This window comes from Balaenoptera musculus, chromosome 3, assembly GCF_009873245.2.
Source record: "Balaenoptera musculus isolate JJ_BM4_2016_0621 chromosome 3, mBalMus1.pri.v3, whole genome shotgun sequence".
Taxonomy (NCBI): Eukaryota; Metazoa; Chordata; class Mammalia; order Artiodactyla; family Balaenopteridae; genus Balaenoptera; species Balaenoptera musculus.
The window spans coordinates 30,933,553-31,177,345 of NC_045787.1; the positions used below are offsets into that span (position 1 = coordinate 30,933,553).

The following is a 243,793-nucleotide window of genomic DNA, read 5'->3' on the forward strand; positions in this document are numbered from 1 at the left end:
TAACAATCTTACTAAAGGAGGGTAAAAACCAACCCAAGTAATTTTTGAACACAGTTTTTTTTTCTGTATACCCTCAGACTGAAGATTATAAGAACTGTAAACAAATACGAATTCTAGTTAGTTGAATTGTTTGTCACAGTTGTATAGGTCAGTAAGTATGAAACTGCTTTTAGTATATTATAGGAGTAAAATGTAAGTATATTGAGGATAATGGGGCCAGGTTTCTCATTGTCAGAGAAGGTTGTGTTAGGTTAGAATTGGAAGTATCAGTATGACCTCATGGTTTATTTTATATCTATATCATTATAGATATATATTTTACTTCCATATGTTTATAGGTGTATGTGTGTATACATTATCTATTACTTATGTCCACTGAAAAGGCCTAGAAGCAATGATACCCCAGTAGCAATGAACACACCTATTGCCCAGATCCTAGTTTCTAAATACCATACCATTCTCCACTAAAGCAGGGTCACTTGAAGAAACAGCTGATTTCACGGCTAGGACAAGAAAAGTTCAAGGTGAGTCTGGAATATCTTCTTGTATAATAAATTAAGGAAATTCTCAAAGAATAAGGGCATAGAAGGAAGTTTAAAGAGGCTCACTCTGCCAAATCTGGGATAATTTGAGCATGAAAATACATGATATTTACAGATCACCTATTGAATAAAATAGAAATCCATAAGTTCATACTGATATGAATAAATGGAGTAAATGAAGTAGGAGGAAAAACTATTCCCTATTATAGATTGCCACGAAGTAAATATAAAAGGAATAAAAGAGTTTTAAAAATCATTTCACAAACGTCCTTATAAAAAGCAATTCAGCAAGAATCATCAATAGATGATAAAATTGGTAGGTGAAAGTTTGAGAAGTTTGATTGATAATGGTACATTTACAGAGTCTCAAAATATCTTCTCACAAAATACTTATTAATGGCAAAGGGAAATGGTGAGTTGAATGAGAAGAACCTGCCAAACACCTCCTGAACCTTGTAATCCAACTTAACATTACCAGTAATGGGAAAAATTGACATTATGCACCTACCGATGTGATGTGCTAAGGACACAAGGTGACCTCTGCAGTGTTCCTGCCGAAAATACATAATCTCACTCTCATCATGAGCAAACATTATGGACACCTGAGTCAGATTTTCCTCTTTGGTGTGTTTATATTTTTCCATGAATATTTCTAGCATTGCATTTATCACATGCACTATAAATATGCTTTGATGATACTTCTCCCGGACTGTGATTCTTAGGGTCAGGGACAGATATTCTTTCTCTTTGTATACCTCTAAGTATACTGCCTTCCCATGCATAACTCAATCATCACATATATTGTTTTTCAAATACTTCTTTGTATGGCTTTCTCCCTTGTTTTAGTTAGAAAACCCGACTAATAATGGCTTAAACGAGAAAGGCACTTGATTACCCTACAGAAAATTAAGTCTGGACATGCACAGTTCCACAGGTGGATCAGCAGTTCAATGACGTCATGGCACAGGGTGACTGCATCACGCGCATCTCTGATTCAACTGGCCTTTCCTTCAATTTCAAGATGGCTGCCGCTGCTCCCCACATCACAGTCTTACACAACAGGACCCCAAGAAGTAAGGAAGTAGGTGATTGGCTCATGCCTTTTATCGGGGAGATAATTCTTCCCTAAATCCTCAGTAGAATTCCCCTTAAGTCTCATTCACATGTTCACTCCTAGACAAATTACAAATCATCTCCTCTGGCCAGGTATATTACTGTCTGAACAAAATTGGGGGCCTGTTAAGAAGAAAGAACAGGGGTTATTTACTGAGTGGGCAGCATTAGTGCCTGCCATACTCCCCTACTAGACTATACGTTTGCTGATGGCAGAAACATTCTTCCTCATTTTTTTGTACCTCCAGGGTATAGCATAACATCAGATAATAGATGCTCAATAAATATTTGTTGAATAAATGAAAATGACCAAACATGGTATAATGTAAAAAAATAACAAGCATGGGAAATAACAAAGTTACATGACTGTACAGATCCTTAGCATCTTGGACCCTGGTCTTTAATTCTCCGTTCTCTTCACGGAAGATAACTTGAAGAGAGGAATGAAATCATAAAGGTTTTTGTGTTTTAGGATTGTTAGTCTGGCATGAGTAGGATGAAAAGTGGGAAGTTTACAGGCAGAGAGGCTGGTGTATCTGCTGAGATGCTTTGTATTTTAAAATTTGGACAGTTGAAATTGCACATCACGAGAAATACCTGGGAATGATTGCTGGAGATTCTGTTATCACATCCAGATGCTGCACATCCAGAAAAGACAAAGAAACCAACACTTCTAATTTTTAGGACCAAGGAAACCTTCCAGAAGGTCCATAATAGACATCCCCTCACACTTCGAACAGAATCAGGCCACATGCCCATTCTGAGCCAGTCACTAGAAAGGGGAATGGGATTAGTGGGTTTAAGTTAACTGTTCAGGGTGGGGTGGAAGCTGAGGAGAAAACCTGCATGGCCACCGGGCCAGCTTAGGAGCTGTTACTACATAGTAGGTTAAAATGTTTCAAAAGGCTGAACCGATTTTATTTATTGTGGTAAAAATAATTATGAAAGTAGGATGTAAGAGGTATTTTGAAGAGAGAACAGTCATTAACTGAATATGGGGGAAGGGAAAAGCAAGTGAAAGGAAGGAACCAAAGAGGTTTTGAGGTTAAATTTCTCCTCAAAATTGATCTACAGCAACAACAGAGAGACAAGGAGCCACTTACTATTTCCAGAAACTTGGAAACTATTCCCAGACTTAAAGTTGAGTTGTGGTTAACAATGAACAAACAAACAAAACCCAAAGTAACTAACTAATGCAGGACTCAGAGGATTTTACTATGTGGCAAGACAGGGTTAAGGTCACGTAAGAACAACATACACAGATAATTCTTCATGTGGCTTATGACCACTTCATCTCCCAGGATGTTGAAAAAGTGATAAGGCGAACCATTATTCTGCCCCAGATTTTGATCTCTTGGGAAAAATGAGCTAAGAAGAAAAGAGCAACTAGGCAGAAAGGAGCAGCTTAAACTTCAGGGAAAGCAGGGAGGAACAGCCTGAGCTCAGCGAGACATGGACTTCAACGTTACTGGGGTGGATTCTTAGCATTCAGAGAAAAGATGGAAGGTAAGAGACCCCCGTGAAGATAGTCTGACTATAATTCCACCCGACACAGATGGCCTAGGACTGGGAGGGGTGGCCACAAGAAGTTATGTGGCTACCTATGGTGCTCTCTAATGACCAAGATTTTAAAAGAATATCCATGAAAAGATGGAAGGAGTCATCATCACATGGTGGATAAAACCTTGGCTGTGGAATCTGACTGAATTGAAGGGCGGGTGGGGGGAGATCCTGGCACTGACCTTTGGTAGCTGTGTGGCCTTAGACAAGTTGCATGACTGCCCTGTGCCTTCATTTTCTCGTCTTTAAAACCGTGTATAAGTCCTCCTCCGAAAAGGGAACCCTCCTTCACTGTTGGTGGGAATGTAAATTGGTACAGCCACTATGGAGAACAGTATGGAGGTTCCTTAAAAAACTAAAAATAGAACTACCATATGATCCAGCAATCCCACTCTTGGGCATATATCAGGAGGAAACTCTAATTTGAAAAGATAACATGCACCCCAATATTCGTAGCAGCACTATTTACAATAGCCAAGACACAGAAGCAACTTAAGTGTCCATTGACAGAGGAATGGATAAAGAAGATGTGATATATATATATATATATATATATATATATATATATATATATATACACGATGGAATATTACTCAGCCATAAAAAAAGAATGAAATAATGCCATTTGCAGCAACATGTATGGACCTAGAGGTTATCATACTCAGTGAAGTAAAACCGACAAAGACAAATATCATATGTTATCACTTACATGTGGAATCTAAAAAATGATACAAATGAACTTATTTACAAAACAGAAACAGACTCACAGACTTAGAAAACAAATTTATGGTTACCAAAGGAGAAAGGGGAGGCAGGGGAGGGATAAATTAGGAGGTTGGGATTAACATATACACACTACTATATATAAAATAGATAATCAACAAGGACCTACTGTATAGCACAGGGAACTCTACTCAGTACTCTGTTATAACCTAAATGGGAAAAGAATCTGAAAAAGAAAAGATATATGTTTATGCATAACTAAATCACATTGCTCTACACCTGAAACTAACATAACATTTTAAATCAACTATACTCCAATATAAAATTTTAAAAATAAAAAAAAGAAGTCCTCCCCCAGTGGGTTGTTGTAGGACAAAGAAGATAATATAAATGTAGAACATATACATTACCATGGTGCTGGGCACAGAGTGAGTGCTCCACGTATATATATATTTGTTGCTGTCGTAAAACAACAAAAAAGTGGTTGTTTCCACCTTCTAAATATTTTTTAATAAAAAGAGAGAAATTAAGAAAAAAAACAGAAACATGTTCCATAATTCCATTTTCTAGATGAGTCTCTCTGGCATGCCCAGAGAATTCAATCAATAGAGAAAAACACCAAACAAAAACTGCCCCCAACAAGCTTGCCCCAGCGCTTCTCCCCAAGTTGAACCACGGCTAACAGTTTCTTATGAGTACTTCCAGAAAAACATTCTAAAAACGTTTTATATTTAATTAAATGCTAAATAAGATGTACACAAAAAATTTAGAAGTCGATCAAATAGGGCTTGTGGTGCAGTAAAAACTGATGACAGGACCAGAAGAGCACACACTTAATTCTCCTCCTCCTCCTCCTTTCCCCTCCGTCCCTCCCCCTTCTTTTCTTTCCTCCCTTCCCCCCACCTCTTCCTGTCTCTTTTGTTATTTTTCCCATGTCAAGTAGGAAGACTGAAGCTTACTGGCCTGAGAGAAGTGAAGATCCAGCCAAGAGAGGAGCCCATCTAAGTACCCGGTGGATCTAAATGAGATCACCAGGTGGGCTGTGGTGAAATTTCTCTCAGGGAACTGGGAGGACCTCGGCATGAAATGATGGAAGTGCTGCTCATTGTGTTTAAGGAACTTTGGCAACGGAAGGGGAACTGGACCCCAAATTTCAAAAGGTACATCAAAATGGATGCCCAAATAATAGACTAGACACCTTCTAGAATGGGTTATTAAAGGAGATGTGAGTGACCGGAAAAGGAGATTTAGAGAGCCAAGTTGGACTGGACCTACCTCATTCTCTTTTCTGACAGGTTTACTAGACCAAGAATTAAAAAGCAATATTGTAGACACAGTGGATCTGGATGTCATGAGGCAGTTGACAATGTTTCTTATGAAATCCTTGTGGAGAAGTAGAGAATGTAGCCTAGGGGCAAAGAGATTCATATGACTTCCTAATTAGCTGGACAACCAGAGGCAAAGGACGCTGGGGAATGGTCCACATCAACCCGGAGGGGGACCTGGAGGAGGACCTGAAGGGTGGTGTCCGTAGAAACATCATCCATATCATCCTATCCCACAAGGACATGGTTGGTAGGAGACTTTAGCCTTATCTGATATCCTGTTTTTAAGGGAGAACATGCTTTAATGTTACATGTGTAAATGAAAATTCACTTTTAAAAATGTTAATATAATAAATCAATAATATAATAAATACAATATAATAAAAATTTAATAATAAAATATTTAATATAATTTTATAACATTTAATTATTAAACTACTCTATATTAATAATAAAAGTTTAATAGTATATCCTTTTGATGTTTCCCCATCTTTTTCAAGAGAAATTCTAATCATCTATGTCACTTGTGCTGGATTGACTGCAAAAACGGCTGCAATTACTCGCCCCTTCCTATGTATACATCATTTGCAACAAGACCTTGCAGCATCTCCCATTAAGAGATGTCCCTGTGGGCTTCCCTGGTGGTGCAGTGGTGGAGAGTCCGCCTGCCAATGCAGGGGACGTGGGTTCGGGCCCTGGTCCGGGAGGATCCCACATGCTGCAGAGCAACTAGGCTTGTGCGCCACAACTACTGAGCCTGTGCTCTGGAGCCCACGTGCCGCAACTACTGAAGCCCGCGCGCCTGGAGCCTGTGCTCCGCAACAGGAGAAGCCACCGCAATGAGGGGCCCGCGCACCGCAATGGGGGGTGGCCCCCGCTCGCCGCAGCTAGAGAAAGCCCATGCGCAGCAATGAAGACCCAACGCAGCCAAAAATAAATAAATAAAAATAAATACATCTGTTAAAAAAAAAAAAAGAGAGATGTCCCTGTCCCTTGAATGAAGGGCTCTTGTGACTTGTTATGGCTAAGAACATGGGGCAGAAGGGATGGTATGCCAGTTCCAAACCTAGGTTTTAGGCGGCCGTGTGTGTTTCCACTTTCTTTCTGCCACCACTGTGTGACCAAGCCCAGGCTAGCCCGCTGTATGATGAGAAGCACATCACCTTGACACCCAGCTGACAGCCAGCAAACTGCCAGCATGGGAGTGAGGCCATCCAAGACCAGTCAGCCCCCAACCTGCCACCTGACTGCTGACTCATGAGCAAGCTCAGTCGAGATCAGACAGTCTTGGGCCACTTCAACAGAACTTCCCAGCTGATCTGTTGACTCGTGAGCAGTACTAAAAGCTTATTGTCTTAAGTCATTGGATTTCGAGGTGGTTTGTCACGGAGCAACAGCCAGCTGTTACAGCCCATACGTACTGGTTCTACGTTATCTGTCTTGCTACTCTGACGCTCATAATTCTTTGCTTCTGAACAAACCATTATGTTAAATTCTCCACAGCTTTGCAAATGTAAAACCTCTGCCTGGTCTACCACCTCCTCCCTCAGGCATCCTTCTTCATCCTGCTGACTTCTCCTCCTCCTTAGACACTCATCTCAGGCCGCACCTCTGCCAGGCAGCATTCCCAGAGCTCCCTCTCTCCCCACCTCTTCCCACCTCCTGTTGAGTGCCTCTCCTTCTGCATGCTGCTGACAGTCAGTCCTTGTCTATACGTTTGTCACAGAGCTCATCCGAGGTTAAAAGCATCTGTTTACTCAGCCTACCTACTACTCTTGCTGCACTGTGAATTCTGTGAAGATAGAAATCGTATCCTTTGTCTGTTATCCCAACAAATAGTACAATTCTTGCCAAGTAGTTGGTGTTCTCTAAATGTTTGTTACATGATATGCATTAAATGTAAAAAGACAGAGAAAGCGGGGGGAGGGAGAGAAAGAGGAAGAGAGTGTATTTAGCCTTGAAAAGAGAAGACATAAAGGGGCTGACAAATTTAATAAAGATACCATTAGCTTGGGAACAGCTACAGGTTACCAATTAGATCTTCATTGGTCCAGACTAACCAGTTGATAAACTTCAGCTCCTTTATAGCCATCACCCCTAGGAGGTAACACGTGTTCCTTGAAGCAGAAGATGTTACCACTGATGCAAACTGTTTTATCTGTAAAGGGTGGCTGAAAAGACACACGAAGTCTATCTTTTAGGTGGGGACCAAGGTCATGCAGTCCTATGTCTGGGAGGACTGCCTTCCATCCACAATTGAGTCATTGATTCTAACCATTTTTCAGGAATCAGAGGAAAAACAATCCTAGATACAATGTAACGACTGCACAGGCAGCATGTATTCCTCACTCCAAGGAAAAGACTTCAAAGTGACATGATCACTTTCTTCAAATAACTTCTTTACGGGTTGTTATATGGAAAGGAAATTTGCTCTCTCTGGTTCCAAAAGGCAAAGCTGGGACCAGTGGAAGTTGAAGTCAGACAGATACATGGGTGGACCTCTTAATCATTAGATCTGTCAAAAAATGGAGTGAACAACTCTTGAAAAATAGTGCCATTTTTGGCCTTGGAGATGTCCAAAGAGAGACTGGCCAACAACATATCAGCAAAGTTGCAAGAAAGTTTCACATTTATGGGAGCAGATTGAGTCCCCTTTGGCTGGCTATTCATCAAAAGATGGTACTGTTTGGGAATCATCATGTACCCACTTCCCACAGGCTACCTGCACCAATGACAACCACCTGCCCAATTGCTGTAAACACATGTGAAGGTGTCTGCCTTACTCCAAAGAGACTCTCTTTCAGGCAAAAGCATCTCTGCCTCAATCACACTTGCTAGGAAACCCTAACCCCTGGCTGGAGTTGACTAATCAGGAATAAACATTTGACACCAGCCTGAATTTCAAAGATGAAAATGTGGGTACTGAGGGGTGACTGCCTTCTGACATACCCACAGAGGAACGAAGGAAGCTGCTCTGCAGAGAAATAGAGTAATAAGTGCTGATTGAGCAACTACTATATGCCAGGCACTGTTCTAGGCACAGGTGAGCCTGCAGAAAACAAACCCAATTCCTGCTTTCATGAAACTCACATTAAGTAGGGACCAGGAAACAAAGACGAGAGGGAGAGAGACAGCAAAAGAGCATGGCCTGTGTTTCCTGACAGGCCCCTGAGATGTTTCTGTGGGTTCCGTGAGAAACCCCAATGGTTCTCCAATAAACGTCGTGCTTTGCTTACGCCAACTGGAGATGGTTGCTGTGAGCTGCAGCCCCAAGACTCCACATGAAACACATGTGACTCCACATCCATTCTTGTCACCGTCACTCTGGGTCAGGGGGGCCAGGGAACTTTTAAAGCTCAATAGGTCAGAAGCTAGTGGAAGAGAAGAGAACTTTTTCTTGCCATCCTTCCATATATCAGTTCTCAAATTTAGGGTCTGTGCGTTTCTAGTTCCCATAATAAGGAAGACAGAGAGAAGCTGCTTCCCCAGATACTCAGGATGGCAGAGCAAAGGTTATATGATAGGCAGAGTTCTATGATCTCTACTGCATCCAGGTATTATTGTTATTTAATATTTCTTACATAACTGCGCGATAAGCAAGGAAGTGCATTCTCCACCCAGGCTTACAATAATAAATAAAATCATTCCAAAACAAGAAAAAAAGAGAAGCTCTTTCCCCCCAAGAGCTTACAGGGGAGAGGCAAGTCAAACAATACAGGACAGAGATATGGCCTGAGATGAGTCCAGCAAGTTTTAAACAGACTGTGTCACCGAGTGGTCAGGTTTCCAGGGGCTTTTTGCGAGCATGAGGGGAGAGCTATTTGGATGGCCATCGGGCTGGCGTGCTCAGCAGAGGGGTGCAGGTCCTAGGACAGTATGTGTCCCATCCTCCAAGGAGTCTGTGTTCCTCAGGCTTTTAGTTTTGGAATTTTCAACTTATTAAGAAAGAAAGTAGAAGAGAGATTTAAAAAAAAATACAAAAAACTGAAAAACCTTGCCATTTTGCCAAATCTGCTTTTATTTTAATGACTCCTACAGTGAGATGCAGATCTTCTTTCAGTTTTCTACTTGCTGATTAATTTCCTGTTTACCCTGAAGGTAACTGAAAACCTTTTGGACGAAGCAGAAATAGCCTTAATGCCAGTGATTCTTGGTAATGGGATGGAGTCTCTCAGGGCCAGCCTTTAGGGGCTTCCTAGAAGCTCTGGGTAGGTGGGTGGTTTGGCACATGTTAGTTTAAAATGTGTTCACTCATAAACACGTTCAACATACAGTCATTCTTCTCCTTCTGCTGGTCTCCTGGGGTGGGGGGTGCGTGGTGCAGAGAGGGAGGTCCAAGCCATGCTCAACTCTGGAGGTCCGTGCTAGTCTGAGTTGTGAAATCAGCTCTGTCTGCCCTCATCCTCCTACCCAGACCCCTTTCTTTGACTTTCACCATCAGCCTTGACACTTTCCGCTCTCTTTCAATGTTCAGGTCTCTAAGTTTTATGCATCCCACCCAGTTATAACCTGCTGTAAAGAAAGTACTTTTATATTAGTCATGTACACTTGAGTATGAATTTAAGCCAAGTTACTTCTCCTACGTACTAACCCTTGCATTGGAAGCGCAGGGAGGTTTAAGAGAAAAAGCAGTGGGCTGGTTGTTCAAAGACTCCACTCTAGTCTTGGTACTGTGCTGAGCGGCTGTGTTTCCTAAGCCAGACACTTCACATCGCAATTTTGATTTTTTAAAACAATTCTATAACATCAGAGGTTCAACTAGATAATTTCTAAATCTTCCTGTGAATTTTAAAGCTGTTGGTTTTTATTCCTAGTATTATTAGAAGGGGATATTTGAGGAGAGCTGGCTCAGGCCTCTGAGCCAATCACACTGTGTTCAGCCGCCTTCAAGTGGATGCCAGGGGATCTGAGGCACCTCCCAGCAAGTGAGATGCACTGTCTACAGATTTTCTTTCTGGGAAAGTTCCTGCCAGGATTTTATGCAAGGAAAGTCACAACTGTTCTTCTGAATATTTATTCACACCTGAAATTCCTAATGTTAACTTCCTAACACTCACCTAATCCAGCATGACCACCATCACACAAGCTTTAAGCTTCAGCCAAATCCCTCTCTGTAGAACTGCCAGTCCCCTCGTGTCCCCACGGGTGCGCTTCCCACTGTCTCCAGACAGGACAGTGGTTCCCAACCTGGGCTGCACATTAAATCCCCTGAGGAGCTTTTAAAAGTCCTGTGCCCAGGTCACCTCCTAGACCACTCTCGTCAGCCTTTCTCCCTGTAGTGGACCAGACAGCAGTATTCTGAAAACCCTTGTAATTCCAAGTTTGCTCAGAATTGAGGACCCCTTTTAAGACATATGCAGGACCCGAGGAACATCTGAGATGCATCTGTATCTTCTAACCCCTGCCCGGGTGAAGGCATTACTCTACCTCACCTTTCTTCTTTTTCTCAAAATGTATGTAGATTAAGGAGTCTAGGGACTGCCCTGGTGGCCCAGTGGTTAAGTCTCCATGTCTCCCATTGCAGGGGGCTGGGGTTCAATCCCTGGTCAGGGAACTAGATCCCTCATGCCGCAACTAAGACCTGGCACAGCCAAATAAATAAATATTAAAACACACACACACACACACACACACACACACACACACACACATTAAAAAAAGGAGTCTCCATTTTATTATTCTGTACTTCACTGGGGAAATCATACTGTGTACTTTCTTTTATCTCAACCTCTTGTTTTACCTTGAATAACCTACATGTCAGCCTCCTGGGTATCCCAGTCCCGCAGACAGTAGGATCTTTCTGTCCCTTCATACGTTAACTTAAATTCCTTTGAACCTACTGTTCACCCAAAATATCTGAGCATTCCTAGGGGGACCTAAGTTTCTGTTGATCCCTCTTCTCGCTTCCCCTAAACGTTTCCTCTCTACTCTCTGCCTTATCTCCTGTCACCATCACCGTCTGCCTCATTGTTTTTTTCCATATCAACACCATCCCCATTCCCTCATCCCCTCAGAGCGCTACTAACAAAAGGATCTGTGTGTCATTTTATGGACAGTTGAGTGCTAATGAAAGGCATTACCACACAGGACAGCAGGCATCGCCCTCCTCAAAACCAGCAGCCATGGAAAATTCCAGTCCCACTGAATCGTTCTTTACTTTTTGAGCCGCATCCACTCAAGAGACTTTTTCATCTTTTCTCTCACTGTTAGGCTCTATTCCCTCAAAGTCCTGATAATCTTTTATGCAGGGAAATTTACCTTTCAACATCTTAGGCCAAACTTTATCCTTTTAGCCAGGGCACCTTTTTGAGCAGAGCCACCCTCCTAGGTCATGACGTCCACGTGTCTTCCCTCCTTGTTCTGCTGCCCTCATTCTGGTCTGAGCTCAATTTCGTGATTTAATAATCAATCCATGGCCGGGTAGCGCCAGACCACCCATTACATGACATTCTACCAGGTGCCGGTGGGAGCGGCAGAACATCAGAGTTGGGAAGTTGGACCACGGATGGTCCAGCTCCTCCACTTCAGGAGGGAACAAGATCAAGAGCAGCCTGGTATCAGCCGGGGATGGTGGAGTAGTTCATGGTGGGCACGCCGGCCTCCTGGGTTCACATCCTCCGATGCACAGTGCTGTGGCCCTGAGCAAGTTACTAACTTCTCTGTGTTATTATTAACTCTGAGGCTAATGCTAGAGCCTATCTCATCAGGCTGATAGGACAGATGAACAAATACATGCAAAGTACTTGGAATAGTGTCTGGACATAGTACACGTTCAATCTTATTATGACCCAGGGTCCCACAGCCAGGCAGGGAAAACCAGGTCAAGAATCCAAGCCTTTCAGCTTCCAGTCGCCTGTGCCTCTTACTCTTCCAGGCAATAAAGCATAAGACGTAGGTGAGTCCATAAGACCTTGCCACTGAGCTGAGTAAACAAAACCAGTACACCTGAAACAATCAGGGGCAGCCATTAGGGAAGGACTGAAGAGATAAAACAAAGATTCTCAAGCCTGGCCACACATTAGCAGCATCTGGGGGATTTTTCAAAATCCTGATGCCCAGACCATACCCCAGACCATTAAATCAGAATCTCTGGGGGTGGGACCCAAGCAACAATATGTTTCAAATCTCCTAGTTAATTTCAAAATGCAGCCAAGGAAGAAAATCACTGGCTGGAGCAATCATGACACCTTGATGGACCATCTCATCTCAAAGACGTGATGCAATTTGCTTCTGATGACTACAGGGACTTTCGGGAAAGCCTGAACTTGACCAAATCTTATGACTCCTCTTCCAGTCATTAAGTTCTTAAGCTATCTTTGATTAGGCCTTTATCATGTGCCAGGCTGGACACCCATCATGCATTACCTCATTGACCCAATACAGTGATTCTATGAGACCAGTCCTATAATTAGCCCCACTCCACAGATGTAGAAACCAAGGGTTGGAGAGATGACGTTATTTGGCCAAGGTAACACAGATGGATCTGGGACTCAGACACAGGTCTTCCAACCCAGGGCCCACAGAACCAGACCATGATTCCATCTCACTGCTCTGCCCCCTGGAGCATCCTTTTCCAGAAATGCTTCTCTCACCTGACACCCACAATCTGAGGGCAGAACTCTCCCCAACCTCTCACCACCATCACCTCCACCTTCTCCAGCACCATGACCCCAACCTCCATAATGGTCATTTTTGTAAAATACAACTTTTTTGGCCTTTGCTTCAATCCCTCCACCCTAAAAGAGATCAACTGTCCCCTTTCTCTGTCACAAATATTTATACAGCCTTTTTTTTTTTTTGCTAATTCCCACTGTTAGTTTCCTTTCTGGTTCCAGCTACTTTTGTACCTAAACTGTTGAATTTCCAGCCTTCTTTGTAGCCATCTGGCCTCCTCCCACTCAAAAATATTTAGCAGAGTATAAGGAAAACCTTTGTCCTCATCTGCTGTGTCTTCCAGAGTATAATCAATCATCTTAATCATCTTGCTCTGAAAAGCCTTCATCAAAGGAATTTGCATTTTCTTTTCCTTTCTAAGACCACCAAACTCCTTATTTCATACATATATATGTGTATATATATAATCTATTTCTGTGTAACAATATTTCCACAAATTTATAAATTTACAAATTTAAGGTTTGTGCCAACCCTGCATTGATCAAGTCTGTCAACACCATTTTGCCAACAGCATTTTCTTACTTCATGTCTCTGTGTCACATTTTGGGAATTCTTGCTATATTTCAAACTTTTCCATTATTATTGTATTTGTTATGGTGATCTGTGATCATTCATCTTTGATGTTACTATTGTAATTATTTCGGGGGGGGCACAAACCATGCCCATATAAGATAGTGAACTTGATAAATGTTGTGTGTGTTCTGACTGCTCCACTGACAGGCCGTTCCCCCATCTCTCTCACTCCCTATTCCCTGAGACACAACAATATTGAAATCAGGTTGGGCTTCCCTGGTGGCGCAGTGGTTGGGGGTCTGCCTGCTAGTGCGGGGGACACGGGTTCGGGCCCTGGTCTGGGAGGATCCCACATGCCGCGGAGCAACTAGGCCCGTGAGCCACAATTACTGAGCCTGCGCGGCTGGAGCCTGTGCTCCGCAACAAGAGAGGCCGCGATAGTGAGAGGCCCGCGCACCGCGATGAAGAGTGGCCCCCACTTGCCACAACTGGAGAAAGCCTTCACACAGAAACGAAGACCCAACACAGCCAAAAATAAATAAATAAATAATAATTAAAAAAAAAGAAACACTTACTGATGGGTTTATTAAACCATGAGAAAACAGTGCAAAAAAAAAAAATATTGAAATCAGGCCAATTAATAACCCTACAATGGTCTCTAAGTGTTCAAGTGAAAGGAAGAGTCACACATCTTTCACTTTAAATCAAAAGCAAAAAATGATCAAGCTTAGTGAGGAAGGCATGTCTAAAGCCAAGATAAGCCCAAAGCTAGACCTCTTGTATCAGTTAGCCAAGTTCTGAATGCAAAGGAAAAGTTCTTGAGGGAAATTAAAAGTGCTACTCCAGTAAAACACACAAATGATAAGAAAGTGAAACAGCCTTATTACTGATGTGGAGAAAGTTTTAGTGGTCTGGATAGAAGATCAAACCAGGCACAACATTCCCTTAGGTCAACGCCTAATTCAGAGCTCGGTCCTAACTCTCTTCAATTCTGTGAAGCTCGGTCCTAACTCTCTTCAATTCAGAAGGATTCACCATTCTAGATGCCATTAAGAACATTCATGATTCATGGGAAGAGGTCAAAATATCCACATTCCCAGGAGCTTGAAAGAAGTTGATTCCAACCCTCATGGATGACTTTGAGGCGTTCAATTCTGAGAGAGGTGAAGAAGCTGCAGAACAAAAGTCTGAAGCTAGCAGAGATTGGTTCACGAGGTTGAAGGAAAGAAGTCATCTCCATAACATAAAAGTGCAAGGTGAAGCAGCAAGTGCTGATGTAGAAGCTGCAGCAAGTTATCCAGAAGATCTAGCTCAGATCATCAATGAAGGTGGCTACGCTAAACAACAGATGCTCAGTGTAGATGAAACAGCCTTATATTGGAAGAAGATGCCATCTAGGACTTTCATAGCTAGAGAGGAGAAGTCAATGCCTGGCTTCAAAGCTTCAAAGGACAGGCTGACTCTCTTGTTAGAGGCTAATGTAGCTGGTGACTTGAAGTTGAAGCCAATGCTCATTTACCATTTTGGAAATCCTAGGGTCTTAAGAATGATGTTAAATCTACTCTGCCTGTGCTCTGTTAATGGAACAACAAAGCCTAGATGACAGCACATCTGTTGGCAACATGGTTTACTGAATATTTTAAGCCCACTGTTGAGACCTATTGCTCAGAAAAAAAAGATTCCTTTCAAAATATTACTGCTCATTGACAATGCACCTGGTCACCCAAGAGCCCTGATGGAGATGTACAGTGAGATTAATGTTGTTTCATGCCTGTTAACACAACATCCATTCTGCAGTCCAAGGATCAAGGGGTAATTTTTACTTTCAAGTCTTATTATTTAAGAGCTATAATTCGTTAAGCTATGGGTGCCATAGATAGTGATTCCTCTGATTGATCTGGGCAAAGTAAATTGAAAACCTTCTGGAAAGGATTCACCATTCTAGATGCCATTAAGAACATTCATGATTCATGGGAAGAGGTCAAAATATCCACATTCACAGGAGCTTGAAAGAAGTTGATTCCAACCCTCATGGATGACTTTGAGGCGTTCAAGACATCGGCGGAGGAAATAAGTACAGATACGGTGAAAATAGCAAGAGAACTAGAATTAGACGTGGAGCCTGAAGATGCGGCTGAATTGCTGCCACATTTAATCTGACGATAAAACTTGAACAGATGAGGAGTTGCTTCTCATGGATGAGCAAAGAAAGTGGTTCCCTGCTCATCTAGTCCTGGTGAAGATACTATGAAAGATTGTTGAAATGACAACAGGATTTGGAATATTACGTAAGCTTAGTTGGTAAAACAGTGGCAGAGTTTGAGAGGATTGACCGTAATTTGGAAAAGAAGCTCTACTGTGGGCAAATGTTATCAAACTGCACTGCATGCAACAGAGAAATCGCTTGTGAGAGGAAGACTCGATCGATGTGCAAACTTCATTGTTGTCTTGTTTTAAGACGTTGTCACGGCCACCCCAGCCTTCAGCAACCACCCGCCTGATCAGTCAGCAGCCATCAGCACTGAGGCAAGACCCTCCACCAGCCGAAAGATTACAACTTGCTGAAGGTTCAGATGATGGTTAGCATTTTTTAGCAATAAATTACTTTTAAATTGTATGTACATTGTGTTTTTAAACATAACCCTATCGCACACTTCATAGACTACAGTATAGTGTAAACATAACTTTTACATGCCCTGGGAAACCAAAAAAAATTCTTGTGACTCGCTTTATTGCAATATTCACTTTCTTGCTGTGGTCTGGAACTGAACCCACAATATCTCTGAGGTATGACTGTAATACAATTTGGCAATGCAACCCAGGGCAAAGAGGGACCAAATCCCCCCCCCTTAAACTAAGAGACCCTCAGCACTGATATGCATGAAGTAGAGTCAAATGTGTATGGATAGGAAGAATACGACTTTTTTGTGCCAATCAAATATTTATATTTGAAAGGAAATGAATTCTTGTTATGATGAGGTGGGTTTCATTTTGAACATTCAGAGAGAGGGTAAGCCATAAACCAGAGTGGAAGCCCTCTCCCTCTTTCCCGTCGGCCAAAGCTCACCTCTATATATACACTGCTCTCCTCAGCCAGTCATCTGAGACCAAAAGTCACCCTTTTTGCTGCTCAAGCAGCAGAAGTTAGCCCAAAGAGAAAGGCCATTAAAGAGACCACAAGACACAAGAAAGTACCAAACGAGTAGGACTTAGTTATTTTTCTAGGGAGTGGTGGGTTTAACCTTGGCAAAAGGTATAGAAAAAGGAATATGAAAGTCTAAATCAGCATTAGTTTCAGCTGTACAAAACAGAAAAGTCCCAAATAAGAATGATTTAAAAAAGAAAGAAGATTCTCTCTCTCTCCCTTTCTGTCATGATTAAGAAGCCTGAAGGTAGCCAGAGCAAGGTTGCTAAGTAATCCATGGAGGCAGGGAAGCAGGCTCCTTCTCAGTGCTGCTCTGCCATGTGCACTCTCCATTACCAAAGTAATATCACTGTCAAAGTGGCTGCTGGTGCCCCAGTCATTGCATCTGTCTTCCAGTCAGTAGGAAGGAAAAAAGGGAGAAGAAAAGCACCTGCTCCTCCACTTAAGGGCACACTGTGGAAGCTGCACACACACATATCTGCTGACATCCACTGGCTAAAAGAGAATCATACAGCTACAGCTAGCTGCAAAAGAGGCTGGGAAATGTAGTCTTTATTCCGGGAGCTTAGTGTCCAGATAAAATCAGGCACTTAAAAGGGGGGTAAATGTCTACTGGTGGGCAACAAGCAGCCTCTTGCACAGGCGCAGTGACTGCCTGTCCCTTCAGGAGAAGGCTCGCTGTCCCAGCTCACGGGGATGCCATCAGCAGACCACCTTCAGCTCAGCCCCATGGGTCTGCTCAGCCTCGGGGCACACCTGACCCAAGGGTCTGCCCACGTTCAGTGACCGACTGAGGTGGGCACATGGAGGCTGGCCTTTCAGCCCAGTGTGGGACAACTCTGACAGGCCACTTTCGCTCCAGAGCCACCCCCCCATGGCTGAGGTTGCTACTGGGGAACTTTGAAGTTCAATTTCTCCTTCATCCCAGGCCTGCACCAGCTCCTTCACAGCTGTTGACCACAAGGGCACTGCCTAAGAAGCCTCCTGAGCCCTAAATTCTGTTTCCCAGGGAAGCCAGCCTGCCATGACAGGGGGAAGAGGACTTTAAGAGAAAAGACTACAGGAAGTAAAGAGAAAGAGTCTGGAATTATGGACGCACACGAGGGACACTGTTAGTCAGGGCTCTCCAGAGAAACAGAACCTACAGGGGGTGTGTGTGTAAATAGAAAGGTTGATTGTAAGGAATTGGCTCACACAGTTTCAGAGGCTGGTGAGAACGGAATCTACAATGTGGGCAGGCAAGCTCGAAACCTAGGGGAGACAATGGTGCAGATGAAGTCCAGAGGCAATCTGCTGGAAAATCCCCTCTTGCTCAGGGAGGCTGGTCCTTTTGTCCTATTTAAGCCTTCAACTTATTGGATAAGGCCCACCCACATTGCAGAGAGCAATCTGCTTACTCAAGCCTACAGATTTAAATGCTAATCTCACCCAAAAATACCCTCCAAGTCCACACATAAAATTAACCATCAGAGACGCCTTTTCAAGGCCCAGAAAGCCCCCTCTGGAACCTCCATGGATCTCCCTTCAGCCCCCAATACACACACGCACACATGCACACACGCACTCACACGCATGCATGTATGCAGGCCTAGGTGGTGAACTTTTGTACCTAAGGTGGGACAAGAGAGCAAGCTGCCTGATTTCAGCATCCCTTCCCATGCCCTGTAAAGTTATAAGACTTTACAGAATCCTTGGGTAGAGAATCATTCCAGGCATTGACTATTAACTCTGGGAAAGGTAAGAGAGGTTGGGATCCAAAAATACAAAAAGAAGAGTGTCTCCCTCCATCCAGGACAGAGACGGCAGCAGCTGCTTAGTGGATCACTAGGCCCTGGAGCATGGATATGCAAACAATAGCCCAGCCAGAGAAGGTCATTCTTCCGTACTTTCCATGCCCGGGTGAAACAGAAAAGAAGAAGCCACCCCTGGGGTTTCAGCAGGAAAGGGCTGAGCTGCTTGCTGCCCAGAACAGCCTGCCATCTCAAGGCCGGTCTAACTCCATTCATTCTTCAACTATCTTTACCCTTATTTGTCCTCGTCAACTCCTTTTTTTTTCCGTATCGATCTAAGTGTGTATTACAATTGTTTTTGTCTTTTCTGTTAGAATACTGGCAGCCCGACTGGGAAAGTTTAATATGTACCTAAGAGGGTCAAGGATGGTTTTACTTCTCACGTGCACTCAAAAAAGTCAAGAACGAGATCCTATCATTAGAAATACAGATTATACCAGAAAGGATATTGGTAACATGTTACCAATACAAAAAATGTATATACATATATATTCTATCAATGATAGTGGGAGATTTAGAAAATAGAAATTGCTGGTCCTCCACATCCTTGTTAGAAGATATCCAAGACACAGCAAAAGAAACTTGGAAGACTTGAAAGATAGTTTAGAGCTGGGTGGCTTGTACTGATTAAAAAGTCCTCCTGGGAAACTGAGACCCAGAGAAATAACATGATTTGTCCACAAACAGCGAGTTAGTTGTGGAGCTGGGTTTTGAACAGAAGTCTTGACCTCCATGATACATCATGAACATGTTTTCTTGGCTTCTTATTTCCATTCAGTAAACCTGCAAGTTTCACAGGCAAGTGGGACTTTCCATTGTTTGCTGATGGATTGGCAGACGGTACTTAAATTCTCACTGAAACCCGGCTTTTCTTCTCGTTACATCCACGGTGGTGCCTTGCCAGGCACAGAGCAAGAAAGGATTCTGCTCATGCTTCCTGATTCCTTGGGGTCAGCTAAAATTGCCCCAACCCTTAGAGATTTGCAATACCTGACATTTTATCGGATCATATAATAGTCAACCCCTCCCCACCCCAAGCCCCCATCAAAAGTGCAGTCAGGCACCTCAAAATGACTTTTTAAAACCAGAAGCTGAGCATACCTCCTTGAGACAAATACAGCTATGCTTCTGGTGCTGCAAATCAACAAAGGCCCTCACAGCCCCTCCCTCCAGGAAAATTAATAATCCATGAGGGTTTTCAGGAATTGCTAGAAGTATGACACCCACCCTTTCTAGATTTCCTGGAAGAACCCTGATTTCTTTCTGACAAATGAGTTCATTAGGCATGTAATGAAATTTGCTTTGATTTTTAGACCTCTGTAAATGTTTCATGGCCATCGAACCATTCATCAGAAAAAACAACCCTGTGTTGGACCTTGCGTCCTGACAGTTTGCGTGGAAGAGCGGGTGGCTATAACCCAGTGGGAAGAACAAACTAGAAGAAGAGAACAGCATCTCCACCTAGGCCTGGTCCCCGGCTCCTCCCACCCAGCTACCCCAGCCCCCAGGTCACGGACTGCAGGCAGCAAACAGCTGCACTCCAATCCCGTGCACAATCATGGGCAGCACCTGGCTTTTCTCCCACAAAGCAAATTTCATTTTGCCTTTTGCAGAAGATGCATCTCACTCATTTTCCCCTCTGAGGGTCACGTGATGGCCAGCTACAGGCTGCAAATTCAACTGAGTCTTGAGTGGGGAACTGCCAGTTGTGCCCATTCAATCACAGTTAACACTCAGAAGTTCTATAAAACCCCAAACCCACAAAAGCAACTTGACAGCAGGGCCCAGACCAGATCAGCAGTGGAGGGCGTCTCACCCACTGCTGTTCCCTCGGCCTTTTTCCCTGAACCCCACCCAGCCCCTCTAGCTGCATCTTTTTTTTTCCAACTAAAAATAAATAATATAGATATTTATTTTTTTGGTTCCTAAATACCATCCTTTTTTATTATTGAAGTATAGTTGATTAACGATATTGTATTAGCATCAGGTGTATAGCATAGTCATCCAGCTTTTTTTTTTGCAGATTCTTTGCCATTATAGGTTATTACAAGATATTGGGTATATTCCCTGTGCTATACAGTCAATCCTTGTTGCTTATCTGTTTTGTGTTTAGTAGTTTCATTCTTTCCACCTTTCTGTCCTCCCCTCTCTCTCTGCACCCCTGCATCTCCAGTCTGGTCAGACCTGCGTGTGAATGTGCAGGCACGATTTCTCTCCTCCTTGAGGCTGTTGTCAGTTTCTGGCTGCAGGAATGAGAATCTCGCCAACAGCCTGAGCCAGAGCGTCCTGTGCTCCCCACCCTTTCTCCCTGTCACCTTCCCATTCATCTCCTGTGAGCTCTGACCCATTTTTGGGAACGATAATTAACCATGATGCTTTTTTATGAGAATTCTAGGAAAGTGGATATCCGTATGACTCACACGTCTGCAGCTGAAAGCAGTATTTACTATATTTAATTGAGGCAGACGAGTTTTTCACTAGATGCTCGCTGTATGGATTCACAACCATCTGTAACCATTCTTGGAAAGAAAAAATAAATCAGCACCGCTAGCTCTTAATGAGGCTTTGCCATATCACTAAAACTCTGAGTGAAAACATATGGGACGGTTATCTTTAAATGATCTCATAAATGTCTTTACTTAGGAATACAACAGATTTCCTTTATAATGCTCGGTTTAAAAATAAAGCTAACACCACCCTTAGAAACTATGTTCTGCCACTCTCCATTTGATAAGAGAATGCTTTTACAACATATATTGTTATAAACTTTAAGAGAGTTTACAATTTATACAATCATGAGCTTGTTAAGTAAACTGTAAATTTATGTGGACCAGGGTCTAAATTAATTCAAGCCTAAATAAATCAAACTCTAGCTAGACCATGATTTAATTAAAAATTGACAATATGACTCATGGCACTGAAGTTTACTGCCAAAAGAAGCATCATTGCTGTGACAGAGACAAATGTAGGAAGGCTGATAGATTCTTCAAGGTTAAAATAGAGGTATCAAGATGGACACGGCATTATAAGAGTTCCTATAATTGCTCAAATCAATGTCTTCAGGACAGTTTCAGAACAAGTAATCTCACAATGTACTCATGAAAATCCATAGATATACATCTTTATTTTCAGCTTTTCTCCCTCTAATCTGGGGTTTGGGGGTTTCTAGGTTTCTCCTTACCTTCTTGTGAAGGTATATCCATATAGATACAGATATCTACATATCTATGTAGAGAGAGATCTTGTGAATATTTATATAATATATATATTTTTCAAATTTAATTTTTGTTCCTGTTTTCACTTTCTATATACTACTTTTATAGAGTATTTTCTCCTTTTTATCTATTTTCTGAAATATATCCCCTGTGACTGGCATCCTACTTGTGTCTGAGATGTTTGTGCAAGTTTGACTGTTTATGAAGTTTCCTTCCTGGAACATATGCAGATCACCTTTCACCTGGCTAAGGCCCCTCTTTAGCCTGTCGTCCCCATCAAGGTCCGGCGACCACTGTCAGGTACCCCTAGGCATGAAGCAGACTTCAGGGGAGGGCGAGTGCGGCAGGAATGTGTCTGAGCCAAAACCAGGACTCAGGAGCTGACAGGTAGGTGTGTGTTTGTGGAGATACTGGGACAGTATTTGAAACCCAGTCTCTCCTAGAAACTTGAGGGCACACGGCCTCGGCCATCACAGATCTGTATCTGACTCCGAACAGGGCAGGTGGAAAGGAGTCTATGGTCCCACAAAGATGCCACGTAGGTGACCTTTGTTTCCACCTTAGCTCTCTTCTTGCCTCAGCTCAGCCCACCCGTCCTGCCCCGCCCCACCCATGACCGGTTCCCCCCTGGCGTTCTCTCTGAGCAGCGCCATTCTGCAATGGATTCCTCCACCAACTTTTCCAGTTAAAACCTTTCCGTCACATTTGTGTTTTAAGGAGAGTCTTTAATGCCTTCGGACATAGGAGTCAGTAAGTTAGGAGTTTCAGGCCTCTGGCATGGTGGGAAAGGGGATTCTCCCTTAAGACTAAAGGTCCTTTGGTGTCCTCCACACCATCCAAGGCTTCCTGGACCTGTGCTCCCCACCTCCCTACAACGGGGCCCTCTGTTCCTCTGAGAGCTGCAGGGCTGCTGGAGGCTGGGAAACACTAGGGATCTCAGGGGAGGACAAGGGTCAGGACTTGCTCACACCCTGACCTTGCTCAGGAGATGGGGAGGGAACTGGTGCAAACCTTTGAAGTACTGTCCCTTCCTTTTATTCTTCGAGCTGAGCTTGGTCCTTCCTCCCCAGATTCTTGAACCACTTTTGGGAGATTCAGATGGAAAAAACACAATATTTAGGACAAAGTTTAAGATCCTCCAGAATTCTCCTCAAGGATAGCCAAAGCCCAGGGCCTAGAAGCCCCCTCCCTGCCAGCTGTGATCAACCAGGAAGGTGAAGGGGGGAAAAAAGGAAACAGTTCATAAAATGACAGAGGCCAGAGCCTTGGCAAATAGATCTCACCTCCTGTCCGTGGATCTGATGATCCTGATTAACTTGAGGAGGTCGGCAGCCCTCTCTCCCTTCCTACCCTCCCACAGAAGGTGGCCGCCCGAGAGCGGAGCGAGGCCCGTGAATTAGCCTACGGCGCCACCTAGCAAAACCAGAGGGTACTCAAGAAACACTGAGCTCGCAGGTTTCAGGGTTGGGTTTTCTTTTCCACACCCAGAAAAGGGGGTTTCCATTTCATTCACAGAGTTCTGGGAAATGGAATTTGTATAAAACCTTTCTTGCCCATGACGGAAAACATGTATTAGCACCCAATGAGAGAATGTGGCCTAAAAGCAACTGTAATAAAAACTTAACGAGGATGAGAGTTTAGCACTCTAAACTTGCATTTTTCCCTAATAACAGTTGTGACTATGCAGTTTTTGCTTCAAGAAGAACTTGACTCTGCCTTAAGTTATTGATTCTGCCTTACGTTATAGATTTGATTCAATGACAAAGAGCTACTGTTTCTTCTATTTTCTTTTCTTTTTTTTTTTCTTTTCTCCTCCAGGTCAAATGTAACACTGGGTGAGGCCTAGAAGTCCTGAAGGGAAGAGAAACTCATCAAAGACAGATTCTAGGGCTTCCCTGGTGGCACAGTGGTTAAGAATCCGCCTGCCAGTGCAGGGGACACGGGTTCGAGCCCTGGTCTGGGAAGATCCCATATGCCGCGGAGCAACTAAGCCCGTGCGCCACAAGTACTGAGCCTGCACTCGAGAGCCCACAAGCCGCAACTACTGAAGCCCGTGCGCCTAGAGCCTGTGCTCTGCAACAAAAGAAGCCACCGCAACGAGAAGCCCACGCACCGCAACGAAGAGTAGCCCCCGCTCACCGCAACTAGAGAAAGCCCGCGCGCAGCAATGAAGACCCAACGCAGCCAAAAATAAATAAATAAATAAATAAATAAATAAATAAAACAAAAAGACAGATTCTGTGGGGAATCTTAGGCACAGTTCAGTCAAGGGACATTCTGACAAATTTATGATATCATGGGTTCTGTCAGATGAGACTTCCCTGGCTCCCTGAAACCCAGCCGCAGGAGGAAACACTGGCCTTACATGCTGAAACCAGCTTATCAAGAGAGCCAGGTCCACCCTAACCATAAACGACATGGTCCTGCACAGGGAGCTGGAGCCACCCTTCCCATCTGAGATGGATAAATCTCTGAGGCCAACAGACTCACGGCTGCCTCTAAAGCTTCCGGGAGGGGCTTCCCTGGTGGCGCAGTGGTTGAGAATCTGCCTGCCAATGCAGGGGACACGGGTTCGAGCCCTGGTCTGGGAAGATCCCACATGCCGCGGAGCGGCTCGGCCCATGAGCCACAATTACTGAGCCTGCGCGTCTGGAGCCTGTGCTCCGCAACAAGAGAGGCCGCGATAGTGAGAGGCCCGCGCACCGCGATGAAGAGTGGCCCCCGCTTGCCGCAACTAGAGAAAGCCCTCGCACAGAAATGAAGACCCAACATAGCAATCAATCAATCAATAAAATAAATAAATCTTAGAAAAAAGAAAAGGGGAGGATGATTAAAGCTTCCGGGAAACAAAAGCTGTTTCAATGAACACACGGGGAAGAGACACTCTTTGCCTTTTAAAGGGTCAGGAGACCTTGAAGTTTGTAAACATGGACTCTGGAGCCAAATGCCTGGGTTCCACATGTGCATCTCTGTTACTTAAGCCCTGCCTCAGTTTTCTGTACAATGAGTGTAATTCTAGTATTTATTTCATAAGGTTTTGGTGAAGATTAAATGAGATAAACCATGTAAATGCCTCAGATAAGGCCTGACACATGGCAGGCACTAAATAAATATTGACTAACAGTTAATTATCTTAGAATTTAAAGGAACAACCCGAGTTTTCTTGCACTGAAGCAGTCTTTGTTAATTAGCATAGCAAATTGTGCCTGAACATACAAGCCTTTTAAAGCTGAAGCCAAAGTGCAATGCTTCCCTGAGCTTCACTGACCAAGATAAATGAGGCCATGCTCAGGCCCTGGTGGTAGGAAAAATGGCTTGACAAGTTTCATATGTGTGGTGTCTCTAGGCTTTACCTGGCTTTTTTAATTTAGCCCTAATTAAACTGCAAAAAAAAAAAAAAGATGAGAAATATTCATTTGACCTAAGAGCAGAGTATCATACTCTTCCTAATTTTTTAATGCTCATCCTGTGGCCATATTGCAGAATCACAGAGTCTCATCTGAATTGGATCTATAGTCCTAATAAAAAATTCTTACAGGGGCTTCCCTGGTGGCACAGTGGTTGAGAGTCTGCCTGCCAATGCAGGGGACACGGGTTCGAGCCCTGGTCTGGGAAGATCCCACATGCCGCGGAGCAACTGGGCCCGTGAGCCACAATTACTGAGCCTGCGCGTCTGGAGCTTGTGCTCCGCAACAAGAGAGGCCGCGACAGTGAGAGGCCCACGCACCGCGATGAGGAGTGGCCCCCGCTCGCCGCAACTAGAGAAAGCCCTTGCACAGAAACGAAGACCCAACACAGCCAAAAATAAATTAATTAATTAATTAAAAAAAAAAAAAAACTCTTACAAATTTTTTATAGATGAGAAGACATGGATAGATATAAAAAGGCTTTTTTGACTGCTATATCATATAGCATTTGCTTCCAGGTCTAGTTGCAATGTTTTGTATTAGGCATACCCAGAAATACAGTCTTCACTGGTTTAAAGTGATGTACTCATGTAACAGTAATTGCAGTCTGTGAGATCTTCTAATTTAGGGAACACCTCTTTTTAATTGAAAACTCTGTTTGTGGCAATTCGAGCACATGATCTTCTTCTATATTGTTATCGGATAGTGTTATACTGCAGGTGGTAAAAAACCACTGGTTTCTCGTACCTCCATACTGGGCCAATGCCCAGCCTCTGATATGCCCCAATGATCTAATAAAGTATAGTGCTGTACAAATGGTCTATTTGGCTGAAAAATGTGGTCAAGTACATATACACATACACTTGAAGATATATGACTTTGTGAATTCAACATAATTCCATTCAAAATTCCCCTGGCCTTTGGAGAAACTTGGCAAGCTGATTCCAAAATGTACATGAAGCATCAAAGGACAAGAAAAGACAAGACACTCAAAAAGAAGAACCACATGAGAGAACTTGTATTCCAGATATTTAAATTATTCCAGGGCTAAGATAATAAGATAGGGTGGTATCGGTGGGAAAACATATAGATGGATCAGTGCAGCAGAATATAGAACTCAGAATCAGATAGACACATGAATAGAGATCTGACTGACTTTTTCTAGAGCTGACATTACAGACACCCAGGGGAAACATAAATTTTTTTCAATATATGGGTATGGGGAAAACAAATTACCCATATATTTGAAAAATAAAATTGAATCCTTCACATCACACATAAAAGCCAAGTATTGGTGTAGTAAAAACTTAAATGTAAAAGTAGAATTAGAAAGTTTATTAAGGATTGATATAAAGAAATCATTTTATGATTTTCTGGTTTATAAAAAACTTCTTTGAAAAAATATATACTATAAAAATATATGCTAAAGTAAAGGAGCTGTTACAGTGGAGGATTACTGGACTGAATGTCAATATTATGACATAGTATGAGTGTGTTTCATGTTTGGTAATTGCAATCATTGTTGCTTTTGTTGTGGTCATCCATGTACAATGCTTGGTGTCAGTCTATTTATCTCTTGTAAAAATAAAATACAGTGTGTGTGTGTGAAAAAAAATATGCTAAATGAAATGATTCTTAAAATGAGATTAACTATATTAAATTAAGAATTTATGTTCCTTACAAGACACCATAATGAAAGTAAAAAGTTAAGTCAGAAACTAGAAGAAGGTTTTTGCAACACAAAGGATTAATCTCTGGAATATATAAAGAACTACCATAAATCAATAAGAAAAAGACAAACAACCCAACTGACAAATGGGCAAAAGTGTTAAACATGTATTTCACAGAAGAGAAAAAAACAGACAAAAATAAGTGGAGGGACTTTCCTGGTGGTCCAGTGGTTGAGAATCCGCCTTCCAATGCAGGGGACGTGGGTTTGATCCCTGGTCAGGGAACTGAGATCCCACATGCCGTGGGCCAACTAAGACCACATGCCGCAACTACAGAGCCCATGTGCTCTGGAGCCCACGCACCATAACTAGAGAGAAGCCCACGCACCACAACTAGAGAGAAGCCCATGCACTGCGCCACAATGAAGAGCCCGCATGCCGCAACTAAGACCCAACACAGGAGACAGCTTCAAGATGGCAGAGGAGTAAGACATGGAGATCACCTTCCTCCCCACAGATACATCAGAAATACATCTACATGTGGAACAACTCCTACAGAACACCTACTGAACGCTGGCAGAAGACCTCAGACTTCCCAAAAGGCAAGAAAATCCCCACATACTTGGGTAGGTCAAAAGAAAAAAGAAAAAACAGAGAAAAAAGAATAGTGACAGGACCTGCACCAGCGGAAGGGAGCTGTGCAGGAGGAAAAGTTTCCACACACTAGGAAGACTCTTCACTGGCAGAGACAGGGGTGTGACGGGGGGGAAGCTTCGGAGCCACAGAGGAGAGCGCAGCAACAGGGGTGCAGAGGGCAAAGCGGACAGATTCTCGCACAGAGGATTGGTGCCGACCAGCACTCACCAGCCCGAGAGGCTTGTCGGCTCACCCGCCGGGGCGAGTCGGGGCTGGGAGCTGAGGCTCGGGCTTCGGAGGTCAGATCCCAGGGAGAGGACTGGGGTTGGCTGCGTAAACACAGCCTGAAGGGGGCTAGTGTGCCACAGCTAGCAGGGAGGGAGTCCGGGAAAAGGTCTGGAACTGCCTAAGAGGCAAGAGACCATTGTTTCGGGGTGCGCGGGGAGAGGGGATTCAGAGCACCGCCTAAATGAGCTCCAGAGATGGGCGCGAGCCGTGGCTATCAGCGCGGACCCCAGAGACGGGCATGAAACACTAAGGCTGCTGCTGCAGCCACCAAGAAGCCTGTATGCAAGCACAGGTCACTGTCCACACCTCCCCTCCTGGGAGCCTGTGCAGCCCACCACTGCCAGGGTCCTGTGATCCAGGGACCACTTCCCCGGGAGAACACACATCGTGCCTCAGGCTGTTGAAACGTCACGCCGGCCTCTGCCGCCGCAGGCTCGCCCCTCATTCAGTATCCCTCCCTCCCCCCCGGCCTGAGTGAGCCAGAGTCCCCTAATCAGCTGCTACTTTAACCCCGTCCTGTCTGGGCAGGGAACAGACACAAGCAGGTGACCTACATACAGAGGCGGAGCCAAATCCAAAGCTGAACCCCAGGAGCTGTGTGAACAAAGAAGAGAAAGGGAAATCTCTCCCAGCAGACTCAAGAGCAGCAGATAAAATCTCCACAATCTGCATCTGTGGAATACCTGAATAGACAACGAATCTTCCCAAAATTGAGGTGGTGGACTTTGGGAGCGACTGTAGACTTGGGGTTTGCTTTCTGCATCTAATTTGTTTATGGTTTTATGTTTATCTTAGTTTAGTATTTAGAGCTTATTATCATTGGTAGATTTGTTTAATGATTCGGTTGCTCTCTTCCTTTTTTTTAATATATATATATATTTTTTCCTTTTCTCCTTTTGTGAGTGTGTATGTGTATGCTTCTTTGTGTGATTTTGTCTGTATAGCCTTGCTTTTATCATTTGTCCTATGATTGTGTCTGTCAGTTATTTTTTTATTTTTTTATTTTTTTTAGTATAGTTTTTAGCACTTGTTATCATTGGTGGATTTGTTTTTTGGTATGCTCTCTTCTTTCTTTCTTTCTGTTTAGTTTTTTAATTTTTAATAATATATTTTTTATTTTAATAACTTTATTTGCTTCTCTTTTTCTTTCTTTCTTTCTTTCTTTTTTTTTTCTCCCTTTTCTTCTGAGCCATGTGGCTGACAGGTTCTTGGTGCTCCGGCCGGATGTTAGGCCCAAGCCTCTGATGTGGGACAGCTCTGATGTGGGACATGTAATATAAAACGGCGAAAACTCTCTCAGAGATCTCCATCTAAATGTGAAGTCCCAGTTCCACTCAACGACCAGCAAGCTACAGTGCTGGACACCCTATGCCAAACAAGCAGCAAGACAGGAACACAACCCCACCCATCAGCAGAGAGGCTGCCTAAAATCATAATAAGGTCACAGACACCCCAAAACACACGACCGGATGCAGTCCTGCCCACCAGAAAGACAAGACCCAGCTTCGTCCACCAGAACACAGGCACCAGTCCCCTCCACCATGAAGCCTACACAACCCACTGAACCAACCTTACCCACTGGGGGCAGACACCAAAAACACCAGGAACTATGAAGTTGCAGCCTGCAAAAAGGAGACCCCAAACACAGTAAGTTAAGCAAAATGAGAAGACAGAGAAATACACAGCACATAAAGAAGCAAGGTAAAAACCCATCAGACCAAACAAATGAAGAGGAAATAGGCAGTCTACCTGAAAAAGAATTCAGAGTAATGATATTAAAGATGATCCAAAATCTTGGAAATAGAATGGAGAAAATACAACAAACGTTCAACAAGGACTTAGAAGAATGAAAGAGCAAACAAACAATGATGAACAACACAATAAATGAAATTAAAAATTCTCTACAAGGAATCGATAGCAAAATAACTGAGGCAGAAGAATGCATAAGTGACCTGGAAGATAAAATAGTGGAAATAACTACCGCAGAGCAGAATAAAGAAAAAAGAATGAAAAGAGTGGAGGAAAGTCTCAGAGACCTCTGGGACAACATTAAACACCTCGACATTCAAATTATAGGGGTCCCAGAAGAAGAAGAGAAAGAAAAGGGACTGAGAAAATATTTGAAGAGATTATAGTTGAAAACTTCCCTAATATGGGAAAGGAAAGAGTCAATCAAGTCCAGGAAGTGAAGAGAGTCCTATACAGGATAAATCCAAGGGGAAACACACCAAGACACATATTAATCAAACTATCAAAAATTAAATACAAAGAAAAAATATTAAAAGCAGCAAGGGAAAAGGAACAAAAAACATACAGGGGAATCCCCATAAGGTTAACAGCTGATCTTTCAGCAGAAACTCTGCAAGCCAGAAGGAAGTGGCAGGACATATTTAAAGTGATGAAAGAGAAAAACCAACAACCAAGATTACTCTACCCAGCAAGGATCTCATTCAGATTTGATGGAGAAATTAAAATGTTTACAGAGAAGCAAAAGCTAAGAGAATTCAGCACCACCAAACCAGCTTTACAACAAATGCTAAAGGAACTTCTCTAGGCAGGAAACACAAGAGAAGGAAAACACCTACAATAACAAACCCAAAACATTTAAGAAAATAGGAATAGGAACATACATATCAATAATTACCTTAAATGTAAATGGATTAAATGCTCCCACCAAAAGACACAGATTGGCTGAATGGATACAAAAACAAGACCCGTATATACGCTGCCTACAAGAGGCCCACTTCAGACCTAGGGACACATACAGACTGAAAGTGAGGGGATGGAAAAAGATACTCCATGCAAATGGAAATCAAAAGAAAGCTGGAGTAGCAATTCTCATATCAGACAAAATAGACTTTAAAACAAAGAGTATTACAAGAGACAAAGAAGGACACTACATAATGATCAAGGGATCAATCCAAGAGGAAGATATAACAATTGTAAATATTTATGCACCCAGCATAGGAGCACCTCAATACATAAGGCAAATGCTAACAGCCAAAAAAGGGGAAATCGACAGTAACACAATCATAGTAGGGGACTTTAACACCCCACTTTCACCAATGGACAGATCATCCAAAATGGAAATAAATAAGGAAACACAAGCTTTAAATGATACATTAAACAAGATGGACTTAATTGACATTTATAGGACATTCCATCCAAAAACAACACAATACACATTCTTCTCAAGTGCTCATGGAACATTCTCCAGGATAGGTCATATCTTGGGTCACAAATCAAGCCTTGGTAAATTTAAGAAAATTGAAATCTGATCAAGTATCTTTTCTGAACACAACACTATAAGACTAGATATCAATTACAGGAAAAAATCTGTGAAAAGTACAAACACATGGAGGCTAAACAATATACTACTAAATAACCAAGAGATCACTGAAGAAATAAAGAGGAAATCACAAAATACCTAGAAACAAATGACAGTGAAAACACGATGAACCAGAACCTATGGGATGCAGCAAAAGCAGTTCTAAGAGGGAAGTTTATAGCAATACAATCTTACCTCAAGAAATAAGAAACATCTCAAATAAACAACCCAACCTTACACCTAAAGCAATTAGAGAAAGAAGAACAAAAAATCCCCAAAGTTAGCAGAAGGAAATAAATGATAAAGATCAGATCAGAAATAAATGAAAAAGAAATGAAGGAACAATAACTAAGATCAATAAAACTAAAAGCTGGTTCTTTGAGAAGATAAACAAAATTGATAAACCATAGCCAGACTCATCAAGAAAAAAAGGGAGAAGACTCAAATCAACAGAATTAGAAATGAAAAAGGAGAAGTAACAACTGACACTGCAGAAATACAAAGGATCATGAGGGATTACTACAAGCAACTATATGCCAATAAAATGGACAACCTAGAAGAAATGGACAAATTCTTAGAAACGCACAACCTTCTGAGACTGAACCAGGAAGAAATAGAAAATATAAACACACCAATCACAAGCACTGAAATTGAGACTGTGATTAAAAATCTTCCAACAAACAAAAGCCCAGAACCAGATGGCTTCACAGGCAAATTCGATCAAACATTTAGAGAAGAGCTAACACCCATTCTTCTCAAACACTTCCAAAATATAGCAGAGGGAGGAACACGCCCAAACTCATTCTACGAGGCCACCATCACCCTGATACAAAACCAGACAGAGATGTCACAAAAGAGGAAAACTACAGGCCAATATCACTGATGAACATAGATGCAAAAATCCTCAACAAAATAATAGCAAACAGAATCCAACAGCACATTAAAAGGATCATACACCATGATCAAGTGTGGTTTACTCCAGGAATGCAGGGATTGTTCAATATATGCAAATCAATCAACGTGCTACACCATATTAACAAATTGATGGAGAAAAACCATATGATCATCTCAATAGATGCAGAAAAAGCTTTTGACAAAATTCAACACCCATTTATGATAAAACCTCTCCAGAAAGTAGGCATAGAGGGAACTTACCTCAACATAATAAAGGCCATATATGACAAACCCACAGCCAACATCGTTCTCAATGGTGAAAAACTGAAACCATTTCCACTAAGATCAGGGACAAGACAAGGTTGCCCACTCTCACCACTATTATTCAACATAGTTTTGGAAGTTTTAGCCACAGCAGTCAGAGAAGAAAAAGAAATAAAAGGAATCCAAATCGGAAAAGAAGTAAAACTGTCACTGTTTGCAGATGACATGATACTATACATAGAGAATCCCAAAGATGTTACCAGAAAACTACTAGAGCCAATCAATGAATTTGGTAAAGTAGCAGGATACAAGATTAATGCACAGAAATCTCTTGCATTCCTATATACTAATGATGAAAAATCTGAAAGAGAAATTAAGGAAACACTCCCATTTACCATTGCAACAAAAAGAATAAAATACCTAGGAATAAACCTACCTAAGGAGACAAAAGACCTGTATGCAGAAAACTATAAGACACTGATGAAAGAAATTAAAGATGATACAAACAGATGGAGAGATATATCATGTTCTTGGATTGGAAGAATCAATATTATGAAAATGACTAGAGTACCCAAAGCAATCTACAGATTCAATGCAATTCCTATCAAATTACCAATGGCATTTTTCACAGAACTAGAACAAAAAATTTCACAATTTTTATGGAAACACAAAAGACCCTGAATAGCCAAAGCAATCTTGAGAAAGAAAAACGGAGCTGGAGGAATCAGGCCCCCAGACTTCAGACTATACTACAAAGCTGCAGTAATCAAGACAATATGGTACTGGCACAAAAACAGAAATATAGATCAATGGAACAGGATAGAAAGCCCAGAGATAAACCCACTCACCTATGGTCAACTAATCATGACAAAGGAGGCAAGGATATACAATGGAGAAAAGACAGTCTCTTCAATAAGTGGTGCTGGGAAAACTGGACAGCTACATGTAAAAGAATGAAATTAGAACACTCCCTAACACCATACACAAAAATAAACTCAAAATGGAATAGAAACCTAAATGTAAGACCGGACACTATAAAACTCTTAGAGGAGAACATAGGAAGAACACTCTTTGACATAAATCACAGCAAGATCTTTTTTGATCCACCTCTCTAGAGTAATGGAAATAAAAACAAAAATAAACAAATGGGACCTACTGAAACTTAAAAGCTTTTGTAAAGCAAAGGAAACTACAAACAAGACGAAAAGACAACCCCCAGAATGGGAGAAAATATTTGCGAATGAAGCAACTGACAAAGGATTAATCTCCAAAATATACATGCAGCTCATGCAGCTCAATAATCAAAAAAACAAACAACCCAATCCAAAAACGGGCAGAAAACCTAAACAGACATTTCTCCAAAGAAGGTATACAGATTTCCAACAAACACATGAAAGTATGCTCAACATCAGTAATTATTAGAGAAATGCAAATCAAAACTACAATGAGGTATCACCTCACACCAGTCAGAATGGCCATCATCAAAAAATCTACAAACAATAAATGCTGACGAGGGTGTGGAGAAAAGGGAACCCTCTTGCACTGTTGGTGGGAATGTAAATTGATACAGCCACTATGGAGAACAGTATGGAGGTTCCTTAAAAAACTAGAAATAGAACTACCATATGACCCAGCAATCCCACTACTGGGCATATACCCTGAGAAAACCATAATTCAAAAAGAGTCATGTACCACAATGTTCATTCCAGCTCTATTTATAATAGCCAGGACATGGAAGCAACCTAAGTGTCCATCGACAGATGAATGGATAAAGAAGATGTGGCACATACATACAATGGAATATTACTCAGCCATAAAAAGAAATGAAACTGAGTTATTTGTAGTGAGGTGGATGGACCTAGAGTCTGTCATACTGAGTGAAGTAAGTCAGAAAGAGAAAAACAAATACCATATGCTAACACATATATTTGGAATCTAAAAAAAAAAAAAAATGGTTCTGAAGAACCTAGGGGCAGGACAAGAATAAAGATGCAGACGTAGAGAATGGCCTTGAGGACACGGGGAAGGGGAAGGGGAAGCTGGGACGAAGTGAGAGAGTGGCATGGACATATCTACACTACCAAATGTAAAATAGATAGCTAGTGGGAAGCAGCCGCATAGCACAGGGAGATCAGCTTGGTGCTTTGTGACCACCTAGAGGGGTGGGATAGGGAGGGTGGGAGGGAGATGCAAGAGGGAGAGGATATGGGGATATATGTTTATGTATAGCTGATTCACTTTGTTATACAGCAGAAACTAGTACACCATTGTAAAGCAATTATACTCCAATAAAGATGTTAAAAAAAAAATCCAAAACAGCCATAAATAAATAAATAAATAAATATCAAGAAAAGAAAAAAGGAAACCAACTGACCACAGGTGTATGAGTTTATTTCTGGACTCTCTCTGTCCCATGTAACTGTGGTTGAGTGAGAGAAGAGTGGTGGGAGATGAGGTCAGAGGAATCAAACCTGGATTGTTCAGGGTCTTGCAGGCTGTAGAAAGGATTTTTTTTTTTTAATGGAAAATGGGCAATTGTACTAGAAATTAGAAAAAATACATAAATTAAAGCCTCCGTGATCAGATAACATTTTATAGTTACCATACATACAAGAAATAAGAATCCTGGCAATACCCAATATTACTGAAAATACACAGCAATAGTTACACCACTTGGGAAGATAATTTGGCATCATCCAGTAAATTAGGAAAGTAGCAGAAATCTCTGACTCAGTAACTGCACCCCAAGGTAGAGTCCCTAAAGAAACTTTTGCACGGTGTACTAGGAGACATACAGAAGAATGTTCATAGCAGAACTGTGTGTTTGTAATTGGAAAAAAAATTGAAACCAGACCAAATGTTAATAAACAATAGAATGGATAAATAAATCATGGTGTTTTCCCAGTGAATACACCAATGAACAAATCAAAAAGCTACACTCACCACTGATGGAATTCAGAAAGGAAACACAGAGTAAAAAAGCAATTAGTAGTAGAACACAAGCAGAATGACTACATAATATTCAAGAACACTCAAAACTAGACAACATACTCTTTGGGGATTTAAATGTATGAGGTAAAACTATGAAGAAAAGCAAAGGGATAACGAATATAAAGATCCAGGTAGTAGTTAGCTCTGATGGGGAGGAGGACTGGGAGGAAGAGAAGGAGTCCAGAGAGAGTGCTTTGAAGGCTTCCAGAAACAACGGTAATGCTTTCTTTCTTTCTTAAAGTGGGTGGTTGATAATGGATCTCTCTTGAGTTATTACTATTTAAACGCCCCAATTTTTAAAAGCTTTTTCTTTTTGTACTCACATAGAAACGTCAAAAAGAGCACAGAGTTCCTATGTATCCTTCATCCAGCTTCCCCCAGTGACATCATCTTACATAAGCATAGTTCAATTAGCAAAACCAGAAAATTGACCTTGGTGCAATACTATGACATAAACTGCAGACCTTATCCAGATCTCACTAGTTTTTACATGTACTCTGTGTGTGTGTGTGTGTGTGTGTGTGTGCATGCACGAGTGTGTGAGTGTCTGCATGTGTACACTTTATGAAGCTTTATCCCATGTATAGATTCTTGTAATCACAACCACAATCAAGATACAGAACTGTTCCATCACCACAAAGAAACTTGATAGTCACAACCTCCCTCCAACACCAACCCCTGCCAACCTCTTGTCTGTCTTCATTACTATAATTTTGCTACTCTACACATTTTTAAAAATATTCTTTTGTATCTATTTAAAATCTTTTAGAAACTTAACTCAGATGGGGAAAATCCTTAGTACCTATAAAGGTGATCCCCATCATTTATCCCTGGCCTACGTGGTAAAATTTCCCTGGGCTTGCTGAACTGTTCACCCCAACTCATTTCCTTCACTCCTGCCAAAGGGATCAAGGGGAAAGATACGTACACTTTTTTTCTCCTCATGAGAGAGCCGTCTTAGCATCAGGAGATCACCTTGTCTTCCCCAACCTGCCCCTCCCACTTGACTTCAGGCTACTGCCACAGGTGGCAACTTATGACAGTCTCTGTTTCAGAGGATGAAGTTAGCCCAGCATGGGGAAAGTTACCAAACAAATCAAACACAGAGGGAGGAGTTACAAATACACTGAGAGTCATTTGATCTTGACTGGCAGCCTTAGGTGTTACTAAATCATGCTTCACAGTTTTCATCCCTTTCCCCCAGGCTGGCTGGTTCTTTTGGAAGCAGAGTCCCTGGCTGATCTCAGACTCCTGTTGTCCAGCTGCTACAGGTGCAGCCAGTTTAGTTTGAAACAAAATGCTCTAATCCACCTGAACCCCAGTCTTGTCTCCTGCCTCTCCTGGAGGCTACCCGACCTGTCCTTTAATGCACCTACTTTCCCTCCATCCATCCTACTGGGGATAAAGCCATCCCCTACTCTAATCCTTTTTATGTAAAAACGAACAAAACTGTTTTCCATCTGGACTCCCGTAATACCCCTGATGTTTACTGCATCTTTCAAATCTGGTTCTAAACAGCCTCCGGCCCCTCCCTTCTTTCTTCCCCGTGTTTTCTTCTTTCTAGTTAGGTGTGTTTTGTTTTGTTTTGTTTTGTTTCTATTTTACAGCACTCAACCAGGCATGTATAGGCAAACCTTGGTTTTGGCCATCATCAATCAGTACTTGGAATTGTCCTCCTAAAGGGAATCATATTTCCTTTTAAGAACAATGCTGTAATTGGAAGTTGCATTCCTGAAGAAAGCCCAGCCACAGTTAAATAGGTTTATTAAAGTGTATTCCTTAGGATATTATCATGTGATTTGAATGCTGTGGACAAATAACTCTGGGAAAGACAGGACTTAACCAAGTTAATCCCCAGCCCCTGCCACTAAAAGAATGCTCAGATCTTTTTGGGGGGAAAAAGGAGGAGTTTTCTAAGGGCAGGCTACTTGAGTGTAGAACAACTACCAAATTATAGGAGAATAATGTATCATTTTTTTTAAAGCAAAGTTCAAAGAGCTGAAGGCACTATTCTCTGGCCCCTATAAAACGAGCATAAACATGCTGTATGTGATGATTAGTCCTGCTTGCTTGCAGATCCACCCTCCACCTTGCCATCTCCCTGTGGGAGCTGACCTGTAAGAGCAGGTTGCTTTGCTCTTCACCCAGCCCTCTTCCACAAGTGGTTGATCCAAGAGCCATCGCAATAAATGAGCTCCAGAGAACTCAACCTGTAACAAGAGCTCTATTGATCTTCTCACCAGAAGGAACAGCCTCCTTCCTTCCCTCTCATTTCCAGAGGCGATTAGTTTCAACTCCTTTGATATATTCTTTGTATATCTCTGGAAAAAAATGCTTATGCTACTTTTTGATAATTTGTTTTAGACATTATTCATCAACTTTCCTCTGTAGAGACGGAAGATGTTGTTCTTTTTTATACACACACAAACACATACATAAACACACACAAACACACAGAGTACATTTTCCATTCACCCATGGTCCAGTAAAGTTAAAGTCAATACTCCGTAAATGTATTATTATGACTATACGTAAATGATGAAGTTCAGCAATGTAATATACTATGATTGCTTTTTTCTACTCACGTTTTTCTGTCCCTAAAGTTAATATATGTCTTTCTTTTCCATTTGCTTATTTTTCTATGTATTTATTACTAATTTATTTCCAAACACTCCCCCTGTAAACCTCCTCTGGATATATTCAAACAAATTAAGTACTCCATCAATTTCATCTTCTTGAAGATGACTCTTCTAAAGCCTTCTGGCCTGCAATTATCTGGGTAGATTGACTTCTAAGACTACCTCCTGTTTTCTTGGAATATCCCTTTCTTATCACCCTGGGAATTTCCTTTATACCTCTTTGGGATTGGGTTTCTTGTTTTCCTCTTTCTTGGTTTACTTCCTTGTTTTGGTACAGCATACTCTTCAGTAGTTTCCTTAGAAACAGTTCGTGGGAGGTAAATTTTCTGAGATCTTGCTTATCTGAAAAATAGGTTATTTACCTTTTCATTTGGTTGATTTGGGAAGGCGGCTGATCTAACGCCTCCTCCTTCTTTAAGCAGAAAACTCTGGTAAAATCTTATCTCTCTTTTACTGTTTCTATATCTGCTTAGATATCCATGTAAAAAGAATCCTGAATAGAGATTCAATTCACAGGTTAAACATGTCCTCAGGATTAGAAATTTATTCACACTCCGTAGCCAGTATCAATTACGTTTAGATATGAGAAACTATTTTTTAAAGTCAAGTTTGCTGTTACTTAATGGTTTAAGTTTAGATGTCTAGTTTCAAATATTTCCATTCCTCAAAAAAAAAAGAACCTCTATACTTCATTATTATAGATATTAATGAAGAATTTTAAATTCTCCCTGAAATACAGAGATCTTGGTAATCCTATAAAAAGCATGAAAGGCTAAAGAAATGCCAAAATAAAAGTTTTCATATTAGAATAAATACACGGAAAAGTAGTATATTTTATATGGCTCCCTCTATATATCGTGTGTGTGTGTGTGTGTGTGTGTGTGTGTGTGTATATAGATGAGGAAACTGAGGGCTGGAAATGTTGGGACATGCTTAGTGATAAAGCTGGTTTTAAATCCAGCAGAGTTTCCACTGCAGAGACATGAAAATTGAAGAGATCTTTGGAGTAAAGTACACTAAGTCCCCTACATATGAACCAGTTCCGTTCTGAGAGCACATTTATAAGTCCAATTTGTTCATAAGTGCAACAAAGTTAGCCTAGGTACCCAAACTAACACAATCGGCTATATGGTACTGTACCGTAATAGGTTTGAAATATTTTTCACACAAATAATACATAAAAAACAAACACAAAAAATAAAGAACACATTTTTAAAATCAATTTTTAGCTTTATTAAAAGTGATACATTCACATAATTTTAAAAATAAAATGATACTACAAAACTTATAACAACAGCAAAACCCACAAGCTCCATGCTTCCTTCTCTACCCCCATTTACTCCCCCCAGAGTCATCCTTTACTCTGAACTGTTTCTTTTGGTATTTACATTACAATATTTACATTCCTGTAGGGCTTTAACTTTGTTGGGTTAATTTTCCCCTCAATGATTTCTTCAAATTTTCTTTTGTTTAATTGTTTCATTTCTTCCATATTATTTAACAACTATAAAATCCCACCCCATACTGTTTTCCACATAATCAAATGTATCAGGAATCTATTAGATGTACTTATGTTGTTTTTGTTTGTTTTTGAATTTTATTTTATTTTTTATACAGCAGATTCTTATTAGTTATCCATATTATACATACTAGTATGTATTAGTATACATGTCAATCCTAATCTCCCAATTCATCACACCACTACCACCCCCCCTGCCGTTTTCCCCCCTTGATGTCCATACGTTTGTTCTCTACATCTGTGTCTCAATTTCTGCCCTGCAAACTGGTTCATCTGTACCATTTTTCTAGGTTCCACATATATGCATTAATATACATATTTGCTTTTCTCTTTCTGACTTACTTCACTCTGTATGACAGTCTCTAGGTCCATCCACGTCTCTACAAATGACCCAATTTCATTCCTTTTTATGGCTGAGTGATATTCCATTGTATATATGTACCACATCTTCTTTATCCATTCGTCTGTCGATAGGCATTCAGGTTGCTTCCATGACCTGGCTATTGTAAACAGTGCTGCAATGAACATTGGGGTGCACGTGTCTTTTTGAATTATGGTTTTCCCTGGGTATATGCCCAGTAGTGGGATTCCTGGATCATATGGTAGTTCTATTTCTAGTTTTTTAAGGAACCTCCATACTGTTCTCCATAGTGGCTGTATCAATTTACATTCCCACCAACAGTGCAAGAGGGTTCCCTTTTCTCCACACCCTCTCCAGCATTAGTTGTTTGTAGATTTTCTGATGATGCCCATTCTAACTGGGGTGAGGTGATACCTCATTGTAGTTTTGATTTGCATTTCTCTAATAATTAGTGATGTTGAGCATCTTTTCATGTGCTTCTTAGCCATCTGTATGTCTTCTTTGGAAAGATGTCTATTTAGGTCTTCTGCCCATTTTTGGATTGGGTTGTTTGTTTTTTTAATATTGAGCTGCATGAGCTGCGTGTGTATTTTGGAGATTAATCCTTTGTCCGTTGATTCATTTGCAAATATTTTCTCCCATTCTGGGGGTTGTCTTTTCATCTTGTTTGTAGTTTCCTTTGCTTTACAAAAGCTTTTAAGTTTCAGTAGGTCCCATTTGTTTATTTTTGTTTTTATTTCCATTACTCTAGGGAGGTGGATCAAAAAAGATCTTGCTGTGATTTATGTCAAAGAGTGTTCTTCCTATGTTTTCCTCTAAGACTTTTATAGTGTCCGGTCTTACATTTAGGTCTCTATTCCATTTTGAGTTTATTTTTGTGTATGGTATTAGGGAGTGTTCTAATTCCATTCTTTTACATGTAGCTGTCCAGTTTTCCCAGCACCACTTATTGAAGAGACTGTCTTTTCTCCATTGCATATCCTTGCCTCCTTTGTCATAGATTAGTTGACCGTAGGTGAGTGGGTTTATCTCTGGGCAGTCTATCCTGTTCCATTGATCTATATCTCTGTTTTTGTGCCAGTACCATATTGTCTTGATTACTGTAGCTTTGTAGTATAGTCTAAAGTCAGGGAGTCTGATTCCTCCAGCTCCTTTTTTTCCCCTCAAGACTGCTTTGGTTATTTGGGGTCTTTGTGTCTCCATACAAATTTTAAGATTTTTTTGTTCTAATTCTGTAAAAAATGCCATTGGTAATTTGATAGGGATTGCATTGAATCTGTAGATTGCTTTGGGTACTATAGTCATTTTCACAATATTGATTCTTCCAATCCAAGAACATGATATATCTCTCCATCTGTTTGTATCATCTTTAATTTCTTTCATCAGTGTCTTATACTTTTCTGCATACAGGTCTTTTGTCTCCTTAGGTAGGTTTATTCCTAGGTATTTTATTCTTTTTGTTGCAGTGGTAAATGGGAGTGTTTCCTTAATTTCTCTTTCAGATTTTTCATCATTAGTGTATAGGAATGCAAGAGATTTCTGTGCATTAGTTTTGTATCCTGCAACTTTACCAAATTCCTTGACTAGCTCTAGTAGTTTTCTGGTGTCATCTTTAGGATTCTCTATGTATAGTATCATGTCATCTGCAAACAGTGACAGTTTTTCTTCTTTTCCAAATTGTATTCCTTTTATTTCTTTTTCTTCTCTGATTGTCATGGCTAGGACTTCCAAAACTATCTTGAATAATAGTGGCGAGAGTGGACATCCTTGTCTTGTTCCTGATCTTAGAGGAAATGCTTTTGGTTTTTCACCATTGAGAATGATATTTGCTGTGGGTTTGTCATATATGGCCTTTATTATGTTGAGTTAGGTTCCCTCTATGCCCACTTTCTGGAGAGTTTTCATCATAAATGGGTGTTGAATTTTGTCAAAAGCTTTTTCTGCATCTATTGAGATGATCATATGGTTTTTCTTCTTCAATTTGTTAATATGGTGTATCACATTAATTGAGTTGTGTATACTGAAGATTCCTTGCATCCCTGGGATAAATCCCTCTTGATCATTTTTAACCGTACAGTACAGTACCTTGAAAAGTACAGTAGTACAGTACAACAGCTGGCAAACAGGGGCTGGAATCGAGTGAACAGGCAAGAAGAGTTACTGACTGGAGGAGGGAGAGAAGGTGGGAGATGGTAGAGCTGAAGGATTGTCAGCAATAGGAGACGGAGGGCAAGCTGCAATTTCACTCACACCTGATGTTGATGGCACAGATTCTGGTTCCTTGCTGGACTCAATTCTATCTACCCTCTTGAAAAAAATGACCCAGTGATGTCTGGGTAATACTGTACCAGCTACATCACTACTGCTTTTATGCTTGCTTCTGGACATCCTGGCTTGAAATAAAGATACTGTACTACTGTACTCCCTCTATACAGTACAGTACAGTAAACAAAAGCGTTACCACTTGTAAAGGATGCAGGCACGTGACAATATACGCCAGACACATGAACTAACTTACATGATTGGACACGTGAACGCACACTCGCATCTTTGAAAGTTCGCAACTTGAAGGTTCGTATGTAGGGGACTTACTGTAATTTATCTGGAGGCGGGATGGTGTGAAGTATGCGAGGAGTGCACAGAGCACACAGATGCCAAGCATGAATGTCCTCATGGAGCTCTCTGGCCGGCCTGCTGTCTGAGAGCCACTTCTGAAGAGGCTGCTGCCTGGTCTGTGAGCAGCTGAGATGGCAGGTGTGGACTCTCGTCATCTTCTAGGAAAACCAGAGAGCCCATCTCTTCGGGAAAGCACTTGAATGATGCCAAAGGTACCAGATAGGTTCAGATGTGAGCCTTGCATGAACTGCATCTGCTACAGTCACCAGCACGCCCTCTGGCCACCAATATTCATTTCTCTCTGCCTGTCTCTGCCTCTGCTCTATGCTTCAGGCATGGGACAGTGAGGCTGGTCCTGCCCCAGAAAGTCACCTTGCCTTCTTGAGTGACTCCTTTGAGCTTGCCCTCTCCTGCTCTCTCTTGCCCCATTAGGATTGTAAAGTGTGCAGTGGTCTCCAGCGGTCTCTGAGAAAGCCCTAGGAGGGTGATTCTAAACCTTGTTTTTGCTTCAAGATACCCAAGGGACAGAATACACTCCTGGAGTGGGGTGTTCTGTGGAGCAGAATCCTAGAGAGAAATTGCAGGTGTAGTCAAAAGCCTCCAGGACACTGTGATTGTGATTCTTCTCCCTTCTCCCCACCTCTCAGTCCCCTCACTCCGCTCCATAGCATAGGGAAAGTGGATGCAAGCAGGGAAGTGGGAAAATGGTAAGACTCTGGCTGGGAAGCGTTCACCAAATGACTGTCCAGGGTTCACCAAAGGTTCATCCAGGCCAGGGTTCACCAAAGGACTCTCCACAGACCACCCATTGTTCACAATACAGTTTCAGGGAAAATGGGGATTAATGTCCTTAATTTTTAATATTATTGAAATATTCACAAGCTTACAGAAAAACTGCAGTAACAGAAGGAAGAACATTTATTTCCTGAACCACTTAAGAGTCAGTGGCCAACCTGAAGCTCCATTACCATCAAATTCTTTGGTATGTTTTCTACAAAGGGCATTTTTCCATGTAAACAAATACAACCACCAAAATCAGAATATTGACACTGATATGTTATTACCACTGAATCCTCAGACCCTATTTGAATTTCACCAATAGTCCCAACAATGCCCTTTACAGCAGAAGGATCTAGTCCAGAATCATGTGTTGCATTTGTCATGTCTTTTTAGTCTCCATTATATTTGCAATAGTTTCTGAATCTTTGTTTGATTTTTATGACCTTTACACTTTTGAAGATTACTGGCCAGTTATTTTTCAGAATAGCCTTTAGTTTTGGTTTTCCTGATGTATTCTCATTTTTAAGTTCATACTTTGCATCTTTGTCAGGACTATCACAGAAGTAATGTTTCTCATGGAATCCTACCTATGAGATGGACACACAATTTCCATTTGCCCCCTTTCTGATATCTGCCAGGTTCCTCCACCATATAGTTACACTATTCTCACTTGTAATTCATAAGTATTTTCTAGAAAGGTATTTTGAAAATATGTAAATACATCATTCCTTATCAAACTTTTAATCTATTCATTTATTTATTTACACTCATTAAAAAAATTTTATTCTGTGGTTTATAATTGATGCTATCATTATTTATTTTGTTTTTCACATTATCCCTGATTTGGCTAGTGGAAGCCTACTCAAGTCTGTCATTCTTTAAGTGTTTTCTAACTTTTTGATACAACAAGGTGTCCCAGGTTTACCTTTTACTCTCCCTCCAACCACCATGAGATTAGTTATTTCTTCAAAGAGTCCTGGTTCTATTTAGTGAAGATGGTATTTAGAAGCCAAGATCTAAGTACTAGGGGTGCTCATTGCTATTGGGATATCAATGCTCCTGGGCCCTCTGAGTGGTTAGAGCTAGGGAATATATATCTATCAATGTATCGAACACCTATTTATATAGAGAGAAAACCATGAGTTCACACTGATACACTCATGTCCAACCCAACACCATAGAGTTCATTCTAGTTTGCTCCCTTTCCAGATTTTTAATTGCTTCTCCAACAGTGAGAAACATGGTTTCTATCATCCTTGATTTCCTTATTTGATCAAAGTATTTAACTAATCTCCCATTTCCACCACACATGGGCATCTCCCTCACCCTGATCAGACTCTGACTCTCCATGCAAGATCAAGGCCATCCCTTAGAACAGACTCTCAACTCACTCTGCTTGGGCTCTGACTCTCCATGCCAAGCCAACCTTAGTAAGAACACTTTCCTCACCCTGCTGGAGCTCTCACACCCCACATCACACCACCCTCCCTGGGGATGTCTTCCTTACCTTATTCTGGCTATGACTCTCCCACTTCAGCCTTCATATGAACACCCTCTTAACCCTACTTAGACACTGACATCCCACTCTGAATCACCAGGTCTCTCCTGGACCCCCCAACCATGGACTCTATCTTGCTCTGTCACATCTATTCACTTTAGGACTGAATTATTTAGGAAGGAAAGAGGAAGAGAATGAAAAGATGGATTAAAAAAATTTAATGGTTATGTGTTTGTCAATGTGTATGAAAGTATGATTAGTACATCAAACCAGTGGTTTTATAGAGATTATTGCTTAGGACAAGGCTAAAGTAAATTTTTTTTAATCATTTTAAAAATATTAATATTAACTCAGCAGCTCCTATCTGTTCCAGAGGATAAAAACAGGGCATTGTTATCATTCTTAGTATTTTACATCAGGGTGTTTTGTCCCCGGAAGTAATCTGTTGGGATGAAGGTACTTCCAAGACAGGCAACCTATTAAGCCACTATCACCCATTAACCTCACAACACAACTAGCATATCGAGTATTCCACTTTAAGTTTTGGAAAGCAGGTTGGAGGTCTCTGAGGGAATAGGAACGCTGTAGACTGAATGTTTGTGTCCCTCCCAAAATTCATATGTTGAGACCTAATTCCCAAGATGATGGTATTTGGAGATAAGGCCTTTAGGAGATGATTAAGTCATGAGTGTGGAGCCCTCATGAATGACATTAGTGCCCTTGTAAAAGAGGCCCCAGAGAGCTCCCTTGTCCCTTTTGCCATGTGTGGTTATAGTGAGGAGACAGCTGTCTATAAGCCAGGAACTGATCCTCACGAGACACTGAATCTGCCAGCACCTTGATCTTGGACTTCCCATCCTCCATAACTGTGAGAAATAAACGTCTGCTGTTTATACGCCACCTAGTCTATGTTATTCTGTTATAGCAGCCCAAACAGACTAAGACAAGGAATTAAGTACAGCAAAAGGCATGGTGTTAGAGTGGACCAGCAAGGCAGAGAGAGATTCAGAAAGCAGTGCTAAGACATATTTCTTCATTATAAAGGCACATGTCAACCTCTTCATAATTTCTGAAAGGCTATTGCAATAAACGTCAAATAATTTTAAAGAAACACAAGGAAGAGGTATCATGGCAATGAAAATTTGCAATGATGATTTTTAAACTAGTTGGCAAGCCTCTGATGCTTAGGGCTCAAATGGGAGTGCTATTGGTCACCCTGAACCTCTCCAACTAAACACTCACACACACCACCACCACCACCTTATCTTCAATGAGCCACTTGGGAAATGTTGATGATAATAGTATTAAATGGCGAATTCCCTGGTGGTCCAGTGGTTAGGACTCAGCGTTTTCACTGCCATGGCCTGGGTTCAATCCCTGGTCGGGGAACTAAGATCCTGCAAGCCCCGTGGTGCAGCCAAAAAAAAAAGAAAGAAAATTAAAAAAAAAAAAAAAAACCAGTATTAAATGGCTTGGAGTTTAAAAATTTGAAACTTGTTGAAGAGGCAACAATAGAATGCTACAGCGACAGCCCTTGAAGTTTGATGGCTGGCTAGTGAAACCAGCATGAAAATGTATCCTGACGTATAAGGAGAAAGGAAAGTTGATTTGCAGGAAAATGTAGAGCTCAAAGGACATTTCAACTAAGATATTGGGGAACACACGATTTTCTCAAGATGGATAATTCCCTAGAAAAGTATTCAAGAACAGTAATAGGAAGAATTTAACAAACTGGCAACTGAGCAGGAAACCTCTTGTTTTGAATTTATTTAAAATAAATAGAATCAAACGGTTCCAATTACAGGAGCTGAAACAATATGTTCAGTGCTAAGTTTTATAGATTAATGCCTCTGTGGTTTATGCTCCGATACCCATAGAAAATGATTGTTGTAGTTATTTGAAACAGTTGTAAATAGTGTCTCACCAAAAAACAACTTTTCTCCTTAATAGCAATTTATACATTATGCTTATTTATTTTTTAATTTCTTTTTCTTTTTTTTGTTTTTGTTTTTCTTTTTTTTATTATTATTTCCTTCTTTTTTACAAACCCTTGTGTCGAGGGCTGACTTTCAATGGATCACAGCAAGGGAGCTGCTCTGCTACGCATTATGCTCACTTAATCTATAATATTGATCCTGACAATGATATTGGATTTTTTTAAGGAACCCTTATCTTTTAGAGACAATACTAAAATATTTGCATTCGAAATGATAGAATTGTTTCAGATTTGCTTCAAAGTCGTCCAGTAGAATGCAGAACAGTGACTAGACATAGAAGACATAGAAATGGTGTAAGATTGGCCAGGAGTTGATACTTGTCTCAGCTGGGTGATGACTACATGGGTTTTGGATACCATTTTTCTTTAATTTTGTGTACATTTGAAATTTTCCATAATACAAAGCTTTAAAAAATAAGATGCGATCCCTTAGGTAAGAAGCTGGGGACTTCTGGCGGTTTTGATGGACATAGTCTCTAGAGAATAGAATTAAATTCATCCCTCTGATGGGTGGCACATGAAGTCCCTTGAAAAGGTAAAGAAACCAAACTTGGCCACAGACTAACGGGCCTTCATCCTAGGTATCTTAACCCTTGGTTCACAGAAAGCCCTGGGACCAGGCTCCTCCATGACTTCCAATTTTCATAGGCATGGGCTACTCTCACCTCTGAGTTTTCCTGATTCAGCTTAAGTGGTAAGACTGATTTGGGAGAAGTCAATTGTATAAGAAGGAATACATCTATTTTTTTAATAGATTGTCCAAAAAGAGCTTATTCCAGAGGTTTCATGTTTTCATCTAAAGCAATTATACACATTAGCAGAAACCCTGACAAAATGTTGGTGGGAGACTTCTGAACTTCCTTATTTATCTCTCTCTTCAGAAAAAAAAAATATTCAAAATCAGATACATTTCCAGATGAAACATTCATCAGAATATTAATACTTTAACAGTTAATTTGGGTGATTAATTTGAAAACTTAGTAATATAATAAAAGTTATTTCAGGCTGCTTGTTGACTTTATATCTTTTTAAATGGCAAAAGAGATTTAATTTCTTTCCAACAATATATCAGTATTCATACAAGACCTTTCTTTCTTTTCTAGTGGGGTTTGTTTTTGTTTGTTGTAGTTCTCATAGAGTTGAAGGTTCAAGAGGGGGAACTGTGAGAGAGAAAAGAAAAAATTAGATCACCAAAGGCTGTTTTTTTTTTTTTTTTTTTTTGGCTGCACCTCATGGCATATGGGATATTAGTTCCCCAACCAGGGATCAAACCCCTGTTCCCTTCACTGGAAGCATGGAGTTTTTAACGACTGGACCACCAGGAAATTCCCAATCACTAAAGGCTTTGATTGTTAAATTTCCATCCCCGTTTAAAGGAATCTTTAATCGCCCACACACATGGGTCCTAGCCCCTCTCTAGAACATCCTTTCTCTGCAGAAGTCAACTCAATCTTTTTAGCTTTTCCTGCTTTATTTTCTGAACTGGCAGTTATTAAACAGTAGGTAGGACATGGTCATCTTTGCGGGCAGCCTTGGAAGCAGCACCAGCACAGAAAAGATGTCTCACATCTGGAGCCCAAGAGCAACATTCTAAGCTCAGTATTTACATTGGAAGTTGAGATAGATTTGATTAATTTTTAGAAAGTATGAATCCCCTTTCTTCTCCCCCGGAGGACAAATATACCACCCTACCACACAGAATTTGGGCTTGACCAGGTGAATCTCTTTGGCCAAAAACTGTGAGCAGACATGATGCGAGCAGAAGTTTTAAATGTGCTTGTGTGATTTGGCTTCTCTTAGGCTTCTGTGATCTGCCATGGGAAGAACATACCCTGGGTAACTGTCCATCACAGAGAATGTGAAGACACACAGAGCAAAACTGAACCCAGCTGAAGCCTGAAACCAAGCCCAGGTGACCAGCAGCCTGAAGCAGAGCTGTGGGCAAAAAAATATAGAAGTTCTTATTGCAAGTCACTGAACTTCGTGATGGTTTGATATGTGGCATTATTGCCTCAGTTGGTGACTAACACAGAAATTCATCTACATACACAAGGAAATTGAAACCTGAGAGCAGATGCATTTTCTAGGAAGACTGTGTAAAGCAGTGACTCTTAACCTACTTTAGAGTTATGGACTTCCTTAAGATTTCAATAAATACCTTGATCTGATTCTTCTCCAAGCTTCCTTGATTCCCTATGTCTCTCCCCAGGCTTCCATGTGAATCCACCTGATTGGCAAAATCTAGAACATGTCTGAACCACTAGCTGCACGGGACTTGGGGACATGTCATATTAGCCCTATTTAGCTTTCTAGCCATTGAAACCTAGAAGGAGGTTACAGTGAGACTTGAGGGGGCCAACCTACTCTTTCTAACACATCACCCTGAGGAGGAGTTGTTTAGGGAGGAGGGGAGTGAGAAAGTGAAGCCAGGGAGAATTAGGAGAACCTGGTATCCCAGAAATCATGACAAGAGGCAGCATGAAGAAGTGAAGGGTCAATCACTTAGATTAAATGATGCAGAGGAACACCATGTAAAGTTGTAAAGAATCTATTGAATTGGGCAATAGTGATATCCCTAGAGGCCAAAAGAGGGACTGCTTCACTGGGATGGTGAAAAGGTGAGAAGGTAGAGATAAGGAGTCCCACAGTATAACTCTTTCCAGAACCTTGGCTGAGAAAGAAAAAGGAAGGATGTGGTTACCATCCGTGTGTTCATTATTCTCCACTGAGGACTGGTAAAGTCAGAGACTAAAAAAGTCTCAACCTCTCTCTTCTTTGTCATTTTCTTCATTGTCTTCTCCTCATTCTCTGAACGAAGGGGTCTTTTCTTGGGTCTCCCAAGTCTTCTTGTGAGTCAACAGCAATGACTCTCAGATCCCCTGTGCATTTTCTTGTCAGATTATCAGAGCCCACAACTGTGGGAAAGTTCCCTGAAACAGCTGCCATTGCTGTGTCTGTGCTCCACTCTCTCCTGGCCCTGCACAGCCTATATCTCATTACTACCTCCTGGCAAGGTCTGTCCCTCACTCTTGCTCACCTCCTTTGCCCTGCAGTTCATATTAATTCTCACACTGTGCCCACAGATCTCAGGCCTCACAGTTTTTTTAAGTCAAACCATTCTTGGCCTCATGGTGTGGTAAATATTGCTAATAATCTCTCAATATCCATCTTCTCTTCTTCCTTTTACTAAAAGAACCTCCAAGTTTTCCCTGAGCCTAAACAGACTAATTAGCCGGCTTCTCAAGCAGCTAGATATGACCATATCTATGATCACATGTGATTACATGTGAACCAAAGGGAGTCTCACTCCTCCTTCCTTCTAGGCGGAGAAAGGTGATGGCTGGACCACTCTTGGAAGCCATGCATTTAGCATGTCAGAGCTGCCCTACCTACCCAGACCACTCACCTCTAGACTGTCAAATAAGGAGAAGATACAGTTAGGTTTTAGGTAGACCACAGTGTTTGGTTTTAGACTGTGCATTAAATGATACAACAGGCACAAGCCCTATCACTCTCCTTAGTCACAATGACTGCATGGCTGGGCTGCCAGCGTCTAGGGCTGGCTTCACAGTGACCACTGCGTCTTTCTGGTCTGACCTCTGGTCTGATGGTTTGTTCTCTTCCTCTTATCAGTCTCCTCTGACTAAAATAACATCCAAAGATGTTTCTCATGTATTATGATATTTGGAGAATTGGGGGCAAGAATGAATAGCAACTGGTAGGATTCCCCTGGAAGCTTCTTTCCTTGGGAACAATATACATATTCTCCATGATCCTCTGGCATTGGCATCGGCTAACTTGCAACAAATCCAAGCTCTACCACTTAACAGTAATGCTAATTAACCTTCTTGTGTCTCAGTTATAAAACAGAGATAACAATTGTACCTGTCTATAAAAAGTTGCTGTGATGATAGTTTTAAGCGATGACAGTTCAATGACCTTACTTTTGCAAATTTTGTGGCAAAATATGACCATATGAACCAGTGCCTGAACCCCTCCCTGGATCTTGGGAAAGATTAGCTTCACAGGAAACCCATCTCTGCCTACCTTATAGGGTCATTAGAGGATGACACAACGTAGACCCAGGGCCACTAGCACATAAGGCACATTTGTGCTTCTTACACAAAGGTAAGAAGCTCCAGACACATGACTCAGGGCTTGGCCAGCAGAGCAGGGTTAGGTTTCAGCCCTCACTCTTCCCTTGGCTGGGTGCCTTCAGCATCACACAAATGCCAAGGCTGATGGTACACCTGTGAGGTGGGTGTGTTCCCCAAGGTGCCCGGACAACGGGGTGGGGGTGACTGGGAACTAAACAGAAGTCCTTTTCTCTTGCCAAATTGTTACGTCTCAGCACGCAGGTACATATGCCTGAGAAGAGAGCATTTTTGCCTTCACACAAAGGCTCTCTCTCTCTGCCAAGCTCTGCGCCCACTTCTTGGGAATGTGCAGAGGTACCATCAAGCTGTGGGTGGCCCAGCACATTACACCAGCACCTGTGGCAGCCCTGATACCTGGCACCAAATAAACACTCTGTAAATATCAGTGCCGCTCTCTGGGGCCTCTCATTCTTTCCAGCCTGTGTGATCTTTTCCTTACTTGCTCACTCTTGCATAACTCAAGGTCAAGTTAATTTGCATATTTTCAAGGAAGCAATCGGAAACCTAAGTTGCTCCAGGGAATTGCTTTACCAGTGCGTCCCTGGGCTTTATGGGGGGTCCACACAAGACAGCACCTTTGGGATTTTGCCAGGTTCCTCCGCTGTCTGCATCAACATACCGCTGGGAAGGAATTTGGAGTTGCAGCACCTAGCGAACACCCAGAACTCACTTTAGGCAAAGCCAAGCCAAAGGGCTGTTCCTGGCCAGTACCGGAACCTGGAGGTAGTGGGGTGGCGGGAGGCCAAGTATCAATGCCCCGCGACATCAGATTTGTCTTTTGGTGCCTTGGTGCGAAAGCTTGAAGCATTTCTTAAAGAGCCTGTTATCTAAAAAACAGCCACTAGAGGGCACTTTAGGGTCTCTTTCTCTGCAGTCTGTCCTGCTGTGAACTGACAGGTTTGCTGAGCTGCTTTGGACCTTACCAGGCCTGCCAAGGGATTGAGGACAGTTTTACCTCACAGCTTAGGATATGAAGGTGGACAGCAGGACAGCAGAGGCCTTGGGCATCCACCTACATTATTTCTGCCAAGTGAGTTACCCTTAGACATTCAATTTCTCCATCAAAGGAAACATACATTTAAAATTTTGAGGGCTTCCCTGGTGGCGCGGTGGATGAGAATCCGCCTGCCAATCCAGGGGACACGGGTTCGATCCCTGGTCCAGGAAGATCCCACATGCCGCAGAGCATCTAAGCCTGTGCGCCCCAAGTACTGAGCCTGTGCTCTAGGGCCCGCGAGCTGCAACTACTGAAGCCCTCGTGCCTAGAGCCTGTGCTCCGCAACAAGAGAAGCCACCGCAATGAGAAGCCCGCGCGCTGCAACTAGAGAAAGCCCGCGCACAGCAACGAAGACCCAATACAGCCAAAAAGTAAACAAAATAAAAATTTTTTTAAAAAATTTTAAAATTTTGATAATACAAAGGCTAATTTATACTCCCAGCAACAGTATTTGAGAATTAACTGTTGATCCACACCCTCGTTAACATTGGACATGATCAATCTTGTAAATTTTTCTAACATGATGGATTTAAAATACATATGGAGCACATTTTCTTGTTTTTAATGAGTATCTCTATTTTGTCTGTTCCTATCCTGTCAATATTCTTTGCCCTACATGGATATTAAAAATGATATGTATTTTTTAATCCACAAAGTCTCCCTGTCCAAAGGAAATATGGTTTCCATCTAGCTCTGTCCTACTGGAATATGCTGCCCCCTTAGCCCAGTCCTCATTCTCTTCCAAACACACTTTGTCCTTCTTACAAGGACAGTCTTTGCTGTGTGCAACTGCTCTCCTCTCCTAGTTTCGTGACTGAGCCTGTGGATATGTTAGTACTGTCTGCTGTAGAAGAAAACCTCCTGGAAGGCCACACCTGGTTTGCTTACTTGCGCTGTTAAGCAAAATGCATGCTACCCAATAAGTGTTGCAATTGACAAAGATAGGTTTCAGACTTGGCTTCTTCCCAAAGGAATAAATCGAATACGTGATTCTGACCACAATTAATGTGTAAAACAGGGAATTTGGCTAGCATCTATGCCAAAGGAAAAATAAGCACTGAAGCAGGGAGCTGCCCTCTGCTGACTTAAACAAACAAACTTACTAGCCTAACTTCATAGTCTGTAGCAACTTATAAAGTAATTTTAAGTGTCAACTCTAGTTTCAGATGATCTAAGGATTTCTTTTTCACTTAAAAAAAAGTTTTTCAGATTATACATATTTCTTTTCAAAAAAAATGTGATCACTGAAGAAAATTAACAATTTCTGGAAGCCACGTGTTCCAGATGCAAGGCTATAACATGGAAGAAGCCTCCCTCCTAGACTCACCACTTAGAAGAGAAAAGATAATCCAATTGGCATCGGACTATGACCTGAGTGAAAAACAAACCTCAGTGTGTTGCTGCACAGAGCCCAGGGATGCGTTAAGTAAATAAGTGAATGGAAGACCCGCAAGTTGCTTCCAACTTTCCATTATTGTAAGGAAACAGCAACAATTTGGTTATTGTCAATTTTGTTGCTAAAATAAGTAAGAAGTATAGTATTGGGGGTTTTTTTTCCTGTTTTAAATAAACAGATAGTGATTATTTTCTTCTTTATATTTCCCCATAATTTTATAGTTTTCTACAGAGAACTCTTTTTTTAAAACAAATAATATTTGGAAAGAGGTAAGCAGCATTATCTGGAGGATGACTCCTGAAGTTGAGGCTGTTTGGCCATGGACTTCCTGGAACAGGGCTCCCTCTTTCCCATGGGAGGGTCTGTGCCCCAACCCAGCCCCCTGGGGGTTAGGGGCTCTAGTTTGCCCAGTTCTATGAAGCCAATGTCTAAAACAGCTGCCAGGAGCCCACATTCTCAGACAAGCGCTACACACCTGCATTGTAACTCAGACTACATGGAACCTAGGTCTGTCTGTTCACACTGGATGAAGCCCACTGGTTGACATGCTGGACTCTTGCATACAACACTTCAGATCAATGTCTCATTTTTTTGTTGTTATTCATCACGTTTTTTAAAATTTTAGTCTTTTACTAAGTAATATATTTATGTGGATAAAAATTCAAAAGATACCAAAGGGTAGAATTAAAACTCTCCCCTCTAGGGACTTCCCTGGTGGTGCAGTGGTTAAGAATCCGCCTGCCAACGCAGGGGACAGGGGTTCGAGCCCTGGTCCGGGAAGATCCCACATGCCGTGGAGCAACTAAGCCCGTGTGCCACAACTACTGAGCCTGTGAGCCTAGAGCCCATGCTCCGCAACAAGAGAAGCCACTGCAATGAGAAGTCCGCTCACTGCAACGAAGAGTAGCCCCTGCTCACCGCAACTAGAGAAAGCCCACATGCAGCAACGAAGACCTAGCACAGCCAAAAATAAAATAAAAAACAAAACAAAACAAAAAACTCTCCCTTCCGTCCCTCAGTTGTCTTCCCCAGAGGCAATTAATTTTGTTTCTTTCATATCCGTAAAGAGGTTATAATTGATTATAACTTGAGCATAGCAACCAAAGTAAGTAACAAATGAGGTTCCTTGTATTCTTTGATTTTTAAAGGTATTACTTTAAAAGATAAAAACACATGACAAAAACACTAATCTGTAAGACAAAGCTAAAATGAAAACTACAAGCCTCCCTTACACATTACCCCCCATTTTTAGCCCTTCTCCCCAAGAACATCCACAGTCACCAATTTCTTGTAATCCTCCTCAAAACAGGCTCATGCATATATGCCATAAACATCAACAAATTAAATAGATACATGGACGTACCAAATACACGTTTCTGACTCTTACTTTTTTCATTTAATTATATATCTTGGATGTATTTCCATAGCAGCACATAAAGCACATAATCTTCCTTCTTTCTTTTGAAAGGATGAATCATAGAGTTTTCAGTCTTCTATTGGATGATTTTAGTTTGTTACTAGCTTTTGCTATTACAAACAATATTTTTCCTACCATCTCCCCATTTCCCCCACAATGTTTTTCTAATGAGAGTCTGTATGTGTGTGTGTGTGTGTTATAATTTTGCAACTGTGAATGTTTGTAAGCCTAAATTTCCGGGTAAGTTAATATTCTTTTTTATTATTTTTTCTTTCTAAAAAGAAGGGGAATTTTCAAAAGAAATTGTCTATTGTCATTCTTTTCCAAAACATTTATACCTTCATCTTTAGGCATCATTTTCCAATAATTTCTGGGAAAACAAGTTTTTACGATTATTTTTGCTACAGAATCTATTAACGTTAATTTAATAACATTTCTCTCCTTCTTGAGTTTTTCATCTTATTTTAGTTTAGCTCGATTATTTTGTGTTGAATTTGAATGAACATTTCTCCCTCGCCTGTTTCCCACAAAATGCCCTTGGAATGTGGAAATTACCTGAGCATTATTCCACAGGGATAATGCTAATCATCATCTGATAATATTTGATAATGGACAAAATAGTTGCTGTTGTGTTAGAATTAAATGAAAGAGGCTACATTTAATAAGCTGACAAGATAGAATATAGAAGTGTATAGAAGTGAGTGCCTTTAGGAAGTTTTCATTTCAGTCTAGGTAAAATTAATTTAAACACAAATGGAATCACTAGATAAAGATATAGCTTACCGTAACTCCCGCAAATAAATTTCGTTTTTGGCATTTGAAAAAAATTCACAGGAAATTCAAGGACAAGTTTGACCCATCCTTTTTTTATTCCTAAAATTCTTTCCTTAGTAGTATAATGTTATTAATACTCATAAATTTTTACCCTAAAGTGATGTTTAAGATAATAGATTAATCTTACATGATTCCAGTAGGCTTTCATCAATTTCCAGATTGAAGTCTAAGGCAAATATATTTCAATCTTTTGAAAAAACTGGATTGTTTCAGAAGAATATTTTATTGGAGAGAAAACTAACCTAGCAAACGGGGAAAAAAAAAAGAGTTCCTACCATTTTCTCCCAATAACCTCATCACTTAGCATTTCAAAATGTAACCGTAGGGAGTGCCCTTCCAGTCAGAGCTGAGTGGCTCCTATTAAACTGCCCCTCCTACATATGACAATATAAAACACTAGGAAAAAAATAAGAAGCACTTAAAAGCAGTGGAGAATTGACAAAAACAGAAAGATTCTGGAAGGGAGTTAACACTTTGAAGCAGGGAAAGAGTAGGGAGGGAGTTTCCCACACTTTATGGCCCTTAGCCTGAGACCACACAGGTCTGTGCAGCATGGGGGTAACCAAAGCTCTGTTAGAAACTCTACAACGTTTCTGGCTTGAAGAACCAGAGGTCAGAGCTTGAGGCAACCACATCCTTTGGAAAATGAGGTGGGAAATGGCAGAAAAGAGATAGCTAGAGAGGAAGAAGCTTATATTCTGTGTTTAAACTTACATCACGGATAATCTCTGAATCATGATTATGCAAGGCCGACTCAAAGGAGCCTAGCTAAAGCCAAAAAAACAACTGAACTCAGATTTGAGCTTCTACTACTGTGATCAATATCATGTTTGGAGTTTGAGTCTCACCACATTTACTGCCCATTTAAAAAGAAAATCAATACCTTGGAGGAATGTAACAGAATCCAGTTTTCATGACATAATATTTACAACATCTAGGTTGCAGTCCAAAATTACTTGGCAATCCAAAAATGAATAAATAAACAAACCAGGAAAATGTGATCCATTCTCATAAGAGAAACAATCAATAAAGACTGGCTCTAAGGTGTCTAAATGTTGGAATGAACGAGCAATGCTCTAAAAGCAGCAATTAGAACTATGCTCAGTGAGGTAAAGGAAAATATGCCCATCATGATCTAAAGGATAGTAAATATCAGTAAAGAAGTAGAAAATATATATAGAAAAGAAAAATTTAAGAACTGAAATTTACACTATCTATCTATTTACAAGATGAATTTGATAGCAAAATTAAGATGATAGGATAGGAGTCAGTAAGCTTAAATACAGTTTGATAGAAGTTATCCAGTATGAAAAAAACAAAGAAAAAATTGAAAACAATTAATAAAATCATGTGGGTATTTGGGACTATATGAAGGGGACTAACATATGAGTAATTGGATTCTCAGGGAGAGATGAAAAAGATAATGGAGCAGAAAAAAAAATTTTGAAGAAATACTACCTGAAAATTTCTCAAATTTGTTAAAAAACATAAATTTGCAAATTCAAGAAGCTCAACAAATGTCAAACCTGATGAATAATGATAATAATAATTTTTAAATCTCTAGGCACATCATTGTCAAATTATTGACAACCAAAGAGAAAGAAAAATTTTGACAGCAACCAGAGAAAAATGACATATTATATATACAGGGAAACAATGACTTGAATAATTGATCATTTCTCATCAGACACAATGGAGGCCAGAAAACCACAGAACAACATTTTAAAAGTGTTGAAAGGAAAAAGCTGTCAACTGAGAATTCTATACCCAACAAAAATAACCCTCAAGGATGAAATGAAGTAAAGACATTAAAAAACAAAACAAGACAAAAACAAACAAAAATATAAACAACTAAGAGAACGTATCTCCAGTATACCTGCACTAAAAAAATGCTAAAGGAAGTTCTTCAGGCTTAGGGAAATGAGATAAGATGAAAACTTAGATCTCTGGGAGGACTGAAGAACATTAGGGTAAAGGTAAATATGTGGGTAAATATAAAAGACTATTTTTCCTCTTAATTTCTTTAAAATACATATCACATGCCAGTTTTATCTTGTCATAAATGCAATACATTTTACTACTGTAATGTAAAGGACAGGAGGTGTGGTTAAATGGTAGGTGAAATGGTACAATATTATCTCAACCAAACAGTAAAAATTAAGGACGTATATTGTAATCCATTAGGCCACACACCAAAAAATCCTGTCAAGAGGAATAACAAAAACCCAAAAGGTAAATTTAAAATAAAATTCTTTTAAAAGTCATTTAATGTAAAAGAAGGCAGAAAAGGAGAAACAGAAGAACAAAAAGCAGAGGGAACAAAACAGAAAACATATGGTAAAGTGGTAGGTTAAACCCAACCATATCAATAATTACCTTAAATGTAAGTGTGCTAAACACTCCCTATCAAATTAAAATGCAGAGAATGTACTTTTTAAAAAAGTCCCAACTACATGCTATCTATAAGAGATGCTGTTTAAACATAAACACGACTATAGACTTATTTTAGGTCAAGCTTAGCAAATCGTTTTCAAAAGTTCTCAAAGTTCCCACCTAACTCTCCCCCAAAGTACTTCCTTCCTAACTGAATTAATGTTCTATCCTGTAGCATTAATTACTGCACTCATTTTTATTAATCCCCATAACCATAGGTCAAGAGAATAAAAGCAGCTATCCAAGCAAACACATATGCAACATTATCCCTAAAGCCCATGGAGCAAAAAAAGATAAAGATCCAAAAAAGTTCTCCCCACTGCCTGGTTTCTGATGATTCTGGAATAAGGTGTGAACATAACTGCAATATCCAGGAGACGGTGGAATATGTAGAATCAATCAATTCATCACCCAATCTTCCAGTAATATTTAGTTCAAGCAAGAAACTCCTTTAGAACTATTAAGGATGATGTTATCCCTCACTTAAATTCACTTAACAGACATTGAAGGAAGGCAATTCATACTCAAGTACTTATAGGGAATCCTCTGAAATTATAAAATATGAAAGCTCCACATGGCCCCCTAACACTCAACATCTTGCTTTGTCATTGCCGGCTCCCTTTTTTTATTTGCTTTTGGGTTTTTATATATATATATATATTTGGAAATAATAGCTGTCTCTTAACTAACCAAGCTTTAGGATATACTTTAGATTAGAAACTTTTCAAAAGGCCTGTTTAGTTTTTCACAATACAAGAATACATTTACAAAATAACAGTTTACTTTCCATTAAGTTTTCTTAGAAATAATGCCAGTATCACCAATACAATCATAACCACAGCAGCATGCTTTAAGACCTAAAAGTGAATCTTTACTATGTCAAATGTGATAACATGCTCCCCAAAATAGAGAATTCTTATCCATGAGGGTAATTGTAAATCATCATCTAGTACTTACTTGATGAAGCCACTTTCTTCAGAAAACTCCCAATTCCCTCAAATTCTATCAGTTTGGTTACCAAATACTGCCAAACATGTAATTACAGATATTTGTAGCAGTTGAACAAATAGAATAATAATGATATTTCACAATTTACATAGCTGATTTTATATACCTATATCTATATCCATAGCCATATCTATATAATGTTACTAACACTTATAGAACTATATTTCCCCTGAGAAATTGGATAGGGTAGGGTTACATTCCATTCATGCCTCCCCTGTCATAGTTACATATATGAGACTTTCTGGTGGAAGATGGCAGATGAGGGAGGATGGATGAAGGGTCATTCCCAGGTCTTTTGACTTGGTACCTGAATTAAAGTTTTGGCCATTCACTTAATACAAGAGAATCAAAGGGGGAAACATGAAGCGTTTGAACCTGGACATATTGATTTTGATGTACAAATAAGTTGGTCTAGAGTTCACATGAAATAATTGCAATGGAGAGGAAGATTCAAGGGTCATCAGAGCACAAGTGATCATGGAAATCAGGACCATGGACGTGCTCATTCGGGAGACTGTGTGGATTCAGAGGAGAGTGCCGTGGATGGAGCCCTGGGACACGCCAACATCTAGGGGACACATGGAGAACAAGAAGGGGACAGGGAAATGATAAAGGAAATTTTCACATATTGAGGTATGAGGAAGTCACTCTGGCTTACGCATGAGTTAACTTGAATTTTATGCTAACTAAAACAGCCTGTTTGTGGCGTATCAAACATACATTGTACGTCTGCTTTAATTATGAAAGAAAAGGGAGCACTGACCAGAAGTAAAGAATGTCCATGTTAAAAATAAAGATTAAATGCCTTCCTTCCTGGGATGCCAATGCTGGTACTCCTTCAATGACAAGACTCCCTCCCCAGATGCCAAGGCCATACTAACTCCCTGTGTATGTGTTGATCTGGGCTTTTTGAAACCTTGAAGGAATGTAACCCTGACTTGTTTAATGTTCTTTGTTATGACAACATATGAAACTGTGTTTAAAACCATGCTTCTCTGTACCTTTCTTCTGGCCTCTGCTGGTGGCCAGCAATCCTTCGCATTCCTTGGCTTGATGCAGAATAACTCCAATCTCTGCCTCAGTAGTCACATGGCGTTCCTCCTGGGTATCTGTGTCCAAATTTCCCTCTTCCTATAAGGATAGCAGTCACTGGATTAATCCATTCTGACCTCATCTTAACTTGATTAAATCTGCAAAAACAGTATTTCCAAATAGGGTCATATTCTGAAGTTCTGGGTGGACATGAATTTTTAGAGGACACTATTCAACCTAGTACACCATCCTAAGGGTATGATCACAGATTTACAAGTGCTATAGTAATTAGTCTCTAGAAAGAGGAATATACTCAAGAAATTAGAATGGTGCACAAAATAAATGAATTTTACATGGGCACCTGTTTGAGGATGTCATTGAGAGGACGTGACCTCCGGTTGACCCTCCAACCCCAGGCAATTAGAGCCTCTTTTTCCCCTCCCCTGCCCTTGGAATGTATGTTCTGCCCACTGTTCCTGTACCAGGAGCCATTTTCAAGGATGTAGCATTGAGAGAGCAATGTGTTGTTGAGATCCTGTGGTCTGTACACTGCACTGAACCCCATTAAGGCTTCTATGTAAACTTTTAAGATTCTGGCAGGCAGGAGAGGAGATGTGTTTATCTTGCTGCTGCCTGAGACAAGCCTCCTATGTAAATTCCCTGCCTATTAACACTGCCACCTACCAATCTGAATGGGTCTACCTCTCCTTGACCTTTGTGTAAGGGGGCAAGTTTAGAATTTCACTAGGGGAATTCCCTGAGGTCATGAACCAACAGCACCGATTTTTTGTAACTCAGTTTCTTTCAATTGTTATAGGAGCCCAAAGTAAGTGAAGACTCACTTTGCGGAAATTCATCACACTCAATATTTTTTATTTGGCATCTCATCTGCTCTAAGAAACACCCTTCTGAACTGTTTCTGTAAAGAAGAAATTAACATTTTTTTTCACTCAGTGAAACAGAGAATCAGAAAGCCTTCCTAACCCTTTGGGACCTGGTCTGACAGAGCTTCCGTAGCCACGCAGATGGCTAAACTAATGGACTCTTTAAAAAAACTCTTGGACTCCATTAGTTTAGCCATCTGTGTGGCTACAGAACCTCCGTCAGACCAGGTCCCAAAATGTAAAATAGATAGCTAGTGGGAAGCAGCCGCATAGCACAGGGAGATCAGCTCGGTGCTTTGTGACCACCTAGAGGGGTGGGATAGGGAGGGTGGGAGGGAGACATAAGAGGGAGGGGATATGGGGATATATGTATATGTATAGCTGATTCACTTTGTTATAAAGCAGAAACTAACACACCACTGTAAAGCAGTTACACTCCAATAAAGATGTTTTAAAAAAAAAAAATCTTGGAGTAATGAGAGGTGTGGCAAAGGACCATTCATTTATTTAGACAAAAGTACCTTTAACTTCATTATCATCAAACATTTACTACATGGAGCATAGTAATGGTGTCTTCGTGGCACCATTAGATATTATGTGTATTTAGGCCTAAAAAGAATCCTTTCCCTGGGATGGCATTCGGAGAGCAAAAAATGACATAAAGGAGCAAAAAGGACAAACATAAAAGTAACATTTGGGCTGATTCTGACATTATTTTGAGCCATCCAGTCAATTCAATAAGTGATTCTAAGATATGATTCATGGGCGACCCTTCTTGATTACTCTTGTTTCCCCCAGTCCCTGCCATCTGTGGTACTTTGCAGTACCTGAATCCCACCAGGCTTAGCTGACCAGAACTAGGCCCCATGGACAAGCCTCCGGAGCTGCGGGACATCCCTGCCCGACACCTGAGCCCCCGACTCTCCTCTCTGGGTCCAAGGCTACCACCATAGCAATCGTATTTAGCTGGTTCCCATACCAGCTCCAAAGTCGATAAGCCTTTACAGAGTCCATCATATAACTACGAGGAGAGGGCAAATATGCATGTCAAAGGCCCTGTATTTGAAATATGTATTTCAAAGTCTGGATGGCATTATTAAGAGGAAAAGTAAGCCACGCTGCAGCACACACAGCTCTTTGTGAAACTAAGGTTTCAGGACAGCTGCTGCAGGCGAGACTGTGATAGGGCATTTCTAGAGAGGAACGCGAAGCAGGATCCTAGAACTCTACTTTTTATTTGTATTGCTCTGAACGCCAAACGGAAACACAGTAAGAAGTTTGCCTGGGGCGCTTGTCTTTTACCCAAAGACTTTCTGCCCCGGAGCCCAGAGGTTCTGCCTCTAGGTTGGGATAACAAGTGGCCCCGCGGGATCCCACCGGCTTCGCTCCGCGCCCGCTGGGTGGCCGGCCGGCGGGGTCCGCAGCGCGGCACGGGGGCGTGATGCCCGGCTCGCCGAGTTTTCGGTTTCCACTTTTCCTTTCCAGGCCTCTCCCACTTCCTTTCCCCCCGGCCGCCGCGTCCGGGGGCCCGCACCTCTGCAGGGTCCCGTCCGCTCCCCCCGGGGACCCAAAGGAGGCGAATTCCTGTGGGTCCCAGGAGTGCCAAGAGTGCGCAGCGAGACGGGAAATTGCAAAAGTCCTCGGCCCTCTGCCCTCCCCCGCGGCTTTCCCGTAACTCCCGCCCCTGGGCGCGCGCCCCGCAGCTGATTCATAGCCCGGGCGCGGGGCCGGCCCTGCAACTCCACACCCGCGCTCGCCCCCGCCTCGCACCGGGGCGGCAGCCACGCCGACGACTCAGACCGGCTCGCGGAGCCTTCCGCCCGCGGGGTGAGTACCCACCCGACCGCCCGTCCCGCTCCCCTCCGCGCGCCCCGCCTCCCTCCGTGGCTCTTCCGACGGACGGACCCGGGTGGCGTCGGGAAAAATCCGACCCCTTTGCCGGCCCTTCCCGGCTGGACGCGGCCCGGAGCTCAGCCGTCTTCTCCCCTGCTCGGCGCCGCCGAGGCCCCGCGTTTGCTTTGGTTCGGGGTTCGCTCTGCTCCGAGACGGTGCTTTGAGGGGTCCTCACCCGTGGCGCGCCGGCCTGGTGCGTAACACTGGAATACGAATTCTTCCCAGAGCGCACGCTGCTGGGGACACCACGACGGTTCCTACCCTGCTTTTACGTTCGCCATCCCACCGCCTCTTTCGCAGGTAGTTGGTAGTTAAAATTCCCATTTGACCCACGTTTGCCTCTCTCCCAGCACTCCAGAGTGAACTGCTGTCTCCAGCCTCCCCGCACGCTCCCTTAACTCCCACCTGACAGTCATTCCTCTCGCAGTCCGCGATCTGCCTCCACCCGGTCTCTATTTACACCTGGAAGCGGGAGGCGCTCACGCGCAGGTGGAGCGGGAAATCCCGGGGAGGTGTCTGCGGTAGACGCCAAGCGAATGGAAGGAGCGCCGAGGTGTCTGGCTGGGCGGTGGGAGCCTTGCATTTGTAACTAACCCACCCCTCACCCTTTTATAGACAAACCTTTCCTAGGCAAAAAGCACGGAGGGGTTCAATAACTTGTCCAAGACCGTAGAGCTGGCCGCGGTGGCACTGACGTCGCGAAGCGCGGGGCTTTGCCTCTGACACCGAGAGCCCTTTCGTGACAGTGCTTGGCCCGCTCACGCATCCATCCGTCCTGCCTGCCTGTCCTGTGGTGGGAAGCACAGTGCGCCGAGCCACGGAGAAGGGACGCCTGGTAACTGACAAGCCTGAAGACTGAACAAGCTTATTCTCCAACTCAAGAGGGGTCGATGTAGGCGGAGGATAGGACAGAACTGAATGTAGTGTATTTCATTTGAGCTAGAAGGAAAGAAGCTCTGGGTCTTATTCTCAAGTCTAGACTGACTTTGGGACTTGGGTCAGGTTAACTTTATGGCCTCAGCCTCTGTCTCCTCCTCTGCAAAATGATAATGGTTCACACTTGCTATGGGACCAGGCACTATTCTAAGTACTGTACATATGCTAGACGATTTAAGCTTCACCAGTGAGGTAGGTAGCAGTTTTCTCATTCTGATTTTATCAGTGAGAAAACTGAGACCCAGAGAAGTTAAGTAACTTGTCTGTGGTCACACAGCTAGCAGGTGACAGAGTCAGGATTTGGCTTTGGAATCTGCTTATAACCACTGTGTTGTGCCTCAAACTCTAGGACCCTTTTTGGAGTGTCTCCCACCCCACCCCACTCGTGGTGCTTCATCATTGTCCTGCTTTGTCTCTCTCCTGGGCTGCTTTAAAATGCACTCAGAGACCCTTGAAGCTGAAGGGCCCCAGAGGGTCATAGTGGCCAGGGGTTCCCAAACTTAGCTGTGTCTTAGAATCATTCTTGAAGCTTTTCAAAGCGCTGGACTCCAGCTTCATCTGCCTACTCAGAATCTTCAGGGCATGCTAAGTTTGGCATCTCCCCGAGAGCGTTCAGTATTGTTAGAATGCCTCCAGTGGCAGGGAGCTCACCAGCTAACGTGATTGTTGGGCAGAGCTAATTCTCAGCTGTAACTTGCCTCCTTGTGGTACCTGTTCTGCCTCCTCTTGTCTCAGCACATGTGTCTAAAGCTTCTGTATCAAAGGCCACCTTGAGAGGAAAGGGCTGGTCTTAGGTGTCCAACGGGGACTGGAGCCACACGGGGGAGAACGCTTACACACTGGGTCTTTTCCTTCTACCCCTGTCTTTAACCTGAAAGAGCAGGAACATCTACAGGGGTGCACAGAGGTGTTCCAGAGTCTCTGTTGTTTCTTGTAACCCTTTTGTCCTGAAAAAGGAACCAAATCAGGAAAACTATCAGGGTGTTGAAAGAGGAATCGGTGGTACTGTGATTTGACAGGAGGAAGGCGTGTGTTTTCCTTCTGGGAGGATTTTTGGCTTGGGTGGAAGGAAAACTGAGTGAGTGTCATCTTGCTCACTTACAGGAACAGTGAGCCCTGGCTCTCTTTTCCCTGGTGGAGGAAGTCCTCCTTGATTGAAAAAACTATATGAAAGGCAGAAATATAAGACAAATAAGATTTTGTGAGAAATACGCCTCCCTCCAAGCAACCTTCCTTGCTCTGTAAAGCACAAGTTTCTTCTCCAGCAGCTGTGTCCTTGCTTTTACAAGGTTGTCTATTTTACTTTTGTGTTTTAAAAATAATGCAAATAATAAGTGAATATATATACGAACTATATGAAATGAAATGCAGAACCTTGGTCACTCCTACTCCCACTCAGAAGAGGGTAAGTTCAGGTTGGTACCCACTATTCCAAGTTTTTTCTTTTCTGTACAATTGCATAATATGTATATATACACTATGCTTTTTTAAAGATATTTTTCTTTTTTTAAAATTGTACAATTATCTATTTATTTATTTATTTATTTATTTATTTTTGGCTTTGTTGGGTCTTCGTTTCTGCACACGGGCTTTCTCTAGTTGTGGTGAGTGGGAGCTACTCTTTGTTGTGGTGCGTGGGCTTCTCATTGCGGTAGCTTCTCTTGTTGCAGAGCACAGGCTCTAGGCGCGCGGGCTTCAGTAGTTGTGGTGGGTGGGCTCAGTAGTTGTGGCTCCCAGGCTCTAGAGCTCAGGCTCAGTAGTTGTGGTGCACAGGCTTAGCTAGTCCGTGGCATGTGGGATCTTCCCGGACCAGGGCTCGAACCCGTGTCCCCTGCATTGGCAGGCAGATTCTCAACCACTGTGCCACCAGGGAAGCCCTACACTATGTTTTAATATATGTAAATGAGATCTTACTATCATTGTGCAGCTTACTTTTTCACCCCCAAGTCTTAGAGATCTAACATCTCTGTATGTACCTCTTTTGCTAATGGCTACATGTTATTCTAAAGTAATAATGCTTATTCTTATTTCTTGTTATTTTAATTAGAGACATTTATTCATCCTTTCCCTTATTGATGGACATTTGAGTTGTTTAAAATTATTCAGCATTAGCAACAGTGCTTCAGGGAAGATTGGGCATTCATCTTTGTGCTTAAGCCTGAGTATAATATCCTAGGAGAGAGATTTGTGGGTGAAAGGGTTTATCCATTTTTCAACTTGATAGATATAACCCTTCAAATTGCACCACTGACCCACCCCAGGTACTAATTTAAACTCAGCCCATGAGAATCTATTTCCCTCATCCTTCCTAAAACCAGGTGTTATCTCTTTTTTTTTAATTTAAATTTTCAAATCCGGTAAATGAGTGAAACCCAATAAGGCATTTTAATTTGCATTTTGCTGATTATTGCTGCAATTTAATATTTCTAAACACAATATTGATGGGTCATGTGTCTCCTGTCAATTACCTCTGCATATCCTTCGCTCACTTTTCTACTGAGTTGCTTTCTCTTATTTCTATTTACTGCAGAAGCTCTACAGGTACTCAGTTTCTTAATCTTTTGTCTGTTGTAGATGATGCAAATATTTCTTCTAGTGTAATGCTCATTTTCCAAATTTTTTTTATTATGGTAAAATACATAATATAAAATTTACCATTTTAATCATTTTAAGTATACAGGTCTGTGTCGTTAAGTACATTCATACTGTTGTGCAACCATCACCACCATTCATCTCCAGAACTCTTCATCTTGCAAAATTGAAACTCTGTACCCATTAGACAATAATTCCCCATTCCCCCTCTCCCCAACCCCTGACAACCATCATTCTACTTTCTATCTCTATGCATTCAAATACTCCAGGTACCTCATATAAATGGAGGAATCATATAGTCTTTGCCTTTTTGTAACTGGCTTATTTCACTTAGCAAAATGTCCTCAAGGCTCATCCATGCTGTAGCATGTGTCAGAATTTCCTTCCTTTTTAAGGCTGAATAATATTCCATTGTTTATGTATACCACATTCTGCTTATCCATTCATAATGCTTTTATTTATTTTATTTTTTTAATAAATTTATTTATTTATTTGTTATTTTTGGCTGCATTGGGTCTTCGTTGCGGTGTGCGGGTTTCTCACTGCAGTGACTTCTCTTGTTGCGGAGCACGGGCTCTAGGCGTGCAGGCTTCAGTAGTTGTGGCGCACGGGCTCAGTAGTTGTGGCACGTTGGCTCAGTAGTTGTGGCTCACGGGCTGTAGAGCGCAGGCTCAGTAGTTGTGGCACACGGGCTTAGTTGCTCTGCGGCATGTGGGATCCTCCCAGACCAGTGATCGAACCCATGTCCCCTGCGTTGGCAGGTGGATTCTCAACCACTGTGCCACCAGGGAAGCCCAATGCTTTTATTTTTGACTATCTTTTGCTGCACAGAAGTTTTAAATGTTTGTGTAATCAACTCTGCAATCTTATGCTTTCTGTGCTTTGTCTAGCTTAGAAAGGTCTTTTTCACCTAAAAATTATTTTTAAGTTTTTTTTTCTAATACTTTTATCATTTTGGTTTTACATTTAGCTCTTCAAAATATCAGATTTTTGTATAAGGTGAAAGGTAAAATGTAACTTAACTTTTTTCTTAAGTTTTAAGCAGTTGATCCAATACCGTTTATTTAATCATACAACTTTTTTCTAACTCATTTGAAATTCTGTTTTTACAGTAAAATAAATTACTGTTTATATAAGGCCCTGTTTCAGGATTCTACCCTATTTCACTGATCTATTTTTGTCTCTTCTTCTGCCAGTATCACCTGTGTTAAATGCTACAGCTTGATGGTATATTTTTATATCTAGGAGTATATATTTGTAGTTTTTTCCCTCAGAACGTTTTTTGAAAGTGATTCTCATACATTTTCATTTTGTATAAACTTTACAGATAACTTGTCAAGTTTAATAAAATCCTATTGGAATTTTTCTTAAGATTTTCTTGGCCTTCTAATTATCAGTAATTTTTTTATGCCTTAATGTCGATTGTCGTATGCCCTTCACACATGCAGGAAGCAGTGTGATGTGACTAGGGAGTGACTCACATGGCTCAAGCTCTGAATTGACTGTGTCAACCTGGACAGGTTACTTTTAGCCTTTCTTAGCCTTAATTTCCCTATCTTTGTATGGGGATAATAATTGAATCTCTTTTCAGGGGGCTATTATAAGGATTCTATTAATAAATGCATGTGAATCACTTAGCAGAGCACCTAGCAGAGTGTTAGCACCCAGTACGTGCTAGCTGGGATCATTTTCACATTTCCCTTCCTATCCTGCTGTGGGCACTGCAGTGTGCCTTGTCAGAGCAAGAATTGGTAAATCTTCTCCTTCATATATCCATGGTGTCCTAGGAGACAAAAATATGTAATAAATATTGAATATAGTAGTGCTTCTCAAACTTCAGTGTGTATTTGCATCACCTGGGGATCTTGTTTAAATGCAGATTTTTATCCCACACTTTGCATATGTAGTCTCTCACTGATATTTAAAATTATGCTACTAGTGACAGTATTTCCTTTGGGGATAAATATGATTGACATGACTTGTAAATTGCTTTCTTTTAATATTATATGCTAAAGAACTAAATTATATTTATGCTGTTTCCTTTCTTCCTTCCTCCCTGCCTTCCTTTCTTCTTTTTCTTTTTTTTTCCTTATGAAAAGAGAGTTAGTGAAAGTGCTAAATATAACAACAAATTCTATTCTTAGATCTGAAATCACTGAGACAATTAACTATGTGGATTATTTAAAACTGTTGATTTATGATGAAGACAGCCACATAAAATATATCCAGTCTGAGTATGAAATGTAAGTCAGCTGATAGGAAAGCCAGAATTACAAGTGTCTTAGCAAAGAGAAAAACATAAGACATAAGGAACACTTGGAAAAACGTAAGATTAAATGTAAGATTAAAAAGAACTCTTGGAAAACATGGACTGAGGTTCTGCTGTATGAGAACAGTGTGTGACAGATCTTGAGAAGAGGTAAATCAACAGGAGCTACACTCTCATGTGAGTAAATTTCTCACACATCACATTATCTCTTAGTCAATTCTCTCTACTCCCAGTCTTCCTAACAGGGGACTTTGAGCAAGTTAATCTCAACCTAGTGTGCCCGTCTGTCTAAAGAGGATGGCAGTATGTTTTTCTATCTGGGACATTGGTTACTTTCTGTGTTTGAAAATGCATTAGTAAAGTGCCTGCATTTTCTCAGGACCTGAGAGATCACATTTTTTTTGTAGGGAAATACCTGACACCCTCATAGACTGATTCAATATCTAAAAAATATCAACCTTTTTTCCGGTCTGTTTGACAGCTGTGGGCTGGATTTGAATCACAAAACACTTTTGACTAGTTTACCCCTGTTGGGATATATGTTTGGAAATAATGGAATTGCCAGTACTTGCACAAGACTGAACCCAATATTTGTAAAACACACATACACACACACATGCACACACATGTTTTAAAGAATGCTTTGTGTTGCAGAATTACATAACTTGAGAGAGATCTATAATTTCTCTCATCCTACTCGCTTCCCTTCCCCCACACAAGCTCTAAATTTATAACTCTTTGTAGTTGGGTGTCTTTTGGGGCCAGTTTGGATCCTTCAAGTAGAAGACAGCAAGGCAGAAATAGATGTGCAGGAGATCTTTTGGGAAAGCATTGTGAAGGATAAAGGGAAAAGGGAGCAGGAATAGGCAGAGAGCACTTCCAAACCCACTGCAGGTTTGAGCCCTGTGAAAGGGGATAGGGAAGAAGGAAGATTGGAAAGGAAGAGCTTCCAGCTACAGTGCGGCTCTGAGAAAGTTCCAGCCAGGGATGGGGAGGCTTTGATCAAAGGTTGTCTATTAGAGGAGCCCCGTGTCGGGTGGAGAAGACTTGGTTTGATATTTGATGGGAGCAGCCAGGGGGGACTGTGGGCTTGGGTGTGAATGTGCAGTGGATCCAAAGGTGTGGCAATGGAGGCTGTCAGGAGCTATGCAGTACGTTCCTTCGAAGGGAGCTCTGAGTGGCATAGCTGTACGGTTGCCACACTTCTCTTCTAGAGGTGGTTTTCTGCACACTTCTGAAACTTGCTTTTTCATTCAATATTTTCTGGACATTCTTCCATGTCAACACATGATTCTAGTTCATCCTTTTTAACAGCTTGATAATATTCTTTTGTAGAAATGCACCATAATTAAATTTTCTACTTTCTTTGGATGGATATTTAGATTGTTTTCATTTTTTCCTCAATAAAAACAATGTTACAATGAACAGAAGACAAAATTCCAGAAATAGTATTTCTGCATCAAAGATAATGCATACTAAAATTTTAATAGATATTGCCAAATTGACCTTGTTAAAGTTGTGCTTTTTGACCATCAGTAAGTAGCAATGCCTACTTTTTCAAACTCTTACCAGTGCTAGGTATTAAGACCTTTTTAAGCTTTGCCAATTGGACACCACACAGACACACACAGAGATATACACGACTACTGCTTTAATTTGCGTGTATTTAATTATTAGTGATAGTGTCCAGTTTTTCTTTTTTCTCTTTTTGGTTATTGATATTTCTTTCTTTTCTGTGAATTACATAATCATGTCATTTGCCAGTTTTTCTATGGAATTTCTTGTCTTTTTCTTATTGATTTCTAAGAGCTCTTTATATATTAGGGATAGTAACCTTGTGACGTAAGTATTGAAACTATTGTTCCCAGTTTGGTTTTGGACCTATTATATCACTAAAAATTTTCAATATTCATTTGATTGGTATAGCAGTCTTTACCTTTTCTTGCTTCTGGTTTCATATCATGCTTGGACAGATTATACAAATATTCACCTATGTTTTATTCTAGTAATTTTTTTCTTCCATTTTTACTGAGATATAATTGACATACAACACTCTATAAGTTTAGGGTTACACATAATGGTTTAACTTACATCCATCATGAAGTGATGATTACAGTAAGTTTAGTGAACATCCATCATCTCATATAAATACATAATTAAAGAAATAGAGAAAATATCTTCCTTGTGATGAAAACTCTTAGGATTTACTCTCTTAATAACTCTCATATGTAATGTACATCACCATTAATTATCTTTATCATGCTGCATATTACATCCCTCATATTTATTTGTCTCATAACTGGAAATTTGTACCTTTTGCCTGCCTTCCTCCAATTCCCCCTCCCCCTACTCCCTGCCTCTGGTAGCTACAAATCTGATCTCTTTTTCTAATAGTTTGTTTTTGAAGTGTAATCGACGTACAACACTATGTTAGTTCCTAATACACAACATGGTGATTCAGTATTGCTGTACATTTCCAGTGTTCGCCATAAGTCTAGTCATCTGTCACCATACAAAGATATTACATAATTGTTGACTATATTCCCCACACTGTACATTTCATACCTGTGACTCATTTGTTTTGTAATTGAAAGTTTATATACCTTAATCTCCCTCCCCTATTTCTCTCCTCCCCCCAAACCCTCCCCTCTAGCAACCACCTATTTGTTCTGTCTATCTACAACTTTGTTTCTGTTGAGTTATATTTGTTCATTTATTATAGTTTTTAGATTCCACATTATAAGTGAAATTACATGGTATTTGTCTTCCTCTCTCTGACTTATTTTACTTATCATAATAACCTTTAGGTCCATTCATGTTGCAAATGCCAAGATTGAATTCTTTTTTATGGCTAAGTAATGTTCCATTGTGTACATATGCCACATCTTCTTTATCCATTTATCTTTTGATGGGCACTTGGGTTGCTTCCATATCTTGACTATTGTAAATAATGCTGCAATGAACATAGGGGTGCATACATCCTTTAAAATTAGTGTTTTCATTTGTTTCAGATAAATACCCAGAAGTGGAATTACTGGATCATGTGGTAGTTCTATTTTTAATTTTTTGAGGAACCTCCAAACTGTTTTCCATAGTGGCTGCACCAATTTACATTCCCATCAACAATGCAAGAGGGTTCCCTTTTCTTCACATCCTTGTCAGCATTTGCTATTTGTTGTATTTTGATGGTAGCCATTCTGACAGGTGTGAGGTGATAACTCATTGTGGTTTTGATTTGCATTTCCCTGATGATTAGTGATGTTGAGCATCTTTTCATGTGCCTATTGGCCATCCGTATGTCTTCTTTGGAAAAATGTCTATTCAGGCCCTCTGACCATTTTTTAATTGGCTTGTTTGTTTTTTTGATGTTGAGTTTTATGAGTTCTCTGTTTATTCTAGTAAAGCTAATGGTCTTGCATTTACATCTTTGTTCATCTGGATTTTATTTTGTTGGAAGGAAATGAAGCAGTAGCAATAATGATCAAATTAACATTAATTGGATTTACTGTGTGTTTGTTCTCATAATCTTATTTGATCCTCATGGCAATCCTATGAGGTAGGTTACTTATTCTCATTTTACAGAAAAGAAAATCAAAGCCTAGATGGTTTAAGTAACTTGTCTATAGTCATATAGTTATTAAGTGCCAGAGGGGGGGATTAGACCCTAAGTAGTCTTATGTCAGAGCACCTGTACATAACTGTTACAGCTTCCTTTTCCCATACATGTCTGGGTTAGTACATCGTTCCAGTACCATTTGGGTGAATAATGTATCTTTTCTCAAATGAAGTATCACCTTTAGCATTTACTAAATGCCTACATATTCTCTGGGTCCAAAATATTCCTTGGATCCAGGTTTTCCAGTTGTTTCTTTGACTTCACATACAACTTAGAGACTCAACTTTACTGCTATCTGAAATCACAGATTCCAAGAATCATTAACTAAACATTGCTTAAAAAAAGAAGATGAGCTGTGAGTCAATTCAGTCTCATAAATCAGGATTGACCTTACAAAACTAGTAGAAACACTTAACTGGGTAGGTTTAGAGGGCGGGGAAGAAGTGCTTGAACCCTGCGTGTGCCTCCGAGTGATGGATACTTAAGGAGGAAGGGGTGGTGGAATTGGGGTGAAACCTTGTGGGTAATCAATCCTATGCTGTAACGGTGGAGGCCCTTTCAAAGCGGCTCCGAAAAACAAATGGCAGGGCTCTTAAAAAAAAAAAAAAAGAACAGAACCTGGAAAATGTGGGCATCCTCCATGAAGTGGCATGCAACTCTTTGTACTGCCGCATAGAACTCTTTCACAAGGTACACACACGGAGCACGTGTCCTACTTGAACAGCTTCTTCTTTAAAATAGTATTTGCATATGACATCATTGGGACACCCAGCCAATTTTGAAGAGTTTGGCAACACACCCATGCTCTTGGGAAGCAAGTGACCGATTAAGCTGCTCCCCATGGGGATTATTTGCGGTGGGGAAACTTCTCAGGAATAAATATTTCAGTAATGACAGAACAGGAAGCGCTGGTGAAGAGGGGCAAAGAGGGGCAGATTTTTCATAAGCTGTGTTTTCATTACACATGTAGTTTTCATTACACATGTAGTAGATATTTGAATATCCCTCAAGTGTAGTATTACACATGAGAGATATTCAAAGGCATCTTCTTTTTGCAGAGAGACAAGATTTGAATGACAAGTTCTACAGAAGGAGTGGGTAATTTTTCTTCTTTCCTCCCTTTTTCCTCCAGAGAAGGAATGTCAATGAAAGACTATGTATTTGGCAACATTTGGCAACAGAAAATGTAGAAGGGTCTGAAAAAGAATCTATTTTAATTAAAATAAAATTGAAAGCAAGGAAGAGAGAATGCAAGAAAATTGGTACAAGTTTTTGTTCATTTACTGGATGTTGACTGGGTAGCGGCTGTGTTCTGGTACTGTGATAGACACGGGGAACAAGATCTAGACCTGTCCTCGAGCAGCTCATAGTCTGGGTAGGAATAATGGAGATCTGAAAAATAAAAATAAAGAACAGATTTTGTCTGGATTTGTTAATCCCATAATCCTAATAACATATACAAACTACTATATATAAAATAGATAAGCAACAAGGAATTACTGTGTAGCATAGGGAACTATATTCAGTATCTTGTAATAACCTATAATGGAAAATAATCTCTCTCTATATACACACACACACACACACACACACACACACATAAACTTACTCTATGCCTGAAACTAACACAGTATTGTAAATCAACTGTACTTCTTCTTTTCTTTTTTTCTTTTTGGCCGCACTGTGCACCTTATGGGAATCTTAGTTTGCCGACCAGGGATTGAACCTGGGCCCCGGCAGTGAGAGTGCTGAGTCCTAACCACTGGACCGCCAGGGAATTCCCTCAACTATACCTCAATTTTAAAACACTGGGGAAATTTTTTTTAAAAAGAGAGAGAACAGATTTGGGAAAGGACAAAGTCATGCGGATGAGGCAGGAAAGTATTTTTCCTTTCTGAATTCTGCCACTTTGTACTTCCCAGACTTCCTTTTCTTACTGGAAAGTGGACGTGGCAATGCTCCTTGCTCATGGTTGTGGAGAGAGAAAGCCTGTTGAATGAGTGGGAGAGCTGGGTAGCCTCTCTCGGGTCAGAAGCAGAGCTTCAGAGGAAAAACCAAACCCTGCTTGGTGCACCCTGAGCATCTGCAGGGGAACGTGCCAAGCAGCCGCGTGATGCTGAAGGACTCACCAGCCCTCGTCCTTGAGGTGATGTGGGAAAGCCTGGCCTAATCTTGGATTTTCATTTTGATCTGCATAAGGGGGCGTAGTGTAGGGTGTAGAGCACCCCAGAGCTGTGTGCTCGGACCTCTTTCTCTTTCCTGTCTGTACGCCCTCTTGAAGATCTTCCAGTCCTATGGCTTTAAGTACTATTTGTATGCACCAAGCATGCCTGGATTTATACCCCCAGCCACGACCCCTCCCATGGCCCCTCCACATGATGTATCCAGCTAGCTACTTGACATCGCCACTTGGATATCAAATGAGCATTTCAAATTGAGATGTCGCAAGTTGGGTCCTTGATACAGCCCACGAAATCATTCTTCTGCTTCTCCATTAATGGTGATTCCATTTTCCCAGGGACTCAGGCCAAAATTCTTGGAGCCATCCATGATGTCTCACTTTGTAACCACCCCGCACACCCTGCCAGCTCTATCTTTAAAATCTCTCCCGTTTCATCACCGTTCCCAAGGCCACTGCAGTCCCCCCTGCTGGGTCTAAGCCAGCATCAGTCTCCCCTGGACTATGGCCGTGACCTCCACCTGCACTCCCTCCTGCCACTCTTGCCCCCTTCAGTGTCTTCATTGCGGGGTCCTTCCTGTACAATATAAGGTAGACCGCGTTACTCCTTTGTTTAAAACTACCCAGTGGCTCCCATCTCACTCAGAGTAGAAGCCAAAGTCCCTAAAGCGCTTGCCCTGTCTGCCCTGACTCCCCGCGTGCCCTGTGATTGGTCCTGTCACTCACCTCCTCGCCCGCGCCAACGCCCGGCTCCGTGTTGTTCCTTGACTATATGCCCAGCGCTCTGCCACCTCAGGATCTCTGCACAGGTCACTCCCTCACCTCCAGGCTTTTCCCTCTGTTACTGGGGGTCTCACAGGGAAATAGCTGATGCACTCAGAGTCCGATAACTCGAGGAGGATGGACGTAGGAGGCGTGGAGGGGAACCACGTGGGCTGTGCCGCAGTCACCTGGGGCTTGGAAGAAGCTGGCCCAGAGCCCTTGGTGTCTGTGTTTTCCCAGCAGCATCAGGCTCTGTGCCTACGGGAAATCTGTTCATAGGGCATTTCCCAAAGTGGGCTCCACAGGGGTCTCTGGGAGGTTCTCCCATCTGCTGACTCCTGTTCTGCAGGTTTCGATGAACTGTTCTGATTTTAGGTTTTCAGACAAGGCTGGGACTCGTAGTCCTTCTGCAAAAGGTCCTGAGGTGGTCTGGAGCCTGCAGTCTCGGGATCTTGGCTGCCCAGTGACAGCACTGGAAATGACCGCTTTGCCCTGTGCAGGCGGTGGCCACTGGGTCACGGCTACCACCCGTCCAGCATGTGTAAAACCATGCCCCTCAGAACTGATGAAAGCAAAACCAGGAAATCTAAGTGGCTGCTCGAATTAAGGTCCTCAGCTTCACAACCCACCATGTGTGAGACGGTGGGAAAGGGCAGGGCTTCAGACAGGACTGTCCTGGTGATTCTCGAAGACTGTCCTGAGATACTCAGACCTTAGAAAGGCATCCCTTGTACATACTCTTTATCTTTCAATTTTGTTATATGACAACTTGTATTCTTTAGTTTCTGGTTACCCTTAATTGGTAGGTGGCCTCCAACTTCTAGTTTTAAGCTTCTCTGCCCCATGACTTGTTTAATTTTTGTGATATGTCAAATATTTGATTGACTAAAACTCCGCCTTTTTACAAACATCTTAAATAGCCCTTTCATGCAGAGGACACGAGGCAGTGTGCATCTCACCCCCGGGATCACCTGCTTTTTTTTTTTTTTTAATTGGGGTATAGTTGTTTTACAATGTTGTGTTAGTTTCTACTATACAGCGAAGTGAATCAGCTATATGTACACATACATCCCCTCTTTTTGGATTTCCTGGAATCACCTGCTTTTGAATTGCGGGGATGAGCTCTCCTCATGGTAGTGGCTCCTGTGTTCCTTGGGTGACGTAAATGCCAGGAGGACGGGACCCTGTGCCGTAGACCAGGACTGGATGGATATTGAAATGAACAGTGAGTGTCAGACACTTCACTATGGCATTTTCCTTTGCCTCCCCTTTGGTTCTCAGCAGAAGATCTTTTCTCTTGAGTCAGTTTTCCCCTGGCTTTGATATGCAGTTGTAATAGGCACCTATCTGAAATTGCCAGTAGGGACTTTAGCGCGGTACGGATGACCTGTTGCCAAACATTGAAGTAGCAGAAAGCAGTGCTTAAAGGATCAGGAAGTAAAGCTGTCATTTGCAGACTTGTGCTCCCACGTAAGCAGGTTTGACCACCCCAAAGTAATTGAATGGTTTGGGTTACCCTCTTCCTGTCTTCACTGTCGTCCGCATTTCTTGTAAAATGCCATTTAAAGGAAATAAATGGAGGGTGTGGGCAGTGAAAATGAATGATCTGGTTCATGGAATTTCGAGCTTCTGACGAAGCCCAAGGGGACTAGATGGAGGCAGAAGAAGACTTTGAATTTTTCTCTGCTTCTCTCCATGATACGTCAGAGTTTGAAGTAGAAAAGTGAAATTCAGTACTTCCCCTGACTAAAGGTTTATTATGAAATGAAGAACATCTTAGCCTTCTTGAGGCCATCCAGGCTTACTCCTTGTGCCCTCGGATTGTCCAGTGGTCTGAGGACCTGATGAGTCAGTGAAACTCTTTGACCTGTAGTTCACAACCCTATTCTAAGACAAGGAAAACCGGAAATTATCTCGAACAATGAAACTCTGCCTGTCTCCGTCAGCGGCAAGTGCTCATTTCTCTCAGCTGACATTTTAAGGAGGGAGACGAGTGGAGATGACTCCCCCATGAGGAATTAATTCAGATGTAGCTCTTCTGAGACTGTGGCCATGTTTGTAATATTTAACTTTTGTTTCTCTGCTTTATCTTTCTTCACCAACCTTTGCTTGGTTTGAAGAGATTGGTGGATCGCTGTCTATGGCCACGCAGACTCAGTGGCACATCTTGGAACAGCTGCTCTGGGCTGGGTCGTGGCCGGCTGCTGGCTGACCGAGGCTGGCCCCTGCTGGAGCAACTCAGGGGCTCAGCTCTGCCTCGTGTTGCTTCTCCTCCTCCTGGGTCCAGTAGAATAGCCCAGAAATGCTCTTTCCATGCCAAAGGTGGCAACACAAAAGAGCAAGCAGAAATACATAAAGTCTCTTGAGGCCTAGGCTCCAGGCTGGCATACCATCACTTCTGCCTCATTTACGGGCCAAGGCAAGTCAGATGGAGCAGGGAAATTACCTCATTGTGGGGCGAGGGGGGACTCCAAATTCACATTGACAGGGGGTGTGGACATAAGGAGGAGAGAAGAACGGGAGCCTTAATGCCATCACCTTCCGCAGTTGGTTCAAAGAAACTTGCTCACAGCTAAAATTAAATAAAATGTCCCTTCTTTGCAATTTATCTTTTTCAGAAAACCAGAACCTATGGCTCTCTTTGCAGTTTTTCAGACAACATTCCTCTTGGCATTGCTGCCCTTGAGAACTTACAAAAGTGAAGGTAAGAAGTGGAAAGAACAGTAAAGAAACAAAAATCACCTAGGGGAAAAAAAACAAGGTGACAGGTACTTTGGAGAAAAATCAACAGGTCATTTTTCTTTGAAAATTACTTGGAATTGGTAAGTAGCAGTGATGACCTTAGTCTTGACCTTCCTGATCTTGACGGCTCGTTTTAGTAAGCTATACCTTAACCTTGATTTCCTGGTCAATGGTAACTTGTCAGTGAATCTAATCCCAGAGAATGTCACGATCAATATATGGTCCATGGCCATTGCCAGAGGAGTTCCTTCTAAACTTGCTGGGTAGAGATGGGTTACGTGACCAGTGTTGGCTGCAAGGTTAGAGCAAGTTGGGTTGTCCCACAACTGCGTTCGTTCGTTGAGAGTCTGTTACCTGCAAGATAATATGCTAAGTGCTGAAGTGCTGTTTATGGGTAAAGAAATAGTATTTGTCTCTTAGCTACTCCCACAGTGAAGGTATTTGGCCATAAATCAACTTTGTAAATAAAGTCAATAAGAATTCAACACCATTAAAATGTTTACAGATATTTTATCACTTTGAGCCAGTTTGAAGACAGACTCAAACTTGAGAGAGTTTCTATGGGTTTATAAAGTTTGTGTTGCTTTTACCTGTATTTTATAAAGCTTTACCTTTTCCTCTTTCTGCATTTATTCTTTGCTGTATACTCCCTTTGTAACAGAGGGTTCAGGCATATGCTCTTAGTAATTACCCACACAATTCCTGTCCATGGATTCATGAAAATGATGTTTGCAAGAAATATCCATAGAAGTTTTCCATTTCCCTTGAAACTCTGTGATAAGCTATTTGGAAATAAAAGGAAGATTTTGTTCTGGTAAGAGCTCAATTCTCCGTCTGATATTCTTTAGGTCTGGGTTTAGTTTTTTTTTAGGTTCAGGGCACATGAGAAGGTGCTACTTTTATAGGTTCTTAAAAATCATAGTTTGATTGTTGGTTTCTTCCATAATCTGGAACTGAAAGGTGGAAATTAGGAGGACTCCTCTTTTGTAGTATTGATACCCCTCACTCCATCGATCTTACTTGCTAAAATCTAGGCGTGACACACTGGGGCTGAGTGGGTGGTCTGTACCATAAGAATGTCTAGGCTCAGTTAGAGCTCCTGATTCCCAGACAGACCCAGGGCCCCAACTCCAGGCTCTCCAGAGAATCCAGGTGTTTAACCCAGGTGTTTAACCTTAAGCTTTTGGCCCAGCTCACTTCCCTAGTGAAATCTCAATATCTGATCTGACAGCTGTTTACTGTGAGCCTTCTACTTACAAGGGACTCTGCTCTCAGGGCAAGCTCTGCTGCTCACCCTGTCAGCTTCCTTTATTTAGATCAGACTCGCATTTACCTGTTTTTCTCTCCACCAATCTTTGTTTCTGCTTCCAGCTTTCTCAGCTAAGCATGCCCGCTTTGTGAAGTGATCCTGCTTTGTCCTCACCTTAACTGCTTGGATTTCTTGTCTCAGTTTCTGCTGCATCTGACCCAGTACCTACTAAATGCCCACTCAAACCAGTGGGCTTCTCGCTCAATCACCCAGCCAGGCTCAGGCCTGAGACTCCCTTTCAGATAACCTAGCTTCTCCTGTCCAATGAGAGAGAGCCAAGGCTCACTTCCTGTCGGCCCTGGGCTCACTCTCCATCAGCCAGAGATCACGACTAGCATTTGGATGTATTTTCTTCCAGTCTCTTGTGTGTATGTATGCACAGACAGAGAAAGAGATATAAATGTGTAGGGTTTTTTTATAGAGGTAAAATTATACTATATGTACACCGGAAGTATTTATACTATACATACTTTAATAAGTGTATATAGTATAAAGTTTATATATAAAGTATACTTATTGAAGTATAACTAATGTAAAGTATATATACTTATTACAGTATATATAGTATAAAGTATATATATTATATGTAATATAATATATATACTAGGAAGTTATACTATATATACTTATTAAAGTATATATAGGTAAGTTATTAAACAAGTGAAGTATATATACTTTAATAAGTTTACTTTCGTATATACTTATCAAAATAATTAATACAATCATAATGTATGTATGATTAATACAATATTTGATGTTAAAAGTTTTCTAGAAATAACATTATATTTAATGGCTGCATTGTATCCCATCTTACGAATGGGCCACGGTTTATTTCCTTAAGTAGTGTTGTTGGGACCAGACAGAGAAACAGGTTGGGGAAAATAGGAGGACAGTCTGTGACTAGATCTAGGTCTGTCTGATTCCAAGCCTGCCCTTTTTGGCCACACTCCGGTACAGCGTTATAAGTTAAAGAGTTGGGCCAAGAGCCCTGGGTTCTGGTTGGGTTGTGTGGCCTTGGGAAAGTCACTCCCCTTTTCTTAGTGTCAATTTCCTCATCTGAAAAACATTGGGACTAGACTGAATAATCCCCAAGGTCCCTTTATCTCTCTGACTTTCCCTTGGCATTTCCTGCTATTTCCCAAGGATGTCCTAGATTGCTTTCCACCCAGTTATTTCTGACTGCTGTCTCTCGAGTACCTGAGTCACTCAACACTCACCAAGAGCATATGTCAATATAAAGAATTCCCCTTTTGTCTAAATCATCATATGGCAGCCTTCTAGAGCTTCCAGAAGTAAAGTTGATACTTGTAGGTGACTCACTCATTCAGCAACCAGCCACGGAGTGTCTATGCCGTGAGAGGTACGTTACGGTCTTGGTTCCAGCGAGCTGAGTAAGACTTAGTCCCACCCGTGTTCGGCTCACAGTCTGCGGAGAGACAAACACAGAACAGGCTATGACAGCACGCTGAGATGAGGGCTCAAACGCAGGGTGGGAAAAGCAGCCCTGGGGAGAAGAGAGTGCCAGGAAGGACGAATTATTAGTGAGGGGCTGCTGGTCAGGCAGGCACTTGATATCATGGCAATTCTGGATCTCTGTCATTTGAGGTCCACATCTGCTGCGGGTAAGACGTCATGCCAAGCTCTGGGGACAAGAGTCCGTTCAAAGGTGCATAAGCCTCCGCCTCTGTCCTCCAGGAAATTTGAATCTAGAGTGAGACTGACAGCAACGAACGACCATACAGGCAAGATGAAATGAGGGCTAGGAAAGGTGGGGTGACTTTGCATGCACCCTGCTTCCCTGGTGCTGATGGCTTCACGGTTATTAAAAAAATTCCCCCCCCCCCCCCCCCCCCCCCCCCCCGTTCCATAAGGGATCTGCCCTTTCATCTCTCCCCATCTCCCTCTAGTTCACTGTACTAGGCTTGGAAGACAAAGGTTTAGGGAGAGAAGGAATAACAGCTGTTGCCTCTAACTAGAGAATTGAGACATTTTATTCACAAAGGAGATAAAACCTCTAACCAAATAACAATAGAAGATGACCACCATGTTTGGGCTTTGAGTATTCAGGAATTCCAACTTACTTCATTTACCTCTGAGTGAATAGGGCCTGATAAATGATTCACTCTGCCCAAACTCGTTAAGAATCAGAATGCCAATTTATTAACTTTCAGTGGGGAGTAAAACTGGAAAGATAACTGGGGCTCAGCCTTTTGGTGCAAATTTAGAAGACTAAACTATGCATTCTGCAGTGTCATCGTAGTGAAGTGAACCAGATATCTTAATATTTCTTTTAAAATCTAGCATATTAAGCTCAATATCAAAAAAGCAAACAACCCAATCCAAAAAGGGGCAGAAGATCTAAATAAACATTTCTCCAAAGAAGATATACAGATTGCCATCAAACACACGAAAGGATGCTCAACATCACTAATCATTAGAGAAATGCAAATCAAAACTACAATGAGGTATCACCTCACACCAGTCAGAATGGCCATCATCAAAAAGTCTACAAACAATAAATGCTGGAGAGGGTGTGGAGAAAAGGGAACCCTCTTGCACTGTTGGTGGGAATGTAAATTGATACAGCCACTATGGAGAACAGTATGGAGGTTCCTTAAAAAACTACAAATAGAACTACCATACGACCCAGCAATCCCACTGCTGGGCATATACCCTGAGAAAACCATAATTCAAAAAGAGTCATGTACCACAGTGTTCATTGCAGCTCTATTTACAGTAGCCAGGACACGAAAGCAACCTAAGTGTCCATCGACAGATGAATGGATAAAGAAGATGTGGCACATATATACAATGGAATATTACTCAGCCATAAAAAGAAACAAAATTGAGTTGTTATTTGTAGTGAGGTGGATGGACCTAGAGTCTGTCATACAGAGTGAAGTAAGTCAGAAAGAGAAAAACAAATACCATATGCTAACACATATATATGGAATCTAAAAAAAAAGGTTCTGAAGAACCTAGGGGCAGGACAGGAATAAAGACACAAAGGTAGAGAATGGACTTGAGGACACAGGAAGGGGGAAGGGTAAGCTGGGACGAAGTGAGAGAGTGGCATGGACATATATACACTACCAAATGTAAAACAGATAGCTAGTGGGAAGCAGCGCATAGCACAGGGAGATCAGCCTGGTGCTTTGTGACCACCTAGAGGGGTGGGATAGGGAGGGTGAGAGGGAGACGTATATATGTATATACGTATACATATATATGTATACATATAGCTGATTCACTTTGTTATACAGCAGAAACTAACACACCATTGTAAAGCAATTATACTCCAATAAAGATGTTAAAAAAAATCTAGCATATTGTATGGTTCTGAAAGTAACACGTGTTTTCTAAAGAACATTCGCAAAGTACAGAAAATCATAAAAAAGAAAGTTAAAAATCACTCAACCTCACCATCCAGAAATGACTGTTAACATTTTAGTTTTACTTCTCTTTATAGCTTTTTAAAAATAATGTAAGTACTTTAAAAAATATAAAATGGAGTGCATAGTTCAATATGATATTTTTAAGTGCATGGAAAAATGTCAAGAAAAACATGCATGATTTGAACTTGGCAATGGAGTGAGAGTGGAGTTGGTAGGATGCTGGGGATTCAATTTCTGTATTATTTGAACACTTTTATCATGATCATGTATATTTTAAAAATAATTTTTATTGAGGTGAAATTCACATAAAATTAATCAGTTTACAGTTAAAGTGGACAAATCAGTGACATTTGGTACATTTAAAATGTTTTGCAATTACCACCTCTATATAGTTCCAAAACATTTTTATTATCCCCAAAGGAACCCCTGTAATCATTAAGCAATTATCCCCTATTCCTCCCTCCCTCAGCCCCTGGCAACCATCAGTCTGCTTTTTCTCTCTATGGATTTATCTATTCTGGATATTTCATATGAATTGAATCATACTATGTATATGAGACCTTTTGTATCTGGCTTCTTTCACTTAGTGTAATGTTTTCAAGGTTTGCCTAATTTGTAGCATGTATCATTCCTTATCCCATCGAATGGACATACCACACTTTGTTTATCCAGTCATCTGCTGATGGCCATTTGGGTTGTTGCCACCTTTTGGCTATTGTGAATAGTGCTGCTACAAACATTTGTGTATGAGTATTTGAGTCTCTGCTTTCAATTCTTTGGGATATATACCTAGGAATGGAATTGTTGGGTCATTTGGTGATTTTAACTTTTTGAGGAACTTCCAAAATGTTTTCTACAGTGCTAAAGCCATTTTACATCCCCACCAGCAATGTACAAAGGTTCAAATTTCTCCACATCCTCACCAATGCTTATTTCCATTTTTAAAATTATAGCCATCCTGTGAGTGTAAGATAGTATCTCATTATGGTTTTGATTTGCATTTCCTTAATGACTAATGATGTTGAGCATCTTTTCATGTGCTTTTTCATCATTTGTACATCTTCTTTGGAGAAATGCCCATTCAAGTCATTTGCCCATTTTTTAAATTGAGTTGTTTGTCTTTTAGTTGTTGAGTTGTAAGAGTTCTTTATATATTCTGGATGCTAGATAAGTGATTTGCAAATATTTTCTCCCATTCTTAGTTTTTTTTCACTTTCTTGACAATGTCCTTTGATGCACAAAAGTTTTTAATTTTGATGGAGTTCAATTTATCGATTTTTTCTTTTTTGGCTCATGCTTTCATGTCATATCTAAGGGCCCACTGCCAAATCCAGGGTCATGGGAGTCCATACTGAGATTTTAATTGGTACCCTAGCCATCTCCAGCACCGCATTTACAAAATATTACAAAGGATGGGTATCTTTTTGGGAAGATAGTCATTGATGGCTAATAACTTGGATTTTATGGACACTCTTGTTAACCTAACTTCCATAGAATGAATTTTCTGAGATTTTCTAAAATAAATTCTGAGGCTCATGCCTTACTTGGATCGTGAACCTGTCTACCATGTGGACCATTCACATGAAAAACTTCATGCTTATCTCTACCAGGAATGCTTCTCAGCTTATCTGGCTGGGTCCAGAGCCCCGTCCTTATCATCTGTATCCTGAGTTTGGCAGGACACGGTGGGAGCCATGCAGCATACTTCTCAGACATTCCATTCCATGTGACCTTTGATTGGGCGAGATGCTCCTGCCCTAAGAGTTGGGGGGCAGTGCAGTAAAGGGGAGCAAGATTTTGGAATTAGAGAGATCTGTACTTAAATCCCATATAGCTTTGTGTAAATCATTTAAGCTTACTGAACTTTAGTTTCCCCATCTATAAAAAATTACTGTCTGAGTTTTACAGTGGGCATTACACGAGACAATGTATGTAAAGCACCTAGCACTGTGCCTGGTAAATAGTACGTGTTCAATCTTGTTGTCGCTGTTACTTTTACCTCTCTGTGAGAAAAACAGCACATGTAGAATGGCAGTTTTGGAACATTTTCTTCCAGTATTAGAGATTCTTTCCATTTTTATTCTCAAAAGAACATACTCTCTTGCCTTTTAAACTAAGTGCCAGAGGGTCTCAGATCACTAGGGGAAACCCCCAAAGAACCAGAAAAATGAATGCTGAAAAGATGATATCTGCTCCACCATGGACCATCAATTACCAGTTGATTTTATCAATACAGTCTTAGTCTTTTCAGTACCTTTGCACCATTCCCAGTTTACTTTAGACTCCCTCAGAAGGGAGTGAAACCAGCTGATTCGGCAGTACACAATTCCTGTTGAATCTGTGCGACATTTCCTCTGCTCATGTAAAAAGTGGTGCTTTGTTCTTCTCCAAGAATTAACAGTGACCTCGCTCACTCCGTCAGGCCCCATCCTCTCTCTGGGCTGTCTCCTAGCTCACTGACCTCAGCAAATCTGTTTCGTGTTTGAATCTCTACTCTTTGACAGACTCTATCACACCACTAAATATTCTAAACTTGCAGTGACTCATTACTTCTTACGAGTCTGTTGTGTCTCTCCAGCTAGGTTCCTTCCTTGAGCTAGAAACCTTGTCACAATTATTTTATTTCACAGTAAGTGCCTAGTCTCATCCGAAGAGTCCAGTGAATTCTTGCCAGAGGTGTTTTAAGTTCGGTGCATTGAGATTTAAGCAATAATGTCTAGAGATGGAACTTGCTGTCACTTTATAGCTACTTAATAAACTATGAAATATTGACTTTCAAAAACAAAACTTTCATTTTAGATATCCAGAACTATGAAATTTATAGCAAAAAGTCCTCTTTCTTTATTCAGCCTTATTACAAATTTCTGAACCATTTAGATTGTTCAATAGAGTATCCTTTTGTCTTGTGAAACTGTTTATCAATTTACTAATTTGCTGTGTATCATTGAGCAAGTCATTTCATTCATCTAGGGCTTAATTTCTTTATCTGCTGAGCGATTTCTGAATTCCCTCCAGGTTTTCAAAGTGTCTAATTCTATAAATTTATTTATTTAGTTAGTTATTTTTAGCTGTGTTGGGTCTTCATTTCTGTGTGAGGGCTTTCTCTAGTTGCGGTGAGCGGGAGCCACTCTTCATCACGGTGCGCAGGCCTCTCACCGTCGCGGCCTCTCTTGCTGCGGAGCACAGGCTCCAGACGCGCAGGCTCAATAGTTGTGGCTCACGGGCCCAGTCGCTCTGCGGCATGTGGGATCTTCCCAGACCTGGGCTCGAACCCGTGTCCCCTGCATTGGCAGGCAGATTCTCAACCACTGCGCCACCTGGGAAACACCCAGAGTGTCTAATTCTAGAATGTATATGTGAGCAATAATTTCCAAAGCTAAACAATGATGATATTGAACAGTTTAATTATCTGTGACTATTCAATCATACTCCTATTAAATGTTATTTCATATCTTGTTTTGGCCTTTCAGTCTTGTCTGAACCTTTACCGTTAACTCCTGAATCGCTGAAAGTTTCTGTCAATTCTACGCGTCAGCGTTTGCATTTACAATGGACTGTCCACAGCCTTGCTTATCATCAGGAATTGAAAATGGTTTTTCAGATACAGATCAGTAGATTTAAAACATCCAATGTCATCTGGGTGGTGAGTATTTTTCTTTTTGGCTCAGTATTTAAAAAATCCTTTTCTGACACTGTGTTTTATCTTTTATAACATCCCCCCAAATCCCAATATGGAAATATATGGGCAACTCAGAACAGTTGTCCTAAATAATCGCATTTCTGTGTTTTTAGTTAAGAGGGTCCAGGACAAAGTAACATGACAGTTTTGGTTTGGTAGGTTGGATGGGCTATGCTACGAATCAGATCATCTTCTCAGTTCTGCTCTGTTCCCTGTGGAAGCTGTTGGGGTCTGTCCTTGTGAATACTGGATTCCCAAAAGCCATGAAGGTCAACCACCTTATTCCTCTTCCTTCTTCCTTCCCTGTCCACCAGAGATCTTCCTAAATCAGACGTAAGAGTTCGGCAACATTTTTCATGCCAGTGTGGCTCGCAGGCAGTATCTTTACTAATGCTATGCTGAGATGCAAGGAATAAACAATTCTAGCATTTTCTGTCCTAATCAGCGAAGAGGTTCTCCATGGGCCATGTTGGAGAGTAACTTACAGTGTCCTTTGCTGCCTCATATGTGGCTTTTTCTACAACAAATTAAATTAAGAAGGTCCTGAATTTCACACACTTTTTGCCTTTGAATTATTTGGGATCGATTTTTCACTTGTCTGGTTTAAATCATGGTTGTGTCTGTTTTGCCTGATGCTTCCCCATCTAGTCTATTGGGGCACTTTGGTAGTTTCTTTTTTTTTTTTCCTAACATCTTTATTGGAGTATAATTGCTTTACGAATTTGGTAGTTTCTTTCAATTACCATTTATGGTGCAGGGAACCTTAATAATCTATACCCACATCATGATCAGTTATTATCATGGGCTGTTGAAAGACAGTGAAATATTCTCCCGCTGAAGGCAACAGAGAATCTGCGTGGAGGGAAGGGCAACACAGGGCTGTGTCATTACTGGGGGCCTCCATTTGCTAGTGGACGGCCACTCTTCTCTCAGGCGCCGGAGGCGTGAGTACAGAGAGCCAGGTGGTTAGTTCCTTTAGCGAAGCATAAAGGCTACTAGCTTTAAAGGCTCCAGTTACTTTCCTTATCCATCACTGCATTTGAGATCTGAGTGAGTGGCCTAAGTTAAATATCATTCTGACTGTAGATTTAGGATTGATACCAGGTCTACAATTCCACCCCTCAAAGGGCAGCTTCCCACCATGAGAGCTGTTCGGTGTTGGTTTTTTTTTTTTTTTGAGGCCAAAATTAGTTTATTTAGGGTTTGTTAGTTCTGCAGGCCAGGAGACACAGATCCAAGAAGCACTTGCATTGTGTTCCCTGGTGTTCTGACTTTAAACAACAGCAACGCTTATGTACAGCTGTTCCCTCCCCATTGCCAGCCCATCTTCCCACCATCCCCCTCATGCTAATAATTTTTGTATTTTCATAGTTTTTGTATTGTTGTTGGATACACTGGTTGTTGATTTGGACCCAGTACAACATCGAGCAGAGGTCATACTGAGGCTAAGAATTATCTAAGGAAAAGAAATTTGAGAGAAGTGCTGGAGGAATTCGTGGAAAACTAGCACTTAACACCAGTAGCGAAAGTAACATTAACCATAGACCAAGTTGATCCCATTTGTTTTTCTAAAAGACAGTTCTTTCTGTTATCATAGTAGAGAAAATAACAATAGCAACATGTGAACAGACAGTTGTTCGTATCTGTTTACACCTTTGATTCAGGTAGTTCTCTTTTCAAGGTAAAGCAGCTGGTGAAACCTACTTGTGTAACCTACCAAGGCTGGAGATGTTTGAGGGTAGAGTTTTGCCTTGTCGGTTATACGGTCCCCATAACACTCAGGCCAGCCTGATCCCAACAGAGGAGAAAACTAAGGCACAGAGACGTTTGTGGTGCTGCTTTTTTTTTTTTTTCTTCTTCTTTTTTCTGTCATTTATTCATTTGACAAAAGATAATCATACCTGCCTATGCCAGATGTCAGGAACAGGAAAAGAAAAAAACACCTTTGACCTTGAATTGTTTACAGCACGGTTGAGAAAGTCCAGGACACACAGAGCAACACTAAGAAGACAATTTAAGAAAAACTGAGACGGCCTCACCTTGACCATGTCCACACAGAACTCTCCCTTTTCCTGCTGGGGTTGGGTGGTGTAGGACCTGCCACACCCAGAGGAGGGAACTGCCCCTCTCAAGGCAGCTCTGTTTCTGGCTGGAGCCCTGGGCCCCCCCACAGGGGTGACAGCCACGTGCAGTCTTCCCAGGTCATCAGTCTCCACGTGTCCCAGAACAGACGGTGCCAAGAGAAGCCCTTGTCTGAACCTCTCAGGCCTGAAGTCAAGGACAGACATAAGGTCCCCCTCCAGTTAAGGGTCAGACAGAGCAGCTGAGAGAGGTCGCTTCTGTCTGGACCGTAATCTCCCTTTCATAGGGCAGGTCCCTGTAATGCACCCTCACTCATGCCTCAGACTGTTGTGTTCCCAAGCAAGGCAAAGGAAAAGCATCTTGACGGAGGCTGTCACAGCTGGACCAGGAACTCTGAGCTGCTTCCTGGCCGGCGCTGGCCACTCAAGCTGCACTACGTGCTCTCACCCTGGCTAGGGTTCTGCCCCCAGCCTTTCCAGCCACTTGCTTTATGGTTCCATCAATGGCAGGAGAAGGCAGAGTAGAGTAACAGCTCAAGCTTGGAAGGAGGCCTGGAGCGTGAGTCAGTGAAGGATGAGCTCACTTCTCAGGAATGAATCCGTGACCTCAGTTGGACTTCTGTGTAAACGCCAGTTTTTTGTTACATGCTAATGTCTGCCAGGGCCAAATTAAACTTGCCACTTCGATGAATGAAAACAGCCCAAACACAGTCATCACATTTTTAAAAGTTGCTGAATTGATGCATTCAACCAAAGTTTTATCTCCTCCACAACAAGCCTATAAAGACCACAAAGCACAACTTGTGGTTAGACAGAATCCACACAAAGAGTGTCTGGGAAAAACAGAGCTCACTGCATATTAATGAACTGCTGAAATCCTTTAGCACATAGTTTTAGACTGTGGGCTCAGGTCCAGGCATTGTTCCAGGCATGGGGCTGTGAGTGCTGAGCAAAAATAAGGAGATGATCACACAATTCAGAGTATTCTAGGCGTGAGGAGTGCAGGTCGCTGACACGAGGCTGTGGGGTGAGATTAGGCCTGACCTTCTCCAGCAGCTTGGAGGAAGGGCAGTTGGAGCCAGAGTAGAAAAGAAGATTAGAAGCTAATTTAGCATGGAGGGTGAAGAGGAATGTCCCAGGAAGATCCAGCTGGGGTGAGCAGGGGCCCTGAGTGAAAGGGGCTGGGAGCTTTCAGGCCTGAAAGTGCGGGGCATGTGGGGTGGGCAGGACAGGGCTAGACCACACACACACCGAGGGTCGTGCCCAGCTGCTGTTTTATATCCAGGGAGCAGTGAGAAGCGGAGTGATGAGCTCTGATTGGAAGTCTTAAAGAAAGCTCACTCCGGCTACACAGTGGAGAGAAGTTGGGAGAACTGGAGGAGGTGAAGTGTGACCAGTTGGAAGCAAGCAGTGGGGTCGGTCCAGAGGAGAGGGGCCTGGAGTGGGTGGTGACTGCAGTGACAGGAGAAGTGACTGAATTCCCAAGAGATGGGGGAGGCAAAATCCAGCCGGTGGCTTGTTGACATTATAGCGAGGTCACCAGGACTGACACAGTTCCTTTTATTTATTTATTTACTTTGCTATTGGTTTTTAAATAATAATTAAGAAAAGGTACCTGTGATCGCTCATATTAAATAGTAAAAGTTGCGTGGATCAGGACCACAGAACTTGGAGTTAAAAAAGTATGTTTTGTAATCCGGGGATAAAGGAATACAATAAACCAAAATAATATAAATGTTTTACAAATGGGAGTTCTGCTTAGCGTGAGAAAGGACGTCCATGACTAGATGCCTTTCAGGTGGACGAAGTGGTTCTCCTTCCAGGACTGTGTTTGGTTCGGCCACGGCCACTGCTTAAGGTTGGCGGCCCGGGGAGGGGAAGGCACAGGTGAAGGAAGGCCTCCGAGTCTGGTTGCGTGTGACGTGTGCGCTGCCCCCCTCCTCTTCACTGCAGGACTTGCCATTGGCCCTTAGAAAATGGATGCAGACTCAGTTTTCCCCAGGAGGGGCAAGGTTTTTGTTGTCCCTGTCTCCCAGCTGTGGGTGCAGAAAGCAGGCGTCCTGGAGGGGCCCACTGAAAGCATGGGTGCCTGGAGCTGTGGCCCACGAAGAAGAATGAAGCCCAATCCCCGCTTTCTGGGTGCCATACTTGAGTCAGAGGCATAACCACAGATGAAATGCCACCAACTACCCCCAGTATGCAGGGGAGCTTGGGCAGAGGTGGGAATGGGAGGAAACCAGAGGAAAGAGCAAGAAAGACTTCATGAAGAAGATGGGGTATAACAGGGGCTTGAAGGTTGGCACTAATTCCCAATTCAGGGGGAGAGTTGGGGACGCGAAACCAGGGACGCAGCGTGAGCAAGTACTGAGGAGTAAAGCATACAGCCCTTCCCGAAGTGTGGGGCGGACCACTGTGTCTGCAGACAGGAGTCCTGCAAGGGAGAGGCCGTGGGAGTCATACTGTAAATGGTCTTGGACGACAGGGTCCGGTGTAGAAGGAACCGTTGAAGTTTATTGCGTTCAAGAATGAAAATACCACTGTCTTAGAAAGATTAAGACTAAAAGCTGTGCGAGAAAAACAAATTACAGTACGGCTTGGACAAGCCTCCCAAGAGCACAGTGTAGGGCGTTCCCATGTGGTTGACATCTCTGGGGACTAAAGGTTCTGAAGGTTGGAGCTCAAGGGAGGGGGGATGGTCCATGTGGCCACCGTATCTGAAAAGACAAGAGACAAAAACCAAAGCAATCATTGGGAGCCATCTATTGACTTCTGGGAGACAGTGGAATTCCTGGGAACCATGAAGGACTGCTAGCTCTACTGAGATTTGGCCAACTTGATCTGATGAATATTAGAAAATTCTCATCAATCTTGCTTATTTTTAAAAGGGTGCCTCAATTAATTCTCTAGTGTGCAAGAATCTTCTTAGCATGCTCTTGTGACCAGCACTGTGTGCACACCTTCTTTCTCTGACCTTTTCCCCCAAGACTCCAGTAGCTTCTGTTTTCTCTCTCACTTGGTCCACGTGAGCCCCCTGGAATTGGAGGCCCAGAGGGATTGGGAGCCAAGTCTTTGAAAGGCAGGAGGCCAAGGGCGGTTCCTTGCTGGGCCGTCAGAGCTCGGGAGCTGGCTGGCTGGGAACAGACTGCACTTGTCCATATCCTGGAGTTACAGTGGACTCTTAGGTGTGTGCTTTGGGATAAGTCCAGCCAAGCCATTTCCCAGGACCGCACGGCTATATGTTTCCAAGTTTTTCTCTTTATTTCTAGGAGAACTACAGAACCACTGTGAAGCGGAACCGAGTCCTGCATTGGAGCTGGGAATCCAAGCTCCCTCTGGAATGCGCGGCACACTTTATAAGAATGAGGAGTATGGTGGATGACGCCAGGATTCCCAAGCCAGGGTTCTGGAGCAACTGGAGTTCATGGGAGGAAGCAGATGGTAAGAAGTGAGGGGTTAAAAGAGTGAAGGGGTTTACTATCTAATATTTCTCGGGGACCAGTAGTCAAATAGTGGAAGTCCCTGTTGAGAAACTCTGGGTAGACACCAGCATTATTTTTCTTTGGCTCCTATTGGGTCTAAAAAGCATGGGTGTGAAACTTGCCACCAGGAGACAGAGGTCTAAGGATTTTCCCTCTGAATGTATTCATTGAGGTAATTATGCAAATTCAGACAATTTAGTATTCATTTTCCATACGTGTGAAGTGTGTGTATTATAGAATGCTAAGTGAACAAAGCAGGACATAAACTGTACATATGTTTTTATTAGAACAACACAAAATGTGTATTCATCTAGATCAGAATTTGGGAAGCTTTTTCTGTAAAGGGCAAGGTAGGAAATACTTTAGGTTTTACAACCCTACATTCTCTATCGTGACTATTCAACTCTGCCATTGTAGCATGGGAGCAGTCATAGGCAGAGTGTAAATGAATGAGTGGTTGTGTGCCAATAAAACTTTATTTACAAAAACAGATGGTGTCTGGAATTGGCCCATGGGCCATAGCTTGTCAGCCCCTAATGTAGAGACAAGGGAGGGAAATATGGAAAACTGGAAGCAATTCTTCATTTGAGATCATAGATAATTATGAGAGAGATCATGGATAATGAGATCATGGATAATTATGTTTAATTATGTTTAATTATTAAAATATCTCTTAATTTTGATTATCTTGTTATTAAAATTTAGCATTTTGCACAATTTCTTATGCTTCAGCTAAGCTATAGGTTAGTTGTAAAGCACTGGCATTTGGTGCTCTCAACTATATACGTTGACAGATTATCTGAAATTCCTGTCAAGAGAACCATTCCTTAGCTAAGTGTTTATGCAAATTTATTAATTCAAACTGATAGCATGTTAACTCATGAGAGGCCCAGTGATTAATTTAATAGTAATAATAGAATCAAATCTTCATTCTAGTCACTGCTTTCAGCACTATATGTATTAATTTCATCCTCACATCAGCCCTATGAAATACATATAATTCTTATCCCTGCTTCACAGATGAGGAGACTGAGGCACAGATAGCTTTAAAAAAATCCCATGCAAGGTCATCAGGCCATGAAGTGGTAGAGCCAGAATTCTAACCTGGACAATCTGGCTCCAGAGGCCATTCTCTTAACCATCACATCCTATTGCTGAGAGACACACTTAACAGAAAAAATAGAGATTAAAAAGGTAGCAATAGAGAAGGAAAGAACAACATTATCAACAACTTTGGTACAGTGGACTAGGTTTATCAAAACTATAACCTCCAAACTAACTCAAGAATTGATAGAAAAGCTGATTATTCCTTTAAAAATTTTTTTTTATTGAAGTATAGTTGATTTACAATATCCTGTGAGTTTCAGGTGTACAGCACAGCGATTCAGTTATACATATTTTTTTTTCAGATTTTTTTCCCTTATAGGTTATTACATAATATTGAGTATAGTTCCCTGTGCTATACAGTAGGTCCTTGTTGGTTATCTATTTTATACATAGTAGTGTTTATATGTTAATTCCAAACTCCTAATTTATCCATTCCCCCCACCCTCCTTTCCCCTTTGGTAACCATAAGTTTTTTTTTTTTTCTGTATCTGTGAGTCTCTTTCGGTTTTGGAAATAAGTTCATTTGTGTCTTTTTTTTTTTTTTCGTTTAGATTCCACATATATGTGATATCATATGTTATTTGTCTTTCTCTGTCTGGCTTACTTCACTCAGTATGATAATCTCTAGGTCCATCCATGTTGCTACAAATGGCATTATTTCATTCTTTTTTATGGCTGAGTACTATTCCATTGTATATATGTATCACATTTTCTTTATCCATTTATCTGTCAATGCACTTTTAGGTTGCTTCCATGTCCTGGCTATTGTAAATAGTGCTGCAATGAACATTGGAGTGCATGTATCTCAAATTATGGTTTTCTCTGGATATATGCCCAGGAGTGGGATTGTAGGATCATATGGTAGCTCTATTTTTAGTTTTTTAAGGAACTTCCATACTGTTCTCCATAGTGGCTACACCAATTTACATTCCCACCAACAATGTAGGAACGTTCCTATTTCTCCACACCCTCTCCAGCATTTATTGTTTGTAGACTTTTTGTTGATGGCCATTCTGACCAGTGTGAGGAGATACCTCATTGTCATTTTGATTTGCATTTCTAAAATGATTAGTGATATTGAGCATCTTTTCATGTGCCTTTTGGGCCATCTGTATGTCTTCTTTGGAGAAATGTCTATTTAGGTCTTCTGTCCATTTTTTGATTGGGTTGTTTGTTTTTTTGATATTGAGCTGCATGAACTGTTTGTATATTTTAGAAATTAATCCCTTGTTGGTTGCTTCATTTGCAAATATTTTCTCCCATTATGAGGGCTGTTTTTTCATTTTGTTTATGGTTTCCTTTGTTGTGCAAAAGCTTTTAACTTTAATTAGGTACCACTTGTTTATTTTTGTTTTTATTTTCATTACTCTAGGAGTGAAACCAAAAAAGATAGTGCTGTGATTTATGTCAAAGCGTGTCTTGCCTATGTTTCCCTCTAGGAGTTTTATAGTATCTGGTCTCACATTTAGGTTTTTAATCCATTTTGAGTTTATTTTTGTGTATGGTGTTAGAGAATGTTCTAATTTCATTTTCTTACCTGTAGCTCTCCAGTTTTTCCAGCACCATTTATTGAAGAGACTGTCTTTTCTCTGTTGTATATTCTTGCCTCCTTTGTCATAGATCAAGTGACCATAGGTGTGGGTTTATCTCTGGGCTTTCTATCCCTTTCCATTGATCTATATTTCTGTTTTTTGTGCCAGTACCATACTGTTTTGATGACTGTAGCTTTGTAGTACAGTCTGAAGTCAGGGAGCCAGATTCCTCCAGCTCCATTTTTCTTTCTCAAGATTGCTTTGGCTATTTGGGGTCTTTCGTGTTTCCATACAAATTTTTTGTTCTAGTTCTATGAAAAATGTCATTAGTAATTTGATAGGGATTGTAGATTACCTTGGGTAGTATAGTCACTTTGACAATATTGATTCTTCCAGTCCAAAACAGGGTATATCTTTCCATCTTTTCATGTTCTTCTTTGATTTCTTCCAAGGCTGATTATTCCTAATCCCCAAAGCACTGATTCTCAACCATGCTGCACATAGAATCACCTGGGGACCTTAAAACAAAATCCCACACCCAGGCCACTCCACTTGGGTGACCTTAGTGATGGCAATTTTAGAGCCCTGGTGGGCCAGCAGCCAGACTGCAGGGGCCTAGGTGAGCAGGGGGTGATTGACAGCTGAGCGAAGGGCACAGGCAGGTCCTGGGGGAGGCTGGGCTGTGGAGGAGCGGGTGGAGAGGAGGCTGGAGGGAGGCATGGAGGACGGTGAGTTTGCCTAAAATGGCAGAGACTTGAGGATTCTTATGTGCTGATGGGCCACACAGAAGGAAGATGGAAGTGAAAGGAGCTCTTTGGGTGACTGGCATCTGAGAAGGTGGAAGAGGAGTGATCTACAGGACAATTTAGAGATTATGAGGGACACGTGGCTTGGGAGCTGGGCAGACCTGGTGGGTGTGAATGTGGCTTTGCCACTTGCTGGGTGAGTGAACTTGGGCTCAGTCCTGCCCATCCCATTGCTGTAAGGTGGTAAGGATGACAAGAGAGAATATACATAAGCACTTAACACAGGGCCTCCCACATGGCTGGGATTAGTACAAAGCAGCTACTGCTGTCCTAATAACCTGTAAGCAGGAATAACATGATCATCCACAGAGCGACAGTCATGGTGCAGTCTCCATACTAAGAACAAGAGCAGTCATATTATCGTAACAGTAGGAGTGATGGTACAGAGGATTGTTTTGCACACACCAAAGTTTATAGATTCGCTGTAGAAATTTTAGGTTCCTGTTTTCTCCAGGAGGCAGAAAAAGCTAAAGTTATCTGTTGAGAGTGAGGCAGGAGGGGGCTGGTTTGACTTTTTGAGTCCAAGTCTAACTGAGCTGTCTTCTTTTATCTTGCAGCACAGAATTCACTTGGACATGATCCATTGTTTGTTTTCCCTAAAGATAAGCTGGTGGAAGAAGGCTCCAACGTCACCATTTGTTACGTTTCTAGGATCCATCAAGATAACATATCCTGTTATTTGGAAGGTGTACAGATATATGGAGAACGGCTTGATCGAAGTGTGTCTGCATTCGAGTTGAAGAACGTGTCTTTTATTAGGAAAAAAGGGACAAATGTCTTCTGTAAGGTGGACCAGGGAGGTGCTTTGGGAGGCATCGTTCTCTTTGTCTCAAGTGAGTGTACACATCTCTGTGCCCCCCTCCCATTTCCTGTGGAATAGATCAAATTTCCTTTCCCAGAAGACAAGGAAACGTTTCCACTCGCGGCCTCAATTTTCTTTTGTTTCCCAAGTCTTCTAGGAGAGACTCTGGCAAAGACAGTCTGAAGCAATACTTGTCGGATTTCCTGTTGTTTTCTTGAGTTTACTGACAGTTTTATTCCTAGGAACCAAGAGCGTTTGGGAGAAAGTTCAGGTCATGACCTGGACCACTGGGAAGATGTCCTGCTTTGCGTTAGCCATGCTGGAATGGCTGCAGGCTGGGAGAGGGAGGAGAGGGGCTGCAGGCTGGATGGCCCTAGAGAGACAGCCGAGGTGGTGGCCAGAAGACCCAGGTTTGACTCTTCTTCCCACGGCTGGGAGTGCCTTCTTGGCCAAGTTTCCCAGCCTCTGCAGCTCAGGGTCCTCCTTTGTGAATGGGCCCAGTAATGGCTGTTGTGAGGGTTACTGCATATGGCCAGGGCCCCGCCCTGGTACGGTGGCCGCACACAGTAGGACTTCCGCAGATAAGGCCACTGCTTTTCTTAACTGGGTGCGGAGGTGTCAGGTGCCTCCATGGGTGATGGCGAGGGCAGAGAAGGCAGCGTTTCACGTTCCCTGTAGGTCTCAGTGTGCTCACCCAGTGGCCTCCCTTCCCCCGCACAGTGGGGCGGTATCTGCAACTCCTCCCTCCCTGCTTCCCCTGCCAAAGGCTCTTTCTAGTCTCCCGGAAGCTTGGTCACCTGTGCCTCTTGGCGTGGCCTCCAAGAGCTGCAGTGCCTCAGGGACTTGGCGGTGCTGCCCTCTCAGCCTCCAGCTGCTGAGTTTAGCAGGGTCCCCAGATCTGGCTTCCTGGCATCCCAAGCACAGCCCAGGTTCCCTGTAAGCCAGGGCATCCACAGTGAAACACCGAGCAACGCTGACTCCATTCATTCATTGTTCTGTTCACTCTGTCTGCACGTAGCAATACTGTTGAATGCTGCTAGCAGGCACTGGGGCTACAACTTTCATCAGGTAGACAGAGTGCAGACCACATGCAGTACACGCCTGCCATCCTCGGTGATACCCCAGCAAAACACCAGGGAAGGAAGGAGCAGGGGCCAAGATGAGGTACCCGCAGTGTGCCTTTCTGGAGCTGCTGATGCGTTGGCCCCCATTGAAGTAATCTTTTCATTGTTCAGAGCAACTCTGTGGCCTCAGACCCCAAAGAAAGCTTTCCATTTCACTTGTCTTTCAATAAAGAGCTTCAGGTAGGTCTTTCATCTGTTTTTTCCTTGTACGGACAGAAGTGCTTGAAGAGCCCAAGGACTTTTCTTGTGAAACCCAGGACCTCAAGACTTTGACCTGTACTTGGGATCCCGGGAGCGACACTGGCTTGTCTAAACAGCCTTCCCAAAGCTACACTTTATTTGAATCGTAAGTGAGCTTTGGTCATATTAGTGACGGATTCTTCCTTGTTTAAGGTACTTGTGACAGTGTTACAGAAAATTTGAACAAATATTTTCCAACCACCCTGCCAGGGTCAGGAAGAAATCTTTAAGTGGTCTCAGGTATACAATACTTTCTGCCTGAGTTTTGTTAAAGGACAACGTAGCATAAAAATGATAAGATAAGGCCATTAATGGTGAATCTTGATATGAAAATAGTTCCATGTGGTGATCTAGGTCTACCTAATTTCTACCTTTTCAAGAGTATCCAAAGTAAACTAAGGAAAGTTTTCACCACCCGAGAGGAGAAGTAAGCAATTCATCATTACACATTTAACCGCATAGGTCAAATTTTTTGAAACAATATTTTTGTCATTGGTATTTGTTGGTGACGGATCAATGCTGTTGTGTGGAACATAGTTTGAAAGCCACTGAGTGTGTCTCAGGGATACTCAGTGGATTCAGGGATACACATCTGCGCTGACAAAAATGTAAACCCTGAAATTGTTGTGTGGTGTTTTTTTTTTTCTTTAAGATTTTCCGGGAAAAAGACACTTTGTAAACACAGAAACTGGTGTAATTGGCAAGTAGCTCAAGACTCACAAGAAACGTATAACTTCACACTCGTGGCTGAAAACTACTTAAGAAAAAGAAGTGTCAGTATTCTTTTTAACCTGACCCAACGAGGTGAGACTTGAGTGTAGCCCACTGTGGTCACGAGCATATCTTTATTTGACACACTGTGTGATCGAGTAAATGTGCCATAGATTTTCACCTAATTCACATCCTAAGTGAAGGTTTTAGTTTATAACTTGTTTGCACCACACTTCTCTTCATGGGTGCGTGCATGACCTATGGTCCCCATTATTTGTTTGTGTTGATAATGTAATAAACACCAACGAGCTTACCTCAAGTTCAAAATAGAAATCTGACAATAACTTACTTCATCTCCCATCCCACAGCCCCCCACCCTGCTCCTTCCACTAAGATAACAGATTTAAATCATGTGTGTGCATGTGTATGTATTCTCATTTTCTTATGAAATCTCCAAAATACTGTTTTTATTTTGTTTTAATGTATATGAGACATCAAGCTATATGTAGTAATGCTAGTAATTGCTTTTATACAATATTAAATTGCTACTATTTACCCATATTATTGAGTGTTGTAGTCCATTTTCACTGCTGTAGAGTATTTCATTGTGTAAATATACAGTGTTTTATTCATGCATCTCTTTTGGTGGATTTTCAGATTGTCTCAAGGTTTATGCTCTTGGATACAGTGTTAATAAGAGCATTTTGATATACATATCCAGTACACACCTAGAGTTGTAGTTGTTTTTCTTGAGTATACACCTATATACCTAAGAATGGAATTGGTGAGGACTCAGAAAATGTGAATATTCTTCAACTTACAAGATAATGCCAAATTCGCTTCCAAAGCGGTTGTACCAGTATATTCTCTCCAAGTTGGTATTGTCACCCTTTTCATTTTTGTCAGTTGAATGGATGTTAAGTGGTATTTTGCAATGGTTTTGATCTGCACAACCCTGAAGTTGAATAGCTCTTTCTGTGTTTTGACCACACCCCTGCCTCTTTTATGAAATGCAGCATCTTTAAACATGTTCATTTTTTCTGGAATTCTCGTACTTCTCCTTTGCCTTCTTAATTCTACACCTCATTTAGATTTCAACTTAATCATCACTTCAGTCACCTAATTACAGGATGCCACCAATGTAGCAGGCACTGGGCATCCAGCAGTGAACAGAGTTGAGTAACTGCCCTTAATGTGTGTACATGCTAGTGTGTGTTCGGAGAGAGGGTTGAGAGAGGGGCATGGAGACACACAGTAAACGTGTAAACAAGTTAATAACATAATTTCAAGCATCGCTAAGTCCTGGAAAGAAGACAAAATTCAGTTAAGGGATAGAGAATGCCTGGGGTGCTGCTTCAGTTGGGATGAGGGCACTGAAGGATGAGGAGGCAGAAAACATCTAGAGCATTTGGAGCAAAAGAACAGGATTTGAAAAGACCTTGAGGTGGGAACATGCTCTGGGTGTTTCAGGCAGGGAAGAATGTCCTTGTGTCTTTCCCGTGAGAGAAAGGAGATTGGAGTGGTAGGCAGTGGCCAGGTCACACAGCAACTGTGGAAGTGCGTAAGGTGGCAGGTTTTTTTATTTCAGATATTCTATTTTTCGGTTCTAAAATTTCCATTTAATTCTTTTTTTAAAAAAATTAGTTTCTATTGGGCTTCCCTGGTGGCGCCGTGGTTGAGAGTCTGCCTGCCAATGCAGGGGACACGGGTTCGAGCCCTGGTCTGGGAAGATCCCACATGCCACGGAGCAACTGGGCCCGTGAGCCGCAATTACTGAGCCTGCGCGTCTGGAGCCTGTGCTCCGCAACAAGAGAGGCCGCGATGGTGAGAGGCCCGCGCACCGCGATGAAGAGTGGTCCCCACTCGCCGCAACTAGAGAAAGCCCTCGCACAGAAACGAAGACTCAACACAGTCATAAATAAAAAAAAAAAAAAAAAAAAAAATTAGTTTCTATTTCTCTGCTGAGAAGTGTTTTCCTTCTATTCATTTCAGATGCAGTTACTTTTTTTAAAAAAATTTATTTATTTATTTATTTATTTTTGGCTGTGTTGAGTCTTAGTTGCTGCAGGCAGGCTTTTCTCTAGTTGCAGCGAGTGGGGGCTCCTCTTCATTGCGGTGCACGGGCTTCTCATGGTGGTGGCTTCTCTTGTTGTGGAGCACGGGCTGTAGGCGCGCGGGCTTCAGTAGTTGTGGCACGTGGGCTTCAGTAGTTGTGGCTTGTGGGCTCTAGAGCGCAGGCTCAGTAGTTGTGGGGCACTGGCTTAGTTAGCTGCTCCACGGCATGTGGGATCTTCCTGGACCAGAACTCGAACCCGTGTCCCCTGCATTGGCAGGCGGATTCTTAACCAGTGCACCACCAGGGAAGTCCCTGGATGCATTTACTTTTACCTCATGGATCTGTTTTAAACTCTTTATCTAATTGTAGCATTCCAAGGGAGTCATCTTGAGGCATGGGTCATCTCAAAGTTGACATCTGCTGATTGTCTTTTTCCTCGAAAATTGGTGACGTTTTCTCTCTTTTGGTTTTGTTTTGTATGTCTAATAATTTTGGATTGTATCCTTGACATTGTTAATGTTAGTTTGGTTAGACTCTGGGTTCTGTTATATTCTCTTTGATGGGCCACTTCTCCAAGTTTTGACTCCCCTCTACATTCTTGCCTGCTTTTGTTTAATTTTAAGAGTCCTCAGTTTCTTTTTATATTTGTTCAGAGTTTCTAATATAATCAGTGAGAAAAAAGGCTATACTTGGCTTACTCCATCTTGGCTGCAAGTCTGGTTTTGTTTGCCATTTTCTCAGAAATAAACAAAAATGCTTATTGAACAAATCAATGTAAAAATGAACTGCCTATTTACCAGTCTTTTTGGATCTGTGCTTGAATTCTTTTCATTTTTTCTTTTTTTTCTTTGCAGTTCATCCAATGACTCCCTATAACTTATTCCCTAAAAATGTTCGTGCCACAAATGCCACCATGACCTGGAAGGTACACTCCATTGGAAACAATTCCACACTTTTGTGTCGGCTTGAACTCCTTGCTGAAGGAAAAGTGATACAAGTAAGTGTTTAACTTTCTATTTTCAAAAATTTCTTTGTGTCTAAACAGAGAGACTGGTGAGTGAAATCTCTTTAAACTCTTATTTCTATGTGTGTTCAAATGATATGGGTCATCTGTTTAAAAGGTCCAGGAAATTAATCATAAACTTTTAGAGTTTAGAGATTTTTTTTTCTCAAAGAACTAGTCTTGCTACAAATCAGGTCTTACTCTGTGTGTGATTTGGCTTTGCAATGAAGTATACTCACCAATACTTCTGTCTTCTTCTCCCCCCGACCTTTTTTTTTTTTTTTCTTTTAATTAAGCAACACAATGTTTCCATCAAGGTGAATGGTGAGTACCTCTTAAGTGAACTGGAGCCTGATACAGAATATGTGGCCCGAGTACGCTGTGCTTATACCAACCACTTCTGGAAATGGAGTGAATTGATTAGTCAGAAATTCAACACAGCTGAAGCTGGTATGTTCGGCTCCCTGACGTCCCAAGGATCTAAACTGACTGACAGGAGATGGGTGGGCTTCCCTGAGAACTTTTGTTTGTACCAAAAACTCAGGGGAAAGTATAACAACAGAGGCTTGGTACCATCTTTAAAAAAAAACAACAAAAAAAAAACTAAATTAAATGCCTAATGAAATGTGAGTGGGAAGATATCTACCTCAGACATTTGCCATCTGAGTTATTTCTACTGAACATTTTCTCTCTGATCTTCAATTTGCCAAAATGGTTTCTAAGCTAAAGGTATTGCTGGATTCCCGTTGGATCTGGGGCTATGTAAATGAGTATAAACTTTTAATTCAGGACTGGGGACAAACAGTAGCGTTTGTGCTGAGGAAAGCACCGATCTCCTACTAAACAGCCTCGGGCTGTGTTTGGAAATGCAATGGTATTTGGAAACTTAGTCATCATTGTTCAGTCATTCGTTCCCGTGACAACAAACTGGGAGCCGCCTTATCATGCTCTCAGGGGTCGTTTCCTCAATAATGACTGAACAGAGACTTTTTCCCCCAAATAACTATGTCTTAGACCTCAGATAAACCTCAGGAGATGAGATGGCCCAGGCTTGCTTTCACCTCCTTCCAATCCCAGATGAGAAAGTCTTACTGTTGCCCAGTTTACACATGAAACAACTTGGGCCCCTGAACTGGGGAGACGTGCCTGGTTTGCAGAGTGAATGAAGGGCAGAGACGTGACAGCAGTAACCAGGGCAGTTGCCGTTGATCTAGTGTTTCGTATGTGCCAGACACAGCTCCAAGGGCTTGCAATGTTTTCCCCTCAAATCCTCCCACCATGCAGTAGGTCCTGTTATTATCCGCACTCGACAGATGAGGCCGTGGAGGCACAGAGAGGATGAGGAGTTTAACTGGCCACGCTAGCAAGGGACTGAACTGTGACTGCAGCTCAGGCCCAGGCTGGCTGACTCCAGAGCTCCACCCTGACCTGACCCAGACTGGCGTCTGCATGGCCTGTCTCTCGGGGGTGTCATTACAGCCTGGAGATCCTGTTGATTCAACTCCTGGCTATTTTGCTGCCTAAGGAAGGATCATATATATTTATTTTACTCCATCTTATTATTTGTGTTTGTAAGCTGGTGAGTTCTTTCTGTTTCAGCCTGGGGGGAGCATTTTAAAGCAGTGACTCTGATTGGCGGGCTGGCGAGGGCAGTGCATGAAAACCCACACCCAGGGCTGGTCACCAGAGGTGCTCAGCAGTCCTCCGCCCCTTGTCAGCCCCCCACCCCCACCCCCGCTCCCCCCCAAGACTCCAGTCATTTTTCGTAGGGGTGTAGTCCCCTCCAGAGCCCTGTTCCTGATGGTAATTTGGTTTATTCCTCAGTTGTGTTTCATTAAAGAATTTTTACTTTATTAATACTGCATTGCTTTGGGATTTTTTTTTGCAAATTCATTCCAACATTATACCTAAAATTTAGCGCAAAGAAAAATAACAGAAAGATGGCATTTTTAGTAAATAGTTTCTTTTAGATTATAGTATCATAAACCTGAAAAATACTTAACTTTGCTTTTGATGATGACAAGAAAATGAGATGAATCTGCTGATGGTGAATCCATAGATGTTTTTTTTCACCTTGGATAACGCTTTGCTTAATGCTGGCAAAGTCAATGTTTATGCGTATTATAATCCTACTTAAGCAGGATCATGGTGAGCAGAGCTAAATGACACCATGGGAGAAATTATATTGACATAAAGATGGAGCACCGTCAACTGTGCTGCAGTTCTCTTTTCTTGCAAGTAGTCATGTACAAACCAGCTGAAGATTCTGCATTGAGCTTGGGGTCTCTCATTGAGTATTTCAGTACGTTTTTGATATAATATTGGCTTCTCTGACGGCTTGTTGAGAAAATTGAAATCTGCCTCTAATAGATTTTAAAAATATATGGTCACCTTTATGTTGAGTAGAAAGTGTCAGCAACTAAGGGGGAAAAAAAAGGACTTTCTTAAATTTCAATGATTGGAGACTGTAAACTATATTTTTATGAAACAGAGAACTAAATTTGTATGTGTTATGTTGCAAAACAATGCTTCTTGCACAGAGATGTGTTGAAGCAAATCATAAATCACTGGTCCTACAGTTTACTGGCAAGAAAGACAAGGAAGCAAGCTCTTCTAGAACGGAGTGGGGAGAGGCATGCCAGGGGGAGGCGTGCAGCCAGTGCACTGAGGGTCCACACGCAGGCAGCTGGCCCAGGCCAGGAACTTGGCGGGTGGGCGTGCATGGGGAGGAGGGTGACAAGGAAGGGGTCCCAGGCTCTGACTCCAGTGACAGGCCAGCCTGTGTGCACTTAGGAACTCGGGGAAGAGTGCAGCCTTCCCCTGGGGCTCTCCACTTGAGTGTGTCCATTGCAACCTTCGCAAGTGGGGCAAGGAAATAGCAACAGTCTGCTGCTCCTAGAAATTCCAAATATGGGAAATTTACCTAACTAACCTCCTAGAATTGGACTGGCAAAGGATTCCAAAATTCCTTGGTGGCTTCCAGAAGCTCTGAGGCTTGAGTTCACAAAGGCCCCATGTGATGTCCCATTCAGATGTAGCAGCCCTTTGGTAAAGCACCTACTGTGTGCCCCTAGTGAGGCGAGACCAGCATGGCCGCGGCCAAGTGGGTAGAAGTCACAGAGAGTGAAAAAGCGAGAAGCAGGCTCAGGCAGGACAGGCCGTGGTCACTTGTGTTGACGAAACTAGAGAAAGGTTGAATGTATTGTTGTACGTGCATATTGTGACCCTAGAGCTTTTCTTTGGTTAATTTCAGCTCCCTCAGAGGCTCCCGATGTCTGGAGAAACATGAAGATGGTGTCGGGACATCCTACTGTGAGTTTATTCTGGAAGGTGAGATGCAGACGTTCAAAGAGACAGATTTTTGCTTGGCAGTTATCTTTCACTGAAACTAGACATTGGTGCAGTCTTCTGATTGGGAGGGCTCTTAACATGAATCCAGTAGAATTTGTTACCCAGTGGAGAAATCCCCGCTCCATCCACATCCATGTCCCCAACGCTGGACCAGTAACTCCTTCCTCAGCAGCCTCTTGCACCCGTGGCCAGTTCTGATTGTTAGAACTGCATCTCCTAACTTCTCCTGCCCCTAACATCTGCAGGGCCCAGTTCATGAGTATAAGTGGAGAAATATATACCGTAATTAAAAGTTATGAATATTTAAATATTCAGAGTACTTATATTTAAAAGTTATAAGTCAAGCTAAAAAACTGCAATATAAAATTAATCTTGTCCTTCTATCTTAACTGACATGCCTTCATGACAACATGGAAGCCCTGGTTTGCGTTAAGAACCCTCGGATCCCTCAGTGTTTGATGCTAAAGCATGGCCACACTGAGGGAGCTGGTCCCCCGCCACAGGCCACCCCACTCTTTTTCCCATCTCCACTCTGGTCCTCCCCACCAGGGAGGACCCCCATGCACACACATGTGGACGTGCCAGTCTGTACATCCAGGTTTTGTCCACACCCCAAGCCAACAGTTGCCCCAGCCCAATCTCAGGTCTGGGGGTGCACACACCAGGGGCACTGTCTGTCCTCGGGAAGGTAGGCCAGAGGTTCAGGCCCCTCCCATCTGGATCTACTCCTGTCTTTCCCACTCCTACTCACTGAGTGTGTTTTAATCCAGGCTAAAGAGTCCCCCTTTCCTGACTTGGTCACTCCTCTCTGGACACAATATGTTCTTGAGCTCTGCCCCAAATGATCCTATTCTCTGCTCAATTTTAGTTAGAATGGAATGTCTGATTTCAAGCTTGGTTTAGAAGGTTATTTTCTCTCTTAAGCTGTTTTAATTTGCCCGGTGTGTGTGTGTGTGTGTGTGTGTGTGTGTGTGTGTGTGTGTGTGCAATCAAGGGACAGAAAAGATGAAAAAGAAATTAAGCAAACTCTTTTCAGAGGAAAGCCCATTTTGAAATGATTGTCAATATTTTTTTCAGCCACTATCGAAAGTGCATGCCAACGGGAAGATCCTATTCTATAATGTAATTGTGGAAAATCTAGACAAGCCATCCAGGTTAGAGGTCCTCTCCATCCCTGCTCCCGCCAGAAGCACAGAACTAACCCTCGATCAGTGTTCTTACCAAATCCATGTCACAGCTCACAACAATGTGGGCCCTTCTCCTGCTTCCGTAATTGTCATTTCTGGAGACCCTGGAAACGGTGAGTGTTTTTGGTTTTGTTTTTCTTCTCTAGAAAAATGTTGACGGTGTTATTAGGCAGAGACGGATAAATTAGAAAGACAGTAATCTGGGGAGACAACAGATCTAGCTGCCAAACACTGTCCGTCATTTTCTTTGGGTTCAGGCATGTCAGCGGGTTTCTGGCGCAGTCCTCCTTTGTGTGGGAAGAAGATTTCAGCCATAGCTCAGGGATTCTTCCGCCAACTTGGGAAATTGTCTCAAATTTATTCAAATAAATGCAACACCAACAAACAGTCCCAACTGAGTGTTAGAGCTGGTATGAAAGCGCTTTGTGGCTTATGAAATATGAGGTGCGTTTATTATATGGCAGAATATTTTGTCCGTCTTGGCCACCTATGAAGAGCCCATGAACATTTCTGGACATCATGAGGAGAGCTAGCGTCATCTTTCGAGAAGGGCTTTGCCAAAGCTGTGGAATAAAATGGTGGTAACTGGCTAAACCCTTAGCCTGTGAGAGACCAAACAAGGTGGAAATGACCTTACATGTACAATTAATCAGGGTGTGCATTTCCTTCTTGGGAGAGCTGTGAAAAGAGGTGGGCTGCACTAACCCCGCCCCCAGCAGTACACACTCTGAGACACTGCACACTTGGACGTGACCCAACAGACATCCCAAGGTCATTCATGAACCTTGCAATAATGTCACCCTTCAGTTACTGCTATAAAAATTTTCAGACCCTGCTTGTACGGTTATGTCACATTGCTTTATACCTATCATTCAAATTAGGCTTACATTTAGGTTAAGTGGGCTAGATTAGAGGGTGTTATTATTTTGTTTTATTTATTTTGTTTAAAAACTATCCAGTGTGTCAAGAAAAAGAAATTGGGATTGTGCCACAGGAGAAAAACTAAGGAGTTACTTAACATAATCTTTGCTTGTCAAGAACTGTATTAGAGAAGGAAGTGAATAGTTGTATTCTGTCTTTATTAGGGCCAGAACGGGAAAGGTGGGCATTTCATTCACCCTGGGGGAGTTGATAGATTGAAAAAAAACACTGCCTCCAGTGAGTCTCAGCTCAAACAACTCTGCTGAACAGTATTATCTGTTTGGGGTCATCCCTATCTGTGGGTTCCTACCATACCTTCCTTCCCCATGCCCTGCCTTTAGAACCCATTCCTTCCCCTTGTGAGGCCCTATCCAGCTTCCCTGATGTGGTCCACATTCTTAAGTCTCTAGAGTGGATAAAGGCACTGATGTGCTATGAGACAGACCAAGGAGGTTCAGCCAATTCACACTAGAGTGTGAATGACTGAAGGAAAAAAAATAGATTCCCTTTCTCTTTCCCTCTACCTCCACTCCTCAAAACATATTTGCAATTTTAAAGAAGCAGCTTAGTAAGAGTCATGCTTCTAAGTTTGGGGTGAAATTTTAGTCAGTGTGAATAAGTGAAGCAGAAAATGTCGGTTTTAATATGAAAGAGATTTGTCTCTCTGATGAAGGAAGACAGAGAAGCCATGTGGGTAGGATAGGCACAGGCCTTCTTGGGGAACCTCTCGCCTCATACGTGGGGCTGCACATTCCTTTCGGTGTTCCCAGCTGGGTGATAATTTGGTGCCCTAGAAAATGTCATAGCACCCTGCTTTCGCGTCAGTGTTCAGCTGTAATTAGAATTGCCAGATAAAATAAGAGATGCCCAGTTAAATATGAATTGCAGAGAAGCAACAAGTACATTTTGAGTGTTAAGTCTGTGTCCCACGTAACGTTTGCGCCACGCTGGCTGCCTCTCTGAACAGCTGCTTGCAGGTCCACCCCTTGATCAGAGTCTACTTTCGCTCGAGTGACCACCAGGGACCACTGCCCTCTGAACAGTGGCAGGCTGTGGAGTCAGCCTCAGAAATAGGAGAAATTCTCATCCCTCAATAGCTAGGCTGACCCGCTTGAAATCAGTAGAACTGTAGTCCATTGAGACCATATCACCTTTTTTCCAATTGTCAGACCTTAGGAAAACTACCCTGGTGCATAAAATACGTTGAGGTGGTATCCTAGGTCATAAGTAGTGTGCACATCCATTCATAGTCTGGCTTAGTACATACCTGAATTGTTCTTTCCTTTTTTTCTCCACACTCACCTCAGTTTCTGCCCCTGACATCTAGGAGACAGTAGTTAGTTCAGGGGCAGCCAGCATTATGTGGGACAATTAAGCCAAATTATTCATTCATTCAACAGGTGATTTTTGAAAGCAGATCAAGTACCAGACACAGTTCTAGGTCAAGGGTCAACAACTTTTTCGGTAAAGGGGCAGAGAGTAAATATTTTAGGCACTGTAGGCCAGACAGTCTCCAATCTATATTCTGTATTCTTTGCTTTTAAAAACTCTTTAAAAATCTTAAAACCAGTCTTAGCTTAAGGGTCATATAAAAACAAGCTTCCGAGGCTGGATTTGTCCTGCTGGCGGTGGTTTGCTGGTCCCTGTTTTAGGGGCTGACGTCCCTTTGGGTCTCAGAAGATGAGGACAAGGGGCATCTGAAGGGCAGGTGTGAATAATTGTTGGGAGTGAGAGGCAGGAAAACATCCCTCCTGCCCTAACCCAAGCCCCGTAGCAATTGCAGAGGTAGGGCTCTTACCTGCTAGATACACTGCATGTTCAAGTTTATTTTCTTCTTTAGATATTTTTGCAAAATGTACGATTAATTAAATCTGAAGCATTGCCCTCTTTGTATGTACAGAAGAGGTTGAAAGCGGAAGAGTTAATGGCACAGAGGACGGATTTTCTGTGTCTTGGAAACCCCAATCCGGAGATGCCACAGGCTACGTTGTGGAGTGGTGTGATGGTCCCCAGGACCTGCCCTGTGTTCTCCAGTGGAAAAACCTAGGCCCCAATACCACAAGCACAGTCATTAGCTCGGGTAAGAAGAACCTTCTGTATTACCATGCGGCTCCATTCACCTGGCAGCAACTTCAACAGGGATTTCTGGATCATCTCAGATACTTTGTGCTCAACTGATAACTACAAATCCAGCGTGGGTCTTGGAGTTCAAATTTTGCAGTGATGTGGTCTCAGTTTTGACCTTTATATCTACTTTTACAGAGACTATCTGGACCGAAGGCTGGAATAGGTGTTCATGAGGTTCATGAATTTGTTCAGCAGTGAGTCAGCCGTCTCAGATGAATGGCAGAAGGACATTATAACAGTTGTCCTGAGAGCTTTTACAAAAGCAAAGAAGTGTGTGGATTTGGGAGACATAGGAGTAGAGTTGATGGGAGTCGATTATCAACTCCTTCAGTTTCAATGGAACATATAGAACTTGGCCTCTTTCCTCCCACACTGGATTTGTCATTTCGAGATTACTAGTGTAGCAGTTAAAGGAGCCTAGGTTTGTGGCCTGATTGGGGGGGTTGCTGGCGCCATCTGCTGGGCTCAAGATAAAGATGTGGGAATTGTCCGGGTCCAGAGGGTGATTGATGGGACTCCAGGAGGGCATTCAGTGGCTGGTGGGGAGTGAGGAGGCGCGTCTTCCCTTGGCTTGAGCAGTGTCAGTGGCATGGTTCAGAGGTGTGGGGTGAGGGGAAAGTGAGGTACTGGAAGCAAATCTTCCAGACGCTTGCCCTTCGTGGGCAGAGAGAAGGCCAGTCGCTGGCAGGGGATTTGGAGTCAAAGGAGAGTTTTACATGGTTTTCTGTGTCTGGTTGAATTCTGCGCCCAGTTGCATGCATGTGGATAAGGGCATGTTTGCGAGCTCTTGATCAAGAGGATGATGTAGAGGACAGTCGCCCAGACTTCGTCGGAAATGCTGGAGGATTCAGGGGAAGGAAGGAAGATGGTGGAGATGAAGGGCAGAAACCCCGAGGAGGAAATTCTTAAGGGGACACAAATTCATTTTTCATTCTTCTTCTTTTCAGAAGTAAAGAGAATGGCATCCTGTGTTACTGAAAATCTGTTGACTTTTCTTCTCTAGGTGCTTTTAGACCAGGGGTTCGATACAACTTCAGAATTTATGAAATTTCTGCAAAAAGGATGGCTCATTTATTAGAGAAAAAAGCAGGATACTTGGAGGAACTGGGTAAGTTTAAAGCATTTAATGTGTCCATTGTTCAGAACAATCCAGAAACTCTTCACTTTGGGTTTAGGAAGATTACAGCACCTTTCCTAATTTTCAGTGTCCTGTTTATTCTGGCAATGGAGTTTTTTTTAAAGTTATTTTTTTAATCACACAAATATAAAACATTTTCATTAAAGACAATTCATAAGATATTATGCAAAAGAAGACAAAATCATTGCTAATTTTACCACCCAAGGGCAAATATCGAGTTAATATTTTATGTGTATCCTTTCTCAGTACAGATATACACTTTTAAATAAAAATGGGATCTTTTTTATTACTACTCTATGCAGTTTTGTAAAGTGCTTTTTGACTCATGTCACTAAGTAATATTTAACTGTATCATTTTTTAGTACTGCAAAGTGCCTCATGGTTTGCATATGTCAAATCACCTGTCGTTGGACTTTTAGGATGATTACAAAAATATTTCTCAATTAAAAACTATAAAATTCACCTTCAGTTATCTTGCAGTCTCAAATACTCAATCTCTCTCTCCTTTCTTGGCCAAATCTCTTATGCCCTGTCTGACTCACCATCATTTTAGCTGAATCTTTGTCCATTGCTCTGATAATGGTTTTTCAACAAAGTCCCGGAAGTAGAATACTCGAGCCAAAAGGTTTGAACTTCTTAAATACAATTTTACAATTTTTAAGACTTTTGGTAGATATTGAGAAATCGCTGCCCCCCCAGAAATTGTACCATGATCCCACCAGCAGTGTGGGGGAGTTTTGATCCTCCCATGTGGTTGCTAATTCACCTTCTCGGCATCCAGGGTCTCACACCTACTGGAAGCCGGGCAGCTGTGTCCTTGATTGCCTCTCACCAATCAGACCAGCTCTTGGGGTTCTCCGTTGGGTGGGAGCTGCCCCAGACGGGCAGGAGGGGTGTGTTGTGTGTTTTGGCAGACATAGGCCAGGTGTGCACCAGCATATGTGCTGAAACAGGCTCTCAGGGAAGCCTCAGAATAAACGCTTTCTGATTCTCCCTGTGACACTTGGACAATTGTGCATTGCTGCCACCTGGGAACTAGAGTTCTTCAAAGTTGCCCATACCTCTTCAAACATAACCCTTCCTCCTCCTCCCTTCCTCCCTACTTCAGTTCATCCTCCCAAACACTGTTGAGAATTCAGACTCAGAATGAAGTCTAGGAAAGCCTTTCTTTTTTGCTGTGTGACCTTGCCAAGTTACTGAATCTCTCTGGGCATCCATTTCTACATCTGAGAGAGGTAAGGCTTGAACAAGATGATTGCTCAACTCCTTCCCAGCTCTCACGAACTAAGTCAGGGCGTACATCCTCTAGAGAAAAAGATGACACTCCTTCACTTGGCACACACGCCTACAGAGTGGGCCGTGGTTCTGCTTTCAGTTTACACCAGTGCGCTGAGACTCTTTCCAAATCGTAAATCTTACATTATCCCAACTTCCTTTCCTAGCTCCTTCAGACAACCCTCAAGTGGTCATGAGTAACTTGACCTCCCACTCCTTCACTCTGAGTTGGAAGGATTATTCCACTGAATCCCAACCTGGCTTTATACAAGGATACCATGTCTACCTGAAACCCAAGGCGGGGGAGCAGTGCCCCCCGGCATTTGAAAAGACAGTTCTTCCAGGTGACATTTTTTTTTTTTTTTTTTGTCTGTTTACCGTTTCAAGGTCTCATTATTTGAAATCATTGGAAAGGCTGCCGGCTGTCTCTGACTGTGGCCAGGCTGAATTCTGTGCTCACGTGCTTTTATGACGGAATGGTGTTCTTAAACAAATTAGTAGGATGGACAAGACGATGGGGGCCAGGATTTTAACTTACTTAAAAACAGTGTGGCCCACTATTTTTAGAAGCACCTGAAATACCCTCAGCTCCTTAAGAAAACCTACCACTTAGGAAACGTTCTTGCTAATAACCTCATTTTCTTTTTTTCTTTGACTTCATTAAAGTTTATTAAAATGTATATCTAAGTAGCTCTGGCAGGCTCTTACTCTTTCTCTGGCAGGTTTGAGTGCTTCCCCTGGATCAGGAACATCCCTTGTTTAGTGGGGTGCTTACTTTGCTTGCCATCTCCCGAATATTTTACCAGTGTCCCCAGTGTGATGAAATTATGATTTCATTTTTGGTTGGTTTAGAAATGTTGGCAGTGCCAAGTCAACAAGAGTATTAGTGCCCCACTGTCTCACAAGATCTTTATCACGCTCTTAATAGTTTTTTCTTCTTGAAAAAAATTTTTTTTTTTTTAAACCCCACAGAGGATTCAGTATGTTGCAAACACACAATTGACAACCCGGAACAAAAGACATTTGTTGTGGAAAACCTACAGCCGGAATCCATCTATGAGTTTTTCGTCACTCCTTACACAAGTGTTGGCGAGGGTCCCCTGGATGCCTTCACAAAGATCACAACCCCGGATGAATACTGTGAGTTTTTCCAAATCAAAACTCTTAGCAGTTCCTGGGAAACTGACAAATGACACACACATGGCCATGGGTTTTGTCTAGATCCGGAATTTTTAAACCTTTCTTCTCTGTCTTTCTTTCTGTGTCTGTCTCTTTCTTTCTCTAGATGAAACTCACCAAAAAAAAAAAAAAAAAAAAAAAGGAAATGTTACACAGAATCCCACTACATAAAATAGATAAGAGGGAAGCTAATCCAACTGATCTATGACCTGGAACCTTCCTCTTGCCTCTCTCTGGCCCCTGAGGCACTTCTCTGGAACTCAGTCCCAGAATAGTTTGAAAATCACTGATGGCGTATTTTAGTGTTGACTTGGGAAGAGCCTTATGAGTTCTGTCTGGAGAGGGGTGGGGATGTTTTTCTCAGCAGAACTGCTCTCTGCAGCCAGCCTTCTGGCTGGTTTCTCTCAGTGGCAAATTACCGGCTTCCTGACCTTGCCTCTCTGGGGGTACTAGAAGGTGCGGTGAGGCGAGCAGTGTTGGTTCACGAACCCGGTGTTTGCAGATTTGATGGAGAAAGGGTGAGATAAAGAGAGCCATCCTTTCAAAATGCATTTGGCTTGAAAGATGGAGAAAGAAGAGGAAGGGAGAAGAATGGCAGGTTACTGGTAAATAAGATTCTGCCGGTTAAATCCTGCCCTCCAACAAAGAGGAAGGTGGTGGGAGAAAACAGATACTGACGGAGGAAGCGGGGAAAGTAGGTAGCAGATAGGGCATCATAGGAGGTCCACGCTGGAAAGGACCTCTCAAGATACTCCTCCATGAAAAACACATAGGCTAAAACGTCTGCCTGAGTTGCCAAGTGGCGGAAGGTGGGGCTCTGGGGATGGGGTGGGCTCGTCAGGTAGAACCACTGGCCCTGGCTGCCTGACTGGTGATGAGGATGCCCGTGACCACAGTGGCAGGTTGGGGCTGAAACATGGCCCCAGGTCTCTAAGCCAAAGGCCAGAACTCTCATAGTCAGGTTAAGATTTCAGTCAACAACTCACATTACTTGAGCATGCTTGCCATTTTAGAGTTAATTTTAAATTTATTTTCAGGCTATTTTTCTTCCAGCTTCAGTATTTACTTGGCTGGTAGAGGTGTGTGTATGAGTATGTGTAAGACACACACACACACACACACACATATAATATATATGATTATCTTTATCTCAAGTATATTTTCTAGATTTCATTTATTTCCCTTACTCATGAGAAACCTCCTTAGCCTTGGCTGTGACTCGATTATATTGATTATTATGAAAAAGTAAACTAAATTGCTGCATAATTGCAGCAGTGAGAATGACAGTCCACAGTTACAAAAATAGTATGGAGGACTCACAAATGCAATAGTGAGTGACAGAAGCTGGGCCCCGCTCTTGCTGCACAATTCCACGCGTAGAGTATAGACAGAGGCAAATGCTGTTTATGTGGCTGAAAGGCAGGATAGGGGTTACCCTGGGAGGGGAAGATGCCTGGATGGGGACACTGGGGGACTCTCGGGGGAGCTGGTAACGTTCTTTTTCTTGATCTGGGTACTGGTTACGTGGGTATGTTCAGTCTGTGAAAACTCATTGAGCTGTACACTTAGGAGCACTTTTCTGTATGCACATATTATATACTTCAACAGAAAGTTTAGCAAAGCCTGTCTGAAGTTTGGACACTACTATGGGTAGCTCCCCAGGCTTCTTCTCAGATACATTACAAATTCGTAATTTAACCAAATTTTAAAACCAATTGTAGTCATAACAAGTACTGCTCTTGAGAGCAAAGCATTCTTTTTTTTAAAAAAAAAGCATTCGTGTACTGATTTATTTACTTTTATTTATTTATTTTTGACTGTGTTAGGTCTTCGTTGCTGCATGCAGGCTTTCTCTAGTTGTGGCGAGTGGGGGCTACTCTTCACTGCAGTGCGCGGGCTTCTCATTGCAGTAGCTTCTCTCGTTGGCAGAACACGGGCTCTAGGTGCACAGGCTTCAGTAGTTGTGGCACGTGGGCTCAGTAGTTGTGGCACATGGGCTCTAGAGTGCAGGCTCAGTAGCTGTGGCGCATGGGCTTAGTTGCTCCGTGGCATGTGGGATCTTTCCAGACTCGAATCCGTGTCCCCTGCATTGGCAGGTGGATTCTTAACCACTGTGCCACCAGGGAAGTCTGAGAGCAAGGTGTTCTTTAGTGGTGTCAGGAGGAGTTTCTTTCGCCTTACCTGGTGTCAGGGATAATTTTAGGCCAGTTGTCGAGGTGCTTTCTCTGCCACCCTCTTACCTTCCCATGTCCTTTTCTCCAGAGCCCTGTGCTTCCTCAGAGCCCTGGGTTGGGCCTGCCCTCCCTGACAAAACTCCAGCGTTATCCACCAGCACCACAAGTCAGGCCCCATTCCTGCAGGACGGCTGGCGAGGGGGATGAGGAGGGCAGGGAGGCAAAGGGATTGAACAGAAATATATGTACATGTGAATGACTGTCAGCCTCCAAAGCCCTTCGTGCGATTTGCTTTTATAAAAGAGGATGTTTACCAACCCAGCTGAACTATTCTTCGGTGGATTTGCAAGCAGTGAGACCAGGAAGATGGGCATTTATGAAAATGAAGTACAGGTTGACATATCTGAGAAATAAAAATAGAATAATTATCCCAGGTGATGACTTAGGTAATTTTCTCAGAGCCTAACTAGAAGGGGTGCATTCGTCAATTTTTGACGTGTAATAAAATACCTCAAAATCTCAATGGCATACAAAACCAGATCTCTCTTTTGATGCTTCTGGCTTGGCTGATGTAGGCTGGGCCAGGTGGGACTCCAAGCTTCAGGCAGGTTTGTTCCTTGTAGCTTCACCCTGAGGCTTAGGCTGAAGGGACAGTGGCTCTGAGGGACCAACTCTTCTCAGAGTGGGTCACAGGAACACAAGAGAGCAAGCCAACTACAAGCACACTGAACGCAGCTACCAACCAGCATGACCACTACTCACCTCCCATTGGCCAAACCAAGTCACGTGGCTGAACCCCCAAGTCAAGGGTGTGGAGTATAATTCTCATACAGGGAGGGAGTAATGATCCAGTCTGTCAGGAGAGGTAATGAGTTTGAGTCACAAGTGTTGAGGGCAAATGGTTCCCTGTGTTGGCTGGTTGGTCTCACTGCCCTGCCCCCCAGCAGTCAGACAGAACTCATATTGAATCTTGCACAAATAGAGTTTTGAGGAATAAAAGACATGTAAAACTTATTTTTATTCCTTTGAGGGAAAAGCAGTCATTAAAAATATCCCTTTCTTTTTCCTCTCCAGCCCATATACTGATACGCATCATCCTGCCCATGATTTTCTGCGTTTTGATCGTCATGATAATTTGCTACTTAAAACGTCAGTGGTAAGTGTGCGAGGAAGGTTTTATCCAAGAAGGAGTCAAAGAAAAATCTAGAAAGGAGATAGAAGTCACACCTGATAATATGAGGAAAAGTGCTGAAAAGGAAAGAACAAAGGAGGATTTGGTGGAAATATGATAAGTTTTAAACAATCTTGTTTATCAATAGATAAGCAATACATCAATACATAAGGAAACCAGACTTCCCTGATGGCGCAGTGGTTAAGAATCCACCTGCCAATGCAGGGGACGTGGGTTCGAGCCCTGGTCCGGGAAGATCCCACATGCCGTGGAGCAACTAAGCCCACATGCCACAACTACTGAGCCTGTGCTCTAGAGCCCGTGAGCCACAACTACTGAGCCTGCGTGCCACAACTACTGAAGCCTGCACGCCCTAGAGCCCACGTGCCGCAACTACTGAAGCCCTTGCTCTCTAGGGCCCACGTACCACAACTACTGAGCCTGCGTGCCACAACTACTGAAGCCCGCGCACCTAGAGCCCGTGCTCTGTAACAAGAGTTGACACTACAATGAGAAGCCCACGCACCTCAACTAGAGATAGCCCGCACACAGCAACGAAGACCCAACGCAGCCAAAAAAAATAATAATAAGGAAACCAACTATTTTAAAATGTTGCAAAATTTGTTCAATAGCAATAGCTAATATTTATATTTCACTTACCATGTACTTGGAAGTGTTCTAAGTGCTTTACATGTAACAATTCATTTAATGCTTCCAATACCACCATCACCACCGTAATGATCTCCATTGAACCAGTAAGGAAATTAAAGCATAGAAGGGTTAAAAAGCTTGCTTAAGGTTACAGTGTTAATGAGTGATTGATAGAGCACGGATTAGAGCCCAGGAATCTGACTCCAGGGTTCTCACTCTTAACCATTCCACTATATTGCAAAATTCAGTCTAATTTTCACTGTTTTTCTAGGCTGAAGGAGAAGTGTTATCCTGACATTCCAGACCCTTACAAGAGCAGTGTCCTGTCATTAATAAAATCCAAGGTAAATGCTGGGAAATTGTATGGATACTCATATACTTGTTAAAGACCAACCCAGGGCTGGGGCTATAATAATCATATACTCCTAGACCTTCTCAGGAAGATGTCACAAAGCAAAAGCCTCTTCTGCTCCCATAGCCATGAAAGGGTTGAACACAGCTTTGATTTCTTCTGTCAGGGGATATCTTTTGGTTTTCAACATCACCTCCAGTTAACTTCTGACCAGGATAAAACAAAAAACACCTGAAGCTCTAAGTGCGTTTCACATACTTTATATACTGTGATACACACACACACATTATCTTTGCACATTTTCTGTTTCTGTTCCAGGAGAATCCTCATCTAACAATAATGAATGTCAATGACTGTGTTCCAGATGCTATTGAAGTTATAAACAAGCCGGAAGGGAGTAAGATACAGTTCTTAGGCACTAGGAAGTCACTCACAGAAACTGAATTTACTAAGCCTGCCTGCATTTACCTCCTTCCGACAGAGAAGAACTACTCTGGCCCTGGACCTTGCATCTGTTTTGAGAACTTCACCTATAATCAGGCAGCTTCTGACTTTGCTTCTTGTGGACATTTCCCAGTAACCCCTCAAGCCCCACCACATCAGCTGGGACCATTGACTTCACCTGAAAATTTACTAAAGGCACTGGAACAAAACTATATGAATTCCCTGGGAGAAATCCCAGCCGGAGAAGCTAATTTGAATTATGTGTCCCAGTTGGCTTCACCCACCTCTGGAGACAAGGACAGCCTGCCAACAAACCCACCAGAGCCAGCACTCTGTTCAGAGTATAAAATGCAAATGGCCATACCCCTGGGTCTTGCCTCCGCTCCCCCAAGCGAGAATAGCAGCCTCTCCTCCGCTACCCTTTTAGGTCAAGGTGAACACTACCGCTAAGCAGTGTACCCATTTCATATCCTTATGCTACACAGACCCTAGGAGAAGCATAGCCGGCACCATTCCATCACCAGATACCTCGGGCTTAATCCCAGTGAGCTATCATCACCATTGTCAGGTCTGATTTATATAATCTTGCTAGGTTTTGAAGGTCAGAAGCTATGAAACTTAACATTCATCCTTGGAGCAGGCTCACTGTAGAAATGGCAGGATCGTGGGAACAGGCTTACCTTGCTGCTGCGTGTTCCACGTTCACCTTTATAACAGCAGACTTGGCACTTGACATAGGGATAGACCCCATCCACTCAGTACTGGACAGGTCCTTGAAGTTCAGTTTTTAGTGAGAAAGTATTTCCATTAAGTTTTACCCCACATTTAATATTTTGAAGAGTAAAGGAACTAGATTTCAGGCTTTAATAAAGGCTACAGAAGATTCGTTACTGGAGCATAAATTGTCAATGTTAATTTATTCTGGGTGTGTTTAATGAAGAAGTCACAGATATTTGAGACCAAAACAGATTTTAGACTTGCCTTGAAGTGATGATAATTTGTAGTTCATTGATGTAGTAAAATGAACTCTTCCTATTAGACCTTACCTAATAGGTAAGACATGCGAATGAATCGATGAGATCCCCACAATTGTCCGTTTAGTTTACCACGGTTAAAGAGTGGGACTGGCATGGAACCCCTGCCTCAGTGTCAAGATGATTATAGCACTCCTACTTAGTAGGCATGTCTTCTACCACAATTTTTGATGACTACCTCAGAACAGATAAAAGGAAAATGTCATTAATTCCATTCACATTTATGGTTCCTCTTTTTTTCAGGAACTCTGATATATCAATGACCTATTTTCAGTAAGCATCTTTTGGACTCTGCAGTAGGTTGTCTGGGTCAAGATAATGCCTTCAGTGTCTCCTTATATTTCTATTATGCTAATATAAAAAAGTGAAACCTCATTGTTGAACATCATTTAGATACAACTGCAAAAGGCTAAATGGAGTGGGAACTCCTGTAGTGGCTCAGCAGCAGCTTTGTCTCTTTGAACCAATATATGCAAAGCATATACCTGGTACATAGCAGGTGTTCAATCATGCTAGAGTTCCTTTCTCTTCTCTCTGCCCGACAACCCTTAATGTTTACTTAGCACACTTCTAAACAAGCACAATTAGGGGCTCCTTTTTCTTTGTTGGGGTGGAGATGACGCTGCCTGTGCTTCTGGTACCGAATGCCCTGTGCTGTGCCATTCCACACTGTGAAGAATGAGAGAGAAGGAGCCACAGCTGAAAGGAAGATGGCTGTCAACTGACCTAAATACACACAAACCCGGACGTCTGTTCAGGCTTTTCAACTTTTTCCTTCCATATAACTAAGCCTTTGGCTGAATAATGGGCTATGTACACCTAACATAGTACAAACGAGTATCTTGATTAAGAGTTTTGAGAAGACTCTGGGGCCAGTATTGTTATCACTTAGCCTCTTTGAGTTTGTCATGATGCAATTATAAAAGTACATAGAAACATCAATGACAGTGATGACTGATTTGTAAATAGTATCTTTCATAAAGATTTTCTTTAAAAAAAATAATCCACAAAACCTTGAAGTCATTTTTGTTGCAATAAACTTTAATTAAAATATTTCACCATTGCATTATTTTGTTTTCTCTACCTCAATGAAATGAAAATCTTAACAATTATTATAGCCGATAAATAAGCTTACTAGAAATGTAAATTCCTGGGTACCAGTGCAAATCTCATAACCAGAATCTCTGTGGTCCAAGGCCTGGAATCCATATATTTCATAAGTTACCAGGCATTCAGATACACACTCGACTTTGAGAATCATTGGTCTAAGTCAAATGAAGATGTCTTTCTGAAATATAACAACATACCAATAGGAAATGCTGGGCTATATAACTTTGTCCTTACAGTATCACTATGACTATAGTTTTGGCTGTAAACATTCCTCTCCCATCTTCATAAATAACCAAATAACTTAGTATTTGAAATCTATATGCCATTTAACAGCATCATTTTAAGAAGTGTTATTCAGAAACTTTGAAATTTGTATTCATGTGTCAGAATTATTACAATTAAAGAAAAAAACCCAACTCATGGAGAATTTCAAATATATACAAACGGAGAAGAGTTTAACAAACCCTTATGTCCTATCATCAATCCAAACAGCCACTAAACCATGTTTGTTTTAGTCCATCTATACTCTTATTCAGTCTCCCTCCTGATATGATTTTGAAGCAAATCATGATTTCATCTGTAAATATTTGTTTCTCTAAATAGACTTTACTTTTTCTAATATAGCCATAATACCTTTTAAAAATCATACCTATCAAAAAATCAAACAACCCAATCAACAAATGGGTAGAAGATCTAAATAGACATTTCTTCAAAGAAGACATACAGATGGCCAAAAAGCACATGAAAAGATGCTCAACATTGCTAATTATCAGAGAAATGCAAATCAAAACTACAATGAGGTATCACCTCACACAGGTCAGAATGGCCATCATCAAAAAGTCTACAAACAATAAATGCTGGAGAGGGTGTGGAGAAAAGGGAACCCTCCTACACTATTGGTGGGAGTGTATATTGGTACAACCACTATGGAGAACAGAATGGAGCTTCCTTAAAAAACTATAAATAGAACTACCATATGACCCAGCAATCCCAATCTACTGGGCATATAGCCTGAGAAAACCATAATTCAAAAAGATACATGCACCCCCAATGTTCACTGCAGCACTATTTACAATAGCCAAGACCTGGAAGCAACCTAAATGTCCATCAACAAAGGAATGGATAAAGAAGATGTAGTACATATACACAATGGACTGTTAGCCATAAAAAAGAACGAAATAATGCCATTTGTAACAACATGGATGGATCTAGAGGTTATCATACTAAGTGAAGTAAGTCAGAGAAAGACAAACATGATATCACTTATATGTGGAATCTAAAAAAAGCTGATATAAATGAATTTATTTACAAAACAGAAACAGGCTCACAGACTTCAAAAACTTATGGTAACCAAAGGGGAAAGGTGGTGGGGTGGGAGAGATAAATTAGAAGGCTGGGATTAACATATACGCACTACTATATTATAAAATAATCAACAAGGACCTACTGTATAGCACAGAGAACTCTATACTCAATATTCTGTGATAACCTACATGGGAAAAGAATCTGAAAAAGAATGGATATATGTATACGTATAACTGAATCACTTTGCTGTACACGTGCAACTAACACAACATTGTAAATCAACTATACTCTAATATAAAATAAAAAATTAAAAGAATTAAAATTTAAAAAAATCACATCTAAAACCTAGTTAGTAATATTCCTTAGCAATATCAGGATATTTTGATGGTGGGAAGAACTGGCAACTGACCTAAAAATAATGCCTCGGCCTGGTGACTAGTCCTCAGCTGCAGGTAGATAGGCTGGGAGCAGGGACCTAGTCACACAGCAGAGCTATGGACCTGCTGAAAGTGCCTGCTGACATTCCAACACCTGACTCATACTAATTCTAGTGAAACTGATTCTCCACTAGAATATGATTTATTAAGAAAATCAGGTTGAATTAGACAACATGAAGTATTTCTTCTAAGAGCTCTGCGGAAAGATTAGCTGACTTTCATCTCAAAAAAATTACAAAACATACTAAACATTTTGCATAAAGTAGGACTTTGAAAATCTTTGAAGAGGTACTTCCCTGGTGGTCCAGTGGTTAAGACTCTGCAATTCTACTGCAGGGGGCACGGGTTCAATCTCTGGTCGGGGAACTAGGATCCAGAATGCCACAAGGTGCGGCCAAAAAAAAAAAAATTAAAACCTTCGAAGAGATACAACAGAAGATTAAAAGCCTTCAAAAGTAGCAGTTAAAATAATACAATGACTAAATATATTCAATTTAAAGGACTAAGCAAATGTAGTTGTCTTTGTCCTCTAAGCATTAAAGAAAATAAGTTTTAGTACATTTTGGTTTTTTTGAAATCAATATAAAATTAGTTGCTACGGTTTGAATGCTGCCCCGCCCCCCACCAAATTCCTATGTTGAAATCCTAACACCCAAAGATGATGGTATTAGTAGATGGGGCCTTTGGGAGGTGATTAGGTCAGGAGGCTAGAGCTCTCATGAATGGGATTAATGTTCTCTTATAATAAGAGACACTACAGTTTCCTAGTCCCTTCTGCCATGTGAGGACACAAGACCCAAGAAGTCTGGGACCTGAAAGAGGGCCCTCACCCAAACATGTTGCACACTCTGATTTCAGACTTTCAGCCAACAAAAGTGTGAGAAATAAATTTGTTGTTTATAAACTGCCCAGTCTGTGGTATTTTGTTACAGCAGCCCGAATGGATTAGGACAGCACTTTATTTTTTTTTTTAATTTTTTTAAACTTTTTGTTTTGTATTGGAGGATAGCCAATTAACAATGTTGTGATAGTTTCAGGTGCACAGCAAAGCGACTCAGCCATACCTATACATGTATCCATTCTCCCCCAAACTTCCCTCCCATCCAGGCTGCCAGGTGACACTGAACAGAGTCCCCTGTGCTATACAGTATGTCCCTGTTGGTTATTTTAAATATAGCAGTGTGTACATGTCGATCCCAAACTTCCTAACTATCCCTCCTTCCACACCCTTCCCCCCTGGTAACCATAAGTTAGTTCTCTAAGTCTGTGAGTCTGTTTCTGTTTTGTAAATAAGTTCATTTGTATCATTTCTTTTTAGATTCCGCACATAACAGATATCATAGGATATTCTTCTTTCTCTAGGACAGTACTTTATATACCAAAGAGTTTTAAAAAATGAAACAAACTGAAGTTCAGCTATATCGTCACAGTTTTCAAAGGTGAGCTGTGTGATGATGATTAAGTGTGCTTTTTAGTTTAGTTGGGGGCCAACTATGTTTTTGTTGAAAAACAATAGTAGAAGGCAATATGAAAATGATACACGTGCTTAAAAACCAAACTATCCAAAACAAATCTATTTCTGAATACATTTTACCACATTTAATCAACTGTAACAGACCCTAGCTTTGACATTGAATTTTATTCTACAGGCTTGATAATTCCCCTTGTGGTATTTTCTTTTGCCACTAGGTGGCTGTAGGTTAGCTTACCTGATCCAGGCCAGTTTCTGTGTGAGAAATCAAATAGCTTATACAGAAAAGTTACCATCATACCATCATTGCTCATTTTGTATATTAATCACTAAAAAAATCAGAACTGTTCTATAGATCGATCCACTTTTTCAAACCCTTTACAAGAAACTGCGGTTAAAAAATAAAAACTGTAAAGATACTTGATTAGATTATGAAGTGTTTAGAAAGTATAACTTGCTATTTTAAAACATTTGGAACAAGCCGCTATGTGTTACTGAACCAGATTCTTATCTATGGTACCTAAAAGTCACTTTTACCAGCCTCAGTGGTACATAAATCAACACTGATGGTTTTAAAATTTCAAATAGAATGACACAAGTTTAAGAATTTTTAAGTACATTTTATTAAGAATGTATCCCTTTGATAAGATTATGCTTCAGGAGGCTTTTAATGCCCTTGACATAAAACTGTACACATTATACAAAAACAAGAAAACCACAAAAAAAAAAAATCAAGGTGAGCAAAACCATTAGAGGACAAACCTTATTTAAATTATACACAACTCAATGAAATATTCTTACGGAAAATATATAAATACTTTTTCTTTCTATGTTACAGTTATACAATATAAATCAGATTTTTCAATGTCTGTTCAGTGACCTACAAACACCAGAACCTCCAAATATGTAGCAGCGTATTACTAAATAAAAAAGAAAATTTTGTGGTTAGGGAGCATTAAGTCTGAGATTTTTTTCACAATCCCTTACCACTTTTCAAAACTAATTTACACCATTTGTTTTACAATGCAGCTTTAGGGTTTCTGACAGGCCAATAATGGAACATTTTTCAACTATTATCTATGAAAGTTTTACCCCCCCCCCTCCTTTGCCCCAAGACTTTGCATTTTGTGCTAAATCAACCTATTTAGTGGCAAAATTACAAGATATACTTTTTTGGCATAAATTATATTTTTCAAATTAAATATTTTATAAAGAAGGTCAAACAAAATGTGCAATTTATGCATGCTGTGGCATAGCTATCCACCTATATTACAAAAATACTCTAAAGGGGAGAAAATCCACATTCTGTGTGAGTCATAAAACACTACTATGAATGAAAACTGCCCTGGGAACCTAAAACTAAAAGAAAAAACAAATGCTCCTAGAAAGAGTCTCACATATTTCAATATTGTCTGATAAGCATTGCTATTAATTTTACCAGTATGCTTTTATAATCAAACTCTCACTGTAGTGATACTCTTGAAATGAAGCTGGTAATAATGTATTCCCTGAATGGGGAGACAAGGGAGACCTTTCCCAACTTACATTTTGGAAAATGTGAAATGTTGTTTTATTCCAACAGCTCTTCTCATAAAACTCTCTCAATTAATTCTGTTTCTTTTTTCCCATGTTCAGTGGATTGTGAATTTGAGACCAAACTGGAAGCATAGGACAAAAGGGGAAAAACCTTACTTCCAAAGGACCTTTCCCAAGGTAGTTTACAAAGCTCCTCTCACACAAAATTAGCACCTCACTCTTACCATGCAAAAGTAACTGCAGTTATAATTTGGATGACAATTTGATTGCTTTTTATTGCTTAATGATCTGTGCTTTAATGTGGGAATAAAAGGCATCCTCTGAATGGAATGAAAAAAAAATTTGTATCAATAGCAGGAGACAAATCTAAATAAGCATTCCCACCTCACTGCTGAACACTCTGCCATTGTAATATGCCCAGAAAAACTCAGCTTTAATTACCTCAAGCTCTGGATAAAAGAGCTCAAAACTATTAAAGCCACCCCATTTCAAAAGGACTTATACACCTGATGTTAGAGTAACTACCATAATAAAGTATATACCTTCAAAGAACCTCTTTCAAAGTCAATGTCTTACAGAATGCCCTTATGCTACCAATCTTCATTAGAAAATTTTTTATTAGGGAGAAAAGACTTTTTCCCCCCTCAACTCTATCTAAGCATAAATAGGAAGTAAAAGTATAAGAAATTTTAGACCATATTTAATTACAAATACTAATTTCTAATTTCCTTATTTATCAGTATTTACTTATTAGTGTGTGAAGCTGAGATCTGTTCTTGAAAAAAAATTTCAATTAGAAATGACAATTCACTTTACAATTAGAAATTCACAGTTTACAACCAGCACAACTGCCCAAATTCCTCCAAATTATTCAATAATTAATTACCAGTAGTACAAATTTATATGGACTAAGATTAATTCTAAAATCTTGAAAAACTACAGTATTGACATTATTTTGGTATTTTATAGTCTGGTAATATCTATTACATATAGGTGCTTTTCTCAATTATTTCTATTACCACTGACAACATTCCTAACCTTTTCTGCTATAACTTAATATCTTAAACACTTAGGTAAATCACTTGGCACCGCATGTGAGCATTTTTCATCATAGAAGTCTACTTTTATACAAATAAGTACTTAAAGGAAACATATTAGACCTGTCAGTGAAACATGGATAAACCAAATAGCACTATACATTTAAGTATAGACATCTTTTTTTCTTAGATTACTGAGAACCACAAAGCTCTGTCTCCCCAAACTAAGTGCTATAGGCAAATATTATGATATATACACACGTCTTTCAAAGCAATAATCCAAAAAACTGTTCGGGCTAATAGTAACAAAGACTTCATTTCAGGATGGATGAGTGAGGTGGGGTCCAGGGATGGGGATGTGTGTGTGTGTGTGTGTGTGTGTGTGTGTGTGTGTGTGTGTGTGTGTGTGTGTGTGTGTGTGTGTGTGTGTGTGTGTGTGTAACAAAAAAGAATTTACTGTTAACTTTTGAGGGATTAAACCACAGATTTTATATTAACTGAGGTAGTGTTTAAAATGAATGTCTAAAATATGTTAATCCCATTATTAATAAGATTACTACATCACCTCCTTTGGAGTTTTTAATCACTATTTGGTCTAGTATCTCTGACATTTGGTTCTCTGGAAGGTAGTTTAATCATCCAAGACCAAAGACCAAGGTGACAGGCAACGTTCTTAGAAGTACTGTTGACATTTAAATAAACACTTGGGTTCAGTGATAAATTAAAGTTAAAAAAAAAAAAGCATTTCTTTTATCTTCAATTGGATTTTATGAAAGAAAATCTGAAGAACCACTTTTTAACATAAGCAGAAGCTTACAGCCCTTATCTGCTTTGTTATAATGTAAGTTGCTACACAGTGCACATAAGAACAATTCACTGAAGTGCAGTCAAAGAGGTGTTATGAAGTGAGATGAAATGCTTCATCCCAATTGGAACTTTCAGTGCCAGTAAATTAAAAAAAAAAAAAAAAAAATCTCTGTGAGTTACGTTTTCTAGTTCACAGGGTTCTTTACAGAGATCTCAAAGAACAACCCCATTATAAAAAGGATCTGTAATATGGGAAGATATTAATCCATGTACTATGACTGTGTCAGAGCTGATGCATAACTGTAAAAATGGTCTAAACAAATGAATTTAAAAAGGGTCCTAATCAGTCCAGCTGGATTTTTTTTTCTATTTATATATAGACCTCAAAAAAGATAATCCTTTCATTTACAAGCATTCTAATGAGGATGGCCATGCTTTTTTATATACAAATTTGCATATATGTTTAATTCCTGTAAAGATTTCCAAATATTTTTAGACATACACAAATTAAACACACAAATAAACAAAACCTTGCCCTCATCAACTTAACTTTGCAAATGTGATAAAGGCAATTACTGTACTCATAAACTCACCTATCACTGCATTTAGTTTGTGCAAAACAAGAACACTGATATAAAAATTAAATTACTGCTGCTTTAAAATTTGGTACTTAAGGCTTTTCACTACAATTTTTAATCGTAATAGTAAGTTTCATTAATGATTTTTTAAAAGGAACTATGGCTTTTCTTTTCCCATGGAATGTATAAATTGTAGGCAAACTTATCTTTTCCTCAAGAGATGCAAGATTTTATTTAATGCTTTCTTTTGCTTTAGGTCTCAATTAATAGTGCTTGTTCAAGTTACGGTTTAAAATGGTGATATGGGAAGCTGATGAAAATGGAAGTCCACTGAAAATATATGCATCCTATAATGGAAAATACTTTGAATTATAAAATAATTTTCTGATTTTAATCAGGAACTGTAGTGAAAAACCTTAATTAGGTCAAATAGTCTATGATAACACATTGCAACAAAACTGAAGAGATGGAAAACAAATAAGAAACTTTATGTAAGTCTAGTAACATAAAAATAATTTATAAGTCCTGGTTGTTGAGGCTCTTCTTTCGCTGTGAGGTTACAAACCTCTGAAGTAGTGTTATAAACATGAAGAAAAAAGTGGAAGGGCCAAAGATCCCCCTCTAATACCAGCAGTTACAGTACACCCCATTGTGCTAATAGGATGCAGCCTCAGAGACACTGATTCCTAGTTTCCACAAATTAGTTAACAAACAAGGCATCTTTATATTTACCCTACAAAAAGAATTCAGAAATAAGGGTGTGAAGGGTGCTTCTGCATATCTTATTATTGTTCCACTGTTATTATGCTCTTAAAATGAAAAAATAGAAAACCTATGTAGGTATTCAGTGCTTGGCTCTTGCATACAATGGTAACTAAAACTCTTAAAACTGTGGTAATGAACAGTGAACCCCCAAAAGGGCTCAACGGGGGAGAGAGGAAGTTGTTTCGGTTAGGGAAGTCCGCAGTTCCAACTGCTCATGTACCAATAATTGCTGGAACAGTGTATAGAAGATACTCCTATCTTTGCTGCCCAGTCAATCGGCATTTTCTGAGGCTTTTAGAAGTCCACAAATATGAATATATATAGTATACATCTATATACATCATAAATATGAGGTCAGGATTCAACAGATGTATCAACTATAGGTTGCTTTGGTGGTGTTGCCAAGACAGCCTCTGCTTCTTCATGCATCTAGAAAAGAAGTGGTAAATTATTAATGACTTTCTAGTGTATCAACAGATATAATCTCTTTTAACTTAATTCAAAAAGAATTATTTTTGAAAGATAAAGTTCAAAAGTACAAATCCTACTTACTTGTAAAAACTGTACATCCTGAAATAATTCTTGTATGAACCTCCGACATGGAAGTCTAAATGTGCAGTGTGACAGCAAATGGGAAACCTCAGAGTAAAGGCATATGTCATCAAATGTTTGAGGATACTTCTCCTTAATTCTAAAATGAAAGAAAAGACTAGGATGTGATAAAAATTATAATAATGACTTTGCTATATTCTTTCAAAATATCACTTTTTAAATATCTTTTTCCTCCAGATATTAAGTGGCATATCTGGGTGATGGCATAAGAATATAAAATAGTAAATATTCCTACCTCACACTTACATTAGCTATTTTAAGTTTGGGATTATCTCTTAAAATGATAAAAACACAAATACTTCTTGGAAAGTTAGAAATATTCTTTTTCACTGGCATGAGAAATTACAAAATTTATTTATCAGCCTAGGATAACTCAAGTATTTTCAAAACTAAGTTTTAAAATAGAAATAAGTTTTTAAAGTTAGACTGAAATTATTAATATCCTTGACTGGGCTCTCTCTATATATCTTTCAACCTTTAACAGTGGCTTTTAGCTGGCACAGCATCTCAGAGTCAGTGGTGGTGTGGGGTAATACACAGATTAAGGACACACTATACTTAGAGCCAGAAGGCCAGGAGGTCTGCAGTGGGACCCTGGCATCTGTGTTACTATATTTTGTAAAGCCCCACAGGAGACCCTGAGGTGCATTTTTTTTTTTTTTGAGGGCCACTGCTTTAAATAGTGCAAATCAAAGATGTTGAAGATTGCCTGAATTTTCTTTTATCATGTTGCTGTGATTTAGAAAAGCAATAAAAATTCTGCAACTTTTATTAAAAGAAAGGAGTAAAAATAGGGAAAAATTAAACCAAGAAAATATCACTTATTTTTATGTATGTCAGCTTTTCTTAAGCTTTATTAAGCTTTTTAGGGGTATCTCAGGATACCCCTACTTTCTTAGAAATTACTGAGAACCCCCCAAATCTTATTTTTTCTGGGTGATAGCCATCAATAATTACCATATAAGAAAGTAAAATTGAGAAAATTTCAAAATATTTATTAATTCATTTAAAAAATAAAATTATTACATGTTAACATAAATACATATACTTTAAAGAAAAAAAACTATATTTTCCAAAACTAAAAAAGTGAGAAGATTGGTATTGTTTTACATTTTTACAGATCTCTTTAAAGTCTGGCTGAATAGAAGATAGCTGGATTCACATACCTGCTTCTGCATTCAATTTGTAACCGTGTGTTAGTTTGGTTGACGTATGTAAAGAAAATCTAGTCTCACTCAGATATGCCATGCAGTTGAGAACCACTGATGTAAGCTAATTAGTCTAACTTTTGAAGTATTTCAAATATCTTTTTCACCATAAAAAGTAGAACAAAGAATACTCATGCTCATAGCTTACTTACGTTAAAAGCCCAGTTTCATGACATTTAGTTGAAACTGAACTACTCAAATTAATGACTAATCTCAGAACTTCTTTGCGAAGGAGTATACGGCACATTGGTGTATCATCTGGAATTGTTTTAACACCTGAAGGGAAGATTAAAATATTTTATCTATATCACAATAGAAAATTATTATAACTCATGGAATTTGTTTTTTCAACTCTACCAAAGATATAAAACTGAGATAAATTGCACATGACCTGCCAATCATTTTGGGAGCAAAGGTCTTTCTAATGAAAGCAGAGAGCTAAGAGGGTATGCATCAGCAGCTGATACAGGTGCAGCAGTTACCTAAACATACCTCAGTAAAACTGACTTGTCATAGTTATGAGACAACTTTAACAGTATGTATCTACAATAACAACAGACTAAGTATAGTTATATTAACAGGGCTTGGATTTAAATCTGAAAACTTACCTAGTAGCAATTCTGTGCTTTTGGTGCTGCTGGCTGACCCTTCTTGAGACACTCCATCACTGCATCCAGAAATGCCCGAAAATTTAGAGGGAACTACTTCTAAGGGATTATGGATAGTCTGCTCACACCAATCAGAATATGGAATGTCTTGAAGGTCTGAAGAAAAAATTAAATCAATTGACAGATCATAATGGCTTAATTCCTATGCTTGCACTGTATACTACAGAAGAGATGATTCCTTGTAATTTCTTTCCAGTCTTCAATAATTATTTTCCCTGATGAAGATTTTCAAAGTAAATTCAGACCACTCAGATAGTAAAATTTGTTAAATTCTAAAGACATTTATACATAAAATTTTCTACTCCTAAATTATAAAAAAAATACATAAATATGTGTTTATTTAAAGAATTCAAATAAAGATGTATTCAGAATAAAAAATGAAGGTACCTTATCTACCCACCCATACCTCCCACCCTCAAACTAAATACCCCTCTCTTAAATATATAAAAATTCAGATATTTGCTATTTTAAATTTCTCTTTCTTGCTCTTTTGGTGTGTAAGTGGGATTATACTGTATCTATTATTCTATCACTTGCTGTTCCCACCATTTAATAATTACCAATATTAGAATCACAGTTCCCTGGGCTTATCAGTTCCTTCCTTAGAGTTAAATTTACTATACTACCCATGCATTGCTAAGGTATACTCCTAGATGGGATTTTAAGGTCAACCAAACATCTTAGTGCTGTTAAAATGACATCAATATTTTTTATTTAAAAATTTCCTGAGCACTTCAAGTGATTAGAGCAAAGGGAAATCAGAAAGTCTTTGGTTATCCTTTTAGGAAGTAACATTGGGCAACCGAGAAAATCATGCAACCTCAGTAGCTACAAAAGAGATTTAGAGAGAAGAGACACATTCAGCCAGAAGGTGAGACCTCTTGATAGCTAGTTCAGTCCTCTTTCCACTACAACACATTGTCAGAGTATTAAAAAGAGCTTTTAAAAAAGCTTTTTAAAAAGTCCAGGAAACTAGAACAATGTAAACACACACTACCTCTCCCTATGCTGTTTTCAACAGAATAGATATCACCACCTCATCTCATCTTTAAGCACTTCCTAAGATTAATATTTACATAGTACTAAGCAGAATATGCTCTGGTTCCTCAGAAAATCAATTTAGCATAGCTTTAATAATATTAAGGAAATCATGCATCTGTCAGGCACTTAAAAGTAATGTACGGTACTTAAATTATACATTGATTTAAAATATAAAACTACTGCCAAAAGATCTGAGAACTAAAGATGTACTTAAAAGCCAGCAATGCTGAATAACCAGGTAAGAGATGACTATGTTATTTTAGACTCAGTTGAGGAGCTTCCCAGGGAGTAAAATGACAAAATATCCCAGTGCAAGGAACAATAAGAAAATTATACTTCTTTTAATCAACATGTTTCTGAAAAGTTATAAACTAATTCATTTCAGGCTCACCTTCAACCAGTGATGACTCCTAACATTTCTAACCTGTTACAACCACATCTTATTTCTAAAGATATCATTCATTCTCATTAAAAAAAAAAAAAAATCATGCCTCTAACTAAGCCAGGCCAAAAGAATTAGTTTCTCCCATTGGAAGATGTGAAAGAGCATCCTAAGTATAGTGGTAACAGAAGGCTTTTACTACATGGGGTATTTTTTTGTGTGAAACCCACTATAAACCATATGAATAAAATTTTTAAATGAAGTAATTACATGTGCTAAATGGAAACTCCAGAGAACAAGTGGGTAGAATATAGGCACTATTTATAAATTGGCAGGATAAGGAGAACCAAAAATTCTTGAAACTGGGAAAGGAACAGCTAGTTGGCCTCCTTCTTCTTATGCATGGAAGGTAATGTCTAGGACTCTGCTGAAGGCAAAACCGTGCATACTATATTGATGATACTGACTTTTAGGGACCTTTATTTTCTATCTTCTCTTAAAAAGTATTCAATGCAATGATACTTACACTTTTACTCAACACATTTTATTTCAAGATTATTTTTAATTTGGATGAAGCATTATGTCCATAAACTGAACCATTTTATCTATGTGATTGATGTTTAGCTTCTTCACTGTAGTTGTTTGCTTTTACTGCTTCCTCTCTTTTTAATTAACAATATTCTAGCCCAGCTTTATCTTTTAATTAAAAATGGAGACATGAAGCATAGGACAGACCAGACTCTAAGAAACTGAATACCTTCTTTATTCCCTGTATCTGGGCATAAGGCTGACTCCAGCCACTGTATGTGGGAAAGAACAAAAAGCTCTAAGCAAAAAATTACGTAAGTCCATATGGGTTAATTCAGAAAAAATCATAAGCTAAATTTTTCCTATCAGAAAGTAGTCAGGTCGCCAAATAGCTTATCTGAAATGCTGAAACAATTCTTTATGAAAAACATTAAGAATTTCTGTGAGGAGCTCTGTCTCTGGCAGATATACCCACCTGATCACCAATTCCCCTTGGCAGCAGGGATGTAAAATGAAATGAACAAGGAGATTTTCCTTAGGAGCACAGTAAGATCATTCTAACTGAACTATCAGAATTTATGAGAGAATATTATTTCTAACATAAACAACTTAGTGTGAGTTACCATTAACGGAGAGCCTACTGAATGTTAATCTTACATGTTAGTAAGTACCAAAACGACACCATAAGGCAGGTATCATTATTCCTATTTAGAGATTTAAGAAAAAATTAAGTAGATTGCCCAAGATCAGATAACTAATAAGATGGAAAGGTTTGGCTTTGAGCCTAAGTCTCCTTGATACCAAAACTCACACTCTGCTATGTTTACACCAGGGGTCTTCAGTGTTTCTTGAAGTCCTGGCATTTCCTAGCCTGCTCTACCCCCAATTTTATACTTGGGCAAGGCCGGTAGATGGGGTGCCACCCCACTGTTCCCCTTACACCTTCATCTGCATACCACTGAGCTTTTGTACAGATTTTGATTGAAACATGGGTTTTGCAGCTAAAATAATTCTGAAAACCACCAGTGTCTCTTTAGGGCCTCCCCTACCCCGTGTAGTTTCTACCCACTCCTCGCAAATTTGTCAGTTTAATAACCTAGACATTCAAATTGATCTCTTGCCATTATCTTTTATAGTTGGCTGATTTTTTTTCCAGTGCTCTCTCTTTCACAGATGGACTGGTCTAAAACACTTAAAAGGTTTCCCACTCAGTTGGTTAGCTACACTAGGGCAAATGTGGTGGTATACATAAAAGTGGACCCAAAAGAAACATATAATATTAAATGTTGAAAGGCCAACATGTTGCCTTGCACACTAAACAATACAATGCACAAGCATCTGTGAAGGTGGTAGACACAGAATGTTAGGAAATATCCTAATAGCCTTTCCACTGAGCTTTAACATTTTTTGAACAACTACCACTACCAACACTACCACCAGACTGAAAGTTTCAAAGAATGAAAAGTCTTGTGTTCAAGTCCTGACATCCCTTTAAAATGATCATTACATAGTAGAGGGACAACTTCAGACTATAACTACAAAGCTACAGTAATCAAAACAATATGGTACTGGCACAAAAACAGATATATAACATATAGATAAAGGGAACCGAATAGAGAGCCCAGAAATAAACCCATGCACTTATGGTCAATTAATCTACGAGAAAGGAGGCAAGAATATACAATGGGGAAAAGAAAGTCTCTTCAATAATTGGTGCTGGAAAAACTGGACAGCTACATGTAAAAGAATGAAATTAGAACATTCCCTGGCACCATATACAAAAATAAACACAAAATGGATTAAAGACCTAAACTCCTAGAAGAAAACAGAGGCAGAACACTCTTTGACATAAATTGCAGTTGTATTTTTTTGGATCTGTCTCCTAGAGTAACTGAAATAAAAACAAAAATAAACCTAATTAAACTTAAAAGCTTCTGCACAGCAAAAAACAAAACAAACAAAAACCCAAAAATCAAAACAAAAAAAAACCCCATAAACAAAATGACAACTTATGGACTGGGAGAAAATATTTGCAAACAATGCTACTGACAGGGGATTAATTTCCAAAATATACAAACAGCTCATACAGCTCAGTATCAAAAAAAAAAAAAAACCCAAACAACCCAATCAAAAAATGGGCAGAAGACCTAAATAAACATTTCTCCAAAGAAGACATATAGATGGCCATGAAAAGGCCAACAGACACATGAAAAGATGCTCAATATCACTAATTATTAGAGAAATGCAAATCAAAACTACAAGGTATCACCTCACACCAGTCAGAATGGCCATCATTAAAAAGTCTACAAACAGTAAATGCTGGAGACGGTGTGAAGAAATAGGAATGCTCCTACATTGTTGGTGAGAATGTAAATTGGTGCAGCCACTACGGAGAACGGTATGGAGGTTCCTTAAAAAACTAAAAACAGAGTCACCATGTGATCCTTCAATTCTATTCCTGGGCATATACCCAGAGAAAACTCTAATTGGAAAAGATACATGCACCCCAATGTTCATTGCAGCACTATTTACAACAGCCAAGACATGGAAGCAACCTAAATGTCCATCAACAGATGAATGGATAAAGAAGATGGAATATTACTCAGCCATGAAAAAGAATGAAATAATGCCATTTGCAGCAACATGGATGGACCTAGAGATTATCATATCATTATCATAGAAATAGAAAGACAAATATATGGTATCACTTATATGTGGAATCTAAAAATGATACAAATGAACTTATTTACAAAACAGAAATAGACTCACAAACATAGAAAACAAACAATGGTTACCAAAGGGGATGGGGGGGGGATAAATTAGGAGTTTGGGATTAATATATACACACTATTATATATAAAATAGGTAAACAACAAGGGCCTACTGTATAGCACAGGGAACTATATTATCTTGTAATAACCTACGATGGAAAGGAATCTGGAAGAGAATATATACACACACACACACAACTGAATCACTTTGCTGTGCACTTGAAAGTAACACAAATATTGTAAATTATCTATACTTCAATTTAAAAAAATAGTAGAGGAACTATTTTTTAATTATCTGCCATGGATAATAAAGACGTCTCCTTTCTGATACACAAAATACTTAATATGGCTGATACCAGTGCTTCTCAAACATTAATGTGCACCTGAATAACCTGGGCACCTTGTTAAAATGCTGACTCTGATTGTGTGGGGGGGGGGCAGAGTCTGCATTTCTCATAAGTGCTCAGGTGATGCTGATGCTGCTGGTCCGCTGACCACACTTTGGGTAGGAAGGGCTCTGCAGGACCTGGTCCCAACCGTTTTTCTAGGCTGATCCTGTATTTCCTCTCCCTTTGCTTTCTGAGCTCCATTCCCACAGGTGTCTTTTTAGTCCTTTCTACTTCCCATGCTTGCTCCCATCAGAGAAGACCTTTGCTCATGCTGCTTCCTCTCTCTCAAAATTCTCTATACTCCAGTCTTCACTTAGTTAGGTTCTATTCATTCTTTCAACCACAGCTCAATAGCAATTCTTCAGAAGTCTCTTCTTTGATCTGCCTACTTGGTTATATTCCTTTGTTAATACCATGTACCTATCCTTGATGGTGCTTGTTACAAATGTAGTATTATATTAATATTTGTGTACTGATTGATCGAGTGGTCAGTCAATCCATTTCCTTCTCCATTGGACTAGAGCTCAAAGAGTGTAAGAATAATATCTATTTTTCTCTCTCTCAATTGTTTTCCGAGCATCTAGTTTAATGCCTGATCCACAGTAGTGGCGTAATAAATATTAAGTTGAATGCATAAATCCGTAGAGGTTCAGTGACTTTTTAACAATTAGCCTGCCTCCCTTCATACCTCCAAGTATCAATAGTAAACTGTAATCACTTCCCAATTAAGAGTTATTCTCCTCCCCGCTTCGTATCCCTAGAACAACAGGTGGAGGGGTTCTGATCCTGTGCCAAGGTGAGAGCCTTGCTGACTGCAGCAAGTCTTCCACAAGTCCCACACTTGATGTGACTCCACTTGATTACTAGCTCAGTAATCACAAATGGATTAGAACTAGCTGGGACTGTCTTGTGACTGGGTAATTAGGGGGCTGGCTTCCCTATTTCTTGTTTGATAAATAAAGAGAAAACACTTACATAGCAAAACTCCACAGTAAGTGCTTCATAAGTATTTGTTGAATGAGTAAATGAAGAAACAGAACTTAGAAGAACTAAAATATTATAAACAATGTATAGACAAATGATTTAAAATAGCATCTTCTCTACTGTGTACATCAGGACAATAATGCCCAAACCTTTCGCTCACAGAAAATGAAAATAATTATAGCACTCTGGGTCCCTGGACAGGACTGTTCACAGTGGTAAGTGCCTAGTCCAAGGGTTTGTCAAACCCAGGCCCGACTGGGGCATGGAACCATGGAGGGGATTAATCTCTCAGCACATCCATATCCTATTTGTGGATGTGGTACAACAGTGTGCTGCAACCCATCAGTTGGGAAGTTCTGGATCAGAATGCCATGGAGAAATGTGGATGAATGACCCAGAGAACTTTGGTTATCACTAGGTTTTTTTGAGGGTGGCTAAGTGATATTCACCAAGAAAAGCTATCTATAGTAATAGTTTAAACACACATTTATAAAAAAGCTGAATCTGAATCTGATTCATTCACTCCCTCACCAAAAACATATTGAGTGCCTAGTATATAAAGCAGTACACAGCTGGGTATTAGAAAATTAAAATGAAAAGGCATGACAGACCATACCCTGAAGGAACTTACTGAGTAGAAGGGGAAAAAATAACCAAGCAATAATTATCATAAGAGATCTATGTACAAAGAGCAATGAAAGTAAAGAGGAAGAAGTGTCAACATCCGACTAAGAGGGTCAGAGAAAGCTTTGAAGATAAAACAGTCCCGACTCTTGAGGACGAGGTGGGCTTGCCAAATGGACTGCGCGTGAGCTTGCATGTGTGTGAGGAGGAGAAGGCGCAAGAGGGGACAGTAGGGAAAACACACTCTTCATGCCTAGAGCCAGTCTGCTCAAAAAACATCTAGTCAGTCAGTAGCGGTGTCTCAATTATAAGATAGGAGAATGGTAAAAAAAAACAGTAGACAGATCACACAAAGAGTCTTGTGTGCTGGACCTGAATAGGCAGTAAAAAACTGTCAACAGCCTAATCCAAGGCAGCAGTATGAAAGATGAATTGGAAGGGGAAAAAACTGGAGACAAACTTACTAACATTCCCACAGGGAGATGCTGAGTGACTGTACTAAGGCTGAGGTAATGAGAATGGAGTAAGAGGGATGATCAATAGGGCTGGGAGATGACCTGTGACTGGAGCAGATTCAAAGGCAGGTGGATTCATCTTCAAGGACATAATCACTCACCTGAATGACTACATATTGCACTCAGTTGGTTACTGGGCTGGAAACCCAGAATTTCAATACAGACACAATAAAGGCAGTTATCATCTGTATGTTCCTGTAGTCCAGTGTCTTCTGTGCTTTCTAAAAACAGAGAAGCATCTGAATGGATTGAATTCATTATTTCTGTAAGACTCATCTGCTGTCGTAGCAAGTGAAAAGAGTTTTTTACAAGACCTCCAGTTCCAGATGGAAGACCTGTGCGTAAGTAAATATAAAACATAATCTGATGAAGATGGTATCAATGACACCTCTTTCAAGGTGCCTTAAACTATGTGAAATTTTAAAGAAGGGAAATTAGGGAAGAAAACCAGAACTCCTTTTATGATTCAAAATCTAACCTTAACTGGGGAGAAAAATAGGATAATTTGCTTTAAATTACGAAAATAATTAACATCAGCAGTTACACTTATATTACTTTAATATGGGGTTTTAAATACAAAATAAAAAATTAAGATTATACAATTAGGTATCATTTCAATTCTTAATATTTGTGTAATCAATTCTTAATATTTGCATAAAGAAAAGTAATAATTCCGAGTCTAAAGAGGTCCTTGGTTAAGAAAAAATCATCAAGATTTTAAAGCTTTAAATTTGTGGCTGATACGCATATATTAATTAAAATACCACAGCTCATAGCAAAGAGAGATCATATAATGTATAAGTACATTTTTCTCTCTCTCCTTTCCCCAAACAGCTGTTGCTTAGACCTATGAGTGTAAGTGTTAAAATTTTTTCACGTATTATTTGTTTAAAACAGAAGCAACTGATCTGGTTTTTGTCTTCTTGAGAGGCTTGGTACTTAGTTAGAAAAAACACTTTAAGTCTCTCACAAAAAAATACTGTGGTTTAATTTTAAATTGACTCAAACAATTATTTTGCTATAATTTTTTAAGTTGACCCAAAAGTAAGTATACCTGAATTTTTAGTGTCATCCTACGGAAAAGAATTTTCTTTTTAATATACAGAGGAGAAGAAAAACCATGCATTACCTCCTGCATCATGGGCAAACACTCTTGCACCTCGATCATCATGTGGAGGTATGTTTTTTGCCTGAAAATAGGGAATATCCTTTACCTAAAATAGATATAAGTCATGGTAAGTCCTGTTATAAAAATTCACTTTATGTATCTTAGCAAAATTAAATGAAATGTAATTTAAACAGAATTACTATAGCACATGAACCTATAATGAAAAGATACTGAAGAAGGTTAAATCACCAAAACTTGACAAAATAGCATAAAACCCTTAAGGTCCTTATCTATTCTTGGTGACTTAAATGGATACTAAAATAATTATTTTAGAATTTATCTAAAATGTTTTTAGACTTCTAAACAAATATGTATTCTTTAGTACTATCTACCTCCTAGAGATTTGTGAGTATTTCGTGGGATTAGCACAACATGTGGCTGCCATGTTTGGGATAAACAGGATCAAGGATTAAATAAAACAAGGGATACGTTGTACATTTCAAATTTACACAATGTTATATGTCAGTTATATCTCAATTAAAAAAACAATAAGGAACAAGTCAAGTGTGACTAAAAAGCAAGATTAGGCATTAAAATTTCTATAGAGAATATACTGATAAAGAAATCAAACAAGATGATGATTTAATGTGAGGAGAAGGATAATGTGCTGGGGACTTAGAGATGCTAAATAAAAGAGTATAGAATAGTTGAGAAAGGTGAAATAATTCTCATGGTAAAACTTCTTTAAATAACACTGTCTAAAAATACCACCTTCCCCCAAATTAGTATTTGCTCTAAATTATAATTTCTAGTAAGCAGTTATAGAATATGAAAAAAATCGTAAACCAACTCGTAAGAAAACAATAGAATTTATGATACCTGGAATATATCATTGATGTCTACTGGAAGAGCAAGACCAATATAGTCATCTGAGCTACCATATGTTGCACTGGACACCATGGACCTCACTGAGGAGGATCGCTGCAGGGTATTTTGGTTAATAGGACTTAATAAATCTTCTTTATCTAGCGAAGCATAACTTAAAGCTTTCATGAACCTATAATACCATTAAAAAAACTACATTAGTTTCTTGATTTGTTATAGCAATCATATAAAGAATTATAGTTTATTTTCATACCTTCATAAAAGAAAGGAAGCTATAGTCAAGTACTAAACAGTGCCATCTTATTTATTGAGAACATATGAATACTTGAGAATATTTCTCTTTTATAAATTGATATATAAAAGGACATCAGTAATGTTGAGTGTTGACCAAAAACAACTGTTACAGTCTCCCAGGTAAAAGTGAAAAGGTGAGCAATTAAGATAACTTTCAACGTCTAGCAGTAAAAAATAAGTAAAGATAAAAAACTGACCTCAGAAAACAGAGGTATTATCCAAGGACTAACTTCACAATCATTTGAGACTGCTAGATTTGCTATCACACAAGTAAGGGCACGTCTACTAATTCTATTTAATATTATTTTTATTAAAATAAGGATAATCACTTATTCTTTGTGTGGTAATTACTTTATCAACATAAGATTTTGTAACACAGAAGACAGACACAAAACAGTAAAAATGGGACTCCCCTGGTGACGCAGTGGTTAAGCATCCACCTGCCAATGCAGGGGACACGGGTTTGATCCCTGGTCGGGGAATGCCACAGAGCAACTAAGCCCGTGTGCCACAACTACTGAGCCTGAGCTCTAGAGCCTGCGTGCCACAACTACTGAAGCCCGTGCACCCTAGAGCCCGTGCTCTGCAACAAAAGAAGCCACCGCAATGAGAAGCCTGTGCACTGCAACAAAGGGTAGCCCCCACTCGCCACAACTAGAGAAAAGCCCGTGCGCAGCAACAAAGACCCAACACAGCCAAAAAATAAAATAAATAAAGCACGTACACATCTTAAAAAAAACAGTAAAAATGGTATCATGTATAAATATTACAAGAGACAGCTTTATACGAAGCACTGATATTTCCTCAATGCATTCCTTACCAGTGATTCCATAACATGGAATAATGACATTTCCGTAAGATACACCTTTCTTATACAGATATTTATTCATGCAACAGACATGCTAAAATATGTATCATACGCCTGCTTTGTATATACAAGGCAGTACACAAGGTTCCACACTGTATGTATACTGCTATTTGAAAACTCAAGTCATTTAAAATGTAATAACGTACCCTGATATTAAAACGAAGAATTATTTTGAAAAGAACACAAAATAATGTTTTATAAATAGTAGCTATTAAAATTATCATAGCAAAAACCACTAATTTCTACGAATTTCCACCTAAAAACCACTCATAATTGAAATTTACAAATTTTATAAAATAGGTCAGTAGTTTTTAAATTGTACTCTGTTATACCTCTGTGATTCCATAGAACTCTTCAAAGACTACTGGAGTGAAGGCGAAGGAATTATTGGAATACTCACCTCCACAATACCTATTTCAACCAGAATAGCTCTGTTTTTACATATTCTACGTATTGGGTTTCCATAGCAATGTTTTTGTGAAGAAAGGTTTCTCTACTTAAAATGCGACATTTTAAAAAAGCTTAAAACCACTGATCTAGTCCAATCTCCACTAGATTAGGCAATTGAGGCCTACATATTTCAAAATTCATGAACTTTACGATACAGATTTACCACGGTAAACAATTGAGAGGTTTGCCTGGGTTTGTTCTGGATTGATGAGGCTTGCAAAACTTTTGAATTCCAAGCAGATGAGACATTACAGCATAATTTATGGAACTTTTTCCAAGTTCATTCATTCAGTGTCAGGATTAGAACTCAAGATTAAGGATTCCTACTTCAGTGTTTTTTCTGCTATGCCCCAAGGAAATATCTCAGTAAGATATGGTTTTTAAGACTGCTGGATTCATGCTAACCATTATACCATAGGTATCAGTATGACTACTCTTCTGATTTTATAAGTAAAAAAAAAAATCTTCTCAGCCTAGATTCCAAACTATTATTTTACAGTAAACGTGTAGTTATCGTCCATCATTTTCATTTTCTCTGAACTAACCAAAGGAAACAAGTGGGAATAGGAAGACTAATGTCTACACAATTTTTTCCTCCATGGAACCCAGTACACAGTTAAGTACTAAACACAGTTTGAAGAATAAGTGACAGATTTGACGAACATGAGATTTTTGTTAAGCCTTCATGCCTTTGTACAACTGTTTCTGTTTCTCTTGACTGCTTTTTCTTTTTATTTTTTCCCCTCCCAAGAAATTAAAAACATCTATTAATCCTTTATAGTGCTGATAACTTGGCATTTTATTCCAGGAGTAAAATTTCCAAATATCCTTCTCTTGATCTAACAGAGAATATAGGAAATAAGATCCTAAGAACCCAGACTGATTAGGAAATTGTGATTTGGAATAGTTGTTGTTTCTGGTTTATTCTAATAAATATTTAAGCAATGAAACTTTTTATCTGTGCTTTAATCAGTTAGATAGAAATGCCTGCTTCAGTGAGACAGAATAACCCTAACTGGGTGGTTCAGAGCTAACAGCACTTTGGTTATTGTACTGAGCTCTAAGATGGTGGAACCCTTACTGCTTATTTTGGTGTGCTACGTTACTGCCCCTGGCTGAATGCTACTAGCTGCTGTAGTCTCTGAGTTTCCAAATACTTTGTTGTAGTATAAAAGTTTCCTCCTTTGCCACCAATTTTATCAGCTCTCCTTTCCTGTCACAGTGTCCCTACCAGTAGAAGCTTATAACTGTTGCATCTATAGGCCTGAAAATCTGATAAACAAACTTGTTAGACTAAACATCAACAAACTATGAATGTGGGTCAGAGGTACTTCCTTTGAATAAAATTTGTGAACTTCACTGCATAGGTTTATACTAGTGAGCTGTTGGGAGGGATGAGGCTGTCAGGTAGATAAGACATTACTGCATAATTTATAAAATTCTACCAAACGGAATATAATTTATTATTTGCTACAAGGGATCTCTTCTACTAAACGTGTTAACGTTCCTGAAACAAAATTGCTTAATAACTTAAGAATTTGGTTATATAAGAGCCAAATGGATTACATGAAAGAAATAACTATCAATAATAATAGTGGTGATAATGATGATGATAACAGCTAACTTTTATTGAGTGCTTAATATGTGCTAGGCACTAGTCTCAGTACTTGACAAATACTAATCCATTTAATAAATGAAAATGAACAATCTAAAACTAAAGAAAGTTTTTAGAAGTATTTGGTCCAACAAAAAAAGAAGGTATAGAAATTTTTGCAACAATAAAATTTAACACTGCATATCTTTTATAGGTAAAATCTACTACTTTGACCAGCTTGATCTAATCTTTAGATATGGCATAGAAATCTCCAAAATGCTCCTGTGAGCACAGGCAAACTGCTACTGCTGAATTCTGAGGGCCAAGTAATTCATTTAATGTTCATTTGGTTCCTACTTAATAATCACAGCTACTTAAACTGAAAAGAATTATACTGAAATTTTCAGTTATCTTAAAAAAAAAAAAAAAAAGTCAACTTTCGGAGCCTTAAATTGACCTACCTGAAAAGGTTGTTTGTTATTGTAGGTCTTAAGCTCCTGATTCCCCCGACATGCTTCTTTTTAAAATCGATCCTTGCAGAAGCGAGAAATAAATAAAAAAAAGCTTGTGACTTATGTGTCATTGTAAAACATATATGTTTATTTTCAGGGCCTAAAGGAGTTTCTTTTCCCCCCTCGCAGCTGCAAGAATCCATTTCAAATCATATCGGGTAACTAGGAGCTTATAGCCTACTATAGTAAACAATTATAATAGGTCAGTTCTGAGGTTTACGTAGATGTAAAACCTGGCTAATGCTTTACATTTAAGTCTGTTAAAATGCAAACATTATTGTTGATTTTAAAATGTATATTTGCTCACCTGCTTGGTGTTAACCTGGACTCAAAGCTGTTGGCTTTCATGGTGATGGTATCAGTAAACAGCACATCTTTTGCTGGAGACGCCAAAGCTTCAGAATGAGATAAGGATGGATGCATTCTTTGTTGCTGTAATCTTTTCAGTGTAGCGTAGCCAAAGGCATCTCTAGAACTTGTGTAGCTAAAGTTACAGTCTGCTAGACTTTTAATTGTAGCAATAGAGGGTGCTTTAAGGGACTGTGCTCTTCTAGGAAGTGTATGAGAAGAACCTGGAGGCACCAGGGACACTGAGTTTGATTTAGAGAGAGAGAGATGGTTAGACTGTGGCGTCAAATAGTGGCTTGTCTTAACAGTTTTAGTACTTACCACAGTACTCATACTTCCACAGTCTGTGTCCACAGTCGTAGCATCTACACCTACTGTCTCTCGTGAAGGACTTGAGCTCATTGAACTTATGCCACTTGTTGTAGTGTCTGTATTAAAACTTTGGCTACGTATCTTCATATGTGAGCTCGCTGAACTTTCTACAACTAATCTCTCTCGGCTTGTGTTTTCTCTGTGATTCTCTGTACCAAGACTCTTGGTGAATTTTAAGTCATTCTCTCCAATACTTGGAGTACTACCAGTGTCTTCAATGTGCTTATTCCCAACAAATGAAGTTTCTAATTGTAATGTTTTCTGTACTGTGGATATGGGTGTGAAATCATCACTATGATTGAAGTCAACACTGGGCTCTGTAAGCGTTCTGATCCGCCTGTTGCTTGTCTTATTTTCAGATGACAGTTTCCCTCCTTTTGGATCACTGCTACTACGATGTTTTTTATTAGGCAAAGTAAGCGAATTTAAGATACGATTCTTCACAAGTTTACTAGAAGCAAAGAAAGGGAATGAATTTTTATCCTTCATAGGTCCAGATCGATCATAAAATGCTGGCTCTGCATCTTCATTGATATCAAGGAAAAATGTACTAGTAGAGCTGCTGCCAAACCGGTCATCCTCCATTATGAACATACCTATGATCAAAGGATTAATAAAAGCAGATAAAAAAGGACAAATAATCATAGTAACTATTAGTGACATAATTCAGGAAATTTTTGTTTAATAGTCACCTGGGGAAAAATTTTTCAAAAATAAAAAGAGTTAGACTGCTGAGCCACATAAAAAGAGCTTCCTTGAGACCCAGAATTTGTCCTTGAATAAAATATAAAATTTGTCATTATGATGATCTTGTTATTTCCAAAGAAAAACTATAGAACTCATTATGTCACAGCTTGCATAAAGTTTCTTTTGATTATCCCAGTGAGTTTCCAAAACCTCCAAATATTCAAGATAAAATTAAAGGCAAAAAGGAGACTTGACCCTGGATGTTTACTCAGTTGGTACAGATTCCTGGTGGTTTATTCCTCGAATCACAATAGGCAAGAAAAATCAATCTTATAAGAAATGAATGTCCAATCTTAAGCAAACTACACTTACAAAGAACCGAGTCACAACATTTTAAATTCATGTTTAAACCAATTATATTTATTTCTCACTTTGCCTTAGGTACTAAGAAAGTCATCTAAATTCAGGGTCTACCTCTAATAAAAGACTCAATCCAGGTGCCTAATGACATCTTTGGGATTTTATTCTATTTTTATTTTAAATTTTCTGTTGAATAGTTATAAATTACTTCAAATATATTCTGAAAGAAGGCAAAATAAAATCTTAAACTTGCACACTGCACTGTATTTCCATATTTTGCCAATTCTAAGATGCACATTTTTCACACTTAAAATCTCTAAAATCAGCATGCATCTTGCAACAGGCAGCATTTTTTTTTTTTCTTAAACAGTGGTGCATATTATAATTTATGGTATCTTAGATCTGGTGAAATATGGCTTGATAAATATTGCACTATCTTCTTTAAAAAAAAACAGTGTCTTAAATTTTCTGCACCTAGTAGCATTTAGCACAGGGCTTAAAACTGCAAACCATTTTTCATTTAATTGATTTTTGATACTCCATCTTTTAACAGTTTCGCTAATTTTAAAATTTAGCTCTTCTTTCAAAGATGAGTATATGAATATAATATCTCTTAAATATATTCTAGTTCAACAACGCTATATCTGAAAAATGAACAAAAGAATTAGGTAAATGAAGAAAGTAGATGAATAAACATTTACTTATTGGAAATTGCAAAAAAGGGGAACGGTTCTTCTGGGACATGGCTTATTATTTAACTCTGTAAGTAGGATTTTCCAAGGCCTATTTAGAAAGCAAAGGGAGAGAACAATGAAGGTTGGTAGCATTCTCCAAGACGCTATTACTGCCAAATTATCTCAGAGAAAAGTAAATTAAGAATGTAAAATTCATTTAAATTTCGATATCACAAGTGTTAGTTTCGGCTAACTTTATATGACCCTGTCACAATACTCACTTGATGGCGCAGATTCACTTTCACTATTATGTCTAGAGCTGGTTGACTCTGAGTTCAAACTCAGGGTGCTTGGAACAGATGAGAGTTCATTACAGAGTTGTTCTACATCATCTGGAACCACTGGCCACAGATGTTTGCGACTGTGCCTTACAGCATCCCAGTTGTGACATTTTAGAATATCACAGCCTTGTTTGGTTTTGGCTATGAGCCCAAGCACATATACACAGGTCCTGTAAGTAAAAGATGTAGTAATGACAGTTTATAATTCCAAACTGAGATTTCTTAAAGCAACCATAAAATATTAGTTTGCTATATATACATTTGCGTTTTCTTTAATAGCCATTAAAAATAACATGAAAACCTTCATAATAAAAATATTAATTACAAGGAAAAAATCTAAAAGAACATTGTGATTAGGGAAAAAATATATATACATTAGCTTTTCTGAAATAAATTTGGAATATTTGCGCTAATGGACTACTGGATTATTTGGACACACTATACTCTCACTGTTTATCTGCAAGGTAAATGTCAATATTACAATGATAAGAATAAAATATCAATAATATTAAACAAGGAGTTCCTTAAGATGTTTAACTTGATGCACTGAAAAACTGCAATCATAAAATACTCTTCTCTCACACCCATCTGTGAACAAAAATATATACTTTAGAAAGATTTCTGAGTTAAATGACACACCCTCTGATGGAAAGAACTTCACACTGTTTTGCAAGTTTTAGTATATCTGGAATCACATTTTCTTCCTGTAGCAAATTGAGACCCCAATTTGATGAGCCAATATTTCCCTAAAAGAAAAGAAATCACATATCAAATATATTTACAAGACTAACTCCTTCAAGAGATTTGGAAAGCTACCCAAAAAAACAAAAAATTTAACCATGTCTATAAGAGAGAAAGAACTGTGAAAAAAACCTCACATAAGGAACTTTAGGAATTAAAGTTCCATTTGTCTCAGCAAGAAAATTAATAGTTTAATCATTTATTTTCCAACATAAAATAATATTTAAATGGGCAGGAACAATCTTTGTTTTAGAATACTAATCTAAGAACACGTTCCAAATAAAATTATTTTTATTTATTTAATATTAACAGGAAAATGAGTAAAATCTAAAAATTAAGAAGATCTTACAGAAGTGTTTATTACAAACCAAGGCCCATAGAGATGCTTTCAGTTTTTTAATTTCTTCCCATTTATCCAAATCTGGTGTACGGACACTGTGACAGAGTTCTGTAATAATATTCTGGAGAGAGGAAAAACATACCTATGATTATCAGTATGTCTTTAACATATTTTCTTATTGTATCTTAAAACCGATTTAAGGTTTGTATTTAGTAATTTCTGCATATTTAAAATCCTAAAATAATTTTACGTCGAATTTCTTAAGAAGCAGCATTAGGACATGGGCTCTGAATTCATATACTAGAGTTAGAACTTATTAGCTAAGTGGCCTAGAGCAAGTTACTTAATTTCCCCATGTCTTGATTTCCTAAACTCTGTTTCATAAAGTTTAATGATTTAATGAATTATTATGTAAGTGTAACAAAGTACTTGGGACTTAGTATTAGAAAAATGTTAGCCATTAACAATCATTATTTCTTTTAGATAGAAAATAACAAATTAACACCTAGACTTTATCATACTATGTAGGTAATGACACTGAGAAAATCATTTAAACTTTCAGTGAATTTTTAAAAAATTAATATAAAGATACACACCTCAATAGTCTTCACAGACAGTATAAAAATACATGAAACTGCGAAGTATAGTTATGTAAAACTTTTGCTCCTGAAATGAACACTGATATGAAAAGGAACTAAATTGCTAGGTTACTATTGTTCAGAAACACACACAAATACTTCTATAACCATTCCTAAAATAAGAAAAGGGTTACATTTATTGAAAACACCTAGTAGCAAGACATATTCCCAGCCAAAATCTGGCGTGCATACTATACTCAAAGAACAACTGCTTGTCTAAGCCTTACATTACATGAAATATATGAAAATAGTGAGGCACTAACAAACAGCAACTGATACTTTCAGTTTGTTGCTCACCAAAGGTAACTGAATATGTTTCAGGTTCAGTTTAACTTCCCAACAAGAGGAATGAAGAAATTCAATTTTTCAGTATGTTTTTACTAAGGAGATGAACTTCCCAAATGAACTAGAAAGGAAAGAACTCAGACCTTCACTGGATTACTTACTCTACATAACAAATTAGCTATGCAAATGGTCGTATGCAAGTCAGGGAAATGCATGCAAGCCAGTAATATCTCTAAGAACTGCAAACAAAGAATGCTAAGTCAATTACAAGATGGATGGCTTTAAAAGCAAATATGCCACTGACTTTCTGAAGGCTTTTGAGACGTTTCTGAAAAGATAATACTTCAGCAATATTAAGTTTTTTCTACTACTGTAGCTATTTAAAATAAGCAAATTATGTTTTTACCTGTACTTCCAACAAATGACAGCCTGTTTTGTGGTGTACCAGTTGTCCGTAGAGGTGTACAGGTAGGTAGACATGAGGACGCTGTAATCTAGTATAATAAAAATGATTGATATATCTATTGGTTCATTTTAAATAAGCTAATTTAAAAAATGACTTACAATAAAGTACTAGATAAACAGAATTAGACATAATCACTTAGCATAAATAAAAATACGGAGGTGGAAAGGCATGAGAATTCTTCTAGAAAAATAATAGTTTAGTTGATCTCTGAGTAATGCTAAGAGAACTAAGACAAGAAAGACACACTAGGGTAAGGACATGGAGGGATCTGAACGCTATATTAGTCAGGGTATTCAAGTTATGAATGTCACTGAATTTTTGAACATTCAATGCTGTGCTTTAAAAAGATTTTTTCCTATGTCAGTGTAAGAAACAAAATAACCAACTACTCAGAAAACTTTAAAAAGTAATGATTTATAATAATTTGGTTTTAAATTTTATGTTTGAGGACTAGCAATAAATTATTCCATTAACTGGACTATACCTTTGGTTACTCCGACGAACATAGTTGTCACCATCAATTGGCTTTCGGTAAGTAGTAAGTGCTTCATTAAGTTGTTCCTCAATCAAGTCAACATATTTTGAATTATATTCCTAGAAGATAATATTGTTTTAATTATATATATCATAACAACATTCACTAAATTTCTAATATGTTAGGTACCTAACAAATCTTTGGAAGCATAAATATGAGAAAAATGAACATCTGTTCAGGAAATTTAAGAAATTTTTGAAAAGAATAGATAGAACAAGGTATTATGAATGCAAATGTTCTATCACATCCATACCTGTAAGCTTTCTGCTTATACTCTTTTCCTCATTTTCAATTAATATTTTAGGGTCCATATAAGTAAGCTAAAAAAATTTTTTTTGTCATAATTGAATTCCTGTCCCCATTAAAAAAATAAACAGCTTTTTATTTATTTGTTTGTTTATTTATTTATTTATTTTTGGCTGTGTTGGGTCTTCGTTGCTGTGCACAGGCTTTCTCTAGTTGTGGCGAGTGGGGGCTACTCTTCGCTGCGGTGCGCGGGCTTCTCATTGCGGTGGCTTCTCTTGTTGCAGAGCAGGGGCTCTAGGTGCGAGGGCTTCTGTAGTTGTGGCATGCGGCCTTGGTAGTTGTGGCATGCAGCCTCAGCAGTTGTGTCTCACGGGCTCTAAAGCACAGGCTCAGCAGTTGTGGCGCACGGGCTTAGTTGCTCCACGGCATGTGGGATATTCCCGGACCAGGGCTCGAACCCGTGTCCCCTGCATTGGCAGGCAGATTCTTAACCACTGTGCCACCAGGGAAGTCCCAAAACTAGCTTCTTAATATTAAACCCTGAAGATATTCACTAGAAATTTTAAAAGGAAATTAACTGAGTTCTACCATTTTAGCACCTTTTGGTAAGAAACAATCTCTCTCCCTTTAAATCAGGTCAAATGTAAAAAATATTTCCAAGTAAAACTTGGAAAATTTCTAGTTAAATTCTTTAAACCGAGACAGTCAATCACACCATCTTTATTGCAAAAGATCTCCACTTTAAATTGTTTAGAAGGAATTGGTAGAAACTCTGAAAAGCAATTTGGCAGTATTTATCAAAACTTTACATTCACATACTTTTTGACTCAACAATTACACCTTAGAAATTTGTTCAAAAGATATACTTGCACAAGTATGCAAAGATATACGTGCAAGAATATCCAGCAAACACTGTTTACAAAACTAAAAAGTTGGAAACAGTCTAAATGCCCATAATACAGGAGTGATTATAAAAATTAGGGTACATTGCTATAATTTACTATGCAGCCATTAAAGAGAATTAGATAGCTCTAAATGCACAGCTCTGAAAAGATCTCTTAGATATACTGCTAAACAAAAAAATTAAATACAATTTTATTTATAGCTGTGAATGGATTCATTTGTATTTTTATATGAAGAATATATACTTATAGATGCACAAAACATCTTTGAATGCACACAAAATATTAACAGACATTATCTTCAGAAAAGATAGAAAAAGGGGGCAGGGAGATATTTTTCATTTTAAACCATTTTAGACTACTTGAATTTGGTGGGTTACCTTAACTCCCTACTTAGAGACTCTAAAAACTTACTTTTCCTGCTTTTCTTTTAGGTTCTTTACTTTGCAAAAGTAATATAAGATTTTAATTATGTTATCAGCATACCAAATTTCTACTACTGCTACTACAACCACTATATTACTCTATATACTATACTACCATAATCTCCTCTATACATGAACATCTTAGTACAAAAATTCTAATTAAGGAAAGTATTTTGAGCTTTATGCAGGAATAGTTACACTCACGTGGTATTGCCTGGTTAGTCTTTTGACCAGCGGCATCCATGCGGAAAACACTAGCAAAGTTGAGGGGTATGGTTTATAGCTATGAAATGCACTGAGTTTCTGATGTGGATCATCTTGAGGATTCTGCCCAAAAGGACCTACTGGAGGAGCAAGAAGACCCCAAATGAGGGTGAACCTCTAGCTACTAGGAGGTATTGTAAGTAGGCAGCCAGAGGAGCCATTGATCCAGTCAAGGGAACTGCAAATGAGAGATCCCCAGAGTGAGGTCTTTGAGGAATTCACAAACATAACCCTAGAGTAAAAGAATCAACGTCTGAAATCTGCCCCACTCAAAGCTAACAACCCCAGATAACAGCTGCATCAGTTGAGTAAGACTGTCCATGACCCTGTACCCCTTCCTCCTCCTCCTCCTCCTGCTCTAAAGCTGGAGAGGCTCCAAATTTGCAGCTGGTAAACGGGGAGGAGACAAATAATAAAGAGTGATGAAATGAACCATATCCTCCCTCCATTGCAGGTTTCTAAGTCTATACCAAGCCTGCGCTAGGGATGAAAGTTTTAAATTGAATGAGTGAATTTTCAATATTATTCAGGCCTGGATGCTTTATTACCTAGAAAAAGAGACAGTCTCAACTTTATCTTGGCATGCTGCAAGCTACTGGGAGGAAATCAAATATAGTGGAAAGAGCATGGGCTTTGGAATCAAAAAGTGCCCCTGCTCTGTTATTTTCAAGCTCTGTGACCTAGGATAAATTAGTTTACTCATCTTAGCTTCCACATTTTCATTCACAACATAGAAATAATACAAAAACATTTCACAGGGTTGCTGTGAGGATTAAGTGAGGTAATACTTGAAAGGCACTAAGTTTAATGGTAGGCAATCACTAAGTTAGTTCCCTTCCCCTTCTCCCTTTCTCTGATTAATTTGAGAAAGTAGACTATACTGTCTTTATTTTTACATCTCACATTTACTGCCTAACTAACTGCAATTCAGCATCTGTTTATAACTTGTTACTGAAATTGCTCTCGCAAAATTCACCAATGACCTGTCACCTTCAACAGGCTTTTTTTCTAGTGTTCACCTTACCTGACCTCTCTCAAGAATATATACCACCGGCCTCTCCTTCCTGAAGCATCCTTTAGTGAAGCCATGCTGATAATTTTTTCCTCAGTATCCCTGTCCTTTTATTCCCCTCATTAAAGCAGAGTGTTCAGGCTTCCCTGTTGGCACAGTGGTTAAGAATCCGCCTGACACGAGTTCGAGTCCCGGTCTGGGACGATCCCACATGCTGCAGAGCAACTAAGCCCGTGCACCACAACTACTGAGCCTGCGCTCTAGAGCCCGCGAGCCACAACTACTGAGCCCGTGTGCCACAACTACTGAAGCCCGCACGCCTAGAGCCCATGCTCTGCAACAAGAGAAGCCGCCACAATGAGAAGCCCGCGCACCGCAACAAAGAGTAGCCCCCGCTCTCTGCAACTAGAGAAAGGCTGCGCACAACAAAGAAGACCCAACGCAGCCAAAAATTAAAAATAAATAAATAAATAAAGTTATTTATTAAAAAAAGCATAAAGATAAAGAAAAAAAAGCAGAGTGTTCTCTAGGGAGCAATTTCCAGTTTTATTTCTTTGTTCTTTACATTTTCCTTGGTGATCTCACTCAATTCAAATTTCAACTACTACTATTCACTGACAACTCCCAAACTTCTATCTTCAGCTCACATCTGAGCTCCAGATCCACATTTCCAAATATTTTCTGGATACTATCACTTGCCATACAACAGGCAATACCAGTTCAACTTATTCAAAATTCATTATCCTCATTCCTGCAAACCATCTTTTGTAATCACAATCTTTTAATGGTAAGCCATTATGTATTCAGTCATTCAAATCAGAAACCTTAAGTGTCAAGTGGGACCCCTCATACATTACATCCAATCAGTTCACAAATCCTGTCCATCTTATTTCAAAAATGTCCAGAAAATGTGTCCCTGACTATTGAACCTAACCACCACTGAAGTCCATGCTTTTATCAATTTTGCTTCTAAACTGGTCTCAGTATTCCTAGATTCCTTTACCTTTGATGATCAAACTTCTGCTACTACACCGTGATCTTTTTCTAAAGTATAGTTCTGATTATGAATATTCTTTACACTTGTAAAGATTCCTCCACTTCCTACAAAATTGAAATCCCTTAGTATGACACAATGTGGCTTATAAAAGCCTAGTTCTAATTCTAATTCAATCTAGTTCTAATTCACCATTCCATCCTCATCTTGCCACACCCCACTTATCCTAGCCCCACCCGCACTGGAATATGGCTTTCCTCACAAGTCTGTGAAGTTTCAATAACCTATACAGATTTATTATTCTGCCCCCTCATCCTTGAACATCCTTCTTCCAATTTATTTGACTATTTATACCTCAAGACCGCTTCAAATATCACATCCTCTCCTCAGCCTAACATTTTTTTGCTAATCCCTAAGGCAGAATCATTAACCCTTCTTCTGTTTCCTTATACACGACACATAATTTTGTTATATCAGTTAATATTTTGTACCTACTATCTGAAAGTGCTGTACCAGATTTGCTAAGCAATTTCCTAAAATAATTTGTATAATAAGGTGACCAATCTTATTATGGTAACTAGTTTAAACATCTTCTATTTAGAAAATAAAACTATCATATCTCTCTCTTTTTTTTTTTTTTTTTTTTGGCTGCACTGGGCTTCACTGCTGCATGTGGGCTTTCTCTAGTTGCGGCCAGTGGGGGCTACTCTATGTTGCAGTGTGCGGGGCTTCTCACTGCAGTGGCTTCTCTTGTTGCAAAGGATGGGCTCTAGGCATGCAGGCTTCAGTAGTTGCAGCATGCAGGCCCCAGAGCGCACGGGCTTCAGTAGTTGTGGCTTGCAGGCTCAGTAGTTGTGGCGCACGGGCTTAGTTGCCCCACAGCATGTGGGTTCTTCACGGACCAGGAATCGAACCCATGTCCCCTGCATGGGCAGGCGGATTCATAACCACTGGACCACCAGGGAAGTTCAAAACTATCACATCTTTATTTTAGTTTTCTAATTCACCAATTGCTGAAAGACTTCAGGCCTGCAGTTGTACACTTTATAGTATTTTTTTCCCTTTTTTCTTCCAGTTTTATTGAGATATAACTGACAGACAGTACTGTATAAGTCTAAGGAGTACAGCACAATGATATGACTTACACACATCATGAAAGGATCATCAAAATAAGTTTAGTGAACATCCATCATCTCATACAGATACAAAATTAAAGAAATAAAAAAAAAATTTTTCCCTTGTGATAAGAACTCCTAGGATTTACTCTCTCGACAACTTTCATATATAACATACAGCTGTGTTAATTATATTTATCATGTTGTACGTTATCCCTAGTACTTATTTATAACTGGAAGTTTGTATCATTTGACTGCCTTCATCCAATTCCCTCTCCCCCCACACCCCACCTCTGGTAACTATAACAATAGCTATAGTATTTTTTAAAAATGAGAATATCTTATGAAACATGGTTCAATATAGACAATATAAATAACGATCTGAAATAATGGAAAATCTGAAAATCATTTACATTAGGATTGATTATTCCATGAGTTTCTAAGATGCTTTGACAATTTACAATGCTTCAAACGAAAGCATTGCACTGAAGTCACAGTGATGATCATCTAAAGAAAAGCTAGTAAGTTAATACCTTCAAACTACTCCCTTCTTCTTAGATTTCCCTATTATATACAACAGCAAGAAGTTTGCTCTCAGATTTATGAAAAGTACACCTTAAAATGAAGTTTAATTAGATGATTATATCTGCTTGGTAGAACTGTTTTATAATCTTCATTTAGGAAAACTGTTTTAGTTTCAGCTTAAAAGGGGTGCGAAAGGAACCCAAGAATAAAAGAAATGATGGTAAGTAGGGTTGACAAACGATACCAATAGATTATATCAATTAAATTGAAAGCAAAATTTCAACAGAATTTACACAAAATCAATAGTTTGCTATAAAATAACTATAGTTTAAAAAATGGATAAATATGAATACAAATAATTATACAGAATTTTAAGACTTGACTTCACATGAATGTTTAAATATTTAACTTTTTTAGTTTCAAAATACTGACGATATTTTCTAAATCCTCTAAATTCACAATCTATTTCCCAAGATAAAAAGATACAAATTGAAACTTATTCAATAGCAAGTTACCTTGTGCCACTTTTCCAATTGTTTTGCTACATAACCCCTTTCATTCAAATAGGAAAATCCTTTTGGAATGGAGAGAAATCTGTAAATTAAAACAGGCAATAGTTTAACATTGAGTCTCACAAAAAATGTTTAAGGAGCTAAAATATCTCAAACAAAATATGTTTAAGGAGGTAAAAGACTTTAAGAACAGCTCCTTCCTAAAACTAAAAGGTCAATTATTATTCATTGTAATTTCAAATACAAATAAATTTTCATAATCTTTGCAAAAACATGTGAATCCAACCACAGCAAAGAAAATGTCATGAAAAGAATGAGGACACATGGAAATGTAAAAGAAACATTAAGAAAAACAATGAAAAGACAGAGTTTCAGTATTAAAGGATGTCCAATATTCTAAAATAGGCCTCTTTCAGAAGTTCACAAGCTAAACTCTTTAGAGTGCTTCCTTTACAGATTTGAATCCAGCTTTAATACACACTGCCAGAGAGAACACAACAGAAAACATAACTATAAGAAAATTTTTCTTAAAATTTACCTCAGGAGGAGAAGCAAACCCTTGTCCCCAAGGTGAGATAAAGCTGGCTTCATCTGAATAAGAGCATGAAGATTGGCCTAAAAGAAATAATTATTAGGCAAATTAATAACTGCATGAAGATAGTAAATTCTCTATTTCTAAAACCACTATATTATATACATTATAATTTCACATAATTTTCTATCAAATTTGAATATTTTAATAAAAATTCATGTCTAAGGGTTTTATTATAAAATAATGAAACTTTACCTTGTCTTCACACGCTTCATCGAGAATATCAAGAGCTTCAGAAGAAATCGTTTTGTTTTTATCATGCAGCTGGGTCACTAGTAATTCAATTCCCCAATTATTGAAGAATTCAACATTAGCTCTCAATAGTACTCTTAAATGTTTTGTTGCATACAGCCTGCAGGCCTATAAAGATAAATAAGAACATTAAAAAAAAAAAAAGAAAAAAAAACACCACCCAAACTTCACTATGGACGGTCTATTCGACTTTGTTTTGGGACAGTTCTGCTACTTGAAAAGGGCAGAAAGACTGGAATTGATGGTCTAGCCCTTGATATGAATATTTTTTTAGTCCAAGTAAAGTAAAATACTTCTGTTTCGATCTAGCTGCTTCTTTCCCTTTATATAAAAATATGTGTACTGTATTGAGTTCTTTGGAGGAACTAAAATTTTAAAGTAAACTAAAATTCCATCCCATAGTCTTAGAATTTATAATTAGTTTTATGAGGCCAAAATTTATAAAATACTGAATTAACTGGTTATGAAATATACAGTTTTATTGCCTATATTATACTCACATCAGTGGCTGCCGTTAAGATTTTGGAAAGTATGACCCTAGCCAATCCATCTCTGCTATAGTCCAAGCTCGAAACAGTCAGTTTCAGCAAGTGATCTTGGTTTTTCAAGGAGCAAAGGTTAAGTAAACTAAAATAAGGATGAAAATAATGAAGGTTACTAGAAATTACTGTATGGATGCATTAATTCAACAAATATTTTTAAATTCCTAATAAATAAGCATTTCTAAAAGAAAGCACTTAATAAATATCACATTTTAAAAAAAGCATCAGAGCATCAAGACAACTCTAAATATTTTTTTGCATTTTAATAAAAACTTACCAAACACAGGTACACAGACTAAAAAACATGCCCTTTCTGATCACATTAAAAATAGTTTAGGTATATACTGAAACAGAATTTAGGAATGCTCACCATTGAAATACACTGCATTTTTCCAGCATTTTGACTCCATGAGGGTGGCAAGAAAGTGTTCCAATAAATAAAAAGTAGTGTTGACTAAGAGTAGTCAATAAACCATTATTTTGAAGACTTCTTTCAGGTTTCATGCCAGACGAGGCATTGAGCCACTGAACAATATCCTTTACTAGGTCTTCTAAGTATCCTTGCCCATCCTAAAAGCAAATACATTATGATATTGCTAGAAAAGGACTTAGTGCCTACAATTAGAAAAATCACCTCTAATCAAGTCCAAAAAATTTAATGATAATGATGAAGTTACTAATAACAGATATCAATCACTGAGTATCTGTTCTTTTTAATCCCACTCAACACCGTGCTGCATGAGATGGTGTTATTTTCCATCTTACAAGGAGAAAACCAGGTCTTCTAGAGGCAAATTAATTGTCCAAAGTCACATAAATAGCTAGTGACTAAGTCAGGATAAAAATCTAGGTTTGGTCTCATTCTCAATGTTTCTAAATATAGCTTATGCCTATTCAGAAATAAAAGGAAGGGGGCAAATTCAGTGAAAAACATTTACTCTGGAAAATATACAAAGTGCTTATTACCTCTTCAGACTCAAGAAGAAATTCTGTAAACTGGCAACCCACAACTGTGAGCTGCTTGGACTTGGCAAAATCCAGATCCAGATTGGCATATAATTTACTGCTGGGCTTGTAAAAATAAAGTAGTCTTCGTACAAACCTACAATCAAAATAAAAAATCAGCAACAAAGTAATAAACCAAATAATTCTTTTAGAATCTTAACCACAACTTATGATATAATAAGGTTTTGAATATGTTTTGGGTTTAAACCATTGAGCTAAATGGCAAGAAATTTAATAAACACATTTGGTACATTCCACACACAAACCAACCATAAAAAACAACAAAAAAAATCCCCTTCATTATAAAAAGTATCTTTGTGAAATAAGAATTTTATGGTGAGATGCCTGACAGAAATAGTGGAGAAGAAAGATGCTAGCAGGAAAATTGCAGATATAACATAGCTAGAAGATACAGTTGGAGAATATGAGGAAGCCACCTGGATATAAATTTTCATTCTTTTTTTTTTTTCTTTTGAAATGCACACATTTTATTTTACTATCAGGTCTTTTTTTCTTTTCAACTCTCTTTTAATCCAGAATATATAAATTTTTTTCTGTACTGTACTTTATCAAGAACTTTGTCCCATGGCTCTATAAAATAATCTTATACTAGATAATTGTAAGCAAATGTTACCACACTATGATTTTATTAGTTTTTCACCATTAGGCAAAAAGTCAACCATAAAAGCTCCAGGTAAAATTTAAGCAACTGAATTTATAAAGCAATGGATGATATTTCAATGTTATAATTTTCAACATTATGTTCTAAGCTTCCATGGAATTTAAGTTCAATTTAATTTCGAGCACTACAATCCAATCTAATAAAGGTGCCAGATCCAGGAGTTGGAGAAACAAAGTTGAATGAGACTTCACCTCTGTTCTCAAGGAGTCTGAAAAGTTAGTGCTATGCTTCTTTACCCCAATGAAATTCTTATGTTCTATATATTTCTCAAAACTTAATACAGATATTAAGTTAAATATCACTGAGTAGATGAATATAATCATTTATAATGTCAATGATATGAACTTCTCAAAAACATGAAGTAAAGCCCCTCTTATCCAATGGGATCAACACTGGTGGTTGGTTAGTCTGAACTTAGAAGGAGTACAAATGCATGGGGTACTAGAAAACAGCACAATACCCTGAAGTACTGTATATGCTATAAACATTAGCATGTTTTATGGAAGGTGTGGTTGGTTACGAGGAGTGTAAAAAGGAAGAAGAATGAATAACCCTTCAAAGTCAGATGCAAAAGAAAGTAGAATTGGAATATTTAAAATGGCCATCATTTTGAGAGGGAGACACTATGTCCTTATTATGTCATTCTCATACATTAGGGCTAAGATAAGTACATGGCTGATATTCCTCGATTTGAGAAACTTTAATCTCAAGTATTTCATTTGTTCCAAAACTAAAACCAGAATGTAAATAACCAGAAAAAGAATCAGCTGATGCTTTTTGGTTGTAAAATACCAACTATATATAAATATATATATATGTATCTACTGAATACCAACTATTAAAATGTACGTATGTATCTTTAAAACATCAATTATTACTTTTAGTAGGTATCAGGCATAATATAATTCAAATCTAAGTGCTTTAAATGCAAAACAGTTCTTACATACCTGTGCAACTGTTCATCTTTATAGTTTCTTAGATTTACATTTGGCCACTAGAAAAACATAATACATTATATTATGTATTTATCAATTCCTAAACATATAATTATGATGAAGTACAATGAATAAGAAAATGAAAACAATCAAGCCATCACCAAGAAGTATCCTATCATACCTTAAGAATGGTCCCTATAAGATTCCAATTCCATTCAAGATTCTCTTTATGTTGAAGGACTTGGCTATCTCTAAGGTTCATTAAAAGAGCTTCCTCTGTATCCTAAAATCACCAGAAAGTAATATGAAATATTAAGACAAATTGGCCTCACATCAAAAAACTAACTTCAAATTTTAAAAACAAAATGGAAGGTTTTTCATTTAAGGAAGATTATCAAGGTTTTCTAACTTTAAAAAGTTATAAAAACACAGCTCCACTGCCTAGTCATTATAAAACTTAGAAGCCTTCTGAAAATCCATATGCATGAATAAAACTGCAAATTCAAGCATGTATGCCTACTAAAATACAGTGGTTAAGAATTAGGAAATTAAACTGAAAATTGCATCTTCACATCAGTACCTTAAGAACAAATATATCTTTCTGAACTCGCAGATATTGATCCCGTTTCTGGTGTGTTGCAATTGCTTTCTGAATAATGTGATCTAAATGAAGGCTATAAGGCTTAGGTCCTCGTTTCTTCATTTCATGGAAGCGTTTTAAACAGTTCAAGGCTGCGCTGGCTCGCCTAATGAGAAAAAAATTAGTACAATTAATACAAGGCTAGTGTAATTTTAGGGAGATCACTTTGGTAAATTATTCTAATTATTATTAAAACTAATAATTAAATTAATTAATTTAAATTTAATTTAATTAAATTAATTAATTTAATTATTAAAACTAATAACTATATTATTATTATTTAATAATAATTATTCTAATTATTATTAAAACTTACATAAATCCATGCTAGAGACTGTTACTAAAAAGTAAATTACTTAACCAAATTTAGAACCACAAAGAAAAAAAACAAGAACACTGCTGATTTGTATGAAGAAACACTAATTATTTAGATTCAACAAAACATACTAATCTTTTCTTCTATGGTGGTGAGTACTTTTTGTATGTTAGTTTTAAGAACTCCTTCCTCAGGGTCAGAACCTAGTGACCTTACTTTCTTATTAAAGTTTTAAAACTCTGCTTTTCACATTTAAGTCCTTAATCCATATGAAATTGATTTTTGTTTATGATATGAGGTTGGATAACCAATGATTCCAGTATCAACTGAACAGTCTCTATTTTCCCCACTAATCTGCAATTGTAAATGGAATCCTTTTAAAAATTATTTTATTTTTTAAACTAATTAATTATTTATTTTGGCTGTGTTGGGTCTTCGTTGCTGTGCACGGGCGTTCTCTAGTTGAGGCTAGTGGGGGCTACTGCTTATTACGGTGCGCGGGCCTCTTACTGCTGTGGCTTCCCTTGTTGCGGAGCACGGGCTCTAATCTAAGCGCACGGGCTTCAGTAGTTGCAGCACGCGGGCTGAGTAGTTGTGGCTTCTGGGCTCTAGAGCACAGGCTCAGTAGTCGTAGCGCACGGGCTTAGTTGCTCCGTGGCATGTGGGATCTTCCCGGACCAGGGATCGAACCCGTGTCTCCTGCATTGGCAGGTGGATTCTTAACCACTGTACCACCAGGGAAGTCCCTAGAAATTATTTTAAATTCCCTTTTTGTGGTGCATAAAATACAGTTTTCTAGAATTTGGTAGTGATCAAGTCTCAACTTCAGAAGTTCTGGTAAATACAAATCAGATTTAAAATTTAAAAACCTTAGGATGTGCCCAGATTGGCAAGTATTTATCAGTAAAGAGCTTACCGAGCTAAAAAAAATCTTTCTTAGATTATTACTGGAATTTTGAAGGTAAATTTGAATTCCTGATGAACACTAAATACCATGGCCATAATCTGACCCAGAGAGTTCAGGTCTACCAGGCTTTGGGCAGGTACGTTTTTCCATCAAGAAACTACTAAAATAAAAGTTGAATGCCACCACTACCAATGTTAGCCTAAGAGTCAGAGCTGATGGTCCCTAATGCCCTCAGTTTATAATACAACTTCAGTCTGTTAAGTAATAGTATTTTCACTGACAGATTTAAAACTAATAAACAAAGTATTATTTATTTATAGTGAGGCCCTTATGTGTACTTTTGAATTAATAAAGCTAACTAAACTTTTGAGAAATGTATTATAACTTAACAAAAATTCCTAGTTCTGAATAGCTAATGAACTACATTTCAAAACACTACAAAAAAAAAATAATGAAGCCTAAATATATAAATTCCAACTTTCTTTTTCCAACATTTTTAACCACACATACAAAAGAATACACTGTTAGTCTTTGTGCTTTAATTTGAAATAATTCAGACATTGAAAAAGAGACTGAACTGTTGCTCAAAACATAAAACAGTCCAAAACACTCTCAATCCCAATATTTTTACTGATCTGGTAGAAAGTTTATGTCCTTGTCCAGAAACATGCTAGAAAAGGTTGATTTTACTAAACTAAAATACTCTGTAGCCTAAAATACAAATTATTTTTAAAAACTGTTAATTTTCCTCTTATCCAAAGGCTTCCCTAAATAATTCCCAGGCATAACCTATATATACTACTTTCTTATAAAGAAGATAAGGTCATCTAAGTGGGTATTAAATATACAGGCACAAGCTTTGCTAGAGCTCTGATACTTACAGTCTCTTTTCCTTAGGGATATCAAAGGATGCAGCCATATTCATTAGGGTTGGCAGGCAGTGCAAATGATGGCTATGTGAATGAGGAAGAATTGTGTTTGCCTAAAATGAACCATAATATTTTTGAAAAATAGAGTATTTTATGTTACAGATTATCCACAGATATAATGCTAAAAGGTTTTACTCATGAATTATTCATTTTCTAATATATACTTATAGCTAATTTTTATCTCATCTACTTTCAACAAGGATGAGATGTAACAAATATAAAGATACAGGCTCATATTACATTAATAAAACTCTAAATTTCATACATCCTTTATTATAACATTAAATTATAATTTTAAGTGGTACCCAATTAAACTCAATTCTTAAATAATCTAAAAGGACTATATGTCAAAACTTGGATCCAGTGTTATAATGTTATGTTAAAAGTAGCATTTAAAATGCTGGATGCAATATCATAACTTATGAGTTGACTTCTTAGGTTTAAAAACCACCTTCTCAAAACAGGTTTGTCTCATATTCCAACAGTCTCTAAATAAGAAACTTGTCTTCTGCTTTCCAAACAAAGTCCTACCACCCAATCTGCTTTCTAACAATAAAGACAAATTAATTAAATGTGGAAGCCAGAAGATGTAAGAATAACAAGCAATGAACTAACACTGCTATACTCAAAATGACTAGCTTTTATATTTCAAGGGAATCACAGAATTCTGGTGCACGGGGGAAGGGAATGGATGAAATTTATTAAAGAGATTCCTTCATATAAAGGCAAATAATTCTAGATATTGATATCCTTACAGAAATGATATCTTAATTAAAATAAAAATAATCACACCTGAGATTCTGCAATATTACTTAATTATCTCATAGATGGACTGAAGGAAAACAGAGCAAGTGGCTAAAATAATTCACTAATAAAGACAGTTATCATTAAACTGTTTAATTCTCTTTTGCTCACTCACAAAGCCCAACTGCTATGTAGAAAAAAAACCCTGGTGATGGAGGGGACCAAAAACAACTACAAAAACAAAAAATATTCTGCCAATAATAAGCCATAACATAATTTTAAAAGATTTGCCATAAGTTTACTTAATGAGTTTAAAGTGGTTCTTTTTATTTAGTGTTTATTAACTAATCAGTGACAGAAATATAAATTTCTAATTTGCAAATAATCAGAGTACCCTCACTGCTTGATCTGCTGGGAATAGAGAATGATCAGATTACTTTGCTAGCTCCTTGTTTCCAGAAGTTACTGATGTCATAAAATCATGGCCAAAAAGAAAAAAAAAAAAAAAAAAGATGCCCACCCTCCAAACCTAAACCTACAAGTTTACAGAGAAGTATGTGCTCAAATGAGGCAGTTATATTTAGATTTTTTTCCACAAAGTTTTCTAAAATTCAGGCACCGACTATTATATATCAATTCTATTTAGCTGACTGAAATAATACCTATAGTTTTGTAATTTCATGCTTTTCAGGTAGGAAGTCATTCTAAGAGAAAGACTTTTACGACTTAAAATGTCAGCATCAAAAGTGAGTATAAAAAAGCAATATTCAGTTCTCTGTATTTTTTATATTTGTTCCATTTAAAAAACTAGCCTATATATATAAGATACAAGGTATCAAGGGTTCTTTGTAATGCAAAGATAAACATTCAAATAAATGCAAACTTATTTTTTTGAGATAATGCAAAGTAACATTGTTAAAATAGCCTGTTTCATAAATTAAAACATTAATAGTATGAAACATAATCAGAAGTTGTTAAACTTACCATATGTAAAAGCTCTCCTAAAAGGATGGTAGCTCTAACTGAGATATGGTCATCACTGTTTGTTATCACCTCAACCAAACCCTTTGAAAATAAGAAGAAAATATCATAGTTGCAAAACAGTATATATGAAATACAATTATGTATCATATGTTTGTTGCTCTGAAAGAATTCTGTTAGAGAAAATAAAATAAATAAAATAGAATAAAGTAAGGTTTATAACTCTTACCTCTAAAAGCCCATTACGAATAAATGCTGAGAGTATCAGTGCCAAATAATTATCCATGAGGTCTGGCCTGGAAATAAGTACAGCACAGAAAAATTTAAATATTGTTCCATACACTACAAAATTTAACATAAAAATAGTAATTGTAATAAATCTGAACTATTTCTATATCTAAAGTCTACCTGGATCTAGCACGATGAGGAAGAATAGTTTTTGCCTCAGCTGCTACAAAGCCATCCGAAAGCCTCCAACTGTCTTGGAATCTACCTGGATCTAAAATAGTTAAATTTAGATAGTTAGAAGAAAATAATATACCAATGAAACACTTCAAATAACCATCAGCTAAGCAGGCTACAAATAATTTTCTTAAATGTTCGTTAAAAAAAAAAAAAGACTCAAGAAGGCATACAGAAAAAAACGATTTATGTAAATGAACACAGATCTAACTTCCTTCACTGAGGGACTCAGAGTCATCTGGGCTAAAATAAAATAACAAGAATCAAATAATCCAACATGAGAATCACATAAGGTTTCTTATTAAGTCCTCTCTTCCTTTCTTAGTCCATCCTTCTATTAATTTCACTGCTCATTTCAGGAGCTAGGGTGATGGAGAAGAAATTAAAATTTCTTTTTAGAAATTTATCTGAGATTTTATTTTTATATTAATTTCAGGCCACAAATATGCAGTAAGAAAAGAAAATGATATTCAATATTTAGTTCAGTATTTTTCCTTTGAGGAACTCTGCCTCCATTAGATAATCCATTTAAAAAATTATAATATATGAGTAGTGAATGCACTTCAATACTTACCTACACTGAGCAGTGCTTCTATGAACTCTTCAGTCACAACAGGTAGAGGAAGACGAAATATATCATAAAGCACTTCAAGGAGACCTCGCTGCAAGTACAAATAAATACACTTTCTTTGTTTTATGGAATAAATCTTTGTCTACAATTTTTTAAATGTCCTATTCACAGATTAAAAAATTGATAAAAACAGAACTACTGTATTTTAGAAACCTACCATTATCAGGCCTATATTAGAGAAGAGATAACTACTGAATGCTTACTACATATACATGATGTAATCTTGTCAATAAATCTTTTATTATCCCCACTGTACACATGAAGAAATATATTTAAAGGTTAAAAATAATTTGCCCAAGGTCATGGAGCTATAAATAATAAAACCAGCAGTCAAACTTCAGTCGGCCAGACTCAGAGGACCATGTTCTTTCTCCATTTACTGAGTAAGAAGTCAACTGAATTGGAACCTTTCCATCTATAATTACATCCTTCCATGGTCTAAATGCTTTTATTTTTAGTTCACTTTTTTTTTTTTTTTTTTTTAATTTTTTTTTTTTAACTTTGGGTTTATTTATTTATTTATTTTTATGGCTGTGTTGGGTCTTTGTTTCTGTGTGAGGGCTTTCTCTAGTTGTGGCAAGTGGGGGCCATTCTTCATCGCGGTGCGCGGGCCTCTCACTATCGCGGCCTCTCTTGTTGCGGAGCACAGGCTCCAGACGCGCAGGCTCAGTAATTGTGGCTCACGGGCCCAGTTGCTCCGCGGCATGTGGGATCTTCCCAGACCAGGGCTCGAACCCGTATTCTCTGCATTGGCAGGCAGATTCCCAACCACTGCGCCACCAGGGAAGCCCTTTAGTTCACATTTTAAGCAAGGCACCTCTAGCTAATATTTACTACTAATAATAAGAAACAAGGGGGCAAATTTTGTCCCTCTGAACAAAATTAAAACAAAAACATTGAAGAGGAAAAGGAAGAAGCACATGAAGAGTTAATTTTTTTCCTCTAATTTCAATTTGTTTTAGCTGTTTAATACAATTCCTATACACTAATAACTTAGGACTATGTCTAATAAATAAGTATATAAATACCCCAATTTTAATCAGAACCACTACTCATAACATATAAAAACACAAGTTAGAAGGCATAAGTTGCATAAATACTATATTTACTTTTTAAGTATATTTTTCTGTATTGCTTGAACCTTTTACAATGAGAATGCCCCTGTGTACTGTTTGCACTTTTTATTGAATAAAGCATAATTAATTTCACATTTTTAATCTAATTTTAATACAGCCATAGTTCCTAACAACAGCAGTGTTTCAAATGATTCATATTATATTCTTAGGGTTCAACTAAGTAGTAAATATTTATTCATGTGTTTTTAAAATGCTCTGTGATACAGATTAACAATTCATGAGGAAAATGCATTACCTGAAATAAATTTTTTCCAATTAATTTCCTCCACTAAAACTCCACGAATGAAACAATCAGAATAACTTTTACCTACCCTTATTTCCATATTTGGAATGCAAAGTACTCCAATTAGGGACTGAATCCCAGAGTTTCCAGGCTTACATAAATTAATAATACCTAAAAAAGATAAAAAGAAAAAAAAATAACTGATCTGAATTTCAAAAAAATTTTCTATAGTAATGTATCCATAATACAAAACGTGACATTTTTCCAAGCTGAATTACACTATTACTTTATCATAATTGATAGTGTATTTCAAACATTCTCTGAACTTCCCAATTAGAGATTATCAATAATTTTATCCTTTACATTACTTCTTCTATTTGTTTCATACCCAAAAAGGTTTCATGAATCTGACTGCCTATTATTCCCATTTGCTGATGAGTGATTCTCAGGGATATTGGAGAGAATAAGACAATGTCTTGCTTATTTAACACTTTCTCAACCTAAATTGATAAACTTTGCTTGGCATTTGCCTTTTAAAAGTTTAAGTCTAAAACTTAACGAATGCACAGAAGAGTATAACCAACAGACTTCAAATAAACTGCATGGATCAAAATATTAAGTGAGAGAATGTACTCAAACAATTTTAAACATATTAACACCATGTCACAAAAGAAGATATGTATCAGTAAGTAGCCAATAAACACATACAAAAGTGTTCAATATCATTAGTCACTGGGGAAATACAAATTACAGTCATAATAAGATACTGTCACGCACCCAATAGAGTGGCTGAAATTAAAAACTGATAACACCAGATGCTGGCAAGGATGTAGAGCAACTGGAACTCACATACCTACATGATAGGAGTATAAAATAGTGCTTCAGTATTTTGAGAAAAAGTCTTGCAGTTTCTCATAAAACTAAACATATATCGGGACTTCCCTGGTGGTGCAGTGGTTAAGAATCCGCCTGCCAATGCAGGGGACAGGGGTTCGAGCTCTGGTATGGGAAGATCCCACATGCCGTGGATCAACTAAGCCCGTGCGCCGCAACTACTGAGCCTGTGTTCTAAAGCCCACGAGCCACAACTACTGAGCCCGCGTGCCACAACTACTGAAGCCCAAGCACCCTAGAGCCTACGTCACAACTACTGAGCCCACGCACCACAACTACTGAAGCCTGAGCACTGCAACTACTAAGTCCGCGTGCTGCAACTAAGGAAGACCATGCACCTAGGGCCCGTGCCCTGCAACAAGAGAAGCCACTGCAATGAGAAGCCCGCGCACTGCAAAGAAGAGTAGCCCCTGCTCGCCACAACTAGAGAAAGCCCATGTGCAGCAACGAAGACCCAACACAGCCAAAAAAAAAAAACCATATATCCACCCTGTGACTCAGCAGTTCTATTTGGTATTTACCCAAAAGGAAAGAAAGCTTATATCTGAAAAAAAATTTTACAATGCTGCTCATAGTAGCTCTATTTAGAATGGTCAAAACTGGAAACAGGTCAGGTATTCACTAACAGGAGGAAGGCTAAAAACACAGTGATATATTTACCCCGTGGAATACTACTCAGCAATAAAAAGGAACATATTACTGTTATATACAACATGAATCAGTAGCATTTGCTGAGTGAAATCAGAATCATTAAGTTGAGTGAAAAAAGCCTACACACAAAAGTATACATATACTATGATTCCACTTAAATGAAGTTTCAGAACAGGCAAAAATGATTTGTGATAAAAAAGAGAGTGGTGGTTGCTTCTTACAGGAGTGGGGTCAGGGATTAACTAGGAAGGGACATGAGAGAACTTTCTGCAATGATGGTAATGTTCTATATCCTAAAAAGAGTTTGGATACACAGGTATAAGCATTTGTCAAAACTCATCAAATGGCAGACTCAAGATTTGTGCATTTCACTGTAAGGGGTAAATTTTACCTCAATCCCCCCCCCCCAAAAAAAACCTCAGAAACAAACAAAAATAACCAAATAAGAACCCTAAACAAATACTGAGCTTTAGGTAATAATGTGCATGCTGAAGTGTTTAGGAATCAGGAGCACTTAATTTTGCAACTTCTTTAAAATGCATTAGAATAACATGAGGACTGATGAATTCTCAGAGGACTAGGCAGATGGGCAGATATGTAATAAAGCAAATAGAGCAAAATCTAAGTGGTAGGAGTATATGGTGTTCACTGTATAATTTTTCTGTATAGTTGAAATTTTTGATAAAATGTTAGGGAAAACATTTTTAAAAAGTAAAGGAAAACATTTTTAAAAAGTCATATAGGATTCTGAAGTTCCCTGTTACTTCTAGCTAAGCACATATATTTATATTTATGAATAACATGTATCTTCTCTTTGCACTTTGGTTCAAAATTCAAATTAAAACATAATAGACAGACTTACTTAAAATACCAAAATAGTGTTTCTCAAACTTTGATGTCTGACAGTAATTTGAGAGATTATAGATTAAGATACAATGATCTGCAATCATAGTCTGCACTAATAGGGAAAACAGGCTATTGCAACTCAAGAAGAAACTGTGTTCTAAAAGTTCATTTTTCAGTCAGTTTTTTGGATTTTGAAATATATGATAGAAATAACATTACAAACATACAAAAGCTCATTTAACCCATACACAGTATCACAGAATCTAATACTATGTAGGAAATTATTTCTGTGAGAAAATGTTTTCAGAATTCTAACTTGAATAATATTCCAGTTCTTACTTCAATAGAAGGGAAGAACACTCCAACCTTTTAAGTTTCTAATGATGGATCAGTGCATTAAAGGACTCTAGGACAAACTGAAGCACAGTAGAAAAACGTTTAAGAGAAACAAGAGACTGGCAGAGGTTAGAGGTACAGTGACTGGAGAGCAGAGTCTACAGTAGAGAGAATGAGAAGACAGTAGCTAGGCTGTACTGGTGGTTAGAGTTGGATAGAATTCATTCTTGGGGGGACGAAAGAAACCACTCTAATGGCAAGGAAGCTGAAGAATGGTGAAGGATGGTAGCTGTAGCTACAGAAAATAAAGTTTTAAGTGATTTCTGAGGCAAGGGCACTGACAGTTAACCTTGGCAGGAGGACTGTATTGGTTTTCTATGTTGAAAGGGTGTGTGGAGGCTAGTAAAGTATAAAAAACGATGTGTGATGGTTGAGCCCTCATAGAATCCTAGGTTGTCCATGAGGATAACGGGAAATAGGCAGTCATGAGGTATAGCAAGGTTGGGATTTTTACCAAAATGTGAGAGGCCAGAGGAAGTCCTTGTACATATATTGGCTAGGGGCCAAGTCTATGGCTGGGATAGTCATTTTTATGGAAAAGATGTTAGCTGGTTACTTAAGTATACAGAAATGTTCAAGTAAATTTTCCTATTCTATTTATTGCTATACTCCTTTGTATGCTATCCCTTAAATTATTCTGCAAAGTCAAGAAGGAAGAGGTTGGCTCCCCTGGTGGCGAAGTGGTTAAGAATCCACCTGCCAATGCAGGGGACATGGGTTTGAGCCCTGGTCTGGGAAGATCCCACACACCGCGTAGCAACTAAGCCCATGTGCCACAACTACTGAGCCTGCGCTCTACAGCCCGCAAGCCAAAACTACTGAGCTCACGTGCCACAACTACTGAGGCCTGTGTGCCTAGAGCCCGTGCTCTACAACAAGAGAAGCCACCGCAATGAGAAGCCCGTGCACTGCAACAAGGAGTAGCCCCTGCTCACCACAACTAGAGAAAACCTGCATGCGGCAACGAAGAAAACGCAGCCAAAAATTAAATAAATAAATAAATTAAAAAAAAAAAAGAAGGAAGAGGTAATCATTAAAACAAAATAACACATTTAGTGGTGGTATTATTTTAAGAAAAATGTTTGCTTTTTATTCCATGGAAAGGTAAAACACATATAATCCCTATTCTCAAGAAATATTGGACTACTAGGCAATAGAAATAAAAGCAAAAATACGGTTTTCTCTGGGTATATGCCCAGGAGTGGGACTGCTGGGTCATATGGTAGTTCTATTTTTAGTTTTTTAAGGAACCTCCATACCATTCTCCACAGTGGCTGTACCAATTTACATTCCCATCAACAGTGCAAGAGGGTTCCCTTTTCTCCACACCCTCTCCAGCATTTATTATTTGTAGACTTTTTAATGAGGGCTATTCTGATCGGTGTGAGGTGATACCTCATTGTACTTTTGATTTGCATTTCTCCAATAATTAGTGATGTTGAGCATCTTTTCATGTGCTTTTTGGCCATCTGTATGTCTTCTTTGGGGAAATGTCTATTTAGATCTTCCACCCATTTTTTGATTGGGTTATCTGGTTTTCTGATACTGAACTGCATGAGCTGTTTATATATTTTGGAGATTAATCCCTTGTCGGTTGCTTCATTTGCAAATATTTTCCCCCATTCTGAGGGCTGTCTTTTCATTTTGTTTATGGTTTCCTTTGCTGTGCAAACACTTTTAATTAGATCACATTTATTTTTGTTTTTATTTTCATTACTCTAGGAAGTGGATCAAAAAAGATCTTGCTGTGATTTATGTCAAAGAGTGTTCTGCCTATGTTTTCCTCTAAGAGTTTTATAGTGTCCAGCATTACATTTAAGTCTTTAATCCATTTGGAGTTTATTTTTGTGTATGGTGTTAGGGAGTGTTCTAATTTCATTCTTTTACATGTAGCTGTCCAGCATGGGAAACCAGCACCACTTATTGAAGAGACTGTCTTTTCTCCATTGTATATTCTTGCCTCCTTTGTCATAGATTAATTGACCATAGGTGAGTGGGTTTATTTCTGGGCTTTCTGTCCTGTTCCACTGACCTATATTTCTGTTTTTATGCCAGTCCCATACTGTTTTGATGACTGTAGCTTTGTAGTATAGTCTGAAGTCAGGGAGCCTGATTCCTCCAGCTCCGTTTTTCTTTCTCAAGATTGCTTTGGCTATTCGGGTCTTTTATGTTTTCATACAGATTTTGTGTTCTAGTTACGTGAAAAATGCCATTGGTAATTTGATAGGGATTGCACTGAATCTGTAGATTGCTTTGGGGAGTATAGGCATTTTCACAATACTGATTCTTCCAATCCAAGAACATGGTATATCTTCCCATCTGTTTGTGTCGTCTTTGATTTCTTTCATCAGTATCTTACAGTTTTCTGAGTACAGGTCTTTTGCCTCTTTAGGTAGGTTTATTCTTAGGTATTTTATTCTTTATGTTGCGATGGTAAATGGGATTGTTTCCTTAATTTCTCTTTCTGATCTTTCATTGTTAGTGTAAAGGAATGCACCCCAATGTTCATTGCAGCACTATTTCCAATAGCCAGAACATGGAAGCAACCTAAACGTCCAACAACAGAGGAATGGATAAAGAAAACATGGTACATATATACAGTGGAACATTACTGGCAATAAAAAAAGAACAAAGTAATGCCATTTGCAGCAACAGGGATGAATCCAGAGATTATCATACTGAGTGAAGTAAGTCAGACACAGAAAGACAAATATATGATATCGCTTATATGTGGCATCTAGAAAAAAAAGGGGGGGTACAAATGAACTTACTTAAAAACAGAAGTAGAGTCATGGATGTAGAAAACAAACTTACGGTTACAAGGGGATAAGAGTGGGGGAGGGATAAACTGGGAAACTGGGACTGACATATACATACAACTATATATAAAATAGATAACTAATAATAACCTGCTGTATAGCACAGGGAATTCTACTCAATACTCTGTAATGGCCTACATGGTAAAAGAATCTAAAAAAAAAAAAAAGTGGATATATGTACAACTGATTCACTTCGCTGTACACCTGAAACTAACGCAATACTGTAAATCAACTATACTCCAATAAAAATTTTTAAAAAAGAAAAAAAAGAAAAGCAAAAATAAACAAATGGGACCTAATGAAACTTATAAGCTTTTGCACAGCAAAGGAAACCATAAACAAAATGAAAAGACAACCTATGGAGTGGAAGAAAATATTTGCAAATGAGGCAACCGACAAGGGATTAATTTCCAAAATATACAAACAGTTCACACAACTCCATAACAAAAAAAACAAGCAACCCAATCAAAAAATGGACAGAAGACCTAAACAGACATTTCTCCCAAGAAGACATACAGATGGCCAATAGGCACATGAAAAGATGCTCAACATCACTAATTATTAGAGAGATGCAAACCAAAACTACAATGAGGTATCACCCCACACCAGTCAGAATGGCCATCATTAAAAAGTCTACAAATAATAAATGCTGGAGAGGTTGTGGAGAAATAGGAACCCTCCTACACTGTTGGTGGGAATGTAAATTGGTGTAGCCCTTATGGAAAACAGTATGGAGGTTTCTTTAAAAAGTAAAAATAGAGTTACCACATGATCCTGCAATCCCATTCCTGGGCATATAACCAGAGAAAACTGTAATTTGAAAAGATACATGCAGACTGTCCTACAGAGTGAAGTAAGTCAGAAAGAGAAAAACAAATATTGTATATTAACGCATATATGTGGAATCTAGAAAAATGGTACAGATGAACTGGTTTGCAATGTAGAAATAGAGACACAGATGTAGAGAACCAACATATGGACACCAAGGGGAGGAAAGCGGGGTGGGGGGGGATGAATTGGGAGAGGGACTGACATATATACACTAATATGTATAAAATAGATAACTAATAAGAACCTGCTATATAAAAAAATAAAATAAAATTCAAAAAAAAGCAAACATGAAAATAAATAAATAAATTTAAATAAATAAATAAATAAAAGATACATGCACCCCAATGTTCACTGCAGCACTATTTACAATAGCCAAGACATGGAAGCAATCTAAATGTCCATCGACAGATGAATGGATAAAGATGTGAGATACACACACACACACACACACACACACACAATGAAATATTACTTGGCCATAAAAAAGAATGAAATAATGCCATATGCAGCAACATGGATGGACCTAGAGATTATCATCATACTAAGTGAAGTTAAGTCAGACAGAGAAAGACAAATACCATACGATATCACTTATATGTGGAATCTAAAATATGATACAAATGGACTTATTTGTGAAACAGAAACAGAATCACAGACAGGGAAAACAAACTTATGGTTATCAAAGGGGAAAGGGAGTGGGGGAGCGATAAATTAGGAGTTTGGGATTTACAGATACACACTACTATATATAAAATAAACAACAAGGTCCTACTGTATAGTACAGTGAACTATATTCAACATCTTGTAATAAACCATAATGAAAAAGAATGTAATTTGGGACTACTAATGGCCTATCTTGCTTATTTGGTATTTATGACATTCTACATTATATTTTTAGGAACAAACTTTAGTTACATATTCAACTAACACTCTTAAAAATTTTTTTTGGTATAGATCTTGTTTAATTTTATTTTAATGCCCAGGTTATCATTAGCACATTGATTTACAAATGGTCAATTTTAAGACTTGTGTACAAACCCCTCTTGGTTCTAACAATAACATATAAAGAAAGATTAGGTTAACATCTAAAGCAGATGCTACAATAATAATTTAACATTTGAAAAAATAGCCAAGCTTTTCTTATTGGATGTTATAAAGCAGCACAGAGGAACTTACCTGCCCATGACCGGAATGTTGCTATGATTCCCATTTTACTTGCTAGAAACCTTGCTTCTCTGTCTTCTCTGTTCGGTGAGGTGGTGGGGAAGGGGTGGGTGGGGGGGGGTCAAAGAAATTAAATGTTAAAATAAAAAGTGAGTTTTTCCTACCACTATATCAGAATAAGAGCTATCATTACTTAACATTTAAATATTTACATAGGAAATTCAATAATATATTAAAAGAAAATAAAGATCAGATCTACCTCAAAGCAAATTACCCAATTATGTACTGATCACACCTCCCCCCATTTAAAATTCACAACATCTTTTAAAACAAATTATAAATTCTGCTTTCCCACTGAGTTCTACTTTTCCTGCTCTTTCTGAAAACTATTCTTAGGTAGCTCATTAACACCTTTAATTGAGCATTAGAGACAACACCAGCCTGCTTAATAAGCATCTCTGTCAAAAGACTGCCCCTTAGCAAAGAAAACTACCACATAAACTTCTTACTTTTACCACATGTATTCTCTTTACTTCAAAAATCTTGTCCCAAATTTATTTGAGCATTTCTACCAAGCAAGCTCAACAACTCAGATATTCACCGAGATATTATTAAATAACTAGATATTATTATTGATCCATTTCTAAGCTCATTCAGGTTGTTGGCAGAATTCACTTCTTTGGTGTTATACAACTGAAGTTTCTGTTTTCTTTCTGTCAGCTGGGGCCTACTACCAGCTACTTTCTTCTTTTATAACTGGTATCCAATCATCTCACTTGTTCCTTTCTATGTAATAGTTTATGACAATTAATTAACCAATAGTATTACTTACATTGTTAAACATTTTCCATATATGGTCTATGGCCAGTTTTTTTTTTTTTTTTTTGAAAATTGCTCTATTTCCCAGCATATATTTAATGTTTGTAGATGTTCCATGTATGCTTGAAAAATATATATATATTCTATACTTTATTGGTTGCAGCATTATATGTATTGTTTTTCACTGAAACTAAGATGCACCCAGTATTTTTTTGCTAGGGTTGCCTTTCAAAAGTACCACAAACCAGGTGGCTTAAGCAATTGGAATTTATTGTCTCACAGTTCTGGAGGTTAGAAGTATGAGACCAAGGTGTTGGCAGGGTTGGTGCCTTCCGAGGGCTGGAGGAAGAATATGTTCCATGCTTCTTCCCTAGCATCTGGTGGTTTGCTGGTAATTTTTGGTGTTCCTTTGCTTCTACAAACATCACCCTGCCTTCATCTTCAAACGATGTTCTCCCTGTTTCTGGTCTATGGCCAGTTTTAATACTTAATAGCAACCTTGTACTCTTTATTTATGCCACCTCAACCATCTCTACCCTGTCAACAGTCCATTTTTTTTCTGTGCCATCTTTTTTACTTCCCTAATGTTAAAGTTCTTAACAGTTGTGAGAATACAGAAATCCAGAGAACTGGGAAAGAAAAAAACAGAAGGGATAAAGAACAATGACAGAAAATCAAATTAAAGAATGGTAAGCAAGCAGATAGTTTACAAAAGAGAAATGCAACAGTTAAAAACATCCCCCACACGTACAAACCAACCACACTAAGCTCTGTTGTACTAATCAACATGACACTGTAACAGAAAGTAAAATGGGGAGGGGGGTTGGTGGAAGAAATGAGAATCAGACAACTGTGTGATTAAGCTTTTGGTGCTCCTTCTCTTAAAAATGTTTGTGACATACTTATACTGATTGCCTGGGAATCCAATCTCTAACCTATTTGATAAATTAGTAGTATTGTAAAAAAAAAACCCACCCATTTCCTTATTCCCTAGCTATAATGTACCCATGCTCCAGAAACTGCCCATACTCCAGAAACTTAAGGAAAGGAAAGGAAAGTATTGAACCAAACAGAAAAGAAAGGATTTTGGTGGAATGTACTCCCCCCTCCCCAACTCTAAAAAATATCCAGGTTCATCTCTTGCTTATCCTGGTAGGCAGAATTCTAAAAATGCCCCTATCCTCACAAGATTCTAGGTCTTAATCCCTGGATCCCTGTGAATATGATATCATTGCCATGACTGTGATTATGTTTATGTTACATAGCCCAGCAGACCTTAAGATAGGGAGATCATCTGGTAGGCTTGATCGAACTGGAGAGCTTTCTCTAGCTGGAGGCAGAAGAAAAAGTCAGAGAGATTCAAAGCACAAAGATTCAAGGAATTCCTGCTGTGTTTGAAGATGGAGAGTACCATGTGCCAGGAAAAGAGGGTGGCCATTAGAAGCTGAGAGTAGGCCCCAGCTGATAGTCAGCAAGAAAACAGGAACTTCAGTTGTACAAGAGCAAGGAAGTGAATTCTGCCAAAAATCTGAGTGAGCCTAGAAACAAATGGCTTCTTCACCAGAACCTCCAGATAAGAACCATGCCAGACCTCTGACCTACTGAACTGTGAACTAATAAACTGATGTTATTTTAAGCTGCTATATTTGTAGTGGTTTGTCATGCAGCAATAGAAAATGCATACATTCTTCATCAATAAAGAGCATGCCCAAGTGTCATAGGCGAAGCCAAGAAAGGGGCTTAAGAATCCCAATTCATAACTTAGTTAGCAAGAATAAGGTCTGAGAAGTCTTAAACAGAGAATGACTACTCTAATGTCTTAGCTCAGGTCATGATATGTTAGCATGCAATGAGTCCACAGTGATGGAGGTGATTAAAGATATGAAACCACTATTTTTAATTCAGGAGAAAAATGAAAAACAACAAAAATATGCCCATTTCACAATGTTCCCAAACTTAGTGAGCAATTTTAAAAACATACTATCTCTCAAAATAAGTGTTTCTACAATCCAACAATCCTACTATGCTACACCTGACAGCATATTTATTGGAACTGTGTCATTGGCAAAATCTTCACAGACAGTACATTATTTGATCCATAAATCAATTTATATATAGTTATCCCAGAATACCTAGTGAACATGTGCATTTCTCTCCAAAAAGACTGAAAATTATCCTGCCTCATTTCTAGAAAATAATCTTTACTCTATCTCCTTTTACTTTCCTATGAACCTTACTCTCAAAATTCTACACAGTATATCTTTCTGCTTACTCAATTTAGGCCACTCTTCATTCTACTCACTATTAAATAATTCTTTAGTCTCTCAATGTAATTGCACTAAAAACATGTACAATAGAAAAATGATTAAAGATCTAGGTTTCTACTCCCACCTATCTTACATTTTTTATAATAAGAAACTAATTCCAAGTCTTTAAATTTCCCGAAGCTTACTTTTAATTTTTTAAACCACAGCTAATTATGAGAGAACTGTAACTCCATGAAATAGGAAATTTACTTAAACTCATTTTTCTCTGGCTCTACGTACAATCAGGCAAATCTAAAAGTTTTAACAGTAACACGCATGGTACTTACTTAAGCTGTCCTTCAGCTGTATCTGGACTATGTCTGTAGTGAAAATCAGTATAGGGTGCTAAAATTCGCTAATAAAAAGAAAAGGCAAAAAAAGAAGAAGAAAAAGAGTCCTTGTTATAAAATGTATTCTTCCTGTTAACAAGCTAAAATTAATTCCACTTCTCTGTATCTCTGACTGGGTACACTGCTTGAGAGACTTATTTCTTCAAACTCATCATCAAGGAATATATTTGAGTGATTTTTTTAAATGTACAAACTGAATTTTTGAACTTCTAAACTGACATTTAACATACATATTAAGCAGTGCACAAATCATGAATGTGAGGTTTGATAGATTTTCTCAAACTAAGCACATTCCCTATAATCCTCAAAGCCTCCTTATTCTCCCCTTTGTTCTCACCCCAGGACTACTATCCTGATTTCTAACACTATGACTTGTTTTGCCTATTTTTGAACATTATTTAAATGTTTTTACTTTATAAATTACGTTCTCCTTTTTGTTACTAGTATAAAGAAATCCAAGTTATTTTTGTGTATTGTCCTTGTATATAGCAACCCTGTTAGGCTCACTCATTTTAGAACTTAAACCACTGTTATTTCATTTACCAACCCCCTCACCCCCGCCTTGTGCTGACTGCATTACTGTGGCCTGAATTTTAATTTTAAAATAATTTAAAATACCTAAGACATTACAAATATTGTTTTTGACAATGAGTAGTCTTTTATATTTTGTCATGTGTACCTTTTTTGCCACCCTTCATTCCTTCCTGTATTTCCTTGTTTGTCTCGAATCATTTTCCTTTTAAGGATTCACTTTAACCTTCCTTTGAGTCTGTCTCATTTTTTAAAAAACAATAAATATTTATTATCTCACAACGTTTCTGTGAGTCAGGAATCTAGAAGAGTTCAGTTGTGCAGTTATGGCTCATGGTGCCTCATAAAACTGTAGTCAAAATATTGGTCAGGGCTGCAGTCATCTCAAGGCTTGACTGAAGCTGTAGAATCTGCTTCAAGATGGTTTACTCACAACGTGCTAATTGTTGGCAAAAGGCCTCAGTTCTTTCCCACGTGTGCCTCACCAAAGCAGCATAGGCTGCTTTACTGTCTTCATGACATAAAGGCAAGGACTCCAAGAAAGAATAGTGTTTCTTTAAATTTCCTTGGGTCTTTTTTCTTTAGTCTAAAAAATCTTTTTTACCTTTGTTTTTGAAAGACATTTTCTCTGGGGTAGGTTGACATTATTTTCTTTCTGCACTCTAAAGATGCCATTCTACTGTCTTCTGGTTCCATTATTTCTGTTGGGAAATCAGCTGTCAGACTTGTTCATTTGAAAGTAGAGTCTTTTTTTCTCAAGCTGATTTTAAGATTTTTATTTATCTTGGTTTTCGACAACCTTACCGTGATGTGCGTACATGTTGTTTTCTTTGTATTATCTTGAGCTTTTGAGCTTTATGAAGTTTCATCAGTTTTAGAAACAAAAGTTTTGACCACTCCTTCTTTGGATATTTGCTTCTGCTCATTTTCTCTCTTTTCTCCAAAGACAACAATTATGTTTTATCCTTTTTGTTCTGTTCATTTCCTTTCTCTTCCCCACCCCTCAATGTTTTACTTGATATTTTTATTGACTTTTCTTTCAATTTACTAATGATATCTTCTCATCCAAAATGGATTTTTAATTTCATTGAGTTCAGAACTTCAGGTTTTTTATTTTTCTGTACTAGTTCCATTTGATTCATTTTGCACATTCCAATTATATGGTGAAATTCTCCATTATTTCGTCTATTTTCTTCTTCTTTTTCTCCATTTTCCTTAACAAGTTAATCATGGTTGTTTTAAAGTCTTTTCCCTCTAGCTGTAATATCTGGATCACCTGTGGACATGCTTCTATGGAATTTCTTTTGAGTTTTCAGTTACATATTCATGTCTTTTTGTATGACACTCAATCAAATTTCTGACTGAATGTCAGACACTGCAAATTTTATTGAAGGTTCCAAGTTATGTTATCTCCCTCAGAGAAGGTTTATCCTTTCCTCTGTTAGGCAGGTAGATTAAAGGGACTGATGAGCTTATCCTAGTCACCAACTGAGTTAAATTGAGACTATGCTGCAATTCTGTTAAGATTTGAGTGTACCTTTGGTTTTCTTGTGTTTCTAAAGTATGGACCTCCAAAACTTTCAAGAGACTTTAGCTAGTTTTTTTTTTTTTCCTTAGCAGTGAGAAATTGGGGATTTTTTCTACATACTTCATAAGTTTTGAACTTAGATCTTTAGGTACTCATCCAGAATTACTTCAGAATTTGGGACATGTCAAGAGCAGGAAATCAGCTATGAAATACCCAGTTTGTCACTTGAATACTACATAACTGCCAAAAGCTGTTCTGATTTTTCAGGTCCCAGGAAGAGCGTACCTGGATTTTCAGCTTCTAATTATGTCCTGATCAGTAAGTGACCCCAGGGGAAAAAAGCAACTGCATATAATCAGTGTAAATTCACTACTTCTTAGAGGCCTTTCAACTTCTGCCCATGACCCCCCTTCGTGGGAGGCCTCTGTGTCCTATGCACTGGAGACCATAGCCTATTCCACTGTGTTTTCCTCAGTGGAAACATTTTAACTTCTGCTCTCCACAGATTCTTATTTCAGCAAACTTCTAGAAGGGTAAATCAGACTTGATCTGGGGACTTTTCACATCTCTAGGCTTGTCAACTCCACATACACATATGCCTGCCAAATAGTCTGGTCTTCTACCTAAGCCTAGGTCATATTCTTAACCTCTAGCCTGTGGCCTAAATCTACAGTGCCCCCAAGGGCATCTCTAGATTTTTCACTCCCTCTGGTCCTTATTGCTTTCACAGCTCTATACTGCTTTAAATATATGATTTCCATAATTATTCAACTTTTCTAGTTTTCCATAGCAGATGCTATGAACTACACTATCCTACTCTGAAGTATAAGTTTAAAAAATATGTTGTTTTTAAAATTTATTATAAAAAAATTACAATTTTACAATCCTTACTGACTGCCTATTCTAATAACATTATCATATTAAATGTACCTTTTTTTTTCCTGTGTGAGGTCAAAATATATTACAGATTATAGAAATAGAAGCCAGGGTAAATTTTAAAAGGGATTTTTTTTTTTTTTTAACAGAAGAAAGATTTGGGCCTAACAAGACAGTAGCAATGAAAATAGTTCCTTTGTATGTGGAAAAGAAAAACCAAAGTTATCAAGTTAGAGTGAAAATTTATAAAATATAATTAATAAAAATGAGGATAATATTCTCATAACAGCAGACTCTAGGATGAAGATAATGATAAAGTAGAAGATGATAATGATTAATATCCAAGGCAATCAGTATTTATTGAATACTTATTATGTGCCAGGTACTAAATAAAACATTTATGTAGATTAGAATGAATATATGTAAAGCACCTGGAAATATTGCCTAACTCATTATAAGCTTTACAAGAGTGTTAGTTGCTGCTATTACCACTACTACTATTATTATTATAGTATTTATTCTTCACAATAATTAAGGTAAAAATCATGACTTTTATTTTACCTAGGAAAAAATGGGTCCAAGACAGGCTAATAACTTGCCCAAAATCATAAAGCTAGTAGGTTACAGAACAAAAAACCAAAACCAGATCTGTATAGCCCAAAGTCTATGCTCTCAATCACTATGCTACTTTAGGGGGATCTTGTTAAGGAAAAAAAGAACATCTGTGGCTTTAAAGAACTTATGCAAATATAGTCGTGTACTTAAATACCTACCATATTCTTTGAGGTTTTTTCATTTACACAAAGGCTTTACTAATCTGCTGTACAATTATATAGGAATAAAAAACAGGCCTATACACAATATCTTCCTTTATTGCTATCATCTCTCCAATCTTAAAATATCATTTTCTCCACTTGATAAAGAAAAAACTTAAATCGAAATACACTGTAAAATATCAAAAATGCCAGCTTATTCCCACTGGACTCCCATGAATAATGTATTTAAAATCACTTATTAAGGAGAATATTGTACTTATATTTGTTAGTTAATGATACAGGCTAATGTCAATTTTATAATCTCAAAATATTTCTAGTAGCCCTAATAAAACCAGAACTATAACATTTAAGACAAGTTTCATAAAACGATTTAAACAGGCAAAGTAGGGAACAATAAATCTTTTATAATTTGCATAATTTCATACCCAAATAAAGCCTTGGTTTAAACTTACTCTGAATGATATCTGCAATGGACAACAATGTAATACATTCACACAAATAACCTATAAGAGTACATTTTGTGGTAACTCCCTGGTGGTCCAGAGGTTAGGACTCCGTGCTCTTACTGCCGAGGGCGCAGGTTTAATCCCTGGTCAGGGGAACTAAGATCCCACAAGCCACGGGGTATGGCCAAAAATGAGGGGGAAAAAAAAAAAGAATACAGTTTGTGATAATTCTGTTCCAACCTCTACTATATACTTTATTATAGAAAAAGGTATATGGTAGCCTTATTATTTTAGACCAACTGTAAAAAAAAAAAAAAAAACTGAATTAGTAAAAAAAAAAAAAAAAAAAAAAAAAAGAAATTGTAGAGTATTTTAAAAAAGATACGTATTCCATTTCTTTCAATTATATATGGTCATTAGTTGCCAACAAGTGTCTCCAAGTTCAGAGAGTTTTAGCATGGTTTAATAAATAGTATATAATTAGCAGGAGCTATTCACACACAATTAACATACTATAGTCCTTAAAAAGAAATGGTCTTCTTAAATAAATACATAAATGTCTATGAAACCTTACTTGTGCTCTAATTTGCTCAGTCAAGTTTTCATAGATAATAAAAAAAAATAAACTTCACTTTACATGTTGATGAAATATTCTTGAGAATTTTTTCAATTCAGTCCAAATTGAATGAGCTATAAAATACTGCTGGGATAAGCCAATCTTATTAGTTAATTTAGGTTTAATAATTAATGCTGTGCTGCATATTAACTTTAAAATTTCAAAGTAAGAGTATGTATTTAAAGTCATATTTTAAAACTAGAAAAGAATAGTAAAGTTCCTACCTCTAATTCTACATCAGATCGTACATACTGTCGGGTCTTTGGATGATTAAGGAGGTGTAAAATTGTAGTAATGAGAGCCTCATTTATTCGACTTAATTGGCAATCGATCACATTTTTCAAGATGGTGTTTAGTCCACCTCGAAGGGCCACCACCTCTGGATTCTGAAGTGCTAAAATAAAAAAGAAAAACTTAATATATTATATAGGGGATAATTAATAAAATGTAATCAGAAATCTTGGATTTTAATACTTAATTTCCTTTCTGACTTGAAGAACTTTCTACTCAATGACACTTAAAAGGACACGTGGATAAATTACCTAATAAGAGTCACTGAATATACTTCCCAAAACTGATTTTTTTCCTTAATGTCTCTGAATTTTTTCATATCTTTTGTTCATGTTTTACTGAATGGTTCTTCTTTCCTATCAATTGCAAGGAGTTCTTTATATAGTGGGAGTATTAGCCTTTTATCTGATTTGTAATTTAACTTTAGATTTTAAGCTCAGAAACTCCTCCCTTACTTCAAAGATCAGGCATTTTCTTTGAATGCACGCACACTCACATGTGTGTTTTAAATGAGTTCATGATTAACATTTCAGTTTTCAATCTCTCAGGAAATAGACTTTGGCTTAATATTGATAAACTCATTTTTTCCCAAATGTTTATTCAACTATCCCAGCATGCTTTCCAAACTGATTTTTATACTTTTGATATACTGAAGTCTTCTATATATCAGGGTCTGCAACCCTTGATTCTTTTTCATTTTTTTCTCTCTTAATAACCCAGCTTAAATTTTTTAAAATATGAGAAAAAAACCTTTCCCTTCTCCTCCATTTAATCTTTTTCAAAAATGTTTTCATAGTTGAATTTTTCCTGTTTATTCTAGTTGAACTTTAGATTTAGGTTTCTTCTCCATTTTTTCTAAATTGAGGTATAATTACTTACAGTAAAATACACAGATTTTAATGGTACAGTTCAGTAAGTTCTGAACAATATCTATACCCCTGTAACCAATACCTAAATCAAGGTATAGCACTTTCATCATCGTAGAAAGTTCCTCCACACCACTTTTCAATCAGTCCCCCTCCACAACAAAGGCAACAAATATTCTCATTTCTACCTATAGATTAGCTCTGCCTTCTTGAAAATCAATTAAACAAATTGAAAAGTATCCCCTAAACACACACACACATGTCTTCCACATTTCTTATTAAGTTTATTTGTTTTATATAGTTTTCTTGTCTACTTTGGAAATAGTACCATTTTTTTCCATTATATTTACTGATTATTGCTGAAACAAAATATATCTATTACATCTATATTTTCAGGTTTCCACTGTACCGAATTACTGAAGTTGTTCTTCAGTTGATTCAGAGTTTTCTAGATATATCATCTACAATGTATAATGTCTTCTTTCCAATATGTAAAACTCATTTATTATTTTGTCTTGCTAACCTGGTTAAAACATTAAAAGTTTTTAAAAGGATGTAGTATTTGTAGAGATCCACTATTAAGAATATGATTTGTGGACTTCCCTGGTGGCACAGTGGTTAAGAATCCGCCTGCCAGTGCAGGGGACATGGGTTCGAGCCCTGGTCTGGGACGGTCCCACATGCCACCAAGCAACTAAGCCCGTGCGCCACAACTACTGAGCCTGTGCTCTAGAGCCCGTGAGTCACAACTACTGGGCTCGCATGCCACAACTACTAGAGCCCATGCTCCACAACAAGAGAAGCCACTGCAATGAGAAGCCCGTGCACCGCAAGGAAGAGTAGCCCACACTCATCGCACCTAGAGAAAACCCACGCACAGCAATGAAGACCCAATGCAGCCATAAATAAATAAATAAATAAACAAATTTATTTAAGAAAGAGTATGAGTGGTGATTTGAGATAAATATTCTACAATGTTAACATAGTAGCATTCTAATTATTTCATTTTATGTATGCGTGTATTTGTGTGTATGTGCATATCTGTGTTTATATATATAAAATGCTAGTTTCATTTAAATTAAAATTGGTAAATTTCCACATTTTTAATGCTCTCAATTAGATTATACTATATGAGAATTATTTGTTCCTTGAAATAATTTTTTTAAGACAAAACTAACTGAGTCTTTTTGGAGGCAATTAATTCATCAAGTACTTCTATGGTTTTTGATCCATCATGTGTTCTACTCTTTTGAGTCAACTGGAAATTAAAATTTTCTCTGAAAACCCATTCATTTCAATAAGATTTTCAAATATATAAAAAAATTATCTCATAATTTTTAAAACTCCTATTAATTCTCTTTCTCATTCTATTAACCTTTTGTTTCTCTTTTGCATTTTTTAAATAATAGTGTATGTTTGCCTGTGTCATTTTTTTCTTCTTCCATTAACAGAGATTAGATTAAATAATCTATCTTGCTCTCTAAGACTCAGAACCATTATTGCTTTCCTCCTGCTTATGTTAAAATTTATTTTTTTTCTTCTTTTTCTATTTCTTGGGTTCACTCACTTATTTTCATTACTTTTTGCTTAATTATAAAAGCATCTTATAGTGAGAAGTTAACTCGAGTATACAACTTTCCAGGCATCCCATACATTGACATGTAGTCAAATTTTTATTATTTTTCAGAATTTCCTTAATCAAATTTCTGACTTTTTCTCTAAATCAACAGGTATTGTGGACAGTATTTTTAGACTCTCAATGATAAGGCTTGGCTCTTTTGTTTCTTTAAACTTTTGTTATTAATTTATTTATTATATCAAGAGTGAATGTAACCTATACCATTTCTGCTTTTGGTGGGGAAAAATATTATCTTCTCTTGTCATTAAAAATTATATTTGTTTGGTTATAAGTGAGGTTGAACTTTTAAAATACTTTGACCAGCCATGCATTTCTTTGAGAATTATTTATTTTTCCTACTGATCTGTATATTAAGTAAGTTCTTTACCTGTCATGGTAAAGAACTTATTTATTACATTTATTTTTTTCTTTGTTCTGGTACTGCATGTTTTCTTAGCTCCTTATAATAAAATCTACAGCTGCTGAAATCTGTTTGATTTCTTTTGATAATTCAAAACTCCTTTTCCTTACGTGCTCAGATAGTCATCCATTTCCCCCCCCCCCATATTTTCCCCATTTAACTCTTAAATCCCTTTTCATTTAGAATTTTTTTTAATGTAGAGTGAACTGTTGTTTTGCACTCACATCAAGATACAGTGTGGTTAATTAATGTCTGAGAGCCAGACTTTAAGAGATTTTATTCTAATTACTAGAATCTGGACAATTCCTATATATTAAATTTCATGATGAGTAAAACTTTAAAATTTATAGAATTTTAATGTCACTTTGAAATTATTTATTTAAACAAGTCCACTACTTCCCTATCAGGAATGTCCTACTTTTTCATATCTTTTTACAATACCTAAAGAATTAATGTATTAAAGGCATTAAAAAGTGTTATATATTCTTTCTAAAATACTACATTTTCATTACTCAAAGAAAATTCTGACCTAGTTCACAGATAATGGCAATGCATGCTCGAACCATTCTATCTCTTTCTTGGAGTCCATCATTTCCAACTGCTATTAATGAGTTGGCCACAGAGCTAGGAAACAAGGAAGCATTCACAGTAATCATCTGTAACAGGGAGAAATCAGAAAAAGAAGTTACTTCATAATGCATTTTTAAAACCTATTTTATTCAGACTGAGGTGTTTAAGACTGTAGAATATTTATAAGATCCAGGCACTAATTTTAATCTTCTGCTTCAAATGAACATGTCAAAGGACTAATATAACTAATAATTGATGCAATAAATGTTAATAATCATTACCATGGAAAAAAGAGTTGGCTTTTTTTCCCTAATAGTCCAGACTATAAATTAGTTGACTACCAAGATACAATGTTTCTGACATTCTAAGCTCCTCTAGGATAGGAACTCTATTTTAAACAACTTTTCAGTAAATAGACAAAGTAAATCAGTGGTGACAACAGCTGCAAACATACTACTGTACTACTACATTCCTGACTCCTTCCCCATATATTAACACCACTACATCCTATCAATTTACCTCATTAACTCAACTCTTTCCACCATCAAACTCTGATTTGGGTCCTCATTCTTACTTTGATTGCTGCAACCGATGCCTCATCATCTCCCTATCTCTAACTCTCACTTGTTGCTATACTGAAAGGCAAACTTAATAATCCATAATCTATTTTTTTTGAAGTCCCCATTTTCTTTTCGGTTGTTATGGGGACTACCCTCAGCTCTTAGAGGTTGCCCTCAGGTCCCTGTCATGGGCAGCTCACTCATGGTTATTTGCTACTTCAAGGCAGGCAGCAGTCTCTCCATAATCTATTTTTAATATTTCAAAAACTGTGATGGAAACAGTATGTCTCTGGTGATAAAAACTTTTGTCAAATCTCATTTTAAATGAAAAGTTTAATTGGCAATAACATATTTGGAATACTGAAAACAGATAAAATGTATCTTCAGTTTGGAAAACAGAAAGAAAAATTATGTAATTACTCTTTAATAAATAAAAGACTATTTGGTAGATGAAGTATTTCAAAATAACAGGTCCTTGGAGTGGGAGTAAAAGAAAATGTTTTATTCTGTTTGGGTAGTGATAAATACTGGGGATAATTAATCTGTCCTGGGTGTTACTATATTTATAATCCTTTTGAAAAATAAGACTTATACTATGACACAATTAGAGGACACAATATAACTAAATTAATATCCAGTTAAATCCTATGGAGGTTCAAAGGAGAGATCTATATTGGCTAGAGTACTTGTAAATGGTTTATGTCATTTAAGCAGCATTATGTGATATGACAAGTTTCAAATGAAATTATAGAATACTGTTCCACAACCATAAAATAGATGTCTAATAACCTTAGAATCTACAAAAACTTTCACATTTGTTTCTAAACAGTATTTTTCATTAATCCAACATGTTGGAGAAGAAAGGAGGAAAGGGAAAAGAGGTATAAGAAACTGATCTTCCTCAGTGAGAAAATTCTAACTTCTTATGATATTAATTTGTATTTTAATACTTACTGATCTATTATTATACTTACAAGGGGCTTGTAAGAAAAATTCCCAAGACAATAAGACGTATGTAATGTATTTTAAAAAGAGCTGGCTAGAAGCCAGACCAAGTGGCTTCCAGGGCCAAATCTGCCATTAATAAACTGTTACCTTGGCAAACCAATCCTCCCTGTGCCTTAGTTTCCTCATTTGTAAATGAGGATGTATGGGATCGGATGATTTCTAGAATTTCAAGTATAAAATTCTATTCTATGAATCTCAAGTGTAGAGCTATGAAATGGATATTGGTAATTTAAAGTTTTTATAAATGAAATCACTCTTCTTATTTTTCAGGAAAAATATACACAAAGAAACTCTTAAGTTCTGTGTAAATCAGAGAATACTTTTCTCGTAAATCAGTGAGTAATCAATGAGGGAAAAGTCATAGAATTTAGTCTCTGTTGAAATAAAAGTTTAATCATCTTTTTTGCATGATAGAACAGACATATATAAAACAAATCAAAGATCATAAGTAGGTAATAAATTTGTAGAACTGCTATAAAAGAATTAGAGAAACACTGAGTTCTCTAAGGGAAATATTTAAAATTTCAGCTGAGACTGCAAGATGAATATAATATACAAAGGGGTGGAAATGAAAAGAATAGGATAGAAGAGTGATCACAGCAGTGGTGGAGGGCAGCTTGTCTACACATATAATGGCATAATGAGACGGGTCATAATTGGTTGCCCCAAAAGTGGGCTCTGAATGCCAAGATAAGCAGGTTGTGCTTAATACCAAAAGGATTCCTGGGCCAGTGTAGGTTTGGAAATTTGGAGAACTGGGTTTTTCACGCTGGCTTTGACAATATCTTGCTGTGTATCAAGGGCAAGTGATTCCTTTAAATGAATCCCTTTCAACTATAAAAAAAAAAATCTGTGATATATTAATCTCATATTGCATGAATAAAGAAATGATATATGAAGAAAATAATGGCTTAATTAGGCAGGCAGTAAGAAAAATTTAAGTTGGATAAAGAGTAGCAAGATCTGACTAGTGTGAAAATAATACAGATAATGAGAGAGACAAGAATCAGGAAGGATTGCCTGGATTAGAGCAAGAAAGAGACATGAAAAAATCAGAGACATTGAAAAAAAACCAAGCAAACAAACAAAATCTCCTAAATGAATGAAATAGGTGAAAGAAAAAGTAACATGAGTATTCCTTAATTATTCATAAAGCAAGTTATCCTAAAGCAACAAATGTTTTTGCTTTTCCTTTACAAAAGATTAATACTTTCACAGAAAATTTTAAAACTGTTCTGAATGCATACAAAGAACCCACAGTGACCTAGCAATTATATTATTAATATTAATTTCTACTAGCTCAGTTGCCAAGATGTTGCTGGAAAAAAAGAACTATGTGCTTCAATTGTTAAAAGTATTAGTGAAATTATAGTTCCTCTGGCCAATAGAGGTCCCTGTTCATTCAGCAACCTTGCTTTCCCTTTTACTCTAACTGCTTTTAGCTAAACCAAGGAGGAATCCTGTGACATAACTCTTCCTTTGAGCCTGTATTTTACCACCAGGTACAAGCAGTCTTCCTGCCCTTGAATCCACAAATGATATCTGCCTTCTTCAAAAGATAACAAAATAAAATTGCATTTTTGTTATGGCATTTCTAAATTGTTTCAAGGGTCTGTTTATTTTTACTGGGCCATTTTATAAATTAAATTGTAACTTGTACAAAACACTGTACAAAAGAGAAATAAAATATTTAGTGAATAATTCAAAGAAGCTGAATTTAATTTAATCCATTTAGGGTTCTTTTTTCATCTGAACGTAGTTTCTAAGGCAGCAACTCTCGAAGTGTGGTCCAGAAAACTGAGGGTCCCGAGGATATTTTCAGAGATTCTGCAAAGTGAAAACTATCTTCGTAGTAATTCTAAGACATTATTTGTCTTTTTTACTCTCACAAGTACATATGGAAGTTTTCCAGAGGCTCCACTGCATGTGAAATCACAAGAGACTGAATACAAAAGCAAATATGACAATCCAGGTATCTTCTATCAGGACAAACACTACAGAAATTTGTATAAATCTAAAATAATGCCACTCTACTCATTAACTTTCTTTTTGGAAAATATAGCTATTTTTATAAAAATATGTTATTTATATTTACTTGTAATGAGTTTATTTTTTAATATGTTAATATATTTTTAAATTTCTCACTTTTAATTCCTAGTATGATAAATACTGACATATATATAACTCAAATAACCAAAGAGTTATTCTAGGTTCTTCAGAAACAAATTTTGTTTTCTTATCTTGAATTCTCAAAATCACGCAGTAGAAGAGACTGTATGTATAAGTAAAAAACATAAACCTAATTTTTGTATTTAAATATGAAGAGTCAAATCACGGTGCCAACATAACAATTTACCCTATAACAAACATTTTTTAAATCTATCTCCAATACCACTCTTAACTAGAACTGCAAACTTCTTTTAAGACAACTCATCCATTTACTTCTTCCTTACTATGCTCACCTGTGGGTACTATTACTAACCATAAACTGAACAACTGGAAGAAAAAGGAAAAAGAGGAGATCTAGTTAATGCACAAACTCAACAGTCTGCAATTCTGGAGCATGCACTGTATTCAAAGGTGGGAAAAAAGGAGAAGAGCTAAAAAAGTTATCTGCTAAATAATCTTAGATGTTTTTACATTAAAACAAACATACACTGCATGAGTCTTATGACTTTTTAAGATGAAACATGATACTTTACGATGAAACATGGTAAAATTCTTACACAAACTGTACCCTAACCAGATTAACTCTCAGTTTACTCTATTCCTCTGCCATTAGGGCATCACATCACATTAAATAACAATAAAAAAAAACTCCTGGAAGGCCTCTCATTAGAAGCATTATTGATTATCCTCAACACCCTCTCTTGGAGAGTTTAGATTTTGACCTTTTATTCTGTACAATGGCCTGAATTGTTTATTGCAAGTGCCTACTGATGTATCCAAATTCATCTTCAAAACAATCAGCTTGTAATTATTTTTGACATTCATTTAATAGAATTAACTCCAAGCATATAATTAAGAAAAAATAAGGGTTGGAGGCAAGTAATCCTCTTTCTCCAGTAACATATCAAAGCAGTAATTTCATTTATATGCCTACTGCAGGAAGAAATATTCTTTACAATAAACATTTTATAAAAAATACTGACCTACCTATACCCAATCACATAGAATAATTACACAACATATCTATGCTTATCTTGAAGTTTTAATAGACCTATATATAACTCATATATAATTTTAACAAAATAAAAATGTTTAATGAGAATTCAGTCTTTCAATTTTAATAGAAAGATTTCACAGTCTAAATCTAAAAATGTAAAATGCGTAACATGAAAATCATAAATCTGCCTTTACTCTCAGACATAGAGCCTACCTTTCTGACTAATCGAAGTGCTTGTGTCCTCTCTACCTCGTTGCTCTGCTGTATGTCAATGCACCTAAATAATACATAAAATATTTAATTATTGATAAAAATCTTATTAAACAATTTTTTTGTATAATACCATGATCAGACCCATGTTCATGTCAATATAGTATTTGTAAATGTTAATACAGGTTATTTCTCAGTACCAGCAAATATTTATTTAATTTAATATCTCTAGTGATACTTATTATAATAAAACATTTCAAAACTATTTCATTTAAAACTCCAGGAAAGAAGAATATAGTAAGTAATTTATAGAATTATATACATCTATACAGAAATAATAAACATATTTATAAAGCAAAATATCAGAAATCTACTGAAAAAATATTCACCTATCTTTGATAAAGTTCACAAATATTTTATAAAAATTGTGAAGGAAAAATATTTCAAAGCCTATGTTTTCGTTTAATTGCGATTTTAACCAGAGCCTAAATGTTACATGTTATAACTAAGTTAAAAGTCTTGTATTAGCCACAATAATTCTATTTTACCAAAATATAATTTGAAATGTGACTGTACTTCAAAAATTAATGCTCATATATCACTTAACTGACATTTCTCTGTAAAATTTATTAAATTATTCAATTTCTAAAGAGTCTTTGGTTTATGTGGAAGAATAATTCATTTTTACTTATGTTTAGACAGTTCACAATTCTAATCAATACTTTATATATCAATACATAGATAATTTGCTATTCAAAAGCATTTCTGCTATCTGAATATAATTAATCTAAAACAACTTTAATAAGAAGCAAATAGACATATAATTCCATTTCTGGCCACAACAGATCAGACCAATCCTCCTGCCAAAAATAACTATAAAGGCTAAATATAGTACTTTGTAAAGCAACTGTTAAAAGGGCAATGGATAATAATCCCTGGAAAGTGAAGCACAAGTCCATATCCACTCAGGCTTTGTCCCTGGGGACACTTGCCAATCCCCAGTTTTAGGGGAATAGAGTCCTAAAAGAAAGCAAAAATCTTCCTGTACTGGAGAGACAGCAACTTTAGGGCAACCAAAGTGGCTGAGACTTGAGGGAAAAAAAAATCTCAAAGAAAAGAAAATAGGAGCATAAGCAAGAATCTGCGTGCAATCCCCTTTCCAACGCACTTGCCAATTTCTATGTTGTACAAATGCAGAGTTAAAGTCCAAGAAACCAAGCAAAAAGCTACTGCTGAGAAGCCAAGGAACTGAGCAGAAATTTTAGCAGGTACATAATATTCTAAGAAAGATGTTAAGGCTCAAGGCTGGTCAGGATGAAGAGGTTCTGCTAAATATCTACATTTTCACTTGAGACTCCATATAGCCACTTCCTAGAGCAAAGGCAAAGGGAAAAAACAAATTTTAACACAATCAGTGTGATAAGCCAACATTCCAGAATAAAGCTTAACTCTTTTAAGAGAAAAATAACATGATCCAGAGCCAAAAACTTTTAACATACAATGTTCACATCCAATCACATATAATATGAGGTATGCTTTAAAACAAACAAAGGGTCAAGTAACCAAAAACCAAGAAAAGAAAATGATAATAGAAACAGAACACAGGTGATTCACACACTGGAGTTGTCATAAGAGGGCTATAAATAACTATGATTATTATGTTCAAGAAAATAAAGCAGAGACCTAGAATGTTTAAGTAAGAGTAAAATATAAATTACAGAAATACAATAACTGAAATTAAAATTTCAAAAGACTGATTTACTAGCAGGATGGAGGACTATTAAAAAAACAGGTAAGTAGAAAGTAACAACATTGACGCACAAAGATTAACAACAACAAAGATTGAAATACAGTAAGGGCATAGAGACATGTGGCACAGTGAACAGATTCAACACTGTATAGCTGGAGTACCAGGAGATAGGAGAGAAAGTAACAGGAAAAAAAACCTTTAAAGTAGCCAAAGGAGAAAAAGAAGCAACAAGAAGAGAGACTACTTACTGTTCAACAAAAAGAAACAAAATCCAGAAGACAATAACTTATTTAAAGCATTGAAAAATAGTAACTGGTCAAAAAAATAGCCTTCAAATGGGAAGGGAAATAGAGGATTTATAGACAAATAAAATATGAGAGAATTAAACTCCAGTATACCTACATTATGAGAAAATAGTAAAGGAAATTCAAGAAAGTGACCCAAGATAAAAGGGTGGAAATGCAAGAAGGAAGAATATTGGAATGGGTAAATAACATAGGTAAATATTAATAGTTCCAATTTAATACAATAACAGGACTATCCTGTCGGGTTACAAATACATGTAGAAATAAGGCAGAGGGGAGGTGATGGTCAAGCTGGAAGAGGTTTCCTGCATTGTTCTGGGTGTAATAAAAGTGGTAAACCTTAACATATCAAGAATAAATGTAATCTCTACGGCAACTGCTAATCGAAGAAAAGGCTTTAAAACCAAGACGTTAATAGAAGAGGAAAAAAATTCTTGATTATTCCCAAAGAAACAAAAAAGGAGCAATGCAAGACCAAAGAACAGACATGACAAATAGAATACCAACAGCAAGACAGCAAAGTCAAATATATGAGAAAACTAATGGCAAGATGACAAATTCATAAATATAATTACATTAGATAAAGCACATAGACCCTGCATATAAAAAACCACTAGACATAGTCTAATCCAATTAGAAGACAAAGGTGGTCAAACTAGATTTTAAAAAAATCTATATGATGTTAACGGGAGAGAAACTTAAATGTAAGAACAAAAAAAAGAAAGTGAAAGGACAGAAGAGGATATATTGTGCAAACCCTAAATAAAAGAAAGTTAGTATAGCTATATTAACATTAGATAACATGAACACTCATAAAACAAATATATTAACATTAGATAACATGAACACTCATAAAACAAGTATTACTAGGAATAAAGAGAGACATTTCATATCTATGAAAGGATTAGCCCAATGAGAAGGTTTAACAATTCTAAATATGAATGCAATAACAAAGCTTCAAAATATATAAAGCAAGAACTGACAGGGGGACTTCCCTGGTGGCGCAGTAGTTAAGAATCCGCCTGCCAATGCAGGGGACACAGGTTCGAGCTCTAGTCTGGGAAGATCCCACATGCCGCAGAGCAACTAAACCCATGTGTCACAACTACTGAAGCCCTCGTGCCCTAGAGCCCGCACACTGCAACTACTGAGCCTATGTGCTGCAACTACTGAAGCCCACATGCCTAGAGCTCATGCTCCGCAACAAGAGAAGCTACCGCAATGAGAAGCCCACGCACCACAGTGAAGAGTAGCCCCCCACTCGCCGCAACTAGAGAAAGCCCACGCGGAGCAACAAAGATCCAACGCAGCCAGAAAAAAAAAAAAAAATTGAGTCCATAATATTAAAACTTCCTGAAAAAGAAAACCCCAGGGCCAGACAGATTCGCTGGTGAACTCTACTAATCATGTAAGGTAAAAAGCAATATCTTACATAAGTTCTTACATAAATTCTTCCAGAGAATATAAAAAGAGGGCAACATTTCCTTAGTTGTTTTATAAACATACTGTTGATACCAAAACAAAAAAAATATTAGAACAATGGAAAAATATAGGCCAATACCTCTCATAAACATAACTGCAAAAATTTTTCCACAGAATATTAGCAAACCCAATACAGTTATATGTAAAATAAAAAGACATCATTAAAAAGTGGTGTTTACTTCAGGAATGCAAACAAGGAATATAAAGAAATCCACTAAGAGTCTACAGCAAGTATCATAAATAATGGCAAAATACTGAACACTTTCAACTTGAGTTCAGGAGCAAAACATAGTTATCCAATTACCATTTCTAGTCAGTGCAATATTCTAACCAGTGCGATATGGTGAGGAAAAGAAAAATATAAGGATTGGGAAGGAAGAAATAAAAGGGTCATCATATGCAATTAATGCTAATGTACATAGAAACTCTAAAATAACCTTAAAAACAATTAGAATTAAAAAGTGAATTTAGTCAGGTCACCGAGATAAGAATATACAAAAACAAAACATAAAACCTTACAATTATTTTTCTATATATTAGCAGCAAAAACTATGAAAAAGAAAATTTTTAATTACATTAATACTATATCATGTAATAAATGCCTTAGGATAAACCTACAAATATGTGCAAGACCTCTCTGCATAGAAAACTACAAAATGTTGAGAGAAATTAAAGTTCCAAATAAATAAAGGTTTGGAAGATTCGATATTACTACAATATCAATTCACCCCAAATTAACACAGAGCTTCAATGCAATTACTATTGATATCCCAGAAAGTTTTATGGAAATGGACAAGTTGATTTTCTAAAATTCACATGGAAATACACAACCCAAAATAGAAGAAAAGCTGGAGGACTTATACTAAAACATATCAACACTTATTGTCAAGCTGCAGTCATTTAAAACAGGGAGAAAATGGAGCAAGAATAGACAAATAGACCAAACAAAGAGAACAGGGAAAGCAAAAACAGATCCATACTTATCAGTTACCTGACTTACAACAAAAATGAAGCTAATTTAGACATGAAAGGAGAATCTTTTCACTAAATGCCTCTAATATTTACTGGATATTGATAAAAATGAATTGTGACCTGACACCTATTTCAACATATACGGAATAAAACCTTTAGAAGAAAAAATAGGATATTATCGTCCAAAGAGACCAAAAACATTAACTATAAAATAAAAGACTGCTATATTGGATTTTATTAATTAAGAAGAGTAAGAAGACAAGGTAGACTGAGAAGATATTCTCAATACATATACTCGAAAGGAATCATATCCAGAAGACATCAAGAACTCCTACGCAAAAAGATAGACAATCCAATTTACAAATGAGCAAAAGACAAAGAGGATATCCAAATAGTCAGCAAGCAAATGAAAGGGAAACAGAAATTAAAACCACAATGAAACTCACAATGAAAACCACAGCAGAAAAGGGTATAATTAAAAACTGAAAAGAGCAAATGCTGATGAGGATGTGGAGGGATTGGAACTCTCAAACATTTCTGGTAGGAGTGTAAATCAGTACAATCACTTTGGAAAACTGTTTGGCAGTAACTACTAAAGTTAAATATACATAAAACTTATCACCCAGCAATTCCACTCCTACATATATACCTAAGAGAAATGAGTGCACACGTCCACCAACAGACTTGTGCAAGAATGTTCAGGGCAGCTTTATTCAAAATAGCCAAACACTGAAAACAACCAAGAAAAAAATCAACAGAATGGATTAAATAAATGGTGCTCTATTCATAACATAAAATACTACACAGAAATTTTTTTTTTAGAGCAACATGGATAAATCTCACAGATAACACTGAGGAAAGAAAAGAGTAATGTATACTTCCAATATATGATACTCAAGAATAGGAAAAACTAGTCTAGGATGAAAAAAGTCAGAGTAATGTTTACTACTGACTGGGGACACAAGGGAACTTGATTGGGATGCTGAAAATGTTCCATATCTTATTCAGGATAATAGGGTACTTGGTTGTAGCTACGTGTAAAAATTATCAGGCTTTACACTAAAAATCTGTATACTTTATGGTACGTATGCTAAAACTTAATACACAATTTTAAAAAACATATAAAAACATAGGGAGCGCTAAGAAAATTACCTAGCTATTAAATAGTCCACTTTCAATTTTAGCACCTTCTGCAGAATACTGGAGTCTTGGATGAGATACCGAAGAGCTCGTAGCCCTGCTGCCCGCACTTCTTTTGCTTCATTCAATAAAGCTAACCGCAAGCTATATGAAAACAAACAAAAAGTCTTGCTGCATGAGTTTCAAATACACATAAAATTATGGTACCAAATCCTTTTTCAGTTGAAATAAGCAAAGCTACTAGTCATTTTACATATATAAAAATCATTCACTGTAAGCCATGGAACTTCACTAATGTTATTTTTTAATTTTTGCCTCCTTGGTATATTCCTACCAATCAAGAAAATGTTAAGAGTTTTGTTCTACCTTCTGTAGTTTATTTTATATAAACAGTGGGAAATTAAATATGCCTTTTTCAAGCTGTATCACATATGCCTCTACAGTCTATCCCCATCTATCTACTTACTTGTCTCACTTCTCCCAAAGAATCATTGGTTTAAACCAATAAATAAAAATACTTTATAATGACAGCAGGAAGAAACTACTTATACCAATTTTAATTCCTCAGCATGCCAAAACGATGGCTATGAAACTGTAACATTACGCCTCTCGTGGGCTTCAGCAAATCAAGTTTGCCATAAGCACACTGTGTCTTAGGTGAGATCTAGAGATAACTGTACAGGTTCTTCTTGCTCTTGGGAATAATATGAGAACTTTTATTCTGTGATTTAACTTAGAAGTTTAGACTGTAGAAGTCCAGGTACTTTTCAATATTAGCTTTGGTTCTTTATATTTGATAATTACAAAATATCAGTAAGAACAACAGGATAACAGTTAAAACTGCTGGAGATCCTGAATTTTTCTAACATTCAAACAACTGTTTCTATAAAATCAAAACAAGGTGTTATACTCTATTTTTAGTTTAAAATTACTAAAACTGAAATTACTAAAATCCAGAAGGGATGAGGAAGGCAACTGAACTATACTTACCAAATTATGATATCCTCATAGTTAAAACCCAGTTTTTCTTCATTGTGGCCAATATCACAAAGCAGCTGTCAGAAAAACAAAACAAGTATGCATAAACATAAGCATGTATTTTTGCTTATTTACATACATTACTTTTTGAGACTGGAAAAAAAGGTATTTTTCTCTAATAAAATTTTGAAAAATATATGATTCTACTGTCTAAATATGATTTATTTCTATTATCTTATCATTTATTTGACCTGACAGTTCTAGGTTTCTTGCCTTTGTCTGAATTAACCAGCTGTTTTTTATTATTCTTTTTTCCCCCTCCATAATCTTACTGTTTTAAAAACTATTCTTGGGACTTCCCTGGTGGTCCAGTGGTAAAGAATCCACCTTGCAATGCAGGGGACATGGGTTCGATCCCTGGTCAGGGGACTAAGATCCCACACGCCGCGGGGCAACTAAGCCTGTGTGCCACAACTACTGAGCTCACGCACCTCCACTAGAGCCCACATGCTGCAAACTACAGAGCCCACGCGCCACAACCACAGAAGAGAAAACCCACACGCCACAGCTAGAGAGAAGCCTGCGCGCTGCAACAAAAGATCCCGCAGGCCTCAATGAAGATCCCACATGCTGCAACTAAGACCTGACGCAGCCAAAAATAAATAAAATAAATAAATAATAAATTAATTAAAAAAAACTATTCTTTTAGTGGTTACCATAGAGATTATAACATGCATTTTTGACTTACTACAGTCTAACAGAAATTACTACTTTACCATGTTCTCAATAATATGAGACTCTAATACTTCAACTCCATTTACTCCTCTCACCTTTCACTTTTCGTTTTTTCTATCTTTTAAGCCCCAAAAGACATTATTTTTGTTTTTAGTTAACATTTAGTCAATATCAATTTATATTTACTCTCAAATTCACCACTTCCATTATTCTTCACTCCAGTGGTACCTTTATGGGATGTTCTCTCTTCTGCCTAAAGAATCCTCAGTTCATTGTTGTTGATCTGTTTTATTGGTATCTTCATTTGTTTTATAGCCAAGGTTGCTGGCAATGGATTTTTTTGGTTTTTGTTTGTCCAGAAATGATTTTTTTCCACTTATGTTTTTGGAGGACATTTTGCTGGATTTATATAAATTTTTAGGTTTGCTCTTTTCTTAAAACAATTTCAAGATGGCTTCCATTGTTTGTTGAGAAGTCTGATATGAGTCTTACTGTTGGCTCCTATGAAGGTCTTATCCTTTTTTTCAGACTCCTTTCAAGATTTTTTTATCTTTGATTTCAGCACTCTTGCTGTTGAAGGGTGGTTTTATTTGCATCCCTCCTTAGGGAAAACAGAAATTTCCGAATCTCTGGGTTGATATATTTTATCAGTTTTAGAAAATTCTGTATCTCTTCAAAAGCAGTTTTGCCCAATTCTCTCTCCTCTTTTTCTGGTAATTCAAATGTTCGATCTTTTTGTGTATACCACAAATCTCTAAGTCCTCTTTTCTGTTTTCTCCTTTCTCTTTTTTTTCTGTCCTTCAGCTGGGTATTTCCTATTTATTTATCTTCTGATAAGTCTAATCTTCTATTATACCTATCTAGTGAGTTTTTAATTTTACATACCGTGTTTCCATTTAACTTTGTACACGTCCAATATCATAATGAAAAAATCTTCATTTTTCACCTATTTTCTCCATAGTTTCCTCTATTTTCTTGATATATTAACTACATTTTAAATATTTAAAGTGCTTATCATCTAAATGGATATGAATGATGTAGATAATCTCTGAGTCTGTTTTTATTATCTGTTTTTCCTTTTGTTCTGGTCATGTAGTCCTGTCTTTTGGTGGATCCTATAATCTTTGTACATAAAAACTTGCAGAGATTCCTGACTACGTTATCTTTCTCCACAAAGGGTTCATCCTTCTCTTTGTCAGGCCAATGGACAATGGTGAGTCCATATTAGGCTGCTGCCCTGGTAATACTCAGTCTACCTCTGGTTTTTCCCCCAGGTTTCAACTGAAAGCTTGTTGTTCAGGGGACCAATCTCAAGACGATGACATGTCTCACTTTTGTTTTATAAACACACTAGAAAGTCCACCCTGATTTTCAAAGATTTTCTGCTTAGGATTTTATATTTCCCATCCCAGGATTCAACAAATAAATGTACTGAGGGGAGAATCTCCTTTTACTTGATTTCTCCCATTTGATGGTCTCCATCAAAAGCTCTGTGCTGTTTTTCCCATGTTTCAGCAACAGTACTCCTGGGACTACAGTCTAAATTTTTAGCTTCCTGTCCACATTCCACATTAGCCAGTATCCCCCAGGTAAATGTTGCTGGAGAAGTTAGATCATCTCCACAAGATTCTCTCTTCTCTGAAGTCTTGGTTCCTACCCCACTTACAGCCAGAGTAGTTGCCTGATGCCTTCAAACAGGCTTTCCTTTTTTTTTTTTTTTTTTTTTAATTAAGAATACTGATCTAATACTAGCTATTTGCACCCCACCTGGATGACAACATATTATGTTGATCTAGTCTGAGTTTTGAAAACTGACTTTTATCTAAAAGTTACATAAAGCTTCTCAAGTTATTTATTGGGCCTAACTGAAAAGGATTAAAGAGAAAGTTGATCATTTCATTAACATGAAGGATCAGAAGGGTCTTCAAGTGCTATTATTACTCTCCCTCAGTAAGAAGTTATGAAGTTATAAACCAACCAAAGTGACCAGCACATCTGCCTCTGTGAAAAGCACAATAACTAATGATATAAACTCACTGTTCTATTGGTAGGATCCTTGTAAAACTTCCTGTCCAATTTCTTCTTCAGAGGCAAAAAAAAAAAAAAGATGTTGCAAATAGAACAGGGTAGGGGATAGGAATACAGGAACCCTCAGATACTGTAACATTTTCATAGCAGGGGAAAAGACTATAAAAATGATCACTTTATGTGGCAGGAAACTGCTGTGTAAATAGGTAAATAGGCAAAACAAGCTAAAAAGCTTTCCTTCACAGGCCTTTATCCAAAATGATTATACTGGTATTCCTATAAATTCCTTAAAATTCTGAAAGATGATAAACAAAGAAGGTTTAGAGTGTCAAAGAGTATGAAAAAAATTTTATTTATTGTTTTTATTGTGTTTTGTTATACAATGTTGTAAGTACTTAAATACTGAGAAGGATGAGACTTTTTATACATACGTATATCAATAGAACTAACACACCACTGTAAAGCAATTATACTCCAATAAAGATGTTTAAAAAATAATAATAATAATGTAAGATTTCCTAAGCTTTGGGACAAGACAGGAAAATTTCTATACCTCTAGAAAACCAATGTCATACCTAAAATTTTAAAAGTTAAATAATACATTAGTCAAAAATATTTGGAAAAACATGATAGGCAAAAGGTTTAGGCCCTATATTAGTTTGCTAGGGCTGCTGTAACAAATACAGCAAATTTCGTGGCTTGTAACACAGAAATTTATTTTCTCATGATTTTGGATGCTAGAAGTCCAATATCAAAGTGTCTTGACACAGTTTCTTTATTCTGAGGGCCTCGCTCCTTGGCCTGTAGATGGCTATCATCTCTCTGTGTGTCTTCACATGATCTTTCCTCTATGTGTGTCTGTGTCTTTATCTTTTCTTATCAGTACATCAGTCATATTGGATTAGGGACCACCCATACAATTCCATTTTACCTTAATTACCTCTTTAATGGGCCTATCTCCAAATAGAGACACATTCTGAGGTACTGGGATAGAGCTTCAACAAACAAATTTGGGGGTTGGGGCGGAGGACGAAGCACAATTCAGCTCATAACACTCCACCCTCACAGCAAAGTAATATGGGCAGGACCTTATAATGTGAAGGTCTAAACAAATTGCAGAAAGATTTATCAGAAGAGGCAAAGAAAATGCACAAAGAATTTACTGAAGAAATAATACTGATAAATAAACATGACATATTTCCTATTTCCTAAAATCTGAATCAAATACATTGGAAAATGCTATTTAAATAAAGCTTAACAAACTCGCAAGAAACTATTTTTTAACATGATTATACCAGATAAGAAAATACACTGTTGATGGAATTATAAACTAAACACATATTGTACAGTAAATTGGAAAAATGCACCAAAATCAGGACCTGCTTTTGGTGATTTATATTAATAATTTAAAATGTAAAGTAGGTTCAAGCACAAGATCCTTATGACATAATTTACATAATTATAATTATGTAAAATTATTACATAATTTATAATTTAATAAGGAACTAGAAACAAAATGCTCATAAAGGAGGAACCTTATGCAGATGTTAATATTATATAATACTGAAACACAAGGAATAACCTGCATAATGTATTGGTTAGGGAAAATATTCTAAAAGATATACATTTTTAAAAAATATATACATTTTTAAAGAAGTCTATACATCAACATTTTAACATCAAAAAATGAAAGTACACTAATAAGGACCTGCTGCCTAAAAAAAATAAATAAAATAAAATTCTAAATAAATAAATAAATAAATAATGAAAAAAAAAAGAAGTACAATCATAGGTGATTTATTTTCCTTTCTGTGCTTTTCTGTATTTTATAAATGTTTACAATGAATATCTATTACTTACCTAATCTGGGAAGGGTTATACATACAGTACAGTATTCATAAATAGTAACAGAATTAGCATTTATTGACTATTAATCTTGTCAACCCTAGAAAGTAAGTAATATTTTGGTAAATAAAGACTACTGAGGCTAGAGATGGTAATATGACTTCCAAACACCACAAAGCTATTAAGTGGTAAAGCCAGAAATCAAACCAAACCAGTCTAAGTCCAGAGCCCAGTGAAATGTGACTATACTTTAGTATTAAAATTATCTACATGGGAAAAGAAAAAACAAAAACAAAAAACAAAAAAAATGTACATGGGGGAAAGGGGTGGATTTAAAAATAGAATAACTGAACATTACCATCTTATTTCATTTCTCCAGCCTCAAAAATGGTATGAATCAAGAGTCTGGAGAACCACACTCTGGCTATAAACACATAAAATGAGTAAGTGCATTTATTATTTTTTTCCCAGAACAGCTAACTAAAAACACACATACAAATATTGCCCATTTCAAAGGATTAAAACACACACAAAAAGAACCTTATCACTACACTACTAAAAATAATTTAGTATTCATTTGAGATTCCCCAGATATTTCAGATTACTAGCACTGTCACTATATGGTACCATATATTAATGAAAAAGAAAAATAAAAGGACTCCTTATCATGGTGTTATCACTTAGACCTTGGATATATTCTAATTCATAAACTTAAAAAAAAATTCTAAGCTTCATTTTTCTATTATTAACATATAAGATACTGTGCTTTTAAAATGGGAGAAATGTTGCTTTCTTAAAACAACTCCATTTCTAAAAAGGCAGTGTTTCCATTCTTCTGCTACAGTTTGTTAATAAAATGAAATGCTTTGAAATGTAGAAGTATAAAAAATCTTACCCTGTCAAGGGTTAGTTTCTCCCCTAAGTATGTACTTGGTTCTCTTTTCCTGCATTTTCTTTTTCACACTTACTAGATATCCTTGCAGAAAACTATAGATTCAGAGAAACATAATTTCAAAATTACTCCCCTTCTCAAACCACAAAATGTGTGACTGTTCACTATTTAACATTTGCTAGAATTAGCAGTTTTGTTGAAAGGTAAAAATTTTTTCAAAGTTATTACTATGATTTCCAAAAAGCACACACAATTAGGAAATTATTTAGAAAGGAGTTTCATTTTCTACTACCTAATATAAATGTATTTGAACTGCAAGAAATGTTTCTGAGAAAAATGTCCACTCAGTTGGAAACTGGAAAATCACCAGTAACAACTAAAAAACACTTTGCAATGGAACACAGCATATTAGTCATAATCATCTGCCTATTTTCCAGGGACAGTAAGAGATATTAGGGCTATGCTTTCAATGGTGGCTAAATTGTGCTGTCATATTGTTTACAGAATTATAGAAGAGGGTCTTATTAATCAGTCTTAAATGAAAATATCCCTTTTGAATTAGAATTATCCCACGCAGAGACTAAATTTTCTATATGTAAATAATTCACATATATCAGGAATAAGAAATCAGAGAAGACATTGATAAGATTCTAAATTTTCGATTATCAAAGACGCATTACGCTTTCACTTTTAATCACCAGGAGTTCATCTATTGTTAAGTTTCAAAACATTAGGAATAAATTATTTTAATAAAAAATTTTTGTAGTGACTGACTCACTACCTTACTAATCATCTGATTTAAATAAACCCTACAAATCAAACCCTTTAACTTTTTTTTTTTTTTAACATCTTTATTGGAGTATAATTGCTTTACAATGGTGTGTTAGTTTCTGCTTTATAACAAAGTGAATCAGCTATACATATACATACATCCCCATATCTACTGCCTCTTGCATCTCCCTCCCACCCTCCCTTTCCCACTCCTCTAGGTGGTCACAGAGCACTGAGCTGATCTCCCTGTGCTATGTGGCTGCTTCCCACTAGCTATCTATTTTACATTTGGTAGTGTATATATGTCCACGCCACTCTCTCACTTTGTCCCAGCTTACACTTCCCCCTCCCCGTGTCCTCAAGTCCATTCTCTAGTAGGTCTCCGTCTTTATTCCCATCTTGCCCCTAGGTTCTTCACGACCATTTTTGTTCGTTTGTTTTTTAGATTCCATATATGTGTTAACATACAGTATTTGTTTTTCTCTTTCTGACTTACTTCACTCTATGACAGACTCTAGGTCCATCCACCTCACTACAAATAACTCAATTTCGTTTCTTTTTATGGCTGAGTAATATTCCATTGTATATATGTGCCACATCTTCTTTATCCATTCATCTGTTGATGGACACTTAGTTTGCTTCCATGTCCTGACTATTGTAAATAGAGCTGCAATGAACATTGTGGTACATGATTCTTTTTGAATTATGTTTTTCTCAGGGTATATGCCCAGTAGTGAGATTGCTGGGTCGTATGGTAGCTCTATTTTTAGTTTTTTAAGGAACCTCCATACTGTTGTCCATAGTGGCTGTATCAATTTACATTCCCACCAACGGTGCAGGAGGGTTCCCTTTTTCTCCACACCCTCTCCAGCATTTATTGTTTGTAGATTTTTTGATGATGGCCATTCTGACCGGTGTGAGATGATATCTCATTGTAGTTTTGATTTGCATTTCTCTAATGATTAATGATGTTGAGCATCCTTTCATGTGTTTGTTGGCAATCTGTATATCTTCTTTGGAGAAATGTCTATTTAGGTCTTCTGCCCATTTTTGGATTGGGTTGTTTGTTTTTTTGATATTGAGCTGAAACCCTTTAACTCTTAACTCTGGGAAAGAGATAGGCAGAAACAGCAAGAAGAACGCTGAATTGGTAAATTTAAACAATGAGAATCTCATCCTACCTCAACTACTGACTGAATTACTAATTAACCTTCAATCATTAGGTAGCAATTTCTTCAATTCTATCTTATAACAATGCCTGCCTTACCACATAGGTTTGTTAATATTAAGAATAAATTACTGTTGATGCTTAGAAATCATTAAAGACCTTTCAAAATATAAGAATTAGCATCCTAACAGTCACTTAAAATGCTAAATTATTAGACATCACATATTTCACTGGTGTTCAGTCACTCCTCACCCCATGTGTTTTTATGACTATCAGTCACAATACCTAGCTTAATGTCACTAAATAGGACCAGAGTTCATGCAGAAGTTGTAAGAGAGGGCTACCCTCTCCTTTTATGACTGAAAGCTATAAAGATGATGTATCTTAGTCATATGGAAAGTGTTTGAGAATGAAGCTAACCTAAAAGAAAAGAGCTGAGAAATGGAAAGACAGAATGCAATTAACATTTTTTCAACCCCTAGGTCATTCTGCCTGAAATTAAGACCTGACATGTGGTCTTCCTCATTATGAGAGTAAATAACTTCCTTTTATTGATACTTCAGCTCAGCTGAATTAGGTTTGTTAAATTTGTTACTTATAAACCAACTTAAGCATTCAATATCATCAGAAGTCTGCAATTATTTTATGAGCATAACTATTAAATTTAATTTTTTTAATATAAACAAAACAAATACTGTTACATAATATCTTATCTTTAAATGGGTATGGGGCTTCCCTGGAAGTCCAGTGGTTAAGACTCCGCACTTCCACTGCAGGGGGCACTGGTTCGATACCTGGTTGGGGAACTAAGATCCTGCATGCCGCATAGCATGGCCAAAAAATAATATGAATGAATGAATGAATGAGGAAAAGGTTTTGATAACATGTCACTGGTATATTTTGCCTATTAAAATCCATGTGCAACATCAATCTATTGGTTATCATTAATCCATAGAACTTTCTTACAAATACTAAAATAATCAAAGGGGGCTATCAACAATATTATATTCTGACAAAGTTAAAATAGAAGTCTAAACCATCTCTAGGCAATAAAAATGTCTGAGCTGCTTATTAAAATTATTAACTTTAAAAAATATATAATGATCAGTTAAAACTGGGCAGTTAAATGCTATTCCCATTTTACTTATATGGCTCTGAAGGTTAACTAAACAGTTCTCCTCAATGAGCAACAGAAAGAATAATCCAAACTTCAAAAAATCTTATCACAAATTAGAATTCCACAGCATAGTCTTTTCAGAAGGCAATTTATACGTAGGTTTTAAAATACAAAGTACAAATGCTCTTGGCTAAATAATTACAGTTTTACAATTCTATTCTACACAAGACAGTACACAAGAGTGTTACTAATGCATTAATTTAAAATGCAAAAAGGAGGAAAAACTTCTATTTTCTAATGATGGAATGATTAAATAAATTACGGTATATGTATTACGCATATGTCTGTATACTTGGATGCACATACATATACAAACATATGGATGGATATGCACACACACATACATCTACCAACACACATATGCAGCTACTAAAAAGTAGATCTACATTTATAGAACAGGAAAGGACTCTATGATATATCAGAAAGTGTAAAAAACACAAACTACAAATCCATAAATCTCAAGATCTCATTGAAAAAAACCTTTATGTATACATATAATAAATGGTAAATAAACTGAGCATTATATTAGACACTTTGTTTTGTTTAGCTTATTTAATTCTCACAACTCACTGAAATACACACACACACACACACACACATATTTATAATTATATCAGAGAAGAATAAATACTTTCTAGTGGTTACCTGTGAGGAACGGTATTTTTGTCAGGGTAAGGAGGTGGATGGGAAGGAGATGTGAGAGAGGAATTTCACTTTTTACCATATATTGTTTAGTACCATTTAAATTTTTATATTTAACTTATATAATTTTGAAGTTTTTAAAAACAGAACAAAATAAAGATTCCTCTGGAGCTTTTAATATATGAGATTAAATATAGGAAAAGAGAACTTTAAAATGTAAAAGAGCTAAAATATTTTCATCTTTAAAAACAGGTCTTTAGATTATGAGCATGTTGTCAGTTTTAAAAATAGAATACTAAGATTATATTCATCAGCAGCCTGTTATACACATTACTTTATCTAGTGAAATGATGTCAGAAGGCAAGCATGGGTGTGTGACATTCACATGGTTCTAGGATCACAACACTAGCACCCTCTCTTCATACCTTAAAAGGAGGTTTAATTCCGTAGATAAAGGCCACCCTCTACAACATTTTAGCCCCACTGATCTACTAAATTAACTTAATCCTAGTTTGTTTTGTTACTTAATAACAAAACAAATGCTAGTACAACAAAAACTCTTACTTAAACTGCAAAATCATCCCAATGTAATACAATACCTTTAATTAAACACTTGATATGTGCCAGGATTTGGGGAAGAGAGGGATATAAGAGTAAAAAAATAGATACTACATATTTCTTATATTTAATAAACTCAGTTTAATAAGATAGTCACACACAATAAATAATAATGATAATAAAAGAGCAGATAAAATTTAGTAGACACATATATAACCTATTATAGGAACACAGTGAAGGGTGACCAACTAACTCCTGTCTAACTGGTCTCCTGGAATCATAATCCTGTTTCTTATTTTCTTATTCTATAGAGCTATTCTTAGAGATTTCTAAGAATTTATAAATTTTACTCTGTAAGTTAATGAACTTACAGATTTTAAAAGAATACCGGCTCTGTAAATATTTATTAACGTAGCTTGCTAACAAAATGGAATTCAAAAACACATTATATTATGATTAAATTCAATAAGCACTTATTTTGTGCCAGGTATTTGGAGAAATTTTATAATAAAACCTACAGACCTTTATTTATCACCTAGGGGATGACTCTGTCCCCTAGGAAACATTCGGCAATGCTTTGAGACATTTTTGCTTGTGACAACTGGTGGAGGTGTGCTACTGGTATCCAGTGGGTAGAGGCCAGGGATGCAGCTAAACACACTACAATGAACAAGACAGCTTCCCAAAACAAATAATTATCTGGCCCAATATGTCAATGTTGCTCATGCTGAAAAACCCTGTTACAGTAACAGCTTACCAACCTGCAACTCAAGCTATTAATAAGCAGACTCACCTTTTTAGAGTCAACAAAAATTCCTGAAAAGTGGCAAAAAATGCAAAAGAAAACAAAAAACAAACCCTAGGTTGTAAGGCATTACCTGTTATGGAGTATATATTATGTACCAGGCACTGTACTGACACCTTGCTTCTAATTGCAGCAAAATTATCTCTTGAGTAAAGAAATCTGCCCGAGACTGCCTTGTTAGGGTCAGAGCTGGGCTGTAAGACCCCGTTTACTTGATCTGAAGTTCATGCTTTCCTCACTGTATCACCAGGCAGCCAAGTGAGTTTTTATCAAGTCTCATGTTCATAGATTTTACTAACTGAACAGCCCCTCACACCCTGACCCAAGGTTTAGTCCCTCATATTGTAGAAAAATTCCAGTAAGTATGTTTATCTGATTTTTAAATCCATAAATAATTTAAAACAGCATGTAAGAGGGCTGCTACAAGCCCTTTTCAGAGAGAAATATGAAAACTGTAAACAAAGGATATGGCAAAACAAAAAACAAACAAGAATACGAAAAGCTCAAAAGCCTAGGGCCTTCATTACAGAGATGCATCATTCTATACTCTACAGTGGTATGATGGCAGAAGGGAAGGAGAGAAGAAACAGGGAAGGAAGGAGGAATGGGGGAAGCGGATAGGGAAGGGTGAAGAGGGAGGAAATGAAGCAGGGAAGGAGGTAAAAGGGGAGGAGGAGAGTAGAGGGAAGGAGAAACGGCAGAAGAGACGGGGAGAACACAAATCAAGGAGAGACCAAGTGGAGGGAACAACTTAGTGAAATACTATGGGAAAAATTCAAAAAAACAAAGAAATGGAGGAGGGAAAAAGGGAGAGAGGGCAACTGACCTTAACCCTAGAGAAACTGGGATCTAGACAGAAATAAATGGAGAATAGACAAGGGAAAAAGAGAGGTGTCCAACAGATTCCTAGAAACAGATGTTTAAAGCACCTCTATTCCAAAAAGTTCTGTATGTGCACTGTCCATTACGGTTAGTAGTCACTAGCCACACACAGGTGGCTGTGAGCGTGGAAATACGGCTAGCCTGAATTGAGATGTGCTATAAGCATAACATACACACTTGATTTCAAAGATTTAGCATGAAAAAATATTAAATATCTCATTAATATTTTATACTAATTACATAATGATAATAATGTGGATATACTGGACTAAAGAAAATATATATTAAAAATAATTTCACATTTCCTTTTACTTTTTTTAGTGTGGCTACTAGAAATTTAAAATTACACATGTGGCTCACATATATTTCTACTGCATAGTGCTGCTGTAGATTTTTAAGATTGCTTTAGTACCCATTCTGGTGCCAAAGTGGAATAACAGAAATCATTGCCATTCTTACATTAATTCCCAACTTACAGAATCCCAGTTGTCAAGAGATGCGGAACTACATATCTAGATATCAACCTGATTGTGACAGAAACCATGAGTTCAAACAGGACAAAAACCTCTACTAATTGTTTTTAACAGTTAAATCTAGGCAAGTGGTAAGACGTATTATTATTAAGGTTGGGTGAAGAATGATGACATAAAACTGAGAAATTTAATAGAGGGAGTGAAACCAGGAGATGCCATTTGCAACCGTGGAACAACTCTAGGTCTTAAAAACTTGGTATTATCTGACTAGCACACTGAAGAAATGTATTTGAAGACTTTCATTACATTGATAAAAATGAAAATATACACAGGGATATTTTTGAAAACCCCTTCACAAGCACTCATTCAGTGTTTTTGAAAGTTGTTTTTAAAAAAATCACTTTGTCATCCCTCGTACAAAATAATTTTCTCATCTGTTATATAAAAATAAAATGCCAGAATATTTCAAAGTTTCACTAAGAAAAAATAAATGCATATGTGTGTTTCCCTAACTATGAAAAGAAAAAAAACTAATCTATTTTGTAAATATTTATCACACAACACCATATTGAAAAAAACAACTTGGTTACATAGTGACTATATTCTCGTCCCCTTCTATTTCTATGAAATAAAATCAAATCCAAGCCACAGTCTAACTACCAGGTAGCAAAGAATTAAACATTTTGGAAGGATTAAAACAGTGCCGCTCAAACTTTAATGTACACCCAAATTCACCTGAGATATTCATTAAAATGTAGATTCTCATTCGGTAGGTCTGGGGTGGGGTCAAAAACCGTACATATCAAACAAGCTCCAAGGTGACACCAATGCTGCTGGTCTATGGATCACACTTTGAGTAGTAAGGGGTTAGAACAAACAGTTATTCCTACATTTAAAATGTACAACAGGGAACTATACTCAGTATTTTGTAATAGCCTATAAGGGAAAAGAATCTGAAAAAGAATACATATACATGTGTACACATATATATGTAATCTGAACCACTGTGCTGCACACCTGAAACTAACATGACATTATAAATCAACTCTACTTCAACAAAAATTTAAAAACAAAACAATAAAATAAAATGTATAACAATTTATATTTAGTAAACTAAAAAGGGAAAAAAAATTTCCCAAAGAAGGCATTTTGCTCTCTATTTATGGCATCACCTCAAATAACAGGCATTTTAGTGTTTCCAAGAGTTGGCTGTCCAGCATTACCAGGCTCAAAAGCACACCAATCCATCTATCAAACTTGGGAATTCTTGGCTGCTAACAGAGATCAAGTCAATATTTATTTGGGACAAGGGCCCCTACATTTATCTTGAGCTCTAATTGAGATCCAGATAATGGGAAAAGAGTATTAGGAAAAGAGAGGAAGTTGTAATACTTCTCTGGAAATGATTACACCTATGAAAAGCAACACACACGTACTTATGTACAAACATATTTATCCTATAGTATCACATAAAAATGAATATAAAAAGGCAAAAGAAATACATCATTGTGTGAATAATAGTGGAGATTGAATTATGGACTTCTCAGTGTTTTTCTTTATTCGCTTCTGAACCTACCAAATTTTTTACAAGCATATAATGCTTCCCATTTTTCAAATACACTTTTAAATTTAAAAACATATGACAAAAATCCATGAGAAGCAGCAGAGGAAAGCACTAATACTGAAGGAATACTCAAGAATTTCTTGTTAATGTTGGTTAAGAAGCATCTAATAAGTACAATAAGGAAAAAAGAATTTAAGATGGTAATATAAAGAATGAACTTACTTACCTTAGTAAAGTTATTCAGATGGCCTAGCTTTCTCATATTTGATACTCCTTGCAATTTGGCCACATTTTGGAGAATCTCCCTTAAGTTATCAGATGGTTCTAGAACAGACAAAAGAAATTTAACATAATTTTAAAAGAGTATTTTCTTAACCAAACACACAAACCGTGTAGTATTAAAACTTCACAACTTTGGCTCTTGGTTTCTTTAAAGTCTTACACTCTCTCTCAAATCTATCTACTTAGGAGACTTCAAAGTCCATGTGGATGACTCACTGAATGACCTTCACATCTCTACTCCACTTATACCTATGGTGCAACTCTGTGTATCATCACCTGGAATTATTCAACCACTCATTCTTAAATTTCAACCCCAACCCCAAGCACAACTTTCACTTCTGGCCACAATGTACTGACACAATAGTAACAGGCACCAAAAATACTGTCCTATTTGAATCAACCAAAAAACGTAGCAAAACATATAAAATGATAGTTCAAGACACTGGACATCAAGAAGTAAAGAAAAATAATCCCTGAGAAATGAGAAATAAACAACCATGCTCTACAACTGCCCCAGCTTACTGTCTTTAGAGAGTTTCCAGGCCTTGGTGCTGAGAGGAGAAACCCAGACAAACTGTCTGAGTTTAAGAGACAGAGCTCAGAGTCCAAGGAGACCAAAAAGTGTTAGAGAAGAGAGCACTGCACAGAGAGAGAACACTGGATATCTGCAAAGGGATCCCTTATGTAGTCAATATAGCAATGATTGGTGCATGTTTGTGAGGAAATTACCACTCGAAAGAATTAAAGGGATGAGTACCTTGTGTTCACACAGCACAGGGAGCAGTGCTTGTTCCTAATGGCCATATTGAAAACCTTAACAGTGCATGGGGCATTGGTTAGAGTATTCAGAAAAGTCTTGGCTTAGTGGTGGGGAACAATCACATATAGACTAAACATTTCTTTGATCCCACCTAACAAATCTCCAAAGCAAGACTTGAAAGAATTACACTGTTTCCAAGTGACTAAAATGTGTCTCAGACCAAAGCTCAAGAAGAATCATAAGAACAGAAAAAACAGGGAACACCTAATGAAGCAAAATTTACAATGATTAGCATCCAAATATCATCAGACATACAAAGAAGCAAAGTCATACTATGACTCATAGTAAGCAGAAAAATTAATCAACTGAAAATGACCCAAAGCTGAACTGTTAGAATCAGCAGAAAAGGACATTAAAACAGTTTTTATAACTGTAGTCTATATGTTCAAAAACTTAGGGAGAGGCATGAAAAGTGTAAAAAGCACTCAAATTGAATTTCTGTAGATGAAAACTACAACGTCTCAGATGTAAATATACTGGATGGGAATAAAAGCATAACGGCTTTTATAGAAAGTAAGAATTGTGAATTTGAAGACAAAGCAATAAAAACTATCCAAAATGTAACACAAAGGGAACAAAAAATAAATGAAAAGACTATCAGTGAACTATGGAGCTTCAAGCAGCCTAACACAATTACAATAAGTGTAACTGGAGTCCTCAGAGGAAAAAATTAGGTGATAGAAGAATTAATTGAAGAAATAATAGATGAGAACTTTCCAAATTTGATCAAAATAAGCCAATAAATCCAAGAAGCTCAATCAACCCCAAGCACAAGAAACAGGACCAAAATTAGACCAAGGCACATCATAATCAAATTGCTCAAAACCACTGGTAGAGAAAAGTTAAAAGTGACCAGATAAAAGAAGACAAGTTACATACAGAGGAATAAGAAGAATGACAAATTTCTCGTGGAAAACAGGCAAATGAGAAGACAGTGGAGCAACATCTTTGAAATACTGAAAGAGGGACTTCCCTGGTGGTCTAGTGGTTAAGAATCCACCTTCCAATGCAGGGGACATGGGTTCGATCCCTGGTCGGGGAACTAAGATGCCGTAGGGCAACTAAGCCTGCATGCTCTAGAGCCCACGCACCACAACTAGAGAGCCCTGTGCGCCGCAACTAGATAGAAGACCGTGCGCCGCAATGAAGAGCCTGCACACCACAACTAGAGAGCCCATGGACTCTAGAGCCCGCACGCCGCAACTACAGGGAAGCCTGCATGCGATGAAGATCCCATGTGCCGCAACTAAGACTCAATGCAGCAGGTATAAATAAATAAATTTTTTTTAAAAAGGTTCATCTATATAACAGGGCATTATGCAGTGATTAATGACCTTGTGTGAGATTATTTCAAAAAAAAAAAATACTGAAAGAAAAAAAAAAAGCTTTTAAAATGTAAAAACCATTCTTAGCTCACTTGTTTTACAAAAACAGGCCAAAGCCAGAAATTGCCCTGCGGTTGGTAGTCTGCCAACCCCTGGAATACAGTGTCAATATTTCTCAAGCTATTTTTCTATTAATATATTCAGCATCCTATTTGCTTTAAACAAAAGCACAATCTAAAGAAGAAAAAAAAAACTATCACATTACTGATATTTTAGTTTAAGAGCCATTATGCCTTCCTTTGAGATATTTAGACGTTAACACAGAACTAAGGGGCTATTTGTTTTGAATCAGTCTTTTCCTCAGCAAAGGAAACTGGTCACATTGTTCTATAAATTTAGCTTGCATCTGCCTACCTTCCGCCATTCTGTTATACTCAGTGTAAGCCATGACAACCACAAATTGGTTAGTGTCAAACCACTAAGCATATTACATAACCCAGTTATTCCAATCACTTTGAAATTACTACATACTCAGATCATTCATTTGATTTCAGAGCATTTCCTACAAATTTTGGATTTTTTTTTTTTAAACTCCAATGAAATTCGATCTATTGTTAAATGGTTTAGGGTATGTCTTTAAAATTAGTGACTCTTTTAGGTTGTCTTAAATATGGAATGAAAAACAGCTCACCATTGGGTGGGATCAGAGCTCATTAAAAAAACTGCAAGGGACCATGAATAGATCACTGCTAGTACTCAGTAATATCTTTTTGTTATAAATGGTATCTGTTTGGAGACATTGAGGAAGAAAAATTATGAGTAAGCCAATGATTTTTAAATGATTTAACTATACTTGAGAACTTAATACAATTTTTATAACAACCCTTACAGTAATTCAGAACCTACAGTAGTTTGCAAAACCAGAGTTAAGGATCTTTAAAGCCAGTGTGAAATCCACCTAATGGAAATATATAACCTAACCATTTTACATCAATTTATAATTGCCAGGCATCAAACAGTTTCGCTAACGTGAGGACATAGTTACTACTATGCAATGTGATAGGACTAATAGTTAAGATGATTAGTCTGAAGATATATTCTTCACAAAGGCTTGCATATTTCTAATTATTGCCTATTTTCTAAGTACAAACTGATTGCAGACATTTTTGAAAAGTCACAATTTTGTGACAAAAATAAAATCTCAAGTCTGAGTTCATTCGTTCAAGAAACATTAATTGAACACCTATATGGTCAGGTACGGTACTGGGAAAATACATCAATGAGCAAGACAGATCGTTCCTTACTGGACCTTACATACAAATGGAAGAAAACTGATAAACAACAACAACAAAAACCCCTATGCACACAATATGAAAATTGACAGGTGGTGAGAAGCCAATATTGGGTCAAATGTTTGCCTGATGAATAATGACATAAAATGAACCTAACATACAATGCAGGTGTTGTTGTCAATTCAAATCAAAATGAATCAGCCTTTCTTCTTTGCCCTCCTTACCCCTTTCTCTTTTATATAATTAATTACCAGGAACCCCCAACTAGAATTGTAATATGGAAGAATTTCAAAGTTTCTTCATAATATATTTCCTGAAAGACAGAACATGTTTCCTCCCAGAAACTATGTTACTTCCCAGACTAATTCAAAAATAGTATTCAGGGCCATTTTAGACATGAAATACTATGTAATGCTCATGTGCTACAATGTTCCTATGAGGAACTCTAACTTGAAATATTAGGGTAAAATTCCCCTGGTAATGAAATAAGAAGTCCCTGGTTTCTTCTTTACATGCTAGATTAGGAGTATACAAACTTTTTAATTAAAAAAGGCCCAGACAATAAGTATTTTAGGCCATAAACTCTCTTCTTCTGTTGTAACCTCAACTCTGTCGTAACCAAGAAAGCAATAGTAGAAAATACATAAGTAAACGAATGTGGCTATGTTTCAGTAAAACAGACCTGGCCTCATGAGCTGTAGATTGCCAACTCCTATGCTAGACAGTCAGAAATTAAACTATATGAGCAAGCTGAGATCAATGTGCTTTTTATTGGCGGGGGTGGGGGGGAGAACGGGGGAGAGACTTTAAGGAGAGGTTTACCTCTATTTCTTCCTATTCTCACTTAATGTTTCCAGTTCAGCCTCTCCAAAACTGTGCTATGTGAGAAGTATTGATATAAAAAAACAAATGAGATAATCCACTAGGATTTCTCTGAAGCCCAGTAGTTTAGCCCAGAGCTGCATTAAGGGAAAAAGAGGGGGGCGGAGGGGGGGGAGAATGTGGCTAGGAAAAAGAGAAAAAAAAAAATTGTGGCTAGCTGGCGATGATGGCCAACCATTCAAATGCAAGGAAGCAAAACACAAAAGAACTGCTAAAATTACAGTTGCTCTTTTCCTCTTATTGTGTAACTTGTAAGTCCTGTGAGTGTTCCCAATGACTCTTTCTGGAGGTAATGGAATAACTATAGTCAATATTCAGCAATTTAATATTATATAAGTATATGCATGTATACATATATACATACAGAAAACCACCAAGAGAAAACTAAAGAAACCTTTTATATCTCTATACATCTACAGACATATACACACATAAATATATTCTTTCCCCCTTTAGCTTAATTCTCCATGTATGTGCACATATGCACACGCACACACATATATGTATATATATGTGAGTAAACATGCATTTATTTTAAAATGTTTTCAATATATACTGCTTTGTAACATGCTGCAATAAATCATATTAATAGCTTTACCTGTCAAAAAATATACAACATAAAATTGATTTTTAAATAAAGTTAGTTTCAAGTACACATAGTAAATTAATGACCAAAAACTACTGGCATACATCTATTTGGGAATAACAGAAAGAACAACTCTGAAATAAAAAAGAACTGGATTCAAATCTAGCTTAATCACCTACAAACCATGTAGCCTTAGACTAAGTCACTAAACCTGACAGGCATCCATTTTCTCATACCTATAGTGAATATACTAATTACCTAACCTTGAAGGCATTGTTACAAGGTGTGAGGTGCAACTTACTTAGCACAGTGCCTAGCCCAGAACAGATATTCAATAAATAGTAGCAACTATAATTAAAATTAGTTATTATTTGCTTAGCAACAACTATTTTTATGGATCAATCAATCATGTGAAAGTTATGTGGCTAGCCCAGGCAAATGGTTAATTCACATATTAGTGCGTCTAAATTAATGAATTTTGGTTACATGTTTTAGCGCATTACTTTTATTTAATTTTTTTTTATAAATTTATTTTATTTATTTATTTTTGACTGCGTTGGGTCTTTGTTGCTGTGCGTGGGCTTTCTCTAGTTGCAGCGCACGGGGGCTACTCTTCGTTGTGGTGCACAGGCTTCTCATTGCAGTGGCTTCTCCCGTTGCGGAGCACGGGCTCTAGGCGTGCAGGCTTCAGTAGTTGTGGCTTGTGGGCTCTAGAGCGCAGGCTCAGTAGTTGTGGCGCGTGGGCTTAGTTTCTCCGCGGCATGTGGTATCTTCCCAGACCAGGGATGGAACCCGTGTCCCTTGCAATGGCAGGCGGATTCTTAACCACTGCGCCACCAGGGAAGTCCCGTGCATTACTTTTTTTTTTTTTTAACTTTGTATGTATGTATATATGTATGTATTTATTTATTTATTCATTCATTTATTTATTTATTGCTGTGTTGGGTCTTCGTTTCTGTGCGAGGGCTTTCTCTAGTTGCGTTAAGTGGGGGCCACTCTTCATCGCGGTGCGCGGGTCTCTCATTATCGCGGTCTCTCTTGTTGCGCAGCACAGGCTCCAGACGCGCAGGCTCAGTAATTGCGGCTCACGGGCCCAGCTGCTCCGCGGCATGTGGGACCTTCCCAGACCAGGGCTCGACGCCGTGTCCCTTGCATTGGCAGGCGGATTCTTGACCACTGCGCCACCAGGGAAGTCCCGTGCATTACTTTTATGATCCAAGATTTGCTCATTTTTGAAGTAAAACTTCTATTGTCTTATATGCCTTCTTGAAAATGTCAGAGGAATTAGGAGTGGGAGCAGAGTTGAGCAATATTTTCTGTGATTTATTTGTGAATATACATGAACAAATGCTAATAAGCAACAAGCTAGAAAAGCTGGGTGCATAAGAATTTAACAAAATTAAACACGACTACATAAATTGGATATGTATTTAATTATATATTTAATATTATCTATGATTACTGTGAGCAGACACAAAGGATTAAAAGTATATGGCATAACTATAGTTGGTATTACCTCTGTAAAAGCCAGCAGCAAATCTGTCTCCTCTACCAGCAAGGACACTGGGAGTACACCTTCTCACCATTACCCACAGGTCCAAAAGTTGAGGAAGCACCGCTTCAAACTATCTCTCTAACATTTCCTGAAATTCTAACAATTATTAATATCAAAGAGTTATATAATTTAGTAGGGAAAGGATCTATCCCAATGATAGCATCCTGGGAAAAGGGCCTTTGTTTTACCTCTAATGCAGAGGAACTCAAAACTTCCTAAGAGAGCCTATTCCATCTTTGATAGAGTAGTCAAATATTGTCTCTTATACTCATGCCAAACTCTGTCCCTTTGTAATTTTCATCGATTTGTTCTGGTGTAACAATCTGGAATGCAGAACAAGTATTATCTACCCTCACATACTGAAAATAATAATTTTTCCTCTCAAGCAACTGTAGCAGATAACCTTTTTAATCATTGGTATATTTTAAATATAAATATTGTAGTAGAGATAGGCAAGGAAAACCTATCAATTACTACTGCAAGTAAATCAGTTTAGTTATAACTTTCTTAAACGTTAGGCTTATTATACTAAAAACTGAACACTTCCGTAGGGCTACTTTAGATGAATGATGGACATGAAGCACCTCTTGAGAGTGAATGATGTGTACAGAGACAAGACTACACAGACAGCAAGATGGCACTAGGTTTCTTCAGCCTGGCATGCCCTTTGTTTCCCTACCCAATTTGGAGGAAATCCTCATTCTTCAGGAGTCTTACTCAGACGTGTAAAGGTTTTCCTTAACCTACAAGCTCCCTTCTTTATGTTCTCATGATACGTTCTTCATACCACTATTGCAGCAGTTATGACAGAACACTATCTCAACTGCCTAGGTTCTAACTTACACCTATTGTGCCAGTGTAATTATTAATACCACCTCCTTTCACTTCCCAAAGTATCCCAGGTTGTATTATAAATGACATGACCACCATAAGTGCAGACAGTTAAAATTCAATGACTGTAAAATTTTCTTACATCTAGATCTTTTCTCTATCTCCTTTTCCCAGAGGCTGGAAGAGAATAGTTTTGTTTGGGTTCCTGTTCCAGTGTCCTACTCTTATCAATACAATTTTGTAAGAAGAGGTTAAGGCAGCTTCCGTTGATCTGCAACATTTTAAGATTGTCTTCCCAGTAACCAAGGGGTTCAGATCTCTTTTCCTCCACTTCAATTTTGGATTTAAAATTACCTCATTTTATACATTCCTCTGTTTTTTACAAAAATGTGTCTCTTTTTTTCTATAATCCCAAAGAATTGCTCATTTTGATTTCAAGGGAAAAGGATAAAAACACTAATGGGGGGTGGCAGAAATGTCCTTCTTGAGGCTTCTCATTTGTACCTTTGACTGGAAAAATTAAACAAGTGACATCTACCAGTTCACTGATGTGATAGTTTAAAAATTCTATGAACAAAAACCATGTCTTTAATTGCTTTATTACAAGCATGTCATTACATAACTGTAAGATACAGACCAGGACTGACCTAGGCACAAAACATTAAAAATAAAGTCAGCTGGAAATAGTAAATAATTCACTTGAACAGAACTTCTATTAAAAGTTGTATGGATATATAATATCAATAATTAGAATACTGTCTATAATCTTTATTTCAAATCATTATTTTGAATAAATCACAAAATAAATTGATATAAATGGTTTAAAATACTTTTAAGTTTCAAATGACAGAATATTCCTCCCAATTTTCCTTAAATATTTTCTGTAAAGAATAAAATAACAATGACATTATATAGTGGGGACAGTATAGTGGGAACATAGGTTTCCCCTCTAGATTGTATTTAGTCATTTTATTACTTATATAACTAAAAGTACAAATGTCTCCTATAAAGTTTAGTTTTGATCTATCCTGGGAATAGCTTTATATTTAGATTCCTAAGTTTTATTCAACTGTACATTTCAGGGCTCACCAGAAGCCATATACTGTGCCAACTGCTTAGGTGAGGAATATTAATAAATACAAGATACGGTCTCAGCCCTGGAGATCAAAATTAAATGGGAATAGAGGTACATATAACACTTCATAGTAACACTGTGGGAATAAGATAAAAGGAGGGTGTTTGCTAGAGACTTCACTTAGACTGTATGACAAGTGAAGACAGGAAAACTGTCTTGTTCACACATGCATCCCTAGCCTGGAAACAATGCCAGGCACATGGTGGGTGCTCAATAAACACTGGGTGAAAGAAAGACTGGGCAAGAGAGTGAGACAGTTATTTGGGGATGGATTGACATGGGAACTGATTCTTGACCATAAGCAATAAATCTTCTAGGCATATAAGATAGGAAAAAGCAGAATGTACACAACAAGTAAACATGAAAAAATATGGTATTTTCTCAAGGAATGGCAAGAAATTCAATATTCCCAGAAAACAAGATGATAGGAAATATAGGAAAGTGGAGCTGCATTCCAATGGCCTTATATACTAAGAAATCTGGACATCTTTGGGCAATGGATAATTATTAAGGAAGACATTTATGCAAGTGGATGGCATGATCAGCTCTGTGTTTTAGAAAGACTGTAGGGGAGAAGAAAGGCAAGTTCAAATAGAGGTTACAAAAACCTTCCATGTAAGAAACTTCATCAATAATGGATTAGAGCTGGAAGGAAAGGTAGAAGGAGGAATCAAGGATGAATCCAGGTTTCTAGATTAGATACACTGATGTATGACACTATTTACTAATAAGTAATCCTAGAGCAAGTATAGATTTAGGGGAATTTTTTTTACCATTTGTAGTAAGCATATGCACCAAAAATAACAAAAAACACCTTATATGTTATACCTTAAAATGATGAGACAAAATAATTGACTATTTGGCCTGCACTGGAAACAGACTTACAGACCAGTGGTTTTCAAACCTGTGTTTCTAAGAAATACATGAATTATAAGAAATACTGATTCCAGAATCAATATGCCTGGAAAGTGACCCACATTTGTACCATTTGTAGGAGGCACCCCAGTCATTCTCATGCACACTGAAATTTGAAACATGCTATAAAGACTACCATAATGTCATATAACTAGATTCTGATATCCCTTTGGATTTATCTGATCTGAACTTTTAAAGAACAAATAAGATCTACTCTATGAAATATGCTTCTGTATCATTTTCAAATAAGAATATATTACAATGTGAAATAATATCCACTGACACAACAATAATAACTATTAGTACATTATATGCTACAATATACTGTGCTAATATTTTTACATGAAAAATCTGTTTTAATCTCCATACGAACCATAGAAGGTAGGTGCTATTATTATCATCCTCATGCTACAAAATGAGTCTTAGAGACATTAATTCACTTGCCTGAAGTCACACAAATACCAGACATGGTAATAAGATTTGAACCTAAGCAATCTGACTCTAGAGTCTATTTCACTCTCTAAAATGCAATCGCCCTACAGTCTTCCTCATTATACTGTTCTGCCTTTCAAAGGAGAATGTACCTTCAGTGTACATACCAGTTTGCAATATACATTTACTTGTATGATTGGTTGACGTTTATCTCCCCATAAGTCAGCTTTGGTTCACCATTATGGTGTCATCCTAATACCTAGAATGATGTTTGACACACAGTAACCACCCCCAAAAATATTTATTGAATGCCCCAGGTCACACTGTGAATATTAAAACACAAGAATTTACAATGGAAATACTGTCTTATGATTACAATAACAATAACTGTAGTAGAGATGTATATAAAAGAGGAGCAAATAAGAAAGATCACACTGCTTTAATGTATCTATTTTTCAAATTCTGAGGACCAAAACAAATTTACTCCCCCAAAACCTTACCATAAGTAACGTCTTTCTATTGCCTTGAATAGGAATCTCACCTTCTAAGGTAAGAACATACCTATTTAATATAATTAGCAATGTAACTGCCAAGACCCATTCAAATTTGTCAAATATAAAAATTTTAAATGACAATGTCTAGAAAAGGTAGAAATTTGAGCCTGCCATCTACCTTCAGAAAATCACCTTCCTGATCCTTGTCTACACACCCCCTCCCTCCAAGCATTATATCGATATTTACATTCATACCAGCACTAGAAATCATGTCCCCAGGCTGTACTAGTTAGATAAAGAACCGAAGCCTAACTATTTACCTAATAATCTTCTAATCATTCCATCATTATCTATTTTTACATGGTAAGTAATTTGTGAATTTTTAAAGATTTTTCTGGTAAAGATGGCTTAGATGTTTGTGGTGGAAAATGAAGAAGAGCTGCTTGTTACGAAAAAAAATATGAAGTGCTTTCTTAGAGTTCATCTCTTTCCCTTTTTCACAATAAAATTAGAGATCAGTAGAATGCTTGGGCTTGTAACACTTGTTATGAGACAACTGTAGTACAGAACCGTAACCAAATTCACAAAGCACTTTTACTTTGTACACACGTACAAAGTATACACAAGTATATACAAAGAATACACAAAGGCCATTCACCAGGCTACAGAAAAGATTCAAAGAATCTTTGTCATAGCATTTATTTTAATGCTATTTTTCTGCAGAAAAACAGTATGAAAAGTACTGTCTGCAATTAGAACATTTTCTAATGTTAGTAAAAATAACTAAAAGCAATTACTATATAAAGATTACAATCACTGGATGTTCTGCTAAAACTTCTATGTCTTAATCTATTAAATCATTAGGTTTCCACAGTCCCCTAATTAGAAATCTTTTATTGTAAGAGAAAAATTCTGTTTCTCTCTGAAACAATTCACTATGTAAATGAACCCTGTAAAAGAACTGAACAGCTGTGCCTAAAAGCTGAGGCAATTGTTATATACACCCAGCCTATTAGATTTATTTACAAAGTTAGTTGTACATTTTGCTTGTACAGCTACTTTCATGTTTTTTATGAAACATGACTATAGTTCAGATCATTTGTCTGACAGGTGGCTTCTATGAATGTAATTAAGGACTTCCCTCTTAGAAACTAATAAAGGAGCAAAGGGCACAAATACACTTTGGCTGCAAGACACAATTTGAGTGTGGGTTAGAAATCTGAAAAATGCTATTACAATGTTATTTTCTAACCTTTCCATTTGTATTCTTGGTTCTACATCTTACTGCCTAATTCCAGTACTTCCATCATTTAATTATTCACTATTTCTCATTGACCTAAGTCTCTCACTAGCTTTTACCCGTCTTTAAAAAAAAATTGCTTCTGCCCACTGTTTCCCATTTTTTGAAGTGACATTACACCTTTCTTCTACCAAATCTCTCTGAGGCTCAAGTTAATTAATTCTTACCTCATCTTCTAAATTCTACCCATCAGGTATCTAGGCCACCATTCCACTAAAGTTGTTCTCTATGAGTTTACTATTTGCCCAATACAAAGGCTTTTTCTCAGCTTTTCAAACTCCTTGACTTTTCCATTATAGAACTACTGGCCAATGCTAACCAAATCCACCTTCTCTCCCTTGGTTGCTATAATTACACTGTCTTGGCCCTCCTTCATACCTATTTTTCACTGTTCCTTGTGTACTTCTCTTAAAGGTCTGCATTCCCTCCTCCTATTTTATACTCTTTAATATTACCTAAAGTTGTATCATTTGCCCTCAGGTTTCTCTTTTCACTGTCTCCATAACTCTAACAAATTCAATACAATGCCTCAAAATTTCAATTCTACATTTTATCTTCAATTAAAGAAACAAATCTCTGTTTTTATGTTTGGTGGTCTGTCTACTTCGAATTCAGTATGTCCTGTAATCAAATTAATTCATCCTTTAAGAAAAAAAAAAAAAAGCTTTCCAAAACTTCCTTCTTTAGGCAATAGTAATATTGTCTGAACTAGAAAATTACATTCAGGTAGTCAACAAATATCATTGAGACATCTTAGCATATGTATCTTCAGCACCTCTTCTATAATCACAATAGTATCTTATTTTTATAATACTACTAAGTTCTGAATCAGTGCCTTGCTGATATTGCCATATTTAGCATTGTTTATGTTTTTATGGTTATATACATCAAAGAAGACACACCTCATCTAAAATTATCAAGACAAAAACATACTGACTAATCTGGAGTCCCATGCATGTGGGAAACACATGATAAATTAAGCTTTTTCATGAACCGTGGGCAATGGTGATCTTAATTGTGCAAAAATGCCGTAATACACAATTGATCTGTGTAATTCAAGTGCAAACAAGTCCTCTAATTACAAATTTACTACTTGTTATTCTTCTATACATTCCACTTGGGCATGCATAAATAATTGCATTAACACCAATAATCAAAATCTAAAAGTAAATTTACAAATGCTGTTTGAATTTTAACCTTTAAAAGCTCTGAACTATTATAAATATAACAATATAATGCGTTTCTTTGGTTATATCTTGCATGAACAGGAGGTCTGAATATGATCCACCCTAACTGCTAATATTTTTATATTTATTTATGCATTCTGGTAGTGCTTTTAAACATAATTCTTTCCATACTTCTACTATACAACCTTCAGATGATCCTTCATCGGACATGCTGGGGTTAGATAGGTTTAGGAATTCAAAATTTTTTAATTTTAAAGGTAATATACCACAGATTTAACAATCCCAACAAGGTTAGGGGCAGTATTACATATTCACATACAGTAATATTTTTTAGATGAAACATGTGAGGAGACACACTGAGATAATACAAATTCTGGTCAGGTTTTGCTGCCAAATGAGTTTAGGTCAGGTTAGGTTTTGTCAGGTCACATTATTTCCGAAAAACAGCTTTCATTTTCAGAGTTTTTGGTTTTTCAAAATTGTGGATAAGAGATTGTGGGTCTGTACAATTAATATTACCAACAGTCCAGATCCTTCATTCTTTTCTACAACGAAGTCATTGAAATTGTCACTTTTTCCATTCTCCCAATGACACAAAATATGCCAATATTGAAGTATAAATTTAGATCTCCTTATTCAAGTTGGGTAAAGTTTAATACGAAATAAACCATATCACTCCAGGAAAAAAAACTTGTTTGTCAGCACAGAGAATTTAACCCCCAACAAAAAACTTTTCTACCAATTCAGAATAAAGACTTATTGTTTATGATAAAAATACTATTGGAAGGAAGGACTTCTGGCCTTCAGGGCAACTACCTGGTTACTAAAGTACGTCTGTGAACTACCGACATGGGTACTACCTGGCTGCATGTTAGAAATGCAGACTCTTGGGCCCTCCCATACCTACCCACTCTGACTCTTCATTAAATCAACATCCCCAGGTGCTTCATTTGTACATTTACGCAGAAAACGTTAACCTAACAGGCCTAACTGCTTTTCCTTAAAAAGGTCTGCTTACCAAGTCAGTCACTGGCTTACATCCGGAAAAATACTTGCAGAGGGTTCCTACCACCCTAACTGGTAAGAGTGGCTCACTGGGCCTAAACCATTTATGCAAACAATATGGTTTATGTCAAACATCTGCCTTCATTCTGTGAGTCTGGAATTTTGTTACCTGCCAGGCAGAGGCTGCCTACTTCTCAAGTCCTCAATAAAAACCCTGGGGGCTGAGTCTCTAACAAACCTCCCGGGTGGACAATATTTCATGTGTTATCACAATTCATTGCTGGGAGAATGAAGCATGTCCTATGTGACCCCACTGGGAGAAGACACTAGACTCTTGTGCCTGGATTCCCCCAGATTTCACCCAATGTACCTTTCCTCTTTGCTAATTTTGCTTTGCATCCTTTTGCCATAATGAGTGTTCCTAGCAAATTACTGAGGTCGTGGGGACCTCCAAAACAAGACTAGAGCTTGAGAAACACTGCTCTAGAGCTTAAGTGCATGACTTGAGGAGTGTGGGCTTACCCACACTAGTGCAAGACAAGGAATTCATCAGCCATAAAGAACATAAAGAACACTCATGCAAAAGGGGCAGAGAACAAAGAAAGTATCTCTCGGTAAAGCTGAAAACAAAAACAAAACAAATAAAAAGAGACTTCCCTGAGATTCTAAGCCAACCGCAGGTGTCTTTGGAACCTAGATATATTCTTTTGCATGATCCAAAAAAAAATCTCAAAGTGAGAATTTTAATTTAAAGTAGCCCTTGGTATACCATATTCCTGGGCAGCTAGCAGAAGCAAATTCAACCATCAACCACCACCTCAACCCACCCACCCACCCACCCAACTAGGTAGCCACTCTTAGTCTGAATAACCTAAAAAATTTAAGTGCACAAGCAAAAATCATACACACAGAAGGAAACGTGAAAACAAGCCACTATCAACAGAAACAATAAACAAAAAAATCTAAAAAGACTATAAATATTAGAATTACCATATACATAATACAAACAATGAAATAATTATGTTTTATATATCTAAAGCAGGGAGTTTGGCAAACTTGTTCCATTAAGGGTCAGACTAAATATTTCAGGCTTTGAAAGCTATAAGGTCTCTTTCACAACTAAACTCAGTAGTCGTAGCACCAAAGCAGTTGTAGGCAATACTTAAATGAGCAAGGTTATATCTCAATAAAACTATTTACAAATGCAGCATCTGTAAGCCTTACTTGCAAAATTTGCAGGCCATAACTTGCAAGCTTCTGGTTTAAAGGAAAGAAAGGACTGAAAATATGATTCAAAATTTACAAACATACAAGCAGAACTTCTTGAAATAAAAATAGCATGATTGAAATTTTAAAAACTCAATGGGGGGATAAACATAATAAACACAGCTGTGGAGAGAACTAATGAACTGAAAGATACATCTGAAGATATTATAACATGATCCCCAAGAAAAAAGGAGACAAAATACATGAAAGAATTTAAAAAACAAGAAAGATAATGAGAAAGTCTAACATGCATTTAATAAGAATTCCTAAACAAGAAAAAATGCAGGAGATGCACTACTCAAAAAGTCAGATTGAGAATTCTTCAAAATTGTTCAAAAACATGAGAAATACTTAGAATCAGGATGCCCAATGAATTTCAATGTAGGACAAATAACCATCTACACACATTTTATTCAAGATATTTCAGACCAAAGCAAAAGAAATACTACAGACTGAAAAGACAGATTATGCAGAAAGAGAAGCAATGTGATAGACATATTAAAAAAATTAAATCAAAAGTGTGTGAACCTTGTATATGAATCCTGACTCAAAATGATATCTGTAAGACAATCAGGAAAATTTGAACACTAAATACTAGATGATATAAAGAAATTATTGTTAATTTACTTAGTTGTGCTAATAGTATTACAGTTATATATTTAAAAGTCCTTATCCCTTAGAAATACATACTGATGTATTTACAAATTAAATAATACTTGCCTAGGATTTGCTTTAAAATTATCCACAAAGGGAGGAGGAAGATATACACATGAAGTAAGACTGCCCCATATGTTTACAATAGTTGAAGTGGGATAAGGCATACATGAGGGTTCCTTATATTTTTTTCTCTGCGTATGTGTATGTTTGAAATTTTTCATAATAAAATATTTTTAATGAAAGTCTGATAATCCCAAGTGTTGACAAAAGTATGGATCAAGAGCAACTCTTACATATTGCTACTATGATATACATATATTTTTTCATATAAGCAGTAATTCTACACCAAGTTATATAACCTAGAGTAACTTATGTATGAGTACCAGGATTCATGTACAAGACCATATATAAAATCATTGTTTATAAGAGCAAAAAACTACAAACAGCCAAATGTCCATAATTAAAAGAATGGATAAATCACTATTATTTATTTAATAACATTTGCCTTCTGGGTTTTCACCCTAGCACTTGCCAGACACTATGCTGGGGTCTTTGAACAAATTTTCTCATGTAATACTTATACTTCAACTATACTATTTCTTGCCTACCTCTTCTAGCCTCACATCCTCCACTCTTCCTCTCCTCAAGCACTTTCTTTCTCTGGTTCTTTCCTATCTCTGGGCCTTTGGATCAATATTTTATGTTCCTTCTACTTGTTGAAGACTTTCCCCCTACATCTTCACTCGGTGCCTCCCCATTAGTCCTGGATCAACTAAATATCACTGCCTCAGAGAAGTTTTCTCTGACCAACCCCCTAACCACCTATCAACTCTCTTTCACATACTCCAATTTTACATTATTCAGAGCATTTATTCATACTTAAAATTCTGTGTTCACCTGTTTACCATCTGTGCTCTCCTTACTAGAACATAAACTCCTCAGGGGAAAGATTCAATGTTTTTCACCACTGAATCACCAGCAAAAGAACAGTACCCAGCACACAGTTAAGGTAAATAAATATCTGTCAGCTACGACTGAGGGAGGCAGGAGTGAACAAATTATAACAATGTTACAAGAAAGGTAACATACAATATACTATAGAAGCCCAAAGAAGGAAGATATTCCACCCAGCTGAGGAAATTAAGATTAACTTTGCAGAAAACGTGTTTCTAGCTAGAATGAAGAGAGTAGATTGGGAAAGGATAGAACTAGAACAGGGATAGTAGTTATGAAGCCAATGCAATCACCCAAGAAGGCCTCAAGAATGGCATGGCAACAGAAATGAAAAAAAGATTTTACCAGTATTTCAGAGATAAAATCATTATTATCTGGTCACAGATTTGATCTGTAGAATAAGGACAAAGAATGAGGCTAGAATGTCTCCTGGGTGTCCTCCTGGGTGACATGGCCCCATTAAAGTAATTCTCTTAAAACCCAAATGGAAAATATAGAAAGATTTTTAGAATAGTAAGATAATTAGTTAAGTATGAAACACAGAAAGCTTGATATACATGACTACATTGTTAAGATGCTGAGTAAGCCATGAAAAAATGGGCCTGGAGCCCTCAAGCTAAACACAAATTTGATGGTAATTTATTCAGCCAATAAAGACTTATTATCAAGCACATATAATGTGCTGGAGCTGTTCTAGGCTCTGGGGATACAATGGTGAACAACCCAAAGTGCTTGTCCTCACAAAACTTACATTCCAGGGAGACAGACAAATAATACTGTAATTGGCAGCAGTGACAAGGGCTACAGAAGAAAACAATATAAAAGAATAGAAAGTAATGGAGATGAGGGCTACTTTAGATAAGATGATCAGAGAAGGCCTCACTGACAAAGTGATATTTGAACAGAGTTAAATAAAGTGAGGGAGCAAGCCTCCCAAGATTAGGGGAAGAATAATCTAGACAGAATATAACAGAAGTACAAAGGCCCTGAAAAGAGAATAACAGTAGGAATGAATAAAAAGGAGGCTGTTTTGCCAAATATAGTGAACAAAAGGAAAAGAGTTAGGAAATGACAACGGTTGTGAGGAAGCCAGGGACTAGATTATAATGGCAGTCATCACATATAGTGGTTGCATATTTTTTAGAAAAATTATCTTCTCACACATATTCCAGTACAGTGCTAAAATACAGCAGATGCTCGATGAATTCTTTTCAAATTAATGAGTGAATAAATCACTGAGTTAATGAATTCCCACTACATTTGAATCCAATTTATATTTAACCGTTTCCTGAACTCCAATTCATCCCAAAGGACAAACCAAATACCAATTTAAAAGTCAACATTTTAAGCTTTAATAATCTTCGGAAGCAGAATTTTTTAAATGTTTTGAACAGTGACATCACCACTAGAACAAGTACATGCCTTTCCAAGAGGACTGCTTAGAAGGAAAACAACATCTACTTCGAAGTATATGATTTCTAGATTGCCTGCTAAAACAACACAACATTTGATAAATCCTTCACACAATTTGAAATGTTCTGATAATCAAAATATCATTTTAGAACAAGTTCTGATCATATCAGACAGCAAAAAATTTACCACACTAGTTCAGCTCTAGGCTAAGAAAAATCATTTAAAATAATTTGGAAAAAAAATCATGTACCAGTAGGTACAAGAGCAATAACTAATATAATCCTGACAAAGATGGTTAAAAATATAGATTTACTGCATTTTACCACTCCTAATAGAATCAAACAAGCAATCACTCAAAATTCACCACTAAAAACAAGTATCCTTTCCTTTTTTTTTTTTTTTTTTTTTTGGCTGCGTTGGGTCTTCACTGCTACGCATGGGCTTTCTCTAGTTGTGGAGAATGAGGGCTACTCTTCGTTGCAGTGTGCGGGCTTCTCAATGCGGTGGCTTCTCTTATTGCAGAGCAGGGGCTCCAGGCGCGCAGGCTTCAGTATTTGCAGCACACAAGCTCAGTAGTTGTAGCTCACGGGCTCTAGAGTGCAGGCTCAGTAGTTGTGGTGCACAGGCTTAGTTGCTCCGCGGCATGTGGGATCTTCCCGCACCAGGGCTCGAACCCGTGTCCCCTGTATTGGCAGGCGGATTCTTCAGCACTGCACCACCAGGGAAATCCCAAAACAAGTATTCTTTTGGGAGCTAATAATCCACACTCAGTTTAAATCTGTTCAGTGAACTGAACAGTCTAGACTCAGAATCAGCAAGGATATTCCAAGGTTATTAAATGTTCCCACCTTCAGGGAATTCCAGTCATTGTTTTCCATAATTCCAAAGAGTAGATGCATAAAAATATTTTAAATGGAGTGAATGCTAATATCTTTAAAATTACCAACATTTAGAAAATGCACTTCATCAAAACTTCTTCACCTTCAGTATAGTTGAATATTTTTGTTTCACTTTCACATTTACTCTTGCTTTTGCATATTGAAATATGTAAAATGCTCTTTATTTTACTCATCTATGCTAAGCACATGTTGCCAAGTTCCTGTCAAGTATTTAATCAATTTCCTATGCAATACTCAGTTCTAATTTCTTGGGGATATGCATACCAAGAGATGGGCAGTGGAATCTTTTTCTAACAAAGCATCACCGACTCGGAGACAAAAACCTAAAATTCATGAAGAATTAATTTAAAAAAAAAATAAATAAATAAATAAAATTTATTTTAAATCAAGGAATATAAAACACTATCAAGTACGGGAAAAGAAAAATGTGAGGAGTCACCAGAAGACTAGAAATAGAATAAGAGAAATACAAATCGATGAGAGAAATTGAAAAAAAACAAGGGAAAGATGGAGAAACAATCACACGAAGATACTTTAAAACTATTAATGATGTCTTCCACATGAGATTATTGCAGTGAAGACCAAGAACTGTTTACCATCCTCCCTTTTTCTCCATAGAAATACTAAGCCAATTTCCGTAACCATTCCACCAATTTAATTAGGTCAACACAAAACTTTTATTGGATTGGAATTCTAGTTTTTCCAACTTTCTAACTGGTAGCTTTGAACTCTTTATGGTGATTTGATTATCTATAATTTTTCTTTAAATAGTCATTATGAAAAAAAATAAAGAAAAAAAATTCACCTATCTAGATGTGTTCATGGCTATGACATTAAAAGGTCAGGCTGAAGAGGAAAAAACAGAGATATTCAGAAAATGATTTTAAATGTTTTTTTAAAGTTGGAATTAGTGTAATTATTCCAAACTCTAACCACTCATACAAATCCACTGCCCATCCAAATGAAAAAAATCCATACACATCATGACATACCTAACACACATAAGCAGACTTGGATTAAAATAACTTTAACTTTACATACAACACAGTGATACAACATAATATTGGACATTGAAGTCAAATACAAAAGGGTATATTTAGTGTAGGAGAAGATTATATAAAGTTCAAAAACAGGCAAAACTAAGCTATGGTATTAGAAGTCAGAATAGTGGTGTCCTTGGTGGCGGAAGTAGTGCCTGGATGGAGACAGAATGGGAACTTCTAGGGTACTGCAATATTCTGATTCTTGATCTGGGTTGTGATTATCCATGTGTTCAATTTGTCAAGTTTCATAGAACTGTACATTTATGACAATTTTCGGATCTATGCTTTCTTTCAATTAAAAAATATAAATAACATTTACTGCTTTCTCACTATGTTAAATATTTTAACAACAAAAAAAGGAGGTTCTAACATCTCCACGAGGCCCTCTATCCTACAATACCCTTATCCTACAAATCCAATATGAATACTAAAATTCTGTATCTTTCTTATTCTGCTCTCAGTAAAATATTTCATGTCTTTACTCATGCCATATTCCTCTTGGTTTAACCACATTCACTCACTCAACGTTGAAACAATTTTTCCCAGTTCACACTTAATCTCCCCCTCCTCTCATCTCCTTTGCTTTAATTGACCACATAAAGAACACCTAATATCTATTTATATCTAACATGCCAAAACTGTAATAAACATTTTACAAACATTTCACTCCTCAAACAACTGTCTCCAACAGAGATGAGAAAACATGATCAGAAAAGGCAGCTTGGGGCTTCCCTGGTGGCGCAGTGGTTAAGAACCCGCCTGCCAATGCAGGGGACACGGGTTTGAGCCCTGGTCCTGGAAGACCCCACATGCCACGGAGCAACTAAGCCCGTGTGCCACAACTACTGAGCCTGCGCTCTAGAGCCCGCGAGGCACAGCTACTGAGCCCACGTGCCGCAACTACTGAAGCCTGCGTGCCTAGAGCCCGTTCTCCACAAGAGAAGCCACTGCAATGAGAAGCCCACGCACCGCAACGAAGAGTAGCCCCCACTCACCGCAACTAAAGAAAGCCCACGTGCAGCAACAAAGATCCAACACAGCCAAAAATAAAATAAATAAATAAATTAGAAAAGGCAGCTTGTCCAGAGTCAAAAAATTCTAAGAGGCAAGGTCAAGATTCAAATCCAGATCTATCTGGTTCCAAAGCTCAGGCCCTTAGTTACAGTGTTAGACTGTGTATCATGCAGTTAGCATGTTATTAAATGTTATTTTGTCCATATTAGTACCCTACTATCTATCTTTATACATATAATCCTACTATCCATATTGTAGACATATATAACAACTTTATCAGGTCATACCTCACGTACCTTGAACTATGCTATGAAGCAATTACCTGTCTGGAAAACAATCAGGATGCAAAAGCAAGCACTCCAAAAGATACCAATAAAAATTCAAAGTATGTATCATCACCAAGTTTATTCACTACAGTTAGTATATGTTACTGACAGTAGAGCCCCTTAATTCCTCATAATCACAACCTATTTATCCCTATTTTCCATATAATGTTAATAAGTCCAGTTATATAGTTTGTATTTTACAGCACAGTAAAAGTAAAAAAATAATTTTTAAAGTAGCTTCCATATATGCTTAAAAATAGAAATAATATTTATACACACATATCCTGCCCCAAATCTACTCATATTCAAGTACCCCCGGTGAATATTTAGTGGTAATATAGTCACTTACTTTAAAAATAGTTACACTTTTTCCTGTGGTACTTTTATAATAGAGACACAATTACTGATGTAAGTAAAAAGTTTTTCCTAGGACTCAAAAATTAAATCTAAACTTTTTTAACAAAACAAAGGAACTATTACAAGAAACAATAACATAGCAAAAGGCAACTGCCATAGTTTATCCAAATCTCTTAATCTTTTTATTTCCTTTTGAAAACTAACCAGCATTTTGAAAAATTTCTTCCGTTATGCTAGGTAAAACAGTATACACTTATATATTCAAAACAATGCTGAAACATGAACACACAACACTGAATTCTCCCGTGACAAAGGAGAAAAGGGCTATTTTAAGGTTTATTAAAAATAAAAAGTGATTTAAACTTTTTTAAGACTACGCTAATCTAAAATTTAACTCATCAAAAAGTTATAAAATCTTATGTTAAGAATTATTCTTACATGACATACGAAATCTTATACAACATAAGAATTAATCCGACCTGCTTTATACCAAGTTATGACATTCGAAAATACCATTAGAAATTACAACCTATAAAGTAAAACCACAAGTCACTCTAAATAAACAAGGTAGGAAATAGCTATCTATATTCAAATATCCCATTACCATGACTTTATACTAATGTTATGTGACAGATATGATTAAAATCTTACCTACAACACATGTGTTAAATAAAACATTCCACAATATTCCATCTGCCACCCCAGATACTGCTGTATAGCTAAAGGTTCGAGTTCACAGCTCACCTACCTCCAACCTGGAGTCTTCTCACTCTTTCTGCAACTCTATTCCCGTCAGTTTTTCTTTTTCTCTTTTTTCTTGGGGGAAGGGGTTGTGGTGATGGTGGTGTGGTGAAGGTTAGGGAGTATATTATACAGAATTATGAGTGGAAAAAAAACCAGGGCAATTAAAAGTTTTACAGGGATGAACATTAAGCATGGAAATAACTAGCGATACTATTTTAAGATGTGATTTCTCAAAGTATGAAACTATTGATAAAAATATATATGTACACACATCTAAAAACAGTTAAAATACACTTTCATTTGGCAAGTTGTTTCTTCTTAGCAACCAGAAGTAAATTACTTGGCAATCTTCTTTGTTTACAGCTTGTATCTCTTCACTATTTATTCATTATAAGAAACATGTGAAATTACACTGGGTTCTGAACAAGATTACTAAAATCCCTGCAAGTGGCAATTCACCTCTTGTTTTGCTCCTTTAATAGAGTGTTAATTTCTCCAAACACTGTTTATCCTTTACCCAAATAACTAGAGGGTAGGGGTGTCTGGATTCGGCAATGAAACAGTCCATGTTTTTCAGGATAAGCTTAATTTCAAATATTCTCTCTCAAATATAAACTGCCAGGCCACATGTTTAAATTTTGAAATCAGAAAATACGGTCATTTTAGCATGGGAAATAACAAAAACACTACTCATCCCACTTATAGTCTCTATTTCCAAATTGCACACATCTAGAAATAAGTTTGATACAAATTTATAGAGCCTTTTGAACATGCAGTATTAATGAAGGGGAGAGGAGACACACATACTACAAAACAATGGAAGAAAAAAATCATTTATGCTTGGGTTTGGAATGCAGCCAAGCGTCTATATACTCATAATCAGAAGCACACAATTACTTCACAATATGCCTAAAATCTCTCAGTCCAGTCCAGCACTACCTTCAAAGGTTTGAAAAGCCCTAGTCCGAAATACAATCAGCCTTCAATAGTTAAGAGATTTATATACAGAACTCATCATCAACTTTTTCTCAACATTATCTTCAAATACTGAATAATATGCCAGGAATATGTTAGTTCACAAAACTAAGCATGATTTTTAAAACACTGATCCAGGGCTCTAACTATTCAAATACTACACTTTTACGCAAAGGTTGTACAGGTGTCAACACTTCTATGAGGACTCTCCTCTAGGTCATTCCTTACCTATCTCCCATTTTTTTCTGAAATACTCTAGCTTTTGATTCCTTTATAAAGATAATTGGCAGGTGCTTCAAATACTATGCCCTGATACAGGTATATCCCAAATATAATATAAAACTCCTTAAAGCCACGAATTATGCCTTCCTGAGTCACATTAACACTTACTAACCTGATAATATACTAAATATATGCTGTCTTGACATTAACAAACCACTACAAATAAAAATTCTTCAACATTTTGGGATTAAAAAAATGGCAGAGTAATTGAAGGGGCCAGATTCTTTAAAATCCAGGTAATTAAGGTTAAAAAGCTCTTCTATATTGCTTACTAAACTCAACTGACTCCTTGAACAGGCATGTTTGAAGCCCTGGCACATCCTCAATTTTATTATATTATATATAAATTTCATCATTACTAGGCACATTGCTCAGTTTATGCAATCTGTCTGGCTAGAGGACTTTGTAACAGGAATTTTAAGAAGGTACTTAGGTTTAGGTTCTCTTTCAACCCCATGACTCTGAACACATGAATGTTATATTTAGCTAGTTTTACACAATTATTTTCAATTTAGTTTGGCATCTATATAATCTTGTAAGTACATTCATCATAGTGATATAATTTTAAAGTAGCTATTCAGCTTTAACCTGGCCACACTAACAAAAAAGCACAGATAATACAAAACAATGGATGATCCAAAAAGCATTAACAGTCAACTCTCAACAATTCATATTTGGATTACCTAATAAATATTTTAGCCTGTTTACATCCACTATTCTAAGAGTATTTGCTTAGGAAATAAAAATTGATGCTAATAATTCAAATGAAAGATACATCAATCTACTGTAGGGGAGGAAAGAATATAAAATCTTCCCAAACCATATATAAATAATGCTGTTGAGATTGTATTTAGCAATCTTCCACCATTATTCACCTTTTTCTTAAGTGTAGGTAACTGAGAGTGGACTGTATTTAACTGTAATAGAAGTACAGATACACAGGCACGCAAACCAGTCACTCACCCCACTGTGCTTTTCACAGCCCTATTTCAGTAGCCTGAGACCTGAGAGGGGGAGGAGGCAGCAAGTCACTGCAGATGATCACTTAAAAGGAAATTCAGAGTTGACTATAATTTACATTTAAAGTGCTATGAAACACCATACTGCTACATGTATTCATTGCTGTTTATGGGAATCCTTCTCACAGTAATTTAACAAGGGATTTAACAAGGCTTTCTCTTTAACCTTTCGATATCCCAGAAACATCGTGATATCTGAGAATCACAAAGACTGATGGTGAAAGTGCTACGCATGGAAAGTAGTACGCATTTCAGAGGTCAGGAAACTGAAGCCCAGAGAAAGTAGCATGCCAAGATCATCCTCAGATTAAGGAAGAGAAGAACTGAGTTCTCCAGAACCCAACTTCAATGCTACAGTCTCTCAATCTCTTCAACCCAGAATTCTCCACTTGGCTTCAAAGATCACAATCTTACTAATTTTTAACTTCCTTCTCTTTTTTTTTGCCCCTTTCTTCTTATTGATTCCTATGCTGTGACATACACTCTAATCGGCGTATCCTCTAACATTCAGATCTTCAGCTCCTCCTCCATTTACATTCTTCCCTCTCTCAAGGCCCTAAAGCAGAAAACAATCAGATCACAAAAACAACTACAAAAACATCCATTTCAGCATTCGCTACCTCTTACACATCTCTGACAGAGTCAATCATCTGAAACTCAAAGTGAAAAGCTGAACTCATTATCATCTCTTCCAAAATGATTTCTCCATTTCTTGGCACCATCGCTTTCACTGTCCCTCAAGTTTGCAAACTTAAAATACTCTTTTACTTCTACTCTCCTTAATACTGTGCTCTTTCTCTCATCTCTCTCTCCATTCCTCCTTACAATAAATGTTTCAGTTATTATTATATGATATATGCTGGGGAAGAAACTTAAATTCTAGTGAGAGAAGTAGTGAACAAGGAACTTAAATAGGCAATGGTAAGTGATATTTAGAAAGTAATAAACAAAAATGTGGAAAAGTAGAGGAGGAAGCAATGAATTCCCACTGGGATGATAAGGAAGGATTTTCCCAGAAGTGGCATATGACCTAGACCTTAAAGAATTAGGATTTCTCTAAAGAGTGCTGAAAATGGAATTCTTGGCAGAGAAAACAACCTATGCAAAGAAAAGTAAATAGACACTGCATGCCATGTGCAAGGAAGAACAAACAGTCGTCTTTGACTAAAGCAGGGATTCTCAATCACGGACATAACACAATCTCCAAGGGGAAAGAACAGGAATGGGGAGGTAGGTACTTTAGGCTAGCAAATTCTCCCCAACCCCCTTTGAAAATCACTGTGTGAAAAGAAGGGAGGGAGTGCGTTACACAGTGAACTATGTGGAGAGGCAGACTGATTTAGAATAGTATGGTTAAGATAGTACAGAAGAAAATAATTCTAGAATAAATCATAAAAGGCCTTCAATGCCAAGCTAGGAAATTTGGACTTTATTTTGTGAGCAAAAATGAAACGTGTAAAGTGTGTGTATACAGTTTTTTGTTTGTTTGTTTTTGTTGTTGTTGGTTTTGTTTTGTTTTATGTAAGGGAATGAGATCAGTTCCAGATTTCAGGGAAATAATCCTGGCAATCATACAGCAGAGGAAGTGAAAAAAAGAGAAAAAAATATTTTACTGTCATCCAAATGAGATAATGAGGATGTGAACTAGACCAATGACAATGAGAATAGAAGGAGAGAGAGATGTCAGAGGCAAATTGGGGGAACATGGCAAATGAACCAAGAAGATGAGCAATAGGTCTCTAGCTTGAATAACAGAGGACGGTGGTGGTACCTAGAAAGTGAAAAGTGGGTATGCGTTGGAGTGCAAAATTTTATAAACCACAACTCTGAGATGATTACCAGACATACATGCTAATATGTTTTGCAAGCTTAGAAGAGAAAGTATGAATAAAAATGCAATTACTGTAACCATCTCAATTCATGGATTCTTGAATCCATGAGTGAAAAGGGTGCTCAGGGAGCTAGCATCAATAAGAGAGCAGACAAGAAAATCAAGGACAGAACCTTAGGGCACACCTGCTTAAGGAGCTGGAAGTCCAGCCAGTAAACAGAGAAGGAGAGCTAGGAAAAGAACAAGGAGTTATAAGAATAGCAATAGTGTAGTAGCTACAAGTGCATGATCTGCAGTTAGTCACTCACTAGCCCTGTGACCCTGGCTGAATAACTTACCTTTCTGAGTTTCAGTCTGTTAGAATTTGAAAGCCTATACCTTCAACTGTAAAATACAGACAATAAGAGTACCTCAAAGAGTTGTCGAAGATTAAGAAAAATAATATGTTTTAGTGCCTGGAACAAAACTACTAATACAGTAGTAGTACTAATAATAGAATAGGGAACTTAAAAATGCCAATGAATTTTGCATGAGGTTACTAGCATCCCTTAAGAAACTATTTTAAGTACGGGGGAGAGCTGTGTTTACAAGACTAAAGGAGTTAAGGAAGAAAACTGTGGAGTGAAGATAAACTACTCTGTGTGTAGAGCCTAGGAAAAAATAACTGTTTTGAAATCTTTGTCCTTATCATTCCACGTGTCTCACCATCATTCCATGCTTAGCAAAGTACCTGCTCCATATGAATACAACAACAAATGCTGAATATGAGAAAACTGAGCCAAAAGAAGGAAGAAATGAAGAAGCAAGAAATCTTAGTTCCACAAAGAATCTTAGGGGAAACAGAATTAGGAGCATAAAATTCCTTTCCAGTTTAGCCTTCGAAATGAACAGAGATGCTTTATCCTCTGACTCAGGAAAACAGAAGTAAGTATAGGTGAAATATAAAGGAGAGAAGACAAGGGGATTCACATTAGACAGCTTCTGTCATCCTAATAAAGAAATAACAGGGCTTCCCTGGTGGCGCAGTGGTTGAGAATCTGCCTGCTAATGCAGGGGACACGGGTTCGAGCCCTGATCTGGGAATATCCCACATGCCGCGGAGCAACTGGGCCCGTGAGCCACAATTACTGAGCCTGCGCGTCTAGAGCCTGTTCTCCGCAACAAGAGAGGCCGCGATAGTGAGAGGCCTGCGCACCGCGATGAAGAGTGGCTCCCGCTTGCCGCAACTAGAGAAAGCCCTCGCACAGAAACGAAGACCCAACACAGTCATAAATAAATAAGTAAATAAAATTTAAAAAAAAAAAAAAAAAAAAAGAAATAACAGTTCTCTGCCCAGAGTACGAGGATTCCAAAGTCAGTTTAGAATGTGGAGAAAACAAATTAGTTGCTTCCTCCATTCCAATATATATTCAACTTCATTTCTGTCTCCAATACCCTGGTCTAGTGTCCCACGATCTCTTAGATTCTATCAGGGGCCTCCAGAGCAGCTCCTCTTCCTACGGACTTTACCTTTCCCAAGGTGTGGTATATTCTCTTGAGAGCCCACATTTCCTTCCACTATGTCCACAATTCTTATGAGACGTCAAGCCCTCTGTGAAGCTGCCTGATTCTCTACCCACCAGAGTTAATCATTCTCTCCTCTAGGCTACTTCTGTTCCTTGTACAGTTTGATAACTCAGTTTACTGTTCCATATCGCAATCACTTCTTTATGTCTGTTCCAGTAAACTCCTAAAAAGGGAGTAACATCTTCCTCATCTTTACTCCTCCAGCACTTAATTCAGCATTTATTATATAAAAAGCAGTCAATGTTTGTTTTGTCTAACTGAAGTAAGGGATTAAACAACATGAGTAATCTCCTAACTAGAAAGAATCACAAAACAAAAAGTTAAGTGTTCAAATCTGCATCATTCAGATAACCTTCCTACTTTCCTAAGTATTAAACAGCAGCTAAGACAGTCAATCTTTTTATTCCTACTAATGGAAAAGTAAAAGGATTGGATAGTCAAAAAATACAAAACTCAATACTTAAAAATAAATTATAGTCTAACAGTTATATTTGAATATACATGTTTCCATGTCCTGGGAATTCACCTTGAACACAATAATTAAATTATACTAGGAAGGGCTTACACAGGAAGAATACTGTGTCTCTCTTCAAGTTATTCAGTACCAGGAAGAGATGTACTAGTGGACTGATAAAAAAAACAGACTATCCTTGCAGTGGAAGTGGTTAAGGGAAGCATTTTGGTTTCAAAATAAATTTTGGCATGCAAAACAGAGAGAGTATTTAATGATACCAATAGCAAGTATCAGGGACTTTCATGATTAAGTACAGTAGTTGTCTGAACAAAACTTAAAGCAACAATCACCAATATATCGACTATAGGATCTCCTACAATGAAGTTCCTGAACTAGATCAAAATTAATCCAAAAACAATTTTTAATTAAAGCACTTTCGTATAAACCATAGCACTAACATCAATAAGAAAACCAAAGAACCTTAAGCCTCTCCTGGGCTTCAAGAAGCTTGCAAGGCTGGCCACGTCTTATTACTAAGAAATTTTCTGGAGTCAGGGAGAAAAATTCTAAGGTTCTATTAAAGAAAATATCACATTTTTTCTTAAGTACATATAATAGATTGTTCCTTGCTTAGGCCTAATTCTGGTAATGTTACAGATTTTTTTTTTACAGTTGTTACATTCAAGAACTTATACAGGGCTGTATGTCAATTACATCTCAGTAAAACTGGAAGAAAAAAATGATCACAGTTGGGGTGGGGGCACGAGGAAATTAAATGATGGGGGACATATAAGAGCTCCTTATATTTATTATATTCATACATTCACATATACTTTATATATTTTGAAGCTTTTCTTAATAAATTAAAAAAAAATAAAAAGAACTCTAGTTCAGAAAGACTATACCCAATTAACTGTATGTCTCAAAAAAAGAAAGCTTCAATACCATAATTCCTTATTAACAAGTTTATAATATTCAAAACATTCATCTGAAATATTTTAAATGTGATATAAATAATTCTGATTTCATAGTTTAGGAAAGCAACTAACATTTAGTTAACATTACTCACAAAGTACTAGATCCCATGCTGAGTACTATATGGCCTAGCTCATTTACTTATCACATTCTTAACCACCTTCAAGAATAACCTGAAATGAATCTCTCTTTCTTTTTCTGAGCTGAAGAAACCAAGAGTTAATCAAGGTCAAATAACCTGCCCCAAATCACCTATTATGTATCACAGCTGAGATTACAACTCAGAACTATTTGACTTTATACTACACATTGATGGCTCCTTCAGGAATTACAATGACCATGGCCTCTATTTTATAATGAACTTTGTTATACAGCTACACAGTGAAATTCTCAAAGGTTACATAAAAATAATGAGAATGAGAGCAAACACTGCCTTAGCATTAAAAAAAATTTTTTGGTTACCCAAACTTTATCTAAAACATGCCGTAATCCAATCCACAAACAGCTGCCCTTCAGCTGCAACCCAGACTGCCCCACAGTTCTCAAATGATTACTAAAGTTTAATTCCTCATGAACTTTCTTCATGTTAGATCCACAAGCCTTCTTCTAACAATGAATGTTTGTCAGAATAGCAATTTCTCAAACAATAGAGTCACTATACAATGAATCTAACTCAGATTACTTTTTCAAAACTTCCTTAAGACTCTGGAACACAGCTCTCAAATGCCCTCTCACTCCTTCTTGTATATTGCTTTTGCAATCAGATTCAATTGGCTGTGTACATTTCATTCCAAACTGAAATACATCTTGTCAGGGCAAGCAGAAATAGCATTTTCTGCACTATCTGTATCATCCTAAAAACACCTAAGGACATAGGTGTTTACTAAATTCTCAGGAAATATAGCATTTTAAATAGTAAATATACAGTTATCTGTGTACTTGAGTAAAACTGGAGTAAACCAAAGGTATCAAATTTGTACATAAGCTCTTTTACTACCCATAATTTTGACACCAACCAGAGAAACCACTATATATAGGAGCTCAGCAAAGTCAATTTAAAGCACAACTACAACTTATTTCTAGCACCACATTCAAACAGGTCTTTAATACACAAATTAGACCCAAGATCTATCTAACAAATGGTCTTTTCACCTCCATCTAAAACATATGCGCATGTATAAATTAAATCACTAAAACTACATCTGTTACAAAACTCAAATGCTAAATTGAGCCCTGTGGGAATTTTGCTTATTTTGTTAGCAAATTTACTAGAAAATCTTTTTCCACATATATTTCATATAGACTTTTCATATGTGTGTTACACACAGTGAAGTTTCCAAACAGTTACACAAAAGTCAAGTTTTACATCTCCCTACATTAATATTCAAACACTATCTGCTGAAAATATGTTCTAATTTAGTGCATTAGTGATCTAATTAGTTGTCATTTCTATTACTTAAGCCCTATTTTATTTTAGAAACTCTTCTGCCTGTAAAAGGACCTAGTTCACCCGAAACAAAGTCCTAGAACTTTCAGAATAAAATGTTGTTACAAAAATGTACTCTTGTAGCTAAATAAAAACTAGCCTTTTAGTTTACAAAACAGTAATCTTACATTATGATACACAAAATAAAACAAATTAGAGAATGCGCTATGCTTTAAATACAGAGATGATCCTCAACAATGAGCCCGCATCTAACAAATACTGTAGATAATAGTCATTATGTCAAGTAGAACGTAGGTTAAAAAAATTTTTTTTAATTTTATACAGAATGTTTAAAACGACGTTTTTTTTAAACTTCCTAAAGTGCTTTTCAGATCTCAAAAGGAAACTGATTCTACACAGCTGAACCAAGTTACACGCTAAGTTACAGCCCGTGCGAAACACGACTTCTTCGGAATCAATAGACCAAATCTTGTTTACCGTGGAAGAGAAAAGAGAAACCTTGTATATAACTACTAAACCCTCAACGAGATATTGTCGAATAAACTCCAGTATGGTGACTGATAGAAGATATACTGGCCAGTAGCCGGCTGGGGTCCTTAAAAATATAACAGGGGTTTACCCAGTTCCGAAGGTGTAAACAAACCCATCGCCACTGCAGAAGGTAAACAATGAACCTGCAACGAGGGTGAGGGGCCGGTTTTTGCCAACTACAGTCTCAGAGGCCCGGGAAAGGGAAACAAGAGGGAAATACAGCGTAAACCAGACACTTCGCAGAAATCACGGGCTCCAGGTTTCACTACCGAGTTATCAATGCTGCGGGTCCCCCAGGGCAGTGGGCAAAGAGAAAAACAGTCACGCTGTGAGCAAGGACCGAGCAGGTCCGGCTTCGGCGCTGGGGGACAGGGAGGGCAGGATGTGGTCGCTCTTCCCTCAGACGTCCTCCGGCAACCTAAGTAACAGTCTCTAGCTCCCTCCGGCCGCCCCTGGGATTCAGCTGCTCAAGCTCCGGGACAGGAGGACAACGCTCCCCCGCGGGTCTAGAGAACCCAGAGGGTCGGCGACTCCGCCGAGTCCCGCTCGCTGCTCCCCGCAGCACCCAGAGGCCCGGAGAAGGGCTCGGAGCGAGGAAAGCGGGCACCGGGAAGGGGGATGGGTCCGGGGAGACTGCCCCCGGCTCGGCTCCCGCGGGCCGGCAGGCGGGGCTCGGGCTCTGCCTCCCGCACCCCCGCGGGTCCCGTGCGGGGCCGGCCCCTGCTCACGGCCCCGAGCCCCCGGCTCCTCCCCACTAGGATGCCCTCGCCGGTGCCCGCGGCGCCCCGCGTTACCTCGGGTCAGATCCAGCGGGACGTTCTCCTCGCCGCTGTCATTCCGCCCTGCGCGAAACAGACACATAGCCCCAATTAGGATTCGCTCCCAGGCCAGCGGAGGCAGCCCTGGCTCCGGCCAGCGCCCCGGCTCGTTCCCCCCGCCCATGACCAGGGGGAGGCAAGTGCCAGGGGTGGCGGTTGCCCGGCGGCGAGGGGTGAGGGCCGCAGCGGACTTACCTCGTATTCGGAGGTTCTTCAGCGAGCGGCCGCGGCCGACCGCCGCCATATTGACGGGTTTCAGTCACAACACCGGAAACCTCGCCCAATCGCGCGAGAACCCCTTCCCCTCCCCTCGCGCCGCGCCCGCCCCCCGCGGCGGCTGGCGGCGGGCGGCGGGCGGCGCCGGCTTAGCCCGGGGCGCGGAGGGAGCACGATGCCAAGTCGGGATCTTGATAGAGCCTGCGGAGCGCGCGCGCGCGCGTGCCCGCCCGTCCCGGAGGCGGAGGGCGCGGCGACGCGCTCGGCCCTCCGGGAGCACGTCCGCCAGGAGGGGGCATTTCCCACGAGGGGAATCCCATTGATGCGAGTTTGCAGCGTGGAGGATGCTTCCCCTCCAGCCGCCGCGGAAACCGTAGTCAAAATCGACACGAAGTGGGAGGAGGCCTTCATGCGCCAGGCTGGCCACCTGCTGAAACCATCCTGAATGATTGTTTTCAAGCCCTGAGATAGACAGCCCTCCTTCCTTATTCGTCAATTAAAACGATTTTATTAAAACAACAACAACAAAAAAATACAAAACACTGCGCAGTTGTAACGTAACTAAATCCTGCCTAGAGTCGCTTTGCTCCAACCAAGTTAACACGTAACAAAGTTTGTTTTCCAACCTCACTCTGACCACCGTGCTAAGCAGCCTTGCACTTGATCTTCAAAGCCACACTCAGCCAGGCTGGCTTCTCTAAGTGGAAGTAGTCGGGTGGAAGTTTTGCTTTTGACCGCTTGGCGTAGGACCCGAGAACTGGATGAAAAGTCGGGAGTGCCGGGTGGTGGTCCCTGGCGGTGGGTGGGATTGCTCCCGCGCACGCGCGGGCGCCTGGAGGCCCGAGGAGAGGGTTTCCTCTCTGCCTGGAAAGAGGAGAAGCTGCTAAAGGCTCTGTCTGGGTTTTCCCCGCTGTGTAGCTCCTGAAACAATGGGCAATGTGGATGTTGTGGATTAATATTTTTTACAGATGAACCTAACAAGTATTAAGTGTAGAGACTTTAATCAATATATATACACCTGGCCCCTGACCCAGCAACT

At 38.2% G+C, this 243,793-nt stretch overlaps 2 protein-coding genes across 12 annotated transcripts; one reads left to right on the forward strand and one right to left on the reverse strand.

Moving 5' to 3' along the window:
* Positions 1-62,357: 62,357 nt before the first annotated feature.
* On the forward strand, positions 62,358-119,020 carry OSMR (oncostatin M receptor). 6 transcript variants are annotated; one of them, XM_036846935.1, is made up of 18 exons: positions 62,358-62,472; positions 77,511-77,596; positions 85,809-85,981; positions 91,365-91,536; positions 95,580-95,855; positions 97,165-97,294; positions 97,841-97,992; positions 100,810-100,952; positions 101,255-101,408; positions 104,212-104,288; positions 105,387-105,609; positions 108,318-108,497; positions 109,548-109,652; positions 111,125-111,301; positions 111,930-112,097; positions 115,385-115,466; positions 116,404-116,476; positions 116,803-119,020. In XM_036846935.1, the coding sequence occupies exons 2-18, from the start codon at positions 77,524-77,526 to the stop codon at positions 117,376-117,378; spliced, it is 2,934 nt and encodes a 977-aa protein (XP_036702830.1). In that variant the 5' UTR covers positions 62,358-62,472; positions 77,511-77,523; the 3' UTR covers positions 117,379-119,020. The 6 variants fall into 6 exon arrangements, with proteins under 6 accessions (XP_036702830.1, XP_036702832.1, XP_036702836.1 ...); XM_036846937.1 differs by having other exon boundaries at positions 101,255-101,282; XM_036846941.1 differs by having other exon boundaries at positions 116,849-117,001.
* A 3,870-nt stretch (positions 119,021-122,890) lies between these two features.
* On the reverse strand, positions 122,891-242,791 carry RICTOR (RPTOR independent companion of MTOR complex 2). Of its 6 annotated transcripts, none has more exons than XM_036846058.1 (39): positions 242,734-242,791; positions 242,515-242,562; positions 210,153-210,250; positions 196,399-196,463; positions 195,421-195,552; positions 189,763-189,826; positions 184,775-184,901; positions 181,274-181,443; positions 176,214-176,281; positions 172,814-172,881; positions 165,289-165,371; positions 163,785-163,872; positions 163,157-163,247; positions 162,978-163,044; positions 162,752-162,832; positions 160,976-161,076; positions 158,812-158,977; positions 158,413-158,514; positions 158,244-158,290; positions 156,576-156,711; positions 155,980-156,179; positions 155,568-155,694; positions 155,011-155,175; positions 154,762-154,838; positions 154,227-154,305; positions 148,178-148,287; positions 147,634-147,721; positions 146,333-146,425; positions 145,863-145,969; positions 145,164-145,393; positions 142,749-143,757; positions 142,391-142,462; positions 138,718-138,895; positions 137,860-137,944; positions 136,832-136,951; positions 129,437-129,592; positions 128,981-129,104; positions 127,561-127,699; positions 122,891-127,437 (listed from the first exon to the last, which is right to left on the reverse strand). In XM_036846058.1, exons 1-39 carry the CDS (start codon positions 242,780-242,782, stop codon positions 127,363-127,365), a joined length of 5,085 nt encoding a protein of 1,694 aa, XP_036701953.1. In that variant the 5' UTR covers positions 242,783-242,791; the 3' UTR covers positions 122,891-127,362. The 6 variants fall into 6 exon arrangements, with proteins under 6 accessions (XP_036701953.1, XP_036701951.1, XP_036701956.1 ...); XM_036846056.1 differs by having other exon boundaries at positions 136,832-137,065; XM_036846061.1 differs by lacking the exon at positions 142,391-142,462.
* Positions 242,792-243,793: the final 1,002 nt, after the last annotated feature.

What these genes read in the sequence shown, in the direction of transcription:
- OSMR (XM_036846935.1), top strand. Translation starts at nt 77,524, where the DNA reads ATGGCTCTCTTTGCAGTTTTTCAGACAACATTCCTCTTGGCATTGCTG. An exon ending in CTGAAGGAAAAGTGATACAA is followed by an intron (nt 100,953 to 101,254) that starts GTAAGTGTTTAA and finishes CTTTTAATTAAG; the next exon opens with CAACACAATGTTTCCATCAA. An exon ending in ATTCAACACAGCTGAAGCTG is followed by an intron (nt 101,409 to 104,211) that starts GTATGTTCGGCT and finishes GGTTAATTTCAG; the next exon opens with CTCCCTCAGAGGCTCCCGAT.
- RICTOR (XM_036846056.1), bottom strand. Translation starts at nt 242,782, where the DNA reads ATGGCGGCGGTCGGCCGCGGCCGCTCGCTGAAGAACCTCCGAATACGA. An exon ending in TATGAGGATATCATAATTTG is followed by an intron (nt 195,553 to 196,398) that starts GTAAGTATAGTT and finishes GTTTTCATATAG; the next exon opens with CTTGCGGTTAGCTTTATTGA. An exon ending in TAGGAGAGCTTTTACATATG is followed by an intron (nt 161,077 to 162,751) that starts GTAAGTTTAACA and finishes GGTTCATTTTAG; the next exon opens with GCAAACACAATTCTTCCTCA.